The sequence below is a fragment of the Lynx canadensis genome, chromosome C2 (assembly GCF_007474595.2).
Source record: "Lynx canadensis isolate LIC74 chromosome C2, mLynCan4.pri.v2, whole genome shotgun sequence".
Classification (NCBI taxonomy): domain Eukaryota; kingdom Metazoa; phylum Chordata; class Mammalia; order Carnivora; family Felidae; genus Lynx; species Lynx canadensis.
The window spans coordinates 85,288,546-85,517,362 of NC_044311.2; the positions used below are offsets into that span (position 1 = coordinate 85,288,546).

Here is a 228,817-nt window from a genome sequence, read left to right on the forward strand (position 1 = left end):
CAGCAGGGCCGGCCTGCACAGTAGCCAAAGGTGGGAGAGGCAGGGTGCTTGCTTCCCGGCAAATGAGCGCCTGACGTGCTCTGCACTCACTGGCATTTCTTGTTGCATCTGTTCATTTAGCCAAAGCATTCTGATCGCAGTGGCCATCGAGGCTTGTTGACATTTTTGAAATCCTGCCTTCGTGCAATGTAAGCTTCAGCCTTCCATCCACCAGCTGTGCCCCTGTATTCATTAAAACAGTAGAGGAGGTGAGCCCAGTTAATCCTCTGGGGGAGAGGTAGGGCCTATTTTTTAAAAGGATAAGGTTTCAGCTTACAGGGTGTGCTGGTTTGCTTTTCAGGGTGCCCAGTGGGCACTTGTTGAGCACCCGCTGTGCCCAGGGCCTTCTGCTGGGTTCCTGAGCATCCCCAAGTACGGAGGTGTATGTACAGGTATGTGCGGTGGTGTCCACGTGATATACGTGTGTGAGTTTGCATGAGCCACTGTGCTTGTTCATGTAGGTGCACGTGCATGTGTGTGTACAACTCACAGGTCCTGGCACCCAAAGGCACACCTTTAGCGAACGCACTGGGAGGGCGGACTGGTTCCATTTTCTCTTTGTTGTACTTAAAGCACCAGGGAAGCCGTTCTGCTCACATGGATCACTTGAGATTAAAAAAAGAGACTGTGTTTCAGCCAAAGTCTTCATGATGATCATTACCAGGACTCTGTAATTTCTCTCCTGAGAGCCCAACCCAGCAGGCTGGGAATAGTTTATTTTGATTGTCACCAGCTCCTCACAGAAGGGCTCCGTTAACTTCTCCCAGACGAGTTATTTAGTTACTTGTCTCATTCTGAAAGGCAGCTCTGGACCAGGGAAGGCAGGGCCCCTGGGGCACAACTCCGTGGGGAAGGCTTTTACATAAAATATGAGGAAATGGAGCCCCCTAAAACTGTGAGGACGCAGGGGCCCTGAGGGAAGGAGCCCCGGGCCAGGCACTTGTGACCTCTAGGGTCTGGGGTGTGGGCCCAACTCACTCCGTGATCTTAGAAAACTCCCTCATTTCGGGAACTGTTTACTTACTTGCAAAACAAAGGAGTTGAGTGTCTCCTTTCTAAGGTCCCTCTGCCTGCCAAGCTCAGGGACTGCTCCACAAAATGGAATTATTCTGCTGTTTGTGATGGAAATATTAGACTACTAAAAATTCAGAGCTGGAAGGGACCTTAGCTCACCTCCTAGCCCAACCTCCATACTTCTCGGAAGCCAACGACTTGCTCAGCGCAAGCTAGGGCTGAGTGGACACAATATCTCTTCCAGGCTAGATTAGAACCAATCCGACCCCTTGGTGCTATCTCAAATGCATTTCATTTCTGAGAGGTGACAGAGCTCTGGTCTGTCCCCTTAGCTTTGGTCAGGACTTAGCTCAGGCCTCAGCTCCTTCCCAGACTCCCATCTCTCTTTGAGTCCCCTCCCCCAGCACCGGGCTTACATTCCGGTCGCAGCATCTGAAGTCTTCTGGATCTTGCTACACAAAGGGTGGTTCTCAGTAGTAGCATTGCCCGGAGCTTGTTGGAAAGGCAGAAGGTCAGGTCCCTCCCCGGACATTCTAACCAGATCCTCAAGTGCCTCACTGGCACACTGAGTTTGAAAGCCCTGTTCTAGGGGCACCTCGTCTATCCTATTCTATTCATTGGTCTGTCTTCCCAACGAGACCAGTGAACTCTTAAGGGGAAAGACCACAGTTCATCCAGTTTTGAATCTCAGGGCTTGCAATGGCCCCTGATGCAAAATAGGTGCTCAGCAGGTCCTGAGTCGATGAGTGAGTGAAGTGAGCCTGTGCAGTGAACTTGGCACCAAATCTGAAAGGGAAGATTTGATGTTGATGGACAGAAAACAGCAGGGGTCTGGGAAATAGTGCCCCCTGCTCAGAGGCAGGGGGTTAAGGACTAGCCTGGTTGGAAGGGAAGGGAATGGCATGAAGAAACATGAGACGAGAGTGGAAAGGAAAGAAGGAAGGGAGGGAAGGATGTCAAGGAATCGAAAGATGGCTGGATCAGGGTGTTCAGGACAGATGAACCTATAGCCTTTTCACACCCACCTCTTTTAACCTCACTCTCCTGTTGTCCAGTTAACCTTGAACACAGAGGATCATGATGGTTGAAATGAGCCTCTGGGACCATAGAGACTGGGTTCAAATCGCAGGTCTCCCCACACTCAGGCTGGTGATGCCCGACCGGATCACATGTCAGTTTCCTCACCTCTAAAATGGAAGTCATAGGAGGACCTTCCTCGAGGGGCCCTGGGAGGATTTAATGAGATAATACAGTGCACTGACACGGTACTTGGCACAAGGAAAGGGCCCGATGCGTGTGAAATGATTTGAAGTGAAATAATAAACTCTTCTCACCAGCTTGCTTAAGTCTGTCCAACCTAGGAGTTTGGAACAAAGCTCCACCTGCAAGCTCTAAGCCTGGGCTCTTGGCATCAGAGGCTGAAGTTCCCATATTGGCCCTCTAGGCCCACCAAAAACCCTTCTCCCCATGGGACCCCCAGATTTGCATTCCTCGGGAGGGGTTCCGCCTTGTCTCAGGAGAAGACTATCCCATCCACGCGCCTCTTCTGATTGTGGGGCAGCTTATCTGAGGAGCGGGTGCAGGGCTTTGCTCATTGGGTGGCTCCCAGGTCCTGACACCGACATGCCATGGCCTCCGTGTTGGCAGCTGACAAGTGTGGAGCGCGGATGCACCACTGGATTAGAGAAAGCCTATCAGCACCAGCCGGGGCTTCCTGGCTGCCTCCTTGGTTGTGCCCAGGATTCTGTAGCAGCGCCACCCGCCTGGAGCCATGCAGCTAGAACACACGGTAGCCTGTGTGAGCAGCAGCCCCCTGGAAGAACCTGAGTGGATGTACGCAGTGTTCCTGTCCCCAAGTGCCACAGCAATTCATGCCATGTTCCTGGTGACTACTTGGACACGGACAGTTCAAAGTGGTCACAGACTTGCTCTTTTGAGACGATCCCTGCCATTTTAACTGATACTCTGGGAAAAAAAGAGGATCGGTCTCCATCCCAGCCATCTAGGAGAGGGAAGAGCTGGGGGAAAGACACAACAGGAGAAGTCTAAAATACAGACTCAGTTTGTCCCCTCCTGGGGGGTCCTGCCCCAGGATTTCGGGTTGCAGGCAGGCACAGGGGACACCGTCTCTGAGACACTTGGTGTCCAGGGGTGGGAAAGAAGCTTCCGAGAGCGAGCCCAACCCTGAAGGCCAGCTGTGAACGAACGATTCGTTCCCAACAACCCGACAACCGTGCCCTGAGCACTGCCAGAGTCTTCTCCAAGCAAACGGCCCGTCTCCTCCCCACTCTCCCTAATGAGGCACTTCTCACATTTGAATTTATGTGGCGGCCCATTTGTCCTTAATATCGCTACTAAAAAAGACCAGTAATTACATAATGCCGACAGAAAAATCACATCCAAGTAAATGAAGAGAGGAATGATTTTTATTACCTTTCCTCAATGAATATGTAATTATCGGCTATAAAAGCACCTTCCTGACTCACGAAATGACCACCTCTTGTCCTTGTGAGAAGAAATGAGGTTTGTGGTCATTTGTACCGGTTGGGCAGCCCGGGACATTTGGGGTAAGCTACCCTTCCCGGTCCTCCCCAACGACACTGCTCCACCCTGCGTCAGCTGGTAGGATCAGCTCTCCTTGTGCCCTGGGGGGGGGGGGGGGGGGGTAGGGATGGGGGCCATACGTAGAGAACACGTCTGTCCCTCTGTACACAACACCCACCCCTTCTCAGGGAGAAGCCTACCGTCCTTCCGGGCCCAGAGCCAATGCTACCTCCTCAATGGAGACTTCCTGGTGGCCCAAACTGTGCTCTGGTCCATTTTTGAAAGGAAGGAGAAGGTTTCCAGTGGGGTAGAAACTGCTGTGTTTGCCCCTTCCTCCAGGCAGACAGCTGAAGTCCTTCCCCCCCTCCCCCCTCCCCCAGGCCCATAATAAGGTGTGGCCTGGTGACCGAGTTTGGCAAATGGAATGCCTGTGGAAGCGACGAGAACTTCCTAGCCCGGCACATACAAATGTCTCGTCTGCAGCATCCACTCTCGTGCCACATCCTTTGGCTGATGCAGGGGGCCCTGAGCAGCCTGAGGACAGGAGCCCCGCGAAGGAAGGACACTGGCACCCTGAGTGATCGTGTGGGGCCGAGGCCCCACCCTGCATTAGACTGAGCCATAAGTAAGAAATAAATTTGTCTGGGGTCCAAGCCACTGAAATTTCAGGGTCATCTGTTAGAGCAGCAAGGCTCTCTTAAGAAATCCAGAGATCTGAGGCCCCCGGTAAGCCCACGTCTCCATGGAGGCTGACTCTCTGAGGTTCAGCTATAAGCAAAGCCAGTAGGTTGCCAAAATTCCTTCTTCCTAATTCTCCACTGTCAAAGCTCTTTCTTGCATTTTCTCCCAGACCGGGGCCCTCCCCCTGCTCCTCGCCAACTACAAACTCCGTCACACTAAGGTCTTGGTGACTCCACGGACCCAGATAAGTTTGCATTTTGAACAAGTTGTTAGATGGCAATGTTTAACTCAAAGGCAGGAAGCTCTGAGAGGAGCGCCTGAGTGGCTCAGTTGGTTGGCTGTCTGACTTCGACTCAGGTCACGATCTCATGGTTCATGAGTTCGAGTCCCACGTTGGGCTCTGTGCTGACAGCTCAGAGCCTGGAGCCTGCTTCGGATTCTGCGTCTCCCTCTCTCTGGCCCTCCCCTGCTCACACTCTGTCTCCCTCTCAAAAATAAACATTTAAAAATTAAGGAGAAAAAAAAAAGAAAAGGAAGCTCTGAGAGTGGGAGCTTAGGCCTGTGAGACAGGTCAGTGAAGGAGATAATTAGGGTGACGGTCCTTCCAGGCCGTCTCAAATAACCCAGGCTCGGGCTCAGATGGGAGGGCCAGGTTGAAAGAGCACTACAGGGGCGCCTGGGTGGCGCAGTCGGTTAAGCGTCCGACTTCAGCCAGGTCACGATCTCGCGGTCCGTGAGTTCGAGCCCCGCGTCAGGCTCTGGGCTGATGGCTCAGAGCCTGGAGCCTGTTTCCGATTCTGTGTCTCCCTCTCTCTCTGCCCCTCCCCCATTCATGCTCTGTCTGTCTCTGTCCCAAAAATAAATAAACGTTGAAAAAAAAATTAAAAAAAATAAAAAATAAAAAAAATAAAAAAAAAAAAGAAAGAGCACTACAGTTACTTCCAACCCCTTGTCTCTCTGCACCCTGCCGCCAGTTCCTCTGCTCACCAACCTCCCCCAGCCCCCTTTGCTCCCCAACTCTGTGCATTCAAGGCCCATCCAAGTCTCTATCATCTGGCAGCCCTGGGCCTCATGGAGTGAGGCTCAGACAAACTCTGACAGGCACACAACACTGCCCGTTGGCTTCCTGAGTCACCAAGAGAGCCACGTCTGGTTCACCAGACTCTGCATCGAGGCTACTGACCCCTAGGAGGTTGGTTCTAGAATGAGACTGGATTCAGGAAAGAGCCTGTCTTTCCTGAAGTGACTTCCAGGGGTGGACCGATTCGTGGGTCTGTGTCCTTCTCTCTCCTGCCCCAGAGGAGGCTTTGCCCAGCCCTCTGAGTGCACTGACAAGTTTACTCCCATGGGGACATTCTCTTCTGCACCTTCCCCTGCTGCTGGCTCTTAGCAGACAGTCTAGTCCAACACAGCTTATTTCCAGACGCAGACAGATGAGGACAGCGGGAGTAAAACTAATCGAATACCCTAACTTTTGGTTTTATACAACACCCTGCAGGTACCAGAGTGTTTCCATCAGCAGCATGAGGGCCCTGGTCAAGAGCAAAGGTTCTGGATTCAGACAGACCCAAATTAAATCCCAGCCCCAGGGGCACCTGGGTGGCGCAGTCGGTTAAGCGTCCGACTTCAGCCAGGTCACGATCTCGCGGTCCGTGAGTTCGAGCCCCGCGTCGGGCTCTGGGCTGATGGCTCAGAGCCTGGAGCCTGTTTCCGATTCTGTGTCTCCCTCTCTCTCTGCCCCTCCCCCGTTCATGCTCTGTCTCTCTCTGTCCCAAAAATAAATAAACATTGAAAAAACAAAATTAAAAAAAAAAAATCCCAGCCCCAGCACTTGACCTTCTGCAAGTTCATTACCTTTCTGAGCCTTGTTTCCCTCACCTGTACCATGGGCTCGTAACAAACAGTACATCCACTATGGAGGTGTTATGGGGATTCAGTGATTTCATGCATATGATTCCAGGCTTTGAGACCTAGACCAATGCCGGGCACACAGTGAGCACCACATCAGTGTCCACTATTAGGATTTTCCGTTCACCCCTTCTTCCATCTACTATTTACTTGATTTTCTACTGGCATGAAAGCCTGGCAGAATGACCATCCCATTTTGCAGTGACGGGAAACAGGCTTAGGGAAATCATGTGACCGTCTCAGGTCACAGAACCAGGCAGTGGTGAGGCAGGCTAAGAGGCCATCTCAACCCCGAGGCCAGTGCCCTGGCCCTCACCCCTTGCTGCCACCTTGTGTGTGTTGGGGGCATCTGGGAAGGCCCCCTCTCCTTCCCTCAGCAAGGCAAGGGACTCTGGAGGGCAGGAACCTTGTCCTGCAGGCCTCAGGACCTTCCTGCCTCCCCCTCCCCTCGGGGTGGAGAACTGGGCTGCCCAGGTCAGTCTGCTAGCCAACGTGGTGGCTTCATGCTAGCCTCGGCTTCCTCATTTGTCTCCCTTGGGAGGCCCTAGACATCCTGGGCTTCCACATGTCTGTCCTTTGCTGCATGTCTCCTAAGGGCGAAGGCTCAGTGTGTGTGGGGGGGGGGGGGCGGTGATTTGCAGCCTGTGGGCTCTGCCTGACTACCCACGCACTCCCAGCGGGAGCAGGGCACAGTCTGAACAAAGCAGGGCAGACCCAGAGCAGCCACGCTGCTGCTGACTGCACACAGGAGATTTCTGCCAGTTCCAAGCATGGCATGGCCTGTTAAGGCTCCCAGGGCCAGACGCAGCCTCCCTGCCTTGCCATATTTAAGGCCACTTCACCTTCTCTCATCCTCGGATCCACCACACATGACTGACCCTCTGTCCCCTAGATCCCTGCATGGACATTACGGCTCTGGGCCTGGGCCATCGGCTCACAGAGGAGGGGCTCGGGGTTTATGAATCTTTCAGCCTAAAGCCTGCAGGTTCCCATCACATGGTCTGAGGCCACAGTGGCCGACACGGCTTCTTTCTCATCCACTCTCCTCAAAATTCTGTCGCGGAGGCCAGCGTCATGTCTCCAGCTTCATTTACACCTTTGTCATTGAGGTCAAGTAAAAAGAAGCAACAATATACAAAGGATGGTTTGGGCAGCTATAAATAGTTCTAACGCACATCCAACTATCAGCCATCTCGATCATTTGTGAAAGGATCATAGGATCTCAGGGTGCCTTGTAAAAAAACCAAAACAAACAAACAAACAAACAAAACCGAGAAAAGAATAAAAGAAACTAGTTTTTACATCATCCATTATTTGCCTACAGCCTAACATAGGACTGGATTGCTAGCACTTCGTTTATGGAAAATCTTTAGTTCCGTGGACTTTTCCTTTATCACTTGATATAGGGTTAATGGATTCTGAAAAGCCGATTCTAAAATGTAGCTAGGAAGACAGAGGAACCAGAAAAGCCAAAGCGATTTTGGGAAAAGAGCAAAGTTGGAGGAGGTACAGTCCCGTCTTCAAGGCTTCCCACGGTAGATGGACGGTGTAGAATTGGTAAAAGAGGACACTCAGATCAGTAGCCAAATAGAGAACCCGGAAATAGACGCACATGTGTTTGGTCACTGAATTTTGGCAAAGGCGCCAAGGCGATTCGTAACGGCGCTATCGTCACTTAAAATGATGCGTCTTAACTTTTTGTCAAACTCCCGTCTCCCCTCCTAGGCTGCCTGCCCAGGGAGGAGGAAGATGGCCTTTCTTAGTCACGGCTATGTCCCTCACACTTAATACAATGACTGGCACAAACTCGAAGCTTAACAAATATGTTTTGAAGAAAAGAAGGGGAAAGGCCAGCAGGCAGGCTTTCTTGATCTTTCGGGCATGAATGGGACCTTTCTCCAAACTGAGGCGTCTGTCAACGTCCATATAGCTCTCCTTTTTTCTTCACACATACAAGATGTTACATAATGTTTCATTCATTTTACAACTATTTTTACTTTCAAAACGTGGTGTTTCCAGTTACTAAGACACGAATATCAACAGCAAACAGGCCTTTTGTGCCACGGGGCTGGCAGGAAGGACTGGATTGTTAGGATTGCTCATCTACACTTAAGCTCCATGGTTCAGGGGGGTCGAAAACCCTCTGCAGCTCCTTCTGTCACCTGGCAGAGGTCTGGGTTGGGACAACTCTTGTCTTTTGTAAGGACACTTGTTATTGACGTACAGCCCACCCAGATAAGCCAGGATGACCTCATTTCAAGATCCCTAAATTAATTACATCTGTAAAGACCTTTTTTCCAAATAAGGTCACATCTACAGGCTCTAGGGATTAGCACATGAACGTATCTTTTTAGGGGTTCCCGTTCTTCCCTCTATACACATACAGCCCGGCACTCACATCCAAGACCAACAGGTCACAGCTGTGGGCTGGGCTGCTGCAGGGGTGCATTTAACTCATGGTTGGTTCCACAAAGCACATCTCACAGACATCAAGTTGTCTAATCCCCAAAGAGATCTGTGAGGTATTTAATATCATCCTGTTTCAAACAAGAGGAGACGAAGACCCAGAGAATTTGAGTGATACTTCAAGATCAAACAACTGGGAATTAGACACTTGAACCAGACTTGAACCTTGGCCCATGTGGCAGGAGCCTACAGATTCTTTTTTCTCTTTAGTGAAAGGGAGAGGTTTCAGTTCCAAGGAGACAGTTGGGGCACTGAGTCTGCTACAGAAACCTTGATGGAACTGATGAGTGGATAAAGAAGATGTGGTTTATACATACAACAGAATATTACTAGGTAATGGGAAAGAACACAATCTTGCCATTTGCAGCAACGTGGATAGAACTGGAGGGCATTATGCTAAGTGAAATAAGTCAGAGAAAGACAGATATCCTACGTTCTCACTCAAATGTGGAATTTGAGAAACTTAACAGAAGACCATGGGGGAAGGGAAGGGGAAAAATAGTCTCAAACAGCGAGAGAGGCAAACCATAAGAGACTCTTAAATACAGAGAACAAACTGAGAGTTGATGGGGGGGAGGTGGGGGAGAGGGGAAAATGGGTGATGGGCATTGAGGAGGGCACCTGTTGGGATGGGCACTGGGTGTTGTATGTAAATGAACCATGGGAATCTACTCCTGAAGCCAAGAGCACACTGTATACACTGTATGTTAGCCAATTGACAATAAATTATATTAAAAAAAAAAAAAGAAAGAAAGAAACCTTGGTGGAGGTACTCCTCTTCCTCTCTCATTACCTCCTGCCATCCCCAAATCTAGGCTCACTTCTGCCAGGCCAGCCCAGCACAGAGCAAAAGCCCTGGGCTGGACCTGTCTCAATCACCTGCCCCATCTGAGGTCAGGTCTCACACAGGCCACCACTGACAGGCCACGGGTCCTTTTAAAACAGAAGAAATGAATGAATGATCTGTGTCCGTCAGACCACTGAGGAGGGAACTAGGCATCTTGTGGACTGTCCGATGGCAGGAAGAATTTTCTAGAAATTTTTATTGCCTTCTTATGGACTCACGGAAGGAGGCAGTGACTTGCCCCTGGAGATGTTCAAGCAGAGCACGGGCTCCCAGCCCGGGTGAGATGTGGTGCTACATGACCCCTGAAGGTTCTGGCAGCTGTCAGGTCTCTTACCATGTGGAAGAAGACATCAGCTGTATCCAAAGCAGTGCCTTGCTGCTCCGTGACTTGGGTGGCTCTCATTGACAGATGATGCAGAAAAGAACCAGACACAGGGACACATACTGCAAGTGTTCAGGTCCTCTAAGAAGCAGACACCAAGACAAGTGTATACGTTGAGATTTATTGGGGAAATGTCTGTGAACAATAAAGAGGAGAGCACCAGGGATGGGGGAGACCTTTTCACCACAGTGCAGGCCTGACCTGGGAAGGAGAAGGACCCCGACTCTCGGGAGATATGCAGCAAGAGAGGGGAGTGGAGGCCTCACTTCCCCTTGGCCACCCCCCCCCCCCCCCCCCCCCCCCCCCCCCCGCCGCCGGAGACCCAGCATAGGCAGGGTACTAACACAGGCCTATTCCAGTGTGACAAGGGACGCCCCGCTGGGGGCCTGGGACTCTTCCTCCCCAGTGTCCCCTCCTATCCCCACTCTTTCCCAGGTCAGCGTGGGCTCCACAGCTGCCTCGTCCAGCCCCTCTGGAGGGAGGACGCTCTCCACCCTGTGGCACAGCTGGACACCTGCTCCCGGCCCTGGCTCACTGGCACTCACTCTTGACAGTCCCTCCTCCCTGGGACACTGGCGGGCTGTTCTGGCTCTCCATTTCTGCTCAGGGGGAGGGAAACATCAGGGGGCCGAGGTCCAGCCATCTGGGCCGTGAGCCTCCCCTCTGTCAGTCTTGGAGAGAAGTGTTGGCACAGGGTGCGACGCGGGAGCAATCCAGGCAGCTGCAGAGCCAGACTCCCCACAGTCTCAGGAAGGCGAATCAGCCCCACTTCACGGGCCCGAGGAGACCGCCTCCTCCCAGCATACCCAGGAACCTAGTGGCAATGAACACCACCATCCCAGAGGGGTCGCAGAGCCTGCCTGTCCCCACTGAAGTGAGGGACCGTGGGAAACCAGGCCAACCCGAAGTTGGCCACGCTGAGTACCCACTGGATGCCAGGGCCTGCAATGGCCTTGAGAGATGGAGAATAATGAGGTAGTTCTCCCCTTCTGGAACCCCAGGCCTTTATTTAGCAAACATTTACTGAGCCCTGGCCAGGTGCTAAGGATAGAAGCCACACAGGCCCTTACTCCTGAGGTCAGGCACTCAGCGTGCCCCCCTCCCCCATCCCAGGCCCAGGTGCAGAGGCAAGCAGGACACATCTGTCTCTGCCCTCCAGCCACCAGCAGCCTGGCAGTTCCAGACCCTTGCCTAGAATACAAGGTTGAGAGTAAGGACCACTGTGGGGCAGACGGAGTCTGGGGTTCCGGGCATTGTGAGATGGGATCAAAGGGGACCTCGGGTTGGAAGGAGAACAGAGACGAATCAGGCAGCCAAGAAGTAAAGCTGGCCTGGCTTCTCTGAGGCCAGAGAAACTTGTTCTGGGGCAAGGCTGCTGTCAGCCCAGGACGTGCGCTGTGATTTCAGCGACATCATCTTCTCTCTGTGCTCAGGCCACTTCAACGGCCAGCCTCCCAAGCCATCCTGAGGGGTGGTCTTCCTGGCCCTGAAATCTAGGTCCCGCCCCACTCTTACAGCCTCGGGGAAGCAGCAGGAGCAGGGACACTATCTGTCCCCTAGCTGGGGCTCAGCCAGCCTAAGGCTGCTAAGCACGCAGACAAGCCAGCAATCACACATTGCACCCAAACTCGGGGGCCCTGCAGGAATATGGATCAAAGCTCCTACTTCTAAGCCTTGGTTCTCTTCCTAGGACACTCAGCATTTCAGCCAGATTTACACAGTGAAGAATTTCCTTGAGTCCGGGGCCCAGGACAATGCCGATGACCCTATTCCAAAATGACGGTGGATTTCACCGGCCTTCCTCTCTTTGTAGCACAGAGAGTTGATAGCAGCACTAAATCCCGCCAACCATTTTTGTGGGCTGGTGGGCTTACAGGAGCCAAGAAATGACTTGACGCCCTGTCTCTGTGCTCCTGGGACTTTCCGATCTCTCTCAGCAGGAGCACCCAGCCATAGCAGACAAAAGTATCTCAGACGGCTTTACATCTGCGATATCAAAATCGAGCTGCTTTCTATCACTGATGGTGCAGCCTTGACAGTGGTTCCGATCACTGTCACAGCTTTTAAGTGTATTCTCTCAGACCAACCACAATATGTGCTAGGAAATGATGCGGTGTTGAATTGGCCCAATATCTGACACCAGATATTTAAACAAGGAAAGAAGCGTACTGAAGAAAATATAGGGAGAACACAGAGTTTGCTTTGCTAAATGGACATTGTGCCTCTCCCCAAGGCTCCTTCAGCATCTTTAGAAAGAGGGAAGGCTTCATGGGAAACAGCTAATTCTCCAGGAGGCGAGAACTCGGGATTAAGATAGGATCTCTAGCAGGAAATGAATGGGGCATTTCATAAATGTGCTTTTCACTCAGAGCGCTGCTTGGAAGGTACATAGCCAAGGCAGCCAGGCCCTTGTGATCGCCCCGATTATTGGGTACCCCAGGCCTCAGTGCCCAGCCTCGTCTCCTGATGGTATCTGGTGCCCAGAGTTACCCGTGATCTCACCACAGTCTTATGTACTGTCCTTTCCTCACCTTGCCCCCCAGAACCCAGCTGCCAGACTTGGTGTTTCCAAGGTTGACTGCGAAGGCCTGAGGAAGCCCCCTTTGTCCAGTCCAGACTGTGTAGGCTTCTTTCTCTGCACCTTTACTGCTCCCAAGTCTTCATGTAACACTGTAGCTCCTGACCAGAAGCTAGGAGGGCTAGAAGGGGCCACGGGGACCACACAGCTCGCCTGCCCACCCCACCCTCCATCACCCATTCTCTCCTCAATATTGCCAGGAATCGCCCAAACTCTGAACAGCTGCGGGGGCAGGGGGCCGCTTAGACCTGTGAGGGAGCTGGGCCAGTCCTCAGGCAGCTCTCACCGTCGGGACTGGCTTTGCAACATTTCCTTTCCACTCACGGCTCATAGCTCCGAGTCTGGTAGCCACGTGACCGTCCTGACCCTTCTATCTGACAACTCTTCCAGGGCCCTGGCTGCACGACTCCTTTTCTCTCCACAATTCTTACTCCCAAAACGTCACTGATTCTTCTCTAGTTACTCAGGTTATTAGTGGACTTCAGGAGCTGGGCTTTTCTTCCGTTGTGTTGAGTGCCCCCCCTCCCGCCCCACCTCCAGCTCCCACGTCCTTCTCACCATAAAACTCGTACAAGATCAAGCACACCGTAGACATGGATGGTGCAGATGCCCAGCAAATCCAGAAACCTCTGCCAAAAAGCCACAGCAAAGATGGCCCGTGCTCTTCTGAGGCTTTTTGAGTGATGTTGAAGAGATCAGCAAGTATCTTCAAAAGACATCAAGTGCTATAAAGGCCTCATAGCAAATGCAAACCAAACGCACCCTGTGGTGGATCAATAAGCCCATAACAGACATCCCCTTGGTCCTGAGCCTCGGCAGGGAACCCCAGGCATCAACAATCAAGGCCCTGAGGCCTCTTTTCTGACTGCCGCTTAGATTGGTGCGGGATTTTCAACATTGCTTAGACTTGAGCCTTTTTTGTAAATGAGCTTTCACAAGAATATAAAATAGCTCCGGCAAGCTTGATAATGACACTCTGGCAGGAGGCCTAAGCCCCACAGCTGAGCTTCCCTTCACGCCTCAGAGGCCCCTGCGAATCTTTCTGGGTATCCCCCGGTGCTGCAGAACACAGTGAGAACCACCCCTCCAGCTCTCGCCCTGTAACTCGGATTTGCGGGACCAGCAAAAAAGCCAAACAATTCCTAACTCACAGCTCTTGCAGCTACTAGCAGATAGGAGAACTGGGACTCGGAGAACTCTGGCGTTGGAAATAACCACAGGCATCATCCGTACGGACTCTCTCACTTACCAGGGAAGGAAACAGTAAAACCAGGCAGGAGAAAGAACCCACGTAAGGTGGTAGGGGAGCAGGACAGAAACCCAGGGCAGAGGAGGTGTCCTCACCGAATGAGGAGGGGGAAGGCCCTCCTGAAGCAACACTGTGGCCCTGGGAAAGTGGCCACCATAGACCTGCCCTCGTGGGGCTCTCTCTCAGGCTCCAGTACCCTCTTGGTTCCCCACAGGGCCAATTAGCGCCCTCCATGGCACTCTGCCCGGGCCTGCCCAGTGGACCGGGGTGTCCCTGCCTCTTCCCTCCTCCAGGTGCGCTCTGTCTCCAGCACCCTCCTCTCTGTAAGTTAACCCGATCCATGTTGAAAAGCCTGAACGGCCTGTTATCTCTCAGATGATAGGTACGATTCTCGGGAGAATTTTTTTTCAGTTGTCTAATTTATTGGCGTAAATGTGTTCCCAACACCCTCCTTTCATCTTTGCAGCGTCTGCAGCATCCACTGTGATGGCACCTTTTCCGTTCCTGATACGGGTATTCGAGCCTTCTTTCCGGTTTTCTTCTGCAGCCTTGCCATAGGGTTGTCTATTTTATTAACTTCTGCAAAGATCACTTGATTTCATTAATTTGGGGCCCCTATCATTTTTTCTTCCCATTTTCTTTAAGCATACTCGTGTACTTTTGCTGATTTCTTGAGTTATAGGCTTACCCCATTCGTTTTCGGGCTACTTTTTAAAAACAAATAACAGCTTTATTATAAGATATAATTCACATATCATGTTGACTCAGCCACTTAAAGTATGTAATTCAATGGTTTTGCAGTCTATTTGGGAACATTCTATCACCCCAAAAAGAAACCATACATCCATTGTCCCAACACTCTTTCTCTTCTCCACCCTCCACCCCAGGCAACCGCAAATCTCCCTCCTATCTCTATGGACTTACCTGGTCTGTACATCTTCTATCAATGGAATTATACAATATGTGGTCTTTTGTGGTGGGCTCCTTTCATGTAGCGTGATGATTTTGAGGTTTATCCATGTCATGGCATGTATCAATACTTCATTTCCTTCCCTTACCCCATAATGTTCCGTTGTAAGGACGCAACCCATTGTGTTTATCTATTCATCAGTTAATGGATATTCAGGTGGTTTCTACTTTTTTACTATTTTAAAGAACGCTGCTATGAACATTCACGTACAAGTTTCTATGTGGACACGTGTTTTCATTGCTTTGGGGTGTATACCTAGGCGGGGCATGGCATGGTCATAGATGGTAACTGCTAAACATTTTGAGGACCTGCCATACTGTTTCCCAAAGTGACTGTACAATTTCACATTCCCGCCAGTGGTGTGTGAGGGCTTCAGTGTCTCCACGTTTTCATCCACATGGCTATTATCTGTTTGATTGTAGCCATCCTAGTGGGTGTGAAGTGGTATCTTATTGTGACTTTGATTTGTATTTCCCCAGTGGTCAATGATGCTGAGCCATCATCATGCACCATTTCATGTGCTTACAGGCCATCTGTGTATCTTCTTCGAAGAAACATCCGTTCGAGCCCTGTGTCCATTTCTTAAGTTGGGTTTTTTTTCTTTTTACTACTGAGTTGTAATAGTTCTTTATATGTCCTGCGTATAAGTCCCTTATCAGATATAAGATTTGCAAAAAATTTCTCCCATTCTGTGGATTGTCTTTATACTTCCTTAATGGTATCCTTTGAAGCACAACTTAATTTTGTTGATGTCCAATATTTTTCTTTTGTTGCTTGTGCTTTTGGTGTCATATCTAAGAAACCATTGCCAAATCCAAGGTCATGATAGTTATACCTATGCTTTCTTCTGAACGATTAAGATTTTTAGCTCTCACATTTAGGTCTTTGAACGATTTTGAGTTGAGTTTTGTTTGTGGTGTCAGGTAAAGGTACAACCTCATTCTTCTGCATGTGGATAACCTATCATCCCAGCACCATTCACTAAAGACTATTCTTTCTGCATCGAATTGTCTTGGAGCTCTCACTGAAAACCAACTGACAGTATATGTAAGGGTCTTCTTCTGGACCAATTCTATTGCATTGATCTATAGGGGCTACTTTTTGAATATATTATGTAAGGTTATCCATTTCCCACTAAGGATCGCTTTAGGTGTATCTCACACACTTAGTATGTAAAGTATTAATTATTATCCAATTTTAAATATTTTCATAATTTCAATCTTATTTCTTCCTTGATCCATGGATTATTTACAAGTCAGTTCTTACACAACCAAAGAAAATTGGTGTACTGATTACATATAAAGATTTTTAGTTTTATTATATTATGGTCAGAGAATGAGGACTATAGATATTAAATCTTATTGGATTTTTGGCAGATTTATTTATGACCTAAAGAGAGTTCAATTTTTGTAAACATTCCATGCATATTTTATTATTTTTTAATTTTTTAATGTTTATTCTTTTTGAGAGAGAGAAAGAGACAGAGTGCAAGTGGGGAAGGGGCAGAGAGAGAGGTAACACAGAATCGGAAGCAGGCTCCAGGCCTTGAGCTGTCAGCATAGAGCCTGATGTGGGGCCCGAACCACGAACCTTGAGATCATGACCTGAGCCAAAGTCCGACGCTTAACCAACTGAGCCACCCAGGTGCTCCTCCATGTATGTTTTAAGAGTGTATATTTGATATCTAGTCTCTAAATGTTGGGTATACGGTTCACATATATCCCATTTGATCAAGCTTATTAATTATATTACACAAATCTTCTCTATTCTTAATAATTTTAATAGTTAATACATTCTCGTGGTTTGAAAGTAAAAAAATATATCATAAAAGTATATTTCATCCCCACCCACGTCCCTTCTACACACCCATACCCCAATCCCTATGGTCTACAATAGTTATTTTTTGCATATTCTTTCCATGTCAATGCAAATACACGAAGACAGGGTATTAATTCTTATTATCACAGTCTTCCTTAGATAAAAGGTAGCTAATAATATAGACTTTTCCTGGCTTTATTGAGTTAACAGTATATCCTGGATATCTTTTCACGGCAGTACCTAGAGAGCATCTTCATTTTTGACTTGCATAGCAGTCTCTGGGTAGACACACCACAGCCTATCTAACCAAACCTCTGAAGAAGGACACGGATTGTTCCCAGCTTTTTTGGTATTACAAATCATCTGCCACAAATAACTGCCCATAGGTCATTTTGTGCATGTGCAAGTTCTTTATTAATTTCAGACCCACTTGCATTCTTGATCTGACTTTCCATTATCCCACTTTCTTGGAACTCCGGGCATTCTGTTCATTATGTCTTCAGTCACTTGTGCATGGTGAGTATTTTCCTCATCCTCAGTGGGTCTTGTGTGTTCCATCAAACCTCGTTATGGACTAGCCCCTTCAGAGTATTGCTGTATTTACTTTCCCAGGCAAATCAAAAGTATCAGCAGCCCGGGACCCATTTTTTATTAAAGTTTCTGGCATGGGATTTCTCTAGACTTCTGGGTAGTATAAACTCAAACGTAAATCTATGTGAGACACAGGCCCTGAGTTTTTATTTCCCGGGGGAGGATTTTTCCCTCTGAGCCCAAGCAGAGACAGACCTAATTTCTTGTTATCTGGCTGAGCCAGCAGACACATTTTTTTTCCTGATCCATATTCTCCCTGAGGGTGTGGCCCTCCAAGAATGTCGGCTTCAGACAGGGGTCTCATTCTAACTCCTTGCCTTGCGTGGCCCCAGGTCTCAGGTCCTGCCCCCACGTGGATGACTGGAGCTGCCAACATTGTGCCCACCATGCCTGCCTGGACAGCTACCACTCCCCACAACCGTCCCCACCTCCATTCCAGAAGCCCACACCAGGCGTTCATCCACCCCACTGGAGCTCTTCGTTCCCTCCTTACTCCTGGGGCCTGGTGATTTTCCTTTCTTGCTGGCACACTTGGATATTCATTTACAATCATTTTTGCTATATTCTATCCAGGTGCTTATGGCAGAAGATGGGATGTTTATCCATCATTCTCCTACCGTCCATTTTCTCCCTGGTCCTTAACAGAGATGCCTATCACACTGTCACCTACCACAGTACCTGCCTGATAAACACAGGCAACTACTTCTTTTAACTGTGATATGAGGGGCTAGGGGAGAATCTCATGGATTCTGAGGCCTTCACGGGCTAAACACCACTCACTATTGCAGTATCTCTGTTTGGTCTAGGATTCTGGCACAATCCTTTCATCTTTCCATTTTGTTGCCAAGGTTCTCCTATTCTGGTTAGAGAGTCATATAGATTACGGAGTTTTAATCGAAACCATTTAATACCTATTTTGGAAACGGCCGAGGATGGTGTCAATAGGTTCTCATTTTAATCCCAGTATTTTCAGATGGAACATGAAATTAAGAGAGTTTCACCAACTTACTTTAGGCTGCACATGTAGGAAAACTTTAACCAGGAGTGAAAGGCTGTTTCTGACTCCCCACACAAGCAGTGAGTGATTGGGATTTTTTTTATTAACATGGCTGCCCTTTTGTTCTTTATCATTAGGGCACTAAGAAGCTATTTTTCAGTGTCAGCCTATTATCTATAAACAGGGTGACAATCTGCACTCCCTTTGATCTTAGAATATTTTCCCTCTACCTCTTCCCTGACATGTAAGATTTACATAATGTTGATACTTCCCTAATCTACTGACACTGGACTTGAGGGGGCCCAAGCAATATTTCTTATGCCAAAGAGTAGCATAAATCCCCATTCCCTATGGAAATACTTCAGTTCTCGGGGCAAACAATTTATGTTTCAAGATGCTACAAGCGGAGTAGGAGATAGGAGCCCTCCTGGGACAAACGTCTCCAGATTAGGGCTGGAGGTCCTTTTGACAAACTCATGCCTTGCAGTTGTCCTGAAAATGTGTCTGCTGCTGGTCACTGAATGGGCTGTTATGGTGATGGAAGTGGGGCGGGGAGAGGGGGCCAGGAGCTAATAGAACTAGAGCAGGACTGCAAAACGTTCAGTGGTTTTGTGTCTTCTATAATAAGCCTTGTTCAAAAGGCTACCTTTTGGGTGGCGCCTGGGTGGTCAGTCAGTTAAGCCTCCGACTTAGGCTCAGGTCATGATCTTGCAGTTGGTGGGTTCGAGTCCCAAGGTGGGATCTCTGCTGTCAGCACAGAGCCCGCTTCAGATCCTCTGTCTCCCTTTCTCTCTGCTTCTCCCTCTCTCCCTCTCAAAACGAAATAAACATTTTTTTTTTTTTAAGTTTACCCTTTGATCTAGGCTGGGAACATAAAGCTCCATCCCAATACAAAGCAAGCATCATGGAATTGGAACAGTCTTTGTTTCTTCAATGTTATTCCAGGACACATAGAGTAACCAGTGCCCACATGGGGGTCCTGTCGTCCGTCCAAGATTGGTCATGCCCTTGGAGCTAGAACCAGTCAGGACATCTCCTCTCTCACCTGCTGCCCCCTTTGCAAATTTGCTTCTGAGATAGAAGAACTAAATAAAATTCTCTAAGGAGAACGCTTTGATAACCCAGAGTCAGAAGGGGAAATGCTGAGTTGAGGAAGAGAAAATTCAAAAAGTCACCAACAAACAAAAAGAATATATGTCAAAATGAGATGGCATTTCCAGCTGTTCCATCGTGCCTGCTCAAGAGAGATGAATACTTCTCAGTCAGCACGATGGTGCATTTGCTCCACCATAATTCTCTGATACTTAGAACTGACCTGGAAGGCGAGTGCAAGAGTAGCGTGAGCCATTCTGAGTACGCAGCATTTTTAACTCCATTCCCTTGGGGAAGTTGAAAGGCCACTGCCATTTGCATAGGCTGGAAGTAATTTGGTTTTGTTACGTTTCTTTCAAAACACAAAATTACAGAATCATAAAATCTCAAGGTTGGAAGTGAACTTAAGGTTATTTAGTCCAGGGGTACCTGGGTGGCTCAGTCAGTTAAGCATCCAACTTCAGCTCAGGTCATGATCGCACGGTTCGTGGGTTCAAGCCCCATGTCGGGCTCTGTGCTGACAGCTCGGAGCCTGGAGCCTGCCCCAGATTCTGTGTCTCTTTCTCTCTCTGCCCCTCCCCTGCTCATGCTCTGTCTCTCTCAAAAATTAAAAAAAAAAAAAAATGAACGATAAAAAAAAAATTAAAAAAAGTTATTTAGTTCATCCAGTTCAGGGGTCCTCTTCATAATATCCCTGCCAACTGGTTACATAAGCTCTGTTTTGAAAGCTGCAGCGATAGGGAGCTTGCCTTCCTTGAGGAAGACTAAAGGGACCATCCTTTCCCTGCTGTGAGGAGAAAGAGACTTCTCAGGGAAGGTCACCATTTTCTAAAAAACCAAGTTTTCTACAAATTCATACGAAGCCACGATAGCGTAGCGGACTCCTCGGCTCCCTCACTACCCTGTGATTCGCCTCTCAGGAGCTCCCCAAACCTGTCCCCTTTGTCTCAGATCCCATCCTTCCACTTCTTCCCACTTCTTGCCAGGCATCCTCACTTCTACCTGTACCGAGGAAATCAAGACCCCTGGACAAAAACCATCAGCCCCCCTTCCTTTTAGTTCTCCCTCATTGCTTATGTTTTTCCTTCTCCCTGGGCTCAAGCAAGAAGCATCTCTCTTCTTGTCCCAAGGGAAACCTTCCTCTCCCTGTGCGGGGGTGGGGTTTACGGAGACAGTGTGTCTCAGCCTTTTTCTATCTGTTGTGCTGTGGGTATTTTCTCATCCGCCCGATATGTAAGAGTGGCTCAGCTGGTTTCTGGATTTTTTTCAGAAGGAATTGCTCCACGTGTGGCTGTAGATTCGGTGTGTCCATGGGAGAAGGTGAGTTCGGGAGCCTCCTAAGTCACCATCTTGGACCAGAACCAGTAAGTCTTCCTCACTTGCTGGAAATCGCACACCTACAGTCCTGTGTTAGATCTGAACGACCAGGCAGATGCCCTCTTTCCCATAGCTCCGACTTCTCCACCTCTTCCGAACCATTCTCCTCGGCCTATACATATTTTTCCTTTACTTAAAAATAGCCTCTCTTCACTGGCTGCCCCGTTCATCTCTCTTGCCTCATCCTTCTTGTATTAGTTAGGATAGGCTAGGTTATGCTGCAGGAACAAACAGCTCCAAAGCTAACACGACAAAGATTTGGTTTATTTTTCCTCACTCAGGCCAAGTCCACTACAGGTCATCATGACTTTCTAGAGCAACCATCTTCCAAGCAGGGACCCAGCAAAGCAGGCTGCTTTAATCTTGTGTCTCCCCCTCTCCTTAACACAAGATCTCCCCCACTTGCCACAGCAGGAGAAGAGAAATCCCCCTCCTATCTCTGTGGAAATAGGAAACGTTCCTCCTGTGTGCTAGGAAGGACAGAATTAATGGAAATAGAAAGTCACTAGAAGGTTTTTACCATAACTTCACCACCTTTCCTTGGAAACAGAGTCAGTGTCTGCGAAGTCCACTTCCTTGCTTCCTAGTTGTACTTTAATCCTTGAAAACGGCTTCTGCCCCACTCTCTACAGAAAATACTTGCTCTCCCATTGGCCAGTGGTGAAACTTAGAATCTTGGCTTTTCCCACTTGGGTCACAGGAAGTCAGCTTCCTGTAGCATCTGCTTCGCTGGGCTATGCTTTAATGTTTTGTTCTGGATTTTTGTTCACAGTCACTATAAGAAACAACCAGAATTAATTTTGTGCATTGACTATGAAATTTTTACTGACAAATTAGTCTATCGTATGCCCCTATTTTCCTTATGTAAATCCTAAGGGAAAGATAAGTTTAAAGCTTAGGGTCAACTAAGTACCATCCCTCCTAAGAAAATATATTCACATCTTTTCTATAATGTTCCATGTTTTGCTTTTTATCCTGGTTTCCAAAAACTCAGAACCAAACTATATGATCCATACTAATACTAATACTTATACAGACATCCAAATCAGAAAGGAAGTACTAAAATTATCTGCATTAGCGGGTGATATGATCTTTAATATAGAAAATCCTAAAGATTCCACCAAAAAACTGTTAGAACTTATCAACGAATGCAGTAAAATTTCAGGTTCCAAAATCAACATTTAGAAACAGTTGTGTTTCTACACACTAGCAAATGAAACATCTGAAAAGGAAAGAAAACTATCCCAGTCACAAAAACAATAAAATACTTAGGAATAAATTTACCCAAGGAGGTGAAAGATCTGTACACTGAAAACTACAAGACTCTGATGAAAGAAATTGAGGACATGAACAAATAGAAAGATCTCTTGTATTTATGGATCGAAAGAATCAATATTGCTAAAATGTCCATATTACTCAAAGCCATGTATAGACTCAGTGCGATCCCCATCAAAATTCCAATGACATTGTTCACAGAAATAGAAAACACAATCTTAAAATTGGTATGGAATCGCAAAAGACTCCAAACAGCCAAAGAAATCCTGAGAAAGGAGGCACCTGGATGGCTCAGTCAGTTTAAGCCTCTGACTTTGGCTCAGGTCGTGATCTCACAGTTCACGAGTTTGTGCCCCATGTCGAGCTCTGTGCTGACAGCTCAGAGCCTGGAGCCTGCTTCAGATTCTGTCTCCTCTCTCTGCCCCTCCCCCACTTGTGCTCTGTCTCCCTCTCTCAAGAATAAATAAACATTTTTTTTAACGTTTATTTATTTTTGAGACAGAGAGAGACAGAGCATGAACGGGGGAGGGGCATAGAGAGAGGGAGACACAGAATCTGAAGCAGGCTCCAGGCTCTGAGCCATCAGCCCAGAGCCCGACGCGGGGCTCAAACTCCCAGACCGCGAGATCGTGACCTGAGCTGAAGTCGGACGCTTAACCGACTGAGCCACCCAGGCGCCCCAAGAATAAATAAACATTAAAAAAATTTAAAAAGAAATCCTGAGAAAGAACAAAGCTGGAGACATCACAGCTCCTGCTTTCAAACTATACTATAAAGCTATAAAACAGAATGGTACTTGCATAAAAATGATACATATATCAGTGGAACAAAATAGACCAGAAATAAACCTCTGCATATATAGCCAACTAATATTTGACAAAGGATCCATGAATACTCAATGGGGAAAGGCTAGTCTCTTTAATAAATGGTGCCGGGAACCTGAATGACCACACGCAGAAGAATGAAATTGGGCCCCTATCTTACACCGCTCACAAATGTGAGCTCCAAATACATCAAAGGCTTAAATACAAGAACTGAAACCATAAAACTCTCAGAATAAAACACAGGGGGAAGGCTCCCTGACATTGGTTGTAGCAATGATTTTTTTGGATATGACACCAAAAGAACAAGGAAAGAAACGCAAAAATCGACAAGTGGGACTACAATAAACTAAAAAGCTTCTGCACAGCAAAGGAAACCCTCACAAAATAAAAAGGCAACCTGTGGAATGGGAAAAAACATTGCAAAGCATGTATCTGATAAGTGGTTAATATCCAAAATATTCAAAGAACTCATACAACTTCATAACAAATAAAAAAAACAAACAATCTGATTTAAAAATGGGCCGAGGATCTGAATAGAAATTTTTCCAAAGGAGACATGCAAATGGCCAACATGGAAAGAACTCGCAGCGTATTAACCCTAAGAAAGCATCCAGCTGGGGAAGTGCATTAATTTGCTGGGACTGCTGTCACAAAATACCCCAGACTGGAAAGCTGAAACAACAAATTACTTTCTCACAGTTCTAGAGGCTGGAATTTAAAGGTCAAGGTGCCTGCAGGTTTGGTTTCTTCTGAAGCCTCTCTCCTTGGCTTGCTGAGGTCCACCTTCTCACTGTCCTCACATGGCCGTCCTCTGTGCACATCTACTGTCTCTCTGTGTATCCAAATGTCATCTTCGCATAAGGACACCAATCACACTGTAGTGGGATTCACCCTTATGGCCTCCTTTTTTTTTTTTTTTTAATGTTTATTTTTGAGAGAGAGAGCGTGAGAAGCGGAGGGGCAGAGAAGGAGTCACAGAATCCGAAGCAGGCTCCAGGCTCTGAGCTGTCAGCACAGAGCCCGACACGGGGCTCAAACTCACGGACCGTGAGATCATGACCTGAGCTGAAGTCAGACACTTAACTGACTGAGCCACCCAGATGCCCCAACCTAATGGCCGCCTTTTAACGTAATCGTCTCTTTAACAGTCTTACCTCAAATGTAGTCACAGCCTCAGGTACTGGGGTTTGGGGATTCAACATGTGATTTTGGGGGACACAATTCAGCCTGTAACAGACAGGGTGAGTTTCTCCCTTTCTAGTCTTTACTGCATCTTCGCCTCCTCCCCACCTTGCTAACGGCTACTCCTAATCTCCCCAGGGTGGGCTCTCTGAGAGAGAGGAGGCAGCGAGAGTGGAAACGTTCTCGCTCCCCTGCTTCTGTGGGGATTTTCTTTGCTGCTTCTCAGAGCCACCCCCCTCCCCACATCACTACAAAGTGCTCATTGCAGTTCCCTTGACGGGGTTAACACATCACCATCCCGGCTCATCAGTGCCCTCCCTCTTCAGGCACAAGGAATCTGCGAGACCTCCAAGTCCTTCCTGCTAAAGTCCGCTCCCTCCACACATCCCTGCCCTTGACTTGTGAGAAGAGCATGCTTCTGGAATACAGACGTCCAGGTGGTGGCAGGGGAGTCTGTGGGCACAGGAGGACAGGGGCTCAGACACAAGCCAGGCACAGAGGGAATCCGGTGTGGGTAAGAGCTGAGCACAGATGGTAGGGGGTGCGGGTGTAGACAGGGGTGGGCCAGGTACTCTGAGAGCAGGTGGTTGGGGGTACAGAAGAGAGGCAGCTGGGGTGCCTGGGTGGCTCAGTCAGTTGAGCGTCTGAGTTCGGCTCAGGTCACGATCTCCCAGTTCTCCCTCTCTCTCTGCCTCTCCCCTGCTCATCTCTCTCCTCCAAAAATAAATAAACATTAAAAAATTTTTAAAAAGAAGAAGAAGATAGGCAGCTAAAGGTAGTACTGTCCTACTGACGCATCAGCAGCCTTTGTGTGTCTCACCCTGACACAAAGGCTGCTTATGCGTCAGTAGGACAGAGTCACTTCGCAGAGAAATTTCTCTTCTCTTCAAACCAGAGGCATGTGTGTCGAGCCCACAAGCCCGCTAACAACCGCTAATATTTAACGAGTATTTGGTGACGGGCACTGTGTGAAGCACTTCATACACACACTCTAACCCATTTAACCCTCCCGGCTCTGGGCCGTGTATTCTCTCAGTATCCCCATTTGGCAGATGAGGAAACTGAAGCACAGAGCGGTTCTGTAATACACCCGGGGTCACACAGCAGGGAAGCACTGGAGCTGGAATTACACTGGGCAATTTGCTTCCAGAGCCCATACGATCAACTACCGGGCTATCCTCCCTCCCAAAGGAGACAGTCACTCACCACCGTGGCTCTGTGGTCACCCACAGGAGGAGACGGCGGGGAGGAGGGCACGGTGGGAGCTGGCCGCCACCTTCCCCAGCTTCTGTCACAAGAGCCATGGGTTTGGACTTGGCCTTTCTCCTCTTCTGCTTCTGGTGACAGTCAGTGAATGGCTGCGAGAGACTCCCCCCTACATCCCGGTCTCCTTCCACACCCGGCATAGACTAGGGTGCCTACAGATCTCTGTTCAGCTGAAACTCGACTTTAATTTGCCAACGGTATGCAAAGCTTGGGCAAGTCCCCCTCCTCTCTAGAAAATGTCTAGACTAAGCAAGCATCATGAAACACGATTCATTGCTCAGTGTTCTCTCTCCCTTTCCTTCCGATTCAGAAGTTCTCAACCCTGGCTGTTCATTAAAAACATTCGAATAACTCTAAAAAAATACCTATGTTTGGGCCCTCCAATCAATTAAATCAGAATGGGGGTGCGGATCGGGTGATTCTTGTGCACAGCCAGTCTGAGAACCACTGTTCAGTCTCCCCATTACCGTCCCGCTCAAAGCCATATGCCAAGACTATTTATTTCTCTCCTCAAGCAAAGGAAATCAGATGCACTTTGCTGTGAATGATTTTAGAAGAACTTGATTTTCCCAAGACCATTTTTGTCCAGACCAGCCCTAGATGGGATGTTGGGGGTTGGGCAGCCTGATCCTCAGGCCCCTGAGTGGTCTGGCAGGCTAAGGGGGAGGTGTGGTACAAACTCTGGGGAAATTTCATGGCAATACGGCCCATTCATCTCCCAAACACCCACGCCAGCTGAGTGAGGCCCACGGCCCTGCTGCAGAAAACCCTCATCAGTCAAGTGGTCCAGGCGGGGACAGGGCCCAGCGCTCGAGTGGAAGTAGTTCCAGAATTTATCATTTTGTTCTGTGCAGTGTTAGCACCTGGAAGATTGGAGTCCTCTCCCAGAGTCTTATAAGTAATGGAAAATGAGAAATTTTCCTCCACAGAAACAGAGGGAGTTACAAGGAGCCATGATTTCAGTTCTGGGCTCCATCCAGCCCGGAGAGAAGTTCCCCTTAGACAGCTGCTTGTCAAGTACAAGGACACAGGTGAAACAACAGGAAGGGCCCTAGACCTGCAGGTCGAGAGAACGGATGTGAAGGCCAGTGCTGCCCTACCCTCCCTCCCTGAAGGTATGGCCGGGCCTCCCCATCTCCCGGGCCTTTTCCTCCCAATCTGCAATGAGCATATCAGAACCATGAGCCCTGAGATGCCCCCCTCGCCAAGGCGCTGGGATTTCTCCCTTCCGTGGGAGGGACCTTTTCTCTCCCACCAACTCATTCTGGAACAACCAGCAAGATTCATGGACAGTACCTACCCTTGAGAAACTTACCCTGTGAACACGGAGACATGTCCTCTGGAGAATCTGAGCTTTGTTTAGCATCTCTTCATTGCCAGAAGTGTGACCCTGAAGGAAAGGGTGTGGCTCCACAGGCCTTCCCCCGTGTGATGAGTTCTGGGCTCCAGTTGGAAGGGAAGGTTCTGGGATTCTGGCTAGGATGCCCTCCTTACCCAGAAACCTTGTGAGCACAGATCTGGCAAAAACTCCACCCCCAACATTTTAAAGTAGAAACTCAAAAACACAAAACACTTGAAAGATTTTTTTTTTTTGAATCTCTATTTATTTTTGAGAGAGAGAGAGAGAGAGAGAGAGAGACAGAGTGCGAGCGGGGGAGGGGCAGAGAGAGAGGGAGACACAGAATCCAAAGCGGGCTCCAGGCTCCGAGCTGTCAGCACAGAGCCCGACGCGGGGCTCGAACTCACGAACAGTGAAATCATGACCTGAGCCTAAGTCAGACGCTTAACTGACTGAGCCACTCGGGCACCCCGGAAAGATTCTTTTTTAACTGAGCAAGAATTAAAATATAACCAGAATAATTAGCCAAGGTATGTAGTGCTTTTTTGTGTTGGAACAGTTTTAGACTTTAGAAAAGTTGGAGAGATAGTACAGAGTTCCCCTACTCCCTTCACCCAGCTCCCCTCATGTTCGCACTGTATGTGACTAGGGGACATTTATCAAAACTGAGAGTTCAATGTTGGCACATACTGTTAACTAAATTATAGACTTTATTTGGATTCCACTAATGTCCCTTTTCTATTCCAGCATGCAGGCCAGGAGACCACCTCATTATAGCTCCTCGGCGTCCTACCATCTGTGACAGTCAGTGCCTGCTAATCTAAATCAGGGCTTCTCGGCCCAGTCTGTCCACTAGAATCACCTGGGAAGCCTTTAAAAGGCACCGAGGCCGAGCCGCGCACCCATCGCATCCGAGTTGCCGGGTTCAAACAGAATTAGCATCATTTTTTTCCTAAAGCTCCAGGTCATTCTGATATTCGGCCAGCCAGGGTTGAGATACACTCAAACATCAGAATTCCTACTCGTCCAGCCAAAGTCCTTCCTGGTACGGACAAATGACTATTTCTAAATAAATGTTTAATGACCTATGAATATTTAAATACATTTCTTACACAGTGCTTACGAGTGCCTTACAACCATTTAATCAAATCAGAACATTGCAGATAAAGGTTAAGTCCCTTTTAATTATCCCTCGATTATACTTTCTTGCCTTCTCTAGAGAGACAGACACTCGCCCTTTTGACTGGCTTGTACATTACAGACCCTTTTTGATTTTTCACGAAAACATTAGGAAATGAAGTGGCCTCGTGTGTTTGTATTCCGAATGGCATCACGTATGTAACAGTCTGCAATGTGTGTTTTCATCCGATATTATTTCTTTCTAAGCTTTTGCTCTTGCAAGGCTCTGCCACCACCAGCGCCCTTAGGTGTGGGAGCGTCAGGTGTTAGCGTGCTCCAAAACGCGTAGCACCTATGCACCTAAACGTAGCGCCATCTGCTTTCCTGCACGTCTCTATGTAAGAGGAAAGGTATGCAGGAGCAGAAGCACCAGACCGCAGACGTTGGGGGGGTCTGCATGTGTTGTCTCTGTGGATGTCATCTTACTGTCACATCCCAACCAGCTTTGCCAGCCGATTTTCAACTTCTTCCAGAAGCCGGGTACGAGAGCGCCGATTTCCCCTTTGCCAGTGCTAGAGATTCACCGAACTTGTTTGTGTTTGCCAACAAAGAGGCCGTACGTGATGTAGCATTCTTTTCATTTGCATTCAAGCACCTATTTTTAAAAAGCCATTTTATAAATATCAATATTTTAAAAAATACCAAATAGAACTACTTTAATAAAACACCGGAGTTGAAAGAGACCTCAGTGATCATAGAGTCCAACCCCTTTGTTTGAAGAATCTTTTTATGGTATATAAATAATACACGGACACATTATCATGGTGAAATTTGAAAATCGAAGTATTGTTTTTATTTTTTTTTTAATGTTTATTTATATTTGAGAGAGAGAGACAGAGACAGAGCGCAAATCAGGGAGGGGCAGGGAGAGACACACACACAGGATCCAAAGCAGGCTCCAGGCTCCAAGCTGTCAGCACAGAGTCCGATGTGGGGCTCAAACTCGCAAACTGTGAGATCATGACCTGAGCCAAAGTCAGATGCGACTGAGCCACCCAGGCGCCCCGTGAAAACTGAAAACAAATTACAATGTGTTGAATAAAAAAAGCAAAAGTCTTTTATGTCCTCTCTGATCCCCATATTAGGAGATAAACTGATGTTAATGGTGGGTATTTCATGATGGCCCATTTACTGCATCTGTACATGCATATAAAATAAAGTGGGCACTGATGGCATTTTACATAAGAGGGACACAGCTCTATGTGTTTGTTCATAATTATTATTTTCTCTTAACAACATGTCTTAGAAATCTTTCCATATCATACACAGAGAACTACTCCATTTTTAACGGCTGCAAAATATTCTATAGTATGGGATAGATTTGCTATGTATTGCTGCGTAACAAATTAGCCCTCAAACTTTAACAACAAACACTAATCATCTCATACAGTTTTTAAGGTCAAGAACCTGGAAACAGCTCATCCTGGTGGTTCTGGATCCAAGGCTCCCAAGAGGTTATGGTTGAGCTTGGGGCCAGGGCTGTAGTCAGCTGAAGACTTGACTGGGATTAGAAGACGGGCATAGAAGGTGGCACACTTCTCTGAAGGGCTGTCGGCAAGAGGATTCAGTTCTCCTCCACATGGAGCTTTCTACAAGGCAGCTTCCCCAGTGGTGAACGAGAGAGAGAACTCAAGATGGAAGCCGCTGCTTTTTTATAATCTCAACTTAAGAGTGGCCTGCCTTCACTTCTGCCATGCACTGTCAACTATCGATCGTGCGGCCCGACCCTGGTGCACTGTGGGAAGGGACTACACCTGGGGGAATACCGGGATGCAGGACTCATTGACGGCCATTTTGAAGGCTGACAATTGCATGGTTACCATGGGTTGCCATGGTGGTCTTCGAGTCTTCCTGATCACATGCAGCGCTGGCAGGAACACCCTTGGCCATGCTTCTTGATGCACATGCACTTCTCTCCTGGCCCTAGAAGTAGAATTGCTGCAATTCCTTCATTTTTAAAGGGGAAGCTGAAACTAGAGAAAAGTGACTTCTCTAAGGTCACATTGCTAATCGCCTGCAAGCCTCAGATTACAACTTCAGCCACCTGACTTCCAGTCCATTCCATTTCCAGAGCCATTTTGCGAGCAAGGTAAATATGGGCTGAGATTTCAACTAGTAACCTGAGATAAAGCCTGGCTGATAATTGCAAACGGTCAGTTCCCAGAATACCAACAATACATGTAACAGCTAATCTTGCTTTATAATTGCAAAATATATATCGCTGTGCTCAAAGGCTAGATCAGCCAATGCATGAATGCCTAGATGGCCTTGGTTAAAAAGAAGCTGGTGGAAACAAGGAATCACTTCCATGCCATGATTAGCAGAAACACTGCAGTCAGGCAGACCTGTGTTTGAATCCCGGATCTAGCTCTGCGACTGGGGGCGAGCCACATGATTCCTCTGACCCTGTTTCTTCTTCTGGAAAATGGGAATTCGCGGAGCACCTACTGGACAGGGCTGTCCTGAGGATTACATGTAATGATGTGTGTGATGCGTCAGCACAGGGTGTGGCCGACTCCATGAAGGAGGCTGCATTCTCTGTATTCTTCCTGGCTGACCTGCCTCGGTTATCCATCCAGCTTCCTGAATGAATGAACTCTATTTTCTAAAAATATATAGCGCCTGCAGAGCTCATTTTATTCCATTTCCCACCTCCTCCTGATTCTCTTCTGTAGCCAGTAACCATTATTTTGTGATCTGTGTTTTCTGTTGCCAACTATCCGGGTTTTTGATGAATGGAGCAAGATGTGGGCATGAAGTAAGTATGGAGCCCAGTGAGGAGCCCTCTAGCCAGCATACAATGCTCTTCCTGCCCCTTGTGTGGGTGTTAGATGTACATGCCATTGTCCCTGCAGGCACAGCCTGGATCCTCCTCACCTCTGTGACTCTAGTGCTGGCACGGTGCCCAGCACCTCAGAAGGGTCTGGAATGAATGAATGAACAAATGAATGAATGAATGAATGAATGAAGAGAGACCAAGTTAACCAAATCAAGTGAAACCAGGTTCATCACAAAGGACATCAGAAACTCACCTGGATTCTGATTTGAAATGTAAACGGATTGGGGGATGTGGAATACCTTTGAGTCCTCAGATGTCCAACAGAAGGAAGGCTGGGGTAGAGGGAAGGGGAAGAGTATGGAGGTAGTTTTCCACACGGTGGGTATAAGGAGCCCTTGGCACATGCAGAGGTAGGATTTGAGAGAGAGACCCATGACTTTACCAGCTGATTAGCAAGTGGGCTTCTGGCCACAGCCCACTGGATTTCCCTGAGCTTCAGGAGAGCAGCTCTGGGACCTGTACTGTTTTTCACAATCTAAAGGCCACCCAACGTTTCCGGCCAGAGCCAGACAAGGACAGAGATGTAAAGGGGAGTTTTCAGATGTCCCAGGCAAGTGATTCTCAAAGCCAAAACCAGAAGAGGACACATACCTTCTCCCTTCCAGGATTCTGAAGGGTCAAAAGACATACTCACAGGGAATGCCTGAGTTTGGTTTCCCCCTATCACTGCCTCCTCAGCCCTGAGGAAGACCCCACCCCTGGGGGGAGGCCAGCTCAATGGCTCCTCCTTTGCTTGGGCTGGGCCCATCAGCCGCTCTTGCTGGTCTAGAGGAAGGGGCGCCCCTGGAGGGGCAGCGCTGGGGCCGGCATGGCTGAGATCACTCCTAGCAAGGCTCTGTCTAGGGCACTCCGGGCACTAACCATGACAAGTAAAGGCATGGACGGGCCAACGCTTACATAGTACACTCTCATTCCAAACCCTTTCGCTGCTCTTCCTCAGGAAGCTTCCTGTCGGAAGATAAATGTTCTGACTGTGATCAAACAGATTTATATTTATTTACTTTCCTTTCCTCCCAAGCCTGAGCCAGCCTGGGCAGGTCAAAGGGCAGGATTCCAAGCAGCCAAGATGGTCTCTGGAGAAGCCTGGAATTTCCCTGTAGACACAGTGTGACAGAAAAAAGGCAGGATCTCCTGGCACCCAGGGCAGGGGATTGCCAGCATCCCAGGACCCCTTAGCAAGTGGGGCACCTCTCAGGGCAGGAAGAGGCCTCCAGCTGTTTGGGGAACCTGGCCACCAGTTTCTGAATCTCTGATTTCAAGAAGCCTGAGGGTCTTATGTTGCAGGAACATGAAACAATCATAGAGACAATTACAACCCAAATCCACTTTCCTTCAAAACGGTGCCCAGGCTAGGGGCGCCTGGGTGGCTCAGTTGGTTAAGCGTCCGACTTCAGCTTAGGTCATGATCTCGCAGTTTGTGAGTTCGAGCCCTGAGTCGGGCTCAGTGCTGACAGCTCAGAGCCTGGAGCCTACTTCGGATTCTGTGTCTCCTCCTTTCTCTGCCCCTCCTATGCTCGTGCTTTGTCTCTCTCTGTCTCTGTCTCTCAATAATAAATAAATGTTAAAAAAAAAGATTAAAAAAAAACAAAACAGTGCCCAGGCTGAAGGAAGGGAAGGCAGTCATGTACTGGGTAAGCCGCTGCTTTAGCTATGTTGTAACTGGACCTTTAGAACTGACTACAAGGTTTCTCATGTGACTTCTCATAGAAGTTCTACAAAGTTCCTGAAAATCCCTTATCAGATGCTGCCAGGAAACAGGGGCTTCCACAAAAATGCCTGTGCTGAGCAATTGAAAATCATTCCAAAACTCAAACTTAAAAAATAATTTATTTTAGGGGCGCCTAAAATAAATGGCTCAGTCTGTTAAGCATCTGACTCTTGATCTTAGCTCGGTCTTGATCTCAGGGTCATGAGTTCAAGCCCCGCACTGGGCTCCACGATGGGCATGGAGCCTGCTTAAAAAAATAATATGGGGCACCTGGGTAGCTCAGTTGGTTAAGCATCCGACTCTTAATTTTGGCTCAGGTCATGATCTCACGGTTTGTGAGTTCGAGCCCCACATCAGTGCAGAGCCTGCTTGGGGTTCTCTCTCTCCTCTCTCTGCCCCTCCCCTCACTCTCTCTCTCTTTCTCAAGACAAATAACTAAACATTTAAAAATAATAATAATTTATTTTACTAGTTTGGTTGTAAAACTTCCTAAAAACACTGCGCTCAGCTTAATGTCCTTAAGCAAAACAATTGCGAATCACTTGGTACCACGGGGACCACCAGATCTGGGCTGTGACAGTCATCTTCAGGCTTGCTAGGGATGGTGGGGCAGGTGTCCCTCCCCTCCCCACAGAAGGTCGTGCTTTAGAGCTCTTGTGGCTATTAACTTTTATAGTTTTGCAACCTGCCCCCTGGTCAACCTGTTACCATGCCTCCCCATGGCAATTTCTCCACCGCTTCCAGGATGAAGGAAGAATGTGGGACACGGCTGAGTGGCTGAGGGGGCTGGGAAGGAGGTAAGGGGGTGTGGTTCTGCCCCTCCTCCTCCACCCTAATGTCCTCAACCCTACCGTGTGCCGGCTTCTCATCTGAAACATAGGTAATTAGAAAAGAGAATTCCGTAAGGCTCCGAGGCTTTGTAATTCCCACGAAATGCTCTAGAGTGATCTCAGACTCAAGAGTTCCGCTCAAAAGATGACACCGTGCTCACCTGTTTAGCTGCCTCCCTCTTCTTACAAACGGTGCACTCCTGAAGGGCAGGGATCGTCTTTCCGCATGCTCCAGTGCCGGGCAGGTAGCTGGCCTGTGGTCCCATGAGGCTGGACACACAAGTGGACTGAGCAGTCGAGACCTGATTCTCTCCAGTTGTGAACCTCTCATCTGTCTGCACAGCTGGGATGCGAGCTCCCTGGGAGTGAGCGATAGATCTTTTCTTCATGGGATCTCCAAGCAGGGCTGCTGGTCAGCCAGAAGGCACTGGAATGCCCGGGCCAGTTGTTCAAGTACTGAAATACTTCGTGCAGTGGCTGTCTGGGCCCTGGAGAGCCCCCCACCACCCCCAGGTTCCCAGCATCTCCTCCAGGGCCCCCTCCCACCGTCTGGCTGCTAACGGATGATCCCCGGCCTGGCAGGGCCTCCAGGACTCCGCTCCAGCTCCAACCTTCTGACTGGTCAGTATATGTTGTTAAATCTCCAAATGATGGGCCAGCCTGATGCAGATGATGGGGGACGCAGCGGGTGCCTGGTTAAATGCTGTTATGTGAGAATTGATGTTTGTAGGCTCTGGTCTCATGGTGGACTCAGGGAACTCTCAGCAAGGAAGTGGGCAGTGAATGCTGCCCGACCTTGAGAAGACACGTGTATGGGATCCCCAGCTGGACAGACCTCTACACCACCAGGTGAAGGAAAAATACAGTCCTTGTGGCCCCCATCCCTGTCCACCCATCCATCTGTTCATCCATCCACTGAGTACCACACTTCAGGTACATCAGCTCCAGGGAGGCCAGAGAGGCCATGCAGTACAAGAAGGCGCACCGGAGGAAGGGCAGGGGGGAAAGGAGAGTAGGAAGAGGACAGACTCAGTGCTGGGGTGCGGGGGCAGCTGAGCCCCTGCCCTGTGGCCACACCTCTCAGAGCCTGTATTTCCTCTCCTGCACAATGGAGAGTTAAAGCCTGCTTTCCAGCTTCTTGGGAGACCTGGTGAGTCTAACACGGAGTCTGACCCCGTACCCACGGGTGGGGCTTCCCCTCGGGATGGAATTTTATCCTGATAAATCAGGACTTTGAAAAGGTTACACAAGTAATGTTCCGTCTGTGAAGGCACATCAAGCCATATACTTAAGCACGCTATTCTGTACGTAAAGTCTATGTCGTAAAAAGCTAAAAACGCCAAACGTGTTCTTAGGCATCGAAAATATTGTCAATTAAAAAAAAAGTTGGGATGGTGAAAAAAATGGCTGAGCCAAATCCAAGATTTTAGTCCCAGGGAAAGGTCCTCAGGTAGGTCACTTTCAATTCTGAATTTCTGGCTTCAGCATGGGAGGGTGCGAGGGTATAAAAAGCATCCTGGATATACTTTTCTCCCTGAAGCAAGTATTTGACAGGTACTTGCCAGCAACAGCAGGGCTGGAAAAATAAAAGTCTGTGAGCAGAGCGGTGATGAGGAGGGGGCCGGGGCGGGTGTCCACAGGGCCTTGGTCAGACACAGCTGGCAGAGCAAACACTGAGTCAGACGGGGCTGGTTATGCAGAGATCGACGCGGGCTAAAGAGGGAAGGGGTGAGTGGTGAGGTCCTCAGCACGCACTCAGAGGTGGGCCTCGGCTAATTGGATCTAACGATCGATCGTTCCACTTCTGATCCAGGAAGTGCTGTGATACTGACCTTGAAGGCTCAGAGACGCGTGTCTGGGACACAGTGAAGTCGACAGCTGAAATCCCAGACAGTGGAATTTCTAGTGTTTCACCAGGGCAGGGCGGCGGAGCGGGGAGACGGCTCTCAGGCCTTTATAGTTTAAAAAGGACAAGGACGAGGGGCTGAAGGACTTGCCGTTTCACATCTGCGTCTTTCTGCTTCAGAAGGTTTACGTTCTTCCCATCTTGGCCAGTCTTCAGCTCCCGGGCTGGCGCGTGGCAAGGCAGCGAGTCCCTGTGTTCACCAAAGACAGCTTGTTCCCTTGAGCTTATTTGAAAGCAAGCTGTTTGGAACTCAGCGTGCGTGACCCACGCGAGCCATGCCCTAAGCAGGGCTGAGTGTGTCGAGCATAGTGTGTTCAGTTAAAGGGGATCCCAAGGTAGGGGGTGGCACGCCGACGACTGGGGCGGAAGAAGGACACTGAGAGAGGGCACAGGGGGTCTTGGAGACAGGCTGGACTCTGAGAGGCAGCGGTGGGGCGGGTCTTCCAAGACAAGGACCAGTGTAAGCAAAGGTATGGTGGGGGCGGGGGTGAGGGGCAAGGCAGGTTCGGGGCCAGGGCAAGGCCTGAGCTGTGTGAGCAGACCGCTGTCGGGAGCCACGCATGAATGCCAAGAGGCTCACAGGACATCCCTGTTCCTGCAGCCGGGACACTCGGGGATGGAAACAGGTGGAATCCCTCCAGCACTTCTCTTTGCTGCTCCTCCCCAGGTGGAGCAGCCCAGAGCCTGACGAGGCCACACCTGTCTCCAGGTAGATCCAAGAGACCGAGAGCCCCCTTCCCCACTGCTGGGGAAAGGAAGGCGGAGTCTGCATCGGCACCTAAGACTGCCTGGGGCCTCCGAGGAGCTTCGGAGAGAGAGGACTCCTCCTGTCCCGGGCAAAATCTTCAGAGCAATGGACCCACACTTGTTCAGACACGGGTACCGGCATACAACCGCACACTACAGCTCCTGGGGCGGGGGCGGGGGCAGGGGGAGCGGAAAGGGTCCAGCTTGAAACCAGGGCAGTCAGAATTCAGAGCAGCCAGCCCATCCCCTGCAGGTTCATTCTTCTGGATACCAGATGGGAGGGGCAGAAAGAGGTCTCCTAAAAGCAAAAAGGAATGAGAGCCAGAGAGCGTTCAGCTGTGGCGGCCATGGCTTGTTGGTCCTGGGATCTGTCCTCCTCTGTTCCCTGGGCCACTCAGAATAAAGACTACATTTCACAGCGTTTCAGATATGGCCATGTGACTAACATCTAGTCCAGAGATAAGTGCCCGTTCAAAGATATTTTCTTAAAGGGAATGGACGTGCCTTTTTCCTTCCCTTTTTCTCTTTCTTGGTGGCTGGAATGTGGATATAATGGCTGGAACTGGAGCAGCCATATTGGGCCATGAGGTAATCTTGGGATTGAAGATATATATAGAAAACCAACAAGACTGAAAGACACCATGGCTCCTTGACCCCATGAAGCTGCTGTGCTGACCCTAGGCCATCTACCTCTGGATATTTCTATGAAAACAAGTAGCCTTCTATTTTGCTTAAGCCATTTGCTATCTTGAATTTCCCTGGTCTTAACAGTCAAACTTAATACTAAATATTACACTGTTTCTCAAGGTGCAAATCCAACCTCCTCCAAGAAACATGCCCAGAACTTTGCAGTCGGAACCAACCTCTCCCTCTCCTGGACCGCCGTCCTAACACTGGTTACTGCTGCTCACAGAGCCCTTTCACATGCATTAATTTATTCATTTCATGTTTTCTGTACTGCAGCCTTAGGGAGGTATTATTGCCAGCATACAACAGGCAGCGGCTCAGAGGGGTAAATGGTTTTCTGGTTAGGCAACACTCTTCAGCTTAAATAGGGATTATTAGTACCTGTCTCCACCGCCCCTCCCCTCGGGCCCTAGAGCTCCTCCACGGCCCAGCAGGGGCTGATTCAACTCTGATTCCCCCAGAAGGCCTGGGTGGAGGCCCCACCCACAACAGGCACTTTGAAAATTTGTATGAAATTGATTTGCTGTAAATGCAGCAAGCATCCAATGATATTGATTTCTTCTAAACAGTATTTCTCGGTTTGCCACCCTCCAAGAAAGGGGGGGGGGGGGAATGACAAGGAAAGCAGAGAGCTTGGGCCTTTGGGGTGGATCTGTGGCCTGCAGAGGTCAGATGGCCGGGGCTTGGCCACGAGCCGAGGAGCCTGCCCTGGGGGGCTGAGCATGTGCCACCAGCTACAGCTGGGAGAGCAAAGGGTCAGAGGAGGGGCCTCTGCTTGGGGAGGATCCCACCCAGCTCACCACCTGGGGCGAGGGACTTTGTAGAGCCCCAGGATGGCAAAGAAAGGAGCCAGTTCCAAAGCCAGACTGTTTTTTCCAAGTATGACTTCATTAACAACCTCACAGCATTCCCCCCAAGTTCAGGTGGCAGGCGATTTCATCTTTTGATGGAGACAGAGCTGAGGAAGGAGAAGTAAAATGAAACCTTGCTGCCCTGAGATGAGGAAAAACCACTGCTCCAGATTTGCAACGACCCTACAGACAGAGGGACCCGGGATTCTACCTCCTGATGGAAATAGCTGTCCTCATCCTCCACGTCCAACCAATGGCTCTGCCCTGGGCTCATAGGCCGTCAGGTCTGCTCCTCCCAACCAGACGTTGAGGAGGGAGGCAGGCCTTGCACCTTTCAACAGATGAGGAACCGGAAACCCAGGGGGGAAGTGACCAACGCTAGAGGCCAGATATCCCTCCCACTGCTGCAGCTCCTACAGAGGGACCTTGTAGACGAACCTGGACGGAGCAGTAGACCTCCTCCGCTCACCAGCCTGCAAAACCCTGCTGCTACCTCCTGCTGTACCCAAAATACAGGCCTCAGGGGAGGGGAGAGGGTCGTGCTGGGCTGAGCCCAAGCCAGCTCTGCCCCTCTGAACAGGAGCCTAAAGACCCCACCAATAACCCCAGGACCATGATGTGCTACAGCCCAGAGGCCTAGTAGAAAGTGAGGATACTGAGGCCCCACTGAAGGGATGGAACTTACCCAAGGTCACACAGCGAGGCGAGTGCAAAGACCAGGACTATCGTTGCTTCTTCATGTTAGCAATGGAGAAGGGCCATTGCCTGCACCAGGCACCCCTTTCCAGGCACAGATGTAACCTGGGACTCTGGACCCCTCTTCCGGCACACTCCTGTTAACAGGGAGTCACCTAGGAGACTGGCTTCCCTGGTACTGGAGTTCCCTGCCCTCCCCCAGAAAGTCCTAACTATCCATCTCCTCAAGAGCCTACTCAGATGCCACTCCCTCCAAAGGGCTGCCATTCAGCCTCCTTCCCCCGTGACAACGCCCTGTCTCGGCCTCGCATGGCCTCATTCGTGTCACATGTAATCATTGACCCAGGTCTTAGCTCTACGGCTATTGGGTGCACTCCAGGGCATGACCCCCATGTCTGGGCCCCCCAGCTTCTTGGGTCTGAGGGAGAGAAGTCACAGAAGCTCCCTTGTGGAATGAGGTGAGCTAGGTCTGTAGGATGCTGGGCCAGACTCTGCTCAATGCCTGTGGTCATGTGCCCTGGGCCTTGGGTGGCAGTCCCAAGGAGGGAAATCTTGAAGGCTGGAGGATGAGGAGGACTGGCCAGCCTCTCAGCCATGCTCTAGGCCAGGCCTTTCCCCGAGGGGTTTGCAGAGCCCAGGGGAAGGGTCCATGAAACAACCCCAGGATTGGCATTCCTGTGACTATAGCTGTAGCCCTTTAAGAGACCTGCCGGGGGGGGGGAAGGCTTCCGATGCCCCAGGAAAGGTCCTTCCCCCCCATTCTTCCAAGGAGAGGTGCAAGCCAGACCCCAATATCCTCCAGATGGGCCTTCCTGAGCTGCCCTGGAATCTGCCCAGGGTGATGGGTTTGGACCCAGAAGCCCCCACTTGTCTGGTCACACTCTGCTAGGGCACTGAGCAGTGGAATTCCCTCCCCCAAACCCACGACCCCTCTGGGCTCCCATCTGCCCACTAGTCTTGATCGATACATGTGTGTAATTTAAATAAAGAGTACGATAAAGCCAACCACAATGAGTAAGGTTAAAAATGACTTATGGTTAATGAGAACCATAAGTCAAAAGGAGCATTTTTCCTCTTGTGACCTAAAGAAGTCACTGTCCAGGTTGGGGCCAGAGGGCCGCTGCTCAGCTCTCTGGGAAGAGGAGAGCCAACTTGGTCGAGGTGCCGCCCTCCTCTCCTCCCCTCAGCCCTTCTCTGTCTTCCCACACGGTTCTCAGTAGGAGTTTTGAGGGATGTGAAAATGCTTGAAACGCTGGGTCACGCCCCGAGGTTAAAGAGGTTGTCTATGAAATTTCTTACTGTCTTTAGCCCACAACTTTCTCAAAAGTGGCTCCCAGGACAATAGCATCTAAATGCTTTTGAACACGCTTTACTCCTTAGATTTCCCTTCCGTGCTGTTTCCGCAGGATTACTGCAACAGCATTCTCTCTACCCAAGGCCCTGTGACCAGAGGGACCTTCCTGAAACTCTGGTGGGACCTTCACTCTGCACCACACTCTGCCGGGGCTCTTGGGCACCCGGGAGCAGCTCTCAGCCCCACCACACACCAGAATCAGCTGGAGATTTAACAATACGTCCCAGCTCAAGCCCCCGCAAAGACCCAATCAATCAGAATTTACGGGGAGGACACAGGCCCCCTTTTTTTTTTTTTTTTTTTTTTTTTAAGCTGGTAGGTAATTCGAATATGCAGCTGGGGTCTAGAGCCTCTGGTCTCCAGGGTAGAGTAGAGGGAAAGCCCCTCTTTCAGCAGAATGCCAGCTAACAAGTCCAGAAGGAATTAGAGAAGTAGTCAATCACTGTGCCACCAGTGACAGAATGGGTGACACCAACAAGTCCATGGAGGCCACAGCCACTGGATGAGAGGCTATTGGGGAACAGGACATTTGCACAGTCTCAAGGACCTCCCCACACATTAATTATTATTCACAAAGGGAAAGGAGACCTTTCCATTAGAGATTTGGCTGATTCACCTTAACCAAGTTATTGAAGTCAGTACCACCAGAGTGGGACCGGATCACATCACTGGCCTCCAGATGTGATACGAAGGTAAGGACCCATCACCAGCTGTGTTCACATGGATCTAATCCGAAGGATCGAGACTGTGGGCCTCTACAAAACAGCTGGGCCAGGAGGCTGCATGTGAGGGAGGCGGTGAGTTCAAGGAGCAGGGCCTCGCACGGGCCCCCAGGACAGGACCGTGTAAGCCCTGGGGACTTGCAGAAGTCCTGACGAGGGTACCGGGCCTCACGGGCTGTGGGCCAGGGGGTACAGGGCAGCTTTGTTTAGATCTGAGAAGACAGCTCTCAGCTGACCTCAGGGTTATTCCCGGGATGCCCTGGCTTCCTCTAAAAGGGTGTCTTAGAGCCCTCCAAGAGTGAGTGCTGAGGTTGTCGGTTCCGGTCGGGGCCTGCCTGCCCTCGGGGACAGGTGTGGACTCTGAGGCTGCTGGATGGGCCCTTGGTCGCCCCCTGAGCACCTCTTCAGCTGGAACAGCTGACACAACTCACATGAAAGCTCCACATGTGCCTCTAACCCACTTGCTCACCCCAGCCGTTGGCTAGCCGTGGAAGATGAAACTGGACCTAGAAGGCTTTCTAAGGTGACCCTTTGTTCCCAGCCCCATGTCCCCTCCCCCCACAATTCTGATGTCTGGAATTTGGAAGGAAAATCTGATGCACTCACATTCAGGCCCGCCAGCATTGGGCCTTTGCAAGCTTTGGGTTTTGTTCACATTCTTTCGGTCTTCTTAGGTCTCTTTCCTATGCTGACTTTATGATTATTCCTCTGCATGGAAACACGATAGACACAAGTCTTTTTCTGATGCAGGAGAGGATATGCTAGGACCCCATGTCATGGCTGAGGGCAGAGGTGCAGGGGAAAGGAGGCCAGTCTAATGGAGTCTCATGGAGGCTCTTGCAAGCAGCCGCCTTCACCAGTATCCAAGAAGCCTGGCCTCCCTTGCTGGCTCTCTGGGAGGCTCCTGGCTAGGGTGGGGAGATTGAGACACAGGGCCTGGACTATACTCTGGGGGTGCAGCAGCCTACTCTGTAGAGAGGGCACTGGATTTGGAGTCAGGAGCTAGGGGTCCAATCCTGTCTCTGCTTCTGGCTCTCAGACCCTGAAGGGATCATTTCTCTCCTCTGCTCTCTCTGTTGGTGAGGCAAGAAAGTTGGGCTGGTAAGGTAATATATAGAATAGAATAGAATAGAATAGAATAGAATAGAATAGAATTATTGTTATATTATTTTATTTTATATTATTTTATTAGGTATTTTATTACATATTTATGTTTTTATTATATACTATATTATATATAATCCTATGATTTATATCATATGACTTATATGATTATACATGATTACATGAATGTAATATATATTATTATATGATATATGATGTTATATCGGCGCTCTCTGGTTTTAAATTGTGTTTTTTATTCTATGTCAGTTTCTTCTGACGCCCTTGGCCCCAGCCCTGATTCTGATCTTGGGGAACAAGTCAAGCAGGGAGGCCCCCACCCACCACCTCAAACCTAGCTAGCCATCTTGCTGTCACCTGGGAGGCTGGGCACCTCTGAGGGAAACACGACTCCAAAGGCCCTGACAGGTCGTGCAGGTCTTTACTTTCTGGGTGGGTCAGGAGGTGACCACACATGACCTAGAAAACCACGTAAAGGCCCTTCTCACCCACCTACTTCCCAAGCCTCCTAAGGGGCAGGACCAGTGCCTCCCAGTCTCTCAGGCTCCCTCCCAGCTTAGCCCGCCAGACCTCTCCCACACCCCTCCCATGCGCCCCTCCCAACAACCCCGACACCGCACCTGCTCATCTTTCCCCTCTACCAGCTAGGTCTTTATTTATCCATGTGGCTACCCATCTTTCTTAGGTAAGGGGTCTTCCTGGGTTCCCCTGTCCCTAGAAAGCAGGGAAGGAGAAAGGCTGGGGACTTCAACACTTGCACTCACTCAGGTGCAAGGTGCAATCCCAGCATGCACCTGCTCTGCCCGAAACCCCACCCCCTCCTCCATCCCCTTCAAAAGGGAGGAGCTCAGGGTTAGCCTGACTTTGTCATTTCAGCCCTGATTGCAAAGCTAGCAGTCAGCACACGGGGGTTCTGCACTGTCCCGGCTTCTGACTGTGTGACCTGGGCAGGTCTTTTTCCAGAAGTCCGCATCTTTCCCATCTGCAGAATGTGAGGGCATTAAACTAGAGGAGTCATTCTCAGAATGTGCTCGCCGGAGCAGCCACAGCAGCACCTGGGAGCTTGTTAGAAATGCAGATTCTCAGGCCCCTCCTTGGAGCCACTGAATCAGAAACCGTAGGGGCTGGAGTTCCAGCAATCTGTTTGAACACACCCTCCAGGTGATACGAGTTTGAAAACCCCTGCACCAGAGGACATCTGATGAGTTGCTCAGACCTCCTTTGGAGAGGGACTGCTTCCCATCCCTGCTGCAGGGAGCACCCCAGAAGCCAGCCCCCCACTCTCAGCCCTCACGGGTTTGGCCTGGCCTGAAGAAAACTGTGTGGAGGAAGGTCTCGCCTCCTTCCGGGGGCATCCCACAGTAAGTGAGTGATCCACTTAGGGGTGTGTTAGTTCCTCACCCCAACACAGGACAATGCTGCAGGGTGCCCCCTGGAGTCAGCTGAGGCCTCAGCTTCTTCCTTTATGCCATCCTGTGTCCTTCCTTTCCCTCCCACAGGTGTTGGTCCCAAGAACTCCCCAGTGTGCGTGTGCCCTTCGTGCTGATCCCGGGGTCCATCTCCCAGACAGCCCAACCCACAGCAGCCTCAAAGGGCCCCGACTCTGAGTCACCTTCAGCACCAGCATCTTTATCATGATGGCCGTGTGTTGGCACTCCCTGTGTGTAGAGCTCAGTGCTGAGAACCCCAGGTGCGTCCTTCCATTCGGTTCCTGAGACCGCCCTGGGATCTGTCTTACAGGTGAGGCTCAGAGAGGCAAAGGTGAGGGTCCTGGCTGCTCTGCCTGGTGCCAGTACCACTCTCCATCTACAGAGTTTCTATCTACCACACCTCCTGTCTCCCAGGGATGCCCACACACACGAGGATCAGTAGGATCAAGTGGGGGTGCACAGAAAGAGGGGTGAGGAGCAGGGCCCCAGAAACCCCTTGAGACACTCAAGGAAGTGCTGAGCTGACCACAGGCTTCTCACAGTAACCCCAGAGCCAGCAGCCAGCTCAGGAGCCACAGCCGTTCTCCAAGAACAAACAATCTCTAATACAAGGCCGACTGTGATCGGTGCCAGGAACCAGAAAGGGGAGGGGCACAGAGAACCCGGTGGGGTGTGGAGGGATATCTTGGAGGACAGCAGACCCACCCCAGGGAAGAGCAACTACGTGGTGAGCCGGGAGTGTGGGGTGGCAAGGGAGGAAGGCCACAGCCAGCCCACAGAGCAGCCACGGCTCAGACGTGAGCCAGAGCTGGTCATGTGGCCGGAGCCCCCTAGCCCTCCAGGGGCAGCTGTGCCGGGTGGCTGAGTGGGGGAGCTCCATGGGTACGGAGGGCTTGCCCGGGGCCCAGAAGGCAGCAGGAACAGCGGCAGCTCTTACCCAAAAAAGGGAGAATGAACACAAGAGAAGCCCAGGCCTCCCTACCCTCCTGGGAGACGCACAGTGGAGAGGAAAGGGCAGAGGCCTCAGAATCAGGCATTCTGGGCCACATCTCTGTTCCACCACTCGCTGGCTATGTCATTTTGAGTGAGTAACATCTCTAAAGCCTCATATTCTGTGTCTATTAAATGGGTGTAATATATCCTCCTTTCGGGGTTTTGCAGTAGGTTTGTTTGTTTATTTATAACATTTATTTCTTTTGGGGGGATGGGGAAGGGCGGTGAGACAGAGACACAGAATCCGAAGCAGGCTCCAGGCTCTGAGCTGTCAGCACAGAGCCTGATGCAATGCAGGACTCGAACCCACGAATCGTGAGATGATGACCTGAGCCAAAGTCAGACGCTTAACCGACTGAACGACTCAGGCACCCCTGTATTAGGTTTAAATACCATGATATATGTAAAAAGCACCTGGAACAGAGTAGGCCCATGATGTTTGTCATCAGGTTCCAGTTTACCCTGTGGCCAGTGGCTTAGAAATTAACATGAAATGACCACATATACCCCTAGAATCAGGAAGGGACCCTCCATGCACAATGTTCTTACCCATCCTTAAAGATACTCCAAAACAGCAATTTTTTTAATGTTTATTTATTTTGAAAGAGAAAGAGAGAGAGAGAGAGAGAGAGAGTGAGCGGGGGAGGAGCAGAGAGAGACGGAGGGGCAGAGAGAATGGGAGACAGAATCTTCCAAGCAGGCTCTGCACTGTCAGTGAAAAGCCTGAGGCGGGGCTCGAACCCACAAACCGTGACATCAAGACCTGAGCTGAAGTTGGACGCTCAACTGACTGAGCCACCCAGGCGCCCCCAAAACAGCAATTCTTTAAAAAGGAATCTGTAGTGAAATAAACTTGGGATGTCCTAGAATAAAAATAAAGCATGGTTCTCTCCTGCAGGACTTCTCAGGAGCATTAATACGCTGAGGAGCACTGTGAATCTCCAAGAAAGGGACTCAGTGTGGGAATCGGGTTTTCCAAACATTTGCCCAAGAAACCTTTTGACTTCTGACCACAAATCCTTCTTCTTCTTTTTAAATAGCTATTAACATGTTCTGAGAGATGCTGACCTAAGTTCATTCCATTCCTTTACAGATGGCAAATTGAGGCCCAGAGTGATAAATTAACATACTCAAGGTCACACAGAAATAGAGCTGGGTTCCTCACCAATTCAAGGAGTCCAGAAAATGGTGGGAAGTATTTCCTCCCAGCTGCCTGAGCCCGATGGGGGAGGATGCTAGCAAGTAAGAGGCGGCCTGCCGTGCTTCTGGGGTGCAACCAGCCCACACAATACCCCACTGCTCTCTCATTAGCTCCCGGTTAGGCTGGTCCCTTCATAACCTGTTGCACCGGTGTCTGCCTGAGTTTCTCACCAGCAACTTCTGTATGATCTGAGCTGGGTCCCTAGCTCCTCCCTCAGCCCAGCTGCCTGCAAAGTTTCCATGAGAAGGAAAAGTCATCAGGGAGGAGCAGTTGCTACCAGCCTGTACTGCTGCGGGTGGGGGTGGGGGGTGGCAGAGAAACGGGCAGGGGACAGCTTGACGCGAAGGCCACTTAGGGGCATGGACGGGAGAACGAAAGGTATCTTCTTCCCTCTGCACGGAATGCTTCTCTTGCCCCGGCCATAATTAGGTGGAGATGCCCCACTTCTCAAAGCAAGCTGTTCGTTTTCCAGCTCAGGCAAGACCGAGCAGATGGATAATCCTGCTCAGCTAAGAACAGACATTTGGCAGCCCCGAGTCCGGCCGTCCTCATGCTGCTCTGCTGTTCATACACCAGGAACGCAGTCTTTAGGCTCCAGTGACTGTCAGAAAGGGAGGGGGCTTCCAACCATACAGCCAATTATCCAGCCAGCCAGCCAGCCAGCCATCCATCCATCCAAAAGAAATCTGCTCCCTTTATTACTCCCTCTCCCTTCCCAACCACACGTGTGGCTTCGTCTGAGGACTGACCAGCACATGGACCAGACCACGAATCAAGTCCCTGCACAGCCTGTGTTTCCACTAAGCCACTTGATGTCACCTCTGAGGCTGGCCTGCCGGTGCCCCTTCCCAGAATCTCTCCCTTCCTGGCACCTCCGCTCGCACGTGGGAGGCCCAGTGCGGCCTCGGGCAGCACTTCTGACAGAACACTCGGATGAACCCTGGAAGGGGAGGACGACAGGGGGAAGGGTGCTTGTGGAAGGGTTTGCACAAGATCCTGGTCCTACAGTTGTTCATAGACAGGTCTCCTTCCTGGAAGAGGAACCTAGTGGGTTCCTCTAGAACCGGGACCTGAAGATGCTCAGGTATAGAGAGTGAATGGTTCCCAGCGGGGTTAGTTGTAGAGAAGAGGGAGGGAAACCGGCTTGGGAATCCAGAACCTCAGGAACACGTAGGTCAGGCCATCACACCTCCTTTCATCTCGAGCCTTCTCCCAAGAAGCTGTGCAGCTTCTGCTGGCACACCTCCTGTGACGGGCAGCTCACTACCTTTCTAAGCAGCTCTTTCCCACTCCTTCTGTGCTTCAGCGTCCCCCACCCAGGTCCGACTCAGCAGGGCCATTAGAACATTTGAGGGCATCCCCCAACCAGACCCTGGAGATTTTATGCAAACCAATCATCACAGGAAGCGTCAAGTCCCTGGAATTCGTTAAGCTTGATGAGAGGAAGAACGTGAACGCCAGATATTCATTAAATGGGGACACAGAGGGAGCTTTCCTTCCGTGAGTGTTTGCTTCTGGGCCTCCACCCATTTCCCCCAAATCTGCCCTAATGCTAAGCCCTCCCTGTTGCCCAGTGCTCTCCCATCCACCCCTCCCTTGGCCCTTACTAAGATTCTGTAAGATGGACAACGCTGGGCCTGTCTCCACCCTGCTGTCTTGTTCCCCAAACCCACTGATGTCATTTTTTCTTCCCTGGGAAGGCGTGGCCTGGTTTCCATGTATTCATGCAGTCGAACAACAAAGATTCAACGAGCACCCACAACGTGTCGGGCACTGTGTCGGATGCTGGGACCACGAGGAGGCCAGAGACCCACCTTCAAGCAGTACAGAGGCTCCAGGCAGAGCCAGATGATGGAAGAGGCAGTAGGATTACAGGGGTGTCTATGCGACAAAGCCCGGGGCCTCGCGTGACCCTGTCTCAGCCTTTGTGGCATCCGATGAAACATACCCTGGTCGTCACGACTACACAAAACAGCAAGGTCAGTCTGTATCTGTGTTACTTGAAAGAGTAAAGGTGATCCCATCCACAGCCCCAGCCACATTACGCTCTCTGCAAAATGCCCTCATGCCTGTACATTACAGCCCTTCCTGCTCGGAGACCCTCCCTCATGACTCTTCTTAAAACAGGCCCTCGCACTTCTCTTTCCTTGCCCCCTCCCCTGTCATCCAGCCTCACGGCCTCCGGCCAAGGGGCCCCTGCCTCCCTCGAAGGCCAAGCCAGGGGTTATCAGATGTTCCCAGTCAGAGGCCCCAGGAGCCCAACACTCTGGACCCTTCCGGCCGCTCAGGAGACAGAGCTCCCTGCTCAGTGTGACTGCTTTCTCTGACAAGAAACGCTTGCCACACGAAACTCCACCGTGTTGCAGAGGGATGCACAAGTGTGGCCTGCGACAGGGGAGTCTTCCCAGAGGAGCAGGAGGTGGGAAAGGAGAGGGGAGGCCGTGGCAGGAAGGGTGGCCCAGACAGGGCTGCACGAGAGTCTGCGCTCGTTGCGGGAAAACACGAGGACCCAGTAGTTGCTCCTTCGTCCTTACAGCTTGTTGAATAGGACGACTGGATCTGGATGGAAGAAGGTCTTCTCATGAAGGCCCATCACACAGACTCAAGTCAAGCGGCTGCTCTTTGCGCTTCATACAATTCCCACTTCCTGGTCTTTCGACACCCAAGTGGCTTCGACCACAAGTTTCTGACTCCCCTGCCTGAGAAGATCAAGGGCAATCACCCAGATCCCACTTGCTTCACCCAGATGACGCCTGGAAGGCTGCCGCTCCCCTCGGTGACTCCCTAGAACCTGATGATGCTGACTGGGCTTTTAAATGTTCATTTCTCCCTAGGCCTTGAATTTCAGACTCTGGCCTGCTTCCTTTCTGCTACAAAGGAGGCAAGTAAGGTCAAGAAACAGAAAGCAACTTGCTCAGGGTCACACAGCAGTGACAGGGCAAGGGTGAAAATCCTAGTGATCTGAGTCCCACCCAGATGCTGGATGGAACAGTAAGTGGTAGTTCATACTTAGCCCCAGAGCTCTGGGAATCCCCTCATTTCCAGAAAATGGTAGTTCCCTGTATTTATCGTTGTGATAGCCTTCATGAGTTGGGACTGTAGTCCATGAACTGGGACCAGAGAATATGTTATCTCATTTAGTCCTCACGATGGCCAGCAGATGGGTGTGACTGGGAGGCTCAGAGAGGGCAAGTATGTTCCTCAAGGCCACACAGCCACGTTCTCTCTCACCAGGGGCACATATCTTAGGGTTCTTGTTGCATTCTCCAGAAGGCATCCCTTACCTCTAACGTGGATCCCAGGGTACCCCTCTGGATGCAAACATGGCCCCTCTCAGAGTTCTTACCCACGGCAGTGAGAGACCACCTCACTGTGTGAGAACTTCTGTCGGAGTGGGAACTCACCCACCCTCTTCACCACTGTGGCCCCAGAATTCAGCCCAAGGCAAGGGTAAATATCTGTGACTTGCACAAATGAACAGCGTCACAACTGGGGTGTCAGCTCAGGTGCCCCTCCTCCAAAGCCCATGCTCTCTGCACAGAATTCCTATCTTTTCCCTTATAGTGGGCAGTAGGCAACCCCCGTGGAGACTCACAACCTCCACAGCTCTGCAAGGGCAGATGTCCCCTTATTTGGTGGGGCTCTTGACCTCTGGAGACCACCTCACCTGTCTGTCCGGGTGGCCAAGGTCCTGCTCCTTCCTGCTGAGTGGCGTCCCAACAGCCTGTCAGTGTGCCCCAGGATCTTATGTCCAGGATCTTATGCACAGATCCTGGAAAGGGCAGAGTCAGATCGGCCACGGGACTCGTGCGGGGATCTGAATCTAGAGGGAAGCGACAGAAGATAGGCCTGGCCCCCTATAAACAGATGACTTCGGGGCGCCTGGGTGGCGCAGTCGGTTAAGCGTCCGACTTCAGCCAGGTCACGATCTCGCGGTCCGTGAGTTCGAGCCCCGCGTCGGGCTCTGGGCTGATGGCTCAGAGCCTGGAGCCTGCTTCCGATTCTGTGTCTCCCTCTCTCTCTGCGCCTCCCCCGTTCATGCTCTGTCTCTCTCTGTCCCAAAAATAAATAAACGTTGAAAAAAAAAAATTTAAACAGATGACCTTCCCTGATGCAGGGCCAGTCCCAGTGGCAACACCAGTGTCATCATGGAGAGGTAGCACCCTGCACAGGGAGCCTTGGCTTGGGTTCTTGCTCAGGGAAGGGTGCCTGGAAATCTGGAAGAGGGCAGAGCTGATGCAGGAAATGCCCCTAGAGGAGAACTTTGAGAGAAAGAACAGAGAGTAGTTCAGAGAAGCCTGGAAAGCCAGGAAAGAAGATGCAGAGGACAGCAGTAAGTCCCTGGCCTTCCATGGCAGATGCTCTGATGTGCTGCCCAGACCCCCTTCAGGGGCCAGACCTTATTTTCCTCGGAGTGCTGCTGTGGGGGCCCAGAGCTGAGGACCTGCCCAGGAGCTACCCTGCCTGAAGGGAGCTGCCTCCTCCAAGGGCGCCCTCTCCCCAGGGAAGCCCATCCCCAGTGACTAGACAGGAGCCGGTTGAAGCCCCAGCTCCCAGGCTCCAGCCAGGGCTCCTGGGCAAGGCTGCCCCAGCTCTGGGACTCTGCGTGGGGCCGGCTGAAGCCTCTTGTCCTGACCGCCTCACCTCGCAGCTTGGCTCCTCCTTGCTTGGTCCTGCTCCCCTCCTCCCCCACAGAACACCTCCCAGAAAGCCTCCTGCACATAAATCTCCATCTTGGAGCCTGCCTCCTGGAGACGACAGAAGCCCACGCAGGCACCAGAAAGGGATGCCCGGAGGGGATGGTTGTTGTGGCTTCCTGGATTAGAGGTCAGGTTAGTTCCCCTGACAGGTGGGATGGGATGAGAAGGACACGAGTTTGCCAAGAAGCTGCCCGCCTGTGACCGTACAAAAGGTCCTGCACTTTTCATAGCACGTGTGCACTTATCGTTAGAAGACTGTCAGTATTTCTGCCACCCCCTCGCTCAGACTGTTGCATGAACAGGAGAGGAGCTGTACATCTTGACAGCATACCCCCAGAGCACAGAGACTCTGCACGTCCCCGGCCCCTGGCCCTGTGCCATCCTGTGCATTGGGAAGTGCCAGGCCCGGGCTGGACGAGGGTTAGAGGTATGGGAGAGGAAGACTCCAGAGAGAGGGCCAGATGCCTTCATGGAGGAGCACAGGATTCTACACGTGGGGAAGCCTGGGTGCGATCCCAGACGGCAGGACTCAGGTTGGCCACAAAGCCTCCCATGGCACAGCATGGGACTGGGGACCAGCTAACACGCAAGGGAGGAGGGTGTCTAGGGTCTCGGAAGGACTCTCCTCTGTGGGTTATCTCATCTACTGCTCACAGCCGTCCTGGGGGCCGCAAGGCCCGGAGCCAGCTGACCTCTCTCCACTTCACAGACACACCCCCCCACTGGGCAAGGCCAATGTCGTACCACTCACACAGAGAGCAGCCCCAACTCAGCCACACGTTTTGGAGGACCCCCATAGGATCACGGGTCCACGTGTGTGTCCATGCACAGAGACGTGAACATGAGCACAGTCATGCAGACAAAGTGAGGCCTCATACTGGTGAGAGTGGGGAGGGCGTTCTGGGCCCCACTCAGGCAGAAACATGGGTATGTGTGCACCTTACGGTCCAGCAGCGTTATTCCTGGATATACCACACAAAGCAATGCCTACCAGGTCCACAAGGAATAGGACAAAGTTGCTCACAGCGGGGTCCTTTGTGTGGGGCTGGGGTGGAGTGAGGAGGCAGGTGGGGGGGGGGGTCATGTGGGTGCCCGTCAGTGTGGACGACGTTGGGTAACCTGGTGAGAACACGTGTGGGCCGCAGGCAGCCCTCACGTGTGTACATGATAAGGAGGATGGATCTTAGAATCTTAGCGCCTAGTGGAAAAGAAAGAGCAAGAGAATCCCAAGTTACCCAAATTAAAACACATGTACACAAAACAATAACACCATTTTGCACGAACACAGAAGACACACAGAAAACACATGAGGATGTCTATCAGGGGCTGGGGGTAGGAGACGGTGATAAATGGGAATAAATGAAACGACAGGCCTCGTAGGCAGCAGTGGTGGGAATAGGTCACGTGCTGAGGGGTGTCATGAACTCACCCTCTATGCCTGAGGTGGGAAGTGATGGTGAGGAGGATGGCAGAGCAGGTGAAAGGCACATATTGAGAACTTCCGGCCTCACTCACAATCCACACTGGACAGACCAGGCTCTCTGCACCTGGGGGACCTGTATGCCCCACCTCAGTGGGTGCTGGGGGACAGGCAGAGGTGATGGCACAGTCCCTGTCCTCGAGGGACTCACAAGTCAGTACAGAAACTGGTGGAGACTCTCAAGCTGAGACTGGGGCTTCTCTGCATGTTCTGGAAGCTGCCCAGAGTGAAACAGGAGGAAGGAAGAGGGTTGAGTGGGAGCATCTTGCTTCTTCCACAGACACCCAGGTCTCTGCTGTCTGCAAGGCCCTGTCAGGGAGGTGAGGCCACTGGCTCCGCACAGGCCCAGAAACACCCCTGGCTCCCTGCTCCTGTGGTCCTGCTCAGGGCATGGGGCCAGGAGAGGGGACAATCGCAGCAAATCCTACCTGTCAGGGAAGGCGTGCAAAGGCCCTTCCAGCTAAGAATGCATGGCACTTGGTGAGGTTGCTGACTGTCTGTAGGGGGCGGACACATTTCCAACAGACTGGGGGTACACCTGGAGACACTCTGGGAGCACAGCCAGCCCCAGTTAAAGAAGCCTTCACTCCAGAAGGTTTTTTGGCCTTTGCAAGTACCTCAGGGAGTGGCAGCTCCACCAGGCCTCTCGGCTGGGGGCTCCAGACTCAGTACTGCCCAGGGTGAGGCCTGTGGGGGCATGGGACCATCTACAAAGTGGCTCTGTCTGGGAGGCTCTTTGGGAGACAAATAAGACAAAAGCTAAGACAAGGCTTCAGCTGTCATTGCTACCAGGGGGCTGTAGGCAGAGGCATGAGGCTCGTGGATGGCAATGAGTTTCTCTGGATTTAAATACCTCCCATAGTTTGTCTGCATCCCTCACTTTGCCTGTTCAGACTCCGGGGTAAGTTGCACTAACTATACCTTGCGAGTGAGTCTCCCTTTGAATGGTCATAAATTCCAAGTTGGCAAATGATGAGATCTGGAGGTCTTGTGTTTGATTTAGACTCCCTGCCACATGCACGTGTGAACAGAGACGGATGCATACAAATGTGTGCTGGGGGCAGGGAGGCTGCTTGGAGATCTAGTCCAATCCTGTAGCCCCTTGTAGCCCAGTTGGGAAGGGTTTATCCAAGGACCCCTGACTTCCTGATCACGGGCCTCTCCAGAGTGGTATGGCCAACAAAAATATCAGACCGCCTACAAACAAGAGTCTGGTCATCCACTGGGCTGAGGGAGGTGCCACCAACACATTTAACGTGCCCCAAACGGCTGTCATTTGTTTTTTAAAAGGATATTTTAAGTGGTAAGAATCCCCTTGCGTCTACGTATTATTTATCTGCTTGCCAAGACCTTACCATCAACCTTCCTCCTACAACACTACTTTGAGGGAGCTCTTGTTACCAGTGTCTCAAAGTGGGGAAAGAGGTGAACTTGGATGTCCCAGACTGCCCAGGTGGTGACAACACAACATGGATTCAAAGCCAGGCCTCTGCCTTAGGTGTGAGGCTCTCTCTACCATATCACCCTGCCTGCTTGGAAATTTCTGCTTGCCCTGCCAAACTCCACCTTCAGCCAAACCTCTGGGCCCTGCATGTGGACACGAGCCAGGAAGTCTTAGTATGAGCAAGGGTTTGGCCTTTAGTCAAAGCAGGGGCTGCGGCACAGCTAACTTGCTCCCTTAGCCCGCAAACTCCTGGTGCACTCTGGCTGGGGGCCCACTGACCCAGCACGCTGCTCTTTGGGTTGATGAGATGCTATTGAAGGGGATGCTGTAGCGAGGCTTTGACACACATGTAAGAATAAGTCTCTTCCACAAGCCCACGAGCTTTCCAAAGGCCAAAAGATAATAGAATCAGAAATGAAAGCAGAGGCTGGAGATGCTATTATTAGGTCACTTTTATTTAGAGAACTAGGGCATCCATAGGGAAAGTTGAAAACCCAGAGCCTACTTAGCCGAGATTATGTTTTCTTACGGTCAACGGTAACCAGGGCCAACCAGGAGTAGAATAGCCAGGGCGACACTTACCTGTAATTACCTGTGGCAGCGGCTACAATTTAATAGCATTTATTGTTTATTACAAAAGTAATTAACATTCAGAAATACAGAAATAAATAAAGATGAAGATAGAAAGCACCTTAATCCTTCCTAGTTCCCAGAAACGTTCTTTTCAGTCTTCTGTTTTACTCCTTCCTATAGGCATATATATGCTCTGCAGTGAAAGTTTTCATCACACAAATTAACCACAGCACAATTGGTTATGTCTGTACTACAATGATGATAACAGGATTCCAGTGATGAACCAGCCCTCCAAGATCTGTCCAAAAGTGGCTCATCGTACAGCACAGGAACGCCCGTTGGCTCTGCTGGGCTGGCTGGACTTCCCGCTGGGTGTTATTTTGCTGTTCACCAAGGCCACTGGTGACAGAGGAAGGGGGAGCTCCCGAGTAGGTGAGCTCAAAAGTGAATGAGGAGATTTGACTTGGCCTTTGCCCATTTTGATCAACCAGTTTACTTTTTCTTTGTAATAACAGAAGACTCTCATGGCTACAGAAACATGTGAATTATTGAAATTGATGTAGGAAAAATACCCTTGTTATTCTGAGTCTAAAATTCTTTAGCATTTTATCTTTTTCCCATTGAAATAATTTTTTTTTATGTGATGTTTGAAACATATGGGTTTTAATTAAATATAGCAGAACAGGTTCTCTTTTTACATGTACACATACACACACATATGTAATCTTACAATTAAAATGAGGATCACACTGTACATATAATCTTATATTTTGCATTCTTAACAGTACATTGTAAGCATTTCCCAAGGCATTAGATATTCTTTAAAGATATGATTTTAATGCCCACATTATTTTATTCCTTGGATATAGCATACATTATTTATCCACTCCCCTAGTCAACACTGGAGGTTGCTCCCGGTTGTTCTCTATTAAAAAAACTCAGTGTGATAAATAATGACTCTCTGTCCACATCTCTTGCTATTTTCTTACAATAAATTTTAGAATTTGAATTGCCTTCATGAGGTTTTCATGAGTATTATCAAGAGCATACATAAATCCCCCAATACGATGCACACAGCAGGCATTCAATAACTAGTAGCTATAAATAGGAAGTCGAGTACCTAAGAGAACAGACCAGTTCTGTCAGAGCAGAGTCAGGAGAGGGACACGCTCCACTTCGTCAGGGGATGATGTAACCGGGCAGTCTGGGCTAGGAAAGGTGAGAAGGGAAGGGACTGCCTTTGCTCCCGGGAGCAGACGGGCCCGCCTATACCCAGAATGCAATGGTTCTCGAGTGACACAGCACTGTTACCCTCCCTGCTCCCGCCTCAGACACGCTCCCCCGTGGTCCGTGGTCTGCAGTCCACAGTGAGCACGCTTAGCTTAATCATGTGGACTTGGGTGGAGGGGGGGGAGGGCGGGCGGCTCTGAATGACACTGATTACACTCTTGATTCGGAACCTTCAGGTAGCAGTAAGCTGTGATCAGAGAACAAACAGCATAATCATTGTGTTCTCAAATGATTTATTAGCTGTTCTCACTCATGGTGAAAAGAAATAAAAAAGTAAATGAAATTGAAATAAAAGGAGATGAAAATCTAACAGCAGTTCCCCCATCCCGAGGACCTCTGCTAGAGTAGACAAAATGGACCACCAGGGGCTTCATGTCTGCATCTTACAAGGGAACTCATTCAGAGAAGAGCCTAATTTTTTCTAAGGTACAGGATCTGATATGATACAATAAGAAAGTCACAGGATGATTTTTTTAAACAGAGACTGAATGCTTATCAGCCTATGAGCGGCACCCCTTCCGGGCCACACGTTTATGCACATACACTGCTGGGCTCCTCTTTGGAATGAGTCTTTCCCATCCAGACAACTCTACTGCGTGTCCTTGGGGGTGGCCAAGCTCTGTTCTTTGATGGCGGATCTGATTTCTGAGCACAGTCTGGTCACCTGAAGCCGGCTTGGATGAATAAGGGATAATGAGGTTCTGTGATGTAGTTGGGAGAGAAAAGCTGTGGAGGCTGAAATAATGAGCCCAGTTTTCTCATGTGGGCCACTGCTGGCCATAAAGGCTCTCTCCCCGCAGAGGTGGTGACCTTTAAACCTATACGAGGTAATGTGGGCATCGCGGGAACAAGCACACAGCCTCCCAGGGTGCACATGTGGAAGGCTGATGTTGATTTGGATGCTTAAACTCTGGGCTGGCTGTTAAAACCCCGGCTCACTCGTTCAGAGCTCCCTGGGATCTACAGCAGTACTGTTTTGTTCTTTTCTGCAAAATGGAAGCTTGTTAATGTAAAATAAATGTATATTTGGTCTAAAAAAGGCCAGGCATTTCCATTCTTTGGGGGCTAAGGGCACAGAGTGCCATTTTCTTTCCTTTCTTCTCTTTAAATGCCCGCTTCCTAGCCCAACGGAAGACGTCTATGTGTTTGCCCTCCACGATGCCTGGTACCCTGGAGAGAAAAGGCCCAAGCACCAGCAATGTGTAGGCCAGGCCTCACCGGGTGGCCTCAGGACAACAACCTGTGGGGTGGGACAGCTGCAGCTGTCATCACAAAGGACATCCCCATGGAGAGTCAGACGCCACCCTGGGGCCTGTAACAGAGGCACCCCTTTGCTTCCAGGAGATCCAGAGATCCGAGGGCATGGCAGACGAGAATGTACCTAGGCCTCCGGGATAGGGGTGTTGCAGTTCCCATGGTAGATCTTGACGTGGCCCTCACACCGGAAGTAGGCTTCAAAGACGTCACTGTAGCCGTGGTCCCTCCACCAGGTGCAAAGCTGCCGGTTCCAGGTGCAGTCCAGCACGTGGAAGAGCTCGGGGTGCTCCATGCCGATCATGGTAAAGAAGTCCTGGTCCCCGAGGTGGCCGCGGAAGTGGTACTTGTCAGCCAGCTGCTGCACCTGCAAGGGTTCCAGCAGGCGGCCGTAGAGGGGGGACTGGCGCATGGCCTCCAGGTTCAGCAGCATCACTCCGCTGTTGAAGCCGGGGAGCCCCTCGGGGGGCGGGCTCCCAACCCGGGTCTTGGGGTTCTCATGGCGGAACTGCCAGAACGTGTGCCTGGGAAGGGGAAAGAGAGCAGATTTAACCTGGTTTGGGTGGGTGAAACAGTCTGCCGGCCCTATTTTCCTGGGGCTTCACAACCAGCCTGGAGGGAGAGGCCATTTTCACTCCAGTTTCACAGCTACGAAAACTGGGCAAGTCTGAGGTTCAGAATCAGCATCGTGCGGTGCGCTCTCCTTACTGCAAGCCTCGTGGTCTTCCCATCAGCCTCTGCTACTCCAGGATGACGTCATCACGAGCGTTTGTATAGGACTTAGCAAGCAGCAGGCACTGCATGAAATCAGCTTATTTACTCCCCACCATAGGTGCTCTGTGGGATGGTATGGTACTTCACAGCTGAGGAAACTGATGCACAGAGAGGTCTATAGCTTGCCCAAAGTCACACAGCTAGTAAGCCGCTGCAGAACCAGGGACTAAATAAACCCAGACATCTGTCTCTGAAGTCCACTTCTTAAGACAGAAATGACCCAGATAGAGCTAGCTTGCTTGCTTGCTTGCTTTCTTTCTTTCTTTCTTTCCTTCCTTTCTTCCCTTCCTTCCTTTCCTTTTTTTTTTTTTATTTATTTATTTTGAGAGAGAGACAGAGACAACATGAGTGTCTCTCTCCATGAGGGGAGGAGCAGAGATCGAGAGAGAGAGACAGAGACAGAGAGAGAGAGAAAGGGGGATGCCAAGCAGGCTCTGCACTGTCAGCATGGAGTCTAATGTGGGGCTTGGATTCCCAAAACTGAGAGATTGTGACCTGAGCCAAAATCAAGAGCCAGACCCTTAACCAACTGAGCCACCCAGGCGCCCCAGGCAGAACCTTCTAATCCCTTGTCTTTGACTGTGATCTTGAAAAGGAGAGGAGAGAAGTGGGGAGGAGTGCTTCTGAATCTGGTGAAGAGGTAGGAAGCTAACTGCAGGCTGAAACGAAATCGTTTTCTGCTTTAGAACAAGCCTCATTTATTGAGGCCCCAAGCCTAGCACTTCTGAAAGGGTGGACAGGGGTTGGAGGCTTGAAACAGCTCTGGGCACAAGTGCATGGCTTAGGATGAAAAGTGGCTACAGAATGGCCAGGTAGAATTGTGGCTATTTTAGAGAGAACATCACCTCGGTGTCCATTTTTCTCAAGGCGGGTTTAGAAATCTGACCTAGGCCTACGGTTCATGGGGTGTTAGAGCCAGAGGGACCCTTCTAGGTCCTCTATCCAAATGCTTCCATTTGGAGAAGGGAAGACAGATCCAGACACCTCCTTGTGGGTGACAGGGTTAGAGTGCTGGCCACTCTGTTCTCCAACCCCCTGAAGTGCCTGTGCAAGTTCCCGTGCGCGCTGCAGGGGTGGGCGGAAGGGGGAGGCGGAGAGGGCCCAGGCTCCATGTCCCCAGATGCACAGTCAGCAGTGGAGCCCACGGCTGGCAGGAAGGAAGAGAGATGGCAGGCCCTGTGTCATGGGCAAGGGGCAGGGGAGCATTCCACATCAGACTACATCCCCCCTATTCTTACTAGCCCCACTCCTTCCCCTCAGAGTCCTCAGGATGGGGAACGTGTCAGGGAAAACCAAGTCTGCCCCCAGCCTGGAAATACCACCCCCGGGCCTGCCAGAGGTCACTCCCCTGACCACTCACAGGGCAGGATCTGTGTGGTGAAGCGGACGGCGCAGTGGAAAGAAAACCAGGGTCCTGGCCCACAGTGGCTGCAGCGATCCATTTTCCAGTTCCCACACATTTCTGCATGTCTGGGAATGGAGAGCCCTTCCTTGAGGTCTCGCATATCACAAAGGGCACCGAGAGTTTGATCCTGGTGAGGGGAAAGCGCTCCCCTTGGACATTCTTACAAGTGGAATAACAGGTCTATTGTTTGAATTTTGCCATAATTGGACTATGAGTGGAACAGAGGTCTGGCGCCTGCTTGATGATAACAACCTTGGCAAAAATAAGCTTCTAGAGCAAATGGAGATGCTGCAGCCCTTCTAGCCACAAAAGCCTACAGTGATGGGATCGCGGGGGCAGTGGAATGCAGTCTAGCAACTTTGTCCATTTTACCATATTTCTTCCAAATGGTTAACTTCAGGTCCAGGAGCAAGCCAGCTAAGCTTCTACCAAACGAAGCTTACGTGAGGGGCTCTGGCCCCGTGTGAAACGGCCTAACGGGGTGGGATTGCCAATTCCTCACCTGCCACAGCACCATGAGGACGGCAGAGCCCTCTTACACTCCCCACCTCGGCTCCTAGGGACACAGGGACATTACTGCCTGCATTCCAACAGCGAGGGGAGAGAGGTTCTCAGGGCGTCAGGGGCAGGCCCGACTTGAATATGAGGCCTCGGATCCCTAAGGCCCCTTTCACTTTTGCCTCAGATTCCACAGGCTCGAGTTTCCAGGAGCAACATTTGGAGCTCAATCTCATTTCTGAATTTGGCGGACATACCCAAGGCCACAGGCTCTGGGGACCAGGCCAACAGGTGATGCAGAGGTTGCTGGTGCTTCACTGACCGGAGGTCAGCCCCGAGAGCCTCTCTGAGGGGGGTCAGAGAGTGCCTCAGACACTCACCTTCCTCACAGGGCCTGGGGCTGGCCGCATATATTCACAGGCCACTGCCAGTGGTATGTGCTGAGGCTGCAGGAAACCTCTATATGAATGTAGGTATCTGGTTCCAAGTCCTGGAGCTTCCAGAAGTTTCTCAGATTAAGTTCTAAGCCCATAGTCCAGCCATGTTGCCCTGACTCGTCATCTGGACTTGGGCCTCTATGGAGGCTTGTTCCCATCCACCACTGTCACCTGGAGACCCACATTAGAGGGGATAAGATTTCTTTCCCTTCAGGGACGGCTTCAAACTGCAAAACAAACCCCTGTGCAGATGGCCCATTGTAAATACTGAGTCTTTCTAGAAATCAACAAGCCTTGTTGGGGAAATGACAATTAAGAACCTTCAAGCACATTCTCCCAGTTATGGGCAATGAATTTCCTAAATTTTTTCTAGTGAGTATGTCCTAACTAACAATCATAAAAAACATTATTAAAAATGAGTAAACTAGTTTTCATGAAGAAAACCCGTATTGATGGAAAGAAGTATTTGAAATCATTTTGAAAACAAAGTCATTTCCTCTCTCAAGTCCTTCCCTGTTGATCACCGACAAAGTCACTCCAGCAAGTCTCTCAATAAGAGAGCCTGGCCGGAGAACCTAAAGTTCACATTCCCTGCAAAAGAAACACGTTCATTGTCACAAATAACCCTTTCTCCTCCCACCATCCCAAATCACAGACTCTCTTGCCCTGCTTATCTCTCCATGATTTTCTCCTGGGCTGGTCTTTCTTAGCTAAGGGTCAGAGCTTTCCACTTTCACTTTCAAGACGGGAGAAGCAAGGATGGGAACATACAACGAGCCTGGACAGTCTGCATAGAGCTCCCTAGGAAGGTTCTAGAAGACCCTGCTGACTCAGGCTGAGTTCAAGCTCTAGGTTCCCAGGTAAGGAAGGCTCCATTTTCTGAGATTTGTGAGGACAACAATGTCTATGGCACCTCTCCTCACTGTGGCTCACCCCTTGAGTGTTCATCAGAGTCAAGGGCAAAGTCACTAATGAGCAAGCAAGGCTGGGCCCCTTCCCGGAGGAAGCATACTGTCTGGATGCTGTCTAATCAGTGAAGGCTGGAATCAGGAAACACTACTCCCTTTATGCCCATGCTTGTGTACCAGGACCAATTAGCTTTTGTTTGACTTGGAAGGGGCCCTGTTTTCCAGTCCTCTGAGAGGAAAGGCCAGGAGTGAAAAGCAATGTTCAGTGATAGCCCAGGGTTCCATCCACCCCAGGTCCTGTGAGGTGACAATTCTGGGTGATGTGGGGATGATTTCAGAGCAAGGACAATGTCTCTCAGTCCTATCTTGGGCTGAAGTTCTGGGAGATGAGCACAGACTCTTCAGGGAGGGAGGGAGGGAGGGAGGGAGGGAGGGAGGGAGAGAGAGAGAGAGAGAGAGAGAGAGAGAGAGAGAGAGAGGATCCCAAGCAGGCAGAACAGTGCGGAACCTAGTGTGGGGCTCAAACTCATAAAGCGAGAGATCGTGATCTGAGTCAAAATCAAGAGTCGGATGCTTAACCAACCGAGCCACTCAGGCACCCCCACCATGAAGCTTTAAATGGCCATTTTCCTGGGGCATTCCTTACTGCCAGGAGTATAGCTGACCCTTATCAGGATCCCTTGCTAGCAAGTTAGGTCTCTAGCTTTGCTGTACAGAAATGTTCCCAAAGTCACACGGACTTTTAGCGGTAGGACCGAGACGAGAGGGACCCCTCCGGGAACCACCAGCCTACCCGAACCTGAAGACACATAAAGACTCTTAGCTCATGTTCCTTTTTTACAAAGGAGGATGCTGAAACTCAGAAATGACGCTGTCCATAGTCACACCGCTGAAAAGGCAACCCCACGATCCCAGGCTAATCATTTTCCTTTTCCACAAATGCCTCTGCTCAGAAAAGGCAACCGCTCCTTCCCAGCCCTAAATGAGCCCTGGGGCAGGTGGGGCGGTGCCACTTAGTGCCAGCCTTTCAAGAAGCGCAGAGTTCACGCTTTCCCACCTGGAAGGGACTACCTCTTCCAAGCACGCCTGCACCTGGAAGGGGAGCTGGGCACCTAAATGACTGACGGGCCTTGCTTGGGGCAGCAGGCTGGAAGGCATGTGTTCGCCCTTGTTTGCAGGACCTCACAAGAAACATATGTTTGCTTTCAAAGACCAGCCCTGTTTGTGGGCCAGCAACTGGGTTTCCAACCACAATATGCCCAGAACTGAGAGAGGAAGACAGGGCAGGGGTTGAGGCAGGCGGCACCTGGGCAAAGCCAGGAGTGTCGGAAGCAGACTGCCCGGCAGGAGAGCCACACGGCAGGGGTTTGCTGGGGGCCCTCCTCCAGAAGGCAGTGGCACTGGGGCCTTCCACTTGCCTCTCCCTGCACCAGAGGCATGAACACAGCCTCCTCTGCAAACTCCTGGCATTTCTGCAGCGTCTGCCCCACTCTGAGAGAATGAGGGTTCACGGGAGTGAGATGAGCAGAGGATGGTCTGGGGGACAAGGGGAGAGCGACAGGGGTTCCTATCTGTTAAGCATACCTCTCCACCATCTGTGTGTTTCAGATGCCATTCTGGAGCCTTTCGCTGGGGGAGGAGGTCACAACAGCGCACTGGGGTAGGTATAACATGAGCCAAATTTTCTAGAGGGCAGACTCTTATGACCTGAACGACGGGCTCGTCAGTCTTAACTACAAGATGCCTGAGCTCTCTGCTGCAGTCTGCTAGGGCTGCCCTAACGAAGTGCCACAGACCAGGTGGCCTCAACAACATCAGCCGATCCTCTCCAGTTCTGGAAGCTGGAAATCCAAGATCCACATGTCAGTAGGGCTGGTTCCCTCTCAGGGTTGAGCAAGACCCTGTTCCACGCCTCTCCCCAGGCTTCTGGTGATGTGTTGGCAATCTCTGGCTTCCTTTAGAAGCATTGCCCCAATATCTGCCTTCATCTTGACATAGCATTCTTGCTGTTTGTGTGTCTGTGTCCAAATCTCCCTTTTTAAGATATTAGTCATACTGGGTTAGGGGCCTACCCACTCCAGTGTAACCTCATCTTAATTACATCTGTGACGACCCTATTTCCAAACAAGGTTGCAGTCTGAGGCACTGGGAATTAGGACTTTGGCATATAAACTGGGGAAGGGGGCATACACTCCCCAACAGTGAAGATGAAGGAAAACAGTACGTCTTATTTTCAGCTGTGTTCTCACTGTCCGGACGAGGAGGGCGCCTGTGCAGTCTGGAGAAGCCCTCAGCAAATTCCCTGACTCCCGCTACTCCCAGTGAGCCGAGACAGGCCATCATGACAGGCTGGGTCACGTCTGTCCAGAAGGGTGAGAGAGGTAGGGAGGAGGTAGATGTCTGCAGCTGAACACACAGGTTGTAGGGAAGAGCAGAGCGATTCAGAAATGTGGGTGTGGGTATGGTGGTGGGGGGTGGGTAAGAGCTTATGTAACACCAGTTGGCCAGCAGAGAGATGCCCGAAAGTCCACAATGTCTCCTAGTTCTTAGGGAGCCGTGCAGGAACACCAGACAACACGCTGAGTTGAGAGAATAATCAATCAGCGATCATTAACGGAGCACCTAACGGACCCTGATACAATGGCCAGTAGATCATTCTTGCAAGGAAGAAACCAGTGGTCTATCAAGGAGATGAGACCCTGATGTGAATACACCAATACTGCAGTCGTGAAATGAAGTGAGATGAAGGGGTCTGCATCTGGAATCAGGAGGCCGGGTAAGGGCAAGCTCTACAGACCCCTGGGCCTCTCAGGGCTTTGGTTTGCTCAGCAAGGGCATGGAGATGGTGGGGGGTGAGACCCACAGGGCTATAAATGGGACTCTAGGAGCAAATGTGTGCACAAACCATGCCCAGCACCATGCCCCTGAGAAGTGGCCCTGACTGCCACACAAGGGCAGACACCCCACCCTGCCCAGGCTCCTCTCATGGTGTGATGATCCTTAGAGATCAACCCCCGTCCACCTCGCCAGCCAGAAACCATCTGGAGGCTTCTGTTGTGATATGGCTTCCTGCTTCATGAAGTCTAGAATAAAGGTGACTAACACTGTCTCATTCCCAAAGCTGCACCAGTTATGACCAGTCTTCACTGCAGGACGCAGCAGTGGAATCATGGAGGGCAGACATCCCTGCCAGGAAGGCCTCTAACTTGCCACAAGGTGGCCCTCCAAATGCCCACAGTCCTCCTTCCTCCCGGAGACCTCTGAAAGGGCTGCTGGTCAGCCAGAGGCCTCCCATGGCAGGGCAGAGCCAGAGTCCCAGGCTGCCCACTCCCCCATGTCCACAGGAGGGTGGGATGCCCTTCTCTGAAGGGCCAGTCTCTCCTCTCATACAGCCAAGGAGCATGCAAGGGCCCACCCACCACTGCCCAGGCCCAGTCTGCCTCAACATCCCGGCCACATGGGCTTCTTCCCACACTTGCTGCCCCAGAGCTGTGAACACAGGTGGGTGGGCTGGGGAATTCATGGTCACTCTCTCTGACAAATAGCTCCAGAGCACGATGTGCCAGAACTGGTTTAGGCCCTGGATGGCTGCATGGGGGGGGGGGGGGTGTGGAGGCTGGGGAGGGACAAGGGACAGACAATGGAGGAAGGGGCACTGGAGGGTTCAAGCAGGCAGATGGAGCTCAGAGGGGCTTCATGCCTGGGCTATTTCATGCGTGATGGACACTAACAGCCAGGGCAAGGCTAAGAGGATAAAAGGGGAATGACCCATTCAGTCTTGAACAGATGCCAGCGGGACCTGGGGCTGGATACAGGTCACAAGCGCAGAGTGTGAAGCAAGCATGACAGAATTCTGGAGAGTTCCAACATTTTGGGGATGGAAGAGGAGGAGCCAGGAGAGATGTAGAACCTTGGAGTAGCCCAGCTACCTGTGCCCCACACTGATGGCCTGAGCAGCCCGTACCGACTCAGGCTGTGGGCCATCCATCTGCTGTGGGAATCCCCGAGGAGCCATGCAGACCTCCAGCTGGGCCTGTGGGCTCTCTGTGCTCATTCCAACCTCCCGTCCCCAGCCCTGTGACCTAGTCTGACTGTCCCCAAACTTGCTCCCCCTCCCACTCCTCCTCATCCCTAACCAATCCAGTGGGTCTCCAGGCCTTCTCTCCCTAGATGCTGCCCTCCAAACCCTTTTGCTGACATCAACTGCCCATTCTCTGCTTCTCATTCACTGATCTGGACAGAATGACACCTCAAACAGTACTAAGTATCTCAGCCCCCACCCTCCCCAAGCAGAAACCAATCATGCCGCCTCCTCCCAGGCCTCCTGGGAGCAATGCACACTGCCTCCCCACCCCACCCCCCACTTCCAGAGCAGTTGTCCCCTATCCATCACAGCCTGAATCCTCCTTGCCCCCTCGCTCGTCGCCATGCCCACCACCCAAACCCTCTTCCACTTGCTCCATCCTTAGGGGCACCCTCAATAATTTCAATGGTCATGATGATGGCCTCACCTTGGTGTCATGGTTCTTCAAACCCCACCTGAGCTACCTACTCAGTTCTCCCTCCGTGAACCTTGCCACCAGAAGGCACTCTGCTCCAGTGACAATGGGAAGCTGGGATAGGTCCCCTCTGACTGCATCACCCTGCGCGTACCCCCACAGAACCAACTCGCCGGCTCCTTGGGAATTTCTGAGGCCCACCCCTCCTTATTCTCTAGATCATTAGTTTCCCTGGATCCTCCTGGCTCCCTTCCCACCCTAAACTGCTCCCATTACTGGGGTCATTCTCACTGCATATGAGAATATGGCAGTATTAAAAGCTGCAGAGGATGGGAACTTGGAAATGCTATAGGAGGCAACAGACTTTGACAGAGGTGGGTGATACACACCAAGGAGCTGGACACTTAGCACTGGGGAGAATGTGGACAGGATGGGAGTCTATACGCCGAGGGAAAGGAATGTGTATGCCAGACTAAAGAGGGAAGAAATGGGGGCGCCTGGGTGGCTCAGTCAGTTGAGCGTCCGACTTTAGCTCAGGTCACGATCTTGCAGTCCGCGAGTTCGAGCCCCGCGTCGGGCTCTGGGCTGATGGCTCGGAGCCTGGAGCCTGCTTCCGATTCTGTGTCTCCCTCTCTCTCTGCCCCTCCCCCGTTCATGCTCTGTCTCTCTCTGTCTCAAAAATAAATAAACGTTAAAAAAAAATTTAAAAAGAGGGAAGAAATGTAGGGGGAGTGGCAGTGTGGGTACTTTGAGGAATGATCATCATGATGATGGCTAATAGGGAGTACTTACTGTGTGTCAGCTCCTATTTTAAGTCCTCAAATGCATTGATTCATTTAATGTCTATGACACACAAATGAGGTAAGTAGTATGATCTCCATGTTATAGATGAGCAAAATATGGTGGGGAGATATGAAACATTTGCTTATGGTCATAGGAGCCAGGCAGAAGAGTTTACCAAGAAGTGGGAAAACCCAGGATACATCTGAGACTAGAGAAGGGACATAAATGAGAAGATGCAGGTTTTGAGTCAGGAATAGGGGATACTGAGAAAGCTCAGTTACGGCGAACTCTAAACCTTGGGAAGGTAGGAGGTGAAGTCACCTATGGAGACAGAGGGCCTTGGGTACAAATAAGGGTTTGAGAGAGAGAAATGGTTTACGAGGGCAATGAGGAATCAATAAAAGCTGGATAAGGGATTTGCCTGTGTATGGAAGGTACAAGTAGAGTCAGGAACCCTGGGATTGACAACCAGAATGTGTTATTCTTCTTTATGACTTTAGGGCCTGGTGTGGGTATTTGGTTCCTAGCAGGCCCTTGAGAACTGTTAAGTTTCAAATGGATGAATGGACAGATTAAAGAATGAGTGAACAAAGGAAATCAGATGGCAGAAATTTAAAAGAGGAGAATGGTGAGTGAAGGTGGAGGGACAATGGTTCAGAAAGGCAGCTGGGGGAGAGTGTGCCCCAGGCCCTGTGAGCTACAGCCACAGGGGTCTTCACTGGGGGTAGCCAGGTCTCAGTTGGGCAGAAAAAAATTTTCGTCTGTCCTTCAAAGGTTCTTCCAGCTGGTAGGAGAATTAAAGCGACATGAAACAGATTAACAGGAGAAAATCAACATTAATTTTGTACAAACGGGAACTCTACATGCTTGAGAGGCTCAAAGACAGAAAGGTTAAATGAGGTATAGATGCCATCCTGAACTAAGGAATGGGATAGGGGCCTGGGGCTTCAAAGGGGAGGAGGGCAATTCATAGGGCAATAAAAAGAGCAGATGTTTGGTAATCAGATGTTTGCCCTGCCATACAGATGGATCATTCAGATAAAATTTATGTCCAGTAATAACTCTTATTCTGGGAAAGACTCCCAATTTAGATTCTTCTAGGTAGTTAAGAGAGGAGCAAAAGTTTCTCTTGAGCCTGCAGGGTCTCAATTGCCTTCAGCTCAAAACAGTCTACACACCAAAGTGGCACATTTGGAGAAGACTTGTTCTGAACCCTTATATCTCTCTCAAGGGAAAGATAGAGAAAGTGATATTATACATGGAAAATCCGATAGACTCCACCAAAAGTCTGGTAGAACTGATACATGAATTCAGCAAAGTCGCAGGATACAAAATCAATGTACAGAAATCAGTTGCATTCTTATACACTAATAATGAAGCAACAGAAAGACAAATAAAGAAGCTGATCCCATTCACCATTCCACCAAGAAGCATAAAATACCTAGGAATAAATCGAACCAAAGATGTAAAAGATCTGTATGCTGAAAACTATAGAAAGCTTATGAAGGAAATTGAAGAAGATACAAAGAAAAGGAAAAACATTCCGTGCTCATGGGTTGGAAGAATAAATATTGTCAAAATGTCAATACTACCCAAAGCTATCTACACATTCAATGCAATCTCAATCAAAATTGCACCAGCATTCTTCTCGAAGCTAGAGCAAGCACAAAAGGCCCCGAATAGCCAAAGTAATTTTGAAAGACCAAAGCAGGAGGCATCACAATCCCAGACTTTAGCCTCTACTACAAAGCTGTCATCATCAAGACAGCATGGTATTGGCACAAAAACAGACACATAGACCAATGGAATAGAATAGAAACCCCAGAATTAGACCCACAAACGTATGGCCAACTAATCTTTGACAAAGCAGGAAAGAATATCCAATGGAAAAAAGACAGTCTCTTTAACAAATGGTGCTGGGAGAACTGGACAGCAACATGCAGAAGAATGAAACTAGACCACTTTCTCACACCATTCACAAACATAAACTCAGAATGGATAAAGGACCTGAATGTGAGACAGGAAACCATCAAAATCCTAGAGGAGAAAGCAGGAAAAAACCTCTCTGACCTCAGCTGCAACAATTTCTTACTTGACACATCCCCAAAGGCAAGGGAATTACGAGCAAAAATGTACTGGGACTTCATGAAGATGAAAAGCTTCTGCACTGCAAAGGAAACAATCAACAAAACTAAAAGGCAACCAACAGAATGAAAAAATATATTTGCAAATGACATATGGGACAAAGGGCTAGTATCCAAAATCTATAAAGAGCTCACCAAACTCCACACCCGAAAAACAAATAATCCAGTGAAGAAATGGGCAGAAAACATGAATAGACACTTCTCTAAAGAAGACCTCCAGATGGCCAACAGGCACATGAGAAGATGCTCAACGTCGCTCCTCATCAGGGAAATACAAATCAAAACCACACTCAGATACCACCTCACACCAGTCAGAGTGGCTAAAATGATCAAATCAGGAGACTATAGATGCTGGAGAGGATGTGGAGAAATGGGAACCCTCTTGCACTGTTGGTGGGAATGCAAACTGGTGCAGCTGCTCTGGAAAACAGTGTGGAGGTTCCTCAAAAAATTAAAAATACATCTACCCTATGAACCAGCAATAGCACTGCTAGGAATTTACCCAAGGGATACAGGAGTGCTGATACATAGGGGCACCTGTACCCCAATGTTTTTAGCAGCACTTTCAACAGTAGCCAAATTATGGAAAGAGCCTAAATGTCCATCAACTGATGAATGGATAAAGAAATTGTGGTTTATATACACAATGGAATACTACGTGGCAATGAGAAAGAATGAAATATGGCCCTTTGTAGCAACATGGATGGAACTGGAGAGTGTGATGCTAAGTGAAATAAGCCATACAGAGAAAGACAGATACCATGTTTTCACTCTTATGTGGATCCTGAGAAACTTAACAGAAGACCATGGAGGAGGGGAAGGAAAAAAAAAAAAAAGAAAGAAAGAAAGGTTAGAGAGGGAGAGAGCCAAAACATAAGAGACTCTTAAAAACTGAGAACAAACTAAGGGTTGATGGGGGGTGGAAGGCAGGGGAGGGTGGGTGATGGGCATTGAGGAGGGCACCTGTTGGAATGTGCACTGGGTGTCATATGGAAACCAATTTGACAATAAATTTCATATTAAAAAAAAAAAGAAAGAAAGAAATGCTGGCCCCAGGAGCCCAGGAATGTGTATCTGTGATGAGGTGCCAGTGTGACAAAGACTATCAATGAAGGGACCCAGATGGTAACCTGACCCAAAGTTGCCCACAGCCCTCTGGACAGTGCCCTTCCTGGTACTGGCCCTGGAGACCCCAGGCCTCCAAATATAAGGTCCTGTACATCACTGCTAGGATGAAGCTCAAATCTGTGGGAAGCCCTAAGACCTAACCAAGAATCTGTAGGGTCTGCAGCCAGCAGGCTGGGCTGCTGAGGACCCACGAGCAGTTGGCCTGGCATGGGTGGTCAGGCCCCAGCTTAGTTCCACAATCCTGCCCTTCCTCTGAGCTGAGGCAGAGGGAGGGACTTTCATCAGGATGAAGACAAAGCCAGAGAGTTATCTTCAGAATCGGCTCATTGCCCCCAGCAGGCCCACGGCACTAGGAACACAGGAGAGAAGTGCCCAGGACACATGCTGGGGTGCTTTCCAGGACAGTGAGCAGAATGCAGGCAGAATGTAGTAAGGAAAACAGAGAGCAGCATGTGCAGAATTTAACCTTGTGTCCGCAGTTAAGCTCAATCAATCCAGCTCAGCGCCCTTCACCCTCGCAGAGGGGGGCGTTCCAACCCAGGAGCTGGACGTTGGGGAGACTACGTAGGCATCGCTGACCCAGGCACAAAGGCAACTGAACTGCAGCAAAATGTGTTACTTCTCAAGCCAGAAAAAATCTGTGTGCCTTTCCATCTCATTTAAGCCAGCTCTACCTTGGCCTGCCCGTTTGCTGTCCCATGCATTTGTGACATGGGTCTCGGTCAAAGGTAAAAACGATGCTTGGCTGGTTGGCAATTGACAAACATGGGGGACCTCCCACTTGTCAAGCAGAGAGCAAGGATACAGAGGGCAAGAGCCCTTCGCAGACTCATTGTGTGAGGGACTCACCAGGGATCTTGTTAAAATGCAGAGTCTCATTCAGAGGCTGCATTTCTGATAAGCTCCCAGGTAATGCTGAGGCTGCTGGCCCAAGGATCATACCCAGAAGGAAAAAAATGGTAATTTTGTTATTTTTATAAAGAGAAGAAAACCACGAGAGTAGCAATGATATCACTTTATCCTGTAACGGCCATAAAACAGGTACACAGATTGCCTCTTACAGATTTTATACAAACTTTATGCTAATACTTTTCTGTACCTTCTCACTTTACCACAGGGGGAGGGTGCAGGGAGAGTGAGGAACCACTAGGGAAATGTTTCCTGGACGCAGCATGTTTACTGTGCCAGGAGGGAGGGCCCAGTTCTGCCACCACCTTCTATCCCAGGGATTAGCAATCAGTCTGGAGTGGAGGGGGAGGCAGGGCAGGGAAACAGGTATACAGTAATTTTCCACTGCCTTGAAAATGGTACCTGTAGGTACACCATGGGGTTAAGAATGTAGGTTTTGGGAGCACACAGTCCAGGGTCAAATCCTGGTCCTCTGCTTACTAGTCCGGAAAAGGTACTAAAGCTCTCTGTGCTCCGGGCTTCCTGTATAGAAACAGGGTTGCTGGAAGGATTTTATGGGACAACACACGGGATGATGGAAGCCATGGACACACATCACACTCGGTGAGAAGCAATGTGGTTCTCTGCGGTGAACACACACCAGCTTTCCCCGCCTTGTCTGTGGCAGGCAAGGGGCCAAGAACCAGGAGTGTGACCTTGGGCAAGTCACTTCCCCTCCCAAGGCTGCGGTTCCTGCATCTGCTTTTTTTTTTTTTTTAAGGTTTTATTTATCGTTGAGAGAGAGCATGAATAAGGGAAGGGCAGAGAGAGGGGGAGAGAGCATCCAAAGTGGGCTCTGCACTGACAGCAGCGAGCCCAATGTGGGGCTCGAACTCACAAACCAAACTGTGAGATCACGACCTGAGCGGAAGTCAGATGCTCGACGAACTGAGCTACCCAGGTGCCCCACTTCATCTGTCAAATTGATTAATTAGCCCTAGGGTCCTTTTCCATTCTGAAAGCCTATAGTTCTATGCCCAAGATGATCACCAAACTCCAATAATTAATCTTTCTTTAAATGTAGCACCAGTGTGTGAGTACAAGTGGATTTTTTTTTAGTTACCTGCTTTTGTTTCTAAAAGCCATTTCCATGTGTCAACAAAGCCCCATAATCTGGGTATGCTGACAGCCTGGCAGAGTCCGGGACTAATGTGCAAGACCACTCTGATCCTTGGGTACATTCTGACCCCTGCTTGAGGCTGGCTCAACATTTAGTTCTTGCTCTGAGACCCACCCTTGGCCATGGTGACGATGCAGCCGCTGGGAGCATGGGGCTTGTGAAAGAGGCACACAGAGAGCTGGCTGGGCTAGCCGTGTCCTCTAGCCCAGGGAGCCCTGAGGTGGCACCCCATCACCCTCTGCCTCCTGTGCCACTTGGACCCCCTACGACTCCATGATGCTCATGATGCACAAAGACTGTTCTTGACTTTTTTTTTAATTTTTTTTTTAACGTTTATTTATTTTTGAGACAGAGAGAGACAGAGCATGAATGGGAGAGGGTCAGAGAGAGGGAGACACAGAATCTGAAACAGGCTCCAGGCTCTGAGCTGTCAGCACATAGCCCAACGCGGGGCTCGAACTCACGGGCCCTGAGATCACGACCTGAGCTGAAGTCGGCCACTCAACCGACTGAGCCACCCAGGCGCCCCTGTTCTTGACTTTTTAAGCCTCTCCTCACCCAAGGGCAGTGTATTAGAGGTCATCTGTATAAACAGAGCACACCTGAGCAAAACATACCTGGCCTCCAGCCCACCCAAACATCCAGCTTGCTCCCAGCCTGCCCAGCGCCCGCGCACAGCTAGTGGCACCTCGTGCCCTGAAGCCTCGTTGCATGGCACTCCACTGCATTGCCTTCACTTTTTTTTTTTTTTTTAAAGAAGGGGAAAAAAAGAAGGAAACCTACAAAACAATTTGTCCTCCCGACAGGCCAGCTTAGATCACAATCGTGCTGGGCTGGATCACGGAGCAAAAGTACCAGGGATTTATCTAGAACTGTCTGATTCAGAAAACAAGCAACGCCTCAAAGGTGGCTTGGAGGCTCAGCTGCTCCCCGTGCCTCAGTTGTTAGAACTGAGGGCCCCCTGGTCTCTCAGCATGCCGCAGGTTTCAGTCAAGATCACAGGCCTGCAGTCTATGCAATTCCAGGCAAGGGTCCAGTGGGTGAGCGGAAGGGAGTGAGGCCTGGGCTCCAATCCCAGCACTGCCCCTTCCTAGAGGTGGGGCCTACAACCGCTTAAGCTCTCCGACTGTGGCCATCTGTAAAACTGAGAGAATGAGATCTTTTCTAGGGCCCATTGGTTGAGGCTTTAACAAGTTAACGTATGCAGAGTGCCAGGGGAGAGCCTGGCACATTTATTACCTCAAGAAGTACTTACTGAACACCTACCAGTGCTAGATACGGCTGTAGGCCCTGGGAGACAGCACCAAGTAGGAAAGAAACTGACTCCTACCCTCATGAGCTCAATCAGGGAGGGGCTGGGGAAGCAAGATGCACACCAGCCAATAGGCGATAATGACTCCAGGGGACCAGAGATGGCACAAGAACACGGACCTCAAAAGAGAGACTCCTTACCCAGTCTTGGGGGGTTCAAGAAGGTTCTCTGGAGAAACCGGCATCTAAGCACAGACTTGAAGTGAAGAGGCAGGCAGGTGAAGACAGAGGTGGTAGTGAAAGGACACCGGCATCGTTGGGGGTGAGAGGGGCGGGGGGGGGGGGGTGGTGCGAGGGGCGGGGGTTGGGGGTGCGGGGCAGGGGCAGGGGCCAGACCAGGAGGGGCCCGTGAGGAAGGTCAGGGAGACGGACCTTGATGCCGAGGGGAACAAGGGGGTTGAAGCAAGGCAGTCTGTGTATGAGGATGGTCGCTGGCTGGGGTGGGGGTAGCTGGGAGGAGGCAACCAAGAAGCGGGAGCGGCTGCAGGGCCCCAGGGGAGCAAGGTGGTGGTGTCAAGGATGGGGAGGATTCAGGAGATGTTCGGCAGTGTCGGGTGTGTGGCTGCACCAGAGGACTGACCGATACAAGAGATGGAGGAGGGCAGGGAGTCCTGTGCCTGGGTTTCTGTCCTGAGCACTCTGGGTGTGGCATAAATGGCAACAGCTATTTTAATCATCATCACGGACTTTTGCATGGTGACGCTGGCCAGTCACTTCCCGTCTCCCACCTGTACAACGGAGAGACCTTCCCAGCTCAGAGAGGCTGTGGCTCTGGTTCCTGACATCATGCCACCCATAACCACCCCAGCACCAGCACCATGGAGCTCACTCTCGCCCTGGCGCATTTCTCCAAACGGAAGACAGGCTGGGAGGATGGGGAAGGGGACAGCTCTGAGATGCTGGCCAGTGTGGCTCTGTCACAAGTCACACTTCTTTCTAGATGGCTTGGAGCAAATGTGTCTTTCCCTTGCTCTTTCCAGACAACAGCCAACCTCGCCGTCACCCCGGGGCAGGTGAGCCCTTCTCTGCCCCTGCTGCATCACGCTTATTTCCTAGGGAGAATTTCTCCCCCGCTTCAAACTGAAAGTGATCCCCTTAGCCCCTCCTTTGGCCCCTTCTGCTTAAGTCTCTTTTCTATGCCTTCCAGACAGTTCGCCAGAATCTCTGCAGTGTCTGCAGTGCTCTTTATAAAGGCATTAAAGAATCAGAACAACCAGCCTACATATTTAGCACTCTCTTCAGGTGTCCATGCAGGCATGCCTGGGGCCGCCTGGACTTCTGTGACTTCTCAGCTTTCTCTGAGTACTGGGGCCTGGGCTTAACCAGAGCAGCCAACCTGGATTTGTATGAACGTGAGGAGTGGAATTTGTAAAAACCAGACAAAAGCTGGCATTCAAATTAGATGCTAGTCCGAGCCACTACCTGAGGAAAGTAATTAGGAGCCTCTGAAAAGAACAGCAGTTCTGTCAGACACTACTCCTGGAGCCATACTTCTTCTAGAATATTCTCTGACTGGTCAAGGGGTAGCCTCTCCTCCTTGAGGGTTCCCAACCACCCTCTCTTCTGCCTTTGTCCCCACGGCAGTGCCAGACCACTGACTGAGGAAGCTGTGTCCTGACCTGAACCACATCCGAACTACTTAGGCACTTATTGTCACCCACCCACGCCTCCAAGAGGCACCCACCCCCGAAATCCCGGAACCAGCAGAGAGGGGCTGAGCTGCTCCACTCTTTGCTCCACATGGAACCTGCAGGGCTGGCTTAATGGGGAGGCTACAGTTTTCCAACTTGGTCCCAGCCTGAGAAAAAGCAAGAAGAAACTTCAGTGTGGACACACCCTAGGAAGGAAGCTCAGAAGAAAAGAAATGAACCAGCCCAGGAGAGCCAGGCCAGGCCAGGCCACATGACAGCTGTGTCACCAGCCGGCTCTGCCAGCCTGTCAGCACTCTGCTTAAACCCACATCCATGTCCCTAGGCAGGCCGGCGTCCTCCGCACTCCCGTCCTGTCAAGGCCTCCTCCCTCACCACCTCTTGCCCGAGACTAACAGACACCTGCCCACATGTACACAGGCCCGGAGTGGCCCAACCAGGTCTCCTTGCCACTCACTCTGTTTAGACACAAACGCGCAGGGTTGCTGACACAGGAAATGACTACCTGGCTCAACCCCCACACCTCCTGCAGAGCCAGACCCCTCATGGGATCTTGGGAAACTCACCAAACCGAGCTCTGCAAGCTCCATGCCCTCCTCCTCAGAAGGGCATCCCAGAAGCAAATGTCTCACTGAGCACACTCTGAGTTGACTGCGTCTCCCGCAGCCCATCTCTGGGCATGCAGGGACCTGAGTCCTGTGCAGGTGTCCACTCTCCCCATCTTCATGCGGTCTGCTTTTCCACACAGGCAGGAACCTCGAGGCTGCATCATCAGGGGCCCCTCTCTATCCAGACAGGGAAGGTGTCTGTCTGCTGATGCCATTCTGGCTAGAATATGCTGCTTCTCCTCCATGACAGTCCTGTGTCGCTCAGCTCAAGCCTGCCTCTAGGAAGGTTTTCTCAGCCACCCCACTCTTTTCCACTTCCCCTCGGGCTTCTCTCATACAGGAACTGTGCCACGGGTGGCAGTGCTTCTCGAACTTTCTTGTACACACCCAACTCACGTCTGGGATTCAGCAGATGCGGGAGTGGGACCCTGCGCTTCTGGAGAGCTCTCAGGCAATGCTGATGCCACGGTCCGCTGGACGCATTTTGGGTGGTGAGAAGGCAGAGGGAAGAGCGAGGACTTCTGAGTCAGTCAAAAGTCAGTCCAGCTCCACTGGAACCAGTCAACACAGCCCCAAAGACTGCCGTGAGGAGCACGCGGCGTCACGCAGTGCCTGGCGGTCCCTGGAGTCCCAGGCGTTCACCAATGCACTTTCCCTTCCTTCTGCTTCAGTTCTCTTCCTGTGGTCGTAGGGAACGGGGTGCCTCAGGAGAGACAGATTGCTAGAGAAGTCCATGAAGTAACTTAGGAACACTGTCGCTCATGGCAGGTGACGGATGATGAGAGTTCTGTTCTTCCTCTCCTTCTGTGCCCGGTCCTGGGTCTGGCGCATAACCCGTGCCTGCATGATGGGGGAGGGGGTGGGAGGGCCCGAAATCCTGTCTCTTGGGCCAAGGGTCTCCACATCTAGTTCTGAGTGTTTGTGTGCATGATGCTGGGGAAGGGGTTGTTGGGCAATTCCTCGGGCGACTTTGTTAATCTGGATGTCTGTGCGTGAGCAAGGGCAGCTGCTCACACAAGGGACGAACCACAGTGGAGCAAGAGCCTGCAGGGGGCAGCCAGCCCCGAGCCCTGTGCATGCCCTTCAGTGAGTATGATTCCCACGGCAGGCCAGCAGCTCAAGAGAGGAAAGCTAGGTGCTTTCAGAAGCTGCACTAACCAGTCTGACTGGGAAAGAACCATTTAGCAAAACCCTTCCTCCCCAGTCCTTTGCCTGGCCTGTAGGTACTCAAGCAGCTTCAGAGAGGGTCTTGCTTGTTTCCAGGGAAAGGCTAGGGACTCAGGGAACCCCACTCAATACATAATATCTAGTAGTGTTGCTTCTAGGGTCTAAAAGCAAAGGCAAGAGAAAAAATGAGACCAATGGCCAACCTGTCTTTAGCAAGGAGGTCTACATCCTGACGCCCCCACCCTCCCACCCCCACCCCCCATACAAAAGCAAATCCCTTTGGTCTTACTAAGAAAATTATGGTGTTTCAACATACTGTAGGGGATGCCTGTTGAGCCTGGGACCACCTCCCAGGCCACATCCAGCATGGAGGGACATATGTGGCCACAGAGGCAGCACCATATGTGATGGTGGTACAAATGTGGAGCTTGGAGGGCTCTGTGTGGGAGAGGTGACACGTGATCCCCAGAAACCTTGCTCTGTTCCCGGAGCGCATCCCCAACACCCACACGTACACACATAGACGCATACATCTTCTCTGCCTTTGGGAAACTGAAGTTCCACTTCCCAGCTAGTTCTGAGTCCTCCCTCCTTCAGAAAGAGGAAGGAATTTGTAAGGAGGCCATTCCCTTTTCAGCTCCAGCCCTTCCCCACGCCGTGGTAACATTTCACACACCTATTTAACAAGCAGGGTTGAGGTTTCTTTTAACCGGTACTTAAAATCAGAGCACAGAGACAAGTTTTGTAAAGCTTGGGTTTCATAGAGGATAGCTTTTCTTCTCTGGGTTAAAAAAAAAAAAAAATGAGAATCTTGATTGAAACCACAGGCACCCACATAAACAAGTAAAGCCCACTCAGCGTTCTGAATTCAGATGGAATGTGAGGCTCTTTCGCCTGAGGTTAAAAAGAATTCAAACTCGCACAATTTGTTTCCAAACTTAAGAAGAAAAAGCAGGTAAAGATGCCAAGACTGTGCTGTGAACTCGGAGGCTGCACTAATTTTTACCTGCCAGGCTCCTGAGAACAACGTCTTCCTATTTCTCTGTTCTTGTCTTCAGAAGAACAGGAAGTACAGGTGAGTTAGTTTTTATCTGCCCCTAAGGTCCAGGCTCCTATAGCAGGACTGTCGTAACTTCGGGGTGGAGACAGCCCCTGGAACGAGTCTCAGAGCTGAGCTGATCATGATGTAAACATAAATACATATGCACATAAACACACATCCGCACTCACACGTACACACATACATGCATACACTCATACATATGTTCGCACATATCTACACACATACCTACACCCACACACATACACAAACATGCATACACCTATACACACATACACTCACACACACATACACACTCATCACACACATACTTACACACACACATACATCCATACTGGTCGATGACATTTGCTGGATGCTTAGCGCATGCTGGCCGCTTCTAAAACTATTTACATGGATTATCTCATTTCATCCTCACAACTCTGATGCAGTTACAAAAAAGCACTAGTCACGGCGAACGCTTATAAGGCAGCTCACGCCAGCACACGTAAGCGCTGTTTTAAGCACTCTACACAATACACACCTTCACAAGCTTGCGAGAGAAGCACGTTATTATCCCCATTTTACAGACGAGGAACCCGAGGCATACGGAGGTGAAGGGATTTGGCCAAAGCCGCTCAGCCAGGAAGCGGGGAGGCCTGGGTTCAAATGCAGACAGCCTGGCTCCAGAGTTCCTCTTAGAACATCGTCCTCCACCGCCCCTGTGAGTACCCGGTGACCACCTGCTAAGACAAACACAGCCCAGGGCATCTGCTCTGCCAGGCGGTCCTGCAGCCCCTCCTGCTGCTCCTGAATCAGCGTGGGGGTACGGACGGAGAACAGACCCTCGCATATAACCTCACACGGAAAGGTCAGGTGGGCAGAAAGAGCGCTTTACCCCAAATGCTCCAGACAGAGGAAGATGGGGCTACTGAGGCAATCAGGAAGGGCAAATGGAGAGTACAACCTCACCACGAACGAGAAGAAAGGACCAGCAGAGCCCCAGAGGCCCTGCGGGAAGCGCAGTGGGGGAGGAAGAGCGTGCTCTGGGGCCTAGAGGCAGCAAAGCGGGCAGAGGGGTACACGTGTATGCCTGTAGCACAGGCAAATGCACAGGGACTGAAAGTATACTAGACGGTAGCAGGGGCTTGGGGGGCGGATGGGTACGGAGTTTCTGTTTGAGTGATAAAAATATCTGGGAAACAGAGAGTGGTAACGGGTGCATTTTGTGAATTAACAAATGGGTGAATTAATTAACGGGTGCAATGGAATTAACACCAGGGACCATACACTTAAAAACAGGGGCGCCTGGGTGGCTCAGTCGGTTAAGCGTCCGACTTCAGCTCAGGTCACGATCTCACGGTCCGTGAGTTCGAGCCCCGCGCCGGGCACTGGGCTGATGGCTTGGAGCCTGGAGCCTGCTTCCGATTCTGTGTCTCCCTCTCTCTCTGCCCCTCCCCCGTTCATGCTCTGTCTCTCTCTGTCTCAAAAATAAATAAATGTTAAAAAAAAATTAAAAACAGTTAAAATGGCAAATTTTATGTTATATATATTCTACCACAATTTTTTAAAAAAGCGGTAGAGGAGAAGCCACTGGGCCCAGACCCTGACCTCCCGCTGAGCTCAGGTAACAGAAGTGAGTCCCTTCTTCCTTTAGGGAATCTGACAGTTGGAGCCCTCGTGCCTCGTCATAGAATCACATGGACAGAAAGTCTCGCGCTCTGCCTGCATTCCCAACGCCACCTGCTCTGGGGAGGCTCCCGGGGCCCCTCTGCTCCTGGGCTGGTGGTCTCCAAGCCACCTTGAGGCCTTCAGTCCCCACAGGGCTGTGGCTTCCAAGCTCAGACCACTCTGCAGTCACAATTTATCTGTTTTCCAAAGTTGTACATGCCAAAGGAAAAACCGTGGCCGCAGCATACTGTATAATTAACGTGGAATGTTCTGAGGGAGTCGAAGACATGTGGGACAGAGGTCAGGTTCTCAAGCAACATGGCTTTCTGTTTAGGAGGGACTGTTTTCTCCTTCTCCCTTCCCAAGAGACAGAAGTAATAAAACTCTGAGAGATAAAGAAAGAAACCTGTTCGGCTTCAAACATACAAAGCAGAGTCTGGTGCAGGTACACGGATTCACATCTGGGGCAACTGGACAGGCCGTGCTCTGCCCCCATTGTCGCCCCAGGCCTCGTGACGAGAGAGACACATTCAGCCCACACCACTGAAGCAAACCCCCATCCAGTCCATCTGGGCTGCACTGGCCGTTTGGACACAGTCAAGCTGCTGAAATAAAAATCCGTTCCTTATAACAAACTGGTCCATAAGCCCCTTTCCTTGTGCAGTTTAGCAAAGACAGAACCACGTGATGAACTAAACGCAGTAACTGTAGTTGAAATCTTGTTCAGTGTAGGGGTTCTTACGAAAAATTTATCTATTTTTAAGTTGTAGCTTTGTTAATACGGGGGGGGTCTGTTTCTCACTGAACACCAATGGAAGAGGGAAGAGAAAAAGTCTTCTGTCTATACTTAAGAAGAAGACAGACTAAATAAAGTACAGTAAATAATTCTGGGGAATCTGGAATTTACAAGTCCTACAAAAAGCCTTCTGAGATCTTACATTTGGAACGAATCTCCCCACTGCCTTCGTTCCTGCTGCTTCCTACAATAGGCTATCACTCCTTGCAATGAGTGCAGGTCATGCAATGACAGCCAGGTCTGTCCCCTTGTCTCTCCCACCAACCCACGGACATCTGATGGACAGGTGGACAGCGCTGGTTTCCTATGCATGTCTGGAACTCCTGCCTACACACTAGCATGGGCTCTTGTCTCAGGAAGTGTGACCTACATGGGATGGAAGTCAGTTACAGCTTGGCATTTTGACTTCCAAGGTGACAAGACAGATTGATCCAGCTAGGACGAGCAGGTGTCCAGAGTCTCCCACCCTGACACTGAGGTGACACCATGCTCCTCATTGCCTACTGAATTAACTCCAACTCCTCAGCATAACACATGAGACACCTCGCGATTTGGCCCCTATCCCTGTCTAACTGCATTGTGGCTGTGAGATTTACAATCATCCCATGTGCCCCTCTGTGCTATTAACCATGAGCCCTTGGAGGACAGGGAACATGTCCTTCCATATCTGAGTCCCTGCTGCCCTGCCCAGTGCCTGGGACAAGTCAGGGACTCAGTTCACATCAACTAAAGTAAATTCTAGACAGGTATACCCTCACCACCAAATAGTGAGGATAAAACCTGCCTTTTCCAAGACACCTAGGCTCCACATTCGGCCAAACAGCCAAGGCCCTTGCCGGTGTCTGTGAAGGTTGCTGGGAGCAGCCCCTGCCTTGGTGGGGCAGCCCAAGGCACCTCGCAGCCCATGGCGGGGAGGCTACCACCAATAAACACCATGTTATCTTCAGAGCCTGCCTAGGCCACGTGCCAGTGCTGTGCCACTTTTTAGAGCTGGGACGTGCACCACCTGACTGAACATAATCTACTTAATTACTTTCCAGCATAGACATAAACACTGTAGCCGCACTGCTGCCTTCACCAAAGCCACTCAAACCACATTAGGAAAAGACAGAACCTCCCTGGAAGGTTAGCATTTATATTCTCAGGGCACGGCCATGGTGAAAGTGGGTAAAGGAAAAACAAAAACGAAAACCCTTCTGCAAAACCATTCCCTTCCCATTTACTAATTTTTCCAGATCTGTATGCAACTTCCATCTGCTTTAAGTAGACATTTTAAAACATTAATTAGCCCCCGGCACACTCCTTTTGTACGCTATACATTTCAGTGAGATTTGGGCAAAACAAAGTGGCTGCTTATACGTGTACCTCTGATTAACATATTTTCTGAATGAAAATGAGAACACCTGGCTCTCTATGAAGATGAAATATATGAAATTGGGATATGTCGGACAACATGGCTGGCAGCTCTGAGTCCCTAATTTCCCAATAGTGAGGTTAGAAAGAATGTTTTCTGATTTTGCCTAAGTTCTTCATCTCTAAGGAACGAAAAAGCATGGGGACACTCACAGCCAGCACCTGATGGGGAGGACAGGGGCTAGGCACCGTCAGTGTCGTGGGCAGTAGACGGAAGGTGTAGCTGGAATCCTATGTGGAAACGGGCATTTGAGGGGACAGAGCCTGGGATTCGGGGACATGAGGCTGGGCCTCCCTTCTCAATGCTGGCCACCTAATGGTTTGGTCGCCAAGAAGAGGAGTGAAGACACACAGCGCCACCCCAGCGGAAGTATGCGTCATTTCCGGAATCGTTAGAGGTTGTGTGGGCCTATGTCATACTTGCTCAGGGCTCAGAAAGAACCGGTCCAGGTGAGGCGAGAAGGGAGTTGAATTTAAAAGGGAAGATGTTCTATGCCTTTTAAAGGCTGTTGACATTCACCGTCTCTGTGCCTTTACCTAGACCCGATAAATGGGGGGAGAGGCAATGCTCTGAGACTTTGGGGATCCATCAAGGGGAAGTTGCTACAAGGGAATGGTGATTCAGGCCTTGGGCAACTAGGGAAAAGAAAGTGACCAATCCAAATGGCATCCTCTGACCTCACAGAATAAAAGCCCCCCATAATATCTCAGGAGAAAACCAGAGGGGGGTCGAACAGGGCCCGCACGGGATGACAGCCCCTGATGTTCCTGCCAAAACGTGTGCGCTCACCGGCCTCCCAACAGAGTACAGAGGTCTGACGCTCGAACAGCTCACCGCCCCAAGTCTGTTGCTTGGAATTCGGAGCACATTTTCCTGTAACTAGCCCCTAACGCCGTCTCAGCTTCCTTCTATACATTCAACACAAATGGACCTAGGGTTTAGAAGGGGACCCGTAGTGAAAGGAAGAGGGGCACACACACCTGTGAAGCTGACTGGCCAGAGCAGGGGTGCTCAGGGCCCATCCCAAGAGGACAGCCCCCCGGGGAGGAAACCGGAGCTCTGGAAACAGAAACAGAAGCACAGGGAAGCAACTGAAAGACAAAGGAAGTACTAAGCCGAGGGGACGGTTCTGTCCCAAAAGCTCCTTCGCTGAAGTCCCTTCTTCTCACCAGATGAGTCTTCTCTAAAATGAGTCACTTCTCAGGTGGGAACAAAGGCAAGCTGTTCCCTTGAGGCCAGCAGAGGGGGTGTGGACACAGTGGCCGGCTCCCACCGCTCGTCGCAAAAGGACATTTGTGACTCAGCTGTTCAAGAACATAATGCACAACCGCGTGCTCACCGAGCAGGATCAAAACCTCGAGTGTCTGGGCGGCCTGGCAGTGATATGAGCGCGGGAAGCTGGCTGGGGGAGGCCCGGGTCACGCAGACCCGGGGAGCACGGAACGCCAAAACAGGCTGCTCAGCTCGGGCTGTGGGCCTCGGACAGAAGGCAGGCCTAACACTGTCCTGACTTCTGCATTGTAAAGAAAAGCTGTGGAGTATCCTGGTTTTAAATGGTGGCAACTAGTACACATTAAACAAAAAGTGCTACAGGAAAAATAAGCCATTCTTCGACCTGGTCTGTTGGATGCCAGTCTGCAGCCCCTTTTCCAGAGTCTTTTACAGTCATAAAAGCTGTTTGGTTCTTTGGTCCCCAAATCTAGCTGCAGGCCAGAATCCCTTTGGACTTAGGTTCAAAACACACATTTGGAGGCCCCATCCTAGAGCAACTGACTCCTCCTGGGAGTAGATCTGCATTTGGAGAGATGCCCTGGGTGGTCACAGTGTGGCTGCACAGACATTTGGGGACCACTGGCTACTTTGTAGTTCTAACCTCCTTGTATTCACAAGTTTAACCATACTCGCTTTTGTCTCCTACTTCTAGTTCATAATGATGAAATAAGATTACAAGAATGATAAAACGGTAACACCTGGGGCGCCTGGGTGCTCAGCAGGTTAAGCCACCGACTCTTTATTTCGGCTCAGGTCACATTCTCAGGATTCGTGGGTTTGAGCCCAGCGCTGGGCTCTGTGCTGACAGCGTGAAGCCTGCTTGGGATTCTCCCTCTCTCTCTCTGCCCCTCCCCTCCTCATGCTTTCTCTCAAAATAAATAAACTTAAAAAACACCAAAATTAGAATATCACGAAAGTATTAACCAAGGCATCTAAAACTTCCCCCTGGGGAAAAAACAAAGGCCAGTATGGAGGGTCTTGGGACACAGCTGGTGTCAAGTGTATAAAATTGTGTCTTATCTAAAAGATTTATAAAGGGGTGCCTGGGTGGCTCAGTCGGTTGAGCATCCAACTTCAGCTCAGATTATGATCTCACGGTTCACGGGTTTGAGCCCTGCATTGGGCTCTGTGCTGACAGCTCAGAGCCTGGAGCCTGCTTCAGACTCTGTGTCTCCCTCTCTCTCTGCCCCTCCCCTGCTCACACTCTGTCTCTCAAAAATAAACAAACATTTAAAAAATTTAAAAAATAAAAGATTTATAAAGCTTTAATATTCTACTCTATAATATAGCCATATGTGTTTTAACATGCCAATTTCCCTGCTACTAAATCTTTGAGGGAAATGGACTCTTCAGGGAGATGCAGTACGTTATTCCTGTGATTTGGAGGGTCCCAAGGACTCCCCAAATACAAGTGTCCCCAGGATATTTACCAAAGCTTGGGAAGCACAGACTTATACCTAGATACCATATTATTTCATTTGATCCAAGCCCAATGGCAAAATGCCACATGAAGTTCACAGGAAGAAGGGTATAGCAGACTTCTATTTAAATTCCTTTTCTTTAAAAAAAAAAAAAGGCATTGAGTGTGTGTTATAAATGTGTTAGGTGGGGAAGAAAAATAGGACATAATAACAAGAAATCATTCTCTAACACAAAGCTTTAAAAGGTTAATGGCTCTAGAGTGGTTTGTTTATATTTTTTATAAAAAGAAGTAGTCAAAGAATATTAAGCACTTAAATTACTCTAAAGGCCCTGCTCCTCAAGGCAGCGAGGGCCACAGCTGGAGGATTTGCTCTCTGTGCTGCTCTGTGGTAGGGGCAGCTCAGACAGCTCCGGAAACCACAGTCCATCCCTGGAAGCTCCAGCCAAGTGTATGCATCCATGTGCACACCCAGGCCTCAGAGCAGTGACAGGGGGACCCGTTTCAGCCATCACCTGGAGTCAGAGGATCAGTGAGTGCCATGTACACACTGCACTCAGAGTTCTGAATGCAGAGACCCTGAATGCACCTGCGGGTCATTCTGCCACTGTCGGTGAAGTTTGAGGAAACCAAGATATTCCAGTCTTGCTGGGCTTATCCTATCCTTCCTTGGTGACATCGTCGACTGTCACCAGCATTTAAAATCAAAACGCTTTTAACCTAATACCATTACTTCTTAATGAGCTTAAAGTCTTACCTTTTCCTGGAGTAATTACCTTTCAGTAAGTGTGAGAATGTCTGATTAATTTCAGGCAGCATTTCACTGATGTGTAGCATTTGACTATTCGAAAGCCATAGATGCTGACAGCTACAGAAAAGGAACTTTTAAATTAAATGTGGGCTCTCTTTGTCAAGTGTCCAACTTGTTGTCATTAATAAAGTGATAAACAGTCAATAAAATTACTTTATATTATCACTGTGAGAAAAATAATAAAATCTCCTTGTAGAAGTCAAATATACACTCATTCCATCATTCATTAATGTTAAGGGCAGAGAAGTGCTCTTGCTGTATTCTGCACCCCCATCCTTCCCCCAAGAAGGTCTGGCCCCAGCTTGGCTTCAAACACACCCTATCTCAAGGGATGAGCCACTTCCCCTCTCAGATCCTCAAAATGGTGTCTAAATCTCATCGGGTGGAACGTTCCAGAGCTCAGTGATTCTAAGACGTTGAGGGGAAGGAGCCCAGAGAAGATTCTCCCACCTGCATGCAGCCCTGGATGTGACCCAGGTGAGACCCCTGCTGGCGAAGTGTGAAACTGCACCCACCCAGGAGGAGAGGATAGGCCAGCACAGGAGGGGTCTAGGATCCTCTCAGCAGAAAACTTCAGAGGGTGGCCACCCAAAGGAGTCAACAAGTGCCAAGTCCTCTTCCTACTCTTTCACCACTGTCTTCCCACTGCCACCTCCGCCTCAGGTTACAATGCACTATCCATGGGCAACCGAGGGGCTGGGCAGCCTCCATCCTGAGAGGGGAGACAAACCATCAGCAGTCCTAGGCCACAACTAAAGTCTCCAAAGTGTCCCCTAGGAGGGAGGGGAGGGAGAGAGGAAGGAAGAAGACACTTGGAGCCCTGGACATCTGGCCAGGGATCCCACAGACGACAGATAAACTGCTCCTGGTGATAATAAAATCAGAGGCTCCTTAGAGTCTTTTTCTGTTGCTAACAGGATTAAAAAATAAAAATAAATCCCAAACGCACAGAGGCTCCCTCCCCCGCGTTGTGCAGAGAGCATTTGTTTTGTTTTGCCTAGACCGACCTTCCATTTACAACTTTTATTCAATGAGACTAAAAGCTGCCTCCAAACTCCTTTCAAAAGGAAAAGGGGGTCCACAAAGTGCCAGGGGGCAGCACTAACAAAAGCAACCAGTATCCTCCCCACCACTAACCCCTTCTCAGTGTCTCCCACCTCCAGCAAATGATCGAGGTCTAGCAGCATGTTACCCCCTCAGCCTCAGGAAACAGGAAAATGGAAATGTGAGCAAAGAGAAACCACAGAGGGACGCCCACTTCCACCGCCAGCTGCCCACCAAAGACAATTCTATGTAGGTCACAAGCCACTGTAACACCACTCACCTCTCACACGGGGCGGAGCTATGTCACGCTGGACGGGAGGTGAAGATGCCCCTCCACCAGCTCACCTGGTTTCAGCAGACCTCCACACACCGCTCCCCAGCTCCCCCCGTCGGGGGGGGGGGGGGGGGCCCCCGCGGGCGGCCCTGTAGGAGGAGGTGGCGGCCTGCAGAGGGCCCCAGTCCCAGTTCTGGGCAGGGCCAACCACATTATTTTGCTCTTCCGTCCATTCTTGTTTTTCTTCATTAAATATAACTGCACATATTAAAACCAACCAAATACAAACACTAATTAGAAATGCAAAGCGCTACATTTACAAAAGCATACCCACCTCGCAAGATATAAAAAGAATCTTAAGAACTAGGTATATCGGAACCTTTCTCAAGAACCCTCCACTGTTATCAAACTGCTGACTCTAACTCCTGTTTTACTTAATTGAGATTAGTAAAATACTTCCCCCTTTAAAAAAAAAAATCAATTTCTTATTCCGAAATACATGTTCAAAGTGAAAAGGCTGAAAAATTTTACACAAACCATAAAGAAAAAACAGCACCTCCATACAGTTTAATCAGTCTCTCACACACACGGAGCTGGAACTTGGGTAGTTGGGTATTTCAGCTTAGGAAAGCCAACTGGAGACTGTCCTCTACAACGTGCTACTATTCAAGTCATTTCCTGGTGTTGACTGATAATAACAGTTAAGGCAGCTACCACCCTGGGAGCCAAGCACTGTGCTCAGAGCTTTACCTATATCTTCTTTACTTCTGACAACCACTCCAAAGGTACTATTATTATTTCCAAGACAGTGAAGTCTAAAGGGAGTGAAGCAACGAAAAAATGGCAGTCAGGATTTTAAATCACCCGTGTTCGTCTGCCCCTAAACTCATGCTCTCTGCATTACAACGGATCCTTTTCATTTTTTGCAGATCTCCACTCTTGAAGAGGAGCACAATTTTTAAGAGGAAGGCCCGCGTGTAGTGCCTCTACACAAGAGGCCAACCCCAGGCAGTGCCCTTCACTATGTAAAGAGTTCCCATTCACCTGAGCACCTCAAGGAGCATGCTGTGAAGAGCTGGTAGGAACCAGGCCAGGCTCTCCCCGGCCAAAGGGTGTGGGTGGGCAGGGGTGAGTGGGAGCTCGCTAGACCTGCTTTAACACACTGGATGGCTTCAATGACAGAGATTTATTGTCTCACAGTTCTGGAGGCTGGGAGTCTGAGAGCAAGGTGCTGGTAGGGTAGATTCCTTCCGGGGGCTACAGAGGAGAATCTGCCGTACATCTCTTGCCAGCTTCTGATAGTTTGCTGGCAATCATTGATGCCCCTCAGCCTGTAGAAGCAAAGCCTGAGCTCTGCCTTCATCTTCTCATGGTGTTCTCCCCAGGGGTCTGTCTGTGTCCAAGTTCCCCCTTTTTATAAAGATACCAGTCATAATGGATTAGGGTCCACCCCACTGAACTCACTTAACTAATTATATCTGTAATGACCCTATTTCTCAGTAAGGTCACATTCTGAGGTGCTGGTGGTTAGGACTTCAATACATGAATTTGTGGGGGACATAATTCAACCCATAATAGTGAGTGAGAGAAGAAGTGAGGGTAGGGAGAGAGGAAGGGGAAAGAGAGAGGGAGGGGAAATGGAGGAAGAGAAGGGGGCAGGCTGGGCTACTTTTGGATGGGGTGTATGTACTCCCTCCAGGTAGGACAGTTTTCCAGGTGTGGGTGGGGCCCAGTGATGCTTATAAAGAGGCACCTGTCACTGTGAACATCTGTAAGCAGTAGGTAAGGGACATGCTAATCGTGACCAAGTTTGAATACCACGGTGCCAACTCTGGCCTGCCCACCCACCCACCACCACTGGTAGTGACTCCCAAATCATACAGATTTATACAACAGAATTCGGCTGCCTTCAAGCTGGTAAGGCTATGAGACAGGCTTCTAATACATGCTGTCCTCAGAGAGCCCTGGGGCAATATTACCTGTTACAACAGAATAGGGTTTGTTTTTTTTTTTTAATATAAACTCAGCTTAAAGACTTAAAATAGAGGTAAGGTGTCCTCATTCCAGGCTTCCTAGGGGAAAATATGTAAATATAAGACATCATTTGCTTGCCCCAGTGGTGGAAGCTTGCTTCAAATAGAGCGTGCATGTTATATATGCAAAATGTACATTAAGATGGGCTGTAAATGCCTTAGGAACTCATTTCTTCTACAGTTTACTTGGCATTACTGTCACTGCGTAAATTTGCTGTTATGCAAATGATGTGGGTGCTAATATCAATCAGTAAATTGGCACACCAAATCAGCTCAAGTGAGAAAAGGATGGTTTTAATTATTCTTAAAAAAATTTTTTTTTAATTTTTAATGTTTATTTATTTTGAGAGAAAGAGAGACAGAGAGAGAGTGAGTGGAGGAGGGGCAGAGAGAGAAGGAGACACAGAATCCGAAGCAGGCTCCAGGCTCTGAGTGGTCAGCACAGAGCCCAACGTGGGGCTCAAACTCATGAGCTGTGAGATCATGACCTGAGCCGAAGTTGGACATTCAACCGACTGAGCAACCCAGGTGCCCCAAAGATGGTTATAATTATTCTTAAAGCCAACAAGGGGCGCCTGGGCGGCTCAGTCGGTTGAGTGTCCAACTTCGGCTCAGGTCATGATCTCACAGTTCATGAGTTCGAGCCCCACGTCGGGCTCTGTGCTGACAGCTCGGAGCCTGGAGCCTGCTTCCGATTCTGTGTCTCCTTCTCTCTCTGCCTCTAACCCACTCGCATTCTGTCTCTGTCTCTCTCAAAAATAAACATTAAAAAAAAAAAAAGCCAACAAGACCATTTCTGACAAAGAAGATAACCCATGGGGACACAGACCTTGGCTGGGAGGGAGACCTGCAGAGCACCCACAGGACCAATGGGCGGAAAGCAGGAAAAGCCAGGAGAAAGGGACAGAAAAGGGCTCTGGGAATCAGATAGGGCAAGAGGGAGCCCTGCAGCTGGTGGGCAAGGAATGCTATGAGGAAGGCATGACTGAGTTGGCCGTGAGAGACAGAGAGGATCTCTCCAGGTGGAGAGGGGTGAAGAGACATCCCCTGGTGGCCGAGACAGCACAAGCAAAGATAAGAAGGTAAAAGCGTGGCATAGCCTCAGGGGACCGTGAGCGTCCAAATTGGCTAGAGCACACTGAGATAGTCACAAGGGCCCTGAGTGCCAGGCCCCAGGGATTGAAATTCAGAATACAGTCCAAGATTCAATTAAGCAATCAGGATGATGATCTGTTGTAGAACCATCTCTGCGTTCTGCTCCATAATGGTGGCAACTTATCATCCTGCAAAAATGGTGCCCCATTCTGAATGCTCTCCAGGAAAGCTGCAGGGGGCGGTTACCTTCTCTCTCGTCCACATGGAGCCCTGAATACAGCTGCTCTAACTGGTTTCCCCAAAACTGAGGGTCCAGGGACTGACAACTTCCTGGAGAGCTGGGAGATGCTGAGAATCACGTCTCCTAACTCCTGCCCACCTTGAATCTCTTCTTATTTCACTCCACATAATATGTAAACCGTTTTGAGTACCCCCTCTGCTGAGCCAGGCTGAGAGGACTCTGTTCAGGACACCCAGAAGACGTGCATGGCCCAGGGCCTGCGACAACTCCTGAATTCCATTTCATCCCATTACAAATGAACACACGCCTTACAGGCACTAAACGCCTGGCCAGGTGAGCAGCCACAAACTAATCGCCCCACCCTGACCAACAGCCTCCCACACCCACAAAACTGAGAGTGCTCCCGTGGGCCCCTTGAGGCCCAAATCACTGTCATTTCCCTAACACCTGAAACACATTCCCCCCTCAACGCCCACAGACAGTCTTATTAAGCAACCATGTCACGAGCAAGAAAAAGTTCTTGCTAAAAACAGTGCTGGGAGAAATCCCTTTAACATGTTTAACCACAAAGACCAAGATTGGACAAGGAATCCTAATGACCCAAAATAAATACCATCCAAGGTTGAGGCGAACATGACTTAGTACGGTCATATTTCCTGCACTCTACCAAGCTTGTCACTCTCGAATCAGGTAAAACTAAGTGAACATAAAAATAAAAAGCTTTCAGAGCATTCAGGAAGGGAGCAGTATCTTATGTGCTTAGAGAAGCAGGGAGACACGAAGGGACACCGTGGTCTCCTTGCTAGCCTGGTGCAACCACATCTGCTGGGAGGGGGGACCTACTCCAGAGAGGGGCTGCTCCCTGCAGAAGGCACAGAAGCCCAGTCTGGAGAGAAACCGAGGTCTGGCCTCCAGGCAGTCATTCTCTTGGGCTGGGTGGAGGCTGAATTTTGCCAGCCAAAGGTACCTGGGGTGGAAAGAGGGAATGTCACTGCCCGTTCAGAAGTCACAGTCACCCTGCACCCAGATGTCTTGCTGCAGCTTCCTGGGTATCAGAAAAGCAAGGCAACGCCAGCAGCATCTCATCCAGCTCTATTAAGCCCTGGACCTCCACTTAGGGTGTCCACCCTTCAGCTTCCTGGAGATTCCAGAAGCAGCTGTGATGTAGCAGCAGCTGCTCCTGTATGATCTAGGAGTCATTCAAAAGGCCCAGCCTAAAACCTGCCCCTTCAGCTCCTTCAATAATACTATAAGCACCTAATCCCAACATTCAACCCCTTCTGCTGAAAATACCTGGAGTGGTTTCTGTTTCCCGCACTAACCTCTGGTTCATAAACTACCCCATAAACCAAGGAAGCTCAAATGCCACAGGAACTGCAGTAGAAGTGCTCCTAGGAGCACTGCTATTTAAAGGAGCACCACACAACTCACTTTGTCAAGTGGGAACCGGTAAGTCCACAGTGAGGCTCTGGAAGAAGGTTCTGCATGTGTCAACTTAGAGCTGAAGCAGAGGGGAGGTGGCAAGAGGGGCATGTCTGAGTGGCAGAAGAGGTGGAGGTGGGATGGCAGAAGGTGCATCCAAGTGGGCCAGGACCAGGGTGCAGTTACCCACAGGGTGACTGGTAGTGTTTCCTCAGAGCGTGGGAGAAGGTCCCATGGGGGAAGTGTGGTGGAAAACCAGAGAAGTTGAGGTGGTGGCCAGGCTCAAGAGAGAAAGGTTGAAGCCAGGTGACAGAACCAGGGACAAGGAACTGGGGCACAGGAGGTGGTGGGGAGCTGAGAGTCATGGCAGCTGAAGCATTTGTATGAAGCCACAAATGGAACTGGGGTAGATGGAGCAGGTCGTTCACTGCTGTGGGCCTGCTGGGACCATAAGGCTTGGGGAGAACCAGCTGGATCTGGGGATACTGACTGTTCTTAAACTGAGGTGTCCCCATCACAGGGAGGGGGTGCAGTATTCTCTTAGGTGACACGCACGAAGAGACCCAGGATCAAGGGACAAGAACTCACCCTACTGTGAGCTGAGTAGATCCACTGGACTGATCTACCGACACACCTAAAACATTCACAACTGCAGTGCGACTTCTAGGCAAGTTCTACTAGATACTTTCTCTCCCAGCTCTAATCAGAGTGCTTTAGGCCAGTGCTTCTCAAACTTCAGTGTGCAGACCAATCACCTGGGGGTCTTCTGATTTAGGAGGTGTGGGGTGGGGTCTAAGATCCGGCAGACCATGCCATGAGTAGCCTGACTTTAAGCTTCGTAAACATCGGTCAAGATCTGACCTACTTACAGATGCGTTACTAAGTGCCACTCTTGCCAAGCGTCTGCTCCCTACTACACAGATGCAGACTTCACATCAGTAAGAAGTAACTTGCCCAGGGCCAACAGCGGAGATGTCACAACTAACCCACAGGCCAGCCTGTCAGCTCTCACCTGCTTACAGCTTCATTTTCTGCTTTCCCCTCACCACTACCCTGGGATCCCTGGGGGAATATGACATAATATCTCATTTCCACGGGCTCTCAAAACAGTGCTGCAGGGAGGGGCGGGGGGAGGGGAACAGAAAACCAACCATCACCAGGACCAGGTGAAGTCTGTTATGGAAACACCCTTGCTTGCTGGCTGAACCAGCAGACGAGAACAACAAGGGTCCTGTTGGTCCCATCCCCCGGGATCCTGGAAGAAAAACAGGCAAAGGATAAACGGGTGACTCATGGAAGAGCAATGCAAATGGCAGACAGTCATACAAGAGGACGCCTGGACTCAACGGGAGTCAGAGAAACAAAAATCAAAGCAACAATGAGGTATCACGGTCTACCCATCAGACTGACTAGCACCAACGAGGGAGTAACAATGCTGTGGGTATGCGGGAATGGGTACTCTCATCAGCTAACAGGAATTGGAAACATCTACCAAAACTAAAAAATACCATACCCTTCAGCACAGCACTCTTACTCTTGGGAATCTGTCTCTAGGAAATAAAAGTGGTAGGTCACAAGGAGGTTTATAGAAGCTTATGGAGGTCCTTCTCTACAAGTAAAAAAACCTGAGACAAAGTGAATGCGTATCAGTATGAGTGAATAAAATATGGACCGTCCCTTCCATGAAATAAAGAGAATGAGTAAGAGGCATTTGAGTTGACTTGGAGGGACTTTTCTATGAAGTATGGATGAACAAGAAAAGCACTATGTAGTAAACATGACTAACATCCCACTTTTATAAAACTGTGTCTTATTTTAAAAAGCATGTACACATATTAATGTTTATGTGTGTGGTAGAACTGTATAATTCTTACAGAGCATAAACAGAAGTATGGAAGGGTTCCAAGTGATCACAATGAGTTATTTAGCGTGGTGCTCAGCCAGGAAGCAAGGGAAACAAAGAAAACAAAACCCACGCAGGCAGCCCCACGCACACGCAAACACACACCCCCATCCCTGCGCTGACGAATGATGAGAAGGTCACAGTGTGGGGAGTCCTCACTCTCCTCCAGTCCACACTTCCAACTCACAAGGCTGCTGGAAGGGAAGACTACCACTCTGCCAGTCTGCTGTTTTCAGCAAATGGCTCCCATTGCCCACAAAGTATGAATCTGGACGTTTGATGTCATACATTCTTTCCTCTATCAGGAATCCACCGGAAGTGCCACCAGTCATGACGGCCAAAGTGCACTGAAACTCAGTTCTTCTCTACAGAAATCACTGAGGGGCCCTTTTTGCTACCATCATCATCACTACACAGGGAAACTAAGGCTGAGACCAAAAGCATGGGTCCCACATGGCAAGGGTGGTCAGTGGCCTCCTCTTTCCCTGGTCCTTTCATCTTTTGGAGTGCCTCCCCAGGACCCCATTCTGGATTGGCTCAGAAATTCTCATTTCTCCCTGGGGGCAGCTGTCTCTAAAGGACACTGGGGGTGGGCGCGATCACAGGCCAAAAATATAAAAGGAAATGATCATCTCATTCCCCACTCAGGACTAGAGTTACCATTCCCTGGACCCCATGTCACAGCCTGCCCATCAGAGGAATGGAACTTTGCAGAGAAAATTCACTCTGCTCAGGACAACATACTCTATTTTCTGTTTCTTTTACTGGGTTCCTTTTTTTACATTGTGCTGAACTTCAGCCCCTTAGAGCGTCTACTCTCAGGTGTAAGTCCTACCCTCCGGAGCCACAAGGAACAAGTGTATTTCCTCTCTCACATGAGGACAGCGATAATGCCCCCTGCTCCCCCATGTTTTTTTCTTATCTTGACTAAACATCCCCATTTCCTTTGACTGGTGCTGAGCATACATCTCAGGAATTTCCTGACGGCAGGTCAAGTTGTTACTCCTCCAGCGCAACACGATGATCTTGAGAGGATACGTAGGGAAAGACCCCAAATGTCCAAACCCTTCGAAGGAACAACTCTGTATCATCTCTAACAGGAGAAACCTGAAGGAGAATCGGGCAGCATGGGGAGGAAGGCACTTCCAAAGCCCTCCCCATTTGCCCAAGAGCCCTGCTCTAAAGGATGTGAAAAGAAGCCCGCCACTGGTGTTCTGACACAGAGTAGGGCCCAGCTTCCACGCCCAGCTCCAGACACTTGTCTGGCCGTGACTTACATAAGAAGGGCCGTGTAGATTAAAGACGTGGCAGGAGGAGTGGGGAGATGCAACTGAGTCGTGTGTCCTCGAGAAGGCAAGTGAACATCTTGGCTCCCCTACAAACATCTCTGAAGGGCGATGGGCTGTGGTGGGGCACAGTTCCGAATGAACCCATTCAGAATTAGAGAGACCTGGGCCTGGAGTGTTAGAGCCCCAGTCCTGGAAATAGCTTTTGAGGGCGAAGGCAGTAGTGGGTCCACAGTGTTTTACAATTTCCAAAGAAGTTGAGGTAGTATGCTTTCAAATTTAGTGCCTTGAAAAAAGAGTCTTAGTAGGGTTCTAAGGAGGCCCTGTCAGTTGTCAGCTGAGCAACACTGGATAGGTCATTTCTCTGCTTCGAACCTGGGTTTTGTCTCTGAGAGCATGGAGATAACATCTATATAATGAAACAGAAATAGAGGTCCGATAAGGGACATTACTACCTACGTGATGGATTGCCACACAGAGAGGACTTCACTAATCCCCCTGAGGGTAGGCAACTTAAGGTGGATCTGGAAAGAGAGTTGCGTAGCTAATAACAAGGAGGCAACTTCGCTATCACTGGGTCATAGCCACTGAGCCACTTTTCCCAACCAGATGAAAAGAACGGTTTCGGCCTAGAAACCGAGTGAGAACTAAAGGCTATTACCAGTGTAAATACGCCCCACACGGAGGAGGAGGGGGAGCCTGACGCTGGGGAGAAGGCTCCAGAGACATTCCACAACAATCAGCTGGAGGCTCCCAAAGGAGGGGAGGCCAGCTCCCCCGCTCCCCGGAACAATGCTGAGTCTCCCGAATGCCTCTTTGTTCCATACGGCACAAAGATCACAAACATTTTTTAACCACCCTGTGTTTTCCTAGCTGTTTTGTTCTTTTCTCAAAGGTCCTAAGATCACAGAAAGGCTTCCAAGCACAATAGCAGATAAACCTCCTCTATGCAGTTGAAGCAACAACACTGAGGGTTTCTGGCTGAGGGAGGGAAGGCCGGGAGAGGGGCCAGGGGCTCTGTCCCCATGCTCCCCCTGGGACGGGAAGTTCCCACTGCGCCCGTAGGATTCCTGTGGGATGACTGGGGCACTTGCTGCATTTCCCCAGGATCAGATTCCAGTCACCGCTCACGTGGTCTCTCTTTTCCCTTCAAAAACGAGGAGCTTAGATTTCTACCTTCTAAGGCCTACCCCAAGGCCTCCGGGAGGGATGGTCTGATTGAAGACGGGCACAGCCCAGATGGACAGCGCAGGGCCTCACCCCTCCCGCTCTGACGCCATAGCTGTCCCATCATCCTGGGGTGTCTTCCCTCCAAACGCCACTACTGCCCCTCTGTTGCTCAGATGCCCCCCCCCCCCACCAGGGGCCACAGGGAGGGTGGGCTTGGGAAAGAGTTTCACACTGTGTGTGGAATCCTAGTTCCACCACTTCCTGGCTTGGAGGCTGGTATTGGGTGAGTGTGCAACCAATCTGTGCTGCAGTTTTCTCATCTGGAAAATGGGGGTGATACTAATAATGACTTCACAGAATTGTGGTGACGATTAAAGAACATTCCACACAAAGTCCGTAGCAGGGTGCCTGGCACAGGATGCACCCCAACAGGCGTTACCATTAGTACCGACAGAGGCTCAGATATCTCCGCATTGCTATTAGCACGAGCATCACTGTTACTTCATCGTTCTCAGAGGAGTCGGGGTCCACGAAAAGCACTTAGTAATTGCTAAAGCCAAAGCTAGCACCTGCTTTCATCGCTCTGGTCTCTTTCAGGATTTCTATTCTCTGTGGCTCAGTAAGTGAGTGCCTACTAGGTGGGGTCCTGGAGGGGAGGACAAGGTGAACCCTCTGCCAGCCTTCAGGGTGCTCATGGTACTAAAAGGCTGCAGAGAAGGGGGAGGAGTGAAGCCCCGGGCTCGCACAGCTCCTCACACCATGTCCTTTCTCCAGCCTGTGTTCCAGAGTCAGGGCCCTCGGGACTTGCTTCCCAGAGCCACCCCCCTCCCCCATGGGGCCTGGGCGGTGCTCCCCGGTTTTGTGGCTTACAGGCAGGGTTGTGTGCTTTGCCAGGGGGTGGCCAAGGCTGAAGCTGGCCTACTGCCGCCTCCTCCCTTGAGCCCCTCCCCTGTGGCCTGAACACCAGGCCACCAAGCACTCTTAGCTCAGCTAGCACCTGTCCTTACAGACACTGCACTTACTGGAAGTCTCAGTGTTACATACAGGCCTTGGGAGTCACCCAGAGGATCTAAGACCACCAGGACAACACGGGACTGTCTTTCCACCTAAGGGAATGGGCAACCCTCCTCTCAGGCCAGCCTGGGCCCAGTCTAGCTGCATCTCCCTAAGACCCTGGGCGGAAATGTGGACAAGCACTACCCCAGCTTGATATTTAAAATACAAAGTTTTTAAGCCTGGGTCCCTGCGTCCAGCACAGATGAAGCGACATTCGGGACTGCCTACCTTGCCCCGTCTCTGCTCCTTCACCTCCCCTGGGCCCTCACGCCCCCGAGACCCCATGCAGCACAGTTGCTCTGGGCTTTAGTTCCTCTGCTGAAGAGCCCCTGAAGGCTGCTTGGCTACACAGCCTCCACTCACTTCCCCATCTTATCTGTTCCTACACACCTCACCGTAAAACTTCCATCGGCCACACTGGAATGTTCTCTGCCCCTTAAACCTACTCCATACTTTTCTAACCACTGGGGTTTGGAGCTATAAGACACACTGGTCCTGCACTGGAGAATGACACCCCAGACCAGGACGGCTGAAGGCTCTGCAGGAAAAACGGGGAAGGGGTGCCCGGCAGCCTGTGCTTCATCCTAGCTGTACCATCAGCCGGCCCTGTGACCTTGGACAAGGGCCACCCCCTCTCCAGGCCTTCATGTCATCATCTATAAATAGTGGGTGCTGGGCCCAGTCATCTCTAAAAGGACTGGTAGCACTGAGACTCCATGAGGAACCCCAGCCTCCAGGGCCTTAGACTGCCATCGCCCCACTCCACACAGATGGGAAGTGGGCTGACCCCTGCCCCTGCCCCTTCTCTCCAGGCTCCGGGGGAAGGTAGAAAAGCCATCTCGTATCTAGCCAGAAAGTGCCCTACGTCCGAGCACCCCATAGCCAGACCCAGCAGAGTCTACGACAGGGTGTGAAGGGCTGGTTCCAGTGGAGCGTAGTCAGTCCAAGGGGAGAGGGAACTAAACAGATGACAGCCAGCACTAATCACCACAAATCAGCAGAGAGGCTGAGAGAAAGAGGGAGGAGGCCCCGGCCCTTTCACTTCCACCTTATCGATGGCACACGACAAACCCACCTCACAGCCCCGCAGGTCTAGCAGCCAGGACAGATGTGCTACCCCTGGCATCACAGAGCCACAGAAAAGGCATCTGGTGTCCGAACCTCACGGTGCCTGGGACCGTTTGCAGCACTCCCAGAAGGACGCGTGCTCGCTGTGCTCTGAGTGCACCGCGACAGGTTAGAAAGGACATAGGGCTGTGAGCCAGAAGGCCTGGGTACTGGGCCAGCTCAGCCTCGGACCAGCTGGGTGACCTTGAAAGAGTCACTTTTCTCTGGTCTCATTTTCCTACGCTGAAGAATGATGGAGTTGGATGAGATGATTTCTATGTTCCCGGGCAGCTGTGACATTCTGTAATTCTACTAAATGGGAATGAGAATCAGATCTAATCAGCTAGAACTAATTCAACCAATATTTTTAGGTACCTCTAACTTGCAAAAAAAAAAAAAATCCTCTATTTTTTTCTGAATGGCTGGGATGATACAGAGCAGCCTTGGAGAGAAAAGAGTGGAGGGGGCCCACCGACCTATCACAGCAGGTGAGAGCTCCGTCACCCCAGCACAAAGGGCTTGCCAGCAACCTGCTGTCGGTAGCCATTCCCTAGAGCCTCGCTGCTGGCAAGCCCACTGCCTCTGAGCTGACAGAATTAGAGTGGGATTAACCTGTATCAATCTTCCCTCTTCCAACTGATGAGGCTTTGGGGATTCTGGGAAAGCACAGAGATACCACTGCCTGAGTCATTAACATCTGTAACGTATCAGAGAACTCTCCCTGGGACATCTCCGGAGGCAGAAGACAAGTGAGTCCCAAGGGCTGGAGGGCCAGGGTCTGAAGAAGCTCGCCGGCTGAATTATTAATGGGACTCTGAATACGGCTCAAGTTTCCCATGACAGATGGTTTTGTGAGCTGATCGTTCTGAGGCCAATTAAGAATGATTGTGGATTCTGAGGCAGTGGCACCACCAGTGAGCATCTTAAAATGTCTCCAGAACCTGCTGCAGGAAGTGCAGTCAGCCGTCTCCCTGGACACTGGTGTGATAATCACAAAGGAGGAAGGAGAGCTGAATGCCGCAGGGTCTGAGGCCACCGCCCCACACAAACTTCTGTCTCCCAGCCCAGAGCATCACCAGAGCCCTGATGACAGAGGGCTAGAAAAGGTCTCTGGCCCAGCTGGTTCCATGGGGTCTCAGAGCCTCAGGAAAATGGGTACCATGTGAAAAAAGGGATCTGGGTTCAACAAGGCTAGGCCAGATTGTGTACTTTAGGACTTCTGAGGACCTTTAATGTGCTCCGGGAACCTAGAAGAGGAAAATAAAATTTATATATTTATATAAAATAATCAGTTCCCCAAACTTATTTCATCATGACATCCTTTTCTCCAGGACATCTCCTGGGATTGGTATTCCATGGAACTCACCTTAAGAAGTATGGCCCTAGACCACAGCCCTCGTTTTATAGATGAAGAGACAGAGGGCCAGAGTGGTCCCATAGTGAGACAGAGCACACAGTCCTTCATACTAATCAGTAATGTTCCAGGTGCTTTAGGGCAAACTCCAAGGCTTTCTCCAGGAACTGACAAGATAGCTGGGGACTGAAATGCTTCTGGGAAAAGAATGGGTATGGGTCCAGGCCCTAGAACCCACCTGGAGGGCAATGGTTTGCAATAACAGCAGGAGAGAGCCCTGAGACCTTCCGGCTTGGCACAGAATAACACTTTTGTTTTCCTGATAATTATTTGCTTAATGTTTTTATTTCTCCCCTGCTAGACTATGAACTCCATGGTGCAGGGACCACATCTGTTTTATTCATGAATGTGTCCCCAGCCCCTGGCACAGGGCCTGCCAAACAGACAGCACTTGGCAACTATCTGCTGACTGATAGACTAACAAGCACATGCCTTAATATCTACTTCCAGGAATCCAAAACACCTTCAAAATGAGCCCTCTTGTTTCCAGATGCAAGAGCCCCGTGGAGAAACAGACACAAAGCATTCCTCGGCACTGTGGGGCCGTCCCTGTCACTTGGGGATGTGGTGAGCCAGGCTCTAGGGGTCTCGGCTCATACTAGAGCTGACCAAAGTATGGAAGCGGCTGACTCCAGAAAGGCTGGAGTCTGAGCCAGCACTGGAACCACTTTTTCTGGATGTAAGTCACATCTGCATTTCCTATCAATGATGTAGGGTGAGCAAGGCAGCCATGAGTTCTGTGAAGTATGGAGGAGAAAAACAGATGCAGTATGAATAAATGGTATCTCAGCTTATTTTAGGCCAACCCGGGATCCATTCACTCATTACACATTTACTAAGTAGTTACTCACTAGGGGGGTTAAAAGAAAAAAGAAAAACCTGGTGCCTGCCTTCAAGAAGCTAATAGCCTAGAGTGAGATAAAAGATGGGTAGAGAAATAACCACATAACAAGGAAGGCAGTGTTATCAGAGATATACGGATCAACTCTTCCTCAAGAACAGGATACGCAGCATGATTTTGACAGAAAGTTGCAGAAGTATTAAATTTGGGTCCTGAAAAACGATGCTTTTGGCCTCCATTTCTCCCGAAACTTTGACCAGAACAGTCCCAGAAAGGTGAGGGACAAGGTGAAGGGGAGGACCGCACAGACCCGGGCTCCTTTCATTCCCAACTCTTTCCTCCGGGGCTCAGGAGTGAGTCAGGAAGCAGCCCGTGGAATGGGAGCGTCTTAAGCAGGAGTGTCCACAGAAGGCAGGTGGGGGGCGGGGGGGACATGCAAGCTGGGGTGGGGTGGAGGACGAGGGGCAGAGCTCAGGGTGAGAAGCAGAGGACTGCAACCGCCATCCTCCCGGCCACCTGATTCAAACCTCTTGAGGTGGGTGTGATCCCCAGGCAGGGCCCCAGCAGTCAAACCCTGGGTAGTGCCAGATGGCCCCCAAGCTTCTCCATGCAAGTCTTTCCAACAAAGTGAAGAAACCACACTGCTGTGCAGCTGAAATCTCTCCTGAAATAAACTAAGGTGTCCATGATCAGAATCTGCAGCCGGGAGTGGGATCACACCAAAAGGCCCTGGGTGGTACCCATCTTGTTGGGGGGGGGGGGCAAGCCCCAGCATGAGGAAAGTTCCAGGAGTCACAGCAGATTCTGTCCACACGCCCCAGTCAGACGACAGCGTGACTAACCGGGAAAGTGGGCAGAGGGCGGTGTGGGCAAGACAAAGGGAGAGCCCAGTCCGTGAGTTTTTTTCTTTCAGTCCCCGCCACAACAGTGTCTTCTGAGAAGGGATACCAAATATAGGAGAGTTGCTTGCTTCAGCTTGGAAGGATGTCTGGAGATAGAAATGGAAATATGGGGGCTCCTGCTCCTTGAAAGTTTAAAATAATCACTGGGGCCCCTTAGGCTAAAACCAAGGGTGGCCTTTATTATGCATATGAACACTGAGCACCCCTGAATGGGACAGACCCAGGGGAAAACAGGCCTGAGGGGGGCCAGGTGTATAGGTCAAAGGGACACTTTGACCTTGGTTTTCAAGAACTGAGTACACTTTCTTGGCCAAGTGGAACCCTAGGCTGGACCGGGAAGAGAAGGGCCCTTCCTAGAACAAAGTGCTCTTAAGGAGGGGCACGTCCACGGTCCCAGCCAGCCCTGTGGTGGTGGGAGGGTTGGATTCACAGTTCTCTGTGGTTTGGTTTCTGCCTGTATCTGACCAAAGTACTATGGGATGTGGGTGGGGGCATGATTTGGAGCAGAGCCTGAGAAAAGATAGCTTGTGAGGTGATCCTAAAAAGGAGAAGAAGGGAGAAAGAGACAAAAAAGAAGGAGAAGGCGACCTAAGAGTGCGTTATCAAGAGCTGCTGTGAGGCATGGGCGCTCACTCCAGCCAGGACCCAGACAGATGGGCAGATGCCTCCCGGAACGGCCCTCCAAACCAAACGGATGCAAGGTTGGATAGAGCACTCACCCCCAGTTCCCGTGCCCCACAGGTGAGGGCTGCCTGGAGGCGGCTGCGTTCAACACCCCTTCCCACTTCTGGGCTGGTGGTGGGGAGGGGTCCCCAGGGCAAGTCAGCAGCTCTCACAGGACTCACCCCAACTGCAGCTGAAATGGGAGCTGCCCGAGGGTCTCTGACTCGGGCACCACAGGCTTCTGCCACAATCCGTATCACACGTTTCACTACATATATATATATAATATATATATATTATATATAATATATATATTATATTTTATATATATTTATATTATATAAGTTGTATACATATTACACATATTACATATATATTTATATTATATATTTATATATGTTTATATATATATATATTTTCTCTTTCCTGGCCTCAAAGAAGCTAACTGCTGAGCTAAATCTTCAATCAAAGCAATTAAAATCTCTTCCTTTTTACTTGCGCTTCCTACGTCTTTTAAACCTTTTATTCATTTATTTTTTTATTTTTAACATTGCCTAGCTCTCCTTTGTTAGATGCTGCCTTAAAAATCTTTGCCGAGTACATGGGGGCTGAGGTAAAATAAATATATACACAAATGAACAAATCAATCAATACATACAATTTAAATATAAACAAACAAATCAATAAACACAATTTAAATGAATCAACTAAAGCATGTGAATTAAAATTTTGATTCAAGCAAGTTCACGACAACCCTTGAGACCACTGAGAAAGCCACCGGGGAGCACCACAAAACCACATCTAGGGATCATTGCTCAGCAAATGAAAAATCCCAACAGTGACAGACAGCCACATCTCTCACTCACACACACACACTCAGACACTCCATAAGGTTACTTTTGAATTCCTCTTTGTCACACACCTTCCCTGAGCAGGCCATGTGCTTTTCTTTTTCTTTTCTGTCTTTCAAGCGAGGCGTGTTCTACTCCTAATTCACGACGTGCAGCCTGAGGCGGGGCAGGGCCCGCAGGAAGCCACAGTAGCAAGGCAGCAAAGAGGTCAGGTGTTTATCCATCCACCCACCCCCATGGCACTGGGCTGGCCTGTGGATGCAGACACGGAGAGAACTGAGTGCCCTTGCTAAAAGCAGGACAGAGGTCATCTCCTCGTTGGAAAACGAGCTGGGTCATTCTGCTCTTCGTTCACTCCGTGAACATCCACGGAGACCATGTGGCAAGCGTTGTGTCGAGTGCTGGAGGCATAAAGGTGACGAAAGACACAATTCCCGCTCTCCAGGAAGGAGCTGATGGGTTTGGACTGGACCCACCAACTCTGACATTCCTCAGTGCTGTGATGGCCTTGGCAAAGACCCCACAGGACAGAGCGAGTACCAGGGAAGGAAGCACGCGGGGACGGAATGTCCATGCTTGAGAAGGAGGGCAGACAGGGAAGCAGCAGCCCTGCAGCATCCCTCCTCCTGCCCTCAGTTGGATGCCACACTGTCCTTGCTGGAGAAACACAGTTCAACGACAACACCGTGCCATCTGCTGCCGCGGCCCCTCAGAAACCCTCATTCTGTCCTGGTCGCCCAGTGGAAAAAAACGCTGTATATCTGGTGGGAGGGGACTTGATTTTCCTGTTTGGATGTGACGCAGTGAACATGCCTTACAGCTCAGGGGCCGAAAACCCTGAGAGAGAGCGGCAGAAAGCGCCCTTTCAGCTTCCTGTGCACCACTCTGCAACTCAGGTGTGACAGCCAGCAGCGTGGCCACGTTACAGAAAGTTCTCCCTGTGGATCTTCTGAACTAGGCTAAGAAATTAAATGAAGATGGCACCTGGGTGGCTCAGTTGTTAAGCATCTGACTTCGGTTCAGGTCACGACCTCACAGTTCGTGAGTTCAAGTCCCAAATCGGGTGAGCTCGAGCCCTGCTTTGGGTAAAACACGAGCCCCGGGTGAGCCCCACTTATTTCTCTCCCTCCCCCCCCCCCTCTCTCTCTCTCTCTCTCTCTCTCTCTCTCTCTCTCTCTCCCTCCCCCTTGTGGGATTCTCCCTCTCTCTTTGCCCCTTGCTGACTTGCGCTCTCTCTCTCTCAAAAAATTAAAATTAAATGAAGAGGGCCTGAGAAGTACAGGTGGGGAGAAATGTGAAGTACCGGGATGGGCATCGCCTTCTGGAAGAGCCTCTGATTCAGAAAAAGCCTTTTCCAACACGGCTCCCCAGTAAACGCAAATGTTCAGAGATTCGTGCTCGAAAGAAAGGCTGTGGGAAGGCGGCCACAACACCAAAACCGAAAGCTATGCTCCTGGAATTCTCTAACGGCGGACAGATGACCAGAAACAAATTCTGAAGCCCCTCTGAAATGACCGCGTGTAAATCATTGAAAGGAGTGACCATGCAGATGTGTCATCTCCCACCATGAAGGACGTTAGAGCATCAGAGCTGGAAGGGAGCTTGAAGAGCAGTAAACCCAGCCCCTCGTACAGACAGTTAGTGAACCTGGAGTTCAGAGGAGTGAAACAGTCTGGCGTGCAGGAGCCCAGGGCCCACGAGGACCTGTGAGCTGTGACAGGGCCAGTGAAGGCAGACTGCGTGTGGCCACGCTGCTGGGTGGTGGCTGATTCAGGAACACCTGTCACTTTCTAGCACGTGGTCCAGGAATGGTCGCTCGCTGTGGCTCCCCCCCGGAGGTAAAGGGCCAACCAACACCCCTGTATCTGCCAGTGCCTCCTAGCTCACAAACAGGCATCCCTGCCCACTGGGGTCTCCAAGCCAGAACCCTGAGTGGCATTCTTGACCTATAGTGCCCTCATCCTCCTGCCACTTCCCCCTCCTTAAACCTCATCCCCACCCCAGGCATTCATGTTTTCACTCCTCTGCAATCTGATCTCCATCATGCAGCTAACTTGACCTTACAAAAGGGAAAGTGAAACCAAGCCTCCCCACCCACTACAAGATAAGTCCAGATGCTTTGTGTGGCTTACGAGATGCTCTGTGCCTGATTCGCACCCTGCCCACCCTTGGCACCCTGGATTAAACTCTCACAGTTCCCCGAAGCACCCCGATACTGACCATGCAGCTCTCCTGACCAAATGTTCTTTCTTCCTGGCCAACTCCTGCTTGTCTTCTGCTAAGTCACCTCTTTCTGAACCCTTCCCTGATTACCCCTGTTTGAGTTCAGGGCCTCTCCAATGGGTCAGCCGAGCCCCATTATAATACGGTTCTATTACTTCTTACTTGAATGTTTTCCCCACTGCACTGTAAGTTCCTTGACAGGAGAAACTTTTATTTCTGTCTCTTCGGAACCTAAAACACTGGTACACAACACATGTTTGCTATGAAAGAATGACTGACTGACTGACTGACCGACTGAAGGAAGGAAAGCAACCACCAACACTAAAAGATGAGTGAGCTGTCTTGTCCCGGTGGCCAACAAAGAAATCCAAATGCAGGCTGAGTCATTTTAATTCTCTGGGAAAGTAAAAGGGCAACTAAATCATAAAAATGAAATAAAATTCTTCATCCTTAAAAAAAATGACTTTATACAGATCTGTCAGTACTTACGCTTCTTCCATTCTGGAAAAACTACCATGCGGGGGGAAGGTGGCGGGCTACCGGCAGATAGGGGTAGCATTAAAAGATGTCTCCTTCTGTGAAAAACAGACTTTAGCACACACGTTGAAGTGTATACTTACACCGCAGCAATATAACTTCTCTTGCCCTTATTTTTTTGGATAACAGCTTTATCGACATATAACTCACCTACCATACAATTCACCTATTCAATGGTTTTTAGTATTTCAGAGTTATGCAGCTATCACCACAATCAATTTTAGGACATTGTCATCACCTCAAAAGAAACCCCATGCCTTTCAGCCATCACACTCACAAGCCTCCCAAACCCAACTGCCCAGTGCTAAGCAACCACCTGGGCCTGTTCTGGACATTTCATATAAACGGAAGCATAGAATATGTGGTCTTTTGTGACTGGCTTCTCTCACTTAGAATAACATTTTTAGGTTCGTCCAGGTTGTAGCACATGTCAGAACCTCACTCCTTTTTATAACCAAATAATATTCCATTATATGGATATACCACATTGTATCTATCCATTCGTCAGTAGACACGTGGGTTGTTTCCACTTGTTGGCTGTTGTGACTAACGTTACCATGAACATTCTCGTTACCATGAACATCCTCGTACAAGTTTTTGGGCAGGCATGTATTTTCAGTTCTGCTCGGTGTATACCTAGGAGTAGAATGGCTGCATTGTATAGTAACTTGTGTTTAACTTTCTGAGGAACAGCCAGACTGTTTTCCAGAGGGACTGTTTTCCATTTACGTTCCCACCAGCAGTGCGTGAGGGCTCCCACTCCTCCATATCCTCGCCATCACCGTTACCACCTGTCCCTTGTTACAGCCGTGCCAGTAGGTTGTACCATCTTACTGTGGTGGTGAGCTGCATATCCCTGCTGATGGAGGAGGTCGGGCATCTTTTCGTGTGCTTTTTGACCATTTGTACACCTCTCCTGCCTTTCTTCCAGCCCCAGCAAGTACTCCGTATAATGCACTCAATTCCCAGGCGCTCCAGGTAGGTCTCTGGGTCCCTCTATGAGGACTGCTGGGTACAGCTCCAGCATTCCCACCAACAGGTAGGACTCGCCCACTAGCACCTTCAGAGAGGATTCTGGAGCTGACTTTGAGGTGACAATGATTCTATGCAATAGACAGGGACTGTGCAGCCTGTCATCTTCGAGAAACTGCTAGGTGAGGAGGGGCTGGGAGTGTGAAAGGTACAGAGATGAATGAGGATGGACCTTGCGTGCCTTCAAGGACTTTGCAATCAAGCTGTGGAGACACCAGAGCAAGAGTAAATAAATGCTTGAACGGGGCATAAGCAAGGAGCTCTGCGAACAAAGGCAAAGGGAGATGTGATTCCAGCTTAGGGGGTGGAGTGAGGATCGGGGAAGGGCTCCTGGAAGTAGCTGTGCTTGAGCTCAGCTTATAAAACAGGAGGATTTCAAACAGCAGGAGTTGGGGAAAGGCATCCAAGCTAAGGAATCAGCATGCGCAAAGCTTAGGAGGCAGGAAGAGGGGGGTGGAAGCAAGAGGCAATCTGGGGCACCAAGCTCAAGGCCAGCACCTTTGAGACTCTGAGCAAATGCACCAATGTCCACACGTGGTTCAATGTGCATACAGTTTCAGGGTGTGGGGAGGGAGGGGAATGGAGAGAAATGGGTCTGAAAGATCGGGTTGGAGCCAGATCAAAGGGGGCCTTCACAGCACACTAAGTGTGGCTTTGTCTCCCAAGCTACAAGGAAGGAAGGAGGGCAGGGCTCAAAGGCTGCAGGATCCCCAAGGGTCTGCACAGCTCGGGACCTGCAAATGCAATACCACAGCCAGGCCTGCAAGTTCTGCAGCTGGCAACATTTGGGTGCCACCCTTCAGATATGCCACCCGGCCCCCTTCCCTGCGGCCCACCCTCAGAAATGGACACAGAAAGTGTTCTTCCTTATGCTGACCTGTCCCACCAGCCTGTCCTTCTCCACTACTGAGAGGAGCAGCCTCTCTGTCCCGGGCAACCAAAGTACCAAAGAGCCAACCCTCGCACTGCTCAATCACCCTACAAACAGCATCCGAACCAGCTGTAGGTCTCTTCTGCCCCTCCTTCCCCACCCCCATTCATTTCCAAACACACAGTCTTTACCCATGAAAGGGACACACAGGCCACTGTCAGCAGGGCCTGAGCTCTGACTCACTGTCTGCAAGGCAGGTGGAGTTTTCAATCCCAGTCCCACGTTTCCTCAACATGTTGCAGGCAAGAGCAGGCCTTGGCTTTGCAGCTAGCTGTCCCAGAGCAAGCTTAGACGTATAGCACTTGGCTGGCTACAGCATGGCTATTTTTGCACCTACAGCAAAATGTACACATCAACAGTCACAAAGAATGGCTTTGAATCTGCTGCAGCAAGAACACGCGTCTTCAGAAAGCTCTACTCCACCTGTAAGAAGACATTTTTCCCACTCTCTTTCCTCCGCTGTGGCCACAGGTCAATGGTGCAGCAGTGGTCTGAACTGAGAAATGAGAACCTCCTTCCAAGGAGACCGTTCCCTGAGCACGAGGTGGTTAGGGCTCGGGTGGCAGAGCAGGATGTGGAGGACAAAACTCTACAGTAAGTGTTTACCAAGGGCCCCAACACACGCAGGCTATTTTCACCACAAGGGATACAACACTGCAACACAGTAAAGAGAATACTGGACTATGTTTGAGGCCTGGCTCCTCCATTTTCTAGTTTTGTGACCTTGGGCAAATTCTGTAAAATGGGGACACTATCCCTCCCGGCTCTCCCCTAAGGGGCTCAGTGAGCGGATGCGGCAATAAAGCAGCAGCCCAGGCAGGCCGGTCAGCATCTGGGAGGGCCATCAGGAAGATGCTGGAAGCTGGCCGGTGAGACTGGGGGAAGCCTGGCAGGGCCTCACTCTTAACCAACTAAGGAACCCAATGGAGCCAGGGCAGCAGAAACTCAGGAATGGAGGCCAAGGCCAGAGCCCAGCTGTTGGGCCAGGAGGCTAGAGGCTGAGGTCCTTCCTGGTGCTGTTGTGGGGGCCATGTCTGTACCCTGAGTCTGTAGGGCCTGGGTGTGAAGGGGGTCAGAGAGAGGTTGGAAAGGGCCAAACATGCACGAGGCCCCTGGGCCAGCTCACACTGAGAGGAGAATGCAGATGTGGGGAGCTGAGGTTTTAAAAGCAGCTGCTTCAACTTCTCTCTCCAGGCTCACTCCCCACCCCCACCTCGTGCAGCCCTGCTCCAGCCAAACTGCCCCCTTTCTCCGTCCTAAACCCAGCCCTCTCCGGCCTCTGCCTCACTCCAGCTGTTCCTTCTGCACAGAATGGCCTTCCTACAATCTCAGCTTCAGGATGCCCCGTTCTCTCCCGCCCCAATCCTTCACTGTCTTCACCTCAGTAGCCCTACGGGGCAGCAGGTCTGTGTCTGATTCTTTCTGAATCCCCAATGCCCAGCGGTGCCTCAACAGAGCGGGCCCCCGCCAGGATTTGCTAACTAACACACACCGGCAATTCAACTGTAAGGAAGAGATAGTAAATGAGTCACACAGGTCCTTGGCACCTGTCATGTGACCACATATTCCAGGTCAGAGCATCAGCCCTGAGCTGGGCTGAGCCGTGGCTCAACACTGGGGCCCCCCAGGGAATGGGGCGGCATCCCCTACAGGTTAGTGAAGAGGATGCCTGTACACCCTGAAATGCCGAGCGGCTGACTCTCAGGGGCTATGCTGCCAATGTGTGCCCTCAATCCTGTGTTTGAACAGCTCCCATGTCACCAGACCCAATGCTTCCTTATCCTCTGAGAAATGCTGACCCCTCTCCGCGCCCCTCCCCCCCCACAGCCCTCAGGAGACAGATTGAGAGTCTCACAGGTGACTATGTCAAGTCACGTCAGGAGAGTGTTCCTTCTGTAGGGGCTGGACAGTCACAGAGAAGGACAAGCCTGGAGCCTGTCAGCACCAACATGCACAGCCAGGGACAGGGCAGCACAGTGATCGGGAGTGGGTTTGAACCCAGGTTTGAACTCAGGCTCCCCATTTACAGGCTGTGACACCCTGGGCATGAGTTTTTGCCTTTCTGTGTCTCTGCTTCCTCACCTGTAAAATGGGCATGAAAACAGTATTAACTTCATGGAGCCAGAATTAAACATCAAGCACTATGACGACTGCTTGGCACATGATATATAGTCATTAAGTATAAATTCTTATTATTCTTCTTATTATTACAAAGTATATTTCTGTTCTCCATTAATTTAAACTGCAACAGAGGAGGGGCGCCTGGGTGGCTCAGTCGGTTGAGCATCCGACTTCAGCTCAGGTCACGATCTCACGGTCCGTGAGTTCAAGCCCCGCGTTGGGCTCTGTGCTGACAGCTCAGAGCCTGGAGCCTGCTTCAGATTCTGTGTCTCCTCTCTCTGCCCCTCCCCTGCTCACGCTCTGTCTCTCTCTCTCTCAAAAATAAAGATTTTTAAAAAATAAAAAATAAATAAACTGCAACAGAGGAAAACAAAATTTTGGAGGCACTAACAACATCAGCCTTCACTGGGGAGATGACACATGAGCCTTCCTGATGCACCATGTCAGAACTTGAAGAGTCAAGAAATGATGTCACATCTCCCCACTATTTGTTCACTTGGGAGATTTGCAGCTGACTCCCACCATCCAGGAGAGCCTGATGAAGTTGAATGCTTCAAGCCTAGTAATAAACATGATCTTCTAGAAATGTATGCAGCACTTTAAGGTTTACTCAGATCTTTTTTTTTTTTTAATTTTTTTTTCAACGTTTTTTATTTATTTTTGGGACAGAGAGAGACAGAGCATGAACGGGGGAGGAGCAGAGAGAGAGGGAGACACAGAATCTGAAACAGGCTCCAGGCTCCGAGCCATCAGCCCAGAGCCCGACGCGGGGCTCGAACTCACGGACCGCGAGATCGTGACCTGGCTGAAGTCGGACGCTTAACCGACTGCGCCACCCAGGAGCCCCTAGGTTTACTCAGATCTTTAAACATCTCTCTGAGACACACGATGGGACTCTCATTTTACCACTGAAAAAACTAAAGGAAGATTTTAATTCAGTTTGCTTAATTCCATGCATAATTCTGTTTCTCTCAAACTGGATACTCTGATGAATGGGATTTTCTAGCCAATAAGGACACAAGCAGCCACTTTCTATAACCCAAGCCTTCTGTTTGAGTTCTAGAGAAACAGGCGGCCGCCAGGCTGTAAAGCTCTGATGAGGAGCACAAAATTCATGAATGACACTAGTGTCACAGCAGCCACATCTGCAGGTGGACAGCTTTGCCAGCTCTGTGGAAGGAAAACAAGGGTAGGACTTTTCTCCCAAAGTAGGAAGTAGTAAGAAGGAAAAACGCTGGCACATCCAACAGGTGTCCAAGAGTTAGGAAGGAAACGTAGGCAAACATGGAAAAGTTGTCCCAGAAGCATCGGCATCTATCGGACCCTAAAAGAACGTGCCTGCATCAGGCCAATTCGGGTTCAGCCTCACATGATAATGTTCCATATTTCAATCACCTTGGCTAGGAAAAACAAGCGCAGGCAGGAAAAACAAGGGCTCTCAGATGCATATTCTTGGTGGACAGTTACCAGGATGCATTGTACCTTTTGGCACAACTGTTTTACGTATTTTGCAAATACTCATACACAGCATTCGTGCCAGATGCTGTGCCAGGCACTTGACAAATACTAACTTATTCAATCCTCACAACCCCCAACCTCATGAGGAAGTTTCTGTTTTACAGAGAAAGCCAGCACACAGTAAGATCAAGCAGGCAGCCCAAGGTCATGCAGGCAGTAAGTGCCGAGCAGGCATTCAAACCCAGGCAGTCTGACTCCAGCTCGTGCTCGCAACCTCGTCACTCTGCTGCCTCGTCTCGTCAGTCACCCTCAGCCCAGTTCAGAGAGACAGGAAGGAAGTGACCCAGCTTCCCCCGGCCAAGAGGCTGGGCCCTTCCTCTTGGCAAGTGCTAGGACCCCTGCTCCCCAGAACCTCCCAGCAGGCCAGGCTCTAAGGGCCCTGAAAGCCATCACAGAACGGTAAGTTCCAGTTTTTCAAAACCCCTGGAGATCATCCTAGGTATACACTGGAGACATCTAGGGTTTTAATTCATTTTTATTCCAATAAAAAGCTTAATTTTTAGGTGACAATAGAAGCAGTATGTTCTCAAAGCAGCCATAGAGAAATCCACCCAAAGCTGTGATCGATGCCCCATGGTCATGAACTCCAGCCGTCAGGAAGCTCCAGGCAGCAGAGACCCTTAGAGCCACCAGATGTGAAAACGCACTGCCTACACTTGGCAGGAAACCCAGAAGGTACAGGCCACCACCTGGGTTGTCGGGAAGAGGGAAAGGGCAGCTCTTCGGTGCACCGTGGTTTGGAAAAGACTGACACATCTTCTGTGTCCCTCTTAGAAGTGCTAACACCCATCTTACAGTGGTTCTGCGGTCTGAGATGGCCAAGCCATCCCATCAGCCAGGAGCAATGACAGAGCCACAAAGAACATCCTGTTTTTCCTTCCTATGGAGATGGGAGAAGACAAACGAGGAGGGAAAGCAGGAGCATGTGGTCTGTGTGGCCACATCCTGGGCAGTCACTGCCTTCGAGGATTCGCCAGGTGGCTCCCAACACACTCCAACATTTCCTACAGATACTGGCTGTCCAGAAGCTTTCCTCTTCTGTCTCTTTCTTCTTCTCACAGCCCCAGACACCCTGAAGACTGGGCTGGTCCCTGTGTCCTGAACATGACCCCTGCTGATCACTGCATTTCACTTCTGAGCTGTGTGCCCAGGGCAAGGCTGGGGACTGGGTTCTGCTGTGAGTTTGCAAGCGCTGTGTCTCTGCACTGGACAAGGTCAGCCCTCGGGAGGCTGGATGGGACTCAGGGAAAGCTATGAACTAGGACCCTGGCTCCCCAGGTAAGAAATGTGTGTATGCACAGCCTTGCTCCATAGAGGCCTCTTCTTCCCGCCTCTTGGTGCCTGCACCGAGAGGGAAGCCTTCCACCCAGATTTCCAACTTGCTGACGTTCAGAAGTGGAATGCCCTTCCTTGGGGGAAGGAGAAGGGGTGTGTGTGAGGAAAGGGCTATTAGCCCACACAAAAGATGACTCAAAGGAAATGAGAGCCTCTCTGCAAATCTCAGTATCTGAAGGACTTTTGTGGGGGAAGAGTACACACACATATTCCATGTGGCCCCAGAGTACAAATGTGGGGGAAATGGATAAAAACCACAGAGAAGCTGATTGTTCAAATTTTTAAAAAATTTTTAAATGTTTGTTATTTTTGAGAGAGAGAGAGAGAGACAGACAGAGACAGAGCGTCGGCAGGGGAGGGGTAGAGAGAGAGGGAGACACACAATCTGAAGCAGGCTCCAGGCTATGAGCTGTCAGCACAGAGCCTGACGCGGGGCTCAAACTGATGAACCGTGAGATCATGACCTGAGTTGAAGTCGGATGCTTAAACGACTGAGCCCCCCAGGTGTCCCTAGTTGTTTAAACTTGATATACAGAAAAACATCTCAATGAACCTGTCCAAAAATAAAATAATGGGCTTCTTTGGAAGTGACAAGTTCCCCATTGCAAGAGGTGATCAAGCTGAGACCTTGAAAGTCAGGGATGCCCTTAAATGAGAAAAGATGCCCCTAGATGTCTCTCCTATCTCTGGTATTCTGCAATTATTTTCACAGAATCTGTAACTGTCTGTTAAGGTTAGGAAAGATATTCCAATCCATCCTTCTCATTTTATAAAGGAGGAAACCAAGGCTGACAGAGAGATTGTGACTTGACTGAAGCCAGCCAGCTCTGTCTCTCCATCTCCGCACTGAACAAAACTATTCAGAAAGATGAGGAATGCTTGTCCAGGATTTCCGTAAGAGGACAGAGGCAAAGGGCAGATGGTTCTTATTTCCAAGAGCTGATAACACACTGCCCATCTCCATACAACCCTGGGGACCCCAGACTGGCCCTGAACCCAGTCCTGAGGCTCAGCACCAGGAGGCTGAGACTCATGGGAAAGACACTGTGGTAGAAATAGGCTGCTTCCGCAATAAACGGCAGGATAGGATTTCTGTAAGTTAAGGGGTAGATACCAAAACTCATCAGATTCAAAGAAATCCATTGTATATGTTTCCTATCATCTCAGGGGGATGTTGGATGGACAGACGGATGGATGGATGGATGGATGGCAGGGAAGGAAGGAAGGAAGGAAGGAAGGAAGGAAGGAAGGAAGGAAGGAAGGAAGGAAGGAAACCATTACTTTAACACTTCTATGACCATAAGAGAAATTTTAATCCAAGTCAGGCTGCAGACCTATGAGAAAAAAAAAAAAAAAAAAAAAAAAGGAAGCCCATGCCCTCTAATAACTAAAACCATTCCCCCTCTGGCATACAAGCCCTGAATAGCCTGGCTGGACACAATTCACACTAAAACCTACACAACTAAGGTTCCCCAGTGATAAAAACCTGAAGAAACAGTCTGATAACAGACACTCACAAGTCTGTTTCATTACACACTCATCACAGCCTCCAGGGACGTCACTGTGCTATGAGGAAAAGTGATAAAACCATTCCGCTGGAGGGACCTGCACACGTTGGAGATGAAATCCAGCCTTTCCCAAATGTGACTGTGGACTGGGAGGTAGGAGGGCAGTTTGCATGGGAGTCAAACCCCAAGGCAGGAACTCGAGTGCTCTTCAATGTCTTAATGGAAAGACTGGGATTGCCTGTAACACGCAAGCATATTCTATGAATCCCCAGAAAAGGGGGACTAAGTGACCTGGGCTGTGAGGTGGCAGAGCATGAAGCCGCAAAACCTCTCCGGGCTGACTGTTTCATAACTCAGGAACTATAAAGGCAAGGGCTAGGAACCATCCAGTTAGGATCACAGGTGCTTGGAGGACAGGCAGGGCACTAGGGCCAGGGACCCAGTCCTAGTCCTGACCATGTGACCCTGGGCAAATCTAACCTACGAGTACAGACTCTTTAGCAAAATGGGGATAACACTACCTGCCTTCCTCCTTTACTGAATTAGTAGGTTGAGCAAATGTAAAAGTTTGTCAACAGTTGAGCACTGTTCAAGCCTAAGGGAATGCAGCACCGTTCAAACCGCTGGCAAGAGCAAAGACGCTAAAATGGAAAATAATGGCCCACAGCCTGCAAGGCACACCTGAGATGCTCAGGTATCAGCCATCAGCACGTCTGTCAAAGGGTGTGGAGACGTCACGCTGGGACAAGAAAGACCAAGCGGAGGCCCAAGAAAGTAAATAACTTATTCTTTGCCTCTGTAACAAAGTGGCAGATCTTAATCACAACAGTCTGGATTCGGAAGACAGGTTCGCAAAACGAGAAAAGACCCTAGAGAGCAAGTCATTAGACTTCAAGTCGGTCAAGTCGCATGAGGCCGTCCATAAGCTTAGGCTCAGTTGCGGCAGCCCCGGGTCATCCCGCACAATTACCGCACGCTGTGGTGCCCATGTGCTGCGGAGAAAGTGCTCTCGTCGACGGCTTGGAGAAGGTGGGGCACAGAAGGGGCCCCAAAGTGGCAAGAGCAAGTGGACAGAGACAGATGGAGGGGTGTAGCACTTCTGTGGCATGCCATGGACTGACACACAGGGACAGGCCCATTACAAGGAGAAGCCTGAAACGCTTTAAAACTGGTGCTTCAAAAAATCCTTGACGCCATATCCCTGTAAACTGTTTTCAGTTTGCAAAATCTATAAAACACTACTCACAGTCGGCTCCTATCTGGCCACTCTCTACACCTTTGCCATTGGGCTTTCCACATTGGTCTTCTGCACCACAGAATAGAAAAGCAAAGTCATGTTTTTCATCACGGCCAAGGGCATGCACTGGCCTATAAACTGTGAAGAGGAAAGCCAGTGGCAGCTTCATATAAGGCAGGATGCGGCCTCTTCCTGCACGGCACACTCCCTTTCCAAGTCAGGACAAATTCCTTCTGGTTTCTAAAGCTGCCCCCCCACCCCACCCCTCACCAACGCTCTATGGCAACCTCTCTGTGTTCTGGGAATATTTTCCACAACTGACCAGCACCATGGGAAGATATGGGTTGTAGAGGACAGGGAGAAAGGGAAAGGGCAGAAAACTCTCATGAAGCCCCTCTGTACCTGGTGTTGTGCAATGTGTATATGACAGCATTTCATTCCCAGCCATTTACTGAGGACCCACAAGGACTTAGGCCAGTGATTCTCAAACAGGGGAAAGAGAGAAGGCACAAACTCCAGCTTCAGAATCACCAGGCAGGCAAATGCATCCTTTCTGCCTGCATTGTGACATGTGAGTTACGTACCTCGAATATGCCATGAAGGGGGCAACAGAGGTCACTTTATAACCAATATGCTGGAGGCAACCTCCATTCCACAGATGAGGAAACTAAAGCTTTAAAAGGTTTAAATATGTTACGCAAAATAATATGGCCAGTAAGTGGTGGAACCAGAAGTCAACCCACCTTCGATTTCAAGATTAATTTCCCAACATTCTAGTCTACCTGCAGGGTGCAATAAGGGCATGTATATTCCGAGAAAACTAAATGACTGGGCTTTATCCCTATGGGTACAGGCCAGTTCCCCCTACTTCCTCTTGATCCTTCATGCCATTATTTAAAAATAACCATGCCTTAAAATCCCAAGCTGTTCTTAGAAAACTAGAGCTTGGTGACAGCTGGAGGAAGGGCTCCAGTTCAAGGCTCCAGGCTTCACTTGTGAGGCTGGGATGGAAAAGACAATATTTTATTGTCTCTTACTGTCTTTTATTGTCTTTATTGTCAAAAGCCCTGTCCCCAAAGGATGCAGAACCCTGCTGGGGAGAAACACACACATAGGAAGCATCTGTCCTCTAAGTCACGACCTATTGAATGATCTCAGGGCAGTCAGTGCTGAGGAGCAGGGGTTATGGCTAGGAACAAGGAAGCCCTCAGAGGCTTTCTAGAAATGGTGGCCTCTCACTGGGCCTCAAAGGATGAGTAGGGCAAACGGAAGGGCAGGATGGAGGGAGAGCACCCTAGGCAGAAGGGACAGCATACCCCCAGGCCACATGTGTGAATGAGCACCTGTCTGGGAGACAGCTGGGGGTTCGGTGCAGCTGAAACAAAAGGTACAGGGGAGCTGGTGGGAGAAGGTGAAAGGTGGGAGCCGAGGGAGGGCAGATTGCAGAGGTCCCTGAGTGGTGCGCTAAGCAGCAGGTGGTCTTTAGAACTGGCACAATGCCTGGCATAGAGTAAGTGCTCAAAAAAGTATGAGAGAGTGAAGTCTCGTCAGTTAATTTGAGGATGCGGACAGGGTAGGGTGTGCCTTGACTGTGGAAAACGCATTGCTGAGGGGCGCCTGGGTGGCTCAGTCAATTAAGCGTCCGACTTTGGTTCCAATCTTTGATCTCGCAGTTCATGAGTTCTAGCCCTGCGTCAGGCTCTATGCTGACAGCTCAGAGCCTGGAGCTTGCTTCAGATTCTGGGTCTCCCTCTCTCTGTCCCTGCCCCTCCCCTGCTCATGCTCTCTCTCTCAAAAATAAATAAACCTTTTAAAAAAAAGAACAACTTATGTATGTATGTAGGTGTGTGTGTGTGTGTATTTTTTCTTTTTAAAAGAACACATTGCTGAGACTGTGTCCAACACGAAATGAAACAAAGCCAAGTGAACAGTCTGAGGACATGAGGAGCTTCTGAGAGGCAGAAAATGGTGTGAAGTGTGGAGGGCCCCTGTGTCAGAATGAGCAATGAAAAGGAAGCAAGGTCTGGAGGTACCTCTAAGTTAAGGAAGTGCAGCCACAGACAATTTTATAGGGGCTTCTATAGGGTGCTCCGGCCCTCAGCTGCAGTGGGGACAGCTCTCCAGACTCTTGAGAGCAGACCCCATGGCTTACCAACCGAGACTGGCATGGAGTAGAAGGGCCCTCAACAAATGCCTTCTTTGAATTCTTAAGAGTGGAGCTGTTAGTCACCAAGTTAGCTTGGATAAGCTCAGATGTGCTAAGGTAAGGGGACAAGGGCCACCTCCCCCCAAAACACCCCGAACTGAGGCCCAGCTCATGTTAACTGTCTTCTTCATCTTGCCAATTCCAGGGCCAGGCCACAGGGGCAAATCCTCAATGGGGGTCTGAGTTTCCAATTCCATTCCCCTCCCAGAGGTGGGCTGGGCTGGGCTGGGCTGCCTCCACCTACAGGTGTAGGCTGATTTCTCCCAGACAGGCCCCCCGCCAGCTTCTGGAGGTTCTTCTCCAGACGTAAGCATAGGTAACATTTCCTGGAGCCCTACACCCTTGCCCGGGGAGGAGAGCCCTCCCTGCAGAAGGTGGCTTTAGGCCCTCTGGAGCGCACAAAAGCACCCGAGTCAGCCTTTTCCAGTCACAGGCTGAAGGGGCGCAGCCCTGGTCAAGCTCTGACGTGCAGTTAATGGCCACTAAAGGCAGCTCTTGGGAATTTCTGAGACCAGCCAGAAATCAATGGTGAAAACAAAGCATTTACACTTCCGAGAGGCAGTGGCCTCACCTCCACTTCTTTCCCTTGATTCCTTCTGCATGGAATTATGGCCAAATCCCACTGGTGAGCTCTCAAAAGTAGCAAATTAGTCCCTACATGGTGTTAACACCACCCCGCAGAGAAAGCCTAATCTCCCCATTTGACGCGGGGCCAAATTACAGCTCGTGGGCTACCACGGATCACCAGGAGATGTGGGGGGCAGGCGTGGTAAGATGCATTTATAGTCACGGGGTGCTTTACTCTTCACCTTGAAAGTCCAGTCGAAGGCCAGATGGCAGCCCAATAAACCTTTTTTTAAAGGTTTATTTATTTTTGAGAGAGAGAGCATGAGCAGGGAAGGGGCAGGGACAGAGAGAGGGAGACACAGAATCTGAAGCAAGCTCCAGGCTCTGGAGGCTTTGGGGTCCAGGCAGCCCAAGAATGATTCGACAGCCCCCTTCCTGGTTCTAACAGATGACAGGCCCAGATACACTGCCTACCCAGCAGTATCTCAGGCCCCAGGGACCTCAGCCTTTCAGAGCCGCCTTGCCCTGCCCCAGCCCCTGCCAGTCCTCTGCCCTCCACCCTTCCCTGCTCTGTGCCTCCAGCTCAGGGTGATGACATGTCCTCGGGTGGCCCAGGACACTGCTGGTTTACACTTGTCCTAGTGTGACTGTTAACAGCATCCCCTTTCTACACTCCAAGTGTTCTCGTTTAAACAATAACCTGATGGTGAAATTAAATGGTCACCCCACCCGTACTTCCTCCCAGGACTACTTCTCATGATGTTTACCTTTACTTACCACAGTCAGGCAGATCTAGAAAATGGAATCTTAAGTGGTAGGGCCTAATTCAGACTGCACACATCTCCCTTCCCTCCTTCTCTTCCTTCCTTTAAATTTCATCCCCAATTTTCTTCCAGAAGGAATTTCTCTTAGCTCGCAAAGATGCCAAAATGCATCCTATAAAGAGCCACAGGCTTGACACAGGTATACCGCAAATTTGGCTCTCAATTTTCTATTAATCAAATGAAGAAAAGGGCATCTAATTCGTTGTACAGAAGGAAACACCATTAATCATCCAGGAGAAATACAACTGTTTGTGCCTTGCAGAGCAGGGAGAAGGGTCTCCAGATGGGCCGTCAAAGAGGCCGCTCTGCACGTCATTCGCAATGTCCTTACTACCACGCCTGAGCAGAGAGCAAGGGTGGGGGGTTGGTATCTCCGTGGGTCCAGCCCTCCCCTGGCTCGTTCACGAGGCAGCACTGAACAAACAGAAGGTGAGGTGAGGCAGTGAATGTATGGCAGCCAGGCCTCTCCTGTCTCCTTGCCTCTTCCCTTTGGTTTCTCTCCCTCCTTTCCACCCTGTCTAGACCTTCAATCTCCTAAAAGCATCTTCAGACACTGAGAGTAGTTTAAAGATGTTCTAATACACAGTAAAGTTAAAAGTAGTTGCTAGTTCTGATAAATGCTAAGTCTGGGAATCTTTTTATTTTCTTCCAAAATTATATTTCTGGACCAGAATTATGCTTGGCCTTGACACTTTACTATTCAGTAAGTCTGAGGCTAGTGAGAGAAAAACATCTGATGGAATTTTGAATTACCAATAAAAATTAACTACTTCAAGTGATAGGAGAAAACCCTTGATAAAAACAAAGTTTAAGTACCCAAAACTCGCCATCAGCATCCAAGGACCAGTAACCAAAGTCTTTGGAAGATCCAGGCCAAACTTGTAGAAGCATTTGGTCAGTTTTTGCCTCAGTGAACTTCTTTCCTTTTCTTTCACAATCCGTTTTTAAATCTTCAAATACTTGTATTATCTCCTGGAGGCATTTACCTGAAATTAAACTGCTACAGCCTGTATCCTGAGTTTCAGATGGCCTCTTCTTGTGCCTGTGACAATATACTGCATTCACTGAATGATCCCCTTTTGAGAGCCTACCTGATATCTTCTCATTTTACACTTTTTAATAAAACTCTTCACCTCCATATGGTCTTGAATATGATACGGTGTGTGGACTGGAGACTGAGGCTCCTCTGGTCTGTTCTGTGCAGGTGATGGGGGTGGGGGGGCACCTGTACATGCAGCTGGTCACATGCAATCCAGATACAGCATTTCACCCACAAATGCCTCCCAGGTTCTGGCAAGCCATTTCTGTCTCCTGGGGACTCAGAGACCATGACTGTCTCCACTCCGTTTATACAAAAGCGTATGGCCTGCTCATCTGTAGGATGCCTTTAACCTTTGACAGCAGCTGAAAGAATGTGAGGCACGAGTGAGTAGAGAGGTGGCCTGAATGACCACGATAACACCATTATCTTCTCAAACCCTGATGACATTTTGGCGGGAAGGAACAAGCAGAAAAAATGGCGATGCCTCTCCTCTGCTCTAGTTATTCCTTCTAAAAAACGATTCATCTTTATGTCCTTACCTTGCTTAGAAACTATTTCCCAGGCTCCCTGAAAGCTGAAAACCAAGGAACTACAGTTACATGAAGAACATGAAAATCTCATTCGCTGCCAAGCCACGTAGAGTGCTAGGATTATATTGCCTTCTTTACGGTTCCAAATTCATGATACTTGGGTCAAACCAGGTAAGATGGTCCTAGAGTCAGGGGAAGGGTTTCCCCTGCTTATACGCTGTGCAGATACTAGGTGTCATTTTATTAAGGGTGGCAGTGTTTCCTTACAGGGAATCAAGTGGAACCAGAGAAGTAGTCAAGTGCACCAGGACCTTACACCACACTGACTGACAGTAATGAGGCCCCATGAGCATCTCGAGGACTTCATATTTCTGAAAGTCCGTCAGGACCAGCAGCTTCATAATGAGTGCTCATCTACAGCAGCCAGGACCAAAAGGCAAATTATTATACAAAAAGCAATTCTGGTTCCTAAAAAGCTTCCTCTTTTACAAATGATAGAAAATTCTCAAAGACAGAGACATTTAGGAAACCTGGGTCCCTGGATCATAAGTGTTCCTATGGGCAGCTCCTTGATACTAGGGTCGATTCTGCTACTTCTAAACGGAAGATCATAGGGGTTCTCTACGGTCAACAGTAAATGACGCATTTAAAGAAATCACCCAATGCAGGAGCAGAAGGTAAGGTGTTCATTTCAAATCCAGTAAAAACTTGACATTTCTGTAATGGCTAATTCTGCAGCTAACCGGAGGCAGGGGAATGGGGGCTGAATATCCGTTTCACTTCGGTCACCTGCAGGAAGGCAGGCATGCAACTGACACGTGTACCCAAAGTGGCCATGGAGCCATACTGTAATTCCCCTCACACACAGCCAGTCATGCCTAAGTCAGTCCTTTCCACATTTTCCACATGCTGCCTGTCACAGAAAGTCCCTCTTCTACATATGCCACTGTGATTCAACTATGCTATTTTGCTTTTTTCCCCCCAAGAAGATGCTTACAGATCAGTCTTTTTTGCTGCCTGGATTGCAAATGAGGATCTCTCAATGAGATGTTTATGTGGCAAAAAGGAACAAGTTCTGGTAATGCAAAAAAAAAAAAAAAAAAAAAAACCTGAGAAAGCGGGTGTGCTTTCAGAGAAGGGAAGCCCCTCCCATGTTCAACCAGGACGTCATCTTAGCCTGAACACAACATCTTTGGCAGCCTGTCTCCCACGGCCTTCAGCGGGCATTGGACACTCACAGCTCACCCAGCAGGGCACAGCCGTCACAGAGGAAACACAATTCCGCTTCAGTGCTTCTGCATGCGTCTTTTTCCCTTTAAAACACATGTTCCCAATGGTGTGATTAAAAAATAACCGCCTCAGAGTAGGTATTTTTATCTCTAGCATGGGGCAGGTATCTCCCTCCCCTTTTATTAGGAATTCCGGGCCTCCATCACAGCCTCCAGATCCCATGGGCTATGCCAAAGAGTCCAGCCTGCCGACTCCCAGGGAGTGAAGAAACACTCAGCTTCTTTATCAGGCACTGCTGTATAAGGTGGCAGCTTTTTTTCTCTGTTACTCAGATTGAACCGTAATAGAAACTGACAGGTTCAATCTTGGTTACTTAAAAAAAAAAACAACACACACACACACAAGAACAAGAGCCAAGAAATTCATTTTCAGGTGTCTGAGGGAAGAAGAGAGGCTGCTACCTGCAATGATGGTGGTGGTGGCACCCTCTTACAAAGCAGAGCTTGACGCCTACTGAACAGAGGACCTGGATTTATTTATATCAGCGTAAACCCTTCCAGACAGAAGTAGTACAGTAACATCCTGACACAAGACAATCTGGAGAGAGATGGAAAACGCTGGGTGGCTAGATGTGAGAGACGGGTCTGTCCATCTCCCTCCCTCATACAAACTGATTTCAGACTGAGGAACCTGAAGACAAAATGCCACTATGAGTTCACACAACCCTCCTCAGCTCCAGACCCAGCAATGGCAGATAGGATGCTTTAAAAAAAAAAAAAAAAGATTAAAAATAAATAGATTTAATCTATTTTAATAGATTAAAAATACAGATGCAATGGTAGGCTGTCTGGGATTTGTTTCAAAATAACAGAGAAAGCAAGGAAGGCAGAAGTGGAGAGGTGGCTGGGAGTAGAGATGAAACAAGACTGGCTGAGGGCTAATAATTATTGAGGCTCCTTGAATGTTGTAACATTGAAGCACCCAGCATCCTACATGATTCTGTCTACTTTTGTATATTTTGGAAGTTTTCCTAAGTGAAAAGCAAAAGCAAAAACACAAACGCACGCACACACACACACACACACACACACACACACACACACACATATACACCTATATACGCATGCATATGTACATACATACATACGTACGTATGTATATATGCATACGTATATAGGCATATATGCATATATGCTGGGAGACTAGCAACGCTTCATATAGGAATACCGAGTTAGGTATAAGGATGGCCAAGATATACTGGTAAGTGAACAAAAAAATAAAAACGATGCACAAGGGTATATAAAGTATGAGTCCACGGATACACACACACATACATGTTGATAAATTTGTAGAAAATCTCTGGAAAAATAATCCTCACATACTTCTTGAATTTTTAATGAAAATATTTTTATATAATGATTTTTTTTCTAATTCGAGGAGTGCAGCATGGGAAAAGACGTAGTAGGGTTAAAAAACAAGATGAAGGGGCGCCTGGGTGGCGCAGTCGGTTAAGCGTCCGACTTCAGCCAGGTCACGATCTCGCGGTCCGTGAGTTCGAGCCCCGCGTCGGGCTCTGGGCTGATGGCTCAGAGCCTGGAGCCTGTTTCCGATTCTGTGTCTCCCTCTCTCTCTGCCCCTCCCCCGTTCATGCTCTGTCTCTCTCTGTCCCAAAAATAAATAAAAAACGTTGAAAAAAATTAAAAAAAAAAAAAAACAAGATGAATATCTCCAGGAGAAGAAACGGAACCCAAACCTTGTTAGCGCTCAGGGCTAGAGGCGTGGGCTGAGTTCAGAAACAGGGGGTGTGGCCAGCAGTTCGCCCTCTGCAGGGCACTGAAATACCCGGGGAAGGGGAAAGAGGCCGCCAGGCTCACACTGGGAAGCAGGGACTGGGGTACCTGCCCTGCTTCCCCGCTGCAACCACAGCTGCATCTTCTGTGTGCATACCTCCCCGTCTGAGCTCTCGGATTCCCACAGAGGCATACTAAAACTTCCCTCCTTCGTTGTGGACTAGTTGACTTCTTGCAACACTGTTCTGTTTTGCAAATCGCCTGTATTGTTTAGAGTATACGGCAGAAGTATAAAGACGTGCCTGCACAGATACTAAATTCATAGGACTGATTTCCTCAGGGGAGGCAGGGAAGGAGGGGAAGCCAGTACCAACATCCCAGCTAGGAGTCCAGGAAATAAAGTATCAGCCCCTTTGTCTTCCAGAAAGGTGGGGATGACTTACACGGCAGGGAATTCCTCAAACACAGGAAGGGAGTTTAGATGCTGAGAAGCCAAAATATTAGCACTAATTATGCTAAGGTATCAGCTGCTCCAATTTTACGCATAAGGATACTGAAGCTCAGAAGTTAAGGGACTTCCTTTGGGTCACACAACTAGTAAGTGGCTAAGCTAGAACTGGATAAAACGCCCAGGACCACTAGGGAGTGCTACTCCATGCCAGGCACTATAAATATACTGACTGATTTAATCTGCCATTCAACTCCACCATATGTAGTATTATACAGTGCTATAATCCCCATTTCTCAGCTATAGAAACTGAAGCTCAGAGAGGCCAAGAGACTTGCCCAAGGTCACACAGCTGTGAGTGGCACAGGTGGGGCCATTCCACATCCTCCTCTCCTACCTCTGTGCTACCTCTGTGCTAAGTCTTCACTTCCTCCCCAGCTCCCCTGAGAGCCCTTCACCAGTCCTAGGAATGGGATAAGGCAGCCTGCAGATTAACTGGACATTTCCACTCCAGCATCTGGAAGGAGGCGAGGCTGGCACAGATGCTATCAATTAAAACCATGTGACCTAAAAAGGTGAAAGAGTGGACACTATTAAAATACTTAACACAAAAGCAAATTCCTGCCTGGTGGTGCCTTATCAGCAGCTGACAGGATTAGCCTGCTGCTTCCATCTCATGGTGGGTTTGGGCTCAAACAAGCACACAGCTGGCCTGTGGAGCCAACAGAGAATGAACCGGAAGCCAGTGGCCCCCACCAACAAAGCTCCCATTCATCAGCTCCTCAGGTGGCCAGCTCCAAGACAGAAAGACCATAACCAAGGGCTGTGACCACAGCTACACACACACACACACACACACACACACACACACACACACACACTCTCTCTCTCTCTCTCTCTCTCTCTCTGTCGTACACATTCTCTCTCACACACACATTCTGTCAGACACATTCTCTCTCTCACACACATATTATTTGTCTCTCTCTCTCACACCACACACACATTCTCTCTCACACACATTCTCTGTGTCTCTCTCTCTCATACACTCATTCCAAGCTCAGCAGGAACCCTGTGGCCTGAAGCTAAACCACTGCCAGGCCTCCTAGCTCCAGCGACCTCCCCAAAGGGCCCAAATCACAAGCAGGCCTCTAACTCCTGTGGAGTGGTGACCTCAGGCCTGGTGCCTCACGGAGACTTTGAGAGCTGCCTCCTTCCATCCCTCACTTACTCACCCTGTTTTCCTCACAAGCTCCCACTCCTGTAACACTTTGTTCCTGCTCACTCGAGGATTTTGTAGAAAAGCCAGATCACCCCCTTCTGCTAAAAAGAGAAGGTTCTCACTCTTGGGTAGGGGTAGAGCCGCCAGGTTTAGCGAAACAAACAAGCAAGCAAACAAAAAACAGGGCATCCAGTTAATTTAAATTTCATATAAACAACAAATAGTTGTCTTGTGTACATATGTCCCCATGCAATATTTGGGGCATACGTACACAAGACAATTATTTGTTTATCTGAAATCCAACTTAAGTGAGTGTCGTGTGTTTTAACTAATATCCCTGCACGGTAGGGGTGGGGTAGAGCGAGGGTATCCCGTAGAAGAAATCGCCTTGAAAAGAAAACACACAAAGGCGTGGTGAGGACTGAGGGAGGAGGGTAAGCAAGTGCCCTTGACTGAGGGCCTCTCTCACTCCAGAAACTTTCATGCATGTTGTTCCATTTGAGTTTTTGGTAATTCTGGAGATATACGTATCCCTACTTACAGATTGAAAACAAAACAGAGGGCCAGAGCATCCAGTAGCTTGCAAAGCATCACGTGGGTAATTCATGAAAGGCAGGGACTATAATCCAGAGCTTCTGAGTATAACCCGAATGCTTTTTCTTCCACGTCAAGCGGCTCTGCCTGCTGATACCCACTTGTAATTTGTATGGGCTGTACATAAAGAGGGTCCAACAGTTTTCTTTACTCTTCGAATACATTCATCAGGAAGCAAATTCAAAATGGCATCCTGGACTAACACATATTTGCAAAATACAGTGGTCTATTTACAGAGACCATTCTGTTGACAGAGAAAGCAAAAGCCTCTTCCCTCCTTTTGGCCATGTATCCCAACTAAACACATCACCCATGAGGACCTGTCCGGCAGTCTAGTTCTCTTGACAACGAGGCAGAGAAAGGGTCAGGGCAGGACTGTTCCACCCAAAATGGCCACGACTCCCCAACTTTCAGGTGAGAAGGGTCATGGAACATCTGACTCAACAGAATCCTGACGGGGACCCCGGAGGAAAAGGTTCCTCTATCGCCATCCTAGCATCCCACAATCCATCATTTTCCAGAACACATGGTGGGGTTAATGTATATTTGGGGCAGCGGGAGAACTGAAAAACAAAACAAAACAAAACAGCTATTTGTCAAATGAATAGTGAGAAATACATTTCCCTCCCCTCTCCTCCAAGCTTCTAACGTTCATGGCACACAATAGAGGGGAAACAACCATAAAAATGACTTAAGATGTGCCCTTTTGAAGTACAGTAACTGTCAGACAAGTGACTATAAAAATAACATGGTTGAGGAGATCCAAATTTATTTCTGCTTAGTGAATTTCCAGATCAAAAACATACTTGGTTAATCAGTCCAGTTTTGCTTTTGTGCTGTTTCGTTTCTAAATTTTCCTTTCTTTTCATAGACGCTAGCTGATTTTGCTTATGGCAAAAACCTTGCCCACCTCACACTCCACCACTTGGGGAGGCCACGTGGTTGTGGGAACTCCCACCACCTCCTGGTTTCTGGAGGAGGGCTAGGGAAGTGGCAAGTGCCCACAGGGGTGGGTGACGGCCAAGTCCAGACAAGTGGGGCTGAGGCTGCCTGCCCAGGGGAAGGGCCCAGTTCCATCCGTCCTTGTGTGGACGCGGTTCACTCGCCGCCCTTCCATTCCCCCCTTTCTTCTCCCACTCCCTCCCCACAAGCACACACACCCAGGCACAGGCTCCAAAGGTGCAAACAACTAACACTTGCTCTTTGGGGGCAGTGGAGTCTCCAGTTTTCTTGTGGAAGACAACAAAAAAAAAAAAAAAAAAAAAATCCACACTCCACCCCCCACCCCTCACACCCAGCCAGCACCAAGCCATTCCCAGCCCCAGCACGAGACTGCAAATATTCAGAGGCAATTACCCAGAGCCAGTAGGGCGCACATTCGTGCAGGACAGCCGTTTGCAGACTTAATTATTAGAGGCTTTACAAACATTTCAGCTGGGGAGGAATGGAAGGGGAAGGTGGGAGCACCAAAAGGAGTTTTCATTTCTGCTGATTTGAGTGCACGAGCCCTAAGGACAGGGCAGTTTGGGCCTCTTTCAGCAGCCCAGCCACAGAGGTCTGATTTTCCTCAGATAATTAAAGACTCCGAAGGTGAGAAAAATTCAATTTCATTTTGGATCTAAAATCTCTCAGAGATTTCTTTTGAGAAGTCCAGACAATTAAACTGATTTAAGTTTCACGGTTAATAAAATCCTAGATCTACAAAAAACATAAATTCTGGCCAAAACGATATAAATGTGATCACGTTTCCATGTATATTACATGAGAAGATTCCAGATCAGGCCTTGAAGGTATCACTGCTCTGACTGCATTTAAAAATGAGCCTGGGGGGCGCCTGGGTGGCGCAGTCGGTTAAGCGTCCGACTTCAGCCAGGTCACGATCTCGCGGTCCGGGAGTTCGAGCCCCGCGTCAGGCTCTGGGCTGATGGCTCAGAGCCTGAAGCCTGTTTCCGATTCTGTGTCTCCCTCTCTCTCTGCCCCTCCCCCGTTCATGCTCTGTCTCTCGCTGTCCCAAAAATAAATAAACGTTAAAAAAAAAAAAAAATTAAAAAAAAAAAAATGAGCCTGGTACAAGTATCCAGGAGACCCTGGCCCCTACTGAGCAGTGAGGAGCCCCCCCCCCCACCCCCGCAGCAGACAGGCAGCCTCAGGACTGAGGAAAGACACTGAGGAAATGGTGAGGGGCAGGAGAGAGGGATCACAGTGCCAGAGCCAGGGGCGGGAAGTCTAGGAGCACAACTGCTCCTGTTCTCAGATGGGGGAACCCAGGCCCTGTGCACAGGGATGAGCACACAGGACTTTGGACTCTCAGTTCAGTGCTCCTTTCCAGCGCCTCCAGTTGTGAAATTGAGAACCACTGACATAAGATACACCTTGCGTGAAGGTGAGGGAATGAGGCCCGGAGGCTGCTAGGAGCTGGAAGTGGCAAGTGTTTGCCCAAAGCCTCTCCGAGTACTAGGCCCTGCTTTGTGATGGGGCGGGGGCGGGGGGCACCGTGGGAGAGGATGACGTCAGGGCGAACAGCCCACAAGGCCCAGGGGTTATCAGCCCTCTCAGAGGCCTCGCAGGAATTTCCTGTTATGTGATCTGCGTGTTGCAAATAACCACAAGCAAGCAGGCTGTCACTCTTCCCCTCTCTTTTAGGGGAAGCACGGGCTCTTGGGTCACCAGTCGCCTGTGCTCTGCAGCTCTCCAAAGGCGGCATGGCTCCAAGAATGTCCACAGGGAGCCAGCGGGAGGGGATGCGCAGAGAACAAAGAGCGGGCCAGCCCAGGGACGGTGAAATCCCAGCTCCAGGCAGCTCGGTTCTGGGGGTGCTCTGGCTCTGCCCAGAGGAGGATCAGTCAGTGACCTGGAACTCTCTGGATCCAGAACCACGGGTCTAGTTTTTAACGAAAACTTGTACGTGCTTTTGCCTCTCCTCTCCTTTGTTTCAACTGTAAGATGTATAGTACACACACAGGACGACGCGCAACCCCGCGCACGGCCCCCGTGGCAGAGGACTGACACCACACTGAGGCACTCCAGAGGCAACCTCCACCCACGTCCTGCTCCCCACCCCTCCCCCACCCCACCCTCTCCAGAGGGAATGCCGTGCTGGCTTTGGGGATCAGCATTTCCTTGGTTTTCCTTATAATTTGGGCCACATGGTACGCATCCCTGAAGATTACGGTTTAGTTTTGCCTAGCAGTGTGCATAGGTACCACGTGCTCATTTTTCGTTTTGTGTAGGACTCACTCGGATGAAGGTATTTTATTTATCCATTCTGCTATCTACGGCATTTAAGTCATTCTCAGTTTTTGGCTACCACACACAATGCTGCAATGGATATTCTTGAACATGTCTCCCAGTTCGCAGACGCTGGGGTTTCTCTACAACGCGTGCTTGACAATGAAGCCGGGCACAACACAGAATGCGTTCTTCACCGTGAGCGGGGAACGCCAACCTGTGTTCCAGAGCTGTGCTGCCTTTGCCTCCTTACAAGACACTGAGACTCTGCTTCAACAGAGGAGCGGTCACTGGTGACCGAGAGACCAAGAAAACCTAGTTCATCATCAGACCGGCAAGTTAAAGCCATATCCTGATACCTCCCTCTGTAAGGCAAAGCCCAAGATTTTAAAATTCTGAGCTTAACCACAACCAACAACCAAAACAGCTCCCCTTTCTACAAGAAAAATGTCACACACTCCCCAAAAAGAACGAGGCAGCATCTACAGCTTTGGAGCGGACCCACCTGCCCGCACTGTTGACGACAGGCAGTAAGTACAAATGTGTCTCTAAGAGATTAAGTGTAGATAGACTGTCTACCAATAAATCCCAGTCTGAAGTGGGTAGCAGGAGAGGGGAAGGGGACAAGGGGTGGAGAGGGTCCTGGAGGCCACGTCCCCTACAGCTGCCACATACCTGTATACTGGCTGCATCTCTCTTGCTATGCCAATGACGGCGCCTGGCAGGAAATTGTCAAACTCCTCAAACAATTCCCGGATGTTGGTCTTGTACTTCAGGTCTAGGTCCAGCTGAATTATCCGCAGGATCTCTGGAGGAAAGAAAAAGAAAACAATAAGACACAGACACACATCCTGGGAGGCTCAGCCACTGACAGAAAATGAGTGGAAATTGCAGAAACAGGTAGTGGATCATTCTTACAGTCACTGAATGATGCAAAGTTATGGCTGGAAACAGAGGCGCTTCATCCACCAGCAACCCACTCCGCATGAGAAACGTTCGTAAACAACCACTCCACCTTTCCTTCCAATCGCAGGCAGGCATCTTGTCTATAACTCGGTGACCATGTGCCCTACTTCAGGCCCACTGTCCTGGTGTCATTGTCAACAGCACACCACTTCATTCTCAAAAGATCTAGCACGGAGCATACAGGTGTTTCTCTTTGGGGCGCAGCTGGTAAACGACCCACAGGAGAGAGAGCTGAAAACCCGCCCTTATTAGCACGTTCTGCAAACGTAGTGTGTCAGGCTGGGATGCTGACCCAAAGGGGAACAGCTGAAAGACTTCAGATACTGTTTTTATTCCACTGGCTGAAAGACAAAGTGAACTATAATTAGACAAACTGAGTCTCACAATTACCTGGCACATAAGCTCTGTTTGTTTCTGTTGCCTCCAGATGACTCAGGGCGAGAGGGGAGGAGGGAGGCACTGGCTAAGTTCTCTCCTCCTTCCCCTACCAAGCCTGACTCAGCGCCTGTGCCAGCAGGGGACCGGACCCAGCTGATGGGCCTCTGCCCCCCACCCCAGGAGTGATAGCAGGTGACTGAAACCAAGAGGGGAGGAACCAGTGCGGACATGAAATGGGAGGGGCTGCAGGGGCTCCAGAGAGGGGGCGCTCAGGGTCAGATGATGGAGGAGAGAAAGTGCTCTGCACTGAGGAGGAGGCCTGAGGTGGGAATTGGACACGAAGTGCAAGTTCCAGCTTTGCTGCTGATTAACTCTGTGACCCTGGGAAAATGACTTGTTTAAATCCTAGCTGTCTCATTTGTTAATGTGGGGGTGATACACGGGCCTCGGGAGGCTGTGGTGCCGGGAAGAGGAGAGGACAGATGGGAAACATCTTGTATTCAGGCTGCAGAGGACTGCAGGAATCCAGGGTCTGGGGAGTAGGGAACTCACTGATGCCTGACGCAGTCAAGGGAGACTTCATGGAGGAGGGAGACTTGGGCTGGGCTGTGAACTATGGGCATGCCTGGGCAGCCGAGGCACACTAACACCCATCCGGAACATGAGGCTCCCCCCAGGACATGACGGCTGTCTGAACACAGGCTTCCCGAGGAAGCCCTCTGAAGACAGGGACCCTATCTTTGGCATCTCGGCCTCCACCCGTTCATAGGGCAGGCCTTGGTGGTCAGTAAACACTCAGGAATGTTTGTGGAATTCAATAGCCATTCTCGAAATTAGTTTATGAAGAAATCACAGCTTATGATTCCAGAAAAACTGATTCATTTGTTCTTGTTCTCTTTTCCTTTGTGGCACAGGAAAAAAAAAAAAAAGACAAAACAAAACAAACAACACATCAGTTGACGTTTGACGTGAGCGTTCTGAAAAAAATAAGTTACACTAGGTGAGACCCCAGCTGCCCAGGCCGGAGGAAAGTAAGGGGGCACCAAAGCCACGCCTCTCTGGCCCTGTGGGAAGGGGATGCAGGAAAATGAGCTCGCCCAGCCATGGAACACTGCTGCCTGCCTGGCTTCACACTGCCCATCCCCACACACCAGTGAGTAAAACTGCTGCTCTCCCTCCTGCACTAAAAACAGCAATAACAACAACAACAACAGAGAAACCAGGAAAGGTGACGACTCGGGGCCTGCGGTCGGGAGGCCCTTGTGTTGACGTCACTGTCTCCCAGAAAGCTGCCTTAAACTAGGAGTGGAGAAGAGAGACAGACCACGGGGCAGAGCCTCAGGGCACCCGTTGCTTTCAGAGGTGGCCCTGGGGAACAAAGACACAGTACCTGATGGGGACCTTAGGGAAGGACACTGTGTCCCAGGAGAGAACATCTAGGAATGAGAATCGTAGCCATCAAGAAGTCATGGTGAGGGGGTGCACACACACCCCGTCCAGCCACTTTTCTTCCTCCCTCCCTCCCTCCCTTCCTTTCCACTTCCTGTGCCCCAAGCTCCTACATCCAGGGTCTCAGGTGGTTCTTACACACAGTAGAGCAGAGCACTTAATGAGACAGGGACAGGAGGGCACCATCATTCTGAGGAGAGAAACCACATCACGACAGGTTCTGCCGAGGAAGGTGGTGGAAGGGAACAAGGGCGTTTGGCCGAAAGATGGGGAGGCCTCAAGGATATATGGTGGAACTTCTGTGTGGTATTGACAGGGCTATGCAAGAAGGGGAAATGTCATCCTCATGGCTCCAGGGTGTACTTCCAATGACACCAGTGACAGTCAAATGGAAGCACCCACCCTTTCTGCGAGTGGTTTTTAAGTACCCAATATTGCACAGGCACTTAGCTTACTTCTCATAACCACCCAACGTGTTGAGTTATCCCTATGTTCACATGAAGAAACAGCCTTAGGAAAGTTAAAAACAACAGCCCAAGGTCCCACAATAAACAAGTGTTGGAGCTGGGGTCTGACCTTTGGTCAGCTTCACATGAAAGCCCAGCACGCTCTTTCCAGTTGACCCTGATTCCCCTCTGATCAGAGAGAAGCTCCAGGGAGGCAGATCTGGCACCCCCTGCCACCATAGAGGGGCACAGCGAAGTGCCAAGGACCTTGACAGACAAAAAGCGGAGCAACAAGCTGGCCAAATGTAGAACGTAAGGGAAGTCCTCTACATGCAAATAGTTCCGCTATAATTAAAGAAACTCCCAGTGGTGGAGAGGCCAGTCAGCTGGTCTTCCTTGAGAGTCTACCACGTGCTATGTGTACCCCTTGGTCTTTCAAGGCCACCTAAATCCAACCTATTCTGCGAAGTGCAGCCCGAATGCCTCCTTCCCTCCCCTGCCTGGACAGGCCCCGGTCAAAGTCATGGGCATTGCCACCTGGGTACCTGCCTCCCCATCTTTGCCAGAGTGAGTGTTCCTTGAAGGTGGGAATGTGCTGGGAGAGTGGAGTTCAGGGGCATCAGATGTCTCCTGAAGAGACCCAGCTCCTTCATTTTGGCAGAGCCCTGGCCTTGTCTTAAGAAGCCCATCAACTCCCTCTCTCTCTGCCCCTCCCCCGTTCGTGCTCTGTCTGTCTCTCTCTGTCCCAAAAAAAAAATAAATAAAAAAACGTTGGAAAAAAAAAAAAAATGGGGCGCCTGGGTGGCGCAGTCGGTTAAGCGTCCGACTTCAGCCAGGTCACGATCTCACGGTCCGTGAGTTCGAGCCCCGCGTCAGGCTCTGGGCTGATGGCTCAGAGCCTGGAGCCTGTTTCCGATTCTGTGTCTCCCTCTCTCTCTGCCCCTCCCCCGTTCGTGCTCTGTCTCTCTCTGTCCCCCCAAAAAAAATAAATAAATAAAAAAACGTTGGAAAAAAAAAAAAAAAAAGAAGCCCATCAAAAAATCTAAGTACTTTCCCTGCCCTTTAGGGACTGGCTGGGGTAAAGCTGGAAAAGGCCATGTGCGGCCCTGAGACATAGGAATTTGAGATGTTTTTATGGTTTTATAACTCCTCACTTGTAAGGTACCTTATTTTACTATAAGTTGCTAATACTTCTTCCAAGAGGGACTTCACCAAATAAGTTAACTGGTTAGGAAGGGAAGAGGCAGCACGAACGGACTTCTTCACACTGATGTGAAAGGACTGACCCAGTTACTACTCTTTGGGCTGAGGCAGGAGGACACTCCCTTCTGTTCTGAGAGCCGACAGCCCTCAGAGCAACCTGCAATGTCATGCGGGCATCTATCCAGACGGTTATTCTTTTATGTGATTTTGAAATAAGATGCCAAGTTGCAAATGTCACTGCTGGAAAGAGGAAGATGCTTACTAGGAAGGCTGGAATGGACTGGGGTGAGATTCTCTTAAAGGGCCCTGCTCCTCTGGCCTCTGGTCCTTGGTGTCGTCCTCTCTCTGTGGGAACTGCATGGCTGGGGCAGGGGAGGTGGTATCTATAATGATGAAAGTCTCTTCTAAGGATGAAATAAGATGGACACATGGCAGTGGCAGCAATGGTGACAGCCCAGAGGGGATGCTGGCTGGAGGACGGCTGTAATGACAGCAGTTATGACCACTGAGATTTAAGTAATAAATGGGTGAGATAACTGACTCCAAAACAAAAAGGAGATGAAATCTATAAAGCATGGGAAAAACCGTCTCAGAAAAGGGACTAGACATCTACAAAACTCAAAACAATGGCCAGCGTCCAGGCTGGGTGAATGTCTGCCATGTCAGAATCCCGTGAGAAAATGGTTAAAAAAAAAAAAAAGGGCAGAATAATCTAGGATAACAGATCTGAAAGAAGAGCAAATCTACCCATTATACAGATGGAGAAACTGAGGACCAAGGATGACACGGGACTTGTCAGGGGTCACACAGTTGAGCTAAGTGGCAAAGCTGGTCCCAGAACTCAGATCTTCTGATTGCCTAGCCGATGCTCTCATGTCAGTTAGTGCCCCCCACCCTCTACCCACTCCCAATTTGGGCCATAAACTCAAGAGCAGAAAACACTGTGGCCAAAATAATATGGCCCAAAGGGCTATGCGCAAGACTTGCCAGGCACCCAATACAAGCAGCTCATGGAGGATGTGTATATCATACCATGAAAGCGGAAACCTGAAGATAAATAGTCGCAGCTAAAGAAAGAAGAGACCTCCATGATCCACATACTTTATAGCCAGCTTTTGGAAAACTGCTCTCCATATTCTCACATTAACATCAGGCAGGGATGTCAGAAAACAACCAAAGCCAACAAATCTTTAAATTTCTCTAAGAACACACCTTGAGTCGCACATTCAAAGGGAGGCAGAAGCCTGACTTAACAACCAGGAGTCACCCATGGAGACACAAGCTCGGTGCCTGGTGTGAGAACTACAACAGCCAGTAGTAAAACACTGTCCCCCCACCTCCGCTGGTCCACCACCCAGTCATCTTCTGTTCTAGCTGGACCTGTTCACTCCTGGAAACATGTTTGCTGCGACATCCAGTTAGTTGGAAGATGAGCCATCCAACCAGCCCCTCAAACTTGCCAATCTTGTCATGTATGTGTTTAATCACAAAACCAAGAACTGAAGTGCATCATTTTCTCAGATAGAAGGAAGCTTGCCCATGTGTCAGGAAAAGTCCTGTGTGGCATGAGGGATTTGAGGAACATGATCCTCAGATGAGCACCAGGGCTGAGGCAGGCTGGCCAGACCCCTCAGTAGATGACAGAATGCAGAGGAACTCCCAGCAGTGTCCCTTCATGGATCGGCATTCAGGACTTTGAACGCTGGTTTCCATGGGGGACGGTTGTTGGCAAGAGATCAGACAGGCTGACCCGGGCCATTTCAGGAAATGGAAGAATTGCTGTATCCTGGGTATAGAAGGCGGTTCAGGGGTCCTGGCTGAAACCCCCAACCACAGGACTGATAAACATCTGACAATAAGACAGGAGCCATTAGTATATGTCAACTCAAAGTGGGAAAGGATGCTAAGGATCTAGGTGGGATTTTTGGTCTGAGACCTTTTTCCACTTGAACTTCAAGGGGGTAAAGTAGTGGTATCATCTTCACAAGGGGCCACATCCACTCACCTCACTCTCTCATGCTCCCATTGCAGGCTAACAAAATGGTGCCACTCGTTTCTAACAGGTTAGAAAAGGAAAGATGGGACTAGAAGTGCTGGCTACAAATGCAGCTTTCAAGACCTAGACCATTACCATCATGACCACCCTGGCCCTGGAGAGCACGGAGGAAGTAACTGACTGCCCAGGTGACTGTACTCAGGGTTCAGGAGGCCCAACCCGGCTGCTGGCGCCTGAGGCCCCGAGCACAGCCTGGCTGAGCCAGAGGGTCCATTCCTCTGCTCCAGTGCACAGCAGAAGACAACATGCGCGGCCTTAGAACCAGCTGGGCGCTTCCCAAGTCAACATTCCCCCGTGGAAAGGCTTGAGACAGCTCATCATCAGCCTTCAATTAAACCAGTCACAAGGCATGTCATCTGACCATGGATGGAATTACAACCCAGAGTGAGTAATTAATGATACCCAAAAACAAACAAAAGGGGAAAAGAAGCCTCTTTTCCACTCCCCTCCCTTCTCCTAGCCCCAGAAGTAATTCCTGGTAGATGCATCCTAACACACACAGAACAACACACGACAAAACAGATCAGGGAATTATGAAAAGACAGACATGCTTGGGTAAGCACTGGGCCTACCATCCTGCACAACGAACGGGCCTTCTCCGAGGGGGCAGATTGACTGTGCAAGTGCCTCCTTTCTCCTTCTGTCTTGAAAAAGCTTCAGAGCTTTCCAGAGATAAATATTTATAACACATCAGAGGGCTTTCACCTCAGAACACTACCCCTAGCTTTCCATTAGCCAGGAGAGGGTTCAGGGAGAAGGGGACACTGTGGCAACCCGAGTCTGTGAGGTGTCATGAGGTGGAGAATCTGGAAGCAGCTGCTTGGAAAGGAAGCTTGATTTCTCACTGTCTACTTGGAAACACTGCAACAATTTGCCACCTGTTTTATCCTCCTCTGGTGCTTCGTAATGGCTCCTCGGAGGCACATCTGGCCTGCAGGAGCCAAAGGCCACTGAGAGGGGTAGGGACCACCCCCCCCCCCCCCCCCCCGCCAACGGTAAGAGGCCCACGGCCCAGGCCCAATCCTGATGTGCCGCACCAGCCACGCCAGACTGGCTGCTCCTGCTGTACAGGGTCTCGGGCTGTGATGGAAGACTGGCCACCACAATGCACAGACCCCAGCGGCGCCCCTGAGGGCGTCTGTAGTTGACAGTGGCTGTGGTGATTCTCAGACCCAACAGAGAACTTGGGTCTCTTCCCAGCTGGGCCTTTCCCTGTCCCTCAAAGCCCCCCTCTCCACTCCTTTCGCGGCATAAGGCCCAGCTGCAGGACGGCAGGCTAACTATGGGGAGAGCTGCCACCAACGAAGGTGGGACATGCCAAGCGTCCAAGGCCTTGGGTACAGACTCCTGGGGCTCCTCCAGCCTGGTCACACGGTCCCTCCTGAGGAGCAGAGAGATGGTATCCGTGTGCCAGGCCATGACGAGGGCTTTACACTTACTGAGCCAGCTCATGAACCTCTGCTTCACTTCTGCCAGGCGGCCATTAGGACCTCCTGTGTTCAGATGAGAAACCAGAGGCAGAGAGAGTATGGGCGACTTGTCTAAGGCAACCTAGTGAGGAAGCGTCAGAGTTGAGATCACAGACTTCCTCACCCAACAGAGCATTTGATCCATCACACACGGGTTTCCGTGTGTGTCTTCACACACAGATGTCTGAAAAGCCTTCAGACGTCCCTGAGGCCCTTTTAAAATCTCCCTATCTTTAAACATATGAAATGCTGCCACATCAAGGATGAAAACATCAGACAGCTCCAGAGCACCCCGGTACAGTGGCTGGGGCTTCTGTGGAGAGAAAAGGGGTTCCCACCTCCCACAACCACCTCCCTCAAGACCCTTACCCTCAGTGAGCTGAAAAACTATTGGAGTTCCCTTCCATTGAGCAGAGGCCAAGGGAGAAACTTCGGTTGGGGGGGGGGGGGGAGAGTTTCACGCCACAAAAGTTGAAAGGAAGTTTTCAATGACAATAGCCAACAGGCAGAAAATGTATTATAATCATTTAATCATCCAAATGCTCTGAGATTGGTATTATGATTTCTGCTTGACAAATGAGGAAATGAAGAAGTATGGTAATCAAGATCACACAGCTGGAAAGTGGCAGGGCTGAGACTCACAAGGGAATGCTGGGCTCTAAAGCCCATCTTGCTCTTCACCACCCCCCCACCCCTCTCCCCCCCCTCCCCCGCCCCCCTCCCCAGGGCGGCCAGGACACAACAGGCTGGACCCTGCAGACGCTGCTCAGCCAGGAAGTCCCTGACTCTCCCCAGGCTGATCTCTGTTTTCCACATCAGCAGCCTGCACCTACCTCTGGGGGAGGAGCGAAGGGAGGAAATGGAGTTCCTGCGAGTGATTTACACAACCTGTTAGCAGCTCTGGTAAAAGGTTTGGGGGCCAAGAGGTTGAAATTAATGGCCACAGTCAGTTTTATGCATTAGCTATACAACAAATTCTTTCTTCCAGCCCTACTCACCCCCTCTCAAAATTAAGCATGGAAAAGTGAGTGTGAGCTATGGCTCCGTGCTCACATTTTTTATAACTATCAGCTCCTGTTTTGTGGACAAAACAAATTATTATGAAAAGGCACAGTTTTTGCTTTAGCAACAGTGTAACATGAGCCTCCTCCCTCACCCCTAGTGCCTTCGGTGACTAGGTATATAAATCATATCCTTTAGGATAGGACAGAATTTATTTCCAACTTGGCTGAAAAACTTTAGGGACGTATATAATATACGACAACACATATAACACCTGGTCTCAATTTTCCTCTCACTTCTACTGCCAATATGAAATTATAGCTCATGTATCTTTACGAATTTTAATCTACAGAGGAAACTGAATTTTGGATTTGGAAAGCAGAACATCCGCCTTTCTTTCCTTTCTATGGCATGGATGTCCGTGGCCCCCGCTGGCCTCTCCACAGCTTCTAGCTCTCTGGGGTCTGCTAGAAACTTGATTTTTTATCTGCAAAAGCTTAAGCCCTGCTTCCTATTTGGGGCATGACCACATTCTGGCTTTGTTCACCAACACGGAGACTGACGCCAGGTCTCTGCTCTTCACCAGGAGGCTTTTTTCAAAGAGCCCTGGGGATGGCAGCTGGAGAAAACAGTCCTCTTTGGGCAGAAGTCACAGGTGTTTTCTGAAAATAGTGATACACTGACCACTAGTCTACCCGAACGCTCTCACGGCTCAACTTTCCAAACTGCTCACTCTGAGGTTCTTCACCGGAATTGTGGGGGCCCCTGTTTCTAATCTCATCTGCCCTCACTCTTTACCTCCCCCAACCACTCTCTCCCTCTTTCTTGCATTTGAGCCCAGGCCACACCTATGGATTCAGTGTAAAATTAGGAAAACTAGGGGCATCTGGGTGGCTCGGTCAACTGAGCGTCTGACTTTTGCTCAGGTCACAATCTCATGGTTCATGAGTTTGAGTCGCGCATCAGACTCACTGCTGTCAGCCTGTCAGCACAGAGCCCACTTTGGATCCTCTGTCCCCCTCTCTGCCCCTCCCCCGCTTGCACTCCCCCAAAGGAAAAGTAACAAAGGTTTTATTCCACTGCCTGCCGCCCCCATCCCCATGCCAAGCTCTGACACACACTGGTGCCTCTGGCCCAGCCAGCTTGTCTGGGCCTGGTCACCACAGCCTGCCCCTTAGGTTTACGCAAATGACAATGGCAATAACAGGACTGATTCCTTGTATTTTTATGGCACATAGCAACATGCAAAGTGCTTTCCCAACTCACAAAACTCTTTGCTATGCTTTAGCTTGTTTAAACCTTACAACAACCCTAGGGGGCAGGGGCATCCATGTGGGTTGGGTCCAGCTGCATAGAACAGAAGATGTAAAGTAACAATGGTTTGAACACACAGAAGACTAAAGCTAAGTCATCCAGGTGTGGTAGGGCCACTTCATGAAGCTGTCAAAGGTCCTGGCTCCTTCTACCTTTCCGTTCTATTATCCTAGACCTGGTTTCCATTCTCAAGGTCACTGCATGGTGCCAGAGAGCTACTGGGGCTCCAGGCAACAAGGGGGAAGAAAGGGAAAGGTTCCCTCCCCTTACCCCCTGCAATGAGGCAGACCCTTTGAACAACTTTCCTGGAAGTCCCTAATTTAGTCACATGGCCACACCTAGCTGCAAGGGAAGCTATGAAATTATTTTACGGGGCATAATGCTGCACCCAAATAAATGGGATTCGCTTATAAATGAAAAAGAAGGGGCACCTCAGTGGCTCAGTCAGTTGAGCGTCTGACTTTGGCTCAGGTCATGATCTCGTGGTTCGTGGGTTCAAGCCCCACGTCGGGCTCTGTGCTGACAGCTCGGAGCCTGGAGCCTGCTTCGGATTCTCTGTCTCCCTCTCTCTCTGCCCCTCCCCCACTTTTGCTCTGTCTCTCTCAAAAATAAACATTAAAAAATAATAAACAAACAAACAAACAAACAAACAACTGAAAAGGAAGAGAATGGACACAGAGCAGCAACTAGCAGTACTTCCACAGCTGGCACACAGTAATTCCACTCACTTGACAGGTGAAGAAATACAGGCCCAAAGGATTAGGCTTTGCTAAGCTCACATCATCAATAACGGCAAAACAGGAACCAAGCCCGTGTCCTCTGACCCATGTGCACACACCTCTTCCCTGTTCAGGAAGCCCTCTCGCCCCTGGTGAGCTCCGGCCGCACTCCCGTCCGCCCACCTTCCAGACCTCCGATCGGCCCTCACCGGCTCCTTGCTGGCCACCCCTGAGAGTGTGCCCGCCAGGGCAGGGCTCCTCCATCACTGGCTTCACTCGTCACATCCAGGCCGGCTCTCCACCCTGTGTCCCAATGTGTCTCTCGGAATCCAGACACAGTCACGAGGAAGGTGAACCACGCCAGAGACAGTCAGACCCCAGACAGCAGGGCAGGCCCTTCAAACGGTCTCCAGGACGCCACAGGAGTTCTGTGAGCACGACACCTCGCTTGGGGGGCACCACGCGGGGGTGGCTGCCACCTCCTCACCCTGTTTCTGGCGGCAGGCCTCTCAGGTGCCCATTCTGGCACTGAGAGCACACTTTTTTTTTTTTTTTTAATTTTTTTTTTTTTCAACGTTTATTTATTTTTGGGACAGAGAGAGACAGAGCATGAACGGGGGAGGGGCAGAGAGAGAGGGAGACACAGAATCGGAAACAGGCTCCAGGCTCTGAGCCATCAGCCCAGAGCCTGACGCGGGGCTCGAACTCACGGACCGTGAGATCGTGACCTGGCTGAAGTCGGACGCTTAACCGACTGCGCCACCCAGGCGCCCCCTGAGAGCACACTTGACACGCACTGCCTGGTTGTGTGCTGGGCCAGAAGGCTGACCAAGGGTCCCTGGTGACGACACCCACGTGAGCACAGACCATCCTGCTGTCAGCGTCCTAGCACTGCGGCCATCTCTTCCACGTCACTAATGAAACGGTTTCTGTATTTTGGCAGTTCCTCCCAGGATGGATGATGAACCCATTACTCCTTCCTGGGCCTGAACATCCTGAGCCCTTTTCACCCAGTGGACTCACCCTCCTCTCTGTGGGGTCCTGCAGCCTACCGCTACCCAGGTCTCCCCCACCCCCTCTGCAGCGAACGCAGCAGAAGGACCTGCAACCACGGCTGAGACGCCGCACGAGGAGGGTAAGTGCGATCAGGGGAAGAGCCAGCTGCCCCTCTCGGAAAAGCAGCAGCCCGGCCGCGGGCACACGAGCAAGTTCTCCCAGGACCGCAGGGCAGCCGAGGAGAGAGCGGCCCCACGTCATTCCTTGTGCCCAGAAATCCACATCGCGGCAACTGTTGAAGGGAAAAACCAGTTTCTCTGTGTTAGGAGCCCAGAAATACCTTTTTGAGGCTTATATGCAAAGAACTACCCATTCCCTTACTTTTTGCAGCAGGAGAAAAAAAATATGGTTTTAATTTTGGGGGGAGCAACACCTGTGGGCCCGTGACAGTTTGCAAACTGACTTGGCCAGTGGTCAGATAGCTTTTCAGGTTTCTTGTCTCCTGAGCCAGGCCTCTTGCCAAAATGTCATGTTATTTTATTGATTCTTATGCTACGTTAAAAAAAAATGATCTATCATCACCTATAAAATGAGGTTCCAAATGCCACATACTGTGCTAAGCATTTTTATGTATTTTACCTCATTTAATCTTTACATGTAAGGATTACTGTCCCTATTTTATAGACTCTCCCACCAACACAGTGGTGTTTCAATGCTTTCACCCCTGTTTACCAAGGTTAAGGGGAGCCTCGCAGGAGCCTAAGTCTGCTAAGAATTACCCGAGAACCTGAGGAAGCCACAAGACTCCATTCTAACTTCCATTTAAAACACAAATCTGGGGCCACCTGGGTGGGTCAGGCAGTTAAACATCCGACTCTGAGTTCGAGCCCCGCATCAGGCTGTAAGCTGACAAGTGGAGCTTCTTTGGGATTCTCTTTCTCCCTCTCTCTGCCCCTCCCCCGCTGCACTGTCTCGCTCTCTCAAAATAAATAAGCTTTTAAAAAATTAAAAAAAATAAAACACAAATCTGCCTTCCTATGGAGCAAGGGTGCCTGAGAAAACCCCCTTCCTAACCTGTTCCCATCCCAGACTCTATAACCAAAAAGATTCTGTCTTCCAAACTGTACCTAAGCACTAATTAATTCATTTCTGTTTTAATTAAATCTTAATTTCATTTAATTACCTAGTTTCTATTTTATAATTAAAATTTAAGTCATTTGTTTTAATTTTTAATTAAAGACATAAAATATAATGCCGAACTGACATAATTGTAGATGAAATTAAAAAAAAAAAAATTAGGCCTAAATATTTCAGTGTGTATTTCCTAAGAAACTTCATGACAGCACAACTATCAGGACCGGGAAATTAACATTAATGCATCACTACCGTTTAATTTATAGTCCCATTCAAAATCTGTCAATTGTCCAAAAACAAAAACAAAACTTCTGGTCTAGGATGGAATATAGTTGTCACATCTCTTCCGCCTGACGTAGTCCCTCGGTCTTTCCTCATCTTGTGTGACCAGGGACGATTTGAGGAGTACAGCCCAATTATTTAGTAAAATCTCCCTCAACGTGCATTTGTCTAATGTTTCCTCGTGATTAGATTCAGGTTATGCATCTCTGTCAAGAACACCACAGACACAGTGCAGTGTTCTTCTTGCTGTCACATCAGGAGGCACAGCATGTCAATTTGTCCCATTACTGATGATGTTAATTTCAATCGTAAAGTTACCGTTTGTTCTTTGTAACAACAGCATTATGTGGGGAAACATTTTGAGACGGTGAAAATATCCTATTCCCGAACAAATTTTTGCCTGCTCTGGTTCAGTATCCATTGATTCGCCTCACCTGAATAAATTATTACTATAATGGTTATCACCAAATGGTGACTTTCCAATGCCTTCATTCCCTCTACGTTTATTAGCTGACATTCTACTGTAAAGAAGAACTTTCTGGCATCCCTGCTTACAACAGGTCGTGCCGGGCAAATTCTTCCCTGACTGGAAGGCTTCGGGGTCGCCCGCCACAGGGGCACTGGACAGGGGAGCATCAGGGTTGCTGGCGGTGTGACTTCAGATCCATCCTCCAAGAACCCAGTGGGAGGTGGGAGGGGCGGGAGGGATGGAAAATGACCCTCTTGGAAAACCTTCAGCGGTACCACGCTAGAGGGCCCTTGTGCATTCTTACAAAAATAAGTAAGTGAATAGACAGACTAGTTGGACATGACTGCATATTGCAGATAGTTTCAGAAGGCGACACCACCCCACCCTGGCTTTCCTCTATTTCGTAAAACAAGCAATGCATGGGCTCTACCTTATTTGATGAAACGTGAATTTAAGGACTTAAGGCAAGTATGAGTAGACAGGGCACTGGAGTAGAGGCCTGGCTCACAGGTCTGACTCTGCCGCTACGTCCAGCCTTGGGCAAGCCACCTCCCATGTGGGCATCAGTTCTCCCAGACTGTAAAGATGAGCGGGTTAGGACACACATCCTCCAAGACCCCCACCCCGGCCCTACCACCCATGATTCTGAACAGAGGTGGCCCTTTTCCCTCACTCATAACCCATCGGCTGTTCTCAGAATAGCACATTTATCAGGCACAGGAGATAGGCCTCTCTGTGTTGACCTCAGCCATGCCAAGCCAAACAAGCCATAAAGTCCCTACTGCGTGCCGATGTACTATGACAGTGTGGAGGAGGTTCAGAAATGAATGCCATTGTTACTAGCCTCAAAAACTGCAAATCTAGTAGCATTTTCATTATATATTCTCTGCTGCCGCCACTACTGCTTCCAATCCTCCTTACGAGCATTCTTCACGGTGATAAGTATTACCATATGAAACTAACATTTATGTAGTACCTACTGTGTGCCACACACTGGATTACTTAAAAAAAATTTTTTTAATGTGTATTTCTTTTTGAGAGAGACAGGGACAGAATGTGAGTGGGTTAGGGGCACAGAGAGGGAGACACAGTATCCGAAGCAGGCTCCAGGCTCCGAGCTGTCAGCACAGAGCCCGACGCAGGGCTTAAACTCACGAGCTGTGAGATCATGACCTGAGCCAAAGTCGGACGCTCAACCGACTGAGCCACCCGGGCGCCCCACACTGGATAACTTTTAAATCTCCCAGTTCCCATTTAACAAAGGTGGAAAACTCAGGTTTATAGTAGCCACAGAACTTGCCCAAGGTCACTCAGCTGGTGAGTGACAAAGCAGGAATGCACATCGGGCCTAAGTGGTTCCAGAGTCTGAGTTCTTTCGCCTCCACAGGCTCCCTTTAAACACGTTCGCTTCGAAATCCACGCATACCCCATGCCAGTTTATCTGTTGCTGATAACAAACCACCCCAAGAGTTAGCATCTTCAAATACTGTATGCTTATCCCTCATGGATCTGTGGGTCAACTATGCTTGGCTGGACGGTCCTCACGTGGGGTCTCCCTTGTGGAGACAGTAAAATAGCAGCTGAGGCTGCAGCGTCAGCCAAAAGGCTGGATGACCACATGACTCACGCTGCTTATCGGCAAAGAGCTCAGCTGGGGCTGTCAACCAAAGCGCTTTCCTGTGGGCTCTCCCTAGGGTATTGGCTTTGCCCGGCGTGGCAGCTGGATTCCCAAAGGGGAGCCTGCCAAGAACAAGTGTTCCGAGAGACCCAGGCTGATAGTGCACGGCTCCTAGGGACCGAGCCTCAGAAGCCATGCTACGTCACTTCCACAATATCCTATTTGTCAAAAACAGGTCACCGAGCCAGCCCAAATTCAAGGGAGGGAACTGCACTAAGCTGTGACTACTGGGAGGCATGGCTGCTTTGCCTCATCCCACCGTGGCATTACAGATTATTTAAATTTCTTTATGGTAGTCTACATCTCTACAGTACATATGTATTCTTTTGTAATCACTGAAATGAATTAATATTCTAAGACATATAATATTATAATATATAACATGATTATCAGTATGTCAAATATACACAAAGTATTATTGATGTATTTATATGTGTATACACTGGAAGAACTGGAAGAAAATGTGCATTAAAAAAGTTTTTTTTTTTAATGTTTATTTTTGAGAGAGAGAGAGAGAATGACCAGGGGAGGGGCAGAAAGAGAGGGAGACACAGAATCCAAAGCAGGCTCCAGGCTCTGAGCTGTCAGCACAGAGTCTGATGCAGGGCTTGAACCCATGAACCGCCAGATCGTGACCTGAGCCCAAGTCGGAGGCTTAATGGCCTGAGCCAACCCAGACGCCCCAGAAAATGTGCATTTTTTAAAGTACTTTTCATCTTCTCAAAATGGACATGTATTGCTTTTAAATTAAAAACATTTTTTCAATTAAAAACATTCATTAAGGGATTAACTAATCCCTAATTAACTACCTCATAGAATATACCCATTTTATGGCAACACATATCAGATTTAAGGTATTTGCCATGACCTTTAGTTTTTTTTAGGATTCCTTCTCAAGGTGGCTAGAGCTACCCATTTTTATAATCTGTATCCTATAATCAAGTCTATCTAGAGATATCTGCCTCCCTCTTACTTCACCACAAGGTAGCTTTCTGGATTTCCAAATGCATTTTTTTTTTTTTTTAAGAAAAAGGAAAGAACAAGCTGGGAGTTACTCTCATTTGATGTTTTTTCCTGTCATTTATGTAAGTGTACTTGTGCTACATTTTCCACATCTCCTCTTGCCAAACACCTCTTCGAAGTTCAAGGCAAATGCAGGCACTTTGGAGATCTCAGCAGCTGAGAAAAAACCCTCGAGTCTACTATGAGGAGTCTTTCTCTCAGTCTTTTTCTCAGCTCCAGGCGTGAGGAATCCAAAAAAAGACAGACCAGCCTTAGAGATATACAAAGACACAGGACCACAACCTGGGATGTACAGTCAACCTTCTGCAGCAAAGGGGATAGCCTGAGGGGGTAGGCAGAGCAAGTCCCTCCAGTCAGGTAAGTGACCGTAAGAACCTCCCTGTGGAAAATGGTGGCTGAAGGCAATAAAGCTAGGGCATCTGAACCCAACTCCAAAAGCAGGCAAGGGGCTTCCGTCTGAGTCACAGCACCAAAAGACAGTGGTGAGCGTGCACTGAAAACTTCTGGAATTGAGTACAGAGAAAGAAGGAAACACGGGCAAGAGGTGTCAGGAGTGGGACTGAGTTCTGACAGCCCCGCCTTCCCAAAGGAAGGCAAGTTCTGACCAGCCAAGCCCTGGGATCTGCTACCAAGCCCACAAGCATTAGCAGCTCTGGGAGCCTAAGAGGCTGATTTGTTGAGTCACTCAGCACTATTTTTACCCAGCCACTTTCCAACCATAAACCCACATTTCAAATTTCATTGTTTGGGTGGATTAAGAAATTTTGACTTGGCCTTTCTTGTGGTTTAATTTCCTGCGTGCCTGTATGAGGGAAAAACTTGAGCATTCCTATGGAAACATGATATTTGGACCTTTTCTTGGCAGGATAGTGTCCACAGTTTTGGTGTCTCGACTGTTCTCCAAACCTACATTGCTCAGCAGAGAGGCCTTGACCTGTCCCGTTCTCCCCTCTATTGAGGCAGATAGTTTCCCACATGGCAGTGTAGATCGTCTGGCTACCGGAATACTAGGTCAGGGCAAATTTGTTTATGAATATCCCACTCCAATATTAACAGACAAAGCCGTCTCTGTGCAATTCACATAACAGTCAATCGTGACCTTATTAGTCATTAGTGATAAACACCCAGGTACTGAGTTCGATAACTGTCAGTGACAGAAGAATTGAACAAGCTTAAAACGATCGCCAAATGATTTCAATTATAAAGTGAGGCGTGACTGTGTGGTCATAGGAACAAGAAACACATACCAGAAGAAAAAGGAATGTTCCTTTTCTGTGGAAGCCAGGATGAGCCCTGTTTTCTTTTTAAAACACTTTCACCTCCACTCACATCTGAAGTACAGTTGTGATGCCTGGTAACTTCCATTCCTTTGATATAAACAGTCTCTAAAACCTCAGGGTCTTCCTGAAGACCAAAACTGCCGAAAACACTTTAGCTCAGGCAGAGCTGTGACTTTCTGTTCAAAGATGGAGCCCCCTTTCCAACAGGAAAATCTGGAACTGCACCAAATTTGCCTTCTGCATCAAATGAGAGCCTTGACGTGCTATAGTAAAAGCAAAAAAAAAGTCAATGTTGCTGGAAGTAAACCACTCAGGAGTAGACACGCCCCCTGAAGCTGGCAGTGTGAGCAGAACCCTGCGTTCTCTCCTAAGTCCAAGGGCAGCACCACAGTAGGCACAGCAACCACACACGAGCCAGCAACGCACTGCACAGTTCTGAGACACAGGACACCTTTCCTGTTCATGACGGACAGCTGTGCATTCTTTTGATCATCCAACAGATATTTATCAGCCCCCTGCTATGTGGCCGGTGTTCTGACCACTGCAGATAGAGCAGGGAAGACAGCCCAGGGACCTGCTTCCATGTCACTCACAGTCTGGTCTGGACAAGATGACTTCACACAGCAGGAAATGCCGGGGGGGGGGGGGGGGAGAAGAAGCAAGCTGAGCAAGGGGGTGCAACAGGATATGGTGAGGGGCAAGTGAAGTTGGGAAGACCGAGAACACCTTTAAAACAAGCAGCATTTGAGCTGAGACGTGAACGATGGGGAAAGAGAAATGCCAAGATACAGGGGAACACAGAGCAAAGGGAGCCACTGGTGAAAACCCAGAGCTGGCCTTGAGCCGAGTGAAAGAGGAGAGGGAGGTGTAAAAGTCATGGCCAGAGCATTCAGTGGGCAGACCTGCCACAGGACTTGAGCAGGGCAGGAGGGTGAGCTGATTAGGCAACCTCCCCCCACCGCAGATGGCACCTCTCTCCCCAACCAGGTGTCCTGGTATCTGATGTGATGTGCCCCTCAGGCACCCTGGCTCTCGGGGCTGTGCTCTTAGTGGTGACGATGTTCAAGTTGAGAGACATAACAGAGCTCCCATCTAGGGAGCTGCTTCTCTCCGTCACCTAAGTTTTGGGAGGCTGGGGTCCAAAGACAGAGGATGTGGCCGCTGCTCCTCAAGGAAAACCATACCAGGAAGGCATAGGAACATAGGCCTGCTCTCCTTCCCCAACATCTCCCTGTCATTATGGCCCGGTTCTGGTCCTGGCCTCAGCTCTCCTTTGTGCCATCACCAAAACAGTTCCTTTCCTCCCACCAGCTGGGCTGGGAAAGCCGCACCAATCAGGGCATAAAAGGGTAAAAAAGAACACTCTGGGGCCCCTCCCCCCACCCCTGCTCAGCCGCATGTTAATACACAAGAGGAACCGGGTTAACGATCATCCAGTGCAGGGACAGCAGAAAAGTGGCCATAAAAGTACTCTGTGCAGCCTCGCGGCCAGCTGTAAAGATGTAGGGTGGGAAGGTGGGGCTGGGGGTTAATTCATTCAATTTTCATTCAATTATTAGTTGAATAAACATGTAATATCTGACTCTCTGATTAGGTGAAGCAAAACAAGGTCTCTGCCAACCAAAGTGCTTACAGACTAATGATGGAGATTAAATACAAGCCACCATCACTCGAGGAAGCCCGTGGTGCATTTCCGGGGTGCAGGGGCAGTGCTGTGGGTGCAGCGAGCAGGCAGACCTGGAGGAGACTTGGTATTCGCTCGGGCCTTGTCTCCGTTAGCTCAGGCCACCATAACCAAATATCGCAGACTGGCTACCTTACACAAAAGAGGGTGATTTTCCCACAGTTCAAGAGGCTGGAAGTCCACAATCAAAGTGCTGACAAATCCACTTTCCCCCGAGGGGTTTTTTCCTGGCTTGTAGACCGCCGCCTTTTCACAGTGTCCCGCAGGCCTTTCCTCTACGCTCGCTCAGAGAGAGCACTCTGGCATCTCTCCCTCTTCGATACAGGGCATCAGTCCCATCTGACGAGGACCCCACCTTTATGACTTCATTTAACCCTAAGATCCTCCCAAAGGCCCATCTCCAAAGACCACCATCTTGGAAGTTAGGCTTCCACATCTGAACCTGGGGGGGGATATGCAATTCAGTCCATGTCAGGCTTTGAAAACCTGATATACACCAGCATTTTTTCTCTGTGGGAAATGGAATTACAGGAGAGCCTGGCATCAGCAAAGGCAGGGCCATGTGAGCCTAGGAGAGCAGAAAGCTCTGGGAGAGCAGACAGCAAGCCAGTTTGGCTGTGGTAAAGGACTTATAAGGGGCTCAGGGGGCAGGGGGTGAGGCTGGAAAGGTGGTCTGGGGGCAAATTATGGCAGGGAATCAGGGAGCTGCTGAGTGCCCTGTGAAGCCCTCCCAAGCTGTGTGGAGGGGCCAGGCTGAGGGGGGAGACAAAGGGCAGTCGTAATAGTCAGGACAAGAGAGGAGGAGGCTCTGAATTAAAGCCATGGTTCAGACAGAGAAGCTCAAGCTTTTCTGGGACTGGCTGACCAGAGCCCAGCCTGGGTGGTGGGGAACAAAGCTGAGGTCCCCATATGCAGGGCTGCTCTGGGCACCAAGAATGTGCCTGAGTCCCATGGACAAAAACACTCCCATGTTCTCCTGCTGCCCGGCGAGGAGGTCTGGGCACAGCACGGCATGGCACTGCCCTGCTAGGAGTTGGGGCCACATACGGTCACTTGTGGCTACAAAGGGCTGGGGCCCCAAAGGGAGTATCCACAGGTCAAAAGTGTGGGCTCTCTCTGGGTGCACTCAAGTCAACTGCCCCTCATCTGATCGGCCTCCCCATGGGCTGCCCTGCTCCCTCTGACTCCCGGGATAGAGAAACCAAACAAAGAATAGAACCAATGCTTCCAAAGCCGCCCCCGGCCCCACCATCCACGGGCCCCACAGAAGGGCAGCTCCTTTGCCCATGCTTGGACGGGAAAACAAGAGGAGCTGCCGGAGGTTTTGGAACTGACACACTCTGGTGACCCCACAGACCGCATTCCTAATTCCTCATCAGCATTTCTGGTGAGGCCAAGAAGCCGGTGTGGCTCGCAGGGTCCCTGGCACACGTGGTCAGCCTCACTGAGTCCCCTGAGTCCACTTCCTCGTCTGTGGAACAAGGGGCCAGGCCTGGGGGTCCCTCAGACCCCTTCCGGTTCTAATCGGAACCAACCACCAACACAGTACATACACGGGGGGGGGGGGGGGGGGCGGGGGCCCACTGACCTTGGTGGTACCCAATGCCAAATGACTGTGAGTCTTCTAAGACCTGGCAAACAACAACAACAACAACAACAAAAACCCACTTCCCAGGGTACATCTGACATGTGTCTAAAAAACTGGCATGAAACTATATTTTTATTAGCTGAATCCTATTTTCTCAGTGACTAAAAGCATCATTTCAAAGCTCTTTCATTTTCCTTTCTGATTTTCAAAGGGCCAGAGCTTCCTATTTCCCCAAAGTTCCTTCCTCCCACCATCCCCACCACGGCAGTCAAGCAACAGGGTAAAATTCGGGCTTCAGGGAATCAAATTTAAAGGAATCTCTTTGGATGAAGTGAGCTTGCATTTGCAAAGCAGGCACTGCCCTGCTCCCCACCAAGCCCCTGCTCCTGCCACAGAGTCACTCCTGTTCTCTATCGGAGGCCACAACCCCCCTTTCCCTGGAGGACAGTCACCAGATGTCACTCCTGAGATGCCCCTCACAGGTGACGAGCCCACAGAACCTGTGTCAGCAGAAGCACTGCTGGGCACAGCCTTTGGCTTCCTCACTCTGCAACGGTATAGTCACTGAGCTGGTGGCTGGACAGGAAGCCCACCGCACAAGGAGGTCATGAGGACATGCAGACATTTCTCTGGTGATTTTTTCTTTTTTTTTTGAGAGAGAGAGAGAGCCAGTGGGGGAGAGGGGTAAAAGGAGAGAGAGGAGAGAGCGAGCAAGAGAGAGACAGAGAGAGACAGACAGACAGACAGAGAGAATCTTAAGCAGGCTCCATGCTCAGTGAGGAGCCCAAAGCAGAGCTCAGTCCCACAACCCTGGGATCGTGACCTGAGCCGAAATCAAGAGTCAGATACTCAACCAACTGAGCCCCACAGGCACCCCAATCATCTTTTTTTAATGAAGACTATGGATCATCCCATGTCAGTGTCATATAAGCCAAGTCTCACAGCAGCCAGGCATCCAGCCATGCCATCAGACGTCAAGAAACCATCACACTCTCCACCCCATTTTGTATCAAGTCCCCAAACCCTCAGCAGATGCGCCTTTCACTTCCCTCCACAAGGGGCTAAGGAGAGGGATCGTGGCATGAGGACCCTATGGACCAAGTCCAAGGACTTGCTAGGCACCCCATTGTTTTCTTCTTAGGACTTCTCACAATTTTTAATTATACATTTATTTGTTTATTTACTTATGGTCGGTCTCTATGAGACTGTAGGCTCTATGAGGGCTTATAACGTTAGCACCCAGTACCAGGCCTGGCACATTCCACAAGTATTATTGTTTTGTGTTTTGTTTTTTTTTTTAACGTTTATTTATTTATTTTGAGAGAGAGAGAGAGGGAGGGGCAGAGAGAGAGGGAGAGAGACAATCCCAAGAAGGATCCACACTGTCAGTATAGAGCCCAACTCAGGGCTCGATCCCATGAACTATGAGATCATGACCTGAGCTGAAATCAAGAGTGTGATGCTTAACTGAAAGAGCCACGCAGGTGCCCCCCCAACTACTGTTTTTAAAAGGAGGAAATACAAGACTCTCCCAGAACCAGATTCACTTGGAAGGACGCTATCTAGTTAAGGAACTGAGTGTCTCATGGGGGCAACTAGAAAAACAGCTATTTCACAGAGCAATCAGGGCTGTGCTCTCAGGGACACAGAGACAGACAGAAAACGCTGCTGGAGAGAAGGGTGAGGCAAGGAAACCTAGGAGGTAATCTTCAACCCAAGTACTTAGGAGACAAGTGGCAGGACCTTATATGTAAAAAGAGGGCCCACGAGTCAACAGAGCACAAGGCAAAGCCCACCAAAGGGAAAAGTGGCCTGGAACGCTGGAGCAGGATCCTGGAGGCCTGGCCAGACCAGTGGTGCTGGGTGGTAGGAGCTGCGTCAACTTACCAACCAGAATGTCAGCATTTCAAATTTTTACAAGCAGGGTAGCCACGCGGTGCGCATGGACTGAGCACCAGCCCCGTGGGCAGGAACAGAAGGCACAGCCATCAAGATACGTGTGGGAACTGGTGAGACTATCTGACAATCCGGGGGAAAGGGGGGGAGGAAGAGAAGTCCAAGGTGGGCTCTTTGCTTCTGGCTCAGGCAACCTATGATTTGTCAAGCTAGGGAAAAGGCAAACTTAGGAGAGGAAGACAATTGGTTTCCTGATGCACGTTGACTTTGAGGTACCTATGGGGCATTCAGATGGAGATTTCTAGGACCGGTCCTAACAGAGACTTTCTTTTCTCTCTTTTTTTTTTTTTTTAATGTTTTATTTATTTTTGAGACAGAGAGAGACAGAGCATGAGCAGGGGAGGGGCAGAGAGAGAGGGAGACACAGAATGCGAAGCAGGCTCCAGGCTCCGAGCCGTCAGCACAGAGCCCGACGCGGGGCTCGAACTCCCGGACTGTGAGATCATGACCTGAGCCGAAGTCGGACGCTTAACCGACTGAGCCACCCAGGAGCCCCAAGAGACTTTCTAAAAAGTGTGTCAGGCCGACTTGGAGGTAAGAACACTGCTAGTGCTCACCTATGCCCTGTTCTCCTGGCTCCTTGTGGTCAGGTGGCCACTAGCCAGTTCCTGGATAGTGGACTGTGATGGGTGTAACTTCTGTACTGTAACAGTAAAAAGCCACTGCACAACCCCATCCCCTCTTCCCCTGTGAGCCATGAGTCCTAAGTGGTGTACAGGATGGAAGTGGCCTGGACCCCTGGGATGTTGCTTGAAAGGAAGCCACCCTAGAGCGCCATATACCCGAAGTGAAATTTGCTTAGAGGGGGGAAAACAGGTATGAAAGCACTGATATTTCAGGGCGTGTTTGTTACCGCAGCCCAGTCCAGCCTAGCCTTACTGATGCAGATGCTGTCAGCACATAGGTAGTAGCTCAGTCAAGGCCCAGATAAGGCGAGCATGCAGAATCTTTTATCTACCCCCACACTTGAAAGATAGGACATCATTATAACAATGGGACCACACTCCAGTAATGACCCGTAATGGAAGAAAGGCACTCTTGCCCCACCCTGGGGTGCATTTCACAATCTTGGTTAGAGGGGGGCTACACAGGATGTTTAAATCTCCTCCAGGTAACTCTGGTATCTGCTCGATCTTCCACCTCCCTTGATCTGAGAGTAACTGGGACAAAATGTGGAGAAGCAGATCTTGAAGATGAATCTCAGTTCTGATACTCAGTCTCAAACACCACAATCCACGCATGGGAACCATCAATGCGTACCACCTCAGACACCGTGGGATTATTCGATTAGTTCATCACGTCTGTCAAGCTCCCTCAGGGTCTCCAGTTGCTCGCGTTTGGAGATACACCAATGTCGGAGAGGCTAGAGAAGCGGAGTATGACATTAGTCTGTGTCACACAACAGCCTACGTGCACAGACTCCCTTATGCTTACCTAGGGACTCTGAACAGGCGAAAGGCAGAAGTTTGCAGCTGGAATCGACAATGTGAATAATAACGCAGTCAGAAGACGCAGAAGTCACTGTTCCCATAGCAACACTCCCTACCTCAGAGAACACATACCCACAGAGTCTGCTGAAATGGGATTTGAGGCATAGGACACGGCCACTCAGGAGCAACGGGAGGGAACTCCGGAACCCCTGCGTGGGAACTGATCCCCCAGGCCTGCTGACACAGCCAACGTCCCTGTGCAGCACGCGCACAGCGCATCAGCACATCCAGCTCTGGGTCCCGCTCATGAAAGCTCTGTCCCTTCCTCAGGCCGCAGGGGGTGTCCTCCTGCCAGACTCCTCATCCTCATAGGCTTTCCTGGCTGCCCATGCAGAATTACTCGCTCCCTCCCACTATTTTTTACATATTTCTACCGTGTCCACAACAGAATCCCATCAGTAGTTTCTCTGTCTGTGCCGCTCGCCAGGTGGTCTTACCTTCCTTTTATCTCCAGCCCTGGGAACAGGATCTGAAGAAGGACCTCAATGGCAAGATGAACTCAAATGAATGAATCCGGGACTCTCTCTTCAGAGTTGTTCTGTTAACTGTTTCCACTGAGGATGCATTAGAAGATGCAGAAACTCACTGACCAGCTTGCCAAGGTCATGCAGCAGAGACACAGAACAGCAGCGTGATACCATTTTTCAACATTTCACTACTGACAGCTTTCAGGCCCCATGCCTCCCTCTTCTCCTTCTGTCCTGAAACCTGGGCAAGCTGCTGAGAAAGCCTAGGTGCTCCCCTCTTGGGTGCCAGCAGGAAGTCCAAGCCAGGGAGCCCCAGCCTACACAAACCCTGACCCTGACCCCACCCCTAATCACCATAAGAGCCCCAGGCTGGTCTCCCTTCCCTACTCTCACAAGTCATTTCCAGACCAGTTTAGGAAGCTTGCCCTGCTGGCCCCAGGAAGTCTCATTATGTGATCTATCACCCACAGGTGGGGGGCAGGGGCAAGGATTGCTGTAACCGCAAGCATCTCCACCGGGATGCAGGCATCAACTACAAACTGACATGCAGCCACATCAACAGAGGTATGGTACCTCATTCGTGGAGGGGAGAATATCGCCGTACACCCTACACTCCAGCTTGCACCTGTCCCTCTCAGGACACCCAGCTCGGAAGTATTACCGTGTTCAAATCTGAGCCCCGTACATTAAGGGGAACAGAGATGGACAGTGGCACACCCAAAAACAGGCATCTGGATCGTGTGCAGTCTAGAAGTATTTCCTGTGGGGAACACATGAGGAAACTGGGGCTCTTCCCCCTGACTGAAAGCTGCCTTTGAGTTTCTGAAAGGAAGGAACTAGCCTTCTTCACTGAGGTTAAGAGTTGGCACAAGCATCAACAGATAAAAGCAGGTTTGGGACAATGTAAGAAAGAAGTTTCTGGAATCAAAACATGTCCGAAGATGAAAGAGGCTGCTTCATGGCGGCGGCAGCTCCCTGCCATAAGGAGTCCCAGTGGGTTGCACTGGATAATCTCCCTCTCCGGGGTCACCACAGAGGAGATTCGAGAACTGACGAAGGGATTGCGCCTTCGAGTTTTCCCCAACCCTGAAATTCTCTGACCCAATTCAACAGCTCCAACAACTCCCTCATCTCCACTAAAAACTGTGGTGTTCAATAGTTGGACCAGAAAAGGATATGGAAGTTTAAGGATGGGTTCGCAGTCACGTTCTATTTAAGCTGAACCTGAATGCCGGCCAAAGAACCAGGGAGCTGAAGAGATCTGTGTGTGCGGCCACGTGTGGAGAGTTGGGGTATGGGGACGGTGATGAGACACAAACTCCAGAAGGGGCACTGTTAGGTTACAAATTTGTAATCAGTCCCAAGAAGCAGAAACAAACTAGTCTGGCACACCCAGAGGAAAGCAGTTGCTAACTGGGGACTCAATTTCATCCTTCCTGTGAGGGAAACATTTAAAGGTGATTTCCCAAATTTCACTTAGAGTAGTAAAAATGTGGCACAAATTAAAAAGCAAGCCACAGTTACCAAATGATTTCCTGAGTGTGGCTTCTGCCCAGGAAGCCCCGTGTCTACACCTCCGTGCTGTGTGACTGCAGTGTGCACCTCTGAGAATACCTTCTCTGTGCTCCCCACGTTGCACCCCACTTCCCCTCTCCCCCCTGTTTTGTCTCCCTCACACACAGACCAGGACTCCACGCTGCAGACAGAGCCAGACTGGGTGAGGTGGAGTGACAGAGCCACTGGCGAGGGACAGTGACCTCTGAGCGGCATCGCAGAGTGATCTGGGGCTCCAGGGGTCCCCGGGAGAGCAATCTTGACCTTGCAGTGGCAGGGGGGCAGCAGAAGAGGTGCAGAGAGGAGAGGTGGCCATGCAGCACCTGGGAGGGTCTGGGCCTGATGGGCACACATTCACCTCTAACTCTAGATCCCCAGGCCTGCACACTGAAGCCAGGGCATGGGAGTGACACAGACAGTCCCTCAGTAACCGTTTAGGACACTTCCACCCTGCAGACCTGGCTGGTCAGGGCCAAGAAGGAAGGCGTCCCAAAGATCCGCAGATGATTTATCCCTCTGGTCTATCCCTCTGGCCTGCCCAGTCCCCAAGACTTATTTCCTTTGGCTGCAGCCTCCCCCGATTCCTGAGCTGTTTCCTGCTGCTTTTCTCATCTCATCATCCCCTTGAACAGTTTCCTGTTCCTTTTTCTTTCTAAGGGGGCTGCTCCTCTTCCTGGCTCTGTAGTCCTTGGAAATAAGCAAACAAACAGATAAGAGTCAGCCTCTGGGACCAGCCCCCGCAGCCCCTCCCGGCCCCAGTGCACGATATGGCCCCGTCTGGCCAACAGGACCAGGCGGCAGTGGTGACCAGTGGCCGGAGCAGCAAGCGCCACGGCAAACGTGACTGGGCTCACACGCCGACAGCTCCACCCACACTGAGAGCAGACTGGAAAGGCATCCCCTGCTCCCTCGCCCCACAACTGCACATCTGCTCACCAGGAACAACGGCAAAACAGGATTTCTCTTTAGGAGCAACTACGAGAACCCTATTGCTATCATAGGACTCTGGTCCTAAGAGGTTTCCAAAGATGAGGTGGTCTAAGACCTGTAGCTGTAAAAAAGTCAGTGACATGCTTCATCCCTGCTTGGCTAAGGAGGATTGACCACAAATCAAGATATGAAATGCCCAATTGATTGCAAAGAATTCAGTTTGGACAAAAGATGTGGAGGCAGAGAGTATGGGGCGGGGAGAGAAAGACATGGTTAAGCTGGGGTAGAGGCTTCCCCAGTGGGCCACGGGCAGTGAACAGAGTCTGGCTATGAGCCAGCCATTTAGAACTTAGAGCCTATTTTTCTCCACCAGAAGAGAAATAAAGGTGTTAGTATATTTCAGAAAGCAATGCTTGAGAAAGCTTTGTTTTTGCTTCCCCCTCTCTGGTAATGATGGCTAAGTAAATGATGGCTCACTCACCCTTTCTGTGCCGGCTGCCAGGCTGAGGGGCTCCTTCCACAACCATGCGTGTCTTTACGTTTTTTTTCTGAGGCCTATGCTTTCATTTGCTATATATTTAGCCATGGTCCAAAGTCTCTGTTTGTTTGGGTTTTTTTTTTTTTTTTTACTATTTATTTTTGAGAGAGAGAGAGAGAGAGAGAGAGAGAGACGAGGCATGAGTGAGGGAGGGGCAGAGAGAGAGGGAGACACAGAATCTGAAGAGGCTCCAGGCTCCGAGCTGTCAGCACAGAGCCCAATTCAGGGCTCAAACCCACAAACTGCAAGATCACGACCTGAGCTGAAGTCGGACACTTAACCGACTGAGCCACCCAGGCGCCCCTCTGTTTGTTTTTATTTTTCTAACTTTGTGTTTTTAATGAACACCTCAGATTGTATGAGGAAGTAGGAATGAGGCAGAAAAATAATAAATATCAACAGTAATAGTACACTAACATCATTTGAATATTTACCAAGGGCCAGATACCGTTTTAAACTCCTCCTGTATAGAAACTCATCTGGTTGTCACAACAACCTTGGGGAGAGGGATTTTATTATCATCCTCACTTCACAAAGGGGGAAACTTGGGGCCTGGAGTGGGTAAGTGCCCACAGGCAGAGCTAGGGTTTAAACCAGTGTGGCTCTCCTCCACAGGCTGTACCCTTACCTGTGCCAGTGTACTTGGAAACGGGAGGGAAAGACGAATGAGTTACCTAATTACCTCACAGATTAAACTCTGGCAAAATTCTGAGGTTAGCACCAAATGAGCTGCAGTGTTTTTCTCGGTAGCCCTGGTCCTCCAAGCTCTCCAGCGAAACACGCTATTCCAAACCCACTTTCTAAGAGACACCCTACTTCTCCAGTCCAACTCCAGACTGATATGACTAAGAACGGCCACTGGCAGACTTCCCACCTTGTGCCAGATGCTGTGAAGGGCACGTTCACCCATTAATCCAAATCCTCGGATTCCTAATCATCCTCTTTCCAAGTACCGTGTAGCGACTCAACCAGGTGTATGCCCATGGGCAAGTCGCTTAACCTCTTTGTGCTGGATTTTTTTCACACTTAAGACAGGAAAACTATGGTACCCACTTTCCTACCTTACGCAGTGGCTGTGTGGATTAGGGGTTAGCATCGCAAAGCACTCAGAGCGGTGGCCGGCATCCAGTAAGAGCGCGGCTAGTGTCAGCCATTGCTGCTGCTCGGCTAGTGTCACCGGACAGTGAAGCAGCCTGTTTACTGAGGCAGTTCAGGTACAGTAGCTTCTACCATGCAAAGGACTGGAGGGGCTCCTGGGTGGCTCAGTCGGCTGAGCGTCAGACTTAGGCTCAGGTCACCATCTTACTGCTTGTACGTTTGAGCCCTGTGTCGGGCTCTGTGCTGACAGCTCAGAGCCTGGAGCCTGCTTCTGATTCTGTGTCTCCCTCTCTCTCTGCCCCTCCCCCACTCACGCTCTGTCTCTCTCTCTCTCTCTCTCTCTCAATGATAAATAAACATAAAAAAAAAAAAAAAAGGACTGGAACGTAGCATCTCATCTCCGTTCTAAAGGTTTTAAATCTCAAACCACTCTCCAAATCAATCAATTAACCCTCTACTCTCCTGGCCACCTCACTGGATGAGCGGGATGTGTTCCTCCCGCTGCCAAAAGCTTGTAAACAGTTCTGCAGAGAAAACATCCTGCTTGGTTTGCACTCTCCTTCCCCCTCCTGGAAGCCTAGTGATAAGCCAAGGTCTGCTTTCACCATCAAGAGGCGAAGATCTTAATACAAAAAGTCACTGGTAGAAGGAAGGAAATTTAAAAAAAAAAAACAAAAACCCAAAAGACCTCGCATTTTTCATCCCTTTATGTGAAATTTATTTTTTCCTCCCCACAATAACAACAACTACTTCCCTATAAAAGGTCAGAATTTAAACTCTTAGGTCGGGGCTGCCAAAGCAACTCCCGAAACCCAAAAAGATTTCCTGAGAACCTTCTAATGTGCCTGGTGCTAAAGCCTGTACCAAAGACAAAAGAATTTCAAAATCTAGAGAGAGAATAGACAAAATGAACTACATTCCTAAAGCTTCTGTCATGTTCTCATGTACTTCATCTCCTTTATTTTCTATAAAATCCTGTGAGGTACAAACTATTATCCTCACTTTATAAATCAAGAAACTGAGGCTCAGGCATGATAAATAAATGAAGTTCACACAACCAGTCCATGGCTGGGATGTGGTTCAGGCTCGGGAATTCCAACTTCATCACTATTCCCACTGAACTCTTGGGACTCTGGCTAGGACTGGTCTGCTCCTGGGCTCTCAGAGAAATTGGATTCCATCTGTTGTTGTAGCCACTGGAAGAAGGTCAAGTCATTTCCAGGAATCCAGGGGACTCAAGTCCCTCCAGACTGGGGTCAAGGCTTTGCTATGGTTGTGAACGAGAAGAAAGTGAAATTACCACAGGGCCCAGAACCCAACTACTACTCACCCTGGTCCCCAGGAAAGGGGTAATTTGAAACCACCTTCAACCCCATCCCTCAACACTCCAAGGCTTGAAGGGAACTAGCATGAAGGTTGAATGGCCAGAAAAATCTTGAAGGCCTGAGACTTCCCAGGGTGAAAGAGCTCTGTAAGACATCTGATTTGGGGAAAGGAACACTGTCCCAAATTCCAGAATGAAAATCTGTTGGAAGACAAGCTGAGTTATCTTCTAAAGAGGAGTGGGGCACCTGGGTGGCTCCTTCAGTTAAGTGTCTGACTTCGGCTCAGATCACGATCTCGCAGTTTGCGGGTTCAAGCCCCCGCATTGGGCTCTGTGCTGACAGCTCAGAGCCCGGAGCCTGCTTCCGATTCTGTCTCCCTCTCTCTGACCCTCCCCCATTCACACTCCGTGTGTGTGTGTGTGTATGTGTGTGTGTGTGTGTCTAAAATAAATATTAAAAAAAATTTTTTTTAATAAAGAGAAAGAGAAACAAAAATAAAAACGCATGTGGCCTAGTTTGTGCCTAGTTTCCTGGTATATACGAATTCATTTAATTCCCTTAATTGCCCTATCAGGTCCACCAGCAACAGTCAGACCAAGATACACAGATGAGCCCTGCACTAAAGCCACCTGTGTAGATCTCTGCCTACGTTCTTCCATTCCCAGTGAGTTAATTCAGTGCAATGGACAAGCATGGTCATTGCTTCACCTTTACAATGACAGACTGCATGAGGTTTTCAGACAACACCTTCCAAAACACGTTAAGTGCAGAATGAAGAATGGTCCATAGCACAATGTGTGGAGCCCTCCGTATTTCTGATTTCTTTCTGGATTTCAAACTGTCAAACACCATCGGATCATAGCAAGGGGCTAACAAAATGGTATCCATTTTCCCTGCCTTTGCCTTTAAATTAAAACATGATTAAAATCCCAACATTCCTGGGGCGCCTGGGTGGCTCAGTCGGTTAAGCATCCAACTTCAGCTCAGGTCACGATCTCGCGGTCCGTGAGTTCAAGCCCCACATCGGGCTCTGGGCTGGTGGCTCAGAGCCTGGAGCCTGCTCCCGATTCTGTGTCTCCCTCTCTCTCTGCCCCTCCCCCGTTCATACTCTGTCTCTCTCTGTCTCAAAAATAAATAAACGTTAAAAAAAAATTTTTTTTTAAATAAAAAAATTTTAAAAAAATCCCAACATTCCTCACTATCATCATACCCTCAGACCAGCTTAAGAAATGGCCTCTTAATTCTGGAGGTTAGGAAAACCCTCAAAATGATTCGGAAGAACTCCTACTCCCCATCCCCAGGAAACCTGATGAGTGTGTCTGATCCAGGTCTACTTAACCAGAAATAAGGTCACTCCCTCTTCGTGTCCCACTGGACAATTAACACAACCCCCTCCCCATTCCCACACAGCCCGTAAAACTTCCAATATTCAAATTAGCACAGACACTGTGGGTTGAGAAAACATTCTGGGAAATTACTGATCCTCAAGGAAGTGCCTTCATTTAATCAGTCAAGGAAAAAATCTGAAGTTCCTCCATCATGTAAGATCATTCTTATCTCCACCAATAAAATGGGCTACATGAAAAAGAAGACTTTTATAGTTTATCCCTATGTCTTAATCCTTTCAGTTTCAATCTCCCCCAGTGATGGCATTTTATACGGGTCACTTTACAGACAGCACAAGTCAGAAGTCGTAGCAAGGAGGGCTTGGCATCCTGGAGGTCTACTCTTTCGCAGGGCAGTGACAGCCCCACAGATGACTTCCCTCCAGTTAAACAAAAAAGGTGGGCAAAAAGGAAGAAAGGATGAGGTGCGCTGGAGTATTGAGAAGAAAGGTCTGTTTTGTGAAACAGAGAACAATCAGGGTTTGGGAATGCTCAGTGTCTTTGAGCTTAAATAAAGAAAGAATGGAAAAAGCAGCTTGGCTGGGGAATGTTCCATCATGATAATCTGATTAGCGGAACATGAACGCTGAGCACATCTGCAGTGAAATGGGGGAGGAATAACGATGCCAAAGGGACACACCCCAGAACCGACACCACAGAGACAGAAAGACAAACAGAAAACAAGCTGCTGGTATCTTCTGGTCCTGCTTCTGGAGCAAAACTGTGGGCTGGACAGGTTTTTGATCCACGTTTGTTTTTTCACTTTGACTTCTGAAGTCCCTGAATGAGCATGGGTAATGAGGTCAATTTGTGCTGATTTATAAAATCAGTTTTCTGACTTTAGAGCTGTGGCACAAATTATATTAGCCCTCTACTCTGAGGTCCTGTGGTTTCTGGAATTGGACTGACCTGGCCAAGGCGACAAGTCAACCCACCCTCTGGATGCCAAGGACCCAGTGGAGATGTGGCTTCACTTTATTCCTTCAGGTCCTTCCTGGCTGTTGAAAGTGAGCCCTAACTCTTATTCCTCTAAAAGGGTTTCGCATACCCATCCCTACACCTGGAAACCCACCCCTCCTTCCACGATAAGCCGTGACCCACCCTTCTCCCCGTACCTCTTCCCAACCACTTCCACTCGTGACCTCCTGACTTCCCAGTGAAGGCCTTCTCCTCCTTCAGCACTCTGGCTCTGAATATTTGGCTAGAGCCTCCCCACTCCACCTCCACACCTGTCACAGTGTTCAACCTCTCCTCTCACTGACAAATCCTAACCACTTCTCTCCTAGAGTCCTCGGCTGCCTTCTGGTACATATTAAGTTGAAAACCACCGCTGCTTCCCAGACTGTCAATCTCCTCTTCAAAACCTTCCAGAGCTGGCTCCCCCACCACAACCCCAGAAACACAACTCTTTGCTGGGCTTCGGTGCCCTCTGTGGGGATCCCTCAAGTCCAGGCCACACTCTTGGGACCATCCCACAAAAGCATGCAGGAAGAAACACTTGAATCACTAGATGAAAATGCAAACCAATGTACTCCCTTGCTTCAAACTCCATCAGCAGGTGCAAATCCCACTGTCCCCAGGAGAAAGTCCCTAGTCCACTGCACAGCCCTTGATCTAGCCCGGCCTCACCGTGCCCGCCCCAAATCCCTAGTAACACAGCATCTGTGGTTCCCAGGCGCTGCCCTTATCACAACTGTTATTAATTAACTGCTTGTTCAATCATCTGATTAATGTCTGTCTTCACTATACAGTCCATGAGGACTAAAACCGCATCTGCTTTCCTAACCCCATATCCCTAGCACTTGGGGCAGGGTTTGATTCACTGGTGGAATTCAGTAAATCTTTGCTGAATGAATGAGGGAATGAGGTGCTGATGACAACTCTCCGTCTACCTGAGTCCTCTTACTGGCAATATAGGCTGAAGCTTGGCTCTTGGCCCCCTCCCCCAACTCTCTCTTCTGTGTTCCTTCTATAGATAGCTGCCTCCACAGCCATTACCTCCATTCAATATTTTCAGGAAATTGAAATGTAGTGCCATGAGGAACCGTAAGAATATAGTCAATCAATCAGAGAGGCAATCTCCCCCTAATATCTCGCTCTAACATTTACGGGAATGACTTAACCAAGAACTGCAACATATAGAAGGAGAAAGAAATGGGATTCTGCCTCTGGAAACCATTCCTCTAAGCTCCTTTGATTTTAATTGCTTTGCGTGCAAATGGAAGTAGAGCCCCAGTTGATTGAAACTTTTTTCATTTGCAGCCAGAAGTGAATGATGCAGGCTGCATTCCAGTGAACATGCTCTTAATATTATAGGAAGACTTGGGGCTAAGGACATGCCTAGACATGATTAACAAAGTTGTGCACTTGCAAATTAGATGAATGCCAGGAAATATTTAAAACTTTCCTTTCTTACTAAATACATCAAAGACATGTCCTTGTTTATGTCAACCTTTTCCCCTAATTTAAAACAAAAACAAATCCTTTCCCTCTGAGAAAGGCTCTACTAAAGAAAGTCACTAGGATATGAAATGCATCCCAAGGACAGAAGTTTAATGCCTTATGTTCCCTTGGCTCCAAATTCAAATGTAAGAGTAAACACCTGAATCTCGGAAAGGTCTGATCCCAGAGATACCACTTCTAGACAGAAAAAAGTCTAAGGGACTGAATAAATTCGTTTACCTCCCAAAGGTATGGTCAATAGGAATAGTCTCTAGTCAGCTAACCACACATGTATGACTTGACCTTTACTCCTTGGGCAAGGAAATCCAGGAAGCAAGGCTGAAGCAATCCTCTGTGCTGGCTGGAGTAGGCTGTGGAGCAATCGCGACCACAGACAGGGCTTGTGTATTCCAGCCAACAGCTATCTCTGATCTGTGAACCGTCTTCTGTAGTTTCCTCTCATTTCCTGAGCTGGGCAGACCATGACGTAAGGTATGCTGGCCCTAGGGAGCTCTCCAGAAACCCAGACTCCGGTAAAGGCCCTGGTGAGATGAGCTATGCCAGGTACTTTCCAGACCAAGAGCCAAAGGTGCCTCCTGGGTGCACATGATCTCCCCCATTTTAGATTCTCAAGAATCTGAAATGCTGATCAGCAGCGCTAGGGCCCATCCAGCTCAAGGTTCAACAGCTAAAAATCCTTGCTGTCGTTTCTGTCCATTGAGTACTATCAGAATCATTGAATCTTGGGGTTGAAGGGGAAAAATCTCATTCAATCCCCACTCCAATTGTTGATTTCCTTCCACAATCAAGCTTGCGTAAGCATCAAGCATTACTCAAACATCTTGGGATTTAACTTGACAGGGACATCTCAGAACCAGGAGGTGCCATTGCACTAGGCTGCATCAGGCTGGCCCGAGTCCAAGCTCTGCTCTAGCTTTCAGATGGGAGATCTTGAGTCACAACTTCTCCCTGAGCCTTGCTTCCCTCACACAATGAGACTAAACAATCATGATCCTCACACCCATTAAGCATTGCTACATACCAGTCAACATGCTGAGTACTTTACATTGATTAGGAAATTGAAGCTTCCCCAAAACCTTATGAATTGTGTGCTGTTAGTCCCATTTTACATAAGAAAACCAAGATCTAGAACATATGTGACTTGTCTGCTAAGCTACACAGACAAAGGAGCAACCTCTGGGAATCCAGTCTTAAAAATAAACAAATTAAATTAAAAATACTAAGCAAAGACAAAAGTGGCCACACGCTGGAGTTGAGACATTTCACAGATTTATCCCAGGCAACTCACTCAACAAAGAAATAAACAAAATATAAACAACAACCATAATGGGAGAAATAACAAAAACCAGAGTTGCTGCAATATCAACATGTTCAGTTTCCAAAAAAAAAAACCATGAGATATGCAAAGAAAGCGTGACCCATACTCAGGGAATCTAACAATTAATAGAAATTATTTTTTAATGCACCCAGATGTTGGATTTGGCAAACAAAAACTTCAAAGCAGATATTATAAATATGTCCAAAGAACTAGGAAAAAATCATGTAGAAAGAATTTAAAAGTATGATAACAATGAATCAACAAATATTTTCAATAAGGATAAAACAATTTTTTAAGAACCAAATGAAAAGGGGTGCCTGTGTGGCTGAGTCGGTTAAGTATCTGACTTTGACTCAGGTCATGATCTCACAGCTCATGAGTTTGAGCCCCGCGTCAGGCTCTGTGCTGACAGCTCAGAGCCTGGAGCCTACTTCGGATTCTGTGTCTCCCTCTCTCTCTGCCCCTCCCCTGCTCATGCTCTGTCTCTCTCTCTCTCAAAAATAATAAATAAAACATAAAAAAAAAAAAAGAAGAACCAGATGAAAACTCTAGAGTTAAAGAGCTCAATAATGAAAATGAAAAGCTACCAGAGGAGCTAACAGAAGATTCAAGATGGCAAAAGAAAAATCCTGTGAACTTGTATATAGAAAAATAGAAACTATCCAATTTGAAGAATAGACAGAAAAAACTTGCATACAAATGAACAGAGTCTCAGAGACCTGTAGGACAATATCAAACATACCACATATGTACAATGAGAGTCCCAGAAGAAGTGGACAAGGAAAGACAGAAGGAAAAAACTATTTGTAGAAATAATGACTAAAAATTCCTTGAATTTGATTAAAGAAAAATCTACACTTGCAACAAGCTCAACAAACTCTAAGTATGATGAATACAAAGAGATCTACACCTAGAAAAAGCATAATTGAACTCTCAAAAGACAAAGAGAAAATCTTGAAGGCAACGAGAAAAAAAACTCATGTACAAAAGAGCCTCAACATACTAGTTCACAAAACAAATCTCAAAAAAAACCTCAATAAATTTAGAAAGTCTGGAATCATATCAAGTATGTTCTTTTAAACAAAGTAGAGATTAACAATACAAAGCAACTTAGGAAATCTCCAAACATTTAGAAATTAAACTACATACCTCTAAATAACCCACTGGTCAAAAAGAAATGAGAAGGGAAATTAGAAAATATTTTGAACTCAATGAAAACAAAAACATTCTATATCAAAATAAGTGGGATACAGCTCAAGCAATGTTTAGAGGAAAATATATAGCTTTAAAAGCCCATATCAGAAAGGAAGGCTCCCAAAAAATAACCATATCTTCACCTTAAGAAACTAGAAATAGAAGGGCACCTGGGTGGCTCAGTTGCTTAAGCGTCCAACTCTCGATCTCAGCTCAGGTCATGACTGCACAGTTTGTGAGATTGAGCCCCTACTTGGGATTCTCTCTCTCCCTCTCTCTCTGCCCTTCCCTTGCTCACTTGCTCTCAAAATAAATAAATACACTTACAAAATTAAAAAAAAAAAGAAACTAGAAACAAAAACAACTAAAGCAATCAGAAGAAAGGAAATAAAAAAGATTAGAACAGAAATCAATTAGAGAAAACAGAAAAACACTAGAGAAAGCAAAACAAAAAAAAAGTTGATTCTTTGAAAAGATCAACCAAACTGACAAATCTAGCTAGACTGATGAGAGAGGCGCCGGTGGGGGGAGGGGGGGAGGGAGGGAGGGAGAGAGAGACACAAAGGAGACACACATTAAAAAATAATGAATGAAAGAAGGGACACCATTACCAATCCTACAGAACTTTATGTCACTAAATTACACAACTTAAATAAAATGGAAATAAATGTATAGAAAGACATAAATTACTAAAACTGACCCAAGAAGAAATAGATAATCTGAATAGATCTATAACAAGAAACTGAATTCATAATTTAAAATGTTCCCACAAAGAAAAGCAGAGGTCCAGATGATTTCACAGGTGATTTTTTTTTTTTGAAAGAGAGAGAAAGGAGCAGGAGAGGGAGAGAGAGAATCTTAAGCAGGCCCCACGCCCAGCACAGAGCCCAACCTCACGACCATGAAAGCATGACCTAAGCCAAAATCAAGAGTCAGATGCTTAACCAACTGAGCTACCCAGGTGCCCCCTCACAGGTGAATCTTATCAAATATTTAAAGGAAAGAGAAATAAAATCAATCCTTCACAAAATCTTTCAGAAAACACCAGGAAGGAACACTACACAACTCATTGTATGAGACCAAAAATAATACAAAAAAAAGAAAAAAGAAAATTCTAATTCTTTAAATTTTTTTTTGTTTTACTTTTGAGAGACAGAGAGAGAGAAGGAGAGAGAGAGAGAGAGAACAAGCAGGGGAGGGACAGAGAGAGAGAGAGGGGGAGACACAGAATCCAAAATAAGGTCCAGGCTCTGAGCTTTCAGCACAGAGCCTGCTAAAAAACAGCCAAATGGGGATTTAGCCCAGGAATGCAGGGTTGGTATACCATACAAAATTAAGTAATGCCGTATTAATAAAGGACAAAAACCACTGATCATCTCAATAGATAAGACAAAAACTCTCAATAAACTAGGAAAATATAGAAATGTCTTCAACCATAAGGTTATCACAGTTTCTCAAAACCTGTAGCCAACCTTCATTCTCCTAATACTGGGAACCAGGGCAAGGATGTCTGCTTCAGCCACCCCCATTTGACACTATATTATACTTATAGCTAGTGAACACTGAATTTAGACCTAGACAATACAGTAAAAAATATTTGTCATCATCATCTAATGAAAGGCATCCAGATTGGAAAGGGAGAATTAAAACTGTTTTTATTCACAGATTACATGAACCTGTATGGTAAAAACCCCAAGGAATCCACACAGAACAAGTGTTAGAACTGGTCACCTCCCAGGCACCTCTAAATACCACATTTGGAGGTTAGAATTTCAACATAAGAATTTTGGACAGACACAAACATTTGGTTCACTGCACCTGAGAATCTACCCGAGACATATGAAAACATATGTTCACACAGAAACCTACACATGAATGTTCATAACAGCATTATTCATAATAACCCCAAACTGGAAACAATCAAAATGTCCATCAACTTGTGAAGACATGAACAAAATGTGGTATATCCCTACAATGGAATACTGCTTAACAATGAAAAGGAATGAATGTGCTACAATCTGAACAAACCTTAAAAAGATGATGCTAAGTAAAAAAAATCCAAAGGGAAAAGATTATATATTATAGGATTCAATTCATATGAAATTTTCAGAAAAGGCAAATTAATGGAGAAAGAAAGCAGATCAATGATTGCCGATGGCTAAGGATGGGAGCAGGGATTAACTGAAAACAAGCACAAACAAGGATCACTTTCCAGAGTGATGGAAAGGTTCCAAAACTGGATTGTGGTGAGAGTTGCATAACCCTATTAATTTACCAAAACCATGAAACTGTGCATTTGTAATGGGTAAATTTTATGATATGTAAATTGTACCTCAACAAAGCTGTTTGGGGAAAAAAAAACAATGAATATAAAAATTATTTTAAAAAATTGTTTTAATGTTTATTTATTTTTGAGAGCGAGAGAGACAAAGCATGAGCAGGGGAGGGGCAAAGAGAGAGGGAGACACAGAAGCTAAAGTAGGCTCCAGGCTCTGAGCTGTCAGCACAGAGCCTGATGCAGGGCTCAAACTCACGTACTACAAGATCATGACCCGAGCTGAAGTCGGATGCTTAACTGACTGAGCCACCCACGTGCCCCAAAAAACTATTTTTAAATCATAAACTGTAGCAGCTGCTATCACATTGGTTATTGATGCTGTGGTCCTGGGCCTTTCCCATTGGGAACTCTCCATTGATAAACTTTGCTACGGTTCTCATAAATGTTCTCTAAAATGAATTTATATAAATCACTTAGAATAGTGTCTATATCTTAGTAAACATATAAATGTTGGCGGGGGGGGAGGTGGTGACTGGATGGCTCAGTTGGTTAAACATCTGACTTCAGCTCAAGTCATGATCTCATGGTTCGTTGAGTTGTAGCCCCGTGTCGGGTTCTGTGCTAATAACTCAGACCCTAGAGCCTGCTTTGGATTCTGCGTCTCCCTCTCTCTCTCTCTGCCCCTCCCCTGCTCATGCTCTCTGTCTCGCTCTCTCTCTCTCTCAAAAATAAACATTAAAATAAATAAATATTAACTATTGTCATTATTATTATTATTAATGTCACAGGGCCTTGACGTGCCCTGAGAAGGTGGTCCTGGGTCTTCTAGAGGTGGCCATTATGGACTCCTTCCCCAGAGGTCTCAGCCAGCCAGAACTGCTTCTAGAAAGGACCCCACTGAAAAGTGGCTATGCACTTCTTCCACTGGAGAGAGGCTCTTTCAGCTTAAAAAAAGAAAAAGACCCTCTTTGTCTTATTTGTTCCTTTGTTCTTGGAACCATCCAGATACCTGGGGGAAAGGCTACTCCTAGTATATTATTAATGAAAGAGGTTTAAGAATGACAAGACTTTTGGGTCCTGGTCCCTCAACTCCTGAAGTATCCTTTCTCCCACCCCACCATCTCCACTCACATGGCTCTCTGGAACAGCTGTGAGGGGCAGGGTGGTGCTCTGCTGAGAATCCTGCCTTCCCTGCACCGCAGATGGAACCTCCCCCCGAGCAGGCTCAACCCCTCTGGTAGGCAGGATTTCAGCAACCCCAGCCCCTGCTGCAGGGGTCTAGACTCCGTCTTCAAAGGTATCTAGGCTACTTCAGTGGGTCAGGGTCTTGACATGACTTCAGAGTTACAGTCCTCTTTCCTCCTCACTGAGCTGAGCAGCGTGTGGCTGAGGCTATGCCTCAATTTCCTCACCTGGCACTTACTGGTCCCTCCAGCCTGCTTTCCCTTCCTCAGGAAGCTGAACCCCATTCCCTATAAAAGGGGCTTGGCCAAAAAGGACCCTAAATGCTGGCCTCTCAAGCCACTCAGGAGGCTGCCACACCCTCCAGAGCAGTGTGAACAGAACTTTCTACAATGCAGTGTGGTAGCTACTAATCACATTTGGCTATTGAGCACTTAAAATATGGTTACTGGGACCAAGGAATTGAATGTTTAACTGTATTTACTTTTAATTAATTTAAATCTAAATGGCCATATGTGACCCACTGGATATGGTATCAGACAACAGAGCTCGGGAGCTGCTGGCAGCTGGGGTGGGTGCTCCCTAACCTCATGCCACTCACCCAGTCCCATTCTCCCACAGCACACAAGGGCCCCACTCCCTCTGCATCCCTGCCAGCAACCCCTGCTGTACAAATACTCCCCCTGGGGCAACGCGTGTGCTCACAAGAGGTCTGAGGACCACTCCTGCCATCTTTCAGCAACACAACCCATGGAAAATTAACACAGAGGGAGAGACCACAGAGACGAGCCAGGCCTGTGAACCTGCAAACATCTACACAAACGTGAAGGATGGGAGAAGCCTCTGCTTTGTCTTTTTAAGTCTGAATAAGTAACCTGCTCCGAATTTGGTCATAAGTTCACCACTACGGTAAGAGTCAGGCCCAAATTACGTAAAACAAAATTTAAGAGTCTCATCAGACAGGTGTAAAGGGAGATTATCATAAAACGTTTGTAGGAACTAAGGTAACGAGGAATATCTGAGGAGATGAAACTAAGGTGGCTATAGTTTCAAGTCACTAATAGTCACTTCATGGGAAAGATTTTTAAAAGAAATAGCCCATTTGAAGACAGACAGGGGAGCTAGTGGAAGAAAAATCCTTTGCTTTGGGACTGGTATGTCCTTTTAAAAGCCAGGGCTGGTCAATTATCTCACAGCATAACCACCTTGGATTGAAAAAAAAAAAAAAAAATCAATGCATATCCAGGCAATTACTTTCTGCACCTCTTGCTGCTGAACTGGCAGCAAGTTTTCACAGCTCAATTAGCTTTTAACTTAAAACACTAGCCAGTCTCTATTTTTATTTGGGATATTTATTCATAACAAAACACGATACTATTTCAAATTGTTTTAGAGAATCTGCAAAGAACAGACTGAGAGGCAAATATAAATGGCATAGTATTAAATGCTTTAATTCTTTGATCCAGTAATCTTACCATGATGATTATCCCTGGGAAACAGTATTCAAAAGGAAAAAACTATGCACCTAAAGATGTTCAAAAGCATAACTTAAAATGGCTAAAATTTGGGGCGCCTGGGTGGTTAAGTCGGTTAAGCATCCAACTTCAGCTCAGGTCGTGATCTTGTGGTTCGTGGGTTCGAGCCCCACATCGGGCTCTGTGCTGACAGCTCGGAGCCTGAAGCCTGATTCGGGATTCTGTGTCTCCCTCTCTCTCTATCCCTCCCCTGCTCACACTCTGTCTCTCTCTCTCAAAAATAAATAAACATTAAAAAAAAAAAGTTTAATGGCAAAAATTGAAACAATCTACACAAATTACATGTTCTACAAAAAAGGAAGTGATTATATATCAACTTTACTCAGGTTCACACTTAGGTTCACACTCCAGAGAAGCTACTCGTCAAGGTCACTGATGACTTTCCACATTGCTAAATCCAGCCCTCACTGTACTTACTTACATCAGCATTTAACCCAGATGATCACTCTCCTCTCCCTCTCTAGAAATGTTCTGCTCACTTGGCCTGGCTTACTCCCCTCCTAACCAGGAGCTTATAGAAAAGCAAACCCAGAGGCTTCCTCCAAGGGCCCTGCAGGCACTAGACTCAGGAGGAGCTTATACTAACCCCACCCACCCATTACCTGCCACTCAAGTTGGAGAGAGAAACCAAGCTGAGCAGTGCTTGGCTCCTGTGCTAATCACAGGCTTCACCCTCAGCTTTCCCTTGTCCGTAAAATGAGACGAACCAAAGTGTGACTAATTCATAATGGCAGGTAATCCAATAAACATTCAACCGGGGGCTTGGAGATATCCAATATATATGTCAGGTTCACCCAACTGTGTCTGGCCTGGATTATGAAAACGAGTTGCATTTCCTGACTGTGGCACAATTGTTGAGGAAAACATCCCAAACTAAGGAGGCAGTATTTGGTAAAGGTGATTCACAAAAAAGGATGAGTAATATGAAGGAGGAAGTAGGCTCAAAGAGAGAAATCATCCAACATGAAACTTCTGTTCCCACCTGGAGTTTTAGAAACGAGTCAATAAGGAGCAAGCCACCCAGGTGCTTCATCCTGGGAAAGCCAAGTGCTTGAAGAAGGTGTTCTAGGCCATGATGACCCCACAGTAAGAAAAGGTTATCAAGTGCTGGGCCAGGGCCTGGGTGTCCGGAGATCTGGGTTATAGGGATGCCCCAACCTAAGCCACACTAACAAGCACAGTGACAGCAAGCACTTAAGTTTTAACACTTGTTACAAGTGCCTGGTATCATCTGAGCACATTACTTATATGAACTCAATTAACTCTCACAAGCAGATACGGTTATTTTCAGTTACTAAGTGGCAGAACGACATTCAAACCAAGGCAGTGTTGTTCCAGGGCTCTCAATCATTATGCGATACATAATAAAATCTTGAAGCACAAACACCCCCGTCGTCAGAGAAAAGTTCCATGGTGTTCGCAAGGGCACAGCATCCTCAGTTCATGAAAGCCAGTTCGTGGAAGTGACTCTTCCATCACGGGAAGCAAAATATCCTGTTCCATCTCCACTGAGTACATTGATCACCACAGAAATTTGGACAAAAGCTGCAGAGTCCTCAGATGGAAGTGCAAAAACCAATTATCAAGTTAATGAGTAAATACTGGCAGGCATTTTGCAAGGCACACTGGAAAAAACAAATCTCGATAAAAATCAACAGATGTGGGCTTGCTGCTTGGAAATAAATTTTGATCAGCTGCATTACCAGGGACTGAAATTCATCTGCAAAGTGAATGAAGAGCTGGGATCTGTGGCTGCTACTGGGGTGGGAGCAGCGTGGGATGGGAGCAGCGTGGGATGGGAAGAGCAGGGCCCCCAGAAGAGGCCTCAGCAGCACGGGAAGAGGAATCCAGATCAAACAAGCATAGCACCTGCTCTCTTACCAGTCTGCTCAGGGTTCCCATCACCACCTTGGAACTCTATGTACCTGGAGAGAGAACTTATCGTTTCTTTCTTTTTTTTTTAATGTTTTATTTTTATTTATTTTTGAGAAAGAGAACAAGCGGAGAAGGAGCAGAGAGAGAGAGGGGGACAGAGGAAGAATCCGAAGCAGGCTCCGCACTGACGGCAGCAAGCCAAACGCAGGGCTCGAACTCACAAACTGTGAGATCATTACCCGAGCGGAAGTCGGACACTCAACCGACTGAGCCACCCAGGTGCCCCAAGAGAGCTAATCATTTCTTTTTTTTTTTTTTTTAACGTTTATTTATTTTTGAGACAGAGAGAGACAGAGCATGAACGGGGGAGGGGCAGAGAGAGAGGGAGACACAGAATCGGAAGCAGGCTCCAGGCTCCGAGCCATCTGCCCAGAGCCCAACGCGGGGCTCTAACTTGCAGACCGCGAGATCGTGACCTGAGCCGAAGTCGGACACTTAACCGACTGAGCCACCCAGGCGCCCCGTGAGAGCTAATCATTTCTAACAAATCTTTAGGAATGCATCCAACAAAATCCTGCATATGTGTAAGATCACTTATGACAAGAAAGTAATTGTAGCATTGTTTCTAAGCACTAAATTTGGAAATAATCTAAAGGTACATCAACAAGGGACTAGTTAAGTTAAATACTCTGCAGCTTTAAAAAAAATGAGTCACCCCTAAACACACGGATTTGAAAGTACCAGTGGACTTATTGTGAAAAGTAAATAAATAAGGTGCAGAACTTTCCCATCGAGTTGAGAACTTAATCGCAGGGGATGAGGGTAAGAAGACTTATTTCCTCTGTATATCCTTTTGTGTTTTCTGAATTTTGTACCATGTGGAGGTGGTTGCAAATAAGACAAAAAAATAAATAAATTTTAATGAGTTTCATCAATGTGGTAAACTTATATGTACCGAGAGCTAAATGTCTATCATTTATTAAGTGGGAGGAAAAAACAAGTTGCAAGTCAAACTGTAGAGTTTAACCCCATTTATAATAAAAGAATTTGTTGTATGCTGGCATATGTTTGTTCATAAATGCATAGAAAAAGGCCTAAAATGAAACATAATCTATTTACAGTGCTGAACCTTGAAGAGGGGAGTAGAATTGGGGTAGGAAAGAAGGAATGAAGGAATTTGTTCACTGATTACCATTACACATCTGCATTTTTAAGATTTTTCTAATTGACCACCCATTACTTTTTATTTTGATTACTATGTTCCTTATTTCCAAAAGTTGTACTTGGTCATTTTTCAAATATGCTAGATCACTTTTTACAGTTTCCTGCAGGTATTTTCAGACTTGTCTTTTGTTTCTTTAAACATGGTTACCATACATTTAAAAAAAAAATGTTTTTTTTTTCTTAATATTTGAGAGAGACAGAGAGCAAGTAGGGGAGGGGCAGAGAAACAGAGACAGAATCTGAAGCAGGTTCCAGGCTCTGAGCTGTCAGCACAGAGCCTTAGGCAGGGCTCGAACTCACGAACCCATGAGATCATGACCTGAGCCGAAGTCGGACGTTTAAACAACTGAGCCACCCAGGCGCCCACCATACATTTTTTATGATCAGTATCTGATAAGTCCAAACCAGTTTTTGCTGGTTCTCACTCATTGCCCCGTTTTTCTTTGTGCTTCGTTATTTTTGGTTGCGCAACCATTCATTGTCCTTGAAAGTTATTTATGAGAACATTTAACTAAGTTCCTGCAAGATTTGTGAATCACCTGACCCCCTTACCCTGGTAGAGAGTGCGGGCCCTGAGTCAGGCAGTCCAAGTTCTGGTCCAGCTCCTCAGTCAGGGCTGTGCCTTGGGAAATCTACCTGATGCCTCTAGGCCCAGTTTTCCCCACCTGTAAGGTATGGAATTATACCTCCCTCTGGGCTTACAGGGGATAAGACAGTACATACAGTAAGGCACTCAGCAAATGCCTGGCACAAGGTGAGTCTTCTCTAACTCGTGGCACTATCACAATAACATTTTACAATAAGGATATGACCAAAGGAGACGGCAGTGAGGCTATGGAAAGAGGGAGGGCAGGCGAGAGAGAAAAACTGGGAACAGGGGGGTCTCTCCCAAAGGAGCCTGTAAGCTCTGTAGGGCCCAGAGCCATGGAAGGTACACCTAAGCACTTCTCATAGGTGACCTAGTCCATGGCCAGTGTTAGTAAAGGAGTTACAGGATATAAGAAATGAGTTAAAGGGACTGCGTGATGAAGAATGTGCCCCCCTGGGCCCTCAGAACCTCCATGCTTGATACACTGATGGTGACTGCCCACAGAAAGGCTACTGCTCAATTACAGGGGCCCAACTTTGCCACCAGAGTGAGAGCCTCACTCCCTGAAATTCACTAGTGCCCCACCCCAAAGGGTAGAGACATGTCAGGGACAATGAGACAGACACAGCTAGCAGGCTCCAGGTAGAACAGCCCAAAAGATACCTCTGGCTGACCTCTGGCCACAGTTCTTGCTCATGCATAGGTCTTGCATTAACATGAACACATATGCCAGGGTCCAACCACTCCTGAGCCTTCTCCTACCTGTTACTGATTAACTGAGTGGCTTGTATCCACCCCTGCACCTCCCTGAAAACCCTTCTGGGGTCCACGTATCCTTCACAAGAGCATTAGACACAATCCCAATCCCAGGCCTGTGATTGACAGCAATGCAAAAAGGGAGCATGCTGACACTAGAGAAACCCCACAGAAGTAAATCTAACAAAATGAAAATCTCATTTTCTATAACACGAAGAACAGAGCTCTAGCAACCACTCAGCATTTAAAGTCAGGTGCAAACAGCCTAACATCCATTCTCTTTGCTGTGTTGGTGTCTCCCCAGCATGATTCCTCTGCATAGCGTCTGGGTTTGTTTTTTTTTTTTTCCTTTAAGTCTATTACCTATCCCCCCAGCTCCCCTCTGCAGTATGCTGGGACTGTTATTCTTAATGCTGATGAGGCTGGGAGGCCAGGTAACTGCTGTGCTTCTTGTCTGAGGTCACCAACGAACCTGGGGACATCTGTTTCAGTCCCTGGAACACAGGCTGCCACCAATGTCGGGGGCATCAGTCAACAGCTCAGCAAGGGAGAGGGGAGGATGACGACAACTGAGGGAATTACTGTCGTGTTAGACACAGCACAAGGGAGGAGACAAGGAAAGTGCTTTTAAAAAGCCTCACATTGTTATTTCTAATAGAACTTGGAATTTGCCGCACGCAGTGAGTGCTCTAGAAAAATGTCATCATCTGGAGTAAGTGTGATAGGGACCTGTGGTTAAACGGCCAAGCACACACACACACACTCTCATACCACACATTCTGGCCTCTCCCTGTTCTGGTCAGAACTGCCTGCTGGCAAGGAGAAGGAAGAATGAGCAGGTCCTAGCAGCCAGAGTGGTCATGTGGGAACCTGCCTGGGGGTGGGCAGAGACTAGGGTCTCCCGGGTTGCTTAGGTACCTGAGTATCCCAGTCCTGCCCTTTTAAAAGCCAAGCTGGGCCAGCCTGACCTGCGGCTACCCTGGTGACCCAGCCACCTTGAGTGACCCAGCCAGGCTAGAAAACACAGGGGCAGACAGTCAATAAACATCTCCAGGACTTCCCTAAGGTGCTATGATGCCACTATCAGATACCCTCGCCAAAGAGTAGCACCGATAGTCCCAATTAGGGACAATTTATAAAGCAGCTTCACGTCTATCATCTCAATCGTGCAAGACAATCTGAGCACAAGTTTTTATCCCCACTTAGTAGATCAGGAAACAGAAGCAAAGGGAGAGGGGACCCACGGATTTAAGAGAGACTCAGGAAACACTCACACCTCGCTGGTGGGCATGTAAAACGGTACAGCCACTCTAGAAAACCTCGGCAATTTCTTATAAAACTGAACATGGAACTTTAAGACCCAGCTACTGTACTTTCAGGCATTTACTCCAGAAAAATAAAAATTTATGTTCATACAAAAACTGGTACACAAGGGGCGCCTGGGTGGCGCAGTCGGTTAAGCGTCCGACTTCAGCCAGGTCACGATCTCGCGGTCCGTGAGTTCGAGCCCCGCGTCAGGCTCTGGGCTGATGGCTCAGAGCCTGGAGCCTGTTTCCGATTCTGTGTCTCCCTCTCTCTCTGCCCCTCCCCCGTTCATGCTCTGTTTCTCTCTGTCCCAAAAATAAATAAACGTTGAAAAAAAAAAAATTAAAAAAAAAACAAACTGGTACACAAATGTCATAGCAGCTTTAATCAAAAGAAACAAAAACCAGAAACAACCCAGATGTCCTTAAATGGGTGAATGATTAAACTGTGGTATATTCAGACCACAAAATACTACTCAGCAATAAAAAAAGAATAGATTATTGATACGTGCAACTTGAATGATCCTACAGAGAACTATATTGAGTGAAAAAAACCTAATCCCAAAAGATTATATACTTTATGATTCCATCTATATAACATTCTTGAAATGACTAAAGTATAGAAGTGGAAAACAGATTAGTGGCTGCCAAGAGTTGGTAGGGGTGTGGCTATAAAAGGGCCACATGATAGATCCTTGTGATGGACATGTTCCATACCTTGACTGTATCAATGTCAATATCATGGTTGTCATGTTGTATTATAGTCTTGCAAGATGGTACCATTGGGATAAAGTGGGTAAAGGATCTCTATATTATTTCTTACAACTACGTGTTAATCTATCTCAACATCAAAGTTTAATTTACAAAGAGAGAGAGAGACTTCAGAGACATATAGCCTTTCTCTGGATCCTGATTTGAACAAACCAATCAAAACACATTTCTAAGACAACTGAAGAAGAACGTGAACACTGCTTGGATATTAGATGACAATAAGGAATTATTGTTAATTTTGTTCAACATAATAAAGATACTGTGTTTATGTTAAGAGTACTTACCTGTCTAAAATACTTATCAAAGTATTTACGAATAAAATAATAATATCATAAATGGTAATTGCATTGAAAAACGCAGGGTTGAGGGAGAAAGGGGGTGGATGGGAGTAGAGATAAAATTTGAGCTGATAATTATTGACGCTGGGTGATGGGTACGCAAGAGTTCATTACACTAGTCTCTCTACTTGTGTATATATTTGAAATTAATAAAACGTGGGAGAATAATTTTTAAAAAGTCCCATACAGGATACTCAGTACCTTGCTTAAGGCCACAACATCAGTAAGAGAAATGGGATTTTAACCCAGGTCTTCAAACTCATTTGTCAGAGGCTGAGGCAACCTCTTTCTGGAAGGGCCATTGAAGGCAGGGCCCATGATTAAGCTTGTGAGAAGCTGGCCCAGCAGACTTTCAGACAGCACAGCTCTCAGGAACACAGGGCCAGGCCTGTGACCCCCAAGTTGTCATTCTCTAACCAGTATATCGGATGCTCAGCCTCACACACAGGTGACAGTGCTGTTGTAGAGGCCACCAGGGCCTTAAGAGACCCAGTCTTCCTCAGAGACACTACACGTGAAACTGAGCAGGAGGCTCGAGCAAATAACAAATCCTGCCCTTCTTCAACTGAAGATATGGAGGTTCTCAGAGGCCATCCAAAATGAGTGCCAAATCTATTCCACTCTATGGAAAAAAGACAGGCCTTGCTCATATACACATCCTTCTCAAAGCAGTCCCCAAGTCCCTTAGCCAAAAATGTGCCCTCCTTTGTACTCCCACAGCTCTGTGCTTATATGCCCCCTATATCAGTTATCTATTGCTGAATAACAAGTTAACCCCAAACTTAGCAGCTGAAAACAACAAACATTTATTATCTCCCAGTTTCGGAGACACAGCTTAACCAGATGCTGCTGGCTCACAGGCTGCGATCACCTCACAGTTCATTCATGGGGCAGCTGATAGGCCTCAGGTCCTCTTGGCAGCTGGCCAGAGATGTCAATTCTTTCCCAGGCAGGCCTCTCCACACGGCAGCTCCTAACCCAGCAGCTGGCTTCCTTCAGAGCATGGGACCAGAGAGAGAAAAAAGGTATCCAAGGTGGAAGCCATAGTCTCTTAGGACATAATCTCAGAATTGTTAATGCCACCCCTTTGCCATATTCTGTTCAATAGAAGCAAGTCAATAAGCCCAGCCCACAGTCAAGCGAAGGGCATGAACGCCAGAAGGTGGGGACCATAAGATGGCCCTGAGCCACCTTAGAGGCTGTCTACAACACCCTCCATGATGGATAGTAGTTGTAGGACAGGAATTTCTAATTCTTCCACTAGAAAATGAAGTCATGAGAGCAACACCCACATCAGATCTACTTTTTTTCCCCCCCTGTCGGATGGGAGGTGGAGATGACTGCACCTGAGAGCACAATCACATGCTGGTCCACGTCCCACACGCTTCCTGAAGAAGCAGGCCCAAGTGGCCGGGTTGGTACCACATGGTCCCACCTGCTGTGGTCCCAGCTGAATGGATCAACAACAACAAAATCAATAATTTATGGCCTATGGACAGGCCAGAAGAGTCTCTTTCAGGATTTGAAATGGAAAATACTAAGAGATGATGCCTGATATGGGGAATTCATAACAAACCAAGGCCCAATGCAAGCTTCAGTTCCATGGGAACAGAAAAAAACACGTTTTTAAAAAGCAGCTATAGAAAGGAGAACATGGAGAAGCACAGACAGAAACAAAGATACCAACAGAAAGAGGGAAGGAGAAAGAATCACCAAAACGGACAGGTCCCCAGAGCTGCCCCAGGTTTCATGCCTCTTGTCCCCAACCCTTCCATAATAATCCCTTCTCTTGTGTTGACTCGAAAGAGTCTCACTTTCTCATAAGGGAAGAGAAGGGAAAGAAGAGACAGGGGAGGAAGAAAAGCAGGGAAGGAGGGCATCCAGAGGTCACATCCAGTCAGGGCCAGGAGGCTTGCAAAAGAAGGAATTCACTTAAGGTCAGCCACCAGACTGGCCCAGTCAGAAGCTCATGGCTGCCCCAGCATTATGAGTTCCCCAAACTTCACTGCTCTGTGACTAATGACTATAACGGACAAATTTTATTACATGTAGATGGTGCTTTAAAAAAAAAAAAAATCAACATTGTATGTGACTGTCCCAACTCAACGCAGAAGGAAGACTGTGACCCACCACACCCCATGTCCCACTCACCTCAGGGAGCAGTTATGTCCCAGAGCTTCAGACATGAGTGAGATTAGGGTAAGAACCGGCTAAGCCTGGTTAAGGAGTCAGTCCTGAACAAAGGCAAGAAGGTGTGAAGGAGAGAAGTCGAAAAGCCAAGCCGAGGCTGAAAGCAAGGAGGCCCATGACAGCTCCCCTGGAGACAAGCAGCTCCTAAAAGAGCATTTTGTCACCAGAACACCAACCCCTCGGGGCTGAGTCTATTCACTTAGTGGAATCACTTGGCTGCTTAGAGTTTGTATCCACATCTGATGGGAATCCTCCTCACCCATCCCCCAAGCCACTGAGATTTTATAAGAAGTTAGGGTTCACATCAGATCACATGCCCGACTTAGGACTCTCATGGGGTTTTCACACCCCCAAAGGACCAAGCAGAGGCCACCCCGCTGACACTCTGGTGCTTGCAGAGCCTGCCCTCCGGGGGCCCTGTGATCAGGTGCAGGGGGGAGGCCTTCCAGGCCAAAGGAAGCACTAAGCAAGCCCGGGAAGTAGGACAGCAGAGTGTGCGCATTTGACCGAGAACAGTTAAGGCAGCCACTTAGGCTGGAGCACAAGGTAGACGTGCAGAGCAGCAAGAAACGATGCTAAAGGAGGGAAAACAGGCCAGGCAAGAGGAGTAAGGTGTCAATCTCTGCAGCTCTCCCTCTGGAGGTGCAGGCAGAGCCAGGAACATCCCCCCAAAGGATCTCCAGAGCCACAGTAAGGGGTGGGGAAAAGAAAGGAAGAGCAGGCCCAAGACTCAATTCAAGGTGGTTAACCAATAGGCCCTGGTCCTCATTAAGTACACACATAGCTTGAGGAGAGAAATAGAGTACTCTCCTGCCAGGGAACCATGGACAAAGGCAGGACAAAGAAAAGATGCACACTTCGTGTCAACCCCAGAGGTGCTTGGTGAGCACACTGGACTGAGGGATTGGGGATCTCACACCGTTGAAGAGGCCTCCGCCCAGGCTGAGACCCAGGATGCCAGCAAACCCCTCGCCCAGGAGGCTGATTTCCCGGTATAGCAGATGATGCCCTTCTCCTCCCTGACCCTCAACTCCTCGGCCTTCAAGGCTGGCATGAACCGGACTCATCCTCCTCAATGAAGCTTCCTCTCTGAATTGACGGAACTGACAGTATCTGGTCCATTCTCCATGCAAACAACCCCACACGATCTCCCTTAAGTCCAGGCCCAGGGCGATAGACCGGGACCTCTGGCTCTGTGAGCGTCCTCTCACTTGGGCTCTCCCCCAAACCAGAAGGTGAGCTCCCCGAGGGCAAGGCAGCAGCACCCACCCCGGTGTGGTGCATACGGCGGGAGAGCAGCCAACCCTTTGCAGGTGACGAAATGCCTAAAGTAAAGGCTGCCTCACCTCCTGACAACACTAAATGCTGGCTGGTGCCTTTGACCGGTAGCCAGGAATTTCAAAGAGGATCTTGAAAAGGTTTAAAAAAGAATCTAACGGAGGGGACCAAAATGGAAGACATTACTGTTCAATCAGTTTGGCAACTATTTTCATTAGCTTACAAAGAGCTTCTGGCATCAGTAGAAAGTGGTCTACGCCACGTTACTATTTTTAGCATTTTATGACAAACTTGCTCAGCTGTCCCTCTTCAGAATAAGGGTGGGGGTGGGGGGGTGGGCAGGACTCAAATGCCTCAAATTTGCTCCATGGAGCTGCCAGAAAATAGTTTTTATGAAAATCACTGGACACATGTTTATAACCTTTGTTCAGTATTTGCTCAGATGTTTTCACTCAGGCAAGTTCCTGGATATCTGTTTCTCCGTTTGCTTTCTTCCACACAAGAACTCCTGCATGTCACACCACACTGAGCCCTGGCAAGTGGGGCACCATCTGATAGACCGAGAAATCAGCATCCGCCATGTCTCCTCAAGGCTTTGGGGACCCGCCAAGAAATGGTTGTCTGGAAAATTCAAGCTCTTGGTAGTGACTGCTAATCCACAAGAAACATCCAGTTTCTGTGTAGTTTATCAGAAGGGGCTGGAGTTCACCCCCAGAGGGGGTGAAATGGGTAAAAGCGCTGAGGCAGTCAGGTCGGCTCCGGCATACTCGTGAAACAGACTCGTTCAAGACACATGCCTAAAAATTCCCTCATTTAATTCAATTGACAAATATTTATTGAATGCCTATTATGTGCTTGGCATTTTCTAGGCAATTCCTGGGAGCACAACAGTGAACACAGGGTTCTTTAATCATTACTCTTAATTGAGAGCAGCACTTCTTAAAGTGAGTTCTGTGAAACAACCCTGTCTCAGAATGTGAATATGTGTTCTTCAGAAAGGTGTTCTGTGATAAGTTGTATTTGAGAAATGCTGGGCTGAACAAAGTTACACTTTTTTTACTTCAGTACTTAGAGCTTTTGATTTTGCTGATGCGTACTTTGGGCCCTCAAGAGGGGAAGCACTAATACCATCTAACAGTTACGAGGCACTACGACCCTTCACATGTGGTCTCCACCAACCTTCGTCACAACCCCACGATGTGTGCACAATCATTACCCCCCATTTTCTAAACAAAGCTTTGGCAGCTCAGACAAGTTACCACCTGTACTGGGTATGCCTCTGAGCCAGAGAACTCAGGGACAGTCCGGTGATGCCCGCTCCTGAGGAGGTTTCTGAGACATGGATAGACAGCAGGAGTAACAGCAGGTGGGCAAAGTCAAAGACCACTTTGTTGTTAGCTGGGTGTGATGGAGAACTCTCTGGCAAGCCAGGCTGGAGAAAATGGCCGAGGCCCAAAGTCTCAGCAGGACCTCGCTCTCCTCCAGCTAAGAAAGCGTGAGGGGCCTCCCCCACCCCATCCTGCTGAGGCAGCCCTGCCTCAAGAGTGGGAGGAAAACTCCAGAGGGAAGGAAGGCCAAACTCGTATATGTGACCTTTCACACAGTGACTGAGTCCACTAGTAAACAGGGTCCTGGAATCAGATTCTATTTTGCCTTCCTTTGGGGAAGAGTCAGGGAAAGGGGGCAGGTCTCTCTCTCCCCTACATCTGACGGCTAGGATAGCAAGGGTCAGAGCAAGAACAACTCCCAGGGTGGCTGACCCCACACTAAACCATCCCCCCTCTGTCCTCAGGCCACTTTACCCCTGAAGCAAAGAGGCCACAGGACTAACTGTGGGTACAGGCACATGCTGGCCAGTACCTTCCACACTGAGGATTTCAGAGACTAGAAAACCATTTAAAACAGTGTCAATGAGTTTAAGGACCCCTTGTTTCTGCTTTCTCCTGATATTGAGGCTGATGGGGTTAGGGGTAGAGAAGAGGCCAAAATCCTCACTCCTCCACCACACCCCAGGGTCCAGAATGCACATTCATGTCCCTATAGGACCCTTCTCGTTAGATGCGTGTCTGCTCACTGATGGATAACTAAACATTGATTATAGATTTCTCATCTGGTTTTGAACTGAACAAAAGTATGAAGTTCCACAAACCAGCCCTTAAAAGGCTTCTCTATTTTAGAAAACTGCCATGTAAGAACAGTAGAGAACATTACAGACCTCCCATGGTAGTAAGTAAAAATACAAAGAGCACAGAATAAAGAAACCTAAACGGAATATGGCTTTTACCACATTTGTCAAATTTCACTTAAGGAGAAAAAACTGGAATTTGAAAGGCTTTCTTCTAAAGTTTGTATGCTGACCTCAGTGTTTCAAAGTATGAATGAATGAAAAAATGAATGAATAGATGAATGAATGGAGAGCTGCCAGTCTGGATTTCCCCACTTTGGCTCTGGCCCGCCTACAGGCTTTTTGGCCCTGCCTCCATTCTTTCTCACATGGGCCTGTGAACCCGGGCTAAGATGCACCTGGACATAAATTACCCAAGACCCACACCAGCCTTTCCTATCCAGTGACACTGACCCAAAGTGGACCCAACACTGTCCTCAAAAGAGTCCAGCTATCTGCCTCCAGCCTTAGAACAAGGTCCCAGCCACAGATTGCTGAAATAAGGACACTTGGGGCGATGGCACCCATGATGCCAGAAAAACGGGGGCTAGGAGGTCTGAGCCAATCCCGATTCAAAACCCAAACCAGTCAGCTTTGGGGCACCTGGATGGTTCAGTCGACTTCAGCTCCGGTCATTATCTTGTGATCTGTGAGTTCGAGCCCGACATCAGGCTCTGTGCTAACAGCTCAGACCTTGGCGCCTCCTTCGGATTCTATGTCTCCCTCACTCTCTGCCTCTCTCTCTGTCTCTCTCTCTCTCTCCCCTTCTCTCTCAAAAATAAATAAACATGAGGGGCGCCTGGGTGGCTCAGTCGGTTGAGTGTCCGACTTCAGCTCAGGTCATGATCTTGCGGTCCGTGAGTTCGAGACCTGCATTGGGCTCTGTGCTGACAGCTCAGAGCCTGGAGCCTGTTTCAGATTCTGTGTCTCCCTCTCCCTCTGACCCTCCCCGGTTCATGTTCTGTCTCTGTCTCAAAAATAAATAAACATTGAAAAAAAAATTTTTTAATAAATAAATAAATAAACATACATTAAAAAAAAAAAATCAAAACCCGCCAGCTTTTTCATTCTTTTCTACTACAGCAAGCATCACTGGGCTTCATGAAGGTGACTCCAGGGCAGAGGAGGCTCAGGCCCTGAGCCTTACCTTTTCAGGGAATTTGCAACATCTTGCACTTCCCTGGTCTTTCTGCACACATAGATCTTCTTAGGAAACATGAACAGGATGGGGCTCTGGTGGTAATAATGTGTTATGACCATTCAGATTCCAGGTAACCAGGTTCTGGGAACCAGTGGAAAAGGTCTTCCAGAAGGTGAGGGAGATGAAGCATTTTCAGCTGCATTACTCAATGTCCAGCTCACAGTAACCCTGAGAGGAAGGCGAGTCAGACACAGCAGTCCTCACTTGGGCGACAAGAGGTGACATGACTTGTCCGGGGTCATCCAGAAAATGTCCATACCCCAGATCAGAAGCTCTTTCCAGAAGGCAAAAGCGTGTGGTCTAGAAGCCTGAGAGTAACTCCAGCCCCACACCCTTGGTGCTGTGTTTGGAGGCAGGACTCCTCATGGTCACTCCAACAGCCGACAATTACTGGGCACCCGCCAAGGGCCAGGCGCAGTGCGAAGGGTTGACAAGTACCATCCTGGCAATCATTCCCATTTTACAGACACCGAAACCGAAACCCAGAGAGAAGGCAAGCTAACTGTTCTCAGCCCGTTGCATATACGATACTCACTTAACTGTCATAACAGCCCCATGAGATGTGGACTGTTACCTCCATTTTATAGAGGAGAAAACCAAGACAGAGACAGGTTGGGCAACTTGGCCAGAATCACACAACAGGCCAGTGACGGGGCTGCTGGGAACACAGGTACAGTGGCTCCTGGCCCATGTTTTTAACCACTATACCATATGGCTTCTTTTAAGCAGTAGCGAATCTGGTGGGTCACAGAGCAGTAGTTTGCACCCACCTCGCTCCGACCCTCAGCCCGCACTCCTTTTCTCTGTGATGTGCCAACTCCCCTTCAGCCTGCTTCAGACCTGCCTGGCTCAGTGTTCCCTGCAAACAGTGACACTGGAAGTCGAGAAAGTTCTGGCACGGTCATCTCTTGACAACACAGTGGAATGGGGCCTACCCTCGGGAATGGTGAAGCAGTCTTTCAGAATCTCTGGGCTCCCACAGACCACGGCCGGCATCGTGAGGAGGCCGACGTCACCAGCAGGATGTGCAGGGTGGGGTCTGGGCAATGGACACACACGCTTTGAAAAGTGGCCATTCATAGTCTGTAAGCATGGGCAGGGGGAAATGAGAGGAACTTTACAGTGGAGAAATCTAACCAACACTAGCTCAGCCAGGAGATCAAGGCCAACATCAACAATAATCAACCACGTGCCCGTGATATGCTGCGATGTGTCACTAATACAATGGGGTGAAAAATGCCACTTTACCGCTATGTTGTTCCTCCCCCAAACCCGTAACTCCAGTCTAATGATGAGAAAAACATCAGAGAAATCCCAACTGAGGGACGCTTATAAAATATCTGACCAGTACTCCTCAAAACTGTTAAGGTCATCAAAAACAATGAGGCAAGTTGGGAGAAAATTCCACCGCCAAGGGAAGTCTAAGGAGACGTGACGACTGAATGTGATATGGTATCCTGGATGGGATCCCAGAACAGGAAAGGACATTAGGTTAAATCTAAGGAAAACTGAATAAAGTGTGGGCTTTAGTTAATAATAACAGATCGATATTGGTTTATTAACCACAATGTCCCATATTAAGATATTATGTTAATAATAGGGGAAACCGGGTATGGAGTATATACCAACTCTCTGTTCTATCTTCATAATTTTTCTATAAATCTAAAACTCTTGAAAACAATCCAGCACTTGGATAAAAACAGTGATACAGATGTAAAGGATATACAAAGGCCCAAAGTCCCAAGGGCCAAAGGGGCCTCTATGAAGTCAGGGTGAAGATATGCACAAAAGCACACACATGTGCGCACACGCATGAAGATATCTAGAAGGGTGGACATAAAACTGAAAACTCTGGAACTTCAGAAAACACACACGACCTACAGGGCCAGCGTGCTCCTGTTATGTATTCAGAGGAGCATGTGCCCCAGCAATACCCAGGATACCTGGCTCGGGAGGACAGAGGAGATGATGAAGTCCAATACCTGCATTACTAGCTGGGGAAACTGAGGCCAGGAGAGAAGTGGAGTTGGACAGCCTACATCCTAATCTCTTAGTCACTAGGTGACTTTGCTCTAATGACCTCCCCTCTCCGGGCTTCATGTTGTCCATTTGCAAAACTCACACATTTGACTCCTGCTCGCGCACGGAACTGTTGGGGGGCTAGACAGGTAATGGATCTGCTCGACCGTTCAACAATCCCTGCTCCCTGCAACCCAGTGTCATTCATTATCCAGGGGTAGACATAACCCCTGTGGTATGTGTGTCACACAGCAACGGGACAATGTGATGTCCCGCTCCAGTTCTGAGATGACAACTGGCCGGACCACCTCTGGGGTCAGGTCATAACTTCCCACAGTAGCCAGCGTAATGCCATCGTAATAACCTCTGTAGCCCTGGGACTCTCGTGGAAAGGGGGGAGGGGCTATGCACAGGTGGGGGATGCCTGCCAGGTCTGGCCTTCCATATGTGTATATGCTCGGTACACGTAGGCATGGTGCACCCCACCCCACACAGTCCTCTCCACCTAACTAGGCACCGGGTTTCTCCTGCCGGCAAGTGGGGGAGATAGCCGTTGGCGACCAGGACAGCTGGAGGTGTTTCTAGATGGCCTAGCCTGGGAATCACTGCCTTAGGGGCACTGATCGGGCATCCACACTTCACAGATGAGGTAAGCCAGGTGGGAGAGGGGTACGAGGTGGGGCAGCTGAGCTCTGATGCCTCCACTCTGCCCACTAGCCCTTCCTCACAATGAGGGCAAAAGCTCTGCTATTTCTCCTGAACTGTGTGGCTTACATCTGGCTTCTCACTTTGATTGAGCTTAGCCTCACTTGAGGCAAAACTGAGTATTCTCTACTCACCCCAAAGCCCCAGGCACAGGGCTAGGTCCCCCCAAAGTGCCAGCACAGGGCTAGGGGCAGAGCTGGCCCTCGGTTTTTGGTTGATGGACCCACAGGCCAACAGAGAGAGGCTTCCACAAATGCTTCAGAGGCCAGGCCTGAATGGGAAGCCTGGAAACATGAACACAGATGGGCCAGCATCTAGCCTGAGCCCGGGAAGTGCAGGGATGCCCTCGGTGCACATGGGGGCGGGAACCGTGGACTGTAGGCAGCACTGGCTGGGAGTCAGGGAGCCTGTCCTGCCCTTGCTCGGGTAGCCACTGTGACCCTGGAAAGTCTCTCCCTCTCTCTGTGCCTCAATTCCCTTCAGGTGGACATGAACACCCTTTATAAAGATGGGGGCATTGCAACTGAGGGGTGTTTTGTGCACAGACAGGCAGAGACACCCTCTTCCTCACCTCAGATGCCCCCTCCTCAGTGTGCCCTAAACAGAGCCGGTCAGAGCGCCAGTCCTCATGCCCCAAGGATGACCCCACCTGACTCCTCCCAGGCACATAGAGAAGTCCAGACACCAGTGCTGCTGAAGTCTAGACACTACAGCCAACGCCTGTAGGAACCCTGACCCCAAAGATGCCAATCTGCACCACAGGCCAAGTCAGGAGAGTTCTCCATGCCTCAACCTGCTAGGAGGCAAACCAGCAGAAAGGGGGCACAGACCCGAGGGAGCAGTGGCCCCAGGCTCCACTAGGACCCAAGATGTGTAAACCATCTATGTCATATGGAGCTGGTTTTGTCCAAAGCTCATCAGAAAATCAATCAACTGGAATTTTTTGTACTCCCTACTCGAACAGAAACCAGGGTTAAAAATGGCCAAGGGCCCAGGCTAGTCTACAGAGTCCAAGTGGAGGCACAGCATGGCTAAAGCAGAGCACTATTGCTCAGGCCTGGGCTCCAGGGCCCCTAGGGGAAAGAACATGAGGTCTAGGAGAAAAACAGAGTTTCGTGACCTTTCCAGGGCTGAGATCTCACCAAGGTCTGAATGAGACAGTTGGTCTCCCTCCTCCCCACTTCTTTCTGCCTGGACTCAGGGGTTTGTCAACATAAGCCTGAGCCTACCTCCAAAAGGCTGAGGAGCATACAAGGCTCCAAAATACCTTTTCTTCTTCCCTTGCACCTTTCCGTCAACCTCATTTATATATTCAACAAATATATTATTCATCTCATTCCCTTGGAGCATCTATCTCAATTCAGTGCGCAGAGGAAAGCAATCAGATGGGGCTAATTCACACTAAAGTGACAAGGACTGGCAGGCAAGTGGTTCCATGACAGGAATAACTGCATGATTTGGCAGGAGTTTACGACCCCTAATTGGAGCTCCAAATGGAAGGCTATTTGCTCTGCCTACTCTCATAATTCTACATCCTCTTGTTCTGGCCCCACAGAGCTGCTAAAAGCTGCAAGTTAGGTCATAACTTCCCACAGTAGCCAGCGTAATGCCACCGTAATAACCTCTGTAGCCCTGGGACTCTCGTGGAAAGGGGGGAGGGGCTATGCACAGGTGGGGGATGCCTGCCAGGTCTTGCCTTCCATATGTGTACATGCTCGGTACACGTAGGCATGGTGCACACTCACATATACAAAGGCACGCTCTAGATGAGCTGCTGCTTGAGGCCAGGGAGTCCACCCGCGGGTCTCTCATGGCCCATCCATAATGCCCAGCCCAGCCAACTCTCGGCGTACGTGTGCAGCCGGGCACACTATCTCCCACAGTGATCCACTCCCCATCTCAGACACATCAGCCTTCCTAAAGCACAAGTCTGGTCAGGTACCTCCAAGTCAAAAATGCCCACAAAGACCCTGTCTCCTATGGACAAGGGCCAGCCCCTCAGCCTGGCATCCAAACCTCCATGACACATGCCAACATTTCTTCGCCCACCTTCTCTCCCACTACTTTCCAGCATGTGCTCTGATATGTTCATCACAACAGGCAGGGCGCTATTTCCCAAACACATGCCGTAACTTCCCAGTTGCCTTAGCTGCTCGCTACCCATTTCAAACAACGAACCTTTACCCACCCTTCAAAGTCCAACTCAAGGATCACCTCCTCCACGAAGCTCTCCTCTTTCATGCCAAATGCCTGAGACTCATCCTTTTCTGAAACCCTCAGCACTGTGTGGCTCTCCCTTGTGGTTTTCTTCACATCCCACCCTAACTGCCAGACCACGCCACCCACCCCACTGCCATGAGCCCATGAAGCGGCAACCTGGCAAACATATCCGAGACACCCAGAGTGGCCAGCACTGCATCACGCACACACTAGACCCTTGGCAAAGAACGTCTACTGGCAAAGGATTAAGCACAGGACAGGAGAGCCTTCCAAGAGAGACTCCTGGGGCCTCTGGCCAGCCTTACACACTGCTGATTGTCTGGGCACCCGCCCTCCCTGCCCAGGGAGCACACCACAACCACGGACCAGGCATCGTGGCTCAGCCTCAGTGACGCCTGTTTTTATGGCCCATGTTGCTCAGCTGGAGCCAGCGGCTCCTCGGAGCCATGTGACACAGGGGAGGGAAGCCGGCAGTCCCCGAGGACCTATTCTTCACTCCCTGTAGCTCCAGCTGGGTAAAAACTGTTTTCTTTTCCATTACATAAAGATGTTTCCAATGGTGACAAACCTACCAACAGATAAAAGCCCTGTGGGTGTGATTGAGGAGCGGAGGGAGGCTGCAGGTCAGTGGCAGGACCGGCCAGCCAGCCACACGTGACCCCTCCAACAGGCAACGGAAAGGGAGACCAGCTCTGACCTAAATCAGAGCCAGCACGTTCTGCTAGCAGGGCGCCTCAGTCCTCGCTCTGCAGACACGGACTGGGGGGGTACTGCTCCAAAGGCAGACAATCAGAGCAAAAACACATGGGGTTAAATGCACCCCACCCAGCCAGGGCCTCTGCACAAGGCTGCAGTGAGGAAACCAGGTTTCGTAAGCTTTATGGGGCTGCAGGGCTGCAAGAGGCTGGACATTCAGGTCTGGCCATGAGAATAAGCATGGGACGGTCACCAGAACCCAGGCTGAGAGGCCCAACTTGCCCTACAACTCAGAGCAGTGCCCTGACCTCAGTTCCTTGCTTCCTGTCCTGTTGGTATGCAGCTATCCAAGGTCCCTCTGAGAGGGCAGACATCAATGGGCATAGAAAACCATGCAGACCCTCATATGTACAGGCTGATGACATGGGGCAGGGGGTAGTTGACACAGGCTGGCTTTGTAAGGATCACCTTTGGCCCAGTAACTCCACCCATGGGGAGTGATCATAAGGAAATAATCCTAATTAGAGAAAATAATCTTTATGTATGTGTATATTAATCACAGTGTAATTTGTGATTGTAGAAAAAAATAGAAAGTGTCAGATAGCTGAGAACAGGGAAATGATAAAGTAAACTAAGTTTCACCTACTCAATGGAGCCATTCAAAAATTTTTTCAAAGACTATGATTACACAGATAATAGTGATGAGTGACGTAATTGAAAATGTCACAATACAGCTACACTTGTACCATTTCTTACATTTTTTGAGTTTAAATGTTCAATTGTACATTTTGATATGTACAAAAAGACTGAGAATGTTTGAAATATATGCATAACTCCCACTTTGCCTAAGTTTTTATTTTTTTTTTTAATTTTTTTTTCAACGTTTATTTATTTTTTTGGGGACAGAGAGAGACAGAGCATGAACGGGGGAGGGGCAGAGAGAGAGGGAGACACAGAATCGGAAACAGGCTCCAGGCTCTGAGCCATCAGCCCAGAGCCCGACGCGGGGCTCGAACTCCCGGACCGCGAGATCGTGACCTGGCTGAAGTCGGACGCTTAACCGACTGCGCCACCCAGGCGCCCCTTTTTTTTTTTTTTTTTTAATTTTTTTTTTTCAACGTTTATTTATTTTTTGGGGGGACAGAGAGAGACAGAGCTTTGCCTAAGTTTTTAAAAAGCTATGTGCTGGGGCACTTACGTGGTTCAGTCAGTTGAGCATCCAACTTCAGCTCAGGTCTGGATCTCACAGTTCATGAGTTCGAGCCCCGCGTCAGGCTCTGTGCTGACAGCTTGGAGGCTGGAGCCTGTTTTGGAGTCTGTGTCTCCCTCTCTCTCTCTGCCCCTACCCCGCTCATGTTCTGTCTCTTTCTCTCTCAAAAATAAATAAACATTAAAAAAATATATAAAAAGCTACATGTTGGGAAAATATTAGAAGATAGTCTGTTTATGTAGTAAACAGGTAACTTTTTCTATTTTAATGTAGTTTTCAGGTATTCTTTTATGAATAAAAGAATGAAAGAATATGAATAAAAGAATCTAGTTTCTTTTAAACTAGAAAAAGAAGTAAACATATTTTAAAGGTAGCTCAGGAAGAAAAGGGTGACCCTTAGGCTCCAGGAAGGGGAGGGTGACGAGAGGCTTCAACACAGAGAAATAACCCGCATGTCTAGGGCAAGCACCAGACAGGACCTCCTGAGACAGAACTCAGAAGAACACAAGCTTTTCTGACCCAGCCTTCCTGGGTGGGACCAAGTGCTTATGACCCACCGCACTCCCTTTCTCATTATCCCAGAGGAAAAAGAACTCTGTGAAAGAAACAAAATAACCAAAGTAGCCAAAATGCACTAATTACACAAGAACAAAACCAACAACAAAGCACAAAACAGCAGTAATTTCTATGATTAAAAAAAAAAAACAACAAACGAATTTCAAAAAGGCAGCAATAAGGAGCCATGACAAACTCAAGACAGCACTAACGGTGCTGGAAAACAAAGCATCCTTCCAAAAATTGCAGGATGTGCCGAAGGATCTGGTCGGCAGGGGTTCCGCGACACCGCCAAGTGCTGTGCGGCAGCCAGACTGCTCAGCAGAGACGCCCGGACTCCGCAGGAACTCCCAAGACTGCTCGTTCCGTTCTACGACTATCAGATTTTAGTAACTCCCAGTAACTCTCTTCTTAGGAAGTGGACTCTGGGCAGATGTAAAAGCGAATCTCTGGCAACACACTACCATCCACCTAAAGAAGGGACTCCCTGTTTGGGCACATCAACTCCTTCCCCACCTGACACCGGCCCCTCAGAGGCGTGATCCCACTTGGACGGAAACTGAAATCTGATCTATTGCAGACACAGCAAAGCTCTGGCCACAGCCTTGTCCCTGCAGACATCGCCCCCCTGGGCAAGGCCAGGCTTTAGGGCAGGGCCAAGTCAGAGAGCAGAGGGGTGGCAGCCTGGGGCTCCCAAACTCTCCTCATCTCCCTGGTCCTGCCTAGCGCTGTGAGGCACATCTAGCGTTGCTTTGACCATCCCCAAGGAGCTGTGTTTCCCCTACCTCTGGGTGGCCCACAGCATGACCTGGCCTAGAGTTCAGCACATGCTGGGTAGTGACCTACCAGCTGATGAGGCAGTGGGGGTGTGGGGGATGGGATGGAGGGAGGGGAAAGTCAGGCAGGCCTCCTCCCAGATCTCCTGCTGTCCTTTGTCAGTTCTTCCCTCACAGCATCTCGCTGAGCCAATCACACATGCAGGACAAAAGGGCTGGGGCCAGGCCCTAACGGCCCATCTAGCCAAGACATTTCAAATTAGTTTAATCACGGAATCCTTTACCAAACAGAATCCTGCTCCAAAGCTTCACCTATGCAGCAATCAGGATGGACTGTGGAGGTAGAAGAGAGAGGTAGGCTAGGGTAGAACCCCTCTGCCCTCAGCCTCCCAGAACCGCAGAAACCCACAGGGGGATGCCTGTAAGCCTGGACTCCTCTGAATGCAAGCCGAAAGAGCTCACCAGATCAGCCCCCTCATTTTGCAGGTGGGGAGCCTGAGGCCTAGAGAGGCAAAGTGGCTCAGCAAAGGCACACAAGTGGCTGGTGGCAGGGCTGGACTAGCACTTATGTCTGTGTCCTCCCAGAATCCAGGACAGCAGGAACCACACCTTCCTCCCATGTGCATCACCCGTGGCACCAGCACTGGTCCTGCCCAGAGGGATGCGATAGAAAGAGCTGCTATTTGGAGAAGCAGCCCTCCAAGTCAGACTGACCGGGGCCCAAATCCCAGCTCTGCCACTTAAATGGCTGTCTAACCCTGGGCAAGTCAACTCCTCGGTCTCCCAGCTATGACAGCACAGGGCGGGTGGGAGGACTTGGTGGGCTCACAGAGCTGCACTGGCTTCTGCGAAGAATTACAAATGTTACCTCTTCCTCCACGCCCTCCTCTCTCCATCAGACTCTTGCTCAGTGACGCTTCCTGAGCCCTTGCCTTCCAGCTAAGAGAACACTCAGAGGCCTCTGTGTGTGCAGGGATTTGCCTTGTGGAGACAAAGTCACAGCCACAGTGGGTGGGCTAGAATTGCCTGTGGAGTCCAAGGACACCACACTGCCAAGGGGAACCCAGCTTCAACCTGCAACTCCTGAGCTCCTGGCCAACAGGCCCCTTCAAACACTGGTGGCTCCTGACCCCACCTTCACATCTGGTTTGCTGGGCCAGAGCAGCGGGCCTCCACCAAATGGCCTGGCTGTCCCCTGGGGGATCAGGTTCTGCCTGGTCTGATTGTTGGAAACCAATCCAGTCACAGATCAGGTCGCAGCTACCCCAAGAACCAGGAACTCCTCTCCCCATCCCAAAAACCTCAGGCCACGGTTCAGCAGCCCAGAAACTGGAGGGAATATTCAGGGCTCCAGAATCAATCAGGGACCACTGGGAGGAGGAGAACCCAGAAGCCTGGGACCCTCCACCAACAAGAACCCTCCAAGGGTTCTAATCCAAGGATGACCAGACCTGCCAGTATTTCCACACAAGCCCAACCTATCACAGACCACACAATCAATCTCTTCTGTCCCAGAGGGACCAAAGCCCAGAAAATCCTTTGATTGTGCATCGAAGTTTCAGAAAAATCTTAGTTATAATTTGCACCTCTCACATCTAGATTGGATTTTTTTTTAATTTTTTTAAATGTTTATTTTCAAGAAAGAGAGAGAGAGAGAGAGTGAAAGCAGGGGAGGAATAGAGAGAGAGGGAGACACAGAATCCGAAGCAGGCTCCAGGCTCTGAGCTGTCAGCACAGGGCCTGACGCAGGGTTCCAACCCACAAACCGTGAGTTAACGACCTGAGCTGAAGTAGGACGCTCAACCGACTGAGCCCCAAGACTGGATATTTTAAAGTCAGATAAGTACAGGTAAAAACTAGAGAGAACAGGATCACACATTTGGATGGAGGATTCTCCAGTCCAACCTGCCATTTTACAGATGAACAAACATAGTCCCAGAGGAGAGTGTGTGTGCAGGGAGAGAGTCAGGCCTGGAGCCCAGATGTCCTGCCTGAGTCTGGGGATACTACACCGCACAACTCCCACTGTCCTCGTGAATGGGCCCCAGCGTCTGTGCAACCCAGGGCCCTGCCCTTGAGTCTCTGGGCAGGAAGCTCTCTCACACAAAAGGCGTGCCTGGCACCCTCGTCTTCTCCCTCGTGCCTCAGCGGAGCTCTCCTCTCTGAAACTGGAGAAGCACTGGAGCCAGGGGAATAGGCGCAAAAGTCAAAACCCAGGGCTGCCACCCTGCAGTCCAAGTTACCTTTGGGCATAATCTGATGCATGGCGACCGAGAGGAAGAAGATAGAGTCGCTGTAGTAGGTCCCTGAGCCAGCACTGAAGTGCTTCTGCATGGCCTCCACCACCGGGAAGAGCTTGTCCGTCAGCACGCCAACATCATGGAAGACAACCTGCGGCAGGACACGAGGAAACCACAGGAGTGAGCAAACCGGCTGTAGACACCCGGCACGCACTGCTTCCCCTCCAGGGGCCACGAGCAGGGCGTCCCAAGCGAGAGTTAAGAAAACGAGGAATGATGGCCAGTCGGCAAAGAGTTAGCTGTGAGGATCGGGACACCACGTGTCAGAGTTGCGCAGGCATGCATGTTGGGGGGCACGCAGTAGAGGAGTGGGAGCAGTCCCCAGTCTGATCTCTGCTTCTGAACTCCAAGCTGGGCCACCCTGAAACTGGAACCTGTGTTAAAACGTCCGGTCCCGAGATCCCGGACCCGCAGCGAGTCTGGGCTTTGCCGCCGCCGGTGGCCGCTACAGGTGTCGGATGCTCTACCTCCCTGTCCCACAGTGTGAATGGGGACAGGGCCACTGGAAAACGGCCCCGGGAAATGCCTAGTGCTGCAGCAGACTCATCCATAAATGCGACCAGCATTTCCTAAGGGTCCCCGACACTTTGGAGGCACAGCAAGAGGTACAAGGAATAACCAGGCACCGCTTTCTTAGGGTCTAGAAAGGTCACCAGCTGCTGAACCGAGCTCTGCAATTTATGGAGCACACACAGCAATGCCTGTGACAACCCAGGACTTCAGCGAGGCAGATGTCACTATTACAGCTCTATTATAATTACAAATTATTGTAGTTACAAATGAGAAAGAAGATGCTCAGAGAGGGGACACTTGCCCAAGGTCACATAGCTACTAAGTGGCAGGGCAGAACTTGAACTCTGAATCTGGTCTCTAGATTCCACCAAGTTTCACGATCTTTCCACTATAAATGCATCCTTTGTCTCAACAGTGACGGCATCAGCATGACCAGGACCCTAAGGAGTTGGCTTTTCCTTGTTTGACATCATTCCAGATTATAAATCCATCCCACCTGGAGCCTAGCCTCACACAAGCTACCAAATTACCACACACTCCGCTCACACAGGCCTTGCACGGTCTCCCTGTTGCTCCGTGTGTTCCCCAACCTATAGAAGACTTCACCGCAGACCAGTAGCACTCAATGCGGCCCAGGCCAGAAGCCTGGATGTTCCTCCTCCTCTCTGCTCAGCCCTCACAAGAGATCTGCTGAAGGCCCCTTTCCCCTGGTAACAGGACAGGACGAGCCTGCCGGGTTGCCACTTGCCACTCAGCCACCTCTATACCGACTCCAGGGCACCACGAGCTGAAGGAGAGGCCCGGCGAGTCCCCCGACTGGCTCACTCACCTGGTCAGCAGCTCTGCCAGCAGGAGAAAAGACAGGAGGAGAAAAGGTGTGGGTGGTGCCCCAGAAGTCCTCAAGTGGGTGGGCTCCATCCCGTCAACTACCTCTGTCCCTCCCTTTGCTCTCCCAGGCTCAGTTTGTCACCTGCCCAGCGTGCATCTCCAGAGCCTTCAGGTGCCAGATGGCTACAATGACCACCTCTCATGGCCCTGCGGTAGTCAGCGAACCGCCCTGTCCCCTTCTCCCTACTTTAGGTTGAGCTCTGGGCCAGAAACCTGTTTTCGTCTTAACTCCCTTAAGTGTTTGCTTTTGTCTGTAAGTCTGCTTAAATCTCGGAACACCATTAAATTTAGAAACACTTTCAGATTGTGTTAGCTTCGTCATTCCTGTATCTCTTTGCAAGCCTTTTAAAAATGTATTCACGTTTCTCCCCTAATGAGCTATTTTCCTTTATCCTTTTCCTGGCTCCTTTTTCTTTTTCATGACTTCTCAACCTGAGATGGGGAATCCTGACCAGTTCTGCTGTTCCCCAACACAGATGGCAAATGATGCCTTTCACCTCCTACACCAGCACCCCCACGCTCCCCTCACCCCACCCGTGACTTCCAGGCTGCATGAGCAACCACAGACCCTAGGTTTCCCCACCTCCTGCCTTGTCCCCTCCAAACCAGCCTCTATTGTGCCTCTTGAGCAACTTTCCAAATACCCAAATTCACTTTCCTCTCTCCTTGGCTTCAAAACCTCCAGTGGCTCACTGCCATCGGTTACTGTCTAACTCCTCAGCAAGGCATCAGAGATCCTGCACTGGTGACTCTGGATGCCCATGACACCCTCCCTCTGCCTCTCCCAGTCGGGCAGAACTGAACCAGGCTGTCCCCACCATGTCCTACATCCTTGTATATCTGCATCCTTGTATATCTGGAACTCTTCCCAGCCCCCATGTGTCCAGTAAACTCTTACCCAGTCTCCCAACCTTGATCAGACATCAGCTCTGGCCTTGGCTCAGCCTCCCACGATTCATCACGCCCTCCTCTGCACTCTCTATCACACAGAGAGAGGTTCCACTTCCCCATCTGACTCTTCTACAGGTCTCTGCTTCTGTGTCTGGTAGATGAGGGGCTGGGGCCAGAGGCTATGACTGCTCTGTGCCCCGTGCCCAGCCCCTAGCCACAGGACAGGCCATCATAGAGGTTTGTCAAACTAAATGAACTTACTAATTTAGTAATGAAGGCGCTAAACCAACCTGAGATGATACAGAATATGGATAACAGAATATCTGTTATATGGAAATAATAACACCTACCTCCTAGGATGGCTTTTAGGACTGCCTGGGACAAGTAGATAAAGCACCTAGCTCAGGGGCTGCTACATTGCACTTACTCCTAAGTATTAGCATTCTGCCCCCTGTCCACATCCTCGGTCCCCCGAATCCCCTCTCCTCGCAGATCAGTCTTAACTCAGAAGCCAGCTTTTCCCTCGGAGCCTCATTACACCACCAAACCATGGCTGGAAGGAGGAATTTGACAAGAAGCTAGAAGCTGACAAGAGGGCTCTCTCAGAAATGGAAGCCTCTGTATTCATTAAAAAGGAAGACAGAGAACGGATATATACAACCAAACACACACACACATACACGCACAGAGGAGAGCCTGCCAGAGCTAGGCTGGGAGAGACAGGTTTCAGCAGCCAGCTTCTTCCCCCTCCCCGGGCCCCCACTTCACCCCAAAGCTTCACGGGAGACAATTACCTCCTATCAGCATTAATAGATTTATGAGGACAAACTGTACTCAGCACATTGTTCCAAATGCTGCACAGTGAAGCAGCCCGCTCCAGTGAATATTTCATATAATAAATCTACTTAAAGACAAATTAATATGTTCCATGGACACGTAGCAAGAAGCAAACCACAGACACTACAAGTGTGAATCAAAACACCCAGGCCTACTAGGGTCTAAAACCAGTTTGCAAACTGTGATCTTCCAAGGGCAAGGGCAGGGTCTGGCACACTCTAAAGTCCCCAGTCCAGCCCCGGGTCTGGTGCCTGGCACCGGGGGGGGAGGGGGGGATGCAGTGAGACAAGAGGGGTGCAGTGAGGCAAGGGTGAACCGAGGGAGAGGGGCAGAAAAAATGTCACCCCTTCCTCTCTTCCTTCAAATCCCCAACCTCAGGGGTTGCGGGAAGAATCACCATACAACTTAGAAAACCAGGAGGAATATAAAGTGACTCCCATATTGAAGGCAATTGGCCAATGAGATCTCAAACAATGGATTGCACAAATTTGACTCTATAGTTTGGGGGAATTTACATTAAAAAGTCAGGGGCGCCTGGGTGGCTCAGTCGGTTAAGCGTCCAACTTCGGCTCAGGTCATGATCTCACGGTCCGTGAGTTCGAGCCCCGCATCAGGTTCTGTGCTGACTGCTCAGAGCCTGGAGCCTGTTTCAGATTCTGTTTCTCCCTCTCTCTCTCTCTCTGCCCCTCCCCTGTTCATGCTCTGTCTCTCTCTGTCTCAAAAATAAGTAAACGTTAAAAAAAAAATTAAAAAAAAAAGATTAGATTAAAAAGTCAATCACTATTTGTAACTTTTATTTATTTATTTATATATACACACTTAAAATTAAAATCCCATTACTTATAAAATACTGTTTTTCCCACACCCAACTTACAAAATGATTTCTTTAAGCTTTTCATGGGCCTCAATATTAGTGCCTTTATCAACCTGAGTTGAGTCATCCAGAGCCATTTTCCAGAACACATCATTCTTGTCATCCATTTAAGATGTTGAATACAGGGGCGCCCGGGTGGCTCAGTCAGTTAAGCAACCAACTTCCGCTCAGGTCATGATCTCGCGGTTTATGAGTTTGATCCCCGCGTCGGGCTCTGTGCTGACAGCTCAGAGCCTGGAGCCTACTTCAGATTCTGTGTCTCCCCCTCTCTCTACCCCTCCCCTGCTCATGATCTGTGTCTCTCAATAATAAATAAACGTTAAAAAAAAAAAAGATGTCGAATACAGCTTCTTGTGATTTTACGTGGGATGGTGTCATTGGAAATGGTATCCCAACCCACAAGGATCCATGTTCATATCACCAAGGCAGTTGGGTTTTTTATCAGCCTATAATTACCTATCTCTAGCCACTTACTATCTTCCTTTTATTAGTGATCTTAAAGGCTCACTCATATCAATATTCTACACTTGTAATTATGAAATCAAAACCCCAGGAATAATGACTAAATCTGTGTTAAATGTATTTGCCTCCTTTTATTTTTAATTAATTCTGTCAAGTGACTTCTAGAAGCACTTAAATTCAGTAATGACTGAGGTTGTTTCAGGCTAAGGTGTTCTCAAGCTGTACTTTATTGTTCAAATAAAGCATGTAATTGAGAGAGCACTGTGTAATACAAGAGACTCTGGAAACACCCAACTCTTTTGAAAAGGGCAATTTGGGGATGCGAGAAGAGGGGAAGCTTGCCTCATATCTACCACGCACAACATGTTCTCGACATTTCCAACGTGAGGAGACCAAGGCAAACAGGATGGCTGGTGCCAGGCAGAGGTCGGCGTCTCTGCCAGCCTGGCCCCAGGCTTGCAGGCATAGACAGGCCTGAAGAGCCAGGTCACTGCTCCCCTAATCGTTCATGGAAGACATAGAGCAATGCCACGCCTTAGCGCAACTTGGTGGAGAAAAGTCATTTACCACTTGGCATGCCCTACTGGGAGTCACGTCACACCGTGATCCTGGAGCCAAGAAACGAGGTAACAGCGGCTGGCTCTGCATACAGACACTGGGCTTCCAGGAAACACCAAGGCAAGATCTGCCTGAAGAACAGCACCTCCTCCAGCCGCAGACACGGTGCCACAGGATGGTGACATTGCCTCCCCGCGCTCAGCCAGAGACTGTCCCCAGAAGAGATGCTGGAGGGAAGAATGACAACACAAAGCTCTGGGAAACCACCCAAATCTAACATTCCTGGTGCACCTGCCACAGGCCGGAATCCATGTCCCGCAGGAACAGCAAATGGGTGTCTGCTTGCCCCAAGGGGCAGCCCAGAGCACTGGGTAGGAAGCCGTCAGCCCCTACGTCTGGACTCATGCCACCACCAGCACCGATGTCCAGCAGTGGGTAGGCAAACTCACCCCCCAAGAGCTATACCCCAGTGCTATGGGAGCCCAGTTCCAGCCCCTCCCTAATGTGACTTTTATCACTTCTGCAAGATGTCCTAGATGTAATTTAATTTCGCCAGGCAGAAGCACAAACAGCTGAAGAGGAAAAAAGAAGCCTGCTCATCTAATTTCCAAAGAATCTCCAACATCCATTCTCATGACCCACTTTACTACCAGCTCAAAAGCTACAGCCCCTCCTGCCATCCTCACGACAAGGTGTCCAGTTGCTACAAAACATTGTGTCTGGCTCCCTCCCCACCCTCATCTCCACCCCACACTTACTGCACCATTGGAAGTTTCCAGATAACCAGATCTGCAGTTAACGTGCTGGGACTCCTAGAAGATTCCCAACATTTCAGCAGAGTCCATTTCCCCAAAACCTCGATCCAGCTAGGGAAGGAGGGACAAGGAGGAAACACGCTGTAAGAGAAACAGGTCCAGCACCTACAGAAGAGACCCCTGGACAGTAGGTGACTCAGGGCCGAACAACATTAACCAGCAAGCGGCAGCCCCACTATCAGGAGGGGATCCAAGGCTCTCCAACTCCAGTGTGCAGACTCCTGGGTCCTCACCCCAGACACCGCGAGTCAGTTTGCAGGAAAGCTCAGGAATCATTTCGAGACTGCCCCAAAGTGATTGTACTGCAGGTGGTCCTCAGACAGTGTGAGCAGCGCCCCACTGGACTCAGTGCCAATCACATGGCCTCAGGGTACTGGTTGGGCTCAGCTCTGGAAATCACACTGCAGGAAGGCTGTGGGCAAACTCCCAGAGCATGTCCAAAGGAGAAGACCCAGGTGGCAAGAGGTCCTGAACCTCTTCACCTGAGGTGCAGCTGGAGGACCCGTGGGTATGTGCCCCGGTGGGTAGGGAGGAGAGGACTATACAGTCTCACACACGTGCCAGGTCACTCTCCAGCTCCTCCGTCTCTCCTCACTCATGTTTCCACCATGTTTTATTTTCTTGCCTGTAATGGAGAGGGGGTAAATGTCAAAGGTAAACCCCTACCTGCTTTCAAACCTCAATTCTCTGTTGACTCAAGAGCCCCTAACAAGGGAATCAAGCATCAGCCCCGAGGAAGAACAGGCCACCATGACAGGAGGAGAGAAGAACCCAGAATAAGGAACTGGACACAGTGCCTTCTGTGTGCCCAGTGTGGCTGCACCAACATGTCTTACCCTTTGCCCTGTGACGTCCTCCTCACCTCCAGTGGTAAGGGGGTCTCTGGCAAGCAGGTAAGGAGATAAAGACCTTATAGCATAGCAATGTACACAGATTGTGAGGTTGACAATAACAAGGAAAAGGTTGGAGTGTCTTATAGGTGCTTTGCTCTGTAGACCTTCAAACACCCAGGCCCTCCCAGGGAATTTCCAGGATGACCCCAAGGAACTACAGCAAACCACCGGAAAAGAGCCACGTCCTTGGAAGGCGAACACATGGAGAGGAGTGAAGAGAGACAGAAGGAGTGGCCCAAACACTCCTCCGTGGCTGACTATGAATGAACCATAAGGTGGTTCCAAAAGAAAAATGGAAGCATGAAAAAAATAAAAATAAAAAGGTCAATGCCATCTTCTGGACTCTGTGTTCATGACCACCTAATAGTGACATTAGACCGTGGCTTCTCGACCTTCCAGATATTCTTGACATGGCTGAGGGGCTCCATAACCAGAAATCTGTAATTTCTACAGCACAATACATCCAGCCAGTTTCACCTTGCCACTCATCACCTGCCACCCGGCCTCCAGGCCCCAGTTCCCTCCTGTCAACACTTAGCAGTCAAAAACAAATGCCCTAGTCACTCCCCACTTTTTCCAGCACTCACTAAAGAATACATTTAGTGATCTCTTTAAAGCAGTCCCTACATAGTGGTTATAATCATTCCTTAATTTACCTCTTTTACAAAAGAGGAGGTTTTGTTTTGTTTTTGTGTTTTTTTTTTCACATTTAATGCTAAATTTTCTGGCAGTACGAGCCAATTTTCTACAGTATAATGTTTTCCACCTCAAAAGATAAGAGAAGGTAGGAGACAGAAGGAAAACAGCCAAAGGATGGAAGAGATAGGAGAGAGGAAACTACAGCATCAGGAATTGTGCTGTGAAGTCTTAGGATGTGCTGTCTGGTCTATCTACTCACCGAGAAGTCCACTAACTGTAGACCAGTTGGGTCTTCTTCACCAGATTCCTTCATCTGTTCTGTTTGTGTGGTAATCTCCCATGACTTTTGACCTCCCAAAAGAACACCGCAGTCTTACCAAGAGTGGAACCCAAAGGGACGCACTTAGCCAGCTCCAGCTTCAATCTGACAGGCAGGAAGTGGCCCCAGGCAGGGGGCCTGCCCCACGAGGTCCCCATTCCCCTCTTTGCTCTCTGGCAGGGGACACAGCTGGAGCCCAAGCAGGGATCCATGGTACCCTTCTAGCTCGGACCAGTCAGACTCCAGGATGGCCTCCACCACTGGCCACCTTTTCTAGGTTTCATGAAACCCCTTGCCCAGAGCTTCCCTAGATGTGGCAAACCCCTTGGGTGGGAGGGAAGGGGGCAGGGGAGTACAAAAGATACTTCTAAGGGGCACGCAGACTACTCACTTAAATACTTATGGACTGATTTTGATATGTAAAATACTAGAAAATTAGCGAAAACACTTCAGAACTATGATTTCACAGATAACAGCTAAAGAGAGGAAAAGGAAAAAGATGTAAAGAGGAGGAGCCGGTTTAAAATACACATTAAGTAGGTAACGCGGCAGGCAGTTATGGGATTTGGGCAAAAACCGTGAAGGAAACATTCCAATGACCTGACTCTGGAGACACTGCTCCGTGTGCATCACCTCTTTTCGTGGGTGAGATGATGTGTTTAAAATGCCAAGCACAGCACCGACAGCCCGGAGGCGTTCACAGCCTGAGCGCCTGCCTTCCCCAAGGTCGGCCTGGCTGGCGTCAGAAGTGGATCTCCTGGCTCCTCCAGGGCCCCTCCACCAATCCCTCCTGCAACCTCCAGCCAAGAGCCCCGCCCCCACCCCAGGCACGTCAGGGCACCACACTCCTCTAACCCGCCAGCCAGGCGCTGGCACCTGCACATCGTGGCACCACGAGGAAATGAGACGAAACATGTGTCAGCAGCAACGTGGACAAATAGGAGCTCATCCCACCCTTGCCGTGACCGTGCCCTCCATAAAGGGGACGTCGCCTGTTCAAGGCCACCTGCTGGATGGCTGAGGCCCAGATCTGAGCCCAGGCCTTTTTGATCCTAGAATGCGAGCAACCTGCCAGTCAAGGGGGACTGCCCTCACTCCAGCTTTCTTCTTGTATTCCCTCACTGGGGGCAGAGCCCCACTGACTTTCCAGCCTTCTGGAAGCCACAAGGCCGTGCCTGAATGACGTCTAGCGTAGAGGCCCTCGTGCCCCTAAGCAGCCTTTCCCTGGAGGGTCCCGAATCCCGCACTCCCCCCAACCCCACTGCTTGTGCCTGTTCAGGCCACCGTCCTCTCTCCTCTGGGCCAGGACACCAGCCTCGTAACGGATCTCCCCTTCGTTGTGTCCTCCACGCAGTGGCCAGAGTGGCTCTTCTCCACTGAAAACCCAGCCACAGCCCCTCCCATCACCAGTCAAAGCCAGCATCCTCACCGGCCCTTCTGTGTTCCTCCCGTAGGGCCCCCAGGCTGCTCCCCCGCTGCCACACCAGGTGACCTGCCACCCTGGCCTACACTCTTCCTCATGGCTGTGTGACCAGCTCCACTTCTTTAGGCCTCTGCTCAAATGCCACCTTCTCAGTGACGGTGTCCCTGCCTATCAACTAGAAATTATGACTGCCCCACACTCCTGAGGCCTCTCATCTTGCTAATGTACTGTGTAACTTACTCACCTCCTAGAACATGGCACAATTTCCTCATTTGCTTATCATGGAACAAGAAACAGATGAAATGGAACCCAGCCCTTTTTGAGCCTCTGTCCAGGCAGCAATGTAAACAAATGTTACTAGCTCATTTAATCCTCTTCCTGCCAGAATGTGAGTTCCACAAAGGCAGGACATTTGACTTGTTCTGCCTCTTCTGTTCATTGATACACCCAGCATGGTTCAATGTCCTGGGGCACTGCTGGCACCTATCGGACTCGCAGTAAGTATGGCTCAGTGAAGGTTTCACAGAGCAGCCACATTGCAGCTATATGGAACTTAAGCATGCTCATCACCATGAAAGCAGCGTTCCTTTGCTCTGGCTTTCCTGAGTGTCCCCCAAGGACCAGCAGCAGCCCTCGGCTTCCCCTCTGTTGGTATTAATCTGCTTTGGCCCTAAGCCCCCGGGATCCAAGGATCTTCCCTCAAACTGTATAGGAAAACAGACCATTTCACTGAGGGGATGGATTCACAGCACAGGGAAAAGACCGGTCACCAAGGAGCACCAGGCCACTGCCACCCTGCAACGGCAGGCCCCCAACCTCCACTCAGAACCCTCCCCCCCACTCAGCTGCCGGAGGCTCAAGCCTAGCGGCCCGTGGCTAGGAAAGTGGAGACCACTTTGCTAATCGCGAAAGTACAAGTGGGAGGGCAACGTGTGTGGAGCCAAGAGGCCACATGGGTCACTGATGCAACCCTCACGTTTCAGACAGGGAAACTGAAGCCCAGGGAGGGGAAAGAGGCTCTCCCCAGGTTACACGGCAGGTCACTGCCCCACCGCCAGGCCCTGTGCCATCTCAGACAGCACTGCAGCAGTGGAGGTGAGACTCAGGAAAAGGGTACTCCACCTCTAGCCGGAGGCACCCTCCTCTCTGCGCTCTGCCACAGGGATTCTGGAGATGCTGGGGAACACTGGTCCAAGTCTCATCGTGACCAGAACACTCGGGGTGGTGCTAAGGAACACTCAAGTTTGCCCTCAAAGTGTCCCTCCTATCCTATTCCGAAAGTGGCCCTCAAGGCTCTACCTCCTGACACAAAGACAGCAGGACCCACACCAGGAAAAGGAGTCTGCGCACCAAATGCTCAGGAGAACGTGGAGCGGGCAGGGAGCCACGCCCAGGGCAGGAGCTTACCAGACCTCGGAAAGACACGCGGACTCCTGACCAGGAGATGCCGGTCCACACGTGGGCCCTGGAGAAACTCGAGCACATCTGTACACGCGGACACGTACCTGATGTTCACTGCGGCGAGGTCTGGGGTGACAAAAAGGGAAGAAGCCAGCCACCTCTAGCAGGAAGATGGAGAAACGGGTCTGCCCATAAGGAAATCCTACATGGCAGTCAAAGTGCATGAACAAGACCCATGCGTATCAACTTGGATAAATCCCAAAACCATACACTGAATGAAAAAGTATCAAAAGGATATATAGAAAGTATGTTTATAACTGTTTAAAATATAGAAAGCAATAAAAAATACACATACACATTTTTGGGGACACATATATGTGGCAAAAGTACAAAATCACAAATTCCACAAAGCTCACCACCTTCTCATGTATGCTAATGAACACCTCTGGAGGGGTAGGATGGGGAAGAAATAGGAGTGGGCTTTAAACTAGAGCTATATTTTATTTCTTAATAAAAAAGAATCTGAAGCAAATACAGCAAAATGTTAGCACCTATTTAACCCATATAGTATAAACATAATCTGTTACATTTTTTCTGGATTTTTCTCTGTTTTGATGTGTCATAAATTTTCAATGTATGAAAAAATGAAATACTAAAAAATAGAAGATAGAATACAAAGAGGAAAGAAAGCAGGGTTGCAAAATGTAAATTAGCTGAAAAACTCTGTAGGATAGAAAGCCAACAGAGTGGGCAACTGAGGAACGTTACTGCTGGGTCCTGATTTTCAGACAGAACTTGTGCGCACAGGACCCACTCTGGGCCATGAGGTATTCCTTACAGAGAGTCAAGGAAGAGCTCCAGGGAACGATTCAAAAGAAGGAAAACACCACACACACAGAGATGTTCTCTGTGGCATATTTAGAGTGTGAAAAATCAGAAACTCCCAAAACAGTTTACAAGAGAAATATAATAATGCACTACAACCAAACAATAAACATGAGATAAGACAGAAAGATGGGAAAACATTCTTGAGCTGCACCATCACGTGTGTGTCCCACAGTAAGTGAACCGAGCAGACAACCAAATGTCCCAGCTGTACCAAAACTATGCCTGTGGGTGGGCAAGACTCAAAGGCAACATGGAAGAATAGAGATGGTTTATTAGAATTAGAGGCATAGTTTTATACTCTCACAGAAGCAGGTCATGAAGGGCTCTCAGTGGGGTCAGCTCCTTGCTCCCACCTGCCCACTCTCCGCCCCCCCAACCCACCCACTCTCTCCCCCCAACCCGCCTACTCTCTCCCCCCCAACACATCCACTCTCTCCCCCCAACCCGCCCACTCTCTCCCCCCAGCCCACCCACTCTCCCCCCCCCAACCCGCCCACTCTGTCCCCCCAACCCACCCACTCTCTCCCCCCAACCCACTTACTCTCCCCCCCAACCCGCCCACTCTGTCCCCCCCAACCCGCCCACTCTCTCCCCCCAACCCACCCACTCTGTCCCCCAACCCACCCACTCTCTCCCCCGCAACCCACCCACTCTGTCCCCCCAACCCACCCTCTCTCCCCCGCAACTCACCCACTCTGTCCCCCCAACCCACCCTCTCTCCCCCGCAACCCACCCACTCTGTCCCCCAACCCGCCTACTCTCTCCCCCCCAACCCGCCCACTCTCTCCCCCCAACCCGCCCACTCTCTCCCCCCCAACCCACCCACTCTGTCCCCCCAACCCACCCTCTCTCCCCTGCAACTCACCCATTCTGTCCCCCCAACCCACCTTCTCTCTCCCCCCCCAACCCACCTACTCTCTCCCCCGCAACTCACCCACTCTGTCCCCGCAACCCACCCACTCTCTCCCCCCAACCCGCCTACTCTCACCCCTGCAACCCACCCACTCTGTCCCCCCAACCCACCTACTCTCTCCCCCCAACCCACCCACTCTCTCCCCCCAACCCGCCCACTCTCTCCCCCGCAACCCACCCACTCTGTCCCCCCAACCCACCCACTCTCTCCCCCCAACCCGCCTACTCTCACCCCTGCAACCCACCCACTCTGTCCCCCCAACCCACCTACTCTCTCCCCCCAACCCACCCACTCTCTCCCCCCAACCCGCCCACTCTCTCCCCCGCAACCCACCCACTCTGTCCCCCCAACCCACCCACTCTCTCCCCCCAACCCGCCTACTCTCACCCCTGCAACTCACCCACTCTGTCCCCCCAACCCACCTACTCTCTCCCCCCCAACCCACCCACTCTCTCCCCACAACCCGCCTACTCTCTCCCCCTAACCCGCTTACTCTCTCCCCAACAACCCACAGCCCAGGAACCAGGCAGATTCCTTGAACAGAATGCTCTCGTGGGGCGGTAAGAATCCCCTCCCGTAATTCCAGGCTATAGCAAGCCCCACAAAGATTTCCATAAATCCATTCCAGATGCTACACATGTCACAGAAAAGGGCTCGGGAGTCAACAGCTCTGGAAACCAAGAGGTTAAGCAGTAGGGTCATCGTATTTCATCTCCCAGAGCCAGCTGCTTGAGACACAGCTTTTGCTTTAGGTAAAGAGAAATGTTTTCATATTGCATTTGTTCTCACAGTCTAACAACTTTCTGAGCGAGCCAGATTAGTTCATAACTTCAGTTGTGCACGTTTCTGATCAAAGCAAAAGCTGTTCCATGAGTCTGAAGAAGTAAACAGAATCAACCTCCAGAAACATCTTCTGTCCTCCGCAAATACTGCTCACTAACCTCAATTAACTGTTTAGCTGTTTGCTCTTCACTAATGAAGGGAGTCACCAGCTGAGTTGAGTTTTAAACCGGCACACTTAGAAATGATGCTCTCAGACAACTCACAGTGGTGCCTGCCATCAGCTCACACCAGGAGACTCCATGGTAGACCGCAGGGTGACCAGTGACCCTGAGGCTGGGCACTGTGTGACCACGCTGCCAGGGGGCAGCCCACATGCCCAGCCATTGCCCCTCGCCTTTCCACAGGCACAGCTGGACCCCAGTGGGTGATCAGGGACCTGAGATTTTGGCTATGACTCAGATGTCAGCAGTGGCTGACCAAGGATTGCCAGTTCTCCAGCGCTCCATTCCCAGGGACCCAAGACCAAAGTCCCACCAAAATAACAATCACAGGGCACTGGTCCACTTCCCTCCTGGGGTATTTCCAAATCACTGTCTCCTCTCCAGGAGCCATTCTCTTGAGCAGAAAGCTTGTTCCTTTTCCACTGGGAGGAAACTGGGGACCGCAGGGTGTAACCCCACTGGGCTCAGTGACCATCCTGCTCTTACTTGGCATGTACACAGGATACAATAAAGTACGTGGGCCAGAGGATCTCTGTGCCAAACTTGCCCTTTTAGGAGACAAACCTGAGCATCCATGCAGCCAACTTGGGCGTGGCCACCTACAGCGGGATCTGACCTGTGACACTGGCTGAGCAGAGCAGGTGCAGACCAGCAGTGCAGGCTCATGAGATGGCATTCGGGGGGTGGACCCAGGCAGGGTCTGGCTGCTGGAGGTCAGGACACAGACCTGGACAGGACTCATGGGGAATAGGGCAGCTATGCCCAAGGTCCACAGAAGACACCTCGTATGTGCTGGGCACAGACAGATCCTTTAATTCCATCCCCACAACATTTTGAGGCAGGTACAGGTAAGGAAGGAGCTCAGAGAAGGCAAACAGCTACCCACTGCCTCCTGGAGGGAGGAGCTGCATCCTGACCCAGACCCATCCACAGTCAGCAACATACTCATTCGAGAAACGCATGCCCGCCCAACCCCCCCCCCCAGGCTGTATTGGGAGGGGGAGCAGACATGCACTGCACCCTTGAGGCTTCCCATGTGGCAGCTTCACCAGCACTGCACACGAGGCCTTCAGAGAGAATGGGCTCTGCAGGTGGGGTGCTTGAGCTGCACCTTAAAGGCAAGCTGGGCAGCAAAAGAGCGGAAAAAGAAGTACCCTGAGTGCCTACTGTGTGCCATGTGGATCAGCTTACGTAATGGAGAGCCTGCTCCCTGACCCCCAGAGATCCTCATGACAGACACAGCAGGACTGGGGTTGACGGGATGCAGACCCCGCAGGAGACGGCAGTGGGATTCCTTACACCAGCCCCCCGGCTCTGGGGCCTGCACCCAAGGAGACCCACTCAGCTTCACCACGGAGCGGCTGCTCAGTGGGGTGTGAAGCAAAGCCAGTCTGTGTAAACGACACACAGACGTGTGCAGGGCAGGATGGGCGAGGCCTGAAAAATCGGTCGGGCTACGAACAAAAACAGAAGACAAACAGGCATACGGAGACCAGCACAATCCAGGACTGGCTTCAGAAACACAAAAAAGGGAAGGCAGGGGCAGGAGACCTGGGTTCCGGCCCTGAGCAAGTCGCTTGGCCGCTCTGGGCCCCAGTTTCCTCATAGGTTACATGAAGGGACAGGACTACACAACCTGTCTAGTTCTCTCCAGCGCTGACCTCCGCTGACTTGCGGCCAAACCAGGGAGGTGGGGTTCCAAGCATCATGGTCCTCTGATGTGACCTACATGCTCACAGAGGCTCCCAGCTGGTTCTATAGGCAGAACCTGGAGGAGGGAGGAGATCTGCCCCACACAGGCTCTGAGGTTCCCCTGCCCTTCGCAAGCCACCCAGCGGGCCCCCGACCTACTGACAAGGGGAAGAGGCCCCAGCGGGCAGCAAGCACGGGGCACCAGGCCTCCTGGGATCCCCAGCCCTCACGGAGCACTCCCTTTCAGAGATAGAATGACCCCCAAAATAAACAGACATCACAGGCACTAAGGCAGAATGCTTAAGAGGCAGAAAGACTGCTCAGCCCCTTTAGCTGTATGGCTCTGAGCAAGCTACTAAACCCTCTTCGGGCTCAGGATCTGTGAAACCTCTGCCTAGGGGAGAGTACCTCCCTCCTCACAGGTCTGATCACTCTGAGGATTAAATAGAGGGAGGGGAGAATTTGGCACGGCCCCTGTCACTTAAATGGTGGCAACAGCTGCTGTCAACCAATGACAACGGTAAATGTCTGAGAGAGCTTGCATGACTCCACACTCCAAGCCAGGGGTAGAGGCCGAGATATGAATCAGTGTCTCCCAGAGAGGGAGGGAAGAGTCAGCAAGGTGGACCTGGTCAGAGCCATTCCAGGAACTACCCCAGAAAGAGGTGAACCGTGGCTTTAAGACCCACCCCCGATCTCTTACCCTCGCACTCAGGAAAGGTCTAGGAAGGACCTTGTTCCTTTATAATTTCTAGCACCCAGTTTCCACATGCCAGTAAGAGAGCCATGGAATATTATTCAGGGCTGAAACGTCCCTCCCCATCTTACAGATGAGAAACTGGGGCCCAGAGACACTGAAAGGCCTTGTCAATGGCATCCAGGGTCAGAGAGAGCACTAGAACCCAGGAACAGGATACCTGGGCAGGACTCTGCCCACCACACCTCAGCTCAAAGTGTCAGCCCCAGGTACCACCTACCAGCTGGGGGCTCTGGGCAGATCAAGAGGCCACAGCAGCCCTACCCTCTCTACCTGCATAAGGTGCAAGAGGTAAGCAAAACCCCAGGACAGAAACACAAGCCAAGCCCCTTCCACCTCCCCTAGACCAGCATCAGTATCTCTTCTTAGTAATACAAGGGAGATAGTTCTGAAACCCAAAAAGAATCTCCAACACACACCTGGCTCTTCCCAGCTGGTCTCAGGTTGGACAACTTCCTGTCTGGAGAACTTATAATAAAAGGCACAAGGAAGGCTTCTTTAAATCAAGAGGCTTCCATAGATGGCCAAGGACTCCAAATTTTGGCCAGACACGTGCTGACAGAATGTTGGAGAGGAACACGGACGCCCAGCAGCCCACTCCTCACTTCCCAGAGGCCCCAGGAGACAGCCTCACAGCCTGCATTTGTACTTCGGTGCACAAGTATGCCGGCAAATTACCTCCTCCAGTTCAACAAACTTGTGCAGCCTCACTCTACCCTGAGCCCTGGGCTATACTACATACTGGAAACACAGAATGAAGGAAGACACAGCCCTGGCCTCCAGGAGCTTGCAGAGGGGCCGATTTCAGCACAGTGGGAGCTCAGAGGAGAAGGGCCAACATAGAGATGGTCAGGACTGGCTTCCCACACGGCTGGAATCCACCAGAGCTTAATCTTGAAGAGTAAAAAGCTAAGCAGATAAAGAAGGGAGGGGTGGGTGTTCCAGGAGGGGAAGTGACTGAGCAGAGTCTCAGGGGCATGAACGGCTCAGGGTGGACCAAAACTCTGGACAACTGAGTAAGGTAGAGAAGGCCAGGCCAGGCTCTATGGCTCCTTCGGTTCTGGAGTCCTGATTGCCGACACTATGTCTGACCACCGCCAACCAGCCAGAAAGCCAAGCACTCACTCAGCCAGATGGCCCTTCTCCTTCTGGTCATGACTCTCCTGCCAGGTACAAGAGACAAGGCCAGTCTATTGCCCCAGCTGCCTCAGTTTCCCCCTCTGTAAGATGGGGAACTTACTATGCATGCCCATCCCCAAAGCTCCCTGACTGCCACAGACAGACCCTATATCCTCACAAGGCCAGTCTCAGGCACACCAGGAGTCCCCTGCCCTGTGTCTTCCTGCCCCCCAGACATCAGGTGGTCTGGGGCACCCTGAGCAAAGCTTGCACTATGCCTAATCCTGCACAGGTTTTTCAAACAATGACTAATCCACTTGTCCATCTGCCAAAGCCTACAAAGCCCCTCAGACTCCCACACTGACCAGGACTCAAAGAGCCTGGCCATCTGGGCAGGTTTCACAGAACTACATCCCAGACTACCATGATGATCTGGCAAGAGCACTCAATGGAGTATGAGCCACAAACGGTAAGGCCCAAGACCCTGCTAGGAGGGATGGGTGGGAACGAGGGATATGAGCAAGTTCTGGGGATAGGTAGGTCTCTCCAGTAGCCTGGCTTTTCAAAATCACTTAGGGGCGCCCGGGTGGCTCAGTCGGTTAAGCGTCCAACTTCAGCTCAGGTCACGATCTCACGGTCCGTGAGTTCGAGCCCCACGTCGCGCTCTGGGCTGATGGCCCGGAGCCTGGAGCCTGCTTCCGATTCTGTGTCTCCCTCTCTCTCTGCCCCTCCCCCGTTCATGCTCTGTCTCTCTCTGTCTCAAAAATAAACGTTAAAAAAAAATTTTTAAAAATAAAATAAAATCACTTATTATTTGACAGAATTCTCAAAAACTTTATGAACAATTACTGTCTGCAATCAGACCATGAAAACAAATCAAACACCATTAAAAAGAGATAAATCTGAATAATGCTTGTTTATAGTCTACTATAAACAAGTTTGAGATGGAACCTTCTAGAAACTTCTAGAAAGGAACATTCACAGAGAAGACTCCATCCCTCAAAAGACACAGGAGGATCATCCATGTTGCCTACACAAAGACTATAAAGGGCAGGCTCCAGCTTCATCATCGTAACAGGAAACAACAGCACCCACTCCAGAACACAGGCCAAATCAAGCTGGCATTTGCTGAGCCTCTGCCCAGAGCCAGGCATGTGCTAGGCACGCTGGGGAAGGGAAAGATGAAGACTGGGGCCTCATCCTCCCAGCAGAAAAGAGAAAGCAAGGGCACAACTGAACACCAAATGAGGCAAGTATCCAGTGTTTTCAGTGGGGCATACACAGTGCATTGTTAAGAGCAGTTGGGGGTTGGAGGGGAGGATCAGAGAAGAAGAGAACACTGTAGTCTGGGAAACTGAAGAAGACTCAAAAGAACATGAGGACACCCTGTGCTATAGTCTGAATGTTTATGCCCCTGCCCCAAATTCCTATGTTGAAATCCTAAATCCCAGTGTGATGGTGGTTGAAGGTGGGGCCTTGGGGGAGTTGCTTAGGTCATGGGGGTGGAGCCCTCACGAACGGGATTAGTGCTCTTATAAAACAGACCCCATGTGAGGGCACAGCAAGAAGCTGGCAGTCTACAACCCAGAAGAAGGCCTTTGCTGGCACCTTGCTGGTACCCTGGTCTTGGACTTCCAGGCTCCAAAACTGTGAGAAATAAATATCTCCTTTGTTTTTAAGCCACCCAATCTGTAATATTTTGCTACAGCAGCCCCAACAGACTAAGACATCATGAAATAAACATGGGCAGAATGCGGTTTTGCAAGCCAGTTCCACTGCCCTCCAACTGAATCAGTAAGCATTGGGCCTTCTAAAGTGATGAGGGAAGAGTCCCTCCTCCCAACACGCTACTTAGGAACCATTAGTAGCAGTCACCATTTATTACCCAGCCACCTGCTGCAGGCCAGGCCTCCAGCTGCCTCATTTTATCTCACAGCCACCTGTAAGATCATGTCTGAGGGGAAAGAGGTCAGGGGATTATATCTGGGGCCCCGCTGTTCCCAAATGTCACAGACTCCGTTGGAACACAGGTCTTGGGCTCCGAGCCATGTGCTCCTGCCCTGGCTGGCACAGTACAGACTCTGCTGGGGGCAGAAGTGGTGATGAGCTCCAGTGAGGAGAGGAAGAGGAGGCCAGAGGCGGAAAGTGTGCTCCCAGGCTGGCCGGACCAGCGCAGGGCAACAGAGGCCAGCCTCCAGGCTCCCTCCAGCCTCTGTCCCACCAGCAGGAGGATCACTTCATGAGGCTGCTTAACAGTAATCACCCCAATAAATAAAATAAATGGCTTCAATTTAAAGCACATTATGTTAACAGCAGGCTTTGTGCCAGCTGACGGGGCCTGGCTCCGCTGCTCAGAACAAGCACCTAAAACAGGGATGGGTACACAGCGCTGCCTCCAGTGAAAAGCCCTGCTCCACACAGTCAAGCAATAGGGACACAGTGACCGCCCCACCAGGAGGATCATGCCCCTCACCCCACCAAGTCTGCGTGGCAAGACTGGAGACTCCCACCACTCCCCCAACTTTCCACCACGGGCCAAGCAGGATACCTGGGCACAGACAGAGCACAAGGATCTCTCAGGAGCTCCAGGTGGGGAAGAGGGACTGCTCTTTCCCCTAAGGGGCAGGCCGCCCCCCTTCTCCCAGAGGGCCCATCCATGCTAGGTGTGATGTGGATCCCGGGTGGATGCACCCCGGGAAGCTGAGAGGCTGTGGGCAGGGCCCAGCTGAGGGTCACTTGGTGGGGACAAGGGCAGGCCGGAGGAGGCTCGTGATGCGCAGACACCCGGCCACCACCGCCCCCATCCACACGGGTCCCTCGGACTGCGACGCCAGGAAGCACTGATGTCTTCTCCATCCGGATGCAACCATCCAGCTTCTGTTTCATCTACCTTTTTCAAACGGCCTCATCAAAGCTGGTTTACACAGGGCACAGGAAGGAAATGACTGCCCACGATCGCCAGGCAGACTCCCTTTCATTTCAATCTTCCTTTCTAAAACCTGGGGGGAGAGGGCGGGACGCTTGTGGTGAAAGAACAAAAACAGCTCTGCGTGCGCCCCAGGCTTCCGTGGTGGGAGAGCAGTGCGGGCGGGCGGCTCCGGCGCGGCACCGGGCCCAGCCAAGCAAACACGAGGCAGGGGCGCCCTCCAGTGGCCACACGGAGAGCCACACGCGGCTCCTCGGGCCTGGGAGGGGACCCTGCTGGGCAGGCGAGCAGCTGCCCCCTTACTGGGTCTCAGGAACAGGGCCAGGACAGGCAGGGGTGGCCGGGGGCCCAGTGTGGGCTGCACTCCTGTAGCTACTCCAGCCTCCTGACCTCCTGGCCTGGAGACCTACGCACTTATTCTAGCGCCGGAGCTCCCTCCATCCAGCACATACCCCAAAGCAATGCACACACCACATGGGTTCACTCCAGGGATACAGCTCCCCTAGGACTGACCCCTTAGTCCCTCTCAGGTACAAGGCTGCTGGAAAGCTAGCCCCCAACAACCAGCAGGACTCTGGCCTCCCCTCCCCAGCCAGAAAGATCCGTGGGGACACAGTGCAGGGAGGCCCATTTGGAATGGGTGAACACAGACAGGCCCAGCACCTGGCAAGCTCTGCCGGGGGTGGGGGTTAGGGTGAGCTGGCTCTCAACCCGCTCTCCCAAAAGGGAGCAGAGGCTGCTGATTACACTGATGCCCAAACAGAAGACGGAAGGGCCGGGGCTGATTCTAACCCCAGCTCTGTGTGGCACTGAATAAGTCATTGCCTGCTCCACCCCAGGTCTGCCAGCTCACTGGGAGGGCACTGTACCCAGAGGTTCGGAGTTTCCTTCCAGTTCCAAAACTTGGTGGTTCTGCAGTGTTCTGGGAAGGCAAGGGAGAGTTACAAGCTCGGTCTTTGTTCAGTTTGATGTAACTGGGGCCTCCGGGCAGGGGGACGATACAGATTTCAAGGTGGGCTATGGCCCAGCCCTCACTGGCTCCCACTCTTGTGGGCATCAACCCCTCCCTAAAGCATGTCACACAGTCCAGCCCCAAGACTTTGTTTGAGACCTCAGGTAAGTCAGCTGACCTATCAGCCTCAGGGGCTCCTCCCCTGTCACAGTAAGGCTCAAGTGAGACGTTTGTAAAAGCATTTTTATATACGCTAAAGCGCTGAACAAATGTTACAATTATTCTCCTAATCAAGTCTTCATACTAGTAACACCACCTCATTGATTTTAGGGACAACATTACTATACACATTGGAAATTTCTAAACTGTATGCTTCAGAATATAAGCGTTTCCAGAGATGCTGTAACATCTTTCCAGGTGGGGAGGGGAGAGTCAAGACACCTGGTCTTTCTTGTAAAATCCATTTTGGTAAACACACAGGAAAAATACCAAATACATTTACACAGTTGTCCTTATCAATATATAATCATCTCACCATTAGTCATTAGGAAAATGCAAATCAAAACCAAAACGGGATGCTACTTAACAACATTGAGAATGGCTATGATCAGAAAGACAGACGAGGGGCGCCTGGGTAGCTCATTTGGTTGAGTTCTGACTCTTGATTTTGGCTCAGGTCATGATCTCCCCGTTCGTGAGATCGAGCCCCATGTCAGGCTCCACACTGTGAATGTGGAGCCTCCTTGGGATTCTCTCCTCTCTCTCTGCCCCTCCCAACTCATGCACCCCCACGCTACTCTCAAAATAAATAAATATTAACCAAAAAAAGACAGCAAGTGCTGGTGAGGATGTGGAGAAACTGGAACCCTCATACCCTGCTGGTAGGAATGAAGAATGGTGTAGCCACTTTGGAAAACAGTCTAGCATTTCCTCAAAGGTTAACATATGACCTAGGCATTCCATGCCTGAGTATATACTCATACATACACATAAAAACTCATAAACAAATGTTCACAGCAGAATTATTCACAATAGCCAAAAAGGGGAAACCACCCAAATGTCCCTCAATTAATGAACGGATAAATGTGGCCTGTCCATACAACGGAATATTATTCAACCACAAAAAAGGATGGCGTACTGATACGTGCTAAGTGAAAGAAGCCAGATACAGAAGGTCACACACCGAATGAGCCCATTATCATGAAATGTTCAGAACAGGCAAATTTATAGAACTAGAAAGCGGTTTCATGCTTGCCAGTGCGAGATAAAAAGGGGAACGGGGAGTGACTGTTAATTGGTACAGGGCTTCTTTTGGGGGTGATGAAAATGTTCTGGAATTAGTGGTCATGGCTGAACAATCTTATGAATATTAAAAACCACTGAACTATTTTAAAGGGGTGAGGTTTATGGCATGTAAATTCTATCTCCATTTAATTGCAAAAAAAAAAAAAATGTGGTTATCTGTCTTTTGAGAAATGATCTATGGGAACAGAAAACAGAACACAGTGAGGAATTACTGATGTCCAAAGCCTGAACGTTCCATTTGCACACTGAGGCCCTCAGAGCATTTACCAATCACCCATGTATCAGTGTGATTCATCTAGAGGATGATCCCTGACCTATGTTATGGGTTTTGCCTTCTCATTTTAACACATTATCAATGTTATTATCTGTGAAATTATCAGAGTCTATTGTATAGGATACGATAATACCACATTCCTTACAGATCAATGACTGAAGTTTTTCATGAGAAGCATGCATTGATACACAAAATACTAGTTATTTCATGAACATATTCTAATTTAAAAGACTTCCACTAGTAAGTGTGTTTGGTAGATAACATTGTTCTCTAAATTCTACAGTATAAAATGTCAGCCAATCTTTGTTTGTTTGTTTGTTTGTTTGTTTTGAGAGAAAGAGAAAGTGCTCGTGCTCACACCCACACGTGAGCAGGGGAGAGGCAGAGACAGAATCCCACGCAGGCTCTGCACTGTCAGCACAGAGCCCAACGGGGGGCTCCAACTCATGAACTGTGAGGTCATGACCTGAGCCAAAATCAAGAATTGGACACTTAACTGACTGAGCCACCAGGTGCCCCTTATCCTACCTTTCCAAAGAGCCTCTCATTTCAGGATGCGTTTTTCCAATCACCTCCTTCCCAGACTGTCTAACTTATTCACGTTTCATTCCAATGCAAGGTGCCCACTACTCTGGCAGGCCGGAGAAGCTGCATTTCAGTGTCACCTGTTTGTCAACAGCTTCCTCAGTAAGACAGCCAGAATGGAGGTCTTAACGCTTCTTTCCAGCCCCGGCTAGGGGCTGAGGTGCTCATCTTTTCAAAGCCACTCAGTTTTGCTCATGCAGAAACCCTGGAAATGCCCCAATGTGTGCAAAGAGCCTCTGTCCAGACACCCTAGTCCTCAACATTCGCTCCTCCTGGAATCCAACAAGTGCTTTAAGTGCAGAAAGCACGTGGCTTCTTATTCCTAACTTGTCATCTGGGGACTGAGCAACCCAGCCTCATGCTGAGGAAGACGGGATTTACAGGAGAGGGGCAGATCACGGAGAACTCTGGCAGGATTTCCTGGGTTTGACTAACACAGCCATCAGTCCACCAACTGTGAACATTTACTGAGCGCTTTGAATGTGCCAGGAGCTGTGCTAAGATAACGGTGACGGGGGACAGAGGGAGCACCTCTGTTCCCACTGTTTCGTGTCTTCTGCACTCCTGGCCTCTTGCTCTCCACTGTGAACACGAACACCTCCTTTCAGGCAAGAGAAGAAACTGATCTGATGAGTGAGTTTGGAAGGCATGCCTGCCCTGGCCCCTTCCTCTCCCCTCTTCTGGAATTACCTGCGGAGAGCCTGCCCATCCCCGCAGGGAGGCCAGTGGCTGTCCAGGGATGCCTGTCCCTCCAGAAGTTTGTCTGATTCTTGTGTTGCAGGTTAGCAGGCTGCCTGTTCAAGTCTATCACCTCCAACTTGGACCAGAAGCAGGCAGGAGTGGCACTGACAGGGTTCCTGCCAACCTCCGTCAATGAAGAAGGTAAGTGATGTCCCTGCCCTCCTGGAGATTATATTCTAGTAGGGAGAGGTAGCCTGCGAATAAGTGAGGATTGTTATTTTCTCAAACATGAGGAGCACACTCCCACGTGCAGTTTTCCCTGCCTAGAGTTCTCCCTTCTAAATGTCCAAAGGTCTACATGCTCACTTCCCTCAGTCCCTGCTCAAACGTCACCTCATTGGCAGGGCCCTTCCTGACCACCTATACCAAACAGCCATCTGCCCACCCCCGACACGTACACTCCCCATGCCCTTTACCTTCTCTAAACTTCTCACTGACTGGCTCTGTATGTACTTGATTTTTTGTTTCAAGTCTCTCTCCCGCACCTCCCCCACAACCCCCGAATGTAAGCTCCACCAGGGCAGAAACTCTGTTCCGTTCCCACTGGTCACAGGCACAGGATAAGCGCTCAGCATCTGTTGAGTGAATGAACAAATGAGGATGTGCTACAAAGCAGGTGACGGGAAAGATAATGAGGGCTCAGGTGAAGATGTGTTAGAAAAGGGGTTTGGGGAAGGTCTTCCTGGGCAGCTACCATCTGAGTGATGACACAGTGACAGAACAGGAGAAACACCACAAAGCAGCAGTACTGTGAGCAATACTGGTGAGCCCCGCCAGGCCTCTGCAGGGAGCTGGCCACCCCACAGAGAAAGGAGCGGATGACCATGGGTCCTGTCGGTGCTGAGTGATGCCAGGAGCTCTGGGGCCTGCTCACTGTGGTGATCTCCCCAGAAGTCAGCAGAGTGGGACCGTGCTAGGAGACTGCCCCCGTAGCAAGAGACAAAGCAGTACTGGGCTAAGTGCTCTACAGAATGGCAGCATCTCATCCTCACTGCTACATGGGAGGTGGGTGCGTGAGCCTCACTTACAGAGGAAGCTTCGGGGGATTACCCACCGTCACCCAGCTAGTAACTGGCCAGCTGGGGCTGGAACTCAGCGCTCACTCCCTCAGGACCATCTCCTGTCCGACCTGCTGAGTTTTACAGCAAGATAAGCTGTATGTAAATGTGACACTAAGCGATGTGGGTTCCTGGATGGCAGGGGCTGTGCCTGACCCGTGTCTGTGTCCCCATAGCTGTGAACCCAGGGTCCCATGGATAACATGTGCTTGGTGATGCCCAAGGTGGGCTCCTGAGGGGTGGGACAGGGATGGCTGGTTGTCTACCCTGAAACCTGCTCTCCTCTCCTTCCTATTAACTGGACCCCTATTTTTATTTAAAAAAAATTTTTTTTTCAACGTTTATTTATTTTTGGGACAGAGAGAGACAGAGCATGAACGGGGGAGGGGCAGAGAGAGAGGGAGACACAGAATCGGAAACAGGCTCCAGGCTCTGAGCCATCAGCCCAGAGCCTGACGCGGGGCTCGAGCTCACGGACCGCGAGATTGTGACCTGGCTGAAGTCGGACGCTTAACCGACTGCGCCACCCAGGCGCCCCAAGGACCCCTATTTTTAACTCAGCACTCTTTGATTCTCCCTCCATCCTGCTACCACAATACAGATGTGATGGCTAAAGCGGTAGCAGCCATCCTGGCCCAAAAGGACAAGGACCAGTCCCCAGTGACAGTGAAACAGGGAGCTGCAAGGAGCCTAGGACACTGATGACTTCACGAAGCCCCCACGCCACCAGGAAAGGCTAGCTCTGAACTTCCATTCAGATGAGAAATAAGGCTCAATCTTGCTGAAGCCGGAACAATTTGGGGTTTCTGGCATATTCTATCAAACTCAATATAGCAAGGAAGGCTTATGAGAAAGGTAAGTCTTGACCTAAGTTTTAGAAGAGCAGGATTCCTCCTGACAAACAGAATGAGGCAACAGATGGCTCAGAAGCAGAGTGAGCAAAACCCCATGTGAAGGGACAGCTTTTCCCCCAGCCTAGGGAGGAAAGGCTGGGCAAGGAAGCCAAAGTCAGCTGCAGTAGGTCTAGAATTTGGAGAAGCCTGAGATGACAGTGCGCCAGGAGTCAGGAGGTTCTGAGGGGAAGTCACACCATAAAAGCATTTTCACAAGATGAATGTAGCAGTCTTTCCCAGGCCAGCAGAACTAGGACAGCCTGGATGACAGAGAGCTGTTCAGCCAAATGTTTCCTGAATGCCTATGTGCCAGGCGTCGTAGAGAACATACCTGACCTGGGTAAGAAAGCTGGACAGGACGGCCCAGGCGCTCCTCCATCCCTTACAGCAGTGACACCCGTGCCTGCCTCTACAGCTCTATACAAACTCGGATTCCCAGGCCCCACCCAGGAGATTCTGACCCACAGGCTGGGACAGGGCCCAGGCTTCTGAACCTTTCTTTTTCTTATTTATTTTGAGAGAAAGAGAGAGAGACCACGAGTGGGGAGGGGCAGAGAGAGACAGAGGGAAAGAGAGAGAGTCCTAAGCATGCTCCATGCCCAACGCAGGGCTCAAACTCACAAACCGTGAGATCATGACCTGAGCAGAAATTAAGAGTCAAGACACTTAACCAACGGAGCCACCCAGCCCCCCCCCCCCACCCCAGGATCCTGAATTTTTTTTTTTTTTAATTTTTTTTTTTCAACGTTTATTTATTTTTGGGACAGAGAGAGACAGAGCATGAACGGGGGAGGGGCAGAGAGAGAGGGAGACACAGAATCGGAAACAGGCTCCAGGCTCTGAGACATCAGCCCAGAGCCTGACGCGGGGCTCAAACTCACGGACCGCGAGATCGTGACCTGGCTGAAGTCGGACGCTTAACCGACTGCGCCACCCAGGCGCCCCGGGGATCCTGAATTTTTAATAAGCATGCCCAGGTTGACTGTGATGCAGTCAGTCCATGGAGCTGTTACACAGGCCAGAAGCAGCAACTAACCTGACCTTGGAACACAGTGGGTTTGGATGCTTATTAAATACGTGAACAGATGACGGACTTCCATACTGTTAGGAGACAAACTAGATTTAGAAAGACTTTCAGTAATAATCGAAACAAGGGGACAGCTGGGTGGCTCAGTCAGTTTAGCATCTGACTCTTGACTTTGGCTCAGGTCATGATCCCAGGATCATGGAATTGAGCCCCGCATCAGGCTCCACACTGAGAGTAAAGCCTGCTTAAAATTCTCTCTCTCTCTCTCTCTCTCTCTCTCTCTCTCTCTCTCTCTCCCCCCCCCCCGCCCCTCTCCCCAACTTGTGCTCTCTCTAAAATAAAATAATAATCATCGACACAAGATTTTTCTGGTTAAGTGAATGGTTTTTTAGCTAATATTTAATTAACCAAAATATAAGGCCACTAATAATGTTCTGTGATCTATTTCTGCAACCATCTCAGCTAAAAGGTATTTCTGTTTCACTTGAAAATGGCCTTAGAAGAGACCTCTGGGTGTGAGAACATTTCCATGCTGGCTCACTGTACCTCTGCTCTGCATCTTACAGACGTGGTGGAGTCCAAGAGCCCACCCTGAGGCTGGAGGCTGTCTCCAGATAGTTGGGTAGGCAAGGAGCTGCCTTCCTGTCCCCAAGATGTTCTAACATACTTCAAGGCAACTCTCCCTAGGAGTGAACTGTCCTTATCACCTTACCTGCTAGAAGATAAAGTGCTACTTAAAGAGGAAACATGGCACAAAGGGAAAGACAGTGGCCCAGGACATGGGTCTAGTCCTAGCCAGGTCAGTAACCCCCCAAGTGGCCTTGGGCAAGTCTCCTCACCCATTACGTTATATGCTCTTAAAGGTCCCAGGCCTGATGCAGCCAGGGTGAGAATTTCTACAGTTTCCTTCTTCTTAATTAATACCAAAAGGACAATTCTCAGTATAAAATGCACTCCCAGAGGCACCTAGGTAGCTCAATCGGTTGGGTGTCTGATTATTGATTCCGGCTCCAGTCATGATCCCACAGTTTGTGAGATTGAGCCCCAAGTTGGGCTCTGTGCTGACAGTGTGGGGCCTGCTTGGGATTCTCTGTCTCCCTCACTCTCTGTTCCTCCCATGCACACACGCATGTGTGCACACTCACTCTCTCTCTCTCTCTCTAATATAAATGTTTTTTTAAAAGAGCACTCCAGGGCGCCTGGGTGGCTCAGTCGGTTAAGCGTATGACTTTGGCTCAGGTCATGATCTCATGGTTCACAAGTTCGAGCCCCACATTGGGCTCTTTGTCAGCACAGAGCCTGCTTTGGATCCTCTGCCTCCCTCTCTCTGCCCCTCCACTGCTTGCTCTTTCTCTCTCGCTCTCAAAACAATAAATAAAAATTAAAAAAAAAAACTGCACTCCCATATGTAAGGCATGATGTTCAGTGCTGGGGATACAACACTTAAGTCAGCGTCCATGCCCTTTGTCTACTTTGTCTTGAAAGGTAGACAAATAATTCATTCAATAATTATATAATTACAACAATGATAAATGTTACCAAGTAAAAGTACTTGGTGCTATGAGAGTGTGTAACAGGTGCTCAGGAAGGTTTACCGAGGAAATAACATTTACACTGAGACCTGAAAGCGGAATTTAGGGATAGAGGTTAGGGTGGGGGTGGGGGCAGGGGTACTTCAGGAAGAGGGAAAAGCATATGTGAAATGATGCCAGAAGAAGCATTCCTTTCAGGAATATTCCAAACCTGAGGAAGAACTAAGATGCCCAATAAAATGAAGCAAACCTTTTAGGACCATACATTTAAAGAAAAAAAGAGCACCGTTTATCACAAACAGAAAACAGACTCATAAAATGTGAACTCAAAAGTAACAGGAACAATTTTACGCTGACACTGATAAACTCTTACCTGACCACAGCCATCTGGCTACAAAGCCCCCCCCGACCCTCATTTGTGATGCCTCAACACAGGTGGGATCAATTCCCTCAGGTCATCCGCAGCTGCTTCCAGGCCTTGAGGACCTGTGGCTGTCAGAACTGAGCCCAGCAGAGGGAGGGAGAATGAAACGCAGACACCACGATGGGAGCCTGGCCCTAAAGCCAATATTTCTGGCGCTGAGTATGCACCAGGCATCATGCACGGGGATGGGAGAGAAGACCTGATACACTCATAGCACCAGGGTATGCGAGGAAGACGTACCTTGCAGATGGGGGTTCCCCGGGAAGCTCCAAAGAGGGAATGACATCTGAAGATGGCCAAACAGTGTGAACTACTTCTGTGCACCCAAACGCGCCTCTGTGCACAGACCGCAGCACAACATAGCAAAGGCCTGGAAGCTGGAAAGCCCTGAGTGCACAAGAAGCTGTGGCTGGAGCTCGAGATAAGGGACAGGTAAAGATCTGGAAGTCTGCTTCCTCTGACTCCGTAAAGTGAAAAGATGACAATGCTGGCCTTCAGGGTGGGGTTTGGAGACACGGTCAAATCCCAGCTCTGCCCAGAACAGCCCTTTGATCACAGGCTTTTGGCTTTCTCCCTTGAACCAACACAGAGTTTCTCAAGCATTAAAGTCCTAGGGATCACGTGGGACAAGTTGCCAGGTGTCACCCTGAGATCCCAATTAGGTAAATCAGGATGGGCCCCAGAGTGAAAAACCCCAGATCAGACAGTAGGTCCCAAGGACCTGAATTCTTGGCCTCCTACAGCATGAAGTCCATGGCCCAAGTGCCCTTCCCTGATTATGGTGAGCTCCAGATAGACTCATTTGTTCTGGGCAGGACATAGACCTTGTATGCTATGGGGGGGAAGCAGGAACAAAAAGCTGTGGAGGGCTGGGCACAGATTGTCCCCAAGTCTAGGGACATTCCTGGGGGGGGGGGTGAAAGCTAAGTAAAGACTGGCCAAGGGTCCAGGAGGAAAGGAAGGACATCCTGGGCAGAGAGCTTGTGTAAAGGCACATTCAGCACAGTCAAGATCTAAGGTGCACACAGGAGGACAAGAAGCCAGGTTGGAGAGGAGGGCTAGGCCCACAACACAGCCCTCCTAGAAGCTGGGGCTTGATTCTGCAGGTAACGAAGAGCTACCAAAGACCCCGGAACCCTACAGGATCCTGGCAGCAGCTCCCCTTGTCGCTCACTGGGCACAAACACATGGAACATTATTACTCTTGCCTCACTGCTCCTTCTCCCACCATCAGACTTCATCCTTTAGGATCACCTACTAGTCCTACCCAAAAATCAGAATTTGGATCCCCTCTGTGCAACCATTAGGTCAAAATGAGGCTAGCAATGTGACTGAAGTAATTAACACTAAGTCAGGAACAGTATCTCTGACAAGCAGAGCCAGGAGATCAAGGGAGATGATGCGGAGATGTGGGAGCTGCCACGGAGGCAGTTTGGTCCCGCCTGGGACAAGGTGGCCAGCTCTGTTGTGCTCTCCCCAGATCATACATATCTGTACCTTTTAGGGCTTTCTCTTCCTCCCTGAGAGGAACTGGTGGCTTCTCTAAATGGGTTTGTGACCCTCGAGAGTAGGGAAGAAGACAGAGAGGGGATGAGGTAGTTTACACTGTTTGGGTTTGGGCTTAGACAGTTCTGACTGAAATACCATAAGAGCTATGAGAATGTCACTGCGATTTCAGCAATTCAAGCGACCTAAGACCTGTCCAGCAGACTCTGCACAGAATGACTACTGGTGCCTTCAAATGACCTGGTCCAACCTAAAAAGTCAAAGACTGAGTAGAATAAAAAGAAGTGCAGTGAAGACAGTGCTGAATCCTGCAAGGCTACCAGAGAGGGGGGCGAGCCAATTCTAGAGGGAACAGGGACTTAATGGGGGGAGACCGGATCAGGGGTAGTCGGTTGACACCCCGGCTCCACGGCTCCACTCCAGCACCAGCCGAGTGCACCGGACTCCCGGACACGCCCCCCCGGACGTCGCCCCCGGCGTACAGCAAACACCCATTTCGGGCAAAGCGAGAAGAATGGCGGGGGGAGGGGGGCGGTGGTGGGCATCCACCGGGAGCCCTCAGCCGCGGCCCCGCTCACCTTGCACTTGAAGCCGGCGGCGGGCGGCAGCAGCTCTCGAAGCAGGGCCTTGGCCACCTCGCGGCTGGCCTCCTCGCTCACGAAGTGCAGGTTAAGCACCTCGTGCGCCTCGAACTTAGCGAGGCGCAGCAGGGAGCGGAGCGCGACGCGGGCCTTGGCCTGCAGCGCGGCATTGTGTTCCGCCTTGGTGAACATCATCAGCAGGTGATAGTCCACCGGTCCGGCCACGCCGCCCTCCAGGCTCTTGGCCTTGGCGCCCGGGGCCGGCGCCACGGAGCCCCGCGCCACCTCCGGCGCGGGCGGCGTGGGCGCGGCAGGGGCCCCGGCGCGGGCCTCCTTCAGCCTCTTGGTGGCGCTGGAGAAGGTCTCCCGGCCCGAGCCGAGGTAGTAGAAGGCACAGACGGCCAGCGCTGCGGCCAGCAGAAGCGCGCAGTAGTGGGAGCGCACAGCGCCCAGGCGCGCCATGGCCCGAGCGCATGGGGGCCCGCCTCGCCGACCCATGCGCCACGGGCCGGCGGACCGAGCAGCCGGGTAGGGAGAGCCGAGACCAGCACCCTGGCAGCCACTTAGTAGCCTAGGCGGCGGACAGCGGCCATAACGGGGGCGGTGCCGCGCTGCCCGGAGCCAATCCTCGGGCGCTGATGCGCGGAGAGGCGGAGCCAGGGCCGCCGGGCAGCCGCTGGGTCCTAGATTTAGAGGGATTCGAGCTGGGAAGGACCGAGCCGGCGGGTAAGTAAGTATTCAGACTTGGAGAAAGCCAGCCGGCTGTAAGGTCTGTTAAAACTGGCCGTCCTAAATATCTAGCCCCAGACGCTAGATATCGAAGCTGAGCCTTGAAAGGCATAGAGGCGCCCCAACGCAGGACCTTCGGTTAGCAAAACCACAAAACTGGACGCAGAAAGAGGAGAACATTTTATCTCTGTACCTTTCTGCCCCGAATGTTTGCAGGCTTTGAGCCCTCTCCCCGACTCCCTCCCTTCACACCTGGGAGACTGGCTGGGGCTAGGGAATTTAAACTCGCCAGCTCCTTCCTCATTCACGGTAAATGAGGAATTTCCTTGGGATGGAAATGGCCTGCCCAGGGCACGGGCACCTGAGGCCGAACGAAGGCTATGTGAAGGATGTGGCCAGCAGGGGGACCCCGCTGCCCACGACTTCGGGAGAGACTCCTGAGCCCCAGGCGTGTAACGCCAGAGATGAAGTCTTTTTTTTTTTTTTTTTTTTTAACAGACTTGAAAAGAGCCTTAAGATGTACCAGGTAGTCTTTCAAAATTTTAACTGAGGCATACTGAGGTAACTTGCCCAAGGTCACAGAGTGGCGGTTTTGACCATAGATAGTTGGACACTGACAACTACCCCATAAAAAACTCATTAACTTCAGTCTTCTAAGGACTGACGATAATACCATAGCATTTAAACATGTACAAATGATCTGCATGCTTGATAGACGTGGAAGCGAATGCACATGCACTGGAGAATTATCACTCAGCAGTTTATTGTGCCATGCCGTTATTGGTCAAAGCATGGTACCCAGAACCACAATTCATCTCATTTTTAACTCTTGTTCGTTTCAATCAGGATAACACTTTTCTGAAAAAATACTGGAGCTCTGAAGCAAGGTTAGCAACAAATTCAATACATACTAGTCATCTTGTGTGTTGAGCGGAGCCCTGATACCTGAATTAACTCACTTGCATGATAGGCTCTTACTTGAATTCATTTAATCTACACAACCCTAAGAAGAGGTATTATTTGCACTTTACAACTGAGGAAATTGAGATTCAGAGAAGTATATTACCCAAAGCTCGTTGGCTAGTAAGCAATGGAATCGGATCTCAACCCAAGTCTTAACTGCTTCTCATGCCCAGGTTTTCAGCCAAGATTAGCACTGAAAGCAATAATTGGAGCTCTGAATTGTATTTTACCACAGCTTTTAGCAGACACTGTGGTTACAAGAGCAAGCTCTCCAAGTTAAGAGAGCTGGAAGTCCAGCTCTAGCAATGCAAATTATTAGACGTCAGGCAAACTACGTAATCTGAGCTGCAGTTACACCCATTCATAAAACAGGGCTAATATGAGCACCTATGCCGCCTAGGGTTATGAGAGAAAATACACAAGAAGTAGTTAAAACTGTGCCTGACACTTAGCAAACAATATAAACTATGCTAGAAACACCAAACTCTACAAGAAGTCTAAATATCCAACAAGTGCCAAAATACAATTCAGTGACCATAGCTTTACTAGGGTAATTACAAATGCCAAACCATAAATCTCCATTAAGACTTTAGTATATGCTCCACAGAACCCCCACAGCGGTGTGCTACAGCTCTATTATTACGTCGTAATTGTTGTTCATTAATAAGAGAAAAATAATTCCTCTTGGTGCCTTTTAGCCCCACCTCCCCCACCTACACCATCAATAACACGGCTTTTCCTTCCACCACTTATTCTAGAATTTATTCAACAAATATTTTATTTTTCAGACCTTTATAAGATCACTACTCCCGGAATTCATGGATAAGAAATGAATAACAAGACAGTTTAAATTTTACATACAAATTCTGTAAACACAGGAAAATACTCGAGACTAGTCTCATCTCCATGTTGTAGCTTCTTCATTCCAATTATTTAACCATAAAAAAAATCAACATTGCAGCTTCCTGAAATATATTGCTGACTGGAAACTAAATCAATTGGTTGAATGAAGGTAGACAGTTGTTTATTCAAGAGGTAGCAAGTGACGACTATATGTCAAGCACAGTAGCATCTGAGAATACAGCAGTGAAAAGAAACAGAAGTCTCCGCCCTCACAGAGTTTATATTCTAGCAGGGGAAAACAGAGATTAGAAATGTGTAGTGTGTCAGATGGTGACATGGGCTGTTTTCTAAGCCCATAGCTGGGTATATAATGACATGGCTATATACACAAAGAACTTTGGTAACCACAGGAACTCTTCAGTTCTAACTGTAACTTCGGTCAAGTTCTCAGACTTCTCACCAGAGATTAGAATTGTTTTTTTCATCTGTAATGTTGGATTATCATATTTTTTTCATATTGACTAGTACCCAAAATTGTCAAGGATACAGAGAAACAGACATTGTCCTCTACAGCAGATGGAGGGAGGGGACCTTTCTGGAGGGCACTCTGGCAATGCTAAAATCTTTTGGCCTCTAAGAAGACTCTCAGTTCTCTCCTACCCAGATGAGTGTTTCTCTTAGAGACAGTGGTTCTTGATTTGGTGTGGCACTGGAAGCACCCAAGAAACTTAGTAAAAACACAAAGGTTCAGGACCTATGTATTTTCAATGAGCCCAGGCCTCGATAGTGAATCTTTTACAGACCAAAGTTTGGAAAGCACTGCATTAGATCTTCACCCAGCCAAACTCTCTTTCTGCATACACTCTTGACTTACATGTCACTGCCTTGATGAGTGGTCTCTGAACACCAACCCATCCAGTGTCCAGGTGAGGCACTATCATCCAACAAACCCATGAAAGCCACCTATAAACTATTCGGTCCCATCTTCCTCCACTGCAGGTGGAGAAAGGCAAGATCCCAAGAAGACAAGATCCCAAGAAAATAGGAAGTACATCTTTTTTTTTTCACCATAATATCCCCAATACCTAACACAGTGCCTGACTCATTGATATATACTGACTCAAAAATATACCCACCCAGGGGCGCCTGGGTGGCGCAGTCGGCTAAGCGTCCGACTTCAGCCAGGTCACGATCTCGCGGTCTGTGAGTTCGAGCCCCACGTCGGGCTCTGGGCTGATGGCTCAGAGCCTGGAGCCTGTTTCCGATTCTGTGTCTCCCTCTCTCTCTGCCCCTCCACCATTCATGCTCTGTCTCTCTCTGTCCCAAAAATAAATAAACGTTGAAAAAAAAATTAAAAAAAAAATATACCCACCCATTGTGAGTCAGCCAACTCCAGCCAACTTCTAGGAATCTGTCCTGAGGAAATAACTAAGAATGTATGCAAAAAGCCATAAGGATAAGCAGAGCTAGATTTATGATGGCAAGAAATTGGAATCAAATGTTCATCAATGAAGCGGTTAAACAAAAATGATGCTGTCATTAAAAGTGATGTATTCACAAACTGCAAATAGAAATGTTTAATAATAAATGGAAGAAAATTTGTAGATTTAGAGACTCAAGAGACATACTAGCCAACTGCAATGAATGGAACTTCTATGAGTTGTGATTTGAAGAGTCTACTTTTAAAAAGTATATTTGATACATTTGGGATAATATGAATACTGACTGTAGTTTTATAGTTAAAGAAGTGTGATATTGTGATTGCCTTTTTCTCTTTTAGAGATACATACTGAATGACTTGTTAGTGAAATGTGTGAGGCTTGATTCAAAATAAAATCTGGGGAAGAGAAAAAATGGGTGAGAGTATTAATAAAACAATGTTAGCCCTGAGTTACTAGCTATTATAATTATTCTATGTTGTATATGTTTGAAATTTTCCATTCTAAAAAAATGTTTTAATCCTTCCCAAAGTGATATAGAACATTTGAGGATTTAGAAATCTGCTCCCCATTTATTAAGTGAAAGAAGCAGGTAACAAAATAGTATGATCCCATTGTATATCAACGTAAATACACACACCCAAAGTTCTGAAAAGATAAATACCGAGGAAGGAACAGCTTCCCCCTAAGGACTATTCAACAGAACTTCCTACAATGATGGGCATGTTCTATAATCTGTCCTTTTCAAAACAGTAGTCACTAGGCATACAGCTGAGCTCTTGAAATGTAGCAGTGCCACAGATGAACTGAACTCTTAATTTTGTCTAATTAATTTCAGTAGCCACATGTGGCTAGTAGAGACCATATTGGAGAGCACAGGCAGATGATGGAATTGTGGAGGATTATCTTTTTTTTTACTTACTATTAAACATTTGTCTACAATGAAAAAGCATTGTTTTTGCAATAGGAAAAAGTAGGTTGCTTATTTTCATTTAAAAATTTTATTGACTATAGGTGCGGGTTCTCTTCTTCACAGAACTATTCTGAAAATGAAATGAAGTGGAATAAAGCAAGTCACATTGAAATGTTTTATGTGTCTGCTTTTAATTAACTTAAGGCAATAGTAGGCAATTCACTTCCAGGTCTATTCTTTCAACCCTCCCTTCCTTCTATGTCAATTCATATAAAAACATGCTTTTGTTTACTAAAAGGATGAGTACAAATGTGTTGCCTAGACTGGGAACGTCAATGGATGTCAATCATAATGGAAAATAATTAGAATTAGGGCTCCCCTACACACACACACACACACACACACACACACACACACACAAGCCTTTGTCATTTTTAGCTGTGAATTGAGAGCATACAGCTCTGTGAACATGAAGAAAATATTTGAAAGATCAAAATGGGGACACCTAGGTGGCTCAGTCAGTTAAGCCTCTGACTCTTGATTTCAGCTCA

The 228,817-nt window shown here is 49.4% G+C and overlaps 1 protein-coding gene across 1 annotated transcript; it reads right to left on the reverse strand.

Moving 5' to 3' along the window:
• Positions 1 to 52,770: 52,770 nt before the first annotated feature.
• XXYLT1 (xyloside xylosyltransferase 1) lies at positions 52,771 to 223,909 on the reverse strand. Its single transcript, XM_030328639.1, has 4 exons — positions 223,377 to 223,909; positions 192,633 to 192,780; positions 127,345 to 127,477; positions 52,771 to 55,969 (listed from the first exon to the last, which is right to left on the reverse strand). Exons 1-4 carry the CDS (start codon positions 223,875 to 223,877, stop codon positions 55,573 to 55,575), a joined length of 1,179 nt encoding a protein of 392 aa, XP_030184499.1. The 5' UTR covers positions 223,878 to 223,909; the 3' UTR covers positions 52,771 to 55,572.
• Between the last annotated feature and the right edge of the window lie 4,908 nt (positions 223,910 to 228,817).

Excerpts from the sequence above, each read along its gene's own strand:
- XXYLT1 (XM_030328639.1), bottom strand. The coding sequence starts at position 223,877 with ATGGGTCGGCGAGGCGGGCCCCCATGCGCTCGGGCCATGGCGCGCCTG. Across the intron at positions 192,781-223,376 it reads CCGCCGGCTTCAAGTGCAAG|GTTGTCTTCCATGATGTTGG; the intron begins GTGAGCGGGGCC and ends GTCCTGCCGCAG. Across the intron at positions 55,970-127,344 it reads GAGATGCAGCCAGTATACAG|GCACACGTTCTGGCAGTTCC; the intron begins GTATGTGGCAGC and ends TCCCCTTCCCAG.